Source organism: Pseudorca crassidens, chromosome 3, assembly GCF_039906515.1.
Source record: "Pseudorca crassidens isolate mPseCra1 chromosome 3, mPseCra1.hap1, whole genome shotgun sequence".
Lineage (NCBI taxonomy): Eukaryota > Metazoa > Chordata > Mammalia > Artiodactyla > Delphinidae > Pseudorca > Pseudorca crassidens.
Genome location: NC_090298.1, coordinates 70,005,427 through 70,293,784, shown reverse-complemented (window position 1 = coordinate 70,293,784; position 288,358 = coordinate 70,005,427). Strand labels below are relative to the sequence as shown.

General features: G+C 37.0%; 1 long non-coding RNA gene and 2 pseudogenes across 3 annotated transcripts; 1 reads left to right on the top strand and 2 right to left on the bottom strand.

The window, feature by feature from the left end:
* Nucleotides 1-8,983: 8,983 nt before the first annotated feature.
* On the bottom strand, nt 8,984-10,360 carry LOC137221471 (tubulin beta chain pseudogene; annotated as a pseudogene).
* Nucleotides 10,361-107,876: 97,516 nt separating this feature from the next.
* Nucleotides 107,877-252,909, bottom strand: LOC137220740 (uncharacterized). Of its 3 annotated transcripts, XR_010941771.1 has the most exons (7): nt 252,838-252,904; nt 163,107-163,276; nt 153,004-153,055; nt 137,279-137,339; nt 124,679-124,830; nt 120,123-120,236; nt 107,877-110,081 (listed from the first exon to the last, which is right to left on the bottom strand). It is a non-coding gene; the product is annotated as an uncharacterized lncRNA (long non-coding RNA). The 3 variants fall into 3 exon arrangements; XR_010941770.1 differs by lacking the exon at nt 163,107-163,276 and having other exon boundaries at nt 252,838-252,909; XR_010941772.1 differs by lacking the exons at nt 137,279-137,339; nt 163,107-163,276 and having other exon boundaries at nt 252,838-252,905.
* Nucleotides 120,503-120,784, top strand: LOC137220739 (small nuclear ribonucleoprotein E-like; annotated as a pseudogene).
* Nucleotides 252,910-288,358: the final 35,449 nt, after the last annotated feature.

The following is a 288,358-nucleotide window of genomic DNA, read 5'->3' as shown; positions in this document are numbered from 1 at the left end:
CCATCACCTGTATAGATTCTGCTCAAATATAACAGAGTTACATGAAGAAATGCATTCTGAGTTAGTAAATTAAGGATTGACAATAATTCTAAATAGTGCCACCTGATAGTATTTTAGGGTGATGGCAACCAACCTGTCTTAATAATTCATAAAGTGTTCAGCTCATCCAAGTAAACCTCACTTTAGCGTGATGATATTTTACCTTTAGTAAACTCCTTCCATGGCTTTTTCCATCTTTCCATCCTCAAATACTTATTAAGCCTGCAATTTGCTAATAATAGAAAGATACAACATGTGCTAATGATATAAATGCAGTGTTTCTCAAAGTGCTTGATATGCTCTATTATACATTATCTCTCTTTTAGAAATCACATAATTTTCTCATGTCCTAAGACATTTTAGAAAATAGAAATCGTGGCTTTGGCTATATGACAGCAGTAGAATTGTACAGCATACAAACTATGTCAGTATATATTATCCTAGCAGTCTTTTTTTTTTAAACATCTTTATTGGAGTATAATTGCTTTACAATGGTGTGTTCGTTTCTGCTTTATAACAAAGTGAATTAGTTATACATATACATATGTCCCCATATCTCTTCCCTCTTGCCTCTCCCTCCCTCCCACCCTTCCTATCCCACCCCTCTAGGTGGTCACAAAGCACCAAGCTGATACCCCTGTGCTATGCAGCTGCTTCCCACTAGCTATTTTACATTTGGTAGTGTATATATGTCCATGCCACTGTCACACTTTGTCCCAGCTTACCATTCCCCCTCCCTGTATCTTCAAGTCCATTCTCTAGTGGGTCTGCATCTTTATTCCCGTCTTTCCCTTGGGTTCTTCTGACCATTTTTTTTCTTTTTTTAGATTCCAGATATATGTGTTAGCGTATGGTATTTGTTTTTTTCTTTCTGACTTACTTAACTCTGTATGACAGTCTCTAGGTCCATCCACCTCACTACAAATAACTCATTTTATGGCTGAGTAATATTCCATTGTATATATGTGCCACATCTTCTTTATCCATTCATCTGTCGATGGACACTTAGGTTGCTTCCATGTCCTGGCTATTGTAAATAGAGGTGCAATGAACATTTCAGTACATGACTCTTTTTGAATTATGATTTTCTCAGGGTATATGCCCAGTAGTGGGATTTCGGGGTGGTATGGTAGTTCTATTTTTAGTTTTTTAAGGAACCTCCATACTGTTCTCCATAGCGGGTGTATGAATTTACATTTCCACCAACAGTGCAAAAGGGTTCCCTTTTCTTCACACCCTCTCCAGCATTTATTGTTTGTAGTTTTTTTGATGATGGCCATTCTGACAGGTGTGAGATGATATCTCATTGTAGTTTTGATTTGCATTTCTCTAATGATTAATGATGTTGAGCATTCTTTCATGTGTCTGTTGGCAATCTGTATATCTTTGGAGAAATGTCTATTTAGGTCTTCTGCCCATTTTTGGATTGGATTGTTTGTTTTTTTAATGTTGAGCTGCATGAGCTGCTTGTAAATTTTGTAGATTAATCCTTTGTCAGTTGCTTCATTTGCAAATATTTTCTCCCATTCTGAGGGTTTTCTTCTCGTCTTGTTTATGGTTTCCTGTGCTGTGCAAAAGCTTTGAAGTTTCATTAGGTCCCATTTGTTTATTTTTGTTGTTATTTCCATTTCTCTAGGAGGTGGGTCAAAAAGGATCTTGCTGTGATTTATGTCATAGAGTGTTCTGCTTATGTTTTCCTCTAAGAGTTTGATGAGGTCTGACCTTACATTTAGGTCTTTAATCCATTTTGAGCTTATTTTTGGGTATGGTGTTAGGGAGTGTTCTAATTTCATTCTTCTACATGTAGCTGTCCAGTTTTCCCAGCATCACTTATTGAAGAGGCTGTCTTTTCTCCATTTTATATTCTTGCCTCCTTTATGAAAGATAAGGTGACCATATGTGTGTGGGTTTATCTCTGGGCTTTCTATCCTGTTCCATTGATCTATATTTCTGTTTTTGTGCCAGTAGCATACTGTCTTGATTACTGTAGCTTTGTAGTATAGTCTGAAGTCAGGGAGCCTGATTCCTCCAGCTCCGTTTTTCTTTCTCAAGATTGCTTTGGCTATTCAGAGGCTTTTGTGTTTCCATAAAAGTTGTGAAATTTTTTGTTCTAGTTCTGTGAATAATGCCAGTGGTAGTTTGATAGGGATTGCATTGAATCTATAGATTGCTTTGGGTAGTAGAGTCATTTTCACAATGTTGATTCTTCCAATCCAAGAACACGGTATATCTCTCCATCTATTTGTATCATCTTTAATTTCTTTCATCAGTTTCTTATACTTTTCTGCATACAGGTCTTTTGTTACCTTAGGTAGGTTTATTCCTAGATATTTTATTCTTTTCATTGCAATGGTAAATGGGAGTGTTTTCTTAATTTCACTTTCAGATTTTTCATCATTAGTGTGTAGGAATGCAAGAGATTTCTGTGCATCAATTTTGTATCCTGCTACTTTACCAAATTCATTGATTAGCTATAGTAGTTTTCTGGTAGCATCTTTAGGATTCTCTATGTATAGTATTATGTCATCTGCAAACAGTGACAACTTTACTTCTTCTTTTCCGATTTTGATTCCTTTTATTTCTTTTTCTTCTCTGATTGCTGTGGCTAAAACTTCCAAACCTATGTTGAATAATAGTGGTAAGAGTGGGCAACCTTGTCTTTTTCCTGATCTTTGTGGAAATGGTTTCAGTTTTTCACCATTGCTGACGATGTTGGCTGTGGGTTTGTCATATATGGCCTTTATTATGTTGAGGAAAGTTCCCTCTGTGCCTACTTTCTGGAGGGTTTTTATCATAAATCGGTGTTGAATTTTGTCAAAAGCTTTCTCTGCATCTACTGAGATGATCATATGGTTTTTCTCCTTCAGTTTGTTAATATGGTGTATCACATTGATTGATTTGCGTATATTGAAGAATCCTTGCATTCCTGGGATAAACCCCACTTGATCATAGTGTATGATCCTTTTAATGTGCTGTTGGATTCTGTTTGCTAGTATTTTGTTGAGGATTTTTTTTTTTTCGGTATGCAGGCCTCTCACTCTCATGGCCTCTCCCATTGCGGAGCATAGGCTCCAGACGCGCATGCTCAGCAGCCATGGCTCACAGGCCTAGCTGCTCCGCAGCCTGTGGGATCTTCCTGGACCGGGGCACGAACCCGTGTCCCCTGCATTGGCAGGTGGACTCTCAACCACTGCGCCACCAGGGAAGCCCTGTTGAGGATTTTTGCATCTATGTTCATCAGTGATATTGACCTGTAGTTTTCTTTCTTTGTGACATCTTTGGTTTTGGCATCAGAGTGATGGTGGCCTCGTAGAATGAGTTGGGGAGTGTTCCTCCCTCTGCTATAGTTTGAAAGAGTTTGAGAAGGATAGGTGTTAGCTCTTCTCTAAATGTTCGATAGAATTCACCTGTGAAGCCATCTGGTCCTGGGCTTTTGTTTGTTGGAAGATTGTTAATGACAGTTTCAATTTCAGTGCTTGTGATTGGTCTGTTCATATTTTCTATTTCTCTCTGGTTCAGTCTTGGAGCATTGAGCATTTCTAAGAATTTGTCCATTTCTTCCAGGTTGTCCGTTTCATTGGCATATAGTTGCTTGTAGTAATCTCTCATAATCCTTTGTATTTCTGCGGTGTCAGTTGTTACTTCTCCTTTTTCATTTCTAATTCTATTGATTTGAGTCTCCTTTTGTTTCTTGATAAGTGTGGCTAATGGTTTATCAATTTTGTTTATCTTCTCAAAGAACCAGCTTTTAGTTTTATTGATTTTCGCTATCGTTTCCTTCATTTCTTTTTCATTTATTTCTGATTTGTTCTTTATGATTTCTTCTGCTAACTTTGGGGTTTTTTTGTTCTTCTTTCTCTAATTGCTTTAGGTGTAAGGTTAGGTTGTTTATTTGAGGTGTTTCTTAAGGTAGGCTTGTATAGCTATAAACTTCCCTCTTAGAACTGTTTTTGCTGCATCCCATAGGTTTTGGGTCGTTGTGTTTTCATTGTCATTTGTATCTAGGTAGTTTTTCATTTCCTCTTTGATTTCTTTAGTGATCTCTGGGTTGTTAAGTAGTGTGTTGTTTAGCCTCCATGTGTTTGTTTTCTTACATAATTTTTCCAGTAATTGATACCTAGTCTCATAGCTTTGTGGTCGGAAAAGATACTTGATATGATTTCAATTTTGTTAAATTTATCAAGGCTTGATTTGTGACCCAAGATATGATCTATCGTGGAGAATGTTCCATTAGCACTTGAGAAGAATGTGTATTCTGTTGTTTTTGGATGGAATGTCGTATAAATATGAATTAAGTCCATTTGTTTAATGTATGATTTAAAGCTTGTGTTTCCTTATTTATTTTCATTTTGGATGATCTGTCCATTGGTGAAAGTGGGGTGTTAAAGTCCCCTGCTATGATTGTGTTACTGTCGATTTCCCCTTTTATGGCTGTTCGTATTTGCCTTATGTATTGAGGTGCTCCTATGTTGGGTGCATAAATATTGACAGTTGTTATATCTTCTTCTTGGACTGATCCCTTGATCATTATGTGGTGTCCTTCTTGGTCTCTTGTAATAGTCTCTGTTTTAAAGTCTATTTTGTCTGATATGAGAATTGCTACTCCAGCTTTCTTTTGATTTCCATTTGCATGGAATATCTTTTTCCATCCCTTCACTTTCAGTCTGTATGTGTCCCTAGGTCTTAAGTGGGTCTCTTGTAGACAGCATATATATGGGTCTTGTTTTTGTATCCATTCAGCCAGTCTGTGTCTTTTTTTTTTTTTTTCCTGTGGTATGCCAGCCTCTCACTGTTGTGGCCTCTTCCGTTGTGGAGCACAGGCTCTGGACGCACAGGCTCAGCGGCATGGCTCATGGGCCTAGCCACTCCGCTGCATGTGGAATCTTCCCAGACCAGGGCACGAACCCATGTCCCCTGCATTGGCAGGCAGACTCTCAACCACTGCACCACCAGGGAAACCCCAGTCTATGTCTATTGGTTGGAGCATATAATCCATTTACATTTAAGGTAATTATTGTTATGTATGTTCCTATTACCCTTTTCTTAATTGTTTTGGGTTTATTATTGTAGGTCTTTTCCTTCTCTTGTGTTTCCTGCCTAGAGAAGTTCCTTTAGCATTTGTTGTAAACCTGGTTCGGTGGTGCTGAATTCTCTTAGCTTTTGCTTGTCTGTAAAGCTTTTAATTTCTCTGTCAAATCTGAATGAGATCCTTGCTGGGTAGAGTAATCTTGGTTGTAGGTTTTTCTCTTTCATCACTTTAAATATGTCCTGCCACTCCATTCTGGCTTGCAGAGTTTCTGGTGGAAGATGAGCTGTTAACCTTATGGGGATTCCCTTACGTGTTACTTGTTGTTTTTCCCTTGCTGCTTTTAATATTTGTTCTTTGTATTTAATTTTTGATAGTTTGATTAATATGTGTCTTGGCATGTTTCTCCTTGGATTTATCCTGTAAGGGACTCTCTGTGCTCCCTGGACTTGATTAACTCTTTCCTTTCCCATATTAGGGAAGTTTTCAACTATAATCTCTTCAAATATTTTCTCAGTCCCTTTCTTTTTCTCTTCTTCTTCTGGGACCCCTATAATTCGAATGTTGGTGTGTTTAATGTTGTCCCAGAGGTCTCTGAGACTGTCCTCAATTCTTTTCATTCTTTTCTCTTTATTCTGCTCTGCAGTAGTTATTTCCACTATTTTATCTTCCAGGTCACTTATCCATTCTTCTATCTCAGTTATTTCTGCTATTGATCCCTTGTAGAGAATTTTTAATTTCATTTATTACATTGTTCATCTCTGTTTGTTTGCTCTTTAGTTCTTCTAGGTCCTTGTTAAATGTTTCTTGCATTTTCTCTATTCTATTTCCAAGATTTTGGATCATATTTACTATCATTATTCTGAATTCTTTTTCAGGTAGACTACCTATTCCCTCTTCATTTGTTAGGTCTGGTGGGCTTTTATCTTGCTCCTTCATCTGCTGTATGTTTCTCTGTCTTCTCATTTGCTTAACTTACTGTGTTTGGGGTCTCCTTTTCACAGGCTGCAGGTTCCTATTTTCTGTAGTTTCTGGTGTCTGTCTCCAGTGGCTAAGTTTGGTTCAGTGGATTGTGTAGGCTTCCTGGTGGAGGGGACTAGTGCCTGTGTTCTGGTGGATGAGGCTGGATCTTGTCTTTCTGGTGGGCAGGTCCACATCTGGTGGTATGTTTTGGGGTGTCTGTGGCCCTATTATGATTTTAGGCAGCCTCTGTGCTAATGGATGGGGTTGTCTTCCTGTTTTGCTAGTTGTTCAGCATAGGGTGTCCTGCACTGTAGCTTGCTGGTCTTTGAGTGGTGCTGGGTCTTGGCCTTGAAATGGAGATCTCTGGGAGATTTTCACCATTTGATATTACGTGGAGCTGGGAGGTCTCTTGTCGACCAGTGTCCTGAACTTGGCTCTCCCACCTCAGTGGCACAGCCCTGACTCCTGGCTGGAGCATCAAGAGCCTGTCCTCCACATGGCTCACAATAAAAGGGAGGGAAAAAAAAAAGAAGAAGATAAAATAAAATGAAACAATGTAAAATAAAATAAAGTTATTAAAATAAAAAGTAAAAAATAATTAAGAAGAAGAAATTTTTTAAAGTAATAATAAAAAAAATGGACAGAGCCCTAGGACAAATGGTAAAAGCGAAGCTATACAGACAAAATCACACACAGAAGTATACACACTCACAAAAAGAGAAAAAGGGAAAAAAGTATATACATCGTTACTCCCAAAATCCACCTCCTCAATTTGGGATGATTTGTTGTCTATTCACCTATTCCACAGATGCAGGGTACATCAAGTTGATTGTGGAGATTTAATCCGCTGCTCCTGAGGCTCCTGGGAGAGATTTCCCTTTCTCTTTGTTTGCACAGCTCCCGGGGTTCAGCTTTAGATTTGGACCCGCCTCTGCGTGTAGGTTGCTCGAGAACGTATGTACTTCTCTCAGACAGGACGGGGTTAAAGGAGCCGCTGATTCAGGGACTCTGGCTCACTCAGGTCGGGGGGAGGGATGGGTACGGATGCGGAGTGAGCCTGTGGCGGCAGAGGCCGGCGTGACGTTGCACCAGCCAGAGGCGCACCGTGCGTTCTCCCGGGGAAGTTGTCCCTGGATCCCAGGACCCTGGCAGTGGCGGGCTGCACAGGCTCCCCGGGAGGGGAGGTGTGGCGAGTGACCTGTGCTCACACACAGGCTTCTTTGTCGCTTCAGCAGCAGCCTTAGCATCTCATGCCTGTCTCTGGGGTCCGCGCTGAAACCCGCGGCTGGCGCCCGTCTCTGGAGCTCCTTTAAGCGGCGCTTTTAATCTCCTCTCCTCGCGCACCAGGAAACAAAGAGGCAAGAAAAAGTCTCTTGCCTCTTCGGCAGCTCCAGACCTTTCCCCGGACTCCCTCCCTGCTAGCTGTGGGGCACTAGCCCCTTCAGGCTGTGTTCACGCAGCCAACCCCAGTCCTCTCCCAGGGATCCGATCTCCGAAGCCTGAGCCTCAGCTCCCAGCCCCCACCCGCCCCGGCGGGTGAGCAGACAGGCCTCTCGGGCTGGTGAGTGCTGGTCAGCACTGATCCTCTGTGCGGGAATGTCTCCGCTTTGTCCTCCGCACCCCTGTTGCTGTGCTCTCCTCCGTGGCTCCAAAGCTTACCCCCTCCGCCACCTGCGGTCTCCGCCCGCGAAGGGGCTTCCTAGTGTGTGGAAACCTTTCCTCCTTCACTGCTCCTTCCCACTGGTGCAGGTCCCGTCCCTATTCTTTTTTTTTTTTTTGAAGATGTTGGAGTAGGAGTTTATTAATTTATTTATTTTTGCTGTGTTGGGTCTTCGTTTCTGTGCGAGGGCTTTCTCTAGTTGTGGCAAGCGGGGGCCACTCTTCATCGCGGTGTACAGGCCTCTCACTATCGCGGCCTCTCTTGTTGCGGAGCACAGGCTCCAGACGTGCAGGCTCAGTAGTTGTGGCTCATGGGCCTAGTTACTCCGCGGCATGTGGGATCCTCCCAGACCAGGGCTCGAACCCATATTGCCTGCATTAGCAGGCAGATTCTCAACCACTGTGCCACCAGGGAAACCCCGTCCCTATTCTTTGTCTCTGTTTTTTCTTTTTTCTTTTGCCCTACTCAGGTATGTGGGGAGTTTCTTGCCTTTTGGGAGGTCTGTGGTCTTCTGCCAGCATTCCGTAGGTGTTCTGTAGGAGCTGTTCCACATGTAGATGTATTTCTGATGTATTTGTGGAGAGGAAGGTGATCTCCGTGTCTTACTCTTCCGCCATGTTGAAATTCCTCCCCCATCCTAGCAGTTTTTAAAGCTCTAAGAGTGTTAGAACTATTATATCTCTATACCCTTTAATATTATGGTATGAAGGTCAGCTGAACTAAATCTAACTGACCAAATTGCATAGTTACATACAATTCTACCTTGAAATATAGAAATTCCATTTGTGTAAAAATATATTTAAATAAAATATATTTATTTTATATAAAACACTGCAGCTTAAAAAGATTCATAACCCAATGGCAGAGCCATTCCCAGGGAGGATCAGAATTGTTCAGTTCAGGAGGTCTTGGAGGCTTTTATTTTTGTTTGTTGGTTTGTTTTTGTTTTCAATTCCCATTTATTTTTGGCTTCTTGGAGAGTTATCTGAAAAACAGAGAGGGAAATGTTAACTGGACAGGTCGGAGGACAGGGCACGAGAAGGAAATATAGGGTTACCCAGAATGGCAGAAATCTAGGTGCCCCAGAGTGGAAAGAGAGAGCAGACATTGAACAAACAACAAATACTTATTGAGCACCTATCATATACCAGGCAGTGTTCTAGAAACCACCCCCCCCCCACCAAAAAGAAAAAACAAGATAGAGGCAGAAAACACAAATTCTGAGGGAGAAGAAAGGGGCCGTTGAGGAGGAAGGCTGAGGGGAGTGAGAAGCCTGTGGTCGTGGGGACTCGGCCTTAGGCCTCCTCTTCAGCCTCCTCACTGAAATCCTCCTCTTCTGCAGTGGCATCCTGGTACTGCTGGTACTCGGAGATAAGGTCGTTCATGTTGCTCTCAGCCTCGGTGAACTCCATCTCATCCATGCCCTCACCTGTGTACCAGTGGAGGAAAGCCTTCTGGAGGAATATGGCAGTGAACCCCTCTGAGATGCACTTAAACAGCTCCTGGATGGCCGTGCTGTGGCCAGTGAAGGTGAGTGCCCTTATGAGGCCATGGGGTGGGATGTCGCAGACGGCCGTCTTGATGTTGCTGGGGATCCATTCCATGAAGTAGCTGCTGTTCTTGTTCTGCACGTTGAGCATCTGCTCATGCATCTCCTTCATGGACGTCCATCCTCGGAAGACAGCAGCCACGGTGAGGTACGGGCCATGGCGGGGGTCACAGGCAGCCATCATGTTCTTGGCATCTAAGACCTGCTGGGTGAGCTCGGGCACAGGGAAGGCCCGATACTGCGGGCTTCCATGGCTGGTCAGAGGGGCAAAGCCAGGCAGGAGGATGTGGAGCCGTGGGAAGGGCACCATGTTGACTGCTAGCTTGTGGAGGTCAGCATTGGGCTGGCCAGGGAAGCAGAGGCAGGTGGTGACACCACTCATGGTGGCTGAGACGAGGTGGTTTAGGTCCCTGTAGGTTGGCATGGTCAGCTTGAGGTTGCAGAAACAGATGTCGTAAAGGGCCTTGTTGTCAATGCAGTAAGTGTCATCAGTGTTCTCTACCAGCTCATGGGTGTTGGCGTTGCAGGGCTCAACCACAGGGCCGGACACTTTGGGTGAGGGCACCACACTGACGGTGTTCAGGATGTGGTCAGAATATTCTTTACAGGTCTTGCTGATGAGCAAGGTGCCCATTCCAGAGCCCATGCCCCCTCCCAGCGAGTGGGTCAGTTGGAAGCCCTGCTGGCAGTCACAGCTCTCGGCCTCCTTCCGAACCACATCCAGGACCGAGTCAGCCAGCTTGGCCCCCTCTGTATAGTGGCCCTTGGCCCAGCTGTTGCTTGCCTCCGACTGACTAAAAACAAAGTTGTCTGGTCTGAAGATCTGACCTAAAGGACCTGAGTGAACAGAGTCCATGGTCCCTGGTTCTAGATCCACCAAGATAGCACGAGGAACAAATTTGCCACCTGTGGCTTCACTGTAGTACACGGAGATGCGGTCCAGCTGCAGGTTGCTAGTCCCATGATAGGTGCTGGTGGGGTCAATGCCATGTTCATCACTAATCACCTTCCAGAACTTGGCACCGATTTGACTGCCACACTGACTGGCCTGGATGTGCACAAATTCCCTCACTGTTAAAATTTACTATAATCTTTTTGCTCACTTCAAAGTGTGTACGGGGCAAGAAAATGGTATGTAATTAGTTTTTCTCTGCTGCTGATCGCAGGCTGGAAGGATGGGATGGGTCCTGGAGGCTGGAACAGTGAGGTCCTAATGTGGCGGCAGGAAGGTTCTGAGAGAGCTTGGAGGCTTTTGCGTAAAGGCTATGATTTTATTGATAATTTTGCCTGTGTCATAACCTAAGAGGGTTAATATAGGGCTTTTTTAATTTTTAGGAAACACAAAGATATACTTTATGTCTCACTGCAAAGATAATTTGTTTGGCAGCAATATTGATTACCACTTAAGTGAGAAACTAGGTTTGTTCCAAAAGGATTTCATAGCACAAGCTTGGGAATGTTCCCCCCTCCCCCCTCCTTTTTTGTATGAAGAAAGAAAAAAAAATCATTCTCAAAGTCACTTCAAATGTAAGTTACCAGTTTAAAAATGATCAAGGAAAGAAGAAAACATGTTGAAGAGCACTGTGACTGTCTTGAATCACATTTCTAAGGGCATGACACCAGTGACATGATTGCTTACTTTTCGTGTTATTAGACTACGATGGGAAATAACCACTGAATTCTGACTGAGATAAGCCATCAAAAAGTTAAGTGTTTCCCATATCAAACTGTCAGCTAAAGCATCTTATTTATCTCCTGCTTCTTCCTTTGGGAGACCAAATGTAGGTGAATGAGAGGGTGACATTGGAGGAGACTTGACCTGGTCTAACCTTTCAAGGCTGAGCAGTTTCACATTTTCTGCTAATTACAAGACACCTTCAAATAATTTTTGCATCTTTTTTCCAGATTTATTGAGATACAATTGACATATAATATTGTGTAAGTTTAGGATGTACAACATAATGATTTGATATATGTATACATTGGGAAATGTTTCCCACTATCAGATTAGTTAACCCATCCATCAACTCACATAATTACAATTTTGTGTGTGTGTAGTGAGAGTGTTCAAGATCTACTCTCTTAGCAACTTTCAAGTATATAATACAGTATCGTTAACTACAGTCATCATGCTGTACCTTACATCCCCAGGATGTATTTGTCTTATAACTAGAAGTTTATGCACTTTGACTGTCTTCACTCATTCTCAGCCTGCACCCCCCGCTCCAGAAACAACCATCTATTCTGTTTCTATAATTTTTTTTTTAGATTCCACATATAAGTTAGATCATATGATATTTGTCTTTCTCTGTCACTTATTTCACAAATAATATCCCAAATTTGCTTCTATCATTCATTTTTTTCTAATGAATACATGGATGTTGTGGGAATAGCATTCTAGATATTAATATATTAATATTTTTCTCTGATTCCTTTCCTATTCCATCAGCCTGTTTTGTTGGACACTGGGAGGTGACTAAAAGGGAACATTAGAAAAAATAAGAAAACCTGACAAGGAGATGTTTACAATAAAGCCAAGGAAAGTAGGGACAATCACAGTAGCAAAATTTAATTCTTAATGCAGTCAAGGAAAAATAATTCTGAAAATGGCAAATTTCTCCTTGCTGTAGATATGGCTTTCAGGAAGGATCTACTGGGCACTTACGGCACGTAGAAGGACTGAGTTTGGTCTTGAAGTTTACTTGACTAGGTCATCTTTCTTTCTACCCAGGTGTCTTTCAGTGAAAGGAGAGAATGGCTTTCAGGCCTCATGCTATTTCTTCCCATTCTATAATTTTTAGATTTAATCAGCATTTTAAACCTTCACCAAAAAGGAAACTCCATACTTAAATGGTCTTATTGGCAAATCCTACCAAATATAAAAAGAAAAAATAATGCTAATCTGACACAAAGTCTTCCAGAGAATAAAAAGACTAACTGCACTTCAATATGTTTATGAGGCCAGTATAACCTTAATGCCAAAACCTGAGAAGGTTGGTATAAGGCAAATATCAGGCCAATCTCATCCATGAACATTGCTAACATTGTTTTAGGATTTTGTTATCTAACTAAATCTGGCAATATATGAAAAGGATATTATATCATGATCAAATAGATTTTAACCCGGAAATCAAAGTTTGGTTTAACATTTGCAAGCCAATTAGTGTGATTTACCACATTAACAGGATAAAAGAGAAAAATAGATACAGAAAAATAATTTGATAAAGTTCAACATCTCTTCATGATAAAAAACTTCAGCAAACTAGGAATAGAGGGAAACTTCCTTAATCTGGTTATGGACATCTGCAAAAAGCATGCAGCAAGCATCATACTTAAAGCAGAACTGTTGAAAGCTTTCCTCTGGACTAGGAATGAGACAGGAAAACCTTACAGAAGTAAGGTTCTGTAGGCAAAGAAAAATTAAAAGCTACAAGGATTCAAAAGAAAGAAATGGAAATGTTGTTATTCTTATACAATGTAATTGCATACATTGAAAATCCAAAAGAGTCTACATATATGTAGTTAATAAGTTTAGCAAGTTTCGTGGGTACAAGTTCAACATATAAATTTTCATATAGTTCTATACAACAGAATAAAGTGATTATTTGTGGTGGCATTAAAAATATAAAACTCTTGGATATATATTTAATGAAAGATACATAAGGCATCTACACACAAATCTGTAAAGCATTATTGATAGAAATTAAAGACATAAATCAATAGATGTGTGTACCGTGTTCACTGATTGGAGGATGCAGTATTGCACAGATGTCGGTTCTCCCCTAATTCATTTATAGATTTAAATCACAACCAAAACCTGAATGAGTTTTTCATTGTTATTGCTGTTAAAGTTAACAAGCTGATTCTAAAATTTATGTGGAAATGCAAAGGGCTAAGAATATCCAAAATACTCTTAAAGCAGAAGAGAAACATGGACAACTTGTACTACTGAATATCTGGGCTGAAAGCCAAAATAATTGGCAATAGATCAGTGGAACAGAACAGAGAATTTAGAACTAGACACACACAAACATGAACTCTTGATTTGTGATAAAAGTTGCAGTATAGAAGAGAAGTGGAAAGACCGTCTTTTCAATAGATGGAGCCAGGTCAGCTGGTTCTTCACAAGGGAAAAAAATGAAACTTGATCCTTATTTTGCACCGTAATTAAGTCCAGTTGGATAGTAGAGCTAAATATAAGTAGTAAACTAATAAAATGTCTAGAAGGTAACATAACACAAGATCTTCATGATCTTTCCATGTGGAAAGATTTCTCAATAAGAGACAAAAAGCATTAACCATAAATGAAAATATTAATAAATCAGACTACATTAAAGTTAAGAAATTGTAATCATCAGAAGACACTATTGAAGAAAGTGAAAGGTAAACCACATAGTATGAGAAGACATTTGCAATACATGCAGTTGACAAAAGTCTCATTCCCAAAATATAGAAGGAATTTCTAGAAATCAGGGAGAAAAAAAGACACAGACGGGACTTCCCTGGTGGCGCAGTGGTTGAGAGTCCGCCTGCCGATGCAGGGGACGCGGGTTCGCGCCCTGGTCCGGGAGGATCCCACATGCCGCGGAGCGGCTGGGCCCATGAGCCATGGCCGCTGAGCCTGCGCGTCCGGAGCCGGTGCTCCGCAACGGGAGAGGCCACGACAGTGAGAGGCCACGTACCGCAAAAAAAAAAAAAAAAAAAAAAAAAAAGACACAGACAATTCAATAGAAGAATGCATTCTTGAAAAGGTACTTCACAAAGACCATCTCCAAACGGTCAATAAACATATGAAAAGGTGTTCAACTTTAAGTCATCAGAAAAATGTAAATTAAATCCCCTCTGAGATATCACTACATATTCAATAAAGTGGCTAAAATTTACAAAGACTGATGCAGAGCGATTGGAACACTTTATACCCAACTGGTAAGAGTTAAAGTTGATAAAATGCACTTTAGGAAATTGCTTAACATTATCTACTAAAATTGTATGTATCCATAACTAATTACCTAATATCCAATTCTACTTCTAGCAATAAGACCAATAGATATTGACACAAAAATACATGTTTAAGAATGTTCAGGGTACCATTATTCAAAACAGCCACAAGGTGGGAACAACCAATACTTGACAACAGTAAGAAGGATAAACGAATTATGCATATTTATACACTCAAACACTATCCTGCAATAAACTCTCATGAACTTCAATTACATGTAACAACATGAATCGATTTCAAGAGAAGAGGACAGACCCACAAAAAATATATACTGTTGATTCCATTTATGTAAAGATTGAAAATAGGTAAACTAATGGTATTAGAAGTCAGGTTAGTAGTTACCCTTAGGGAGGAGGAGACATGAGTGGACTTCTCTTCCTCGACCTTAGTGATGTTTACATAATTGTGTTTGCTTTGTGATAATACATGGATTGACGGGTGTATACATGTTATTCAGACTCTGAACAAATTCTCTCCAATGCCGCTGCTAACGCCTGGGTCCAAGCCACCATCATTACCATCATTTTTCACCTGACTTGCTGCAGTAGTTTCTTGATTTTTTTTTCTCTGCTTCTACTCTTGATCCACTTTAATGTGTTCTCAACACAGTAATCAGAATATTCTCTTTAAAAATAAGTCAAGTTATATCACTCTGCTGTTCAAAATCCTGCAATGGCTCCATGTTTCACACAGTGAAAAAGCCAAAGTCCTTACCACCCGCCTGCGAGAACCTGCATTATATGGTCTGGTCCTCAGTTCCCTCTGTGTAGTCATCTCCAACTCCTAACCCCCAGCTTGCCCAACTCCTCTGTCTCCCCACTATTCCACGTTGCCCACTCTGGCCTTTTTGCAGTTCCTGGAACACCAGCATGCTCCTTCCTCAGGACCTTTGCAGTGTTGTTTCTCTAGTCCGGTGTGTTCTTTCTCGAGAGACCTGTGGGCTAACTCTCTCCCTCCAAGTCTCTTGCAGATGTGACGTGTTACCCTTACTGCCCTGTTTAAATGTTACCTTGTCCCAGCCCAATTAGAGCTCCCAGTTCTCCTAACCCTGCCTTCATTCTTAGTTTTTACAACACGTATATCTCTCTAACGTACTATATTATCCTTTTATTTTTCATCCTTTTATTTTTCATCCTTATCATTAATTTTCTTTCCTTGCTAGAGATAGAACAACACATTTATTTTCTGTCACTTCCTTCAGGGACCCTTGTTTCATTCACTGATACATCTCAAGCAGTTAGAATACTGTAGGTGCTCAACAGATATTTGTGGAATGGATGAATGAGCGTATTGAATGTCTAACATGTGACAGGAATTCTACTAGGCGCTGGGGGTGTAACGATAAGCAAAACCAGAAACAGTTGCTGCTCTCATAGAGTGTTTGCCAATCTGAGAGACAGTTATCATATACCATAAACAAATGCTTAGTTACAAAGTGTAATTAGAGCTAAGCATGCCTTGAGAATGATCACTGAGGAATCAATCTTGGTCTGAAGGTGGGTCAGGGAAGACTTCCAAGAGAAAGTGTTGTTTGAGCTGAGATATGACGAAGATGGGTAAGTGATTCTTGAGGTAAGGCCCAGGTCTGGACATTTTTAATAAAACTCCCCAGATCTTTCTAATGTACAGGCAGCATGGAGAACCATTCTATACCGGGGCTTCTAAACCAACTATAATGTGTGTACAGATCACTTGGGGATCTTGTTGAAGTTCAAAAGCTGCCTCAGAAGGTCAGGTGTGGGCTTTGAGATGCTGTAGTTCACGCTCCTGGGCATGCAGATGCTGCTGCTCTGCAGACGACATATTGACAAGCAAGCCTCTAGCCTCTGGCCCTACAGCACCTTCTCACGACGATAGTGTTTTCTAAATTATCAGCTGATTGAGTCCTCCCTCTTTGCTTCCTCTCTATGGACTACACATCCTGAGAATCTAAATATTTCAGCTCAGCAATGTGCATGTTGTTCAGCCACGTCCAGACGGGCTGGGTCCTCACAAAGGACAGGGATTGTGTTCAGGTCATCCTTGTGTCCTCTGCCTAATCCACTGTGGCCGTGATAAATGCTCAGTTAATTTCTATTAAACAGTACTGTCTCTGTCCACGCAAGTCCTTTTCTTGACGTGTTATATGCATAAAGGATGATTTAAATTATCCTTTGAAATGCACCATTCATTTTCACCTTGCCATGAATATAAATGACAACATTTATATTTACAATATGCCTGGTCAAACACATGTTCATGAGAAAAAATAAACACAATAAATGTAAAAACACATCATAAATTATGGAATGTTATAGAATTTTGGATATTACCATTATTACTGTAATAATAGAAAATGTATATTTTAACATTATTTATAAACAACATTTATATTTTTAACTGAGCTTCACGGTATTTTTAAGAACTATGGGGAGAAGTTGAGTTCTTAAAAATAGGATACTATGGCAAGTTTATTAGATAAGAATATATAATTTTACCATGGAATGTATGGTTAATTTTTTTCTTTTTTTTTTTTTGAGATGTGTGCTAACTTTACAGGTTTGTTGCAAGCTTTTTAAAATTTATTTATTTAGTTAGTTTTGGCTGTGTTGAGTCTTCGTTGCTGCGCACCGGCTTTCTCTAGTTGCGGCGAGCAGGAGCTACTCTTCATTGCAGTGTGCGGGCTTCTCATTGCGGTGGCTTCTCTTGTTGCGGAGCGCGGGTTCTAGGCGCATGGGCTTCAGTAGTTGTGGCTCGCGGGCTCAGTAGTTGTGGCTTATAGGCTCTAGAGTGCAGGCTTAGTAGTTGTGGTGCACGGGCTTAGTTGCTCCGTGGCATGTGGGATCTTCCCGGACCGGGGCTCGAACCCGTGTCCCCTGCATTGGCACGCGGATTCTTAACCACTGTGCCACCAGGGAAGTCCCGGTTGCAAGCTTTTAATAGCAGGGATTTTAATAACTAATTTTGAATTAGTAATTATTTAGCACCTATTATTGAGTCTTGAGTTCACAGGAATGTTAAGGACCTATGGCAATGGTTAGGAAAATGGTCAAGGGTATATCAGAACACTGATGTTTACCTTATGTGGAAGGGATAATGCTCCCATGAGAAATCTGATCTATTTTGGCCAAAGCCTCATACACTGATTTTCTATTTAAATCATAAATCCAATGAACTGATACTGTAAAATTAAAACAACAACAGAGGTAACACTTATCAAGTGCTATTCTAGGCACTTCACAAGTATTAACTCATTTAAAAGGTAATTATTATTATTAGCCCAATTTTACAAGCTAGACCCTGAGGCTCAGAGAGGCTAATATTGGAAGTTATCTCCCCCTAGGAGGAAAGCATGTTTGAGACACCACAATAAAATTTGAATATTTCAGAGAGCCATGGAATGGAGGGAAAAAAAAGCAGCTCTGGAATCTGACAGATTCACATGAGAATCCTGGTTCTGCCATGAATTCCGTGTAAATTCTTGGGCAAATCACTTAACCTTTCAGGACCACAGTTCTCTCATATACAAAATGGGATAAAATCATGTAGCATACTTATTTTCCTTATGCCTCTTCTACCCAACTAAGCTAGAAAGTGGGTATCAAGACCAACAGACTGAGACCTGTCATCATAATAGGTATCCTTCTAATGCCAACATCATCAAATTAGGCAACAATCTTGCTTCTCTCCCTTTCTTCCTACCTACCTGAGTAACTTACCATTCGTTATATACCTGTTTCATGCCAAATGCTTTACATACATACACTAAGCTTTTTTTTTTTTTAAATTTCTTCTTTTTTCCCCCCGTTATTTTTCCCCAACAGTTCCGTGAAAGATGTATTGGCAACCCTAAATTACAGAGGAGGTAGGCAGGGGTCTGGTCTAGGTTGTCATTGCAAGTCATGCAGGAGTGCTTGGACTACATACTTTAAGTGGTAAAAAAACTAGGACAATGTTAATTTCAGCATGGGAGGGACATGTTTGTTTATATGTTTTAGATATATCACTTGGGGGTTAGTAAGGAGAAGGGATTTGGAGACGGTGTTAATATTAAAGTTGGGATGGCTCATAGGAAGGCAACAACCACAACCACAACCACGGCTGCTGTTTATAAGATGTGTCAGCAACTGTGCCAAGTACTTTCTGTGTAGAGCCACACAGCAACTCAATGAGGAAAACAGTATTTAGCTCCATTTAACATATAATAAAATTGAAGCCCACGGACATCAAATAACTACACCTCCATACTTTTGAGTTGACATCCAAATTTTCCTTCACATGATTAATAGATTCAAATATGTAGTTTCTTGCATATTGTAAAACAGTTAGTTTAAAATAAATATTTAATACCCATTATGCTGCATTTAAACAATATATGAATATGGATGAACTTCACAAACATGCTGAATAAAAGGCAACAGAAAAAAAGCACATACTGTAAGATTTCATTTATATAAATTTCAAAAACAAGCACATCTTAGTTAGGATTTTGGAAACAAGGATAGTGGTTAACTTTGGGGTGTCAGGGTGGGGGAGTACCAGCTGTTTGGGGGGTGCTGGTAATGTTCTTATCTTAATCTGGCTGGGTGCTGTTTTACATAATCACTTTGTGAAAATTTACTGAACTACCCTTAAGATTTTTATACTTCTCTGAATATATGCTGAAGAGATGCTATACCTAGATTAAAATTAAAGAAAAATCTCATGAATAATCTTCTCTTTACTTCCATTTTCTATTATTTCTTTACCTCTTTTTAAAAAATATATTTATTTATTTATTTTTGGCTGCTTTGGGTCTTCGTTGCTGCGCGTGGGCTTTCTCTAGTTGCGGTGAGCGGGGGCTACTCTTCATTGAAGTGCATGGGCTTCTCATTGCCGTGGCTTCTCTTGTTGTGGAGCACGGGCTTTGGGTGGGCGGGCTTCAGTAGTTGTGGCACGTGGGCTCAGTAGTTGTGGCTTGCGGGCTCTAGAGCACAGGCTCAGTAGTTGCAGCGCACGGGCTTAGTTACTCAGCAGCATGTGGGATCTTCCCCGAGCAGGGCTTGAACACGTGTTCCCTGCATTGGCAGACGTATTCTTAACCACTGTGCCACCAGGGAAGCTCTTCTTTACCTCTTTGAACCTATATTTCTTTTGCTTTAAATTTTTATTTTATATTGGAGTGTAGTTGATTAACAGTGTTGTGTTAGTTTCAGGTGTACACCAAAGTGATTACGTTTTACATACACATGTATCTATTCTTTTTCAAATTCTTCTCCCATTTAGGTTATTACAGAGTATGGAACAGAGTTCCCTGTGCTATACAGTAGGTCCTTGTTGGTTATCTATTTTAAATATAGCAGTGTGTACATGTCAATCCCAAACTCCCAATCTCTCCCCGTCAGCCTTCCCCCCCAGTAACCATAAGTTCGTTCTCTAAGTCTGTGAGTCTGTTTCTGTTGTGTAAATAAGCTCATTTGTATCATTTTTTTAGATTCCTTATATGTGATATCATATGATATTTGTCTTTCTCTGCCTGACTTACTTAGCATGATAATCCATAGGTCCATCCATGTTGCTGCAAATGGCATTATTTCATTCTTTTTAATGGCTGAGTAATATTCCATTGTATATATGTACCACTTGTATTTCTATTCAATTTTCCTCGTAGAATTTTATCCTAATTGAAATTAAAAATTTGATCATTTTGTAACCACAATGCTCTAAGTCTTATTTTTTTCTTCAGGATTGAGTTATCCTTAAGATTATTTTTTTATTACTACACAATTGGTAATAAATATATTTTACATTTTGATATAAAATTATTAAACATTAGAAGTAAATGTTATTAGAAATGCATTTTAAAATCAGGTAGATAGCTTTTACTTGGGGGTGAGTACTTGGAATAAAAGATGGTTCAATATCAATTCTATTCCCACTGTGGTTGTGAGCATATGGAATGGATCAGAAGGCCTGAAAAGGAATGAACAGAATTTGTTTATTTTTCATAACAATTGCGCACAATTATTTGAATTCACTCTGAGTTGGATACCAAAAACCAAAGTAATATGTCACCAGAAATTATTTTTAATAATCTGTCATCATGAAAAGATCTTCTTCAATTTTGCTGAGAGCAGAGAATTGTGAAAGAATTTATAAAATAATGTTTATATTTATTCAGCTTCTGAATTTCTGGTCAGCATAACAAAATGTTTCCCTGAGACTCATCAAGTAACTATTAATTGTACCTGTTTCTCCTTCATTTAAAGGCCCTTTTGAAAAACTACTGATGTATTCAAAAATTGTTGGGAACATTGAAACACTGTTAATTTCAATATACCTTTGCCAATACAGTAATTTTTTGGTAAACTGCATTTATTGTATCACATGCTTTAAATATTTTTTCATCGAAACTTTGGAACTACATCTTTAACTCATTCAAATTATAGAATACATCTGTTCACATAACCAAATAGGCAAGGCCAGTTTTCATTATCAAACCAATTGAGTCAGTTAGGCTTACTTTCTCTCAGACAAATCTGACCTCATTTATCAATTCAAATAAATGTGTTAGTACACATTCCCTGACATCTCACTTCTTCATGCTCATTTTCAGATAGACAAGTCATAGAGCCTTACTAAGAGTTTGTTGCCTAAAGGAAGAAACTTTCTACTACTTTTAGTATTTCTTACCTGTACACTCTATGCTTTATTCTCTTAGGCTCTTCTTTGATGGTGATGCATTTTTTGGTAAATAGGTGAGTGATGGAAGAGATGAAGTCCTTAAACTCATTATCACTCTCTCTTTTGCACTGTGTAAAACATCAAAATCCATTACTTCCCTACAGAAGCCAAAGCCACCTATTTCTATACCACACTTGGCTTTTAACAGAAATAAGTGTAAGATAAAGAAAAACATGAGGCCTAGTAAAGATGAAGTCTTGGTTAAAGGAGGCTTTAGAACCCATATTTTTGAATTTTGTCTTTGTGGCCCTGGGGTTTTGTAATATCTCAAGGCATTGCAATACAGTAAAATTAGGAGCGAGAGAGATTTTATTTACCTATCTACCTATGTATATATGTATGTGTTAGTGTATGTATCTGTTTATGTGGGAAAGGACAAATGAGAAACTGAGAAAAGTAATGTGGGAAAGGAGAACTGTCACGATGCCTTCCATCTAAAACCATTCTCAGATCAGTTTTGTAAAAGAACATATATGGAAGGTGAGGGTCTGGAAACCATACTTAAAGCCATACCTGGTTGCGTATCCTTTGGAAAATCATTATAAACTCTCAAGGATTCTTGTTCTCTTTGTGAAGAATGCTGATGCAGAATTGCAGATTAGGAGGTCAACAGAGTCCAGAGTGGAGCAAGGAAGGTGACTGAAGTGGCTCATGGAGCCGGCGGTTATGAATGTGAGTGTATTTGGAAGGGGACAGAGGCCTGGTTTGGGTCAGCAGTGGGTGGGGCTGGGGAGGCACTGATAGTATTCGGTAACTTGAAATTGACCCTATGATGGTAGAAAGCAGTAGATTGTTTGTGTGTGCGGGAAGTAGTAAGAGGTCTAACTTTTGCTAGAAGGAGCCTCATGTGAGTCAGGATGTGGTAATTTGATATAATAATTGATTTGTGGGGGAATAGGGTAAGAAATTTGAGGACCAGGAAGGGGGTAGCAGGAATATTTCTGTCACTGGAGATTGTACTAGGACTAAGGGGATGGGAAAGGAAAGCATTTTTGTTATATTCCTATTTATGTCTAGCAGTATTACATACACAGTAAATACTCTGTTAATTGATTTAATTAACTAATTGTTATTTAAAATGCTTAAATTGTTTTTCTTAATTGTTGATAAATACTTGTTAATTGATTTGCTGTATCATTTCATAAGCAACATAATTAAATTCTCTGTTAAAATCACTGACAACTCAGGAGTCAGAAATAGGGAAAGTGACTCTATTCATCACAAATCAAATTATTTGATTTATTAAAGAAATTAGAATTTGGAGAATATTTCATCCTGGGAAATTATAAGGTAGTCAAATAACCTCTATGTAGACTAACTTACTTCAATTTCCACAATCAAGTTACCCAATAGTTGACTTTTGATAGTAGTTTTGATAATAGACTCTTTGTGTTAAACAGTATCTGAGAAACATCTTTTCTGTTACTCTGCATCTCTCTAAGGAGACCAATATTATGGAAAATAAACATGGAAGGAGGTTCTAAGAAAGAATGAAATTGTGTATATGCCTTAATTAAAGCGAGGTTTTCTCCTTCAGAATTCGTGATAACCTCTAAAAGTATTAGAGAAAATACACAAGAAAATATGAGTGCAGTTATACACACCTTTGTAGTTCCCAAAGGAGAAAAAACTATTCTCATTAGTTAGCAAAGATAAGAATAGAAATAATCGTTTTAAATTTGAACAAGAGGAAATTTGAAAGAATGGAGAAAAATGTAGCGGTAAGATCAGCTTGGAACAAAACCAATTTTTGGAAAAGATGATGGGATCAAAATCATGTGAAACCTTAAGGTTGCAGCTTGTCAAACATCTATAGAAGAAGGATGCATCAGTGTCCTTAATACTCTCTAAAGGCACAAGTGAAGAAAACAGGTGAGAACAATGAGCAGAGGGACAGAGAGGGTTTACATTCCTCGTCCCAAGTGGCCTTCTTTCTTCCCCAGCGTGAAAAGAGGAGTTGGAGGCTGTGTGTGCGTCTCATAGAAGGTGGGGACAGTCATTCCAGGTGTGTGGTAGCAGTCTGTGGTTGAGTCTGGGAGCTGAGCACAGGAATCCTATGTATCTTTTTCTCTCCCATTGGTGAGGGAACTCAGGGAACATGGAGGCAGATTTTCTCTTTAGCACAAAAAGTTTTAAGGTGATAAAAGATACTCAGTCTTTCCTGGAAGAATAGGGTCAATAAATGGTCCAGTGAGAACCACCACATTTCAGGGCACAAAAAAAGTCTAGGAGATAGATAATATCTCAATGGGACTTTTCTGTCCTTGATTTTGTTAGGATAGGGACATTTTAAAAGCATAAAACCCTATGGTTCTCTGTCAGGCAGATACAGTCATCAACACTCTACATCCTTCCTCCAAAGAAAGCTCTGGTCACTCTTCAGGCTGCGTGGAACTTGGACCAGGCTAGACTCTTTGGGATCTTTTGGCCTCTGCTCCACCCTTACTCCTGAGTGGCTTGGGATCACTAACAACCCTCCTGCTTACAAAGGGTGGCAATTCTCCTCATTTCCGCAAAAACAAAAAAACAAACAAAAACAATCCCAGTAGGACAAACCATTTCCATTTAAAAAAGAAAAAATGACTGAGGACAGAGTCAAAGGAGTTGTGTTACATTTTATCTCTCTGAACCTCTGGGTCCTTCTTTAAAAAACCCAGACCTGAACAAGGTGATCTCAAAGATCCCTTCTAGTTTTCAGCTCTCGGCTATACATGAAAATATCTGGAAAATGGTAGAGTGCTTTTATTTTTGTAGGAGGAATAACCAGCATGGAAATCTTTCCATGGAAGTTAGGTTTGGAATTGTATTATGAATATTTGCAAGCTCTAGGTTGGCAAACTGGGGATTAGAGATGGAATAAAAAAGGCACTGTTGGAAAATGGGAAGAACAAAAGATTTGGGATGGAAGGTTATAGAAGCCAAGAACAGCAGGGGAGAGGGGAGGTAATTGATTCCTCCTCCTTCATCTCTGGCCTCCAACTCAATCAGACATCAAGTCCCTTTCATTCTTTTTCTTTCCATTAACTTTCCTGAACCGAAACTAGAGGGAGAAGGTTGTATTACAATTTGAAGTTGTACTAACCCATGCTCCAACATTACAATCCTCAGGCATTGCTTCAAATTAAGATAACGTTAACTGAGGATGAGAAGATTTAGCTTTCACCCTCAGATGACTCCTTCAGGAGAGTCTCCTGTGTGGCCCTACCTATTAAAGGAGATTAACGATACCTGTCCATTTTCACCTCAGGAAAGATGAATGGTATCTGTCCATTTTTTACCTCACCAAATTTGGAGAGAAATTCCAGATAAACATCAAAGGAAAATAGTGATCAATATGTTGATACATTTTCAATATTATAGATATTTCTCTTCATAAAATTATTTTTAATTATTAAAATAGGTTATGCATTTTGAAGCAACAGGAATAAAACATGCTTTTCAAGTAAGGAGGTCAACTCATATGTGAGGAACACATATGTTGACACCAGAGTTAAAAGGACCCCACAGAAATGACAAATGATGAAGAGAAAGCACTATTACAGCAGATCCTGACTTTTGAGAATGTGATCAGCCTGTCAGCACTAATGGTTTTCTGTGTTAGTAGCAAAAAGCTATGAGCGCCTCTATTTGGGATGGAGATCAGATGACATCTCAATATAAAAATAATGAAACGGTATCCTGTCGGACATAAAAAAATAATTCTGCAACTCTTTTTCCTTTCTTTTCTCATTTCGCAACAGAGATGTACACATTTGCATAATATGTGTATACGCGGGGATCCTGGTTCTTTTTCCTTCCAACCAATCCAATCCCAAAGAGGAGCCTTAACATCCCTAAGGGTTATTATGGCACCTAGAATGGTTATTAGAACCGAAGGATTTTTTTTTAAGCATTCTGAGAATGGGGTAAGGGATCAGGTTATAGAACATAACAAGGCCCCTGAATCAATTTGATGTTTTCCATACGCTTATTGTGCACTTGAAGCTTTGCTCCGAGGAATCTCTTATGGCTATAATACCCCTTCTGGACATTTATTCTTTTGCTTAAAAATTCTTCCTCCTCACTTAGGTTTCTTGAATTTATCAAAGAGGAGCACAGTTTTTTGGAAAGGTCCAGCAACACGATGTTTTCCTGACTCTCTGGATTTTTATTAATGGGTCTCATAAGCTGACAGACAGGAACTCAGAAGAATAATATCTTGATTTGCACAAGAAGTGTGCAACATGAGAGGAACCCCTTGCAAAGTTCCTTTTATTCCTTGGCAAAGATTGACCATGGTTACGGTTTCAAGGACAGTAAAAGAAAGTTAGAGGTGGCATCAATTCTTCCTGAGAGTGAGAAAGAAATAAGACTTCAGCGATTCCACTGGTACACAAGAGTGTGTAATAATAGTAGTAATAAAATACTAATAAGAAATATGGGAAGTAAGAGTTACAACTGAGACCACTTATTGTTCTGGATGGCCTGTTAATCAACAGGAACCTTGGGCAAATCATGTGCTATGAACTGATGTCTGGATACGAGGAGGAAATTCTAGTTGAATAGGATCAGCTACTTTAACTGAGAGGGAATCAACTGGTCCATGCAAAAAAAGCACTCTTACAAGCAAGAAATAGAAATCTAACATCAGTTTAGCCTGCATCACAAAATTTTTCTGTAGGCTTCTTGCCTATATGTTACGTGTTGCAATAGCCAGAACCTACATCCAAAACTATTTGAGTTTAAGGCTAAAGTTTCAATTTGTAGTTTTCTGTTTTGTTTTGTTTCTCCGCACTCCATCAATTCAACACTTACACACCTGTAATGTCACAGACCTGACCGGGGAATCATTTCTATTTCCCCCCATTTCTCCTGTATGAATCAAGTTAAGATTGATTTTTTTCATTTCTCCACATGTGACACAGCCTCCCAAGGCAGAAGCATTGTGTGAGGAGAAAGAGGGTGAGAGAAAGTTCAGGCAGGTCTCTGAATGCTAGAAAGGCACTATTTCAGGTCTTAAAAGTATCTCCAGGGTTTCTTCATCTTCAGGTTGCATTAAGTCAAAGATTTTCATTAAAATTTTATATCTCAATGGATAAACTCCATATTAATCGCCTCTCTGGGTCATGTTCTTCCTGGCATTTCCCTTATTCCCAGTCATTTGACATTTCATCCTCAGGGTAGCATGACATACATGAGCTATCTCAGAATTTCTTGAATAAATATTCACTATAATCACTTCAAGGGCGGCTATGGTAAGTCATTGGCACAAAGGGTTCATCTGAATTTTCTTGAGTTTCAAGAACTTTTTTCTTCGTGGCCCACATAACTGCAAGTTAGGCATTCATTTCCTTTCTGTTTTATTTAGCCACTGGGAAAATATGTATTGTTTTACCTCAGTGCTTTCATATGCAAAATGGGAATAATTATGCTTTTTCCTTGGCTCACTGGAAGGTTAAGAAGATTTTTTTTTTTATTTAGAAAATACACATACTTCATGAGTGAAATATGCTTTGAGTAGGAATTATTGTTAGGATTATTGTCAATAAGGATTTAAATATACTCTTTGTCAAAAAGGATCCTAAAAGTTGGAATTCAAGCTAATAAATTAAAACAGTCTTGAGGGGATATGAACTTGAATGTCTGTCAATGACAATTGGATGCAGTGAGTAATCCAATTTCCTTCAGGAAATAGGTAACTGTGGCAGGGGTGAGAAGGAGGTATGAGGATGGAAGACTAATAAAGGGAGTATATAGATATTCATTAATTCCTTCAGGAAACAGTGGGAGGAAAAAGAGCAGTTGGAAGACATATTTACCAAGAGAGAAGAGAAAGGAACTGTAAAAGGATAAAATAAGAAGAAAGCCCCGAGAAGTCAGAATCACTCTGAGAAATTGGCAAAACTCACAAAGGACAGACTTGGATGTTCAGGAAATGTCAACTGACTGACAGACACACAGGAGATTCAAGGAGAAATCAAGGGGTTGGGGAGAAATAAAAAAGAGCCACCCCAATTATTCCATAATTAGAACTAAAGTTTTACTTAGGAGGGAAAAGATTGGTGGAAGAAGGAGAAAACTGGGAGAAACCACATAATTGTCCCTGATTCTATATCCCCAACTTCTAGAGAAGGGAGCTAAGGTGTTCCAGGGGGCTGGGGTGCTATCCAGAATGATGGCCTGGAAAGCCTGGACTCTGTTGTCTGGAAAGTGGGCGGGGGGGCAGGTTCATGATGGAAGTCACTAATGTCACACATGGCTTCTGTTGAGGAAATATTGGGCTGGCCAAAAAAGTTCGTTTGGGTTTTTCTGTAAGATGTTATGGAAAAACCCAAACAAATGTTTTGACCAACCCATACAAACTTAGCCTCTGAGTCCCACCATGCTAACTGAAGGGAATTCCCCTTGAGGCCTGGAAGACGAGGGAAGGACACATTTAGCGAGCATAATAATCTGACAGGTGGTAACAACTAATATGTTCACAGAGTTAAAGAGATAAGTTGTTAAAGAGATAAGTTGAATTCAGTTGTGCTTCATACACTTATATATTACAGTGAGATGAATTATTTTAAATTAAAATCGGTATAAAGTATTGGTTGACTGCTATTAATGTATTTTAATCTAAACTTTTTATTATCAAATAAAACACAGATCCAGAAAATCCACACCAAACCAATGTGTAGCTTAATGACTAGCTTCTGGTGAAAACCTTGTAACTGCATCTAGGTCAAGAATGAGAATTTTTTCAGCCACCCTCCCTGTATGTGCCTTATTCTAATCTTACCTCCTCCTTCCCCTAGAAGTAATGACTAGCCTGGCTTTTACATCCATCACTTCAGATATGGATTTTTGATTTTGATATTAAGGTGGGCAGACACTGCCCTTCATCAACATCTCCCTACCAGACCCAGACCCATAACCTTAATGGAGCAGGGCTATCACTAACTGTAGATATCCATGTCTTTATAACCTACGTAGGAAATTTGCAATTTTATGTCTCGCCATCTTTTGACATAAAATAATGAAAAGGCCAATATTTCTCGTGCTAATACAAGTTTCATTCATGCACAACTCAATGTTCGTGTACCTGAAAAGGTAGGGCAGGTATGGAAGAGCACATCGGTTCTCCCTCCCCTCTAGTGTGCGCCTTCTCCTGCCTGTGCACCCTGGGGGCAGAGGGTGGGTGATGGTTCGAGGGTGCTGGCTAGCATTCTACAGCTGAGGCCACTGCACAGTAGGAATTTAGGCTTATAGAGAAAGGCCTGAACTAATGTTATAATTTCAACTTATGCTTCATCACAAATAACACTCGGAGGCCAGTTGTCCAAGGTTAGTTTCAAATATAGGAGGTTCTTGAAATTCCTGCCTAGGCTTTGTTGACAAAGAAGTGTGCTGTACGTGACAGCAGTGTGATATTCGTTTATTTATTCACCGTGAAGTTTTGAGTTCTCTTATTTTCCATGCAGCAAGATACAGAAATAGTCCTATTCTTCATGGAGCTAACAATCTGGGGCAGTCGTTTTTGTCTCTTGCTGTACATTAGAATCACCTTGGAAGTAACAACAACAACAAAAAAACCCAATGAGTCTTCCCTGTTCCCCACGCCCAATACATGCACAGACACATAGAGATTCAGTTTTCTCTGGCTTGGAAATCAGTATTTTTTTAAAAGCTTCCGGAATTTTTAAGTGTGCACAGGAAATTGAGAACCATTGATTAAGAGGACAGATAAATACTGAATACATGTAGTCACAAGATGTTGACTGTCACAGTAAGGAAGCACACAGGGAACGATGCCAAGTTTGGAATATCATGGACACACAGCTATCTAGAGTAGATGCAAATATTTTCAGATGTATAGAGTAAAAGCAGTAGTTTTGAAGGTTATTATTGCTTTTTAATTGAAGTTTCTAACATTAGGGTTACATCTGGTAGTACAATTCACCTCATAATTACGTTGCCTGAGAAGATCAGTGGTAAAACAATTAGTGGGTGATAATGTACAAGTTTTCTCTCAGAACTCTCTGGATCAGGACGTTCTGTAAAGCACTTGCTTCACTCAGATACATTAGAGCAGAAAAATGTGCTCTAAAAAATGTGCTCTAAAAAAAATGAAGCAGTCTCCTACCCAGGGGAAGGGAAGAAAGTTTCTTTCCCTATGCTGTAATTTCAAAACAAAACCACTGGATTGGAGTATAGAAAACTAAGCCAATTTGAATCTTTTGGAATGATCCTGTAGAAATTGATAATCATGGGTCATCAGAATAATCCCATGCCAACAACGCAATAACTGGGTGGAGGCTTCACATCTTCCAGTCAGTGGCAGGTTGCACGAGACCTTCACTTTCTAGACAGCATTCTCACACAGCCACGCCTGAGCACCACCTTAGCAGAGGTATTTTTAATAACAAAACACTTTCACACATTGTGGGTTCTCTACATTTTGAGTAGTAGCAGTAGAATTCCTTGTTTATTTGTAAATAATTGACTTTATCCTTAGCATCTAAATACAGTGTTACCAGTATATTCCAGGAGGCAAGGACATTAGAAAGGGGTACTTCAGAGCAGAAAGGCCCGTTTGTTTTTGTAATTCCCATCAATGTAAAGAAGCATCATCCCCAAACAGATTTTTAAATAGTGACTCCTGGAACGCCAGTACATTATTCACAATTATGATCTGATGCAAACATATCAAGATGGAAAAAATATATATGTTACAATTTAACCTCCTCTGACTATATGTTCAATTTAAATGGAGCTATTTGTGTGATCATATTTGTTAAAAACAATCAGAGCTTTCCCCTAACTGGGGGCATCTCTGGGCGGATATCATCAATATGGGAAGACTTCCAGCCTACAGTGGAAACTACTGAAAAATCAACCCAGACGCAACCACTGACAAGCGAGCGTTTCTGTGATAACAGATGCCCTTTTGCGTAGGAAAAGAGACCTAAACTGACCCCACAGGGGCAAAGGTTGGGGGCAGACCGCTTAGCGTGTAGGTCTTTGAGAAGTCACAGAGCCCAGGTCCCTCAGGGAAGAAACTCCAGATCACTTCCTTTGTTACTCGTGCCTAAAGTGACTTCTACTGACCTTCTGAAACTCAAGAGGACACAATGTTAGCCCAACATGGAAGTGTCCAATATTTTGGCATCGTTAAGAAATGTACCCTACTGGTAAGATGGTGAAGCATTCTCTTTTAGCAAATCACTAAGCACTCTTGCGTCTCCTGTTTCTAGATACACACAGCTACCCGCTGCTATTTTAACCAGAGATTTACATATAATCAAAGATTGCAGATAGTCTTAGGTTCTTGTTCCATTCTCCTGAGAAAGGCTAGAAGGCTCTCAACGCCTGGGATTTGCATCCTTTGGCAAACCATAGAGATACATGCTATTCGTTTTGTTAACTACATATAGTTTTATCTTGGGGAGGTGCTCTTTGTGGCATCACAGTAAGAAACTGGCAGCGTCTACTTTCCTTAGGAGTAGAACGCTTTGCCTTGCTAAGAGGTTTATAATTACATGTTTGTGACCTCATCCCCGACAGCCTCGCCCCATGAATACAGATAGCATCTTACAAAAGCAGAGGCTGGGAACGACTCAGACAGACAGGGTAGGAGGAGAGGGAGGCTGGCCTGCTCAGTGCCCATCTCTTGGCGAGGCTCTGGGACAGCCAGTGGGGGAACTCGGCTGGCCAGGTTTCCAGAGCGGCCTTCAGCCTGAAACACTGACCTTCTGTTTCCTGGGCTGTGAAGCACCTTAGGGAAGAAGAAGAAATACTCAACCTATAGTTTGACATTTTATTTATATCACATCCCTTGTTGAATTGTTCTGAAGAACCCGAGGTGGCCGTGGCATTCCTTCTCTTTATGCACTTGGTTACAGTTTAAAATCTGAATAGCTGTTTATGCTGGAGGGCTGAACACCCAATCAGCAGTCTTTGAATTGAAGCTGTATTGTTCACTCATGGAAATGCCTGTTTCATCTGTCAGCTCTCTTTTATAGTGAGCCTAATAATTTATGCTTGCTAGAGATGTTTTCTGACCTGTGATTCCATTGCCAGTTAGGAAAGGGCTTGGCAGCATTCACACTTCCTTTCGTAATAAGGGGCCAGTAAGGTACAATTTAGTGAAATTGCTGCTCCAGTGCACTAATGGTACCCAGACCCAGACTGGGGGAGGGTGGAGGGGCAGGGGTGAGGAATCCTATCCTTTAGAGAGGGCCACTAGACTCCGAAGAAAGATAGCCTGGAAAGGGGCCTCTTCAGGAGCTGCCTCCTTCCCTGGAAGTCTGTATGACCCGGTGATGCCCTGATGACTGAGAGGGTTAACGCACCTGCAGAAGTGCCAGAGGGCACGACACACGTGGGACTTCACACAGTGTCCACTAACACAGATGGAATGGAGCATCTTCATCCAGGAACTTTGCAGCATCTCTTCAAATTTATCTTATTTTTAAAAAATACTGTGATCCTATTAGATAGGGTCACTCATTTCCAAAAAAAAAAAAAACTTGACAGTAAAAAGCCTTGGTGCCCTTCAAAAAAGGATCTATATGCACTTGAACTATGTATTCTTTATCTTATTGCTCTTGAAATCACATTATGTTAAGTGGGACTTCTTTAAATGGGCCACCCTGCATTATAATTATAGTCTTTTCATATATTTAATTTGCAAGTTATTGGCAGATCCATCCTGAAAAGAACTTTTCTAATTGCAAATTAAATTATTCTCCAGGTGAAGTGTATCTTTTCTTTCTTTGATTCTCTCATAAAACTTGGTTTTTATTTCTCTCAGAGCATTTGTCTTATCCTCAGTAGTAATCACTTGTGTACCTGTTTTATACTTTACCAGTTTTGGCAATTTCTTAAGGTCGGTGACTTAATCTTATTCATGTTGTATTTATTGCAGCCGCTATCTCAGTGCCTTCTTTCAGAAGAGACTTAATGAATATTGGTGAATTGGTTTCAAGAATATTTTTAATAAAACATCCGAATTGAAATAGAATCTATCCCAGCATATTCTAATTAGTTTGAGAAACAGATCTGAATACACAGTGACGTTGATGGGTGTGCTCAGAAAGCAGACCTTGCTTTAGACAGAAAGTTGAATACAGTGAGTAAGTAGGAATTGTAAATAAACCCTTCATAGAAGAAATTTAGTGACATTTTGAATTTTTTTTAATGTAAGTAAATATTTTAAATAAAATATTAAAAAATTTTATTCTTATCCACTTTTGGCTTTAATTGTTCTGGTAACAAAAATGCTGAAACACGACTGGAGTAGCTAGCTTCCAAAGTCATCTAAGACAGTAATAACTGATGATGTTATAGCACTTCGAAGTTGACAAAGGGCTTTCATATTGAGGTAAGCAATCATAATCCCTTTCTATAGGTGACTTTGGAACGGTTCCCTGACTTGCTTGGGGTCATTCAGTGAGTGAAGCCCAGACCTAGAGCTGATCATGAGGCTCATACAGTGAGACCCACCTCCTTTCAGTTAACACCTGCTGCCTCGTTTGAGTCTCCCAAGTTATGTCTCCTTTTTAAAATAAATAAGCAGAGGATGGTATTTATCATCTTATTTAATTATCATCTTATTTAACTATAGATTTCTGCTTTACAGAAACAAATTTTTCAGAGTTAAAAGCAACTGCAAAACTTTTGACACAAAATTTTTCATTTTACAGTTAAGGAAAGAGAGACTTTATTATTTATGTTTTTGTTCAGAGCAGCAGGTTATAGAATTTATTAAATTTATTATATTCTAGTTGCTGAGCTAAGAGCTCTACAACATAGATATTATTTCTATTCTACCAATAAAGAAACAATATGCAGAAGGGACCAGTAATTTTTCAAACATCACACCTAGAAAATGACAAAAATAGGTCAGCTATACCCAAAACCAAGTACAGCAATTCAAATTTATGCTCTGACATGCATTAACGACAGTTACACAAACAGCCGCAGAATTAGGTATTTTGGTGATTATAGGACTTCACCCCCAAAGCTTTTGCTAAGTAATCCATGAGAACTGCATGATTCTCCTTGTCCCTATCTTCAAATTTTTCTCTAGTTGAACCTTTTCCTGAACTTCTCTATAGCAGCAATGTATATAAGGATTTACGTACGTACTTTTTGATATTCGAAGTTTGACCTACAGTATTTTGGACTTTGATCTGACAGTTTTCCTTTTTATTTTTACATACCAAGTTCAAACGTCCATTTATATACTTAAACATGCTTAACAGAAAGTGAGAATGGAAACATGCTTAAAAAACTGATGCAACTGGAAAATGTCCAGAGGAGAGCCACTAAAATGATAAAAGGGTTAAAGGGTGTTTTCTGAAAGCAGATAAACTAAAAGACAAGACTTGGCTTCAATCTAGAAAGATGAAGACTCTGAACCTGGGCAACATCCTTTTTTTTTTTCTTTATTACATTTTTATTTACAGAATTTTGTTCACATAGCTTAAGTTTTTTTTTTTTAATCTTTATTGGAGTATAATTGTTTCACAATACTGTGTTAGTTTCTGTTGTACAACAAAGTGAATCGGCCATAGGTATACATATGTCCCCATATCCCTTCCCTCCTGAGCCTCCCTCCCACCCTCCCTATCCCATCCCTCTAGGTCATCACAAAGCACTGAGCTGATCTCCCTGTGCTATGCGGCTGCTTCCCACTAGCTAACTCTTTTACATTTGGTAGTGTATACATGTCGATGTTACTCTCACTTCGCCCCAGCCTCGCCCTCCCACCCCGTGTCCTCATGTCCATTCTCTACGTCTGCGTCTTTATTCCTGCCCTGGAACTAGGTTCATCAGTACCATTTTTTTTTTTTTTTTTTTTTTTAGATTCCATATATATGCGTTAGCATACAGTATTTGTTTTTCTCTTTCTGACTTACTTCACTCTGTATGACAGCCTCTAGGTCCATCCACCTCACTACAAATAACTCAATTTCGTTTCTTTTTATGGCTGAGTAATATTCCATTGTATATATGTGCCACATCTTCTTTATCCATTCATCTGTCGATGGACATTTAGGTTGGTTCCATGTACTAGTTATTGTAAATAGTGCTGCAGTGAACACTGTGGTACATGTCTCTTTTTGAATTATGGTTTTCTCTGGGTATATGCCCAGTAGTGGGATTTCTGGGTCATATGGTAGTTCTATTTTTAGTTTTTTAGGGGACCTCCATACTGTTTTCCATAGTGGTTGTATCAATTTATATTCCCACCAACAGTGCAGGAGGGTTCCCTTTTCACCACACCCTTTCCAGCATTTATTGTTTCTAGATTTTTTGATAATGGACATTCTGACCAGTGTGAGGTGATACCTCATTGTAGTTTTTTTTTTCCATAAATTTATTTATTTATTTTATTTTTGGCTGTGTTGGGTCTTCTTTGCTGTGCACAGGCTTTCTCTAGTTGTGGTGAGTGAGCAGGGGCTACTCTTCGTTGTGATGCACGGGCTTCTCATTGCGGTGGCTTCTCTTGTTTCAGAGCATGGGCTCTAGGCCCGCGGGCTTCAGCAGTTGTGGCTCGCGGGCTTTAGAGCACAGGCTCAGTAGTTGTGGCCCACGGGCTTAGTTGCTCCGCGGCATGTGGAATCTTCCCGGATCAGGGATCGAACCGTGACCCCTTCACTGGCAGGCAGATTCTTAACCACTGCGCCACCAGGGAAGCCCCCTCACTGTAGTTTTGATTTTCATTTCTCTAATAATTAGTGACGTTGAACATCTTTTCATGTGCCTCTTGGCCATCTGTAGGTCTTCCTTGGTGAAATGTCTATTTAGGTCTTTTACCCATTGTTTAACTGGATTGTTTGTTTGATATTGAGCTCCATGAGCTGTTTGTATATTTTGGAGATTAATCCTTTGTCTGTTGTTTCATTTGCAAATATTTTCTCCCATTTTGAGGGTTGTCTTTTTGTCTTGTTTATGGTTTCCTTTGCTGTGCAAAAGCTTTTAAGTCCCATTTGTTTATTTTTGTTTTTATTTCCATTACTCTAGGAGGTGGGTCAAAAAAGATCTTGCTGCAATTTATGTCAAAGAGTGTTCTGCCTATGTTTTCCTCTAAGAGTTTTATAGTGTCCAGTTTTCCCAGCATCACTTATTGAAGAGGCTGTCTTTTCTTCATTGTATATTCTTGCTTCCTTTGTCATAGATTAGGTGACCATAGGTGCATGGGTTTATCTCTGGGCTTTCTATCCTGCACCATTGATCTATATTTCTGTTTTTGTGCCAATACCATACTGTCTTGTTACTGTAACTTTGTAGTATAGTCTGAAGTCAGGGAGCCTGATTCCTCCAGCTCCATTTTTCTTTTTCAGGATTGCTTTGACTATTCGGGGTCTTTTGTGTTTCCATATGAATTGTAAAACATTTTGCTCTAATTCTAGGAAGAATGCCATTGGTAGTTTGATAGGGATTGCATTGAATCTGTAGATTGCTTTGTGTAGTATATAGTCATTTTCACAATATTGATTCTTCCAATCCAAGAACATGGTATATTTCTCCATCTGTTTATGTTATCTTTGATTTCTTTCATCAGTGTCTTATAGTTTTCTGAGTACAAGTCTTTCGCCTCCTTAGGCAGGATTATTTCTAGGTATTTTATTCTTTTTGTTGCAATGGTAAATGGGAGTGTTTCCTTAATTTCTCTTTCTGATTTTTCCTTGTTAGTGTATAAGGAACGCCAGAGATTTCTGTGCATTAATTTTGTATCCTGCAACATTATCACATTCATTGATTAGTTCTAGTAGTTTTCGGGTGGCATCTTTAGGGTTTTCTATCAACCCTAGGGTCATCTGCAACCAGTGACAGTTTTACTTCCTTTTTTCTAATTTGTATTCTTTTTATTTCTTTTTCTTCTCTGATTGCCATAGTTAGGACTTCTAAAACTATCAAAGTCAGTAGAAGGAAAGAAATCATAAATATCAGAGCAGAAATAAATGAAATAGAAATGAAGAAAACAATAGCAAAGATCAATAAAACTAAAACTAAAAGCTGGTTCTTTGAAAAGATAAACAAAATTGATAAACCCTTAGCCAGACTCATCAAGAAAAAAAGGGAGAGGATGCAAATCAATAAAATTAGAAATGAAAAAGGAGAAATCACAACTGACCCTGCAGAAATACAAAGGATTATAAGAGACTACTACAAACAACTGTATGCCAATAAAGTGGACAACCACAAAGAAACACACAAATTCTTGGAAAGGTACAATTTTCCAAGACAGAACCAGGAAGAATTAGAAAATATAAACAGACCTATCACAAGTACTGAAATTGAAAACATAATTAAAAATCTCCCAACAAACAAAAGTCCAGGACAAGATGGCTTCACAGGCGAATTCCATCAAACATTCAGAGAACAGCTAACACTGATCCTTCTCAAACTCTTCCAAAAAATTGCAGAGGGAGAAACACTCCCAAATTCATTCAGCATCCTGCTTAAAGTTTAAAAATCGTTGTATAATATTTCTACGGCAAACATGGATGTGTTCCCCAAACCCCAGCAGTCTCCCTGGGGGATATTTCTTTTAGGCTTTACTTATAACTTGTATCTACTTTCCACAGCATACCCCCTACTCCATGATCATTGCCAACACTTGTGTCTATGCATATCTCCCTCTCACTGATCGTATGTTTTCTGAAGCCTCCTTGCCCACCTTTGTATTTCTGGCTGTTCTTGTATAGTGCCATTCACTAGGTGAATCCTTAATAAATATTTATTTAATTGAACTGAACTGTAAATTTCATATAGACATGAAGCATGGTTTTATGAGGTGGCTGATATATTTATGAATCTTGTTACCCCAAGTAGTGATGATAGGCTTAAATTCCCAGCAGATTCAAGAAATCTTTAGATAGGTCAAGTCCTGGCACACCTATAGTTCATTGTTAAGGAATTAGCCATATTTGCAGAAATAAATTACTTATGAAAGTGTGAACTTGAACGACAATATGTCCTTCCAAATGATGAATTGGCATATTGGGCTGGATGATCCTTGGTTTAACTTAATATGACATTATCTTTACAGGTTGAATTAAATGTGTGTGGGGAATTCATCAATCAATTTCTTTTGAACATCCTGCCAGGTTATAGTTATTATGAAATACTACCATGATTGTCATTGTTGCTGATATTACTTTGATTACCCTCAGTAGTTTGGCTTTTTGGTCAGATGAAAACTCTGAGAAAGCCAATGTGTTAACACACTTTAACTCAGTGTTCACAATGGGAATGAAGGGTTCTGTTTCTCCTTCCTATCCAGTGTCACACTGTTCCTCAACTGACTTTTTGACCATGATCTCCAGGCCTCCTAAGAGATCCCCACCTAGGCCACTGCCATAGCTGGATCAGAATTGTGTCTCAGAGAACAGCTTGTGGATAGCATCAGATTATGACTTGTGTTAGTGGAAAGTTCTTATTACCTCTCCTCACCATTTTTTTTTTTCCTTTTCTCTCACCCTCTCAGTCTCCTGTAGGGATATAAGCACCATGGCTACAAATAAAACAATTTGGCTTTTTGTAACAGATGGTGAGCTCCATCTGGTGTAAACACATAGAGGGATGCCCTTGGTGTTAGTGAGAAATGTGGGAAGCAGAGATGAGCTCCTCTTCATAAGCCACGTGCCCTGTCATGAGCTTCTCATTAGGTATCAGCATTGGCAGCCACTTAGGCCCTCAAACTTAGGCATGGCCTTGGAAGAGATTAGGGCTGTTTATGAACCACAACTCTGCTGTTGAAAAGTAGCCACTGGTGCACATATACATTGTGCAAATAATTCTCTTAGATTGACTTTAAAGCACAATCCCAGTTGGAGTATTTGCACAGAATAAAGCTATGGCCCAATACCAAGTAGATGGTAGATCTCATTATAAAATGAATGCATCAAAGATAACCAAAGCATAGCCTGCTTGTGTCCAGGTGAGCAGGGTAATGGTAGAGGATATTACTAATATGTTTTTTCCTTCACATCCAAAAGGTAAGGGTGGAGGTTCAGGGCAGAGGTGAGTTGGGCATAACTAAGTCTTCGAGGATGAGGGGGAGAATTCCCCTTGCTTTCACTTTTTTTCCCTACCCAACAACTATGTTAGATAAGACAGGGGAAGCTAAGTTTAGCATAGCTTCTATACAGCTTCTATAATTTGTGAGACTCTGAAGAAAGTAGTTGAGTGTGTGGTACTTTCCTAGTTGAAAAGGTATTTTATGAATCCTAACCATTAATATTTTTATCATGCTGTTGCTATTATTCTTGTTTCCACAAGCTAGGCCATGTGCCATGCTTTTCTGTGGGAAAGATATCACTTCTCCATAAACAGAATCTTTTGGCTATCCAGCTTTGGTTAGCTATTTGATGAAAAGATTAAAGTGTAAAGCTGTATCTGAGACCTATTCTGTAGCCTGTGTATATTTACAGAAATTCCTTGAAAAGTAAATAAAAAGAACTACACGAATAAAATGGCAAAGACATGTGAGATCCAAAGCAACTACTTATTTGAAAGGAGGAAAAAGACAGTCTTGTGTCGTTACAATTAAACCGAGTACTCCAGTTCATTTACTATTTTCGGTGTATTTTAATTGAGTTGTGTCTCATTTTTATAAATGTTGTCAATCTTCATTTTCTCTGTCTCCCATGCACCAACTTAAACACGTACGCACACGCAGATCTACATACCAACGCGTTTTGGGAGAACGCTGTCTTATAGATACGCCCTAGCACCAACTTACATATAATGACACATAGTGCTATAAGCACTAAAACATCCAACCTAGAGAGAACACCCATAAGACTAAAAAAAAATAAAAGCCGTCTTTTAGCATATTTATTTTATAGACACAAAAGCTCAGCTTGTAATCAGTTTTGATAACTTTAGATGTCTGTTTCCCTGATGTAATGACTAGATGGAGGCGATAACAATACTTCATTATGCTATTCAAAGTGTATGGCAGGATTCAGTCAGAGCTAGACTCAAAACCTGGCCCACAGCTGAAAGCAGAGATGATGCATTAATCCACAGCAGCACGCTCTCCCCCATGGCCCCCCTCAGCATTCAGCCACTAATAATGGATATCATTTTTCTTCATAAAACTAGTGGTACTTGAATCAAGCACATGACAGTTAAGGTTTGTTTAGTCTTTCAAGCAGGTGATTACAGGATTGAACTTCCCAAGTGAGAAGCCGATGGAATACAAATAGTTAAGAGCACACTTGAAGGGGGCAAAATGGTCCAGCCCCATCTGTCAAACTGTGGGTATGACATCATCAGATATTCTGCACTTGTTTGCAGCTATTCAGGCCGGCCCGCCCCGCAGTCTCCGCTTTGTGTTCCAGTTTCCTTTACAGGGCCAGCGGGCTGGAAAATTACCACATGCTGTCACAGTTAGCTCAGCCAGGTCTTGTTATCATTGTTTCCAAGGAATCCATTCATTCTGTTATTTTACATATTGGGCAGACGTCCTGCCACTGAGGCTTGGGCTGCAGTAACTTGAAGGGCCAAACGTTAATGGGCCTCTATTGTTGGTAGAATGGCAGTGCAATACGTGGGAAAAAATACCCAGACAGCTCCCTGACACTGGTTTAGGACCTCTAGACTTAGGGGGTAGCCTGTGAAGATCTTTTATGTAAACAAGCCTTCAATAAACAATGAATATCTCCTGTGTCAATATTCATAACCCATCAATAAAAAAATATATAAATCTTCAACTAGAAAGAAGCCCAAATGTATTATGGATGATGGAGCTTTTCCTTAAAGTAATCTATAGAATGTGGGCAAGTCTCCTACTAAACACTGCTAATTTATGGGGGGTGGGGTGGGGAGGGCAGCACTGTTGGGGCTTTGAGGAAAGAAAGGCATTTGATCTGGGGCTGGCAGTATTCTCATTGCAATAGATAATACAGTGTGTAAGTTTTGCAGCTTCTACCACTATTAGACAGAAATAAAGACAAGGACCTGGGTGACACGTTACATCTTCACCATAATGGCAATTTAAAGAAAGTTAATGAAAACATTAGAAAAGTTGTTTAGGATAACATTAACTTGAGGATGGATCATGTTATCTTGATTAATTAGAGCATAGGTAAGTATGAAGTTCCTAGCGCCGAAAAAACCCTAGCAATATAGAAATAGGAAGATACATTCTTTATGGAAGATAGACAGTAGAACTGTGGTTCTTGTTATTGCTTCTTTTTAAAAATGGGAAACATTTAGTTTTTCGTTACAAGATAAATCTGTTCTTTTGACCACATAGTGTATTAGAAATGGATCACAAAACGGTATGGATGTTTCCATTTTTAGTACTAGGCTTGGAAACTTCTTCCACCTGATTTTCTTTGCCTTGGACAAGAGAAGACTTGTTAACAAGACCTGGATACTCAAACTCATCCCAAACTGGGACAGATATGGTAATTAGGTTCATTGGCATTTAGAAAAGCTTGAATTGAAGTCTTATCATTTTAAACATTTACATGATTAGTTCAGCTGTAATTTAAGCTCATTTGTTTTATTGATTCTCTGTAGAGCTCCAAATGGCACTGTAGAAGTTTACATCAAAATGGTTCTTATCCCAAATCATTTTTGAAGAATTGGACCATGGTGTTGAGACCTTGGAGTGGGAGGAAAGGGAAAGAGATGGGAATAGCCTGGTTCTGACAAACAATCCACACCATACTTAAGATAAAATATATGGCATTTAAAAAGTTGCCCTATCTGAAAGCCAGTTTTGTCACTTTGTCTTTCTTATAAAACATATTCTAAATGTATTCTAATTTCAACTAAGATGATTTTGTGTCTGGCAGCTAATTTTCAATGGTCCCCCTTTTTAGATGACATTAAGAGCCAATTGAGATAAATCCATTTTTCTGTAAAAGTAATATATGTCAGGACTAGATTTCATAAGCCAAGCCCTTCTAGCAATCATAATCATTTTTTAAACCATCGATAATGCCATCTTTGAGAAAAAAGTTTCTCCAGTGTATAAAATGTTAAGAAATTAAAGATGATACAAACAGATGGAGAGATATACCATGTTCTTGGATTGGAAGAATCAGCTTTGTGAAAATGACTATACTATTCAAAGCAATCTACAGATTCAATGCAATCCCTATCAAACTATGAATGACATTTTTCACAGAACTAGAACAAAAAATTTCACAATTTGCATGGAAACATAAAAGACCTGGAATAGCCAAAGCAATCTTGAAAAAGAAAAATGGAACTGGAGGAATCAGGCTCCTGGACTTCAGACTACACTACAAAGCTACAGTAATCAAGACAGTATGGTACTGGCACAAAAACAGAAATATAGATCAATGGAACAGGATAGAAAGCCCAGAGATAAACCCATGCACATATGGTCACCTTATCTTTGATAAAGGAGGCAAGAATATAAAATGGAGAAAAGACAGCCTCTTCAATAAGTGGTGCTGGGAAAACTGGACAGCTACATGTAAAAGAATGAAATTAGAACACTCTCTAAGACCATACACAAAAATAAACTCAAAATGAATTAAAGACCTAAATATAAGGCCAGGCACTATAAAACTCAGAGGTAAGCATAGAACATTCTATGACATACATCACGTCAAGATCCTTTTCGACCCACCTCCTAGAGAAATGGAAATAAAAAGAAAAATAAACATATGGGGCCTAATGAAACTTAAAAGCTTTTGTACTGCAAAAGAAACCATAAACAAGACAAAAAGACAACCCTCAGAATGGTAGAAAATATTTGCAAATGAAGCAACCGACAAAGGATTAATCTCTAAAATATACAAGCAGCTCATGCAGCTCAATATCAAAAAAATGAACAATCCAAAAATGGGCAGAAGACCTAAATAGACACTTCTCCAAAGAAGATACAGATTGCCAACAAACACATGAAAGGATGCTCAACATCACTGATCATTAGAGAAATGCAAATCAAAACTACAAGGAGGCATCACCTCATACTGGTCAGAATGGCCATCATAAAAAAATCTACAAACAGTAAATGCTGGAGAGGGTGTGGAGGAAAGGGAACCCTCTTTCACTGTTGGTGGGAATGTAAATTGATACAGTCACTATGGAGAACAGTATGGAGGTTCCTTAAAAAACTAAAAATAGAACTACCATATGACCCAGAAATCCCACTACTGGGCATATACCCTGAGAAAACCATAATTCAAAAAAAGTCATGCACCACAATGTTCATTGCAGCTCTATTTACAATAGCCAGGACATGGAAGCAACCTAAGTGTCCACTGACAGATGAATGAATAAAGAAGATGTGGCACATATATACAATGGAATGTTACTCAGCCAAAAAAGAAACGAAATTGAGTTATTTGTAGTGAGGTGGATGGACCTAGAGGCTGTCATACAGAGTGAAGTAAGTCAGAAAGAGAAAAATAAATACCATATGCTAATGCATATATATGGAATCTTAAAAAAAAGGTGGTTCTGAAGAACCTAGGGACAGGACAGGAATAAAGACACAGACATAGAGAATGGACTTGAGGACCCAAGGAAGGGGAAGGGGAAGCTGGGACGAAGTAGAGTGGCAGGGACATATATACACTACCAAATGTAAAACAGATAGCTAGTGGGAAGCAGCCGCATAGCACAGGGAGATCAGCTCGGTGCTTTGTGATCACCTAGATATGTGGGATAGGGAGGGTGGGAGGGAGACGCAAGAGGGAGGGGATATGGAGATATATATATGCGTACAGCTGATTCACTTTGTTATACAACAGAAACTAACACAACATCGTAAAGCAATTATACTCCAATAAAGATGTTAAAAAAACATTGCCTATTAAAAAAGATAAATATTAAAATGTGGCAGTCTTCATTTAAATACAATATTTTAGGGAATCTTATAGAACTTTGAAATTAGTATTCTTAAAAGAGTAAATAACATCCTTTACAATCAATTATTCTATTCTTGCAACATTTCTTTCATTTCTCAACTTGATTCTTATGGCAGGTTTCTGCAACATAAAAACAAGTTTTCGTAAAGAAGTCTATTTTGACTCCAAAGTTACATTGCAGACATTACTTCTAAGATCCCAAAGTATCATCTTTATGCCCAGATTGAAAGTAAGTTTAGATTTAACCCCCAATTATTTAATAAACAGACTACTGAATGATTATCACATTTAATAAGCACAATACATTAAAAAACAGTTTTTCAGTAAGAGCTAAAAAACTGTTAACTTAAGCAACACCCTCCATTTATTATCTCATAGTATATATCAAACTGTATTGTTTAGCAATTATTGTTTAACAATTAATAGTAACTCTCAGATGAAAGCAAATTATGAAGAGACATATTCCTAATAGTGGCTTTTCTTACCAAAAAAAGAAAAAAAAGGCAAAAGCTAAATCACTGCAGCTACCTCCTGCATTGAAAAACAATGACAATAAAACTCAGCTCTTCTAATCAATATTCATAATTGTTTAGAATGGATAAAATAATTCATGCAACATATTGCCTACCCGAGAGAAATATTTTCCATTTATGAATCCAGTCTAGCAGTGATATCCTTGTGCCCAATTTCTCCTTCTCTGTCACCACCTGGTTCCTATAAAGAAAATGTCTCCAAGAAATCATACCAAAGTAACTTAAACTTTTTTGTTTCCAGATGGGCCTTCAGATCATATTAGAAACTTTTTATAATATTAACAGTTTTCTTTCATCTTATATTAGAATCATATAATTTTAGAATTTGAGTTGCCTAATAAGATATGACCATGTAATCATTTCAGCAATTTTCATATCATATTAGTGAAAACAAATAGTAATATAATAGGATGCTAACGTGAAAAACCCTAATAGAACATGACAAAATTTTTCATATTTTATGCATTCTTGTTGTTCTTTTCCATTTCAACATTTTCTACTTCAGTTTATGGGAAAGTAACATGGCCTTGCATGTTTCTGAATATCAATTAAGTAATATTGTAATGCAACAGTAATGAAAAAGTTAACATCTTGCTATAGGACCCGTATACTTCTCTGAGTCATCAAGTCTTTGAATGAAAATGCTTTCATTTGGTTTTGTTATTTATTTCAATGAAGTTTAGAAACTGAGCTATTTGCAAAAAGAAAATAAGAAACTTTGTATTTGAGTATGACGATGCAACGAATTAAAGAAATAATGCAATTATTTACATAATTTACAGCCTTTCCCCCACTTCAAGTATCCAGGTAATAGAGATAAAGGTGAGCTTTTGCCTTGAATTATATAGGCAATTGCCTTCATTTTATACTCAGATTCTCTTTTATTGCATGGGGTACGTTCATCCGAAAAGTCTTTCCTGAAACCCAGTTCATTTGAGCAGGTTTGCTAGCAATGCCCAATGAAGAAACAAACTGGAAGGAAATAGTCAGATTCTCATCCTGAGAATCTACCAATAGAAATGAAGGGTGTTTTGTTTTGGTTTGGTTTTTTTTGATCCATCTTATTGGTATCAAGAAGAATTGCACTGAGATTAAACACAGCATCCTCTCAGGTGCGAAAAGGTCTTGTCCTAATGGTAAAATACTTTGATCTTTTTCGAAATTGCTTTGCACAGTAAAGATATCAGCAGTGCACAACAGGCACAGTTAAAAGAAAAGAGAATAAATTCCACAGTGTTTGGCAGAAAACACGACCCTTCCATAGCCCACTCCACTTCACTTGTATATGTGGTGATCTGTGAAATCAAACAGGACAAATTTTGGCCACATAAGTGCCTAGAACTTTTCTTTCCTACCATATACCACATTATCATGGAGTAGAGACATAGCTTTCACATTTTGGTAAACAGAATTTACTTAAGGTCAAAATTACCTTTGCAAACTTCTATGGGAAGGCACCACATTGGAGGATATATTCATTTATCCTGTCTTTAATAAATCCAGCATAACCCATTTGTCTTCTAGGCTGCTATTAATTCAGTAGCAGATAAGAGGAAGGCAGTGTCTTGTATTAGTGGTCAAAGCTTCAAAACACTCAGATTATTCCATGGTGAGATGGTCACATTGTGTATGGCAGGTGATAACTGAGATTTCATCTTTCCTAGATCATGTTTACCTCAGGACATATCATTGAGAATAATAGTGGGTAGAGTTTAAATTTTTTACGTTTCTCTCTCTCTTTTCCCCTCTGCCCACTCTTCCTTTTCCTTTTCTTTTTTCTATTTTTTCTGGTCTGAATGAATATAGATAACAGAGACAAAGTTAAGTATGTCTATGACTGTCTCCACTGTACTTACTTGTATAATTTTCTGTCTCCCCTGATAATATGGATTCCGTGAGCAGTGGGACCAGATTTGTCTTGCTCACTGTTGTGTTCTTGGCATCTAGTTCAGTGCCTGCCATGACACAGGCACTTGGGAAATATTTGTTTAGTAAATGAATGAACTGCTCAACCAATTTCATCCTGGTAGACTCATATACACTTGACTTAAAAGCAGAAACTAAAGTTATTTCACACCACGGGTGGAAGCAATATGGGATACTCTTGGAGCCATTGCTAGTGGAGGTCCAGTGGGGTGCAGGGCAGCCACGCTTCAATTCTGGCATTGGGAGAAGTTGGGCTGGGGAACAAGTTGGCTGACTCTTTCATAGGGCAAATTTGGAATTGTTGGAATTATGGTGGGAAATTCCCTGGGACATGGCTTATGGCAAAGAGTACTCAATGTATTTCCACACAGTCCTCACTGCTCATACACTCCAAGATGCTACTTTATTAAACTCTATTTTTTCCTGCCAAATATTGCTGGAATAAGGTAGAAAGGGAATTGTAAGACCAGCTCTCCAACAGATTAATTGAGTGTATGACACATTTCTCCTTTTCAAACAGTTTTCACGGGAATATAGTTTGATAAGATGCTCTATATGGTGATAAGACATCACTGGTAACATGTTGCTTTTTTACCCATTTAGGTTAGATGATTCATCCCCAAATGTACGGTCTCCATTATAGGACATGACCTTGCATAGGCTCCATGACTTATGCATGTTTAGAATCACCAGTGAAATATTGCTAAATGGCCTTTTTTTTTTCTGTGATGGGCTTTAAGCCATGACCATAGACACATTGTAGAAATGTAGAATATGAGAAATCTTGGGCTCATCAGTATGCAAATCTTTTAAACAGCACATGAATGATTTACATGTAATAACACTTGGTTTCCTAGAGAAAATAATTTTGTTTTCCTTCAGTGATGGCAATACATCTCAGGAAATAGGCAACACAGTAGCAGGCTTAATGTTCCCCTTTTCACATTCAGGGAAGAGCTATAGTAACCTGCCCCTGTCTCCACCTTGTCCCCAGTGTGGAGTCCTAGAGCCACATTTCTACACACATCTTGACTGTGACAGCTCTGGGAAACTCCACATTATGCACTAGTGCTCTGTGCCTCCTGAAATGATCTTGGCGAATTGGGTGGCGAAAAGGGGGTGGTGATACAAGAAGCCAGAAAGGCTTGTGGCAGAATTTCTTCATTTTGCTGGAGCATCGTGAAAAACAAAATACCTGATCAGAGCAATCGTGGACAGAGAGTTGTAGCTATGTGTGGGGAGGACGTAATGCTCTCTCAAAACATCAAGTGAATGGGAGGCAGGAAAATGAGGTAATTAGAAGGGTAAATACAAATTAGGTTGGGTTTAATTTTAACTCTCTCTCATTTCACACAGGTATGATTTTGGGCAAGGTACTTGCCCTAATTCTTAAATTCTTCATCTGTAAAATGGGGATAATAATGATAATTGCCTTTTAAGATTATTGAGAAGATGAAATGAGATAATGCATCTGAAGGACATAGGAAGTTTCTGGATCCGTAATGTGTTGTTTTTATTAAGATGCTGGAAGCCTGCTTTAGACCGCCCCTTATTTTTCTCTCAGTTAGAGAAAAGGTAGTTTTATATATGATACTGCACATCTGAACACAACATTTCTTAATTAGTCCCAGGGGATATATTTTGGTACTTATTTATTCTAAGAATGGAAATTTTAGAATTGTTTCTGAACTATCTTTTAAGATAATATTTCAAATATCATACACATTTTGTGCTTTCTTAATTTTCAGTTTTAAATATTGTTCAGTTGTCATTCAAACCATTAAGATTTAAAAAAAATGTACACCAATCACTTAGCTAAGTCAGATCTTTTCAGGAATAAAGTAGGGTGTAAATGAATAAATAAGATTATTCAAGATGAAATGCAGATGGCTGCATCTTTATGGAAAGTATTCTATTTGATAATTTGAAGAAAATTAAAGGAATGTGTGTCACTTACATTTTGTATCCTTAGCAATGCATTTTTGGATGTTTATTCCTTAAACACTGTGCCCATAATATTATTCAATCTTTCCTTTTTACATATATCTTTAAAGGTCTTTTTTATTTTAGAAAAATTATTTTCCCTTCTGATTTTTTCTTGTGTATCTTTTCTCAAAAGTGTTAATCCAATTAACACAGTCCTCCTAGTCAGATCATTTAGAGTTAAATCGAATAAATTACCTGATACTCTATAAGTAGCTCCACATATGTTTCCTTATTATTACCAAGGTCTTGCCAAATGAAGTGATCTGTTAAAAGAAACACAGTTTGGGCTTCCCTGGTGGCGCAGTGGTTGAGAGTCCGCCTGCCGATGCAGGGGACACGGGTTCGTGCCCCGGTTCGGGAAGATCCCACATGGCGCGGAGCGGCTAGGCCCGTGAGCCATGGCCGCTGAGCCTGCGCGTCCAGAGCCTGGGCTCTGCAGCGGGAGAGGCCACAGCAGTGAGAGGCCCGCGTACCACAACAAAAAAAAAAGAAAAGAAACACAGTTTGTTTCTGGCTAAGTAAGAGCCAGGACTAGGACCCAGATCCCTACCTCTCCCTCTACAGTTTGTATTATCCACCTCCATTCTCTTAGGTAACAGAATTCTTGGAGGCACGTGCATGGCAGGAATGCAATATTCACGGCAGACCCACAGGGGGCCATGTCAAGATCATTTTTTGAAGCTGCCCATCTCTTAATAGGGTGTTTTAGGTAGAGGACGACTTGGGTTGTAACATCTCTTTAGGTTATAGCAGAGTTCTTAAGTTTCTATTGTGATATTTTTATGTTGATACTATAAAAAATTGGATTCTATAATACTCATAATGTAGTTAAAAATTATAATTCTCATTATAATATTACCTGGTAAAATGATCTGACACACCACTGCTCTACTGCCCCTCCTCCACAAACTGGTCACCAATAGTTTGTTCTTTATATCTGTGAGTCTGCTTCTTTTCTGTTACATTCACTAGCTTGTACTTTTTTAGATTCCACATATAAGTGATATCATACAGTATTTGTCTTTCTCTGTCTGACATTTCATTTAGCATAATGCCCTCCAAGTCCATCCATGTTGCTGCAAATGGCAAAAATTTCATTCTTTTTTATGGCTGAGTAGAATTCCATTGTGGTATGTATGTGTGTGTGTGTGTGTGTGTATGTGTGTATATATATATATGTATATATATATGTATATATATGCCACATTTTCTTTATCCATTCATCTGTTGATGGATACTTAGGTTACTTCCATGTCTTGGCAATTGTAAATAATGCTGTTATGAACGTTGGGGTGCTTGTATCTTTCTGAATGTGTTTTCGTGTTGTTCAGATATTTACCCAGGAGTGGAATTGCTGGGTCACATGGTAGTTTTATTTTTAGATCTTTGAGAAACCTTCATATTGTCTTCCACAGTGGCTGCACCAATTTACATTCCCACCAACAGTGAACAAGGGTTGCCTTTTGTATGTGATTTTCATGAACTCAAACTCTCTAAACAACTGCTTTAGAGGACTCCAATGACCTGTCATAATCTATCCACTGTCCTTGTGGCTGACTCACAAATTGGATAGAATTGAAGAGAAATTTGGATAAATTTGCCTCTCTTTTGATAGAAAACAACAGGCTTCTCCCCTCTGGAGGAATTATGTTTCCTGTTTTGGAGGATAGCGTTGAGGAAGATATGAGCAATGCTTAGTGGAGTGGAGTGGGATCTTCATATTTTAAGTTTGGTTCAGCTTCTGACTGGGCCATTTGCTTGCTGTTGGAACTTGGATTTTGGGACCACCTCACAATTCCTTGCAAAGTCCTTTTTTTTTTGCACCTTCTGGGCATGACCCATGCAGGTCTATGAAGATCTGTTTTTGCTCCATTCTCTGAATATTCAATAGCTCTATGGTTCTGGGGAATCGGAAGATATTTTAAACCTACAAACTACTGTTGGCATCTTCTGTAAATTGCTATCATTCCTTTAGGTGGTAATGCTGTTATATTCATAAATGTATATATTATAGCCTAGTTTTTGGTGGCTTTCTTTAAAATGATGCAACATTTGGCCACCACAAATATTCTTTTCCTATATATTTCACATCATCTTTAAAGCCTTCAAACCCCTTTGTTCTTAGTTGTCTCCTGTAACACAGTGAATGGGATTCTTTCATTATCTTGTGTAACAGGCTTTGGGGGGTACCACAGGCATAGCAATTCTACTTTTCTCCAGAGAACTTATTTTCCTTTTCCCTATGGTAGTTATCTTTAAAAATTATTCTTACCTATTTTCTTGGAAATAACACAACTTATTAATACAGTGAGTGAATTTGTAATTTATAAATTTTAACGCCATTTTACAAATTTCATACAAAAAGTAACAATCCTGTGATTTGTGAAAGAAATGTCAGTAGATGTATGTATTTTTCCTGTTTAATTGGGGAAACTAAAGAAATCTCTTGAATGGTTCCTACTTCTATGTTGTTGTTTCCGACTTAGTGGCGATTGCTTCTCATTTGTGTTCTCAGGAGTGTTATTCTCCATTTAAACCTTTCACAGTGCTTTTGCTGTAGTCCTTGGAGATAGAGCTCTCTTAGTAGTGTGTGTGTGTGTGTGTGTGTGTGTGTGTGTGTGCGCGCGCGCGCGTTTTTCTACCTGAGCTTTTTTTCTGTTGAACATTTTAATGATTTTTGTCATTGATTAAAAGCCTGTATTGTCTTCAGGTCAACTGTTGCATTTTCCCCTTAATTCAATGTAAGGCATTTTTATGATTTAGGCTCTGGCCATGTTTGTCCTCTTGGCACAAATTCCCAATATAGAATGTACCGTAAGAGTTTTATTTCTGATGCTGGGAAAAATTCCTCTGCAGATGATCAGATTAGGATGCATTCTATCTAGGCTTGATTTTTTGTTTGCTGTTTGTTATTTTGATTATTTCTCATGTATGCATTGAAACAACACTAGACTTTGTGTATATGTAAACATATACATATTTAAATGTACTTTTTAAATATAATTTTAACTGCCAATAATTCTTCATGTTTGAATAATTATAACAGGAACTAGCCAGTGTCACTTATTAAGATAATGTGAGTGTTATGTTCTCTAGACTTCATCTGCTCTCAGAGGTCTGGAAAAGCTAACAGAACAACTGGAATATGCCACTTCCAGAACCTCAACAGACAGAGATGCTTCACTCCAAAATCTAAGCATGACTATTTTCAATGACTAACCTAGATCCCTACATTTCATCCACATGTACATGGCATTAAGCAGTTACTTTTCCTTGAAGGCTTACTACAAGGATATCTAAAACTTTGCAGGGATACAAACAACATATGAGAACTTTGTAAAAGCATCCAGGATACTCTTTTCACGTTGCAGCATTTTGTTAAGGAACATTTAGATGAGAATTTTGAAAAGTCAAAAAAAAACCACACAAAGCCTTCAAAGGATCCATCAAGGTTTTCCTTATAACCTTGGCAGGCAGGGAAGGGGGCTGAAAGTTGCAGTTTGATTGACACAGAGGTGTGCCCCATCTGTTGAATGAAAGGAAGGTACTACTCATTAATTTTGAGTCTTGGGGTATATTCCTGTAATGTTCTCTGAAATCAGAGCTCTGATGATTGATTTACAGTCTTTTTGGTCACTGTAGTCTCTCCCAAGTAAACAGCTGAGTAAGTACTGCCTCATTCACCTCCCTGATAAAGTGTTAATTCCCCGGTTTAGGAGATCACTGTAATGAAGAAGCAGGATGTAATGACCTTATGTTGCAGGTGGATTCTTTCTGCCAAACTACCAGTTTGAATTCTTCTTGATCCCTATTATAGCTTTTGTTGCTGGGGATCATGAACCTCAACGGAATGCCTGGAATGCATTGTAGACTTTAGAAATACAGTCCGGCCTCAAATTTTTCATTTCTGCTTATTTCTGAGGAAGTAGTTTGGAACCGTTTCCATGCAGTTCCCAACTCTCTGGGAGAAATATGTCGTTGCTTTGGGCTTTCTGTATTAGCTTCTGTGTCTTTTTATTTTTGTAACTTTGTTCACGAACTGCAAACATTTCTGTATCACATTGTCATGATTTTGCTCATAGGGCATTTGCTCATTATTAATTAGGAAGGCATTTTATGGAGATAAACTGATTTCCTTGACAGTTGGGAGAACCACATAGCTTTGGTAGGGGTAATTTTCAACACTTGAGTATTTGTAAATTCTGTTCAAAATTGAGGAGGCATCCAAAACTTCTAGGAAGAAAATCTAGGAAAATATCTTCTTTTCTAACTATTGGTTAATATAGCAGAAATGAAACTTCAAAAAGCTATGGAATTCCTCCTCTAAAGGGAGAAAAATCTCTGAACGAATGGATTATTTTGTTCTAGTCTGTTTTCCTGTTCAAATTTGAAAAAGAAAATTGTGAATTAAAAAAAAAATAGATATACAGAAAACCTGCCTGTTTGACAAGACCAGTCCAAGGCAAATGTATGAATTAGGGATTAAAAAAAAAAAATTGGCAACATCTCTGTCTCTCTTTAAGAGCTTTTTTCCTTTGTGGCAATGTGCTTCTCCTCCGATTGTCTTCTAGACAAACTCATCTCATGGTTTTACTTTCTAATTTTGTTCCTCTTCCTTTCGAAACTTACTGGTGTATATCCCTTTGCCTCTCAGCCAAAAAAAGATAAAGTTTTATCAGCAATAATGGTTTAGTGTACTAACTCTATTAAAATTTTATACTTTTATGGGAATTTTTGGAGGTAGTTATTCTTAAAATTAAATCAGAGAAATTAAAATGTGATGGAGGAATTAGAAGTACCAAGCAATATATTTTGGTACAGACAGAATTTTTGCAAGCATCCTTCAAATTATATCTACTTACTTTTGTATAATAACTATTCTGCTAATATTGAACACATTGAATTCATATAACAGAAATGGTTCACTTGTTATTTGAAAATGGAATTCATTAATTATTAGAGTGGTTTACATTGCTAAAGTGATTTTATATGCATTTTGTCATGTGATTATCTCAATAACCATATGAGGAATAGCACACAGTTTCATCTTTTTACAAATGAGAGGATTGAGCCTCAGAGAGGTTAACAAATTTGCTAAGGTGGCTAACCAGTGTGTGGTAAAAATAGAAGAGCAGCGAAGTCTCTGGACTCCTGGCCTGGTAATTGTTCCATCATTGTTAGTTAAGAGATCTAAGCGATTGAAATTCATCTAATATCCTTTCCTTTATCCAGTATGTATATATTAAGCACCTGCAATATGCTTTGACCCATAGGAGACACCAAGAGGTAGAGACACGACCTTGATCAGAAGGAGATCCCTGTCTAGTTGGGAAGGTTAAAACATCTAAACTCATTACTGTAATGCAACGCATAGGAAGTAAAAAATGCTATAATTAAGGAAGACAAAATGCTGAGTGGGTCTAGAGAATCCTCTAGCTGGGAAGGGAACATTTTCTTCTTCATGCTGGAGTGTGCCCTTGAGCATGGCTTTTTAAGATGTCTCAGATATGGACACACAGAGGTGAAAGAGTAAGAGAGGACAAAAAACAGAGGACTGAGAGCCAAGGGACATAGAAGGAAAAGAGTAAATGATAAAGCATTTGTCTGCATTTTGTCTGCTTTATATCAATGTGCCCTCCTTCTCTGGAAACACTGCCCTAATATTTCTTTGAGCCCCCACTTCTCACCAACTCTAAACTTATAGGGGAGGTGTGGGAGATTGATCAGGTCACTCCAAAGAGGACCACGGTAGTCAGGCCTGGCCAGTCAGAGTTACAGTGGTCTGGGAATAGGCATGTTATCTAGGACTTTTGAGAAAAAGCATACTTTCTCTTTCTGCTGAGGTTGCTCAGGTAGTAAAATATAACTGGTGGGCTTCTTTGCTACCTGATGGAGAAAGCCTTATGCTGGGAGAATTCTCCACGGGTCTCTCACACTTCTGCATGTCTTGTGGACAAAGTACTGATTACTCTTTTTTCCATATTATTTTATTCCACTATAATTTTACCTTGTTCCACTATATTTTTAAATATGTTTGCTTAGTAAACAGCCTTGAAAAGAGAGAGCTAGAGATCCAGAGCAAAGGAAAGGAATGCTTAGTGCCCACTATATTCATGTTCCCTAAGCTCAAGATTCCTGTCCTGCTGCACAACGTACTGTCTGTGCAGGCACCTACCTGGGCTTGTCTGTGTCACCCCTGGGGGATCTAGGGATAAGGGGATTCATGGAAATATGCTGATGTTTGTGCTGCTGGCTGTGTCATGAGTAATTAAGCCCTTTGGCTCCGATTCAGGAGTCTCAGGTCTTCTTTTAGTATCATGTAACAGAGGTAGGTTTACTCATTAGCTTACAAGCAGGGTAAAATCTCAGACTCTTCTCATTATCTGATGCTTCAATTATCCAACTTAGAGATTTCTAGAAAGATATATATAGAGAGAAGTTTATGATAATATTTTTTAAACATCTAGATCAAATCGTGCTGGAATCCAGATATCTCTATACTTATTTACATGAACAAACCATTTCCTTTCTTGCTTTAGCTTTCTTAAGCTTCTGTCACTTGCAACCAAAGAATCCTGATTAATCTTGGTATATAAGAACTATCTAATAATTTATTTTAACCGAAGTGTAAGGTACAGGAATGGGATTACTGAAAGATTAAATTAGAAATGGATTTCTAGAATAGGATTTGACTTGGAAAGAATTGAAAGAATGAGATTTTCCTATTAGGCTGCAACGGTTCGCACACATTTAATTCTTGAATATCAGTATAGTAATTTTGTTCCAGTGTATTCTATGCACATACTCAAATAATGAAAAATACATGTAGGTCTTTGATTATCATTAACTTTGAGAAGACTAGAAACATATATTATTTACCCATAAGTAAATTCAAATCAAGTGACCTACCTGGAGCTCCACTGTGGTCTGAGAGTAAACCATAGTTTATATGATTGCCTTTAGAGATTCCATGTCTTCTTTTCTGGCACATATCTCTTCATAATATATCATCAGGCAGATTTTAAAAAAGATGCATGTTAATTACATAAAGTTACATAAAATTTGATATATGCATTTTAAATAAAATGATAGTCTAAAAACTTGAGGGGGGTTTCATTTTTTAAGTAAGGGACAAATATATGTGATATTATGAAAGGAGCATTAAGTGTGGAGTAATTCTACCGGCATTTTTACTGAAATACTGGGTAAGACATAAATTCTCAAAGTCTTAGATTTCTTATGTGTAAATTAGAATAATTAATCCTATCTTCACAGAATGACTGAGGATGAGTGAACTATATTGTATGTGAAGATGTTTAGCAAGTACTTGGAAGACAGATAGGAGGTACTTTATAATATTTCCTTTCCCTTATGTGAGGGGCAAATATAAGAGGTGTTTTTGAAGTACTCAAATAATGAAGTGACTTTTAAAATAATAAATTTTTATCTTTGGAATAAATTCTGAAATTCTTCAGATAAGTTCATCTGAAAGATTAATACATGAAATATGAAAAACAGAAGTGGTGAGGGCTTGCCTGCTTTCCCAAGTAGTAAAACATAGTACAGAATAAAAATAATTAAAAGTGTGTAATATGTACATAAGAATCAACACAGATCAGTGGAAGAGACTAGATAATCTTAAAACAAATGCTAATATGTAAACTAACTTATAAAAATAAACAAATAGGACAGAAATATAATTCAACAAATGTTAGAAAAATGGGCTCTTTGGGGAGAAAATCAAATCATTTTATTTATCATTACTGATAAATTTAATTTATCATTAATTTTCATTTGGACCTAGGAAAAATTTTTTAAATGTCAAGGGATTTTTAAGCATAAAAACAATGGGAAAACTGTAAAAGTAACTATTTAGTAATTTGACCGTATGTAAATAAAATATGTATGTCAAAATATAAATTAAAAGAACCGGGAAAATATTTGCAACAAATATGAAAAAAGTAAAGTGTTCTTGCAAATTATTTAAAAATAACAACCAAGTGGAAAAATGAATAAAGGTTATGTACAGCCATGTAATCAAGAAAGAAAAACAAAGGGCTTAGAAACATATGGAAAAAAATTAAAGACATGCTAATAAAATGAATTATTTTCATGATTACTAGGAACTTTATAGTGTTCTGGATTGCTTATAGGTGAGCAAACTGATCCAAATGTTCTGTATACAAATTTCTTAATGTATATTTTGTATAATGTATATTTGTTAATGTATCCCAGCATGTCTATCATATCCCTAATTCCAAATCTAAATCTAATTCTACCCATAGCCATAACCACAATTTCCGACTCTACTTTCAGCAAACTAGTAAAATAAAAAATCAGTAATTCTCATCCAATTAAATATATGCTTATCATAGCTTGATTTATAATAGAAAAGCAGGCAATGAAAAGAATATAAAAGTAATGAAATAGTTAAGTATTACATACATGTGTAAAAAATTTCATCCCTCCAATTAAGAATTCAGGTTTCGAGCCATCTGGGGAAACGTACATGATATAATATTAAATGAAATACAAAAGCAAATGTGACACAGACAAGAAAACAACTGATACCCATTATGACCAAAAAGAAAATGCACTTATAAAAGAAGGAAAGGAAATGAACCCAAAATGAGATCGTGCTTATTTCAAAATGGTAACATTACAGGTGGTTTTTATTTTACATTTTATACTTTTGTTTGTTTACCAGATCTTTTTTTTTAATAATGTGGCATGTTTCTGTAGAAAGAAAAAAAAATCAATGTCTTAAAAATAAAGTACTTAAGTAAGAAACAAACATTCTTCTCATGGATGAAATCAGCTGATCTATAAAACTTTGTACTACTCAAATTTCAGAGTACCTAAGGTAAGAAAAATTAATTCAATTTTATGGTACAAAGGTTCAAAAATGAAATGCACACTATATGCTTGTGATATGAATATTTCTAATACTGGAACCACCAACAGAGAGTACACTATTTTGCATATTTTAGCTCTTTTCTCTTAGCATTACATGACCTTATGCTTGATTTGCATAATTTAAATGACTCCTTTGAGTGGCATGTAGTTGCATAATTATTCTTTTAATTACTGTTATTAACCTGTTTGTGTGATAGCAGATAATTTGAATAGATCATTTTCATCTTTCAAATTTTGCAGTTTCATATGCAATATAGATAGATTATATCAAAATGGCAAAATTATAGGAATAGACATAAAGAGAACTGTAGAATAATCTTTAGGATCATAGATTTGTCTTTTTCCTGAATAAGCACAAAGAAGAATCTACATTATCTGTATAAAAGCATCAAAAGTTAATATTTAACTGTTATATTTTCTATAATTATGGCAAGCCATCCACAACAAAAATATGGAATGCACATTCAATTCTTGATTCTGTTGAATGATACCATTTTCTTCTTATCTTTTGAAAGAATTTTTCTTATATAATAAGCCTGAGAAGAAAATCATATATTGGTAAAGTATATACGCTCAATTCTAGGTAACTATATAAAAATAATATTCAAAGTCAGGTAAATTTTGATACTATTTTTGTTTTCTTGAGTTGTCTAAAAACAAAATAATTTGTTACCTGCAAGTGTCCTTAAAATTTAAATTATTTAGCAACCATTCCCACTCTTAGATTTATTAATGCAAATAATAAAGCTCAGAATTATAAGGCATGTCAGATCCTTTAAATTTCCTTATTTATCTTCCAAATAGGTAAGGCATAAGGATTGTGGAGGTAAAGCAGATGTCTGATACCCCATGGGGCATGGAGCAGGGGTTTGTAACTTGGGAGCAGAAGGGACTGGGCAGCTTAGGCTGAGATGTTACAGCTGTCACCTCTTCCTATGATTAGCCAACATTTCTTTAAAATTCCCTACACTTTACCATAAGGAAGCATCTGATGGGCCATGATTGAAGTCGATTTTGTTTTGTTTTCTTTGTGTATACGTATATGTCAGGTGTTACAAAGACAATCAAGAAATAGAAGTCAGGGTCCTGTCCCTGTTTGCAAAGAGCTTGCACTTCCATCAGGGGAGGCTCATCATTGTGCATGCCTCGTGTCCCGAGATAACAACAGAGCCAAGTCCTGTGCTTTTGAGCATCAAAATGTGTGGTATAAACAATAGGTCCCAAAAAGCAAGTCACTGCAAGAAGATACTAGCGCAGTAGGATGACTGAAAGCAGATGGAGGGGTTTTCATTAAGGTGAAAGGACCAGGACCAATAGGCATCCCGAGTCAAGGTACAGAAATGAGAACAGAGTTAGAATCAATTACACTAAACAGTTTAATTATCTACTTGAGCCAGAAAATCTTCCTAGAGGGGTATCCTTTTCTTTCTTGCATCTTAATTCCATTAAATTACCAAACCTGTTAATTCTATCTCTTTACTATCTCTTTTACCTGTACTCTCACACCATGTCATCCTTAGAGCTCTTGCCTTAATTTAGTACCCCGTTAGCACTCAACTCCGCTATGATAATAGTCTTTTAACTGACCTCCTTGCTTACTGTTTCAGATCCCAATAAATCCATCCTATTTTCTGCTGTTAATATGAGCATTCTAAACTGTAAATCATGACCATGTTAATCCCTTGCTTAAAACCCCGATCTCCTCACATTAGTTCTAATGTTGAAGTATATGAGATTGCTGATTTTGGACTGGTTTTGACCCATAAAAAGAGTAATTTTATAATAGAACTACTTAAAACCCGTATCAGGAGATTTTGGGCTGCAAGTAACAGAATATCCAACTAAAAAATGGCTTAAAAATGAAAACATTAATTGTCTCATATAGAGAATACTTACATATCCTTCAAGGTGTGCTTCACACCCTGCTTTTTTCAACACTTTCTTCTCATTTTTCCTTTCCCTAGGTAGAGTGAACATGTACCCTTTCTATCAAGAGCAATTATTATTAAAAGTTATTATTCAACCTATCCCAACGTTTAGTGCCTTCCTCTCATAATAACCTCAAGTTCTTTGAGGAGCCATGTCTGATTCATCTCCATATTGCCAGAGCCTTGCACAGTGTCTTGTGGATTAAGAGAATGAATAAATAGCTAGATGGATGAACAAATCAATTGACTAAATAGGATGGAGTTAGATCTTATACCATAGTTGTATGGATGCAATATAATTTTCCTCATTACTTGCCCCACACCTTAGGTTATGATTGGAGATTCTCAGAACAACACATCCTTTCTCTAGATTGCTCCAAATCAGTATGTAATAACTGAGGTTGCTGAAACAACTACCTTCTTGTTTTCTGTTCTGACAATATAGGTACAAATTAATACCAACATTATGATATTGATTGTGTAACTTGCCATCCAGAAGTAATCAGTGCAAATCAGTGCTCTCAAAAAACATTACTTTACTCCCATCCCATATAAATATTGCAACCATGTATATTTATAATTGTACTCAAATGATGCTGTTTAAAATGAACTTGGATTATTTTAGTGCTAAAGTTTAGCAAAAGATTTACTAATGTTTCCAGAAAAATACTTTTGAAATTGCTAGCTAATATTCCCTGCAATATTTGTTAATAAAGAAGTGAGACTTGCTTCATTCAAAAGATGCTTATCTAAAGACATATATTGTATGTTACAGAAAATTGTTATTATTGCTACATCTTAAATTTTATGTTGAAAGCCTTATGTGATAGAGTAAAACAATGATGAACTGAATTTTCAGAGCACACATTAAATATCAAATGAAATAGTCACGCAGATTATCAAACTTACTGAGGTCATAACGTTATATAATGTATTTGCTTTCCATAAAATATTTTATAGTACATGCCACACGATGTTGATTTTCCAGTTTAGTAGAATAACATGTTTGTTATCTTTGAACAGTTCTAAGCATCATATAAAACATTGTATTATAGATCCCCAAGAGGTTTTGCTGAAGTTCTCATAGCTTGTACTCAAAAGAAAGTTCCCTAGTCAGAATTACATATAATAGAGTAAATTTATGATTCCTAAAATAGATTGCTATTTCTAACACTCAGGGAAACATAGTGGAGTCAGAGGTGTCTGGCCTTACTTATTAATTCCACCTCTCCAACTCCCTCTTTGAGCTTCATACTTTATTTTCCCAGTTGAGAATTTTGCAGAGGTGAGTGCTGAAAAGAATATAACTAAGTCTTGCATTATATAATAGAACACACAGTTAGAAATTTTATGTGGGCTACAAAAACCCAGTAAATCTCAAAGTACAGAAAGTTAACACTAGGATGAACACAGTGTTCCACGGTGACTTCTTATAAAGTGGAAGGGTGTGTGTGTGTGTGTGTGTGTGTGTGTGTGTGTGTGTGAGCACGCATGCACCCTCACATATGTTCACTATTATAAGCAAAAGTACCAACCTGCAATTCCACTATAAAAGATGGCCCAACATCTCAGTGGGAAATGACCCTAAACCATCTTCTTACAGCTTTATACCACGAGATTGTTGAGGTCATTGATATGTCTACTTTGCTATTTGATTCCCATGCCACCTTGCTTTCCAGATAATCTGTTATTTCTCGTCTTCCTCTACAACAAGTGTTCTTAATGTGAGGTCTATGAACACATGTGTGTCAGATGATCTATAAATCTCTTGAAAATTATAGTTAAAATTTGGAGTATATTTCTGACTGTGAATTTGGTTGAAGTGAGTCCATGATTTTCATTGGATTTTCAGTGAGGCTGGTGGCATAATTTATGACATCTATTTTATTAATGGACTTCCTGTCATTTCCTTTCTAACACAACAATAGTAGTACTACCACAGTCACTAATGGAATTTGCATAGCACTTGACAACTTACAATATTGTTAAATTACTCTTTCATGTCCATACTTTTATTTGAAACTCATGACTTTGCTCAGGGGAAGGAAGGTCTTTTTTGTTTTTTTTAAATAAATTTTATTTATTTATTTTTGGCTGCATTGGGTCTTCATTTCTGCGTGCGGGCTTTCTCTAGTTGCGGCAAGTGGGGGCTACTCTTCATTGCACTGCACGGGCTTCTCATTGCGGTGGCTTCTCTTGTTGCGGAGCATGGGCTCTAGGCACGTGGGCTTCAGTAGTTGTGGCATGTGGGCTCAGTAGTTGTGGCTCATGGGCTCTAGAGCACAAGCTCAGTAGTTGTGGTGCATGGGCTTAGTTGCTCCACGGCATGTGGAATCTTCCTGGACAAGGGCTCGAACCCATGTCCCTTGCATTGGCAGACAGATTCTTAACCACTGTGCCACCAGAGAAGACCCAGCAGGTCTTTTTATATCCATTTTACAGTTGAGGAAAAGAGACTCAGAGAGATTAAGGACCATCCAGCTAGGTATATGGCAGAGCAGAGCTGGGACCAGGGCCCAAGTATCTTGATTCTTGGTCTGAAAGGAAAGAGTTGGCTCTTTGCATGGCCAAGCCATTTAGCACCTACTTAGGACGTTTCCTTCTTTGGGCTACATTTTTTCCTCTTTAATATTGCCTTCGATACTATAGAAAAAGGTTGGTGTGCGTTTTAACCAAATTTCTTCTATTTCCAAACGGAGGACTGCTGCATAATGTGATTTTGCCGTGGAGCCTTGAATCTCTTTCGGTACATTTAGAAGCAAAATAATTCACTGATTTAAAACATAAGACAGAAAGTCAGTAGTTCAATGAGCTAAATGTGTCTCTGGTTTAGATTTGTTGAGTGACCTTAGGCAAAACATTTAACCTTTCTTTCTCAATTAATCTGTGGAATGGAGTTAAAATATTATCTTGTACCTGTAAAGTAACAGTTAATAAATCATTGAACACTTAGAGATTTACACATACTACGTAAATAAAAATGTTGAACAGGTCAGTGTTTCCTGGGCTAAATTAATAAAATAAAAATCTTATGAGTATAAGATTGAATGTGTAATTCATTTCCTGATTAGACTGTTTATAAAAGAAACCCACATTTCTTTTTCTGCATTTCTGGTTGATTATTTCTCCCACTAAATTTACTGTCTCATCAAAGTAGTGTTTGTTCATTTGCAGAATCATTTAGCATGTATTGGACTATGGGGACCTGAGATGGAACTTTTCCCATTTAAGAAAATAGCCACTCTGTATTTAGATTCCTGTAGGGGACACTTTAGGAGAATGATGTTGTTATATCATGCCTACAAATACCTCATATGGGTTTGGAGTCTCTGATATATCTGCTCATTCAAGATAGAGGCACTTAGCAATTCAACAAGATGTAAGTTGGCTAATAAACAAAGCCAGTATTCTCCGGGGGTTTGAACAACACTTCCTGTGTTTGACTGGCTGCCCTGAAGTTGTTTTAAGCCCAGCACTGCTGGTGATGTTTCCCCTGGTGCACTGAACAGCTCATGCCATGTCAAAGGGCGTTGACCTTTTCACTCATAGAACAAAAAAGACTGGAAACAAATTATGCTCTGAGCACTGGTCAAAGGATAACAAAAAAAAAAAAAAAAAAAGGAAGAAGAAGAAGAAGAAAAAAAGTGCTTGACCCCAAAACAAGTGATAAACACAAATTCTAACCTTTTGAGCATTATCTTTAGAGTATTAGGCTCTTTAACCAACCAACTTCTCTTTAAAGTATGATATGAGAATTTGCTTCAATTTACTCTGAAACCACCCACCTCCACCCTCTTGGCTTTCTTTGCAGAACACGATGTACCAGCGACTGTTGTCTCTACTCCCCCTGTCCAACTGCATCTATTCCAATTTATGAGCTGTCCACCACAGAGCTGAGGCTTCCAGAGAGAGTGACTCATCTGCAAGTTGCGCTCGTGGTTTCTAAGAGTATATTTAGTGTGAAGAGCTGGAGGATACAGCATATCGAAACACATGCTAGGGTACAGAATTTGAGTGGGAGGAAGAGGATGGGGCTAAAATAGAACTTAGAACTGTAATAAGCCAAAGAATTGGAGGCCTGGCTTAGCCTTTTCAGCTATGTAGCTTCAGCAACACCTACAGTTCCCTGCCAAGAATGGCACACCATACCAGTGCAGTGGAAATGAGGCCTCCCCGGTGGTTTCCCATGGAAAAGTCATGTAAAAACATAGGTAGTGTAAAAAGTAATCAAAAATAAAAAGAGCAAATGATGCTGGGCTTCACTATTGTTTCAATCTGACGGAAAAGTAATTTCTCCTTGTATTAGTGAAATTAGACAACACTTGTCCAGGAGCTACTTGTGCAGATAACTGTGTTGGGTGGGTTGATCACAGTCCTTAGGAAATTGTTTAGGCTGGATCTTCCATAGTAAACCCAAGTTGAATTTGATGCTATTTCAGGGACTGCACTCTTCTTTCTCCCAACCGTTCAAGGTCAGTGATGGAGACCCAGTTCCGATCTGACGTTTAGAGTGTTCATCAGTTCATTGGTTTCTGCCCCTGAGTCAGTGTTTGAAAGCAGTGATCACAAAAGCTCAGAATCAGAGGTCCAGGTCCCCACACACTCCGAAGTGTGAGCAAAGTGGCTTTCTTTTCCTTAAACTAACACCTCCCTCAGGGTCTTTAACCGCATGTCTGTCTTTCTTCTTTCCTTACTTTATGGCTCTTTGTTTATATGTGTATCTCTTGTTCTGTGGCTATCCCTCTTTTTCTTGCCTATCAGACTCTCTCTTTTCCTTCTATCTTCTTTTTTTTTTAAATAAATTTATTTATTTATTTGCTTTTTTTATTTCGGCTGTGTTGGTTCTTCGTTGCTGCGCACGGGCTTTCTCTAGTCGTGGTGAGAGGGGGCTACTCTATGTTGTGGTGCACAGGCTTCTCATTGTTGTGGCTTCTCTCATTGCAGAATACGGGCTCTTGAGCACAGGCTCAGTAGTTGTGGTGCACGGGCTTAGTTGCTCCGCGGCATATGGGATCTTCCTGGGCCAGGGATCAAACCCGTGTCCCCTGCGTTGGCAGGCAGATTCTTAACCAATGTGCCACCAGGGAAGCCCTCTATCTTCTTTTTATTCAGTGTTTCCACTCCTGTTTTCCCCATTTTCATCTATTTTCCTAAACTGATCATGACATGGAACTAAAGACTATGTTTAAATAACTTACAAATCTCTGCAGAAGTTTTCATATTTTCTCTTCTTTAATAATCTGTAATCAATAAAACCAAAGTCTTTTATTGCTTTCTTAAAAAAAAACACTTAAGTCATTGTTTCTTTGTATGAACTCTTAATTTTTTTCTCTCTTAGTAACACTTGATAGAAAAAGGGAAAAATTTCCTCAGTCCTAATATGATAACAAAATGGATTTTAGGAGCAAAGCACCTCAAGTTGCCCAAGTAACCAGGAAAAACTTGTTTTTAGCCAGTTGCTTTGAAAATGATTTTCCTTTTATTATCCCCCAAACTGATTCATGGATAGAGATAGTTTTTATTTTCTTTATGGACAAGGCTAACAGACTTCAGTAATTTTAATTGCAATTTCAATCATACTTTATAAAAAAACTCTTGCATTTCATTTTTCATATCTTTTCTTGTTGGTCTACTGTATAATCAATTATATTAAAGTTAAATATCAACTGTAGTCTATAAATATATGGGGAAAATCATCAATCTATCTGATAACCACATAAATATAAATTAAGAGTTAGATACTTTCCTTTATTTTTTTCCCAGTCATGTAAGCAAGGGGAAAAAATTTATGCCCCCGATGCTTGCAATGGTTCTACGAAATTCAGAATTCAGTTTGTACATTGCTAGCAGGGGTACAAATTGGTTCTCTCTCTCTTTTCTCTCTCTCTGTCTCCATATGTGTGTATATGTATAAAAATACATTAAATATTACATATATACACACGCATCTACATAAATGCATATGTCATAAGAATACATATATACTTTCTCTGTAAGAACATACATTTGGAGGAACATTGTACCAAAGCCTTGCAAGCTTTAAAAATTTCGAAAGGGGCTTCCCTGGTGGCGCAGTGGTTGAGAGTCCGCCTGCCGATGCAGGGGACACGGGTTCGTGCCCCGGTCCGGGAAGATCCCACATGCCGCAGAGCGGCTAGACCCGTGAGCCACGGCCACTGAGCCTGCGTGTCCAGAGCCTGTGCTCCACAATGGGAGAGGCCACAACAGTGAGAGGCCCGCATACCTCAAAAAAAAAAAAAAAAAAAAAAATTCGAAAGGTAACATCATTAAATTACTTTGCACTCCAAGGTCAAAATTATATTGGAATATTTGACCTCTTTTGATGAACATTATTTATATTGTTGTAGTGAAAAGTTGCTCCCCAGTTCCACCAAGTAAAAAATATTGTTTTCTAAATATATTTTAAAAGTTTTTAAATTGTATTCTTGTAGCCTTATTCATATTAAAAAAAAGAAGAAAGAAAAGATATTTTGCAGAGTTTGATACTACAATAAAGAAAGGGAAAAAAAGTGAAATGCAACACAGAATTCTTATTCCTATTACAAAACTTAATTTTATTTCTAAAAATTCTACCTCACTTTTCTCTTTGGGCAACATTTAAAATTTGAGGCTTATACATAATACAGACAAAAAACATACCTGAACAATTGTGATTATGAGTATTGCATTAACAACTACTGCTGTTCTATCAAAACTGTGAACAGAGAATGGGTATTAATTAATGGGAGACATTACCAGGCAGGAAAAGTTGGGAGAGTATTCAATAAGCTGTCAAAACAGGAGCTGAATTCTATAGAAAGGGTGTTCACATATCTGACAAAAATCGATCCTCAAACTTTGCTTTTCCATTTTTGCTTAGAAACAACATTACCCAGACTCTCACCTACTAATCTTTCAATAGCTTAGCATAATGGTGTTTACAGCATGAAAATGAAATTTATTTTAGTACCTTTGAGATCAACAAAGCCACTGTGAATTGTGGCACCAAAGGGATATACAGGTGTGCATTTAGATCCCTGCTGGGAACTATCTTATATCGTCTTGTAGGATTAAAGCCTTCAGAAAGATAGAGCAGGGTTTGGGAAATACATTGTGTCAAATATTCCAGTTAAAGGCCATAGAAAACTTCAGAAAATAAACTGGTTTTTAAATTGAGTTTTGAATATGTAAAGTTTATTTTAATATATGTATTTTAAATACCTGTGGGAAAAACAGATAGCACAGTGACATGTAAACCATAAATAAAATGTCTGAGGTTAGTAAATTAGTCATAAGTATTTTCAATGAACATTGTGAGGGATTACTTTGAAGAAAAGGTACAACATTTAAATAGACAAATACCCTGATTTTCTAAACTACTTGTCTCACAATGAAATACAACCTAAGGAGAACTACCGTCTCTACAATTTGGACATCTGACACAGTGTTATTATTCCTGGCAAAGGCCTATGAAGGTCTATGATCTGATGGACACTTAAAGGTAGATTCTTCAAAAAAGTCTTTCTCCTTCTCTTGACTCCATACCTGAAATTCCAACATTTGTTATTTTTTGATGTTAAAATAATGTACAATTACTTGTGAAATACTTGTCAAAATACTAGAACAGGCTATAAGAGTAAATTACAAAAGAGAAAATACAAATGACCAATAAATCTATGAAAAGATGCTCTGCCTCCCTAATAACTGTAACATATACTTTGCTAGCAAAAATCGCTGTGCCAATGTTTGCAACAATGAAAAACTGAGTACAGTCTAAATGTCCATCAATAGGTTAAAGTAAATTATATCCATATTATGAACTACTCTCCTGCTGCTAGAATGAGATTTAGATTTTATTTATCGACACAGAAAAGTGTCTGGAATATAATTGAGTTAAAAAAGACTGCATAAGAGACTGAGTAAATTCATACCATTTCTATAAAATTGTATACCTATGCCTATAAATATCTATAGATGTGTATATATCTAGTCATCTCAGGATAACTGGTCAGCTGAGTTCTTTTTGACCTTTTTGATACTGTTCAAAGTTTTAAAATTACATAATTTTATAAAAAATAATGTATGCTATTCATAAATATCTTAACATGCTTTAAAAAAATGAGTTAGCCGGTAAGTGTCATGGATGGACCTAGTTAAAGTTCAACAGATCATTTTTTCATTTACTGCTGTCCTAGCATGCATCAGTACTCTATTAGGCCTTTAGAGAAAAGCAAGACTAAGATATAGTCTGTCCCCACTTTCCAGGGGCCCACAGTTTAATGGATGAGATATCCTTATAAACGAATCATTATAAATCCATAAAATATGGATGCATATAATAATATAAAAATGAAAGGAAGAGAAAGAATATTGGAGAGAGAATAACAGCCTATGATTGTGGGGTAGAAGTTAAAGGTTCGGGAGCTTGGACAGAGGGTAATGCCTGGGTAAGTTTTAAAAAAAGCGGGTGGAAAATTGTCAGGATGTTGGGGAAGCAGGTAGTGTGAGAGGGAGAAGGAGAAGAGAGAACAGAGCATGGGAGGGCATTATGCTTTGGTAAAGTGACGAAGGTGAGAACCTACAGGGCTCAGTGTAGTTGAAAATGAGGCTGGACAGGTGGGCTGGAGAGACACACAAAGTGTTTCCCAGGATTAGATATTGGTTTTAATCCCCTTTTCTAGGACCTGATCTAATCACTGGAAACGGTTGTAATTTTAATCAATTGTGTCAGGGTTTTACAATTTAGACTTTATGGGGACGTCCACACATTATTTTTTTCTTTATGAACAGACAGCTGATATCTGAATTCACCAGTTCAACTGGCTTTTCCACTGGCTCTGCTCTTGGTAGGTTTTGACTGATAAACTAGTAACATAAACAGTAACTGAGATCTACAACAATGTTCTTGTAGACACTCAGTTAGCTGTGCATGTCTAGTGGCTTTGCACGCTTGCAAACTGTCATTTAGTTGGAGCAGTTATCAGCCAAGTTGGGCGGAGGAGACTGCAGCCTGAAAGCTGTCAGTTTCTACATCAGTGGTCACTAAGACAAGCACTGCCCTCTGTACCATAATTCTTCGTTATTAAGTAACAGATCCTTGTTCTTCTCATGCAATGTTATTGAAACACATATCAAAGTAAGGAGCTGCTTAGAACTTCCTTTAAAGTGGAAATTAGAAGACTGGCCTATAGTGAAGATACTTGAAAATTACTAGTGGAAAGAAAATTAGGCCAAGGTGCAACTACCTTCAGAAACTAATCAGTTTCTAAATGCTTTTAGACACAGTCTCTCTCTGCACATAGACATGATTCAGCAGCTTTCTTCTCTAGGTCTATCAACAACTTTGAACTGATCTTGGCTTCACTGGCCAGGATTCTTGGAGCAGGCCTTTGACAGGGATTGTGAATTGTACCACCTGAAAACATGGTCCTGCAACTCAGACAAAATTCCACTAGACTTAACACCTGACACTTTGAAACCCTTTTCATCTATGGCCTATGCAGAAGATGTCACAATCTGCAGTCCCATATTAAGGAACAACTGATTGAAAAGTGTGCAAAGCACTCGGCAATATACTTAACAATAATACTTAACAATAATAATATTCTGGAGTCCCTAGAAGTGGGAGGCCAGTACTGTACATTAGAAATTTGTTGCAATACCCAACCAATGCAGCAATTAAAAGTGTTTGTGGTAAACTGTGTGTTTTAATATTCATTGAGATGATTGTCATATATGTGGATATCAGGAAACACAAGGAATTTACTTTTCTTTTAAAATATAAAAATGAAAGATACATAAACAGAACACAATAATTAGCAGGCTGTTCAACTCTTTGACTCTTAAAATTTATTATAAATAGAGAATAATTTAGATCCATTTATTTAGTTATTCCCAGTGGGGGAGGTCTGGATTGGGAGTGAAACTCTAGATTTTGGCCCTAACTTGGCCCTAACTTCGGCCTACTAGCTTCAGACCCAGGCAGCCTGGGTTCAAGTCTCCCTCCTGACTTAGCTGTGTGCCTTGGGCAAGACACATGGCCTCCCTTAGCTGTATCTGTTACACGGAGGTAATAGTAGCTTCTACTCTATGGGGCTGCATGAAGAAAAATACATTCCAAGCACTGACACATAGTAAGTACTCTAGAGCTGTTAGATACTTTGATTCTTATTTTACAAGCGCTATTCCCTTGGGCAGAACTGAAATCATTTACCATCTGCTAGGCCCAATTCTTTTTAAAATATGGAGACTAGACAAGAAGAAAAAAGGTAATAAATGAATATTGACAAAAAAGTTCAATGCCCAAACCTATTTGGTAAGTCCTTCAAGCTGAAGCCCTTTTCTGGGGGCTCACAATCTCTATCAACAACATCTCCGGAAGGCTCAGAGAAACCCTTCAGTAAAGAATCTCATATATTTTTTTAACCTAACATTTTAAACTTTGTTTAATATGAAACTTATATTTTTTGGAACACTTGTTACTATCTCTTAGAACAGTTTGAGATGTACTTGATTAGACATTTTCCATGGTCTCATTCTGGTCTGTGAATGGATCTTTTAAAAAATTAAATTTTTTATTTGGAAATAATTTCAGACTTTCAGGAAAAAAAATGCAAGAATGGAAATAGTTCAAAGAATACTGATAAAATTTTTGCCCAGAATTCATGTAAGTGAACATTTGCCACATTTGTTTTATTATTTGCTCTATCAACATCTATCTATCCATCTATCTATCTATCATCTCCCTATGAATAAAGTTGTTTTTGAAACCATTTGAGGGTAAGTTATACACCACATGGCTCTTTATCCCTAAATACCTCAGTGTGTATTTCCTAATAGGGACAGTCTCTCACGTTCTATGGTGCAATGATCAACTTCAGTAAATTTAACATTGATACGGTACTTTAATATATCGTCCAATTTCCAATTTTTAAAATTGATCCCATAACGTCCTTGATAGTATGTTGCCCTCCAGTAGAGGACGTAGGTCAGATAATACATTTAATTATCATGTCTCTTTAGTCTCCTTTAATCTGTAGCATTTTTGCCGACTTTCATTGCCTTTAATGACATTGATATTTCCCTTCTTTTTAAAGTAGAATATTTCTCAGCTTGGGTTTATCTGACAATTTCTTCACGAAACTTCAGATTCAGTTTATTCATTCTTGTCCAGAAGACTCCCCATGTAATGTTGTGTCCATCTCAGAGTATCACAGCTGGAGATTCATGGTGCCGTTTATTTTTCATTGTGATAGTAATTTTATTCACTTGGTCGAAGTGTTACTGATTTCTCCACTGTATAATTGTTATCTTTTCTTCCTTACCATTAATAATCAGTCTGTGGGGACATAATATAAGGCCATGTGAATATCTTGCTCCTTGTTAAAATTCCCCTTTGGATTTAGCATCTACTGATAATTTTTGCCTGACCAATCTTTTCTATAATGGTTACAATGCTGATTTTCCAGCTTCAGCACTCTTTCCACACGTATGAGTTGGTAATTTACATTCAACCTTATGCAAAAGCCTTCCTTTTTATCTCTTTATTTTTAAATTATTAATACGGACTCATGACTTCCTATTTATTCGATAGTTTTTAAATTCACTATTATTTTTAATGATTTTAGTCAACAAATTGTCACAGATCTGGTCTGGAAAAGCCCCTTCAAATAGACTTCTTTGTTCTTGTGACATAACCCATCATTTTTTGACACTTCCTGGCACAACAAAATATTCTAGGTTCATTTTATATGTTCTCTGCTCCACTCCTGGAATAAGCTACTTCTCTGAAGAGTTCTGGTTTTAGAGATACTAGGTGTACTCACTGCTTTCTGTGTGTCATTATTTCTTGGCCCTAAAAAAAGGAACTTCTTAGTATCCAAACATCATGACATTAGATAGAGAGATGGATAGATAGATAGGCATAATTTCTTGGCTAACTCTAAAATTAAAAACTGGCAATGGTATTACAAAATTTGGTGGTCATCTGGTCTGACTTTTAATTGATGCAAGAATCTGATCCACAAATATAATAAACCTCTATAATGGATTTCATATCACCAAATCCTGTAGAAATTTTTCATTTGTATTTTAGTTCTTGTGATGAATGTATAAAAATTTCCTGTTGGGGGCTTCCCTGGTGGTGCAGTAGTTAATAATCTGCCTGCCAATGCAGGGGACACGGGTTTGAGCCCTGGTCTGGGAAGATCCCACATGCCGCAGAGCAACTAAGCCCATGCGCCACAACTACTGAGCCTGCGCTCTGAAGCCCGCGAGCCACAACTACTGAGCCCGAGTGCCACAACTACTGAGCCTGTGTGCCACAACTACTGAGCCTGTGTGCCACAACTACTGAAGCCTACGTGCCTAGAGCCCGTGCTCTGTGACAAGAGAAGCCACCGCAATAAGAAGCCCTCACACTGCAGCAAAGACCCAACGCAACCAAAAATAAAAATTAAAAATAAATAAATAAATAAAAATTTCCTGTTGATATCTTCTCCCTGTATACATTCTATTTCCCTCACTTTCCTCAGGCTATTAAGATGTCCTAAACCAATTAGTGAGTACAAAATCTCAATATATTTCTTAGGACTTTGCACAAAGCATAAATCAATTTGATGTAGGCTAACAATAACAAAAAATTATGAAATTTACCATAAAGATAGAGGAACGTCTTGTAAAACAGAAGGGCAGCAGTATACTCACATATCATGAAAGGCTGTGATCCAGAGACTGTTAGGACACTCTCATTTTGGCTTCTTTTTAAGTGTGTTTCATTCTTCTATCTTTAAAGTCCAGCCTTCTCTCTTTCTACAAACAAGGCTCTCACAATCCCTGAATTTATAGATTATGGTTTTTGCAACATGGAGAAATAATCTAATAATCTCTAAATCTTCATTTCATAATTAGGGTAAGAGCATCTGATTTGTTGGACCTAGGTCAGGTGTCCACCGCTACTGAATCAGCCACAGTCAAGGAATATAAGCATAGCTGCCATTGGGCTTGTTTCTGTGAACTGTAGAAAGTTGTTTTAAGATAAAGCAGTAGTCCTTGTGAATTGGGCAGAATACCACAAAAAAGGGGTTACTATGTTCACTCATATGTCATATTCAATATGGAATCTTCCTAAAAATATAAACTAAAGGAAGCATGCCAGGGTGAGGATTTTCACTGGAAAGGGAAGACATAACTATCCTCAATATATGAAAAACTGTTTTTCCTTAACTAGGGTAAAGGAGTATAAAAGAGCCATGGAGTATGTAAATAAGCTCTCAGAACCCCTTTCAGAATGTGTATGTAGATTAACAATGGGAGGTGAACAACAGGAGGGCCAGTGAATTTGATTTTGCTTTTTCCTCACTTACTATTGGTAAGACATTGCATTTTGTAAACTTTACAGTGTTAAATGCATTATTGTCATAACCATTAGGGTGACCTGGCACGTGGGCATCACTGACATTTTACTTACTAGTGAATCCTTTTGGGTCCCTTAAAGGGGTCAGCACCAGAGATGCTGGCGGTCAGAGAGTTCTTATGGGATCAACCTTGTACACAGTGGAAGCAGATGATCTCAGAAAGCGTGGTCACCACGCAGTCTACTGGAGAACGAGGGGGCAGCAGGAGGTAATAAAAGTATTTGTTTTTATGTGTGTAGCCCTTTAAATTATATGGAACCCTTTCATACATCTTATTTTATTGGATTTTCATTTAAAAAAACCCCAACTGGTGAAATGTGACAGCATTGGCTTTATCAACTCCATTTTACAGTTGTGAAAACTGAAGCTTGGAGAAGCTGTGCCAAGAGCACGGAACAGGTAGTTGAACCATCATGCACATGTGGGTCCCGTGACTCTCCTGCACTTTGGCCAATCCCACAGTACTCGAAAGCAACAAGCAAGAGTTCATATCCTGACTTTGTGTTTGGTTAGAACAGGCCTGGTGCTGAGATAGGGGGCTGGCTGACAATTACACAGCACATGAACAAACAGGAACATGCTGGATTTTGATTCTAGATGCCCAAGTAAAAGGAAAACTTCCAGACTTTCTCAATGGGTAAAGACTTGGCGCAGCATCTGAAGGCTAAAAATACAGTTTGGCTTTATGAGATCACATATTTGCTGTTTTTTATTTGTACAAAATGGATATTTCATTTTTCACTACATCCGCTTTGAAATTTAGAATATGTTAAATGAAAAAAAAAATCAAAGTCGAATTTGGTGTAAAGTGAGAACAAGAATGCAGGAAGAGCTTGAAATTATTGAGTAGATTTTCACCAAGGAGCCTTTCCTAATGAGAAGATTATGTACTGAACCCTGCATGAGAAAAAACAAGGTCATAAAGATGCTCCAGGCATGGTGCCCCTTGCTGAATTTGTACCCTGGCTGTGTCACTGGTTTTTCCCTCTTGCTCAAACACGCGGTTTCCCAGGCGGGGAAAGGCATCTTCCCTTCTTTGACGCCCTTGGCACTCTCTTTTGTACAGGTTGTGTTTATAACAGGCACTTAGCAACCTGTTTTCCACCCCATGTTTTTCAACCACTGCTGTGTGCTTCTTACGCTGATTTTGACTTTCATCTTTGAAGCCTACCCATACTGTTTGCTGGATTTTAAAGGCTGGTGTGGCTGGATGACAATCTCCAGAAAGATGTGCACTACCTTTCAAGCTTATACGCCACAGCTTTGACATGCCATTGGTTTGTCAGACCCAGACCGGTGTGACTTCCAGCTCAAAGTCCTTCAATTTTTCAAGTGGAAGGAAGCTGGAAAATGGTACCTGGGGAATTGTACTTTATGATTAAAATCCCTGCACCAACTTCCCTCACATCAAACGAGAAGGGAAAGAAGACAGGTGCAATCTTACACAAACACACACTTTAAAAAAAAATCCAAAGAAAAGTTCTAGCTGCCAAGACATGTAAAATCCCAAGTATCTGCCGGCAGTCTGTGGGACCACAATGTTTAGAATTGTCCAGATCCCTCAAACACATTAAAATTAAGAGGCCACGTCTCAATCAAATGCAACTTACTTCTTGCTAGTTTAAGTCTATGTGCTGGATCTGCTTTGTTGCATCCACACTCTCTGATGTTGTTGAATGAGTCAGGAGACCTCTAGCAGTTCAGCAGCAGGGTGGGGAAGAAAGTCTTTTTCAGTGTAATGGCCGTATTTTAGTTAACATGTTGTCCGTCTTTAATGACTAGCTGTGTAACAGCTGGTTTTGATGTAATTTCTTTTGAGACCACTAGATTACAAGCAGTTTATTGCATTCTTCCTCTCAGATTTCTCCCTGGATACACCCTAAAGTCAAAAGGTTAAAGGTCTAAAGCCATAATCTAAAGGATTTGTCATCATTTAACAGGTCACTTGTTGCTATGTACTATGCAAACTGAAAAATTTTTAGTGAGTCTGCCATTCTAATATAGATATAGATATATAAGTATACACATATATGTTAGTATATATGTATACAATTTTTTATTTCAACAAAAATAAATTGAGACTTATCCAGTTGGAGACAAAGTCTTAGATATCAAAGAATATGCTTTCAGTGTGTATGTACGCATAAGTCTTCATAAGGGTGTTACGAATATGTTAACTTAATTAATTTAAGTTTCACTGAAAGGATCTGAAATTGAGAAATTAACTTCTGCAGAAACATGGTAAGCTGACACCGGATCTTTGAAAGCGCTGTAGGTAACACATCCAGAACTAAAAGTGAGAGAGACAAAGGAATGGGGTCAGACAACTCAGGGAGGTGCTAAAGGTCACGGAGCCCTATTGTTGGTTCATTGCAGATTTGTAGCTTTTCAATCTGTCAGAGTCTGGCAGTCCAGCTATGCTGTACCAGCCAAGGGCCGTCTTTTGTTTAAGGAAGGAGTCATTCTTTGAAGACTGAACTTGGTAAAACAGGAACAGAAAAACCAGAAGAGAATGTATGAAACAGAAGCCTTTTTCCTTCCAGACATCAAGGGTGGGTTTGAGGGATTTTGCAGACTGTGTGTACCTATGCAGAACTCTGACAGAAATAGAGCTGATTTCCATTGTTTTATTTATGCCAGTTTAGAATGTCTCTCTTTTTAGCATTAAAAAATTCGTGTTTTTATATTCTCACAAAATGCCATAAATAAAATTTTGGAAATGTTCTTAGACAGTTTGGAGTCTTTTGAACTCATGGCTCATGAGTTCAGCATCACCACCCTGGACACTGCCTCAAGATGGTGACACATTGTGTCAGTTCTGTCAAAGCCATTTCCTGTGTATCTGTTGCCCTCTAGGGACTCCAGCATGAAAAGAAACATCCCGTGTGGCCATTTGGCAGGAATCATTATGCCATTGGATTTTCCCCCATCATTCATTCAAATTTAATCTCAATTTTTATTCTTGTAAACTTGTATTTAGTATTTCTGTGACCTGAATAAATTTAATTAAAAAAAATCAATTTGAATTACCCTTCCAAACTCTAGATATATGGCAGGTATTACAACTTGATAATTCGGATTATTTTCTACTTGGTTCTCTGAGTTTGACAGAAATAGAAAAATAGCAGAACTTTTAAATCACTCTATCTACTTCGAAATTTTGGAATCCTCATTTTCATTGTAGGCAACAATCTGCTTCTAGTAGTCCTCTATTAAGGTAATATGGTAACGTGGATGATTGCCTGAGAAACAATTATGGGACAGGAAAAGAATGGACTATAGTAGTAGCAACATCAAAAAGATTTCTGCATTTAAAAATTATATTTTGCTAGAGTTCAGGTAAACTTGTATGAGAAACGTATTTAGTTGAAAGTCACATTCATGTTCAACTTATTGTTTCTTCACAGAAAAAGGAGCAGCCCATATTAGCTGGGCATGTTTTAGACCATGCTAGCATGTCTTCCTTGGGCACAGCTGACTACATGTGTGCCTCTGAAGACAGTAATCAATAGGCCAGACAGCTGCCTATGAGGTAGCCCAGGGTGGAATAGGATTCTGAAATGGAAAATACCTAGACCAATCTGATGCTCACTTTTAGAGACATTTGGGAAATACGGAGAGTATCAGACAGTTGGCAGCGGGTCATAAGGATCATGATGCCAAGTTGCATGAGCTAGAGTGACAATGAAGGAGAAGCTATGAGGTAGAGAAAGATGCAGAGTAAATTCAGATGGTAAGAGGGAGAGAAGAGAACACAGAAAAATAACCAAAGACCAAGAGAGAACTATGTTATGCTAGTGGTCAGCACTAGGGTAAAATTCTGTGGAATCTGGTGGCCATGATCCCTACAACTGATACAAATTCAGAATGACATTCTAGTCCAGCCTCCTTGAGAGCAGTTCCTTGCTAGTTCCATTCTTATTACTTGGGGTAACTTAATTGTACCTAAAACAGCCAGACTCCATTCCATTTAATAAAATTCCTATGGTGAAAGTATGAAAAAATCTCTTCTAGTTAATCAAGCAAAGAAAGGTTTTCTCTAGTATATTGCTCATGTGAAAATTGCTTTGTATGCAGATGTTTAGACTAAAATTTTCTTTAGTCAGTGTTTGTGAGCCTAGGTAAAGGGGGGGGTGTTATAAAAGCAGACATTACTCTTTGCTATCACCTATTACACCTTTGCTATTACTCTTCGCTATCTCTTCAATACAGGTAATTTAATTTCTTGGAGCCTGTTTACGCAATGGTATTAAGGAAAACAGTTGTAGAGAGGTTAAAAAAAACATGTTATGTGTGAAATTATCTCTTTTAAATGAAAGAAATTACCCAAATAGAAAGGATTGTTACTTTGTTTCTGAGTTACCACCTAGGTTAACACTACCTAGCAGTGCAACCCTAAACTCTTTACTTCACCTCTTGGAACTGTAGTTGTTTTACCCTTACTAATTCTTTGTTTTATTGATCTCAGTTTCTGAGAAAGTTTCCTTAATTCTCCCATTACTATTATAAATTTGTGAATTTCTCCTCATTATTCTATTGAGTTTTACATTATGTTTTGATGCTATATTGTTAAAGCACATGGAAATTCAGGATTGTTAAATCTTATGAGTAAATGTGTTTTTCATTATATGATAACTGTCTACATTCTTAATCCTACTTTTTAGTTGAGGTCTATTTTGTCTAGTGTGTATATTGTGACATCAGGTTTCTTAGATTAGTATTTACCTGGAGTACACTCTTTTCCAACCCTTTTTCTGTTCTTTACTTTCAAACTTTCTGTGCTACATGGAAGATAGTATAGCATTGTGGTTAAGAACATGACCTCCAGAGCAAGACTGACTCTTATTTATAGCTGTGTACCTTGGGCTAGTTACTCAGTCTCTCTGTGCTTCCGTTTCTTCATCTGAAAAATGGCAATAATAATAGTACTTACTTCTACATTAACTTTTCTCTTCTAGTAGGTTGGATATTTGCATTCTGATTTTTTTTTTTGGATACCTTTAAAAATAATTTAAATATATGCTAGATTTAATAGTCTATAATTAATATTTGTTTCCATTTTTACCAACAGGACCTTTGAATGTTTCTGATTATCCATTGTCCTATCTTCTATGCTATTATTGCCCATTACTGTCTCTAAACCTGTAAATATACATTATATTAATTTCTTTTATAGGCAGTGCTTTTTCAGCCATATATTCATGTTTCCCAATATTTTGCTCATATTGCTTCCTTCTGGCTTTTATTTCCCACTTAAAAATAGCTTATAGTAATTAGAATCTAGAAATAGTAACTTCTCTCAGTTTTTAAATAGGAAATAGCTTTATTTTTCCCTCTTGAATGATAGTTTTAGATTAGCACCTATTTTCTCTTGCTCTTTAAAGATATTATTCCATTGTCTTCTAGCATTTATTGTAATTGATGAGAAATCTATTCTCAGTCTTTTGTACCTAATCCTTTTTCTTCTAATTGCTTTTAAAATTTTCTCTGTCTTGGATGTTCTAAGTTTCATATATATATATATATATATATTTCATATATATTTATTTTTATTTATTATACCTGGGATTAATTGCACTTCCTTATTCTGAGTATTCATGATTTACATATATTTTTGAAACTTTTAGCCGTAATCTTTGAATATTACCTTTCTTTTGTTCTCTCTATTCTTTCCTTCTAGAATTTCTGTGTGGTATATACTGGACTTCCTCAGTCTCTGCTCCATGCCTCTTAATCTCTTTTTTCATATTTTCAATCTCTTTGACTCTGTGCTATATTTTGTGTAATTTCCTCAGATCTATCTTCTAGTACATGTATTCTCCCTTTAGTAGTATCGAACCAGCTATCGACCCATCTATTGAATTTTTAACTTGAGACTATTTTTCATTTCCAGAAGCTCACTTTGGATCTTTTTCAATTTCAACTGTTCTTTTTTCATAGTGTGTTCTTTTATTATAATTTATATATTTTTAAATTTAATGTCTTAACCCAATTTTCTAATGGTCTCTTTCTGATTATTTATTGTCTTAAGGTCTTGGAATGTTATTCTTCCTATTTTGGCTCTGCCCACTTTCTTTCATGGTAAATCACATACTGTATGACTTGTAGTTTTTGATTGTACACTTATCTTCACCTGTGGTTGTTTTCTAAGGGAGGGTTTCTGTGCCCTTGATTTGGGAAGTGTCCAAATTCATATTTTTGTGTTAGCTTCTCATAGGCACCCAAAAGGTTTTACTGATCTTTAGCTAGCCTTAATCCTACTTTATTCATGGGATTTCACAATAACATGTGAAGCATAATTCAGATTGCAAACCCATGTGTGGGGAAGAGTTGCAGATACTATTTCCTATGGCACTTTTGTTTTGCTTTCACTTTCCTAGGTCTATGGGTAGAAACTGTACAACTTTCCCATATGATGGAGTTGTTCCAGGATGCCAGCTTTATGTGCAGAAAGCTCAGTTGCAACATCACACTTCAAATGAGTCCAAGGCCACATGTCTTGAAACTCTCTGAATATTAAGACCAGAGTCCTTAACAACAAGAGTTTATAATGAATCTCTCTCTAACCTAACATAGTGTCAACTAACATAAGTACATATCTGTCTTTAAGTTTCTTCTTCATTCCTGATGTCTGAGAATTATTTTTCTTTCTTATAGAGGTGAGTCATATATTTTAAAATTCCTTTGAAACATTTTATCCAGCAATTGTATATTTATAACTGGATGAGTAGGTAGTTTTCATTAGCTCAGTATGCCAAGTAGCAAAACTGAAATGAAAGAGTTCACCAAAATTAGGGTTGGTAAATTGGTTTTATGTTGTATGCTATTCTTGATAATTGGTAGTGGTCATCTGGAGCACTGGACAATCCCACAACGTGAAACCAAATTTGGAAACATGGAAAAGAATGTTGTGGTCAATTAGTGGTATTTGCATGGGGGTTTGGAGTGATGAGTGTTATCGTGCGTCCTGCATTTACTCACAAGGTTCAAATAAATTTCTAAGTCTTTTACAGCATTAAGGTTCTTTGATATCTTAGTGTGAAAGTGTATATCTTTTTTTTTTTTTTTTTTTTTTTTTTTGCGGTACACGAGCCTCTCACTGTTGTGGCCTCTCACGTTGCAGAGCACAGGCTCCGGACGCGCAGGCCCAGCGGCCATAGCTCACGGGCCCAGCCGCTCCGTGGCATGTGGGATCCTCCCGGACCGGGGCACGAACCTGTGTCCCCTGCATCGGCAGGCGGACTCTCAACCACTGTGTCACCAGGGAAGCCTGAAAGTGTATATCTTTTAAATCTTTGATTAATTTTTAAAAATCAATGAAATATTCTTGATTTTTTTTTAGTCAAAAAAGAAGTTGAGAACACTCTGTGATTTTACTGTATAGTGTCCTCATCTTTACTTTGCTCAGATCTTTTTCTTTCTTTTTTTTTTTTTTCTTTCAGATCTTTTTCTAAATACAACCTACCAACACTAAAGTCATTTCAAGGAACAAAAAGCATTAAGATATGAGCATCCATAAACAAAAGCCAAAGAATTCAAACATATGATCTATCTTTTGTTCAAGGAATTATGCAGTTCCCTCAAACACATTTGATAAGTGAAACACCGAAACTTGGACTTTATGGCTTCTTTTATTATTTTTAAATATGCAGCCTTCTTTGCCCTACTAAAGAAGTTTTTTTTTTTCCCCTAATTCATCAGCTCATGGTTTCCTCTAGCACACTTTACACAAATGTATTACTCAGAGCACTGTTGCAAGTGAATCAGAAGCAACTTCCTGTTTCTCTGCTCATTTCTAAGTAATCCTGTATAGGAGTACCAGGAAGAGGGGTGTGGCACAAAGTATCCCATAAAGACTGATATCCTGCATTTCAAAGGGAGTAATAAAACAGTTTTTCCCCTTCCCTTGTGTTAAGATTTATTACCTGTATACCATCATCATGCATCATATAATAAGTACCCATTGGACATCTGGAAAAATAGTTGCTATGGTAAACCTCTTCATCTGAAGAGTAATATTTGAATGTATACTTCATGGATTGCTAGGAAAGGAGGAAATAGATGGCAAAGAATTGGAAGTGGAAAGAGAGTTGGGAAATCTTTCTAGTGTTGTTTTCCAGGTTAGTAGAATAAAAGGCAAATGTGTATACCTCTTTGGTTTGGCAGTATACTAGCTAACTTTTAGTTTCATCCAGTTCAGATAAGACTAGTGGTGTGCTGATAAATGTAAACAGCCTCTGTTTGTAACTTTTACCAATTTTTGAGGTACTCCCCTCATGGCCAATTTCAAGATATCAATTTGATGTTACCAAGCATGGAGTTTGGAAGAGACACATAAAATCAGCTCTTGTGAGCTGCTAAAAGCTGGCTCCAGCACACCAATGAAAAGAACACCAACTTTTAGAAGAAAGGGATCTTGTCTATCCTATTATATGTAACTAAAATAAATTTGCTACTTGGTTCTTTTCAAATTTGGATATTTAAAACCTTAAACTTTCTATACCAAACAAATATCAATTCCTAGCAATTTGTAGTGACAGAAACAGAAACTATTATATGGATGAGATTAAATGCACGAATATACCCAAACACTATTATTAGGTTTAAGTTTCTGTATTATATCAAATCTTTAATTTAAACATCAAACAAGAAAAAAAAGAAAGAGTATCACTTTTCCTACTTTTCTTGTTTCTATCCTTACCCACAGCGCCATCTAAAAGTCACAGATAATCCACAATCTGAAAAATAAACATTTACAGAATCGATAGTAAAACAAACCTGCAAAAAGACTTAATCTTTTAAAATAATTGATTTCGTTGGTAGAAATTAGTGTTTTTGATTCCATTTTGGCATAATGTAATTTGTTCCAAGATTTCAAACAATAATTGTAGGTTAATTTCATTCATTCATTCATATAGGAATATTTTTTGAGGGGCTACTATGTGCTAGGTGTTCAAGATACTGAGACTATGTTCAAGTCTCATAGATACAAGATACTATGTTCAAGATAATGAGACACAGAAGTGAACAAACAAACAAAAATTCTACCGTCATGTCGCTTACATTTGGGGGAGGAAACAATAAACAAGATAAATAAGCAAAATACATAATATGATAAATAGGGATCATCGCTAAGGAGATAGAATAAGGAAGGGAAATATTATGGATCTGAGGTTAAAATTTAGATGGGTAGATAGAGAAACAGCTGCAACCATAGAGAGAAATCATGAAGGTCTTGACCTTTGCTTTGTCTCAGTCTATGAAGAACTCTGCTGACCAACCCACACACCCAAAGCTAGTTCTGAAAAACAGCAAATTTCTAAAGCCCTTGAATAGGCATTTCTTTAGTCTGAAACTACAGAAGAAAGAAAACACATCTAATGATGCATTTAAGAGATAGAGCCTGTAAGGGGTCATTCTATAATGAGATGGGAGAAAAGTTTTCTTTGTCTTCACTGAAAAAGGCCCCGGGAGGAGAAGGTCTGCAGTAACAAAAGGGAGAAGAAAGCATATATTTTCCCTTGGTTCCTTATCTTCTTTTGCTAATTTTAAAAATAAATAGGTTAAACATGTTGAAGATTTTATGTAAAGATTTTGAGATTATGAATTCAAAATTGCTCTTAAAAATTAGGACATAGGGCTTCCCTGGTGGCGCAGTGGTTGAGGGTCCGCCTGCCGATGCAGGGGATGCGGGTTCGTGCCCCGATCCGGGAAGATCCCACATCCGCGGAGCGGGTTGGGCCCGTGAGCCATGGCCGCTGAGCCTGCGCGTTCGGAGCCTGTGCTCTGCAACGGGAGAGGCCACAACAGTGAGAGGCCCACGTACTGCAAAAAAAAAAAAAAAAAAAAAAAAAAAAAATAGGACATATTTCCAGTAACTGTGAAGAGCATTCTCCACTTTCTGGTTTATGAAAAATTTCAGCAATTTCCAGTGTAACTACTATAGAGCATCTGGAGAACCAAGGAAGGGTGTGAGTACGCATAAAGTAAGGAAATGGGTGGAAACTCTTGGGCAATATCTTGGCATAAGGTAATTTTTATAACCTCTTTAAACCTACTCCTTATACTTAAAAAATCATTAAAGATTAAAAGTTATTAAATTTATGAAGTTTTACTTAACTCCAATTATACAGTATGCCATGAATGGGTAAAATAAGACATATATTTCAGTGACTGTGAGTCCTATCTTTTTTTTTTACATCTTTATTGGAGTATAATTGCTTTACAATGGTGTGTTAGTTTCTGCTTTATAACAAAGTGAATCAGTTATACATATACATATGTCCCCATATCTCTTCCCTCTTGCATCACCCTCCCTATCCCACCCCTCCAGGCGGTCACAAAGCACCAAGCTGATCTCCCTGTGCTATGCGGCTGCTTCCCGCTACCTATCTACCTTACGTTTGGTAGTGTATATATGTCCATGCCTCTCTCTCACTTTGTCACAGCTCACCCTTCCCCCTCCCCATATCCTCAAGTCCATTCTCTAGTAGGTCTGTGTCTTTATTCCTGTCTTACCGCTAGGTTCTTCATGACATTTTTTTTTCTTAAATTCCATATATATGTGTTAGCATACAGTATTTGTCTTTCTCTTTCTGACTTACTTCACTCTGTATGACAGACTCTAGGTCTATCCACCTCATTACAAATAGCTCAATTTCGTTTCTTTTTATGGCTGAGTAATATTCCATTGTATATATGTGCCACATCTTCTTTATCCATTCATCCGATGATGGACACTTAGGTTGTTTCCATCTCTGGGCTATTGTAAATAGAGCTACAATGAACATTTTGGTACATGACTCTTTTTGAATTATGGTTTTCTGCGAGTCCTGTCTTTCAGCTTAAAATGCAAGCGCTTTGGTATTACTTCTGCAGTGTGATAAATGCTGAGATGGGGGTGGTGTGGAGATTTGGTGAGATTCAGGACAGGGCAAAGGGGATGGATTTGATCCTGGTAATTCATGGCCTGGGAATTCAAATCAACTTCAGAGTGTGCACTTGGGCAACTTTTATTTAAATAAATGGAAAATTGGCACATCAGTGACTCAGAAAGAGTTCAAGCTTGCTTCATATGCAATCTATGGAGTGGGAGAATCCAATTTGATAACAACATCTGAAAAAGAAAATTTTACCAAAAAAAATCACACAGGGCCTTTTGCTCTCTAAAAAGAGTTCTTTTGGCAAAGTGCCTGCTTTCACATTAGACTCCTGCTTATGGTGTTTTCTTTATACAATTAAAATTTTCTGCTTTTTATTTCATTTCACAAGTTTCACTTAAAAGTGCTTCTACAGTATTATTTATATTTTATCTTATTCTCATTATGGCAGTTCCTAAAATAAAATATACAAATGCTTATTAGTTTTGCTTTTTTTTAATGCTGTGGAATCCTGGGTACTGTGGATGTGGTAATAGACAAATGAAAAACTCCATGAGGGGAAAAAATTGAAGATGCATAGGAACTTGGGAAGTTACACTGCCGATACATGTATTTTATGGTAAAATACATCAACTTCCATTAAATTGTATGTTCCTGTCTCTATATTGCTTTAAAGAAGAGAAAAACCTATAACCCCTGAGGTTCCACGTATCATCAAACCAAAAATTTATGGCAATTTCTCCTTATTACACTAATCACAGACATTCTCAATAAAATACTAAAGAAATCAATGGCTCCCTAAATGGTGGAAACTCTTGGTGTGGTGGTATAAAGTTCATTAATGTTCATGCATTTAATAAGCAAATGTCCTCTCAGCAACTCCAAATGTCTTCAGTTCCTATTGAATACAATTCTCTTTTCAGACCATTGATGTGAAATGATTCTATTAACACTAGCTATTGAGGAAAACCTTTAGTTGGAGGGAACTATGTCCAACATTTATCTCTACTGGTGGAAATTTTTCATTTTATTTATTTAATTTTTTATGTGAGAAGGGAAAAACAAAGTCAGATCAAACGCATAGATAGCGACAAAGCAACAGAGTTCACACCATTGTACCGGGATGGGAAGATGCTTCTGAAAAGCCCTGATGCACTTTCCCATACCCAGGCGTAACAGTGGATGCTTCAGCCACTTCTGCACAGTGTCTCAGAAATGCGTTTCTCACTTAACTTGCAGTTTCTGGCCATATCTCTTGAACTTCTTTTTCTTTCTTAGTCCCCTTCCTTTTTAATTTAAAAATAGGAGGTAAATTTAGAAATGAGCATGAGTTCAGTTACTTCTTAGATTTGGAGATGGAGTGGTCCTTCTCATCCTGGCAGGTGAGTGTTTTAAGTGTCTGCACCGAAATTGCTTGGACTGTCTGTTTTTATTCCAAGTAAAGTCATGATACCAGTTGAGTAAAGACACTCAGAAAAGCCCTTCTGAACATTGCAGGGTTTCTCTTCCTTCTGGTGTTTGAAGTCAGTGCTTACTACGTATCTACCATCCACCAGTCCTTTAATCAGTGTCCAGCTTGTCCCATGAGAATAGCCCCCGGATGGTGCCCCAGACCAGACTATGGGCAGCACCCCTTTGTCCCTCTCACACGGATGGGACATGATTCCACAGGATTAGCCAACAATTATATGCTCTGAACTGATCAATTCAGTCAATTTATTGTGCAAAGTAAATTGATCCTTCAGAACAAAGGGTTCTGTCAGCAGGGAGCTACCTGAGAAAGCAGCATGCCTGTGTAAACAGTTCTGTCCTTGTCCCAGTATGGAGTGGCCCTGCGCCATATGGTGCCACTATGAACTTATTAGCTGACGGATTAACTGATCTCCGCATTTGGGATCCCCAGTTTCCAGCTGTGAGAATGATTGATGGGCTAACTACTGCTCCAGTCTTGGAAGTTATTTCCTCCATTTAACAGAGTCAAGAAGACAGAAAATTGCCCCCTTTGTAAATGCTAATCTCACCACTCCTTCGAACACCCAACATAGCAATTTATTCAAGGCAAAGTCTTAAAATTGGTATAGTGCACATCAAATGCATACTAATTAGCAATTTCTTTTGAAGGCTACATCACTTATTAAGGGTCTCCTTTTCCATATGTTCATCATGCCCCACTTCACCCTTTAATTACAAAACAGCACTTTCAACTAATTGTGAGAAGGTATATTGTGCCCGGAATCTGTATTAAACACTATACCTTCTGATGCCTAATTTAGGGTCACATGGAAGGCAGACAGATCAGCAGCAAAAAAGCTCACAACTGTCGTCTGCAATTTTAGGCATATTTGGGCATTGATCAGGAGCATTTTATCTAAGATGGCAGCTAGGACACTCATCAGTGGGCAGTACAACAAGCACTGAGGAGAAAGAATGGAATTAATCTTAGTAATTGGAATCTTTTCTAGTTTGAGAGAAACTCACATAAACCCAACAGATACGTGATAATATTGTTTGCAACTTAGCAATTTCTTCCCCTACAAAGTGACCATACAATTTTATAAGGCTACTAATTTGTTACTAGATTAAATGCCTAGTCTTTTAAATATATATACAATAATTGCTCTATAGAAAGGGGAATTTTGCAAAATACATCTGAACAATACTTAAACTCCTCCTCTCTTGTGAAATGTTGATGTTTCAGCGACTTCAAGCCACCCAGGGAACTCTAACCTTGATCCCAGTGATACGCCTGCCACTTACAGTCTGTTATTGTCAATCTTGCTGCAATACTGGATGATAAAAAACTGGCCAGCTCCTTTCTCTAGTTCTTTATTTCCACAGAATTTTCTACACAGTTTGGTGGAAGTTCCTCCTCATGGTGCTAGCACCCATAGAAAGAATTGGTGGGAGTTTAGGATTCAGGTACACCTAGGCTGCAAAATGAGGACTGAACCAATGAGACCTTTGAATTAGGGGTGGGGAAAGCATGGGCAAGGGAGTCACACTTTTTAAGAGAAGTTCATTTTTAGAATTGAAGACTTTTAGAGATTGTCCCCATGGAAGCAAGTCCCACAAAACTCTAATAAAGCTTGTTCATCAAATAATAGTAGAACCCTGTTAGTACAAGGAACAGTTCCAAGGAGCAGTCAGATCCATCTATTTTCAAGCGAGGCAGTTTTTAAAACCAACCCTAAGTTTGTGGCTGATGGATGGAAGAGATGGGAAGAATGTGAATGGCAAAATAGGTCCAGGCTCTGTTTCGTTCTCTAGAAAATATCTGCAAGGAATCTCGAGCAGCCTCTTTGTTGTTTGCTGCCTTCAGCCAAATATCCTTGTTGAAACAAAATTGCCTCTCTTTATAATGATCATTAGCTCTTTAATTCCCAGGCTCTCAAATTCAGAATCATCTTACTTCAGGTTGTGCTGTTGTGGGTTTGAACCAAGGTTTATGCAGGATTTGGATCCTGGTTTTTTAGCTGTGTAACCTTGGGCAGATTTTGACTTTTCTGAGTCTCAGCTTCCTCATCTGGGACTCCTGAGGGGAGTCACAGCTCGCCTTAAAGGTGTGGGTTAAATGTGATGTGTTGACGTGTGAGCACGCTGGTGTGGCATGGAACAGATATGGGGGCTAAAACGCTTCTTTTCTTTTCTTTTCCTTCCTTTTGTTTACGAATCACTTTGGCAACTGCATTTCACAATTCTCAGTACTACACTCACCATTTAGGTTCCTTCTGTGGGAAAAGAACTTGGTGAAGTTAAGAGCATAAAAACTCATTAAAATAGAAGGAAAATGAAAAATAGCATATTACCTTCTTTCAAGCAATACAAAATAGACTAAATATTAATGTAGTGTGGGGTCAATCATTTATTTTAAAATGGTTTTCTGAAATTTGGTTGCTTTTTCTTTTAATAAGCAGTTGAATTTACATATTGAATTTGTGATGTGTGCAAAGGGAACAATTCATGCTAATACTAGAGTTAGAGAGGCGATCACCATATTTATGAAAACTTGGTATCAAAAAGAATTTGAAGAAGTCATCTGTATAAACCTGGCAAATAATTGTCAGGTAAGAATGATCCTAGCTTTTTTTTTTTTTTTTTTTTGGTTGGGGGTACTTTTGTGGGTCTAATGGTCTTCAATTTATGTTGAATTGTATTTATGTAGACAGCCAAATAGACTCCTCAAACATCTTCAAATTCACTAGATAGTCACTTAATTTTAACTTTGAGGATCTGACCATAATAAATGCTTTTATTATAGAAGGCTTTATAATATTTAAAAAGTTAGGTTGGATAGACTTTCTTGGGATATTAAAGTTGGAAGCTAAAGTTTGTACTTTGGAATAAAATATGGAAATCTTGTTTCTGACTATCTCTGCTAATTGAGAGCTTTTCCTGAAAATAGTTTATGGCAGATAAATGATTTATATTTGGATGGAAAATAGAGTCTATTTTTTTCCATCAGATTTTTCTTTTTCTCTCTGTCTTCTCCTTCTCCATTTAGGTAATTCTCTTAGACAAATGTCAGCAAACCTAATTTCCACCTCTGTGTCAAATTACTCAAGGATGATCACATGTTTAATCATGTTAAAAACAACACCACATTTCAAAAAGTTGCTCTTCATATTTGCTGTTGATTTTTTCTCCCCACAGGAGAACCCATGAATGATACAGAATCAGGTTAAAGAAACTTCACCCCCAAGCATTAGGGGAATTTTATCCCTTGGTAAACCTCTCCCTCACATTTCACCTTGGCCAATTTTTGGATCACTAGTGACTTAAGAGTAAAACCTTATTTTATACATCTGTATATATCTGGTCTTTTAAAACTAGTAAGTATTCAGTAAATGTGGTTGCACACAGGGGATAATCATGGTCTATGAAAAGCATGGGTATTTGTACTGTTCAATAGGAACTAGGGGGTCAAAGAGCATCTGTAATATATACCAGCCTTATACATTACTCAGAGCTAGATATTCTGAGTTTTTAAATTGTGACTTTTAGGGACTGGAGGCCACAACTCCCACCTCTTTTCACCTTCTCCAAACTTCTACCACGCAAAGATAGGGGTGCAGAGCATCACTGATTCTATATGGACTTCTTCACAATATTTTTACCTGATTCTCTGTCACTACACTTACGTGTGTAGGTATGAGCATGTAGGTGGCAGGTGTGGGTGGATACGTAGATAATTGGATGAGGAATCTTTCCCTCCAAAGACTGACTGAGCTTGGGAATTTTGTTGATGAGTGTGCATCAATTCATTTGCTATTTATAGAATGCAACACCAGCTTTGAGATCAGCTTACTTTTCTCCCTTAGGAGTTCACAGAAGGTACACTTTGGACTTTTAAGTTTTACAGTTCAAGGGTTGCTACTGGATACTGTTTGCCTTCATGACACTAGTAATATCCCCATGGGTAAAGTGGTATATTTTAAGTGATATGTACAGTCACAGTATAAAATGTAGAGTACCTAGGTCAACATCAGAGATTTTCCAGTTTTAAAAATACTTGCAAGATTACATATTGAAGTTTTTCTTGAAAGAAAATAATCAGTTTCAGTATTACTTTGTATTTCCTGAAAACACATCAATCACACTGGGGAAAGGAAAACAGACAGTGGCCATAGAAGAATTAAGTGTTGACCTCATATCTGTCATAATGTGGGTAACACGCAGGTACACAACCGGCAGTTGACCAAGTTCTCAGCCACAGATACGGAAATGCTTTACAAAGCAAGGTCAAAAGCACTGTGATTTGGCACTTGGCGTTGTTTTCATAACAGAAAATAAATGGTCCTTAAGAATAATCAAATCAGAAATGTACCTCAATTTGTCAATAAGTTCATGATCAGTGAAAAAGAAGATTACATATAGAATGACACATATATGAGATTCTAACATTTCAAATTTAGTGGAAAATTTTTGAAATTTACTTCTAAAATTTCTAGATATGAATGCAAAATTGCCTAAGGAAATGATTAGTTATATTAGAAATATACTAGGAACTATTCTGATGCTGGGGAGTTGACCAAAACCAGCATTTCTAACTAAACATTTTCCAGGTATTTTTGTCTCCTTTTTCGAAAGAATATGGCACTCCTTCTCCCCTTTCAAATATTTATTATGACAGTAAATCCCCATTCAAATGAATAGAGATATTTTTCATTCATTTGGATCAAAACCAGTATTGAAACATTTTTAGACTAACTCTTCTGCACATTTCTTTTAGACTAGAGATTGAGGAAACAAGCATGAAAATTGTATACTTTTATTTTTTATTTGGAACTGTCTTGAAAGACTTCAAATACTTTTTTCTTTTTCACATAATGGCAGCTGGACTAAGAGCCCATATGTCAAGTTAAAATCTGAAGCAATTTGAAATGACTGAGATTTTAAACCTGAAAAATTACTGTTTATGATGGAAACTCAGACATAACAGTCCATGATGGAAATTTAGTCGCCATAGTCAGGTGGATGGTGATGTTGCAATAAGGAAATGTAATTAAATTGTCCATATCAGGAATAGTTGACTAATCATTCATAAGGAGGCTTATGTGCTTTCATTTTTAAATTCTTTCTTTAATCATTCTTAGGTATTTTATTCCCAGCTATAACTTTGTGCTGATCAAACTTGCTTCTGCTTTCTCTTAACTACTAATGCTATAAAGATGTTGTATCTTTTCCAAGCTCCCTTACAGCCGACTTTCAAATCAATTTAGGCATCTCAAAACATTTCTAAAATACCAGATGCTTTGTCAGCTACACAGAACAATGCGCTAATAATTATATTTCTCTTTCTTACAGCAGATCAAAGTCAGAGATGGGGTAACATACACCTAAGGTATTCAGACTCTGGCTTGAAGGTCAATTGGATCTGCCTACATATGTTGCTGATTTTGTAACATGAAAACCAGCTAAAAAGAACAGATCAGTAAAACGCATGTACTCCGTATTCTTTATTTCAGCCCTATCCAAATGTTTACAGAATCGTTTGAAGACATTTGCAGTTTCTTGTTATCAGTCTTATTAAAGCTTGGCAAACCTTTAATAACAAGTCTATCAGCAACCCACCAGGGATTTGATTTTAGTCTTAGAGTGCTTGAAATTGATGTTTATTGAACAATTTTTAATTGGAGGCACCAAGACCTTTCCTCATGGGTTGCCCATATTGCCCCATGGAAGTGTGGCATGCGTGCTCAGCTTGAAAAGGCAATGGCAGCTGGGCAAAAATAACACTGTGTATGCCGAGAAGAGGGCAGGCTGACAGCCCTCCACAAGCGGCAAGCAGCAAGATCCCCCTCCACAGAGCTTTAATGTGGGTCCTTTAAGCCATACAGAGAAAGTAAACACAACTAATCACTACCTTGCACTTGTGTTATGTTTCCATGATTTAACTTAAAACATTGGATCAAGGAGACAAGTGCCATTCACAAGCCAGAGTACATCAGCTAAACCAGAATTGTGGGTCATATTCACATCTGCCAGCTACATAACACATTGAAAACTGCACTTTAGGAAAAAGAGAGAAAAATAATAGGCAACAGTTTCCCCTCTAGTCAGTTCTACACACCAGTGCCAGGTTAATTTTAACATGTTAGACAAACGTCAAAACATTCAAGGATTTCCCTCTGCTCTTAGGGTGAAATACCAACTCCTACATTTGTGTTTCAGTGCCCCTCTAACATTATTCTACCCTACATGTTCAATTCTGCATGGGAGTCAGGGTTCTGAAGCCAGGCTACCTGGTCTCAAATTCCAGCTCCATCACTTACCAAGCTGTGCCACCTTATGTAGGTTCCTTAACCCCTGTTTTACCTCCATTTTCTCTTCTCTAAAATGGAGACTAAAATCATGTCTATATTATGTGGTTGTTATGAAGATTGAATGAGTTAATATGTAAGTGTTCTTAAAACCATGCCTAGTACCTAGTGAGAATAGCTCTGTATAAATGCTTAAGTAAGTAAAGGGTGTCCCACTATATTACAGTGAGGTTATGTTCCTTCCCCTCTCTGACTCTCTCCTCATGGTCTTCTGCTCACTTAAAATTTTTTATAAGGTCAGAAATGGAAGTAGTCAAGAACCAGAAAGCTAACTAGCATGGAAATCACTGGGAGAGGGTTTAGATTGTCCTTTCAGAATGATCTGCTCAGAAGTCCCCCAGCCCTGGCTGGACATTATATCTCAGTGCCCGGAACTACACAAAATAACTACTTGTCAAATTAATGAACGAATAACTTCCCTGTCTCACTATCTGCACCCTCCCTCAGTACATTCCTGATTAATTGTTGCTCTTAAAATCATGTATTCATCATGTTACTGTCATATTGGAAAATCTTCAATGGCTTTCAGTCATTTACAACAGTGATTCCCAGTCCCAACTTCACATTAGAATCACCTGGGAGTTTTTAGAGCATCCAATGCCCAGCCTCACCCAGACCAAAGGAAACAGACTCCGTGGAGACAGGCCGAGGTTTTAGGGGTGATAAAGAATCTGACAAGTGACATGACAGAACACCAACCAAATCAGAACTGCTTTGCCATATTTGGCCATATTTGTCTATTAAACATTATACACCTGATCTTTTTAAAAGGACTTGTCTTATGAATTTTGAACTTTTCTTTCATAAAGTTATATCATCTCCTTCTATTACATAATGTGTGAACATGTTGATCAAGAAATGACTAAAGTGGGTTGAAAAGAATAATTTCCAAGAATAATGGAGAGTAATTCCATGATTCCTACTCCATGGGGCTCTCTCCCCTCATGACATTTCTGGTGTCCTTGGCCACTTCTCATATCCAATATCTACAACAAAAAAATGCTAAAAAATAAAGGATATGGTTTAGGAACCAAAAAAGTTTTATCTGATACATGCCTCATTCACAGGAGGACTCAAAGGACACATAAAAGGCATGGATATAGGGATGACTAATCACAGTCAGCTGGACTATGGTCACAGGAGCCATATTCCCATGTTTAGATAAGAGGAAATTTTATATCACTGTATTACATCACAACTAGTCTCAGAAATTTGTTTCAGACTATATTTGTGTCCTAAGCATTTCTACAAATTCAGAGGCCCATTAAATGAATAAAACTATTTTATGTTTTTTTTAACAACTTTATTGGAGTATAATTGCTTTACAATGGTGTGTTAGTTTCTGCTTTATAACAAAGTGAATCAGTTATACATATGTTTCCATATCTCTTCCCTCTTGCATCTCCCTCCCTCACACCCTCCCTATCCCACCCCTCTAGGTGGTCACAAAGCACCGAGCTGATCCCCCTGTGCTATGTAGCTGCTTCCCACTAGCTACACTCTCTCACTTCATCCCAGCTTACCCTTCCCCCTCCCCGTGTCCTCAAGTCCATTCTCTATGTCTGCATCTTTATTCCTGTCCTCCTAGATTCTTCAGAACCATTTTTTTTTTCAGATTCCATATATATGTGTTAACATATGGTATTTGTTTTTCTCTTTCTGACTTGCTTCACTCTGTATGACAGTCTCTAGGTCCATCCATCTCACTACAAATAACTCGATTTTGTTTCTTTTCCATTGTATATACGTGCCACAACTTTATCCATACATCTGTTGATGGACACTTAGGTCCATGTCCTGGCTGTTGTAAATAGAGCTACAGTGAACATTGTGGTATATGACTCTTTGAATTATGGTTTTTTCAGGGTATATGCCCAGTAGTGGGATTGCTGGGTCATATGGTAGTTCTATTTTTAGTTTTTTAAGGAACCTCCATACTGTTCTCCATAGTGGCTGTATCAATATACACCCCCACCAACAGTGCAAGAGGGTTCCCTTTTCTCCACACCCTCTCCAGCATTTCTTGTTTGTAGACTTTTTTTTTTTTTTTTTTTTTTTTGCGGTACGCGGGCCTCTCACTGTTGTGGCCTCTCCCATTGCAGAGCACAGGCTCTGGACGCACAGGCTCAGCGGCCATGGCTCACGGGCCTAGCCTCCACGGCATGTGGGATCCTCCTGAAATGGGGCACGAACCCGTGTCCCCTGCATCGGCAGGCGAACTCTCAACCACTGCACCACCAGGGAGGTCCTGTAGAATTTTTGATGATGGCCATTCTGACCGGTGTGAGGGGATACCTCATTGTAGTTTTGATTTGCATTTCTCTAATGTTTAGTGATGTTGAGCATCCTTTCATGTGTTTGTTGGCAATCTGTATATCTTCTTTGGAGAAATGTCTATTTTGGTCTTCTGCCCATTTTTGGATTGGATTGTTGTTTTGATACTGAGCTGCCTGAGCTGCTTGTATATTTTAGAGATTAATCCTTTGTCAGTTGCTTCATTTGCAAATATTTTCTCCCATTCTGAGGGTCGTCTTGTTTATGGTTTCCTTTGCTGTGCAAAAGCTTTTAAGTTTCATTAGGTCCCATTTGTTTATTTTTGTTTTTATTTGCATTTCTCTAGGAGGTGGGTCAAAAGATCTTGCTGTGATTTATGTTATAGATTGTTCTGCCTAGGTTTTCCTCTAAGAGTTTTATAGTGTCTGGCCTCACATTTGGGTCTTTAATCCATTTTGAGTTTATTTTGGTATATGGTGTTAGAACGTGTTCTAATTTCATTCTTTTACATGCAGCCATCCAGTTTTCCCAGCACCACTTATTGAAGAGGCTGTCTTTTCTTTATTGTATATTCTTGCCTCCTTTATCAAAGATATGTGTGTGGGTTTATCTCTGGGCTTTCTCTCCTGTTCCATGATCTATATTTCTGTTTTTGTGCCAGTACCATACTGTCTTGATTCCTGTAGCTTTATAGTCTAGTCTGAAGTCAGGGAGCCTGATTCTTCTAGCTCCGTTTTTCTTTCTCAAGATTGCTTTGATGATTCAGGGTCTTTTGTGTTTCCACACAAGTTGTGAAATTTTTTGTTCTACTTCTATGAAAAATGACATTGGTATTTTGATAGGGATTGCACTGAATCTGTAGATTGCTTTGGGTAGTAGAGTTATTCTCACAATGTTGATTCCTCCAATCCAAGAACATGGTATATCTCTCCATCTGTTGGTATCATCTTTAATTTCTTTCATCAGTGTCTTATACTTTTCTGCATACAGGTCTTTTGTCTTCTTAGGTAGACTTATTCCTAGGTATTTTATTCTTTTTGTTGCAATGATAAATGGGAATGTTTCATTAATTTCTCTTTCAGATTTTTCATCACTAGTGTATAGGAATGCAAGACATTTCTGTGCATTAATTTTGTATCCTGCTACTTTACCAAATTCATTGGTTAGCTCTAGTAGTTTTCTGGTAGCATCTTTAGGATTCTCTATGTACAGTATCATGTCATCTGCAATCAGTGACAGCTTTACTTCTTCTTTTCTGATTTGTATTCCTTTTATTTCTTTTTCTTCTCTGACTGTTGTGGCTGAAACTTCCAAAACTATGTTGAATAATAGTGGTGAGATAGGCAGCCTTGTCTTGTTCCTGATCTTAGTGGAAATGGTTTCAGTTTTTCACCATTGAGAATGATGTTGGCTGTGGTTTTGTCATATATGGGCTTTATTATGTTGAGGTAAGTTCCCTCTGTACCTACTTTCTGGAGGATTGTTATCATAAATGGTGTTGAATTTTGTCAAAAGCTTTCTCTGCATCTATTGAGATGATCATATGGTTTTTCACCTTCAATTTGTTAATATGGTTTATCACATTGATTGATTTGGGTATATTAAAGAATCTTTGCATTCCTGGAATAAACCCCACTTGATCATGGTGTATGATCCTTTTAATGTGCTGTTGGATTCTGTTTGCTAGTATTTTGTTGAGGATTTTTGCATCTATGTGTCTATGTATCAATATCAGTGATATTGGCCTGTAGTTTTCTTTTTTTGTGACATTTTTGTCTGGTTTTGGTATCAGGGTGATGGTGGCCTCGTAGAATGAGTTTGGGAGTGTTCCTCCCTCTGCTATATTTTGGAAGAGTTTGAGAAGGATAGGTGTTAGGTCTTCTCTAAAGGTTTGATAGAATTCGCCTGTGTAGCCATCTGGTGCTGGGCTTTTGTTTGTTGGAAGATTTTTAATCACAGTGTCAATTTCAGTGCTTGTGATTGGTCTGTTTATATTTTCTATTTCTTCCTGGTTCAGTCTCAGAAGATTGTGCTTTTCTAAGAATTTGTCCATTCCTTTCAGGGTGTCAATTTTATTGGCATAAAATTGCTGGGAGTAATCTCTCATGATCCTTTGTATTTCTGCAGTGTCAGTTGTTACTTCTCCTTTTTCATTTCTAATTCTGTTGATTTGAGTCTTCTCCCTTTTTTTCTTGATGAGTCTGGCTAATGGTTTATCAATTTTGTTTATCTTCTCAAAGAACCAGCTTTAATTTTATTGACCTTTGCTATTGTTTCCTTCATTTCTTTTTCATTTATTTCTGATCTGATCTGTGTGATTTCTTTCCTGCTACTAACTTTGGAGTTTTTTTTTGTCATTTTTCTTCTTCTTTCTCTATTTGCTTTATGTGTCAGTTAAGTTGTTTATTTGAGATTTTTCTTGTTTCTTGAGGGAGGATTATATTGCTATAAACTTCCCTCTTAGAACTGTTTTTGCTGCAACCTATAGGTTTTGGGTCATGGTGTTTTCATTGTCATTTGTTTCTAGGTATTTTTTGATCTCCTCTTTGATGTCTTCAGTGACCTCTTGGTTATTAAGTAGCATATTGTTTACCCTTCATCTGTTTTTATTTATTACAGATTTTTTCCTGTAATTGGTATCTAGTCTCATAGCGCTGTGGTCGGAAAAGATAATCGGTATGATTTCAATTTTCTTAAATTTACCAAGGCTTGATTTGTGACCCAAGATATGATCTATCCTTGAGAACGTTCCATGAGCACTTGAGAAGAAACTCTATTCTGTTGTTTTTGGATGGAATGTCCTATAAATATCAATTAAGCCCATCTTGTTTAATGTGTCATTTAAAGCTTGTGTTTCCTTATTTGTTTTCATTTTGGATGATCTGTCCATTGGTGAAAGTGGGGTGTTAAAGTCCCCTACTATGATTGTGTTACTGTTGATTTCCCTTTTTTTTTTTTTTTTGCGGTATGCGGGCCTCTCCCTGTTGTGGCCTCTCCCGTTGCAGAGCACAGGCTCTGGACACGCAGGCTCAGCAGCCATGGCTCACAGGCCCAGCCGTTCTGCGACATGTGGGATCTTCCCGGACTGGGGCACGAACCCGTGTCCCCTGCATCAGCAGGCGGACTCTCAACCAATGTGCCACCAGGGAAGCCCTCAATTTCCCCTTTTATGGCTGTTAGCATTTGCCTTATGTATTGAGGTGCTCCTATGTAGGGTGCATAAATATTTACAATTGTTATATCTTCTTCTTGGATTGATCCCTTGATAATTATGTAGTGTCCTTCTTTGTCTCTTGTAATAGTCTTTATTTTAAAGTCTATTTTGTCTGATATGAGAATTGCTACTCCAGCTTTCTTTTGATTTCCATTTGCATGGAATATCTTTTTCCATCTCCTCACTTTCAGTCTGTATGTGTCCCTAGGTCTGAAGTGGGTCTCTTGTAGACAGCATATATACGGGTCTTCTTTTGTATCCATTCAGCCAGTCTATGTCTTTTGGTTGGAGCATTTTATCCATTTACATTTCAGGTAGTTATCGATATGTATGTTCCTGTTACAATTTTCTTAATTGTTTTTGTAGGTCTTTTCCTTCTCTTGTGTTTCCTGCCTAGAGAAGTTCCTTTAGCATTTGTTGTAAAGCTGGTTTGGTGGTGCTGAATTCTCTTAACTTTTGTTTGTCTGTAAAGGTTTTAATTTCTCCATAGAATCTGAATGAGGTCCTTGCTGGGTAGAGTAATCTTTGTTGTAGGTTTTTCCCTTTCATCACTTTAAAATATGTCCTGCCAGTCCCTTCTGGCTTGCAGAGTTTCTGCTAAAAGATCAGCTGTTAACCTTATGGGGATTCCCTTGTATGTTATTCATTGCTTTTCCCTTGCTGCTTTTAATATTTTTCTTTGTATTTAATTTTTGTTAGTTTGATTAATATGTGTCTTGGTGTTTTTCTTCTTGGATGTATCCTGTATGGGACTCTCTGTGCTTCCTCGACCTTATTGTCCATTTCCTTTCCCATATTAGGGAACTTTTCAACTATAATCCCTTCAAATATTTTCTCAGATGCTTTCTTTTTCTCTTCGTCTTCTGGGACCCGTATAATTCAAATGTGGGTGTGTTTAATGTTGTCCCAGAGGTCTCTGAGACTGTTCTCAATTCTTTTCTTTCTTTTCTCTTTATTCTGCTCTGCAGTAGTTATTTCCACTATTTTGTCTTCTGGGTCACTTATCTGTTCTTCTGCCTCAGTTATTCTGCTATTGGTTCCTTCTAGAGAATTTTTAATTTCATTTACTGTGTTGTTCATCATTGTTTGTCCTTTATTCTTCTAGTTACTTGTTAAACATTTCTTGTTTTCTCCATTCTATTTCCAAGATTTTGGATCATCTTTACTGTCATTACTCTGAATCCTTTTTCAGATAGACTGCCTATTTCCTTTTCATTTGTTTGATCTGGTGGGTTTTTACCTTGCTCCTGCATCTGCTGTGTATTTCTCTGTCTTCTCATCTTGCGTAACTTACTGTGTTTGGGGTCTGCTTTTCACAGGCTGGAGGTTCATAGTTCCCGTTGCTTTTCGTGTCTTCCCCCAGTGGGTAAGTTTGGTTCAGTGGGTTGTGTAGGCTTCCTGGTGGAGGGGACTGGTGCCTGTGTTCTGTTGGATGAGGCTGGATCTTGTTTTTCTGGTGGGCAGGACCATGTCCAGTGGTATGTTTTGGGATGTCTGTGACCTTATTATGATTTTAGGCAGCCTCTCTGCTAATGGTTGGCATTGTGTTCCTGTCTTGCTAGTTGTTTGGCATAGGGTGTCCAGCACTGTAGCTTGCTGATCATTGAGTGGAGTTGGGTCTTAGCATTGAGATGGAGATCTCTGGGAGAGCTTTTGCTCTTTGATATTATGTGGGGCCAGGAGGTCTCTGGTGGACCAATGTCCTGAACTCAGCTCTCCCACCTAAGAGGCTCAGGCCTGACACCCAGCTGGAGCACCAAGACCCTGTCAGCCACATGGCTCAAAAGAAAAGGGAGACAAAAAGAAAGAAAGAAAGAAAAAAAAAATAAAGTTATTGAAATAAAAGCTATTAATAAATTAAAAATAAAAAAATAAAAAGTAATATAAAAAAGAAAGAAAGAAAGAAGAGAGCAGGCAAACCAAAAAAGAAATCTACCAATGATAACAAGTGCTAAAAACTATACTAAAAAAAAAAAAAGCAAAAATATAAAAATAAAACAAGCAGACAGACCCTCTAGGACAAATGGTAAAAGCAAAGCTATACAGACAAAAATCACATGAAGGAGCATACACATACACACTCACAAAAAGAGAAAATGGAAAAGAAAAAAAATATATATATAAAGGCAGAGCAACCAAGTCAATAAACAAAGCTACCAATGATAATAAGCTCTAAATACTAAACTAAGATAAACATAAAACCAGAAACAAATTAAATGCAGAAAGCAAACCCCAAATCTACAGTTGCTCCCAAAGTGCACTGCCTCAGTTTTGGGATGATTTGTTGTCTATTCAGGTATTCCACAGATGTAGAGTATATGAAGTTTATTGTGGAGATTTAATCCACTTCTCCTGAGGCTGCTGGGAGAGATTTCCCTTTCTCTTCTTTGTTCGCACAGCTCCTGGGGTTCACCTTTGGATTTGTCCCCACTTGTGCATGTAGGTCGCCTGAGGGCAATTGTTCCCCACCCAGACAGGACAGGGTTAAAGTAGCAGCTGATTAGGGGGCTCTGGCTCACTCAGGCCTGGGGGGAGGGAGGAGTACAGAATGCGGGGTGAGCCTGCAGCAGCAGAGGCCAGCATGACGTTGCAACAGCCTGAGGTACGCCGTGTGTTCTCCCAGAGAAGTTGTCCTTGGATCATGGCAATGGCGGGCTGCCCTGGCTCCCAGGAGGGGAGGTATGGTTAGTGACCTGTGCTTGCACACAGGCTTCTTGGTGGCTGCAGCAGCAGCCTTAGCATTTCATGCCCGTCTCTGGTGTCCACACTGATAGCTGTGGCTCGCACCCGTCTTTGGAGCTCACTTAGGCAGTGCTCTGAATTCCCTCTCCTCACGCACCCCGAAACAATGGTCTCGTGTATCTTAGGCAGTTCCAGACTTTTTCCTGAACTCCCTGCCAGCTAGCTGTGGTGCACTAGTCCCCTTCAGGCTGTATTTACGCAGCCAACCCCAGTCCTCTCCCTGGGATCTGACCTCCAAAGCCAGAGCCTCAGCTCCCAGCCCCCACCCCCACCCCCACCACTGGCAGGTGAGCAGACAAGCCTCTCAGGCTGGTGAGTGCTGGTCAGCACTGATCCTCTGTGTGGGAATCTCTCTGCTTTGCCCTCTACACCTCTATTGCTGAGCTCTCCTCCATGGCTCCAAAGCTTCCCCCCTGCCCACCCCCTGTCTCCACCAGTGAAGGGGCTTCCTAGTGTGTGGAAACATTTCCTCCTTCACAGCTCCCTCCCAGAGATGCAGGTCCCGTCCCTATTTTTTTGTCTCTGTTTTTTCTTTTTCTTTTACCCTACCCAGGTATGTGGGGAGTTTCTTGCCTTTTGGGAAGTCTGTGGTCTTCTGCCAACGTTCAATAGGTGTTCTGTAGGAGTTGTTCCACATGTAGGTGTATTTCTGATGTAGTTGTGGGGAGGAAAGTGATCTCCACATCTTACTCCTCTGCCATCTTGAAGGTTCCCCCTTTTATGGTGTTTTACAACAACCTGGAGTGGAGTTTTCAATTAACTTCTAAAAGAATGTTTAATGAATTCTGTTGAGTGAGGTACTCAAAGACAAATATTTGACTCTAAAGAACTCTTTGAAGCTCTCCCTTTTCATACTGCATCCAAAGTCTTTTGGTAGTCAATTACATTTATGATGTTATTCTAAAGTTTGGGGATCTAGTCCAAGAGTTTCCAAAACACAGATCTGCAGTTGAGTATGGTAGGCAGAATAATGGTCCCCCTCAAGGATGTGTTGTTAATATGTTATGATATATCGCAGAAAGGACTTTGAAGATGTGATTAATGGCAAAAGGACATAGAGAGAGTTAGGTTAGCCTGGATTATATGGATGGGACCAATCTAATCACATAAATCCTTAAAAGCAGAGTATCTTTCTTGGCTATGGTTAGAGAAAGAGACATGAAGATGGAAGCAGGGTCAGAAAGATGCTATATTGCTGGCTTTGAAGATGGAGAAAGGGGACCATGAGCCAAGGAATTCAGGCAGCCTTAAGAAGCTATAAAAGACAAGGAAACAGACTTTACCCTAGAGACTACAAAGGAAACTGCAGCTCTGCCCACAAAATTGATTTGAGCCTACTGAGAACTATGACAGACTTCTGACCTACGGAACTGGAAGAGGATACATTTATGTTTGTTTAAGCCACAAAGTTTATGGTAATTTGTTATGGCAGCTATAGAAAAAGAATAGGAGAGCTTGCATGGCCATTTTTCTTCAATGGGAAGTGGGGAAGACTCAAAAAATATAGACTCCTCTCAAAGCATGTACTAAGAAATATTTGGCAAGGAGTCTAGACTCTATCATTTTTGTTTTTTTAAACTCCCTAATTATTCTGTAATATAATTGTAATGTCCACCCATTTATTAGGCTGGCTATTACATAATTTTCTTTTAAAAACAGCTTTATCGAAATTTAATTCACAGATGATTCACCCACGTACAATTCATTGTTTTTTAGTGTAGTAGTCACAAGTTGTGCGATCATCATGATAATCTAATTTTAGAACATTTTTGATCTCCTAAAAGAACCCCCATACCCATTAGCAGTCAATCCCCATCCCCTCACCTTCAGTTCTAAACAATAACTAACCTACTTTATGTCTTTATAAATTTGCCTATTCTGGACATTTCATATAAATGGAATCCTACAAATTTGTGGCATTTTATATCTGGCTTCTTTGATGTAACATGTTTTCAAGGTTCAATCATGTTGCAGCAAGTATTAGTACTTCATTCTTTTTTATTGCTGAATAATATTCCATTGTATGGCTATACCATATTTTGTTCATTCAACAGTTGATGAAAATTTGGGTTGTTTCCACTTTTTAGTTATTATGAATAATGCTGCTATGAACACTTGTGAACAAGTTTTTGTACAGACATGTTTTCATTTCTCTTGGGTATATAGCTAAGAGTGGAATTGCTGGGTCATATGATAACTCTATTTAATGTTTTGAGGAACTGTTCATTGTCTTCCAAAGTGTCTGCCTCATTTTTCATCCCTACTAGTAATGTGCAAGTCTTCCAATTTCTCTGCATCCTCACCAGAACTTGTTACTCTCTCTCTTTTTAATCATGGCCATACCAGTGGGTGTGAAGTGGTATTTCATTGTGACTTTAATTTGTATTTCCCCAGTAATTAATGATGTTGAGCATCTTTTTAGGTGCTTATTAACCATTTGCAAATCTTCTTTGGAAATGGTCAATGTCTATTCCCGTCCTTTGTGCATTTTCAATTGGGTTGTCTTTTTTTGTTTAATTTAGACTTTATTCTTTTAGAGCAGTATTAGGTTCAATGTTGAGGGGAATGTACAAAGAGTCCCCATAAACTGCCACTCCCACATATGCATAGCTTTCCCCATTATCAACATTTCCCACAAGAGTGGTACCTTTGTTATAACTGATGAAACTACAGTGACACATCGTAATCAAACGAAGTCCATAGTTTATACTGCTATTCAAGCTTGGTGTTGTACATTCTATGGGTTTGGACAAATGTATAATGACATGTATCCCTCATTATGGTATCATGCAAAATAGTTTCACTGCCCTAAAGATTCTCTGTGCTCCTCCTATTCATCCCGATCCCTCTCCTCTCCCTTGATAACCACTGATTTTTTACTGTCTCAATAGTTTTGTCTTTTCCAGAAGGTCATATAGTTGGAATCATACAGTAGGTAGCATGTTCTGATTGGCTTCTTTTCACTTAGTACTACCATGTCTTATCAAGCCTTGATAGCTTACTTCTTTTTATTTTATTTTTTACTTTTCTTGAGATAGATATATATATATATATATATATATATTATTGGGGTATAGTTGCTTTACACATATATATATTATATTATATTATATATATAATATTATTATATATTATATATATAATATTATATTTATATATAATATATATTATATAATATATATTATATATACATATATATATTATTGGGGTATAGTTGCTTTATATATATATATATATATTATTGGGGTATAGTTGCTTTACAGTGTTGGGTTAGTTTCTGCTGTACAATGAAGTGAATCAGCTATATGTATACATATATCCCCTCCCTCTTGGACCTCCTTCCCACCCCTTCCCCCCATCCCACCCATCTATGTCACCACAGAGCACAGAGCTGAGCTCCCTGCACTATACAGCAGGTACCCACTAGCTATTTGTTTTACACATGGCAGTGCACATACATCAACCCCAATCTCCCAATTCATCCCCACCCCCACCGTGTCCACACGTCTGTTCTCTATGTCTGCATGGATGGACCTAGTTTGTCATACAGAGTAAAATAAGTCAGAAAGAGAAAAACAAATATCGTATGTTGAGCACAGGTTCCGGACGCGCAGGTTCAGCGGCCATGGCTCACAGGCCCAGCCGCTCCACGGCATGTGGGATCTTCCCGGACCGGGGCACGAACCCGTGTCCCCTGCATTGGCAGGAGGACTCTCAACCACTGCACCACCAGGAAGCCCCAAATATTGTATGTTAATGCACATATGTGGAAGCTAGAAAAATGGTACAGATGAACCTACTTGCAGGGCAGGAATAGAGAAGCTTACTTCTTTTTAGCACTGAAAAATATTTCATTGTCTGGAAGTACCACAATGCATTTATTCATTCACCTGCTGAAGGACATCTTTGTCGCTTCCAAGTTTTGACAATTATGAATAAAGCTGCTGTAAACGACTGTGTGCAAGGTTTTGTGTAGACATAAGTTTTCAACTCTTCTGGGTAAATACCAAGGAGCACAATTGCTAGATCATATGGTAGGACTATGTTTAGTTTCCTAAGAACCTGACAAACTGTCTTCCAAAGGGACTGTACCATTTTGCATTCTCATCAGCAATGAATGTACATCTTGGCCACCTTCACTTCACATTATGGGTGCTCAAGTCAGAGGAGGCCAGTGAGATATTAGTGGGAGTCTCTTTGGTGAGAGGTTTCTGTGATCTCTTCAACTCTCCATTTGTTCCTTTCCCCTCTTTCTGCTCAGTACATGCTTGTGGCACCTTGAATACGACAGCTGCTTGCAATTGTGAATTGACCAGCACAGGAACAGTATGCTGAGCACATCAGAGCAGGACAGAGATGACTTGGAATCCTGTAGGGAGTGTTAACTCAATGTGAAGTAGCTACCCAGCCTAGCACTATCTAACTTTGAACTTCTTTTTACTTAAGAAAAATAAGCCTTCATTTATTTAAGTCATAATAGTCAGATTTTCTGTTTGTGAAAGAATGCATTCCTGACTGATATAGTAGAGAATGCCAACAAGCAAAAATATTTTCACTCTCTTTGATTTGAATGTTGACAGTAAGTTTTATTAAACACATACCTTAGTTAAACTCAATTCTGTATTTACTAAATATTGTAGAACCAAGAATTTTGAGGGTCAGATCAGGACCTAGTCTAGACCCACTTACTGAGTCAGGGTGTAAACTTGTCAGACCCAGTTTGGTATGCAAAATCTGGGAATTTAAAGAAAAGCGTAGTGTATCTCTTTAGGACAGCATATATTACCTAAAAGAATACAGATGAAGGAAGGTCAAAGATAAAGGAAATTAGTATTTATTGAACCTTTGAATTAGGCAGAGAATGTAATAAACTCCTTTTACTTTCACAACAATTTATAAATGCTCTTACCCTATTTTACATGGGAAGAAATTGAGGCTCAGAGAAGCTAAGGTATTTACCCAAATTCACAGAGTTAGCCAATGCTAGAATGGGATTAACATCCAAGTTTGTTTTTGTGCACACCCCATAATTCCACCATCCTAAACTGCTTTGGATATGCCGAAGCCAGTAGTTAATACCAAAAAAGTTTGTTGGTAGGAAGTATGGCTCTAGCTACCAGAATGGTAATGTTGGTTAAGGTCCAAGACTCAGAGAAAGAAACTGACAAGGTTGAGGCATAGACTCACTCCCAGAGACCATCTTCCTAAGCTGGTTATAAGGAAAGGGACTCAGACACAGAGGCCAAGCAGACATACAGCACATAATATACTAGGCCCAGATCTCCAGACAAGAAATTCAATTCAAATCAACCAATATTTTGAGCACTTGCTAGGTGCTCGGCACCATTCAGGACACTAGGGGTATAATAATACACAAGTCACTTTCCATGCCCTCAAGGAGTTCATAGTCTAATAGGGACATGGGAGAGTTGACAGGCAATTGCAATGTTGTGTAATATCTCTTTGGAGAAGATAAAGGTACCAATAGGGTATTATGGGAGAACATAGGGTAGCTAACTCAGTCATAGGAAGTCAGAGACGCCTTCCAAGAGGAAGTGAGGTTTAAAGAGAGAACAGAAAGAGAAGTTGGGACTAGACAGGTTGGGAGGACAAAGGGGCATTTAGGCAGAGTGAACTTCAAGTACAGAGGCCCTGAAGCAAAGAGAACATGGTATGTTCAGGAAGCTGCAAAAGGCTGAGTCCAACTGAAGCCAAAGTGAGGGTGGACTGGTGAGGGATGGGGTAAGTAAAATAAGCAGAGGTTATAGGATGAAAAACTGGTTTGGCGTGCTGAGACATTTGGTCTTTATTCTGTGGGCAATGGGGTGTCATTAATGGGTTTCTAAAAAAGGGAGTGATACGACCTTATTTTTAGTTGAAAGTATTATTTTCATTAGAAGGCAAAGAATGTATTAGAGAGAGGCAAATCTGGAGGACCAGTTTAGAGGCAAAATTATAGGCAGTAATTGAGGTAGAAATGATGATGAGATATAGTTACAATGAAGAAGGGCAGATTGGATTGAAACCTAAAGCAACTAATGAAGTAGGGCTAGTGGGACTCAGTGAATAAAGAGGGACAGGGTTTGTGGCCATCTTTATATTGCCAAAGAAGGGCTTTTTTTTTTTTTTTCTGTTAATAACAGAGAAAACTGAGCATATTTCAGTTGTTTTGGAAAAGAGCCTGTAGTAAGGAGAAGACATCACTAGTAGAGAAAAGTTCTTGGGGAGAAAAAAGGAAGAAGGGGTTGAGAATTCAGATAGAGAGTCTACTCTCTTTTTCCTGAGATGAAGGGCAGCATTTCCTGCTTGGCAGCCAAGGGTAGAGTTCACATCCGACAGCTAGCACAAGCCCAGACTCCAGACTCAAGGCCCTGGGGAAGGGATTGACAAGTGTAGAAGGAGAGGATGGCTGTGTTACCTTCCCTAGAAGGTACAAGTACTTGAGTACTTGACCACTGACCTGTCCTCACACTGGTGGACTTCTTGCTTGGAAACTTCTACTGTCTTTCTTAAGTAGATTATGAAGAGTAAAGAGAAGGGGTTAAGGAAAGTGGAGATGGTTTGGATAATCACCAAAAGGCATAAGAGAGAGCACTGACTAGAAGAATAAGAAGATCACGAAGCATTGTTAAGGTCCCAGTTAGTCAGAAATTATGGCTTTTTGGCGGCACTAGTCTTTGCTGTTGTGTGGCTCTCTCCATCAGCAGTTGGCTGCCTCAACTTTGAGGGCATGAAGGCTGACAATTAGATCCAAGGTCAGGATTTTATTGAAAAATGAGCAATGACAGGGCAAAGAAAACAGTGATCAGAAAGTGGAGATGTTAGAATCTAAATCTTTAGGGCCCTCCATGAGCATGGTTGCAGTTTTTTTTCAGGCCAACATCTGAAGTACAAGGATTTTGCCATAAGGAATTCACAACCTTTGGCAGTTATTACTCCTATTATTGTACTATATACCTGAACCCCTGGGAAGGGGTGGGAAGGGGCTGACAGCTTCTCTGACAATCAGCCACTTTTCCATCAATCTGCACAGACTCTGCTGGGCCAACTTCAACAGGTATTTACCCGAATTCACAGAGTTAGCCAACGCTAGAATTTTTTTTTTTTTTTTTTTTCCACGAGAAGGCTTGGAGAGGTTTATCAGCCCATGGCAAGATACAAAATGATAATAACCGTGTTCTACCAGCCAAGTGCCACTTGGCACTATGATAACATCCTATAGGACATCCCTGGTTTCACATTCCCTAATGGGCTGCCTGAAGAAATGACCCCTCAAATCAAGACCCAAACACAAAGGGATTCCAGGGGCCACTGGGGAGGAGAATGCCTGAGAAAGCCCTCTCTGATCCATGTGGGGAGGGAGTGGGGGGAAGGAAGCCACCAGCCTCCATTTTCCTCTCTCCTCAACAGTTACTACCCTCTCCTTCACAACTACTGACTGTAGTCTGCCAAAGGGGCATAAGAAAACAGAAAGCAGCATTTCTCTTGACTCACTGGTTGTGTTATGTTTAAATTTAAGAAAGGAGTACAAGGAGATGATGAGATCTAAGTGTTTCTATACGGGTCTGAGCTTGCTGCAGTGACAGCGACCACAACTTTTTATTTATAAATAACGTTAACAAAAAATTGGGAACCCGGGCTTCCCTGGTGGCGCAGTGGTTGAGAGTCCGCCTGCCGATGCGGGGGACACGGGTCCGTGTCCCGGTCCGGGAAGATCCCACATGCCGCAGAGCGGCTGGGCCCGTGAGCCATGGCCGCTGAGCCTGCGTGTCCGAAGCCTGTGCTCCACAATGGGAGAGGCCACAACAGTGAGAGGCCCGCGTACCGCAGGAAAGAAAAGCAAAAAGGGAACCCAAACATTGAAGAACTATAGCACAGTATTTTTCCTTCAAACTTAAGCAATCAATATCATTTAAGGAAAATAAAAACCTGTGTGGCTGAGAGTGAATTTCACAGCCTTCTCTACTACAAGTCATTTGACCTCCCTTGAGCCTCAGTTTCCTTGTCAATGTAGATAATAACCATCTTCAGAGATCATGATAATAACCAATCATTATAATGAAAATAGATAATATATGAATGGACTGTGACCTGTTACGGAAAACGAGGTTGTTATAACCCACTGCTTCTTCATTTGGAAAACATATATCTTTAGACCTGGGCACTGAAGTTACATTTGATAGTATCTGGTGCTAAGATCAGTGTAAACAGCTAAAGTCAATGCAGAATGCTTAGCTTTTGACAAAGACATTGTTTCCCATTTGATTCCTTGTGAAGCAAATGAATATTACATTCACTACAACATGAAGCTGGAAAAGTTTCTTACCAGCCCAGATGTTCAAACTGTACAATGTATGTAGGTTATTATTATTTTCTTTATCCTTAGCAAAATTCTGTTTTTTTTAAATCAAAATGACTAGTGCAAGGAAGCAACATATAATTGGAGTTACTGTAAAGGTCACAACTAAATGATAGAATAATTGTTCAAATATGTGGTTTTGTCAGCCAAACTCTTAGTGATTTTATGATCCATTGGTGTTTGCTTTATTTGGGGAGGGGGAGTGGAAAGTAGGAAGATTTATTTCCATTAACATGTTCCTGACTTGGACTTTTAACCAAGACTCTGGTTGGTAGACTATGGCTTTCTTAAGCTCTTCTGATTAATTTTAATTTAATTACATCGAGTTTCATTAGGTCCCATTTGTTTATTTTTGTTTTTATTTCCATTGAAATATGAAATGGCCTGCTATATCTAGTCTGTGGGCGGAATTCAGCCTGGAGAATGCGTTGTTTAGGCAGCACAGATTTTACAGGCTGGAGAAGGTTGTACCCTTGGGACCAATGTACACTTTTCACTATGTTAAGCCTCCCTCCCTACACTGTGGTTTACACTCACCTTGCAGCCAGCCCTGCACTCATTTATTGCCTGGTCGTGGTGGGCATTAGAGTTTGGGGCTTCTGATTCACGGAAAGGAAAAAATAAGAAATCACCCAGGTATTTATTTTTGCATGACCTTGTCACTGTAAAGTGGAAAGAGAGTTCCGTTTTTATTATGAATACATGCTATGAATGCTGGTACTGCATTCTTCAGCTTTAAAAAAGTCTGCCTCTAAAATAATCTAAAAGGGGACTCGTTTTTCCAACAATTATTTCAAGAGCTCTGTTAAGTAAGCGGCCAAAAAGAGAGTAAAGGGCCACTGGATATTCAATTAGAGGGAGAGAATTCCTGTCAACTTTACTGGAGGAAAAAAGGCAAATCTGGCAGATGGGGGGCTTTCTACTCAATGCCCATGTGATTGCCCACAAAGCTCCTGGGATCGGGCGCTGGCAACTGCACATCTCCCTATTTGCACATGTATGGAAACACTTTTTGTGGAAGCTACTTGACAACATTTAATGTTTATTGTTTACTTGTCATTCCCAGAAACCACACACAGACTGTTTAGGTTACACCTAATGACAGTTTTTATTCATTTTACAGTTTAACATTTCTTTTTATTTAGCTTTTGTTATGGTTTAACAACTCCTTTCATTTGTTGGAATTGTAGACAAGTTTGAAATGTGAGCACACCCATAAGACAAACACACATCATTACCTTTCCCTCTCCTGGTGTGCAGCCTTTTGTGAAATCTGCCAAGGGAGTATAAATGCTGATGCATGGAGAACAGGGAGAGGGGAAGGATGGCTTCAGAATGCCCTGAGATTTCATGGATATTTCTTTGAGAACCCTTCTCCTGGTGAGATGGGAGCCGTGGGAGAGAGGTACTAGGTGGTCTACAAAGTGCAGGGCAATAATAAATAGTAAGACTTCAGCAAGGGTATTTCTAAGAATATAAAATCCCTGGGGAGAACAAGCACTTAGTTTCCTTTCCTCCTTAGTCCTTTGGCCAAGAAAATTATACTGACTTGTGATTAGAAAGGAATCACCATTGGAACATCTAAATACACATTGGCACTCTACCCAAAATTCTAATTACTTAAAATTGAGAGGTAGAGGAATGAATATTTTACTTGGATTGATTATTCATTCATGACAAATAATTAAGAATATTGACCATACTTTTCTTAATTCTGTTTCTGTACCACAATAGGACCAGAGAAATAAGGGAGCTGGTAGGTTTTATGTTCCTACCACCATGGATGTTTTAGGTTCAGGGTCCGCAGCTAACATCCACCAAGCTACATGATGAAAATAGATGTGAGCCAAGATGCCACATTTTGGTGTCCAGAAGAAGGTCATGGTACCTCAGGAAAAAATTTAAAATACACTTTCAGAAATAACCTGATACCCAAGTAGAATCAAAGCAGTATTGATTTTGGCAGTTGAAAATTTTAGCTGTTGGACTGGAGAAATTTGAGATAGAATGATAACAGTACTTTGCTGAAAGTTTGCATGTAAGCAGCACCGTACGTTTCGGGGAATAACCAGGGCTTCCATAGCTACTTGTATAAGTAGTGGTCCAGAGGAAGGAATGTCTCTAGGGAGGGTACAGCTACAGCAGGAGCTTTGTGAAGTGGGGAGGGCATAGGTGGAGGACCTAGGAACACAGCCATCTCACAGGTTGTGCCAGGGGATTTCATCGAAAGCAAATTGAAACTTCAATCTGGTTAAAAATGAATATTCCCAGCTATCAGTTTTTTCATGTACTGCTAATTTGGGTGAACCATGGGAGCAGATTTGCCACATTCCGTGGGTCTTGAAGCAGTTTGGTCTGTTTTTAGTTTTAGTTACCTGTTCTCTTAATCTTTTTTTTTGTTTGTTTTTTTCTCCTTAATTTTCAGGCCATTTAGACTTGCGCTGATGTTTAACTGTCTTCATGATTTAAAAAAATAAAAATAAAAATCGGTGGCAAACGAATGTTTTCAAATATGAGTTAATAGTTTTACAACTTTTGCATATTTGTGGGTGATTTTATAACATTAAAAAGTTATTTCGAATAGGGTCGATCAGGCTCCTGTCACAGGGTGATGGAATACTGACCAGAAAGCTCTGTGGTGTGGATGGTCAGGGAAACAGAAGCTGATGAGGAACAGAGAAAGGTGAGCCCAAGGAAACATGCCTTTCGTGGTCATGAACGCTGTGGCCAGGGAGGGCCAGTGGGGCCTGATGAAGAACTCACAGATGTGTCCACTTTCTATTAATACATATGACTGGCCCAAAAGAGCAGAAGGACAGAACACTACTTTACCACCCAGCAGCCAAGTAAGAGCCATTCCACTCATTCTCTTGATCGTTTTCCTCTCGTTTGAGACTCTACATTTCTCAAGTGACACTGTTTTATGACTCAAAATGACTGTAGAATTTTCTATTGCCTGAGTGTGAGCAGAGCAACCAGGGGGCTTCTGGAGTCTTCACAAAGTGCTGTGGGGAGAGGATGTTCACCCACTAAATACTACATACAGGGACTAGAGGAACAACACAAAGTCACATTTAATTGTTTCCCAAATGTGTTTACAATATAGGTTAATAATAATAGTAGTAAACCTTCCTCAAACGCACTTAAACAAGGGGGAGTTATTGGGTTATGTAACCGGACAGTCCAGACGTTGGGTTGGCATCAGGTGAAGATGAGCTTGACCATTCAACCCTTCTGTTGGTTCCCACGTGGTCCTAAGATGCTTGTCCAAAGTACTCAAAGCTACGTATTTTCTGTTTCTTGTCTAGCTGGAAAAAGAGTTTATTTGTAGTGACATAGTCAACAAAAGTCCTGAGATTCACCCTGGTTCAAAACATCATGAAACTATCTCTGTGGCCAGAGGGTAGGTATGTTGATTGCTTAGTTTAGATTGCATGCCAGAGGGTAGGATCATCTTGCCTGGGATCACAAAGGCCCTACATGGAAATTAATGCTTTGGCCAGGGGGAAATGATAAATGAATTCCAGAGATACAACTAAAAATGCCTGTTAAAATCTTTAATCTTTACAGCAACATTGTGAGTTAGGTAATATTGTTACCCCATTTTTCAGATGAGAAAAATTTCCCAAGGACAAAGAGCTTGTAAGTAATGATTTGAGAATTAAAACCAGGTCGGTCATTCTAACTTTGTACCTCAAAGTCATTCTATTTTACTATGCTGTTATATAGCACAAATTAAGCACATATAAGGTTATCTGTTCTAGACCAGGAAAGGATTTTAGGCTTTGTCTTCTATAAATTTCAGGTTGTAAAGGAACCTGGTTGAGAAGCTTAAGGGTTTTGAAATGATAAATAAGTAACTTTCTTTCCAGGAACTGAAAATCTTATTAATCGTTGATAAGAATTTTACTTAAATTTTGGGGAACTTTAAAAATGTTCTTTCATTCTTGTTTATGGAGAACTCAGAAGAAATATATGTACCTTGGGAACAAATCTCCAGTTGATTTTCGAATTATCTAATCATCCCAAATGCCACATGTAAAATTTGTGCTTTTTTTTTTTAATTTAGTTTGCACTGCATATGGCAAGGTGTAAAGCTTAGGAAGTCAAAGAAAAGAGAGGCTCGTAACAGCCAAATTGACTGGAGAATTCAAGAGCTGTTAGCATTATGAATGGAAGCTATTACCTGAAAAAATATTGCTGCAGGAGGTTTAGACTGGGACATTAAAACAAATCATTGTCCTGGGCATTGGAGTTAAATAAGGGGGCATGATAATGAAGTTTCATTGTCTTGAATCTGTGGGAAATAGATATTCCAGGGCTATGAGCTCAGAAGCATTAATGCTGTAGGACTGTACCTTGATGAGGCTCCTTTGGGGAAAAGGTAACGGAGCAAATTATGCTAGTGGTACATTGGCCTATCTTATAACCCACTTCTTATTTTAGAAATGCTTAATATTATTAATTTTCCTAAATGCCAGGGGAGACGGATGCTCAGAGATTTTCTAATTGCCCAAAGAGTTATATTCTAAAACTGGAAACCCCAGGTGGTCCCACCTCAATTCTGAATGGCAGGAGAGGAGTCCTGCTGCTGTTCGCTTTGGTTCTCTAGCGGAGCTGAGAACGACTGAACTGCTTGGTCACTTCTCTCCAGCCAACTCTCGCCTGGCTTCTCAGGAATCATATCAGACAAGATTCAAATTGAGTGGCTGAACCATGACAGCAGGGGCTTTCAAAAAATCCGGATGGATTCTTTAATGTTTAACAACCTTTTCCTCACAGCCAAGTTTCTGAATTGACAGTGAAGCAAGGGGTGGGGTGGGGGGGAAGCCTATAAAATAAACAGAATCCCAAGGCTTATTTTAATCAAATTTCTTTCAAGAGGCACCTCATTTCTTACTTCTTTAAATCCCCTGCTCTGCCCAATAAGAAAGAAAAGGAAATGAGAGACACGAGTCTTTTTAGTATTGTAACATCTATATGTTCACTTTATAAATGTTATTACAAGTGCTGTTAATGTAAGATGAAGTAACAGATTTAAAATTCTGTGGAAAATAGAGATTTTGTTCTGCCTGTGTGGGCAAGTTGCAGTCACCTCGAAATGTCAGAGTCTTCGGGAACTTAAAGTGTTCAGCGCCTTTAAAACTAACATCCTTTTAGGGACAGAGACATATTTACCGAAATACATAACCCGGAAAATAAAGTTCTTTGCCTTGCTTTACACCCTGGAGTGTGATAAATTTTGTGGGCTGTAGAGTAAGCCAGTCCCCTTGTTTCTCAGAGGATTTAGTTCCATACCAGAATGCCATTGGAATTTTAGTACTCCATCTTTTGGCCTTTGGAATGACCATTTGTTTTGCAGAGTACATGATGTAAACTCCTCTGAAATGTTATTAATACCTTTTAACCATTTCCTGTAATTATTTCAATAACTTAAAGGAAAATTCCTGTTTTAAAAGATCCCCTTTCTGGTGTGGGGCAATTTATAGCCAATGTGTAACTCAACAGGAAGTCAAGAGAGCAATCACCAAGAGGAGTGAGACAGTCAGAGTTTCTCCAAACCAACACATAAAAGGATTTCTTGGGAACTAAAGTCAGCAGTAAGAGTGCAGGATTAGTCATCCTGGATTAGATACACCAGCCCCAGCATTCTTTCTCCTGAGGGGAAATGCCTAGTGTTCCATAGGAAAAGAGGAAGACCTTAGGATGTATCTCAGGATACAATCCACCAGTTGTTTCCATAAAGGGAAGAGATTACTTGAAAAATTTTTGTGTGGGAATATGGTAATAGAGGCAAATGGGAAAAAAAATGTATTGAGTCATCAAGTTCCCATAATTGGTTAATTTTTAGTTTCTATGTCTATGAATATTACGGCAAGGAATGATCAAGTCCTCAGTTGTTTTTAGATATAGAAACTTTTTTTGGTCCCATAATCTCAGAAAATATTTCAATAGGAAACGACTCTCAGTTTTTACCACCTACTGTAAACTATCAAAATATAATGTATTTCCTCTAGGTATATGCCCAGGAGTGGGATTGCTGGATCATATGGTAGTTCTATTTTTAGGTTTTTGTGGGGGGTTTTTTTGCGGTACGCGGGCATCTCACTGCTGTGGCCTCTCCCGTTGCGGGGCACAGGCTCCGGACGCGCAGGCTCAGCGGCCATGCTCACAGGCCCAGCCGCTCCGCGGCATGTGGGATCTTCCCGGACCGGGGCACGAACCCACGTCCCCTGCATCGGCAGGCAGACTTTCAACCACTGCGCCACCAGGGAAGCCCTATTTTTAGTTTTTTAAGGAACCTCCATACTGTTCTCCATAGTGGCTGTATCAATTTACATTCCCACCAACAGTGCAAGAGGGTTCCCTTTTCTCCACACCCTCTCCAGCATTTCTTGTTTGTAGATTTTTTTGAGGATGGCCATTCTGACTGGTGTGAGGTGATACCTCATTGTAGTTTTGATTGGCATTTCTCTAATAATTAGTGATGTTGAGCATCTTTTCATGTGCCTCTTGGCCATCTGAGCAGAAACTAACACAACATTGTAAAGCAACTATACCCCAATAAAAAACATTAAAAAAAAAAGAAAATGTAGTAGGGAGTTGCTGTGCAATGGACATGAAGTTTGTGATGCAAGATAAGTAAATTCTAGAGGTTTGCTGTACCACCTTGTGCCTACAGTTAACAACACTATATTACACACTTAAAATGTCAGAGGGTGGAAGTCATGTTAAATGTTCTTACCACGATTAAAAAAGAAAGAAGGAAAAAGAGAGAAATACAGAGAGGGAGGGAGGGAGGATAGGAGGATGGAAGGAAGAGAGGAAGAAAGGAAGGAGCAGAAACACTAAAAAGTAACGTTTTAGAAAGTGGGGCCCTCGCTTGTTTTTCGAGGCAATGCTAGCTTGGGCAGAATTGGGTATGGGGTTGGGTTCAAGCCACTTTGATCCCATCTTGTCTCCAGTTCAGAGATTTCACTATGTCCATTGGGATTCCTTATTGGCCCTGGGAAGGGCCTCACAGAAGCCACCAGTGGAGACCCTGGCCCTCCCCCCATGTTCATATACAGTTCAAAATAAAAGCTTAGTTTTCAAAAGGATACTACTTAAAGTGATGTGGAAATGAAAATAGTTTCCTTCTAGATGCTTTCCAGTTTGCAAAGTTCTGGATACATTTACCAAAGAGGAACCTGCCTCTTTCTGATTTTGTTCCCTACCTCCTTCCTCTGTTGAGACCTGTGACCAGTTTGCCTATTGGGAAAGCCAGCATGGGCCATGTATAGCAGCAGCTTCGATTGCATTTTCCTTTGATCTTCTTCTAAATCCCAAAGCCATTTTTTAAAAAAATCAGAGCTGACAGATGCTTTGCAAAAAATGTCTTTGTCTCTATTTTTGTGATTAGTTTCTAAAGCAAACACATTTCTCGACAGCATTTAAAATGCCCTGGTCATTTCTGTTTTTATTTTCTACTGTACAAATTCATGCAAAACTTGGTAATGTAGTATACTTTTAATAAAATGAGCTCCACAAAAAATTTTTGCCACAAATCACTGCCTTCTCAATGCCACTAAGTGAGCAGGATTTTATAAACCTCTCTGGTCTTAGGTGGATCAGACAACACGTCTGGGATTCATTGCTGTCCAGACACGTGGATCGTCTAGACACTGTTTACTCTGAAGTCATTCTCTCTGTCCTACTGTTAAACGTTCCTGTCTCCCCTTTCCTCTGACCATGTGCCCTCCACTGCCTCACTGCAGCTCCTTGCTGTGATTTTGCTGTCTCAATTCTCACTGTTTGTCAAATACTCTCAGTCTTCAAAATGGCTTGGGGTATTAGGACTTTGCCCTTGGTGATGTCTCCAGTTATTTTGATTTCTTTAGGTCATTAATCTGTATTTTTCCTACACCAGATGTGAGGATTTTTAAAATTAGTTTTGTTTTGTTTTAACCATATAAATGTTTGCACTCTCTGCTCCCCCAGTCATATCTTTGGAGAGCTATCGAAGTGGAAGGAAGAATTGGAAGAGCGACCAGGCCTCACCAAAGACAAGGATTTCAGATGTTAGTTCACAGTACAGAGGGTTTTTTTGTTTTGTTTTTGTTTTTTTTGTGTGGTACGCGGGCCTCTCACAGCCGCGGCCTCTCCCGTTGCGGAGCACAGGCTCCGGACACGCAGGCTCAGCGGCCATGGCTCACGGGCCCAGCCGCTCCGAGAGGTGGGGCTTCCCTGGTGGTGCAGTGGTTGAGAGTCCGCCTGCCGATGCGGGGGACACGGGTCCGTGTCCCGGTCCGGGAAGATCCCACATGCCGCAGAGCGGCTGGGCCCGTGAGCCATGGCCGCTGAGCCTGCGTGTCCGGAGCCTGTGCTCCGCAACGGGAGAGGCCGCGGCTGTGAGAGGCCCGCGTACCGCAAAAAAAAAAAAAAAAAAAAAAAGATGACAGAGGTGCCTTGAATACCTAGCCAGGAGTCACCAGGGAATGTGTGCACTTGATTAACTGAAGGCCCCAGGGAAAGAGTCTGACGTATGGTGTAGAGGAAGACAGAAATGCACTGAAGTCCAAATCTCAAGTTTGAGAATCTTGAAACCAAGAGAAGCTGCAGGAGTGTTCCAGAATCCTATGAGACTCAGGGTTTCACTGATGAAAGAGACTTCCAAGAACTTCTCATAGAATTTTTTTTCATGAGAATATAATTAATATTACACCAAGAATAATCCAAAGATTCTCTTGTAGCAGCTTGAGAGATTCAGATAGACTGGGGAAATAATTTATAAACTCCACTCCCACATGTAACCACCATCACCAGTTCCTCCCTGATGTCCTAGATTAGGGGCCACATGAAAATCAAGGGCTTGTTCTGACATGGTGTTGCAGGAACGTGAATACTGGGGGACCAGAAACACAGGAGGGACTGACTGTCCCAGTGTCTGCATTGCCACCACTAGAGATTCATTTCTCTGAGACATGAAGCTTTTTCTTCAAATCATAGAATCTTAGAGATGAAAGGAATCTTAGAAATGAGCCCAATTCTACCATTTTATAGATGCATAAACCGAGGTACAGACCATTCAATGTGTCCAAAGTCACAGTTAGTGTGTTAGCTATTTAACTGTGACTAGAAATCAAGTCTTTTTTAAACTCATTCCAATTAGTTATGACTGAAATCTAACCCGAAGGAAATTTGCTGAAAGAATCCTGGCTGTCTTAGCCTGGGTCCCTCAAAAGCAGGGCCTGACACAAAGGATTCCTTAGAATTTATCTGGGAATATGATGTTAGGGAACAGGGGTATGGGGCCTGAGGGAGAGAAACAAGGAAGGAGGAAAAGCAAATTCAAGGAACAGTTATTAAAGTTGGCCACCCTAATTGCACCAGGGGATTGGGTGACTGGTGCTCAGCCTCTCTGAGACCCTTATGAAATACACCTGGGGACAAAAGGCGAAAGCATTTATCCATTGACTTCCACTGGTCAATGGTGGCTCCACAAGCACCGAGTCCCTTGGACTTCCATATTGTGCATATAGGAATAGGGAGCATTTCCCACACTGTGGCGTCACACAAGTTCCCAAGTAGGAAACGAGACGTAGAGTTTTAGCCTTCTGTGAGATGCTGTTGAAATGCAGCTTCAAGAAGTTGATAGAAACCTGCATTGAACCAGTAGCCACAGTATGGCTGGCAAAAGAAATTAGGTCAGGAGGATTCTGAAGGGCAGCATGGAGGTGTCTTCTGGACTCCAAAGAAGAGCTAAAAACAGCTGTGGGAAGGGCAGGAAAACTGCTTGGCATCCCTTCCTTACCACCCCTGAAAATAAGTCTTGTGGAATCAGCATCTCTGATGTTTCCCAGGCTCTTTATGTCTCTGGTCTGTATGTATCAGTGTCATTCCCCTTTCTTCTGGTAGGCTAGCTCTCTCCATGTGATGTAAATGTGGCCACCAACGCTTCCCAAGTTTAATATCTTACATCTTTAATCCAGAAGAGGAACTACTCTGCCTCTCTCTGTCCCAAGTTTAAAAATCTCAAGGATGGAATATTGGCCTAGCCAAGGACAAATGCCAGCTCCTGGATCAGAAGGCAGGATCATAGAGCACATAGTGGGTGGCCTAGGGGAGAAGGCAGTTGTCATAAGAAAGAAGCATGGTATGTGATGGGTGGATGAAACAGTAGATCCCCACTAAACCAGCCCAGCATTTTTCCTTCTAGGTGTCTTCTACTAAAATGAAACTACAGTTGAAGAAATCACAGCAGATTAACATCTCAGTGGGCATTCTTCAAGCTTGGATGACCTCTGAGACAGTGGCAATAGGACCCAGGATAGACCCCTCATGAGGGGGAGAAAACACTTTGATGAGACACAGGGCCATTTTTCTGTTTTACTATTAACCCTAGGGTTATCCCTTTTCAGTCCTCCTAAAGACTAAAGATGTAGGCAATGCAATGCAATATTAATCATGAATAATTTTTAAAATCTTTTGGAAAAAGAAGAATCACAGCAGATTTTTTCCCTATCTTCCACTGCGTTTTTACTTAGGTTATTTTCTTCTTAAAGTGGAACTCCCTTGGAGATGACAAGAGGGAATTAAATCTTCAAATAGGATAAAAATGTTGGTTGACATTCTCGCATCAGAAAGTGAAAAGTCAAATGGAGATTTCAACACTTGATTTATCTAGAATACTTGTCATCCCCAAATAATAGCCAATATCCTTTGTTTACCATGCATCAGGCCATGTGCTCCATGTTTTGTATGCGTTCATTCACCCAATCCTCAGAACTACCCTGTGAGATAGACGCTCTTCCCCTCCAGTTTTGCCAGTGGAAGAAATAGAAGTGCAGAGAAATGATGTGCTCTAGTTTTAACAGCTAGTGAGTGAGAGACCTGGGATTCAAATCCAGGCAGGTCCGCAGCCTATTTCTTTAACCATTTTCCTAGATTGACTTTCTGATGAATTATGAAATTAAAGACTGTTCCGAACAACTACAGTAAAAGGAAAAAGTGACTTTCAGATGGATTTTTAATTGCAGACTTATTTTTATTTTGCCTGAATTATCCTGACTTCTGCCTCTACAATGGTATTTACATAAAACTGACATCTGTTAGGAATGTCATCTTGGTACATTCCCCTTCCAGACTTTGTGATATATTGTGTTAATATCATTCTCTATATTATTCACAGAGTTAAAACCATAAACTTTTACAAAGTAAACAAAAATAATAAACATTAGTAAACCTGATAATTACAGATCAGCAAAGTACATGGGAAAAGGAGCTTTCAAATATTTTCCACCTGAACATAGATAGAAATGAGAACTTTATCTATGCTAATACTCTTGGAAAATACTGCCCATACTTATCAGTTATTAGATATCAGTCCTCTGATCTTCTGTTCTTGAGATAATCAGATTCAAGTACTGCCTATTAAGCTAAGAACTACAATTCAAGAGGTGTCCTGAGGGGAGCAGCATAAGCTTAAACACTGGCTCATCAGAAAAACAAACAAACAAACAAACAAACACAATTGTGGGCCTCCTTAACCTTTAGTAATCACTAAATAATTTATATATGTATGTGTCTGTGTGTGTGCCTGTGTGTATGTGTGTTTAGTGGAGAAAAGTGTCCCTTCCCAGCCCTGCTTCCTGGAAACACTGGGCTCCATGAGAACAGTGTTTACACATAGCATCACCAGTCCACTCTTACTGAGCACACTCTGTCCCTGCAGCGGCTGTGCTAGAGGCTGGGACTACATCAGATTATATGCCGCCATGCCTGTCTTACAAGCAAAATGTAGAGACAGAACCTGCATTCAAAAAGATAAACAACTATAATGATAATCACATGCTGAGTTCCAAATGAACGATGCTAACAATAAGAGCTATGGAAAGACACGGAAGGACCGAGTGCTGACCATAGGGGTGTGGTGATAGCAGTAGAGATGGGAAAGGTGGCATCTAGATCCCTGATTGTTAGGGTCTTTCTAATATATGAATGCTTTCCCCAGGAGAATGTTGCCTGAATTTTAGGCACTCTTGAATCCAATGTTTTGGGGAGACTTTGAGGTTGAATTGGTAAATTATTTGTGCCAAATTTGGCATTATCATAGTTGAAATGAAAGTATTTAATTTTAAAAGAAGACTTTATTTTTGGTAGTGAAGTGGGAGCAACTTATTACAAGGTTGTTCTTTGCAACATAGCACAGAGGAGCAAAGAAAGAAAGCTGCGTCTAATGAATCAAAATATCCTTTACTGGTGAATGCTATAAGAGCAAACTGTAATCCACTTTTTATGGTCAGAATGAGAGACTGAGAATTAATGGAAAAACGGGGAAATGTAGCTTTGGTCTAGAAATTGAGTGGTGAAACAGTGCCCGATAGTGATAATAATTGGAATGTATTGAATACGTACGTCGTGTGTCATCTACTGTGCACATATCACCTTGAATATCACTTTTCTTCCAGCTTGGGTGGGCGTCCAGGAAGGAAGGAAGAGCAACAATCTGATTGGCAGACAGCTGCCCAGATGCAATAAAGAAATTTGCTCTTTTATAATTGTAAAAAAGAATATAAAAATAAAATTCTACGTGTGCCTGGTTAATGCTACAATCATTTCAACTCAGAAAACTGTGCATATTAATTGAGTAAATGCTATATTCCTAGAAAAAAAGGAGATCCAACAATCTCAAAGAGAAGCTTATTTATCTCTAATGTAACAGGCCAATTTAGAACAGCGGGTAGCTGTGCTCCACAAACTTTTAGGAATTTGAATTCCTTTCATCTTGTAGCCCCACCATTGATTACAAAGTTGAAGTCTGGGTTGCTGGCTCATAAAAGTCCTACTCATGGAAATAAGAGCCAAAGTCCAGGAAAAGCAGCTTGTCTTCAAGTTGGAGACAATTCAGAATTTATATACATACCATTTTCACTTACATCCCATTGACTCCAACCTAGTGATGGTCATACCCATAGCCAAAGGATATGTAGTTTCTAGCTAGGAACTTGCTTAAGTGACTAGAATAGTGCCTGGCACATAATAAACGATCTTTTGGCTATTTCTATCATTACCAATATTATTATATCAATTCCCATTTTCTGGAGACTTGCTGAAAATGTATCTGGGCTGTTAAATCAAGGGACCAATTTGTGTCTTATCCTGACTTTGGAAGGTCCAAAGCATTGTCCACGTCCAGACAACTGACCTTCTTGTTTCACTCCTGCTCCTGCCACAGTCTTCCCCAGCTCTCCTCCTACCTTTTCAGCTTAGAAACCATGTAATCATCCTTGATTCTTCTTTCTCACACCTCAAATCCAATCCATCAGAAAATCTGGGCTATCTTCAACTAATATTCAAAATCCACTCACCCGAATTTAATTACATCTCCATCACTGTCATCTTGGTCCAAGGTACCATCATCTCTCGCCTGGATTCTTGCCATTGCCTCCTAACTATGCTCACTGCTTCCAAGATTTTGTATCCTGTGTATGAAAATGCAAAAGAGGAAAAGTGTAGTAATATATTAAAACAATATTAACTCTGTTAATATCTTGTAATACCTTGGGAGATATTTCTAATCTTGGAATATATTTCCAAATGTAAGTTCCTTAATGGCGAGGACCATGTCTATCTTGTTTATTGCTGAACCTTCAAGGTGTGGCAGTTAATAAATATGCAACAAAGAAATGAATATAGAGATACAAGTTCATTTAAAATATTCCCTCTCGGGTCTTTGTGAGCTTCCACCATGGCGTACTGAGGCCAGGGCCAGAAGGTGCAGAAGGTGATGGTGCAGCCAATCAATCTCATCTTCAGATACTTGCAAAATAGATCTCGGATTGAGGTGTGGCTTTATGAGCAAGTGAATATGCGGATAGAGGGCTGTATCATTGGTTTTGATGAGTATATGAACCTCGTATTAGATGATGCAGAAGAAATTCATTCTAAAACAAAGTCAAGAAAACAACTGGGTCGGATCATGCTAAAAGGAGATAACATTACTCTGCTCCAAAGTGTCTCCAACTAGAAATGATCAATGAAGTGAGAAATTGTTGAGAAGGCAATACAGTTTTTTTAGGTGTGCTTTGTTAGAAGTGTAGTTCTAAAGCATTTATTCATATTGTTTTGCTCACCTTTATGTTATTACCAGATGACAATAAATGCTGTGGGATTGTTTTTATTAAAAAAAAAAAATATTCCCTCTCTAGTTCAGAATAACTCCAGAAATACCTTACAAATGCCAATAAACTCTGCTGGTACAAAACAATGAAAATTAGTGTTCCATATTGCTTTGGTCCCATCTGGAAAGCTTTCCTTCTTTCTATACATCTTTGTATCCATCTACCCATTCATCTATTGATCCATCCATCCATCCTTCCATCCACCCAAAAAATCCTCATTGAGCCCTTACCATGTGTCAAATATTGTTCTAGGTGCTGGAGATACAGTTGTGAATAAAAAAGATAAAAATATTTTTGCCTTAATGTAGATTCTTTTCTAGAAAAGGAAAACATCTAATAAGCAATTATGGAAAGGTATACTATTTTGATAATTGTAAGTGCTATGGAAAAATGATACATCAGGAAAGGGGAATAGGGAGTGCCGGGGACAGTGTGTTATTTTAGAGTGGTCAGGCAAGGTTTCACTGGTAGACATTTAAGCAGAGACCTGAAGGAGGAGAGGGAGTGGCCATTTGGGTATCTAAGAGAAGGTCATTCCAGGCCAAGGGAACAGTAAGTGCAAAGTCCCTGAGGTGGCATCATGCTTGCTGGTTATTATCAAGGGGCCAGTAAGACTGGAGAAGAGCAAGCAGGAGGCAGAATAGTAAGAAAGTCAGAGAAGTAGCAAGAGGCCAGCTCATTTGGGACCTTTTAAGCACCTTGATAGAGGCTTTTTTTCTTCAAGTAAGGGATATGATCTATTGCTCTTTTGCAAATAGACTACTTGATTGAAAGCAAGAAGACTAGTTAGGAGGCAATGACAATAATCCAGGTGAGAGATGACGGTACCTTAGACAAAGATGACAGCGGTGGAGATGTAATTAAATTCGGGTGAGTGGATTTTGAATATTATTTGAAGATAAAGAGACAGGATTTTCTGATGGATTGGATTTTGGGTGTGAGAAAGAGGACTCAATGATGATTATACAGCTTCTAAGCTGAAAAGGTAGGAGGAGAGCTGGGGAAGATTGTGGCAGGAGCAGGAGTGAAGGGGAAAGTCAGTTGTCCAGTTGTCCAGTCTTAGACAATCATGTTAAGAGGTTAAGTAGCCAATTGTATATACAGTCTGGAGTTCAAGAAAGAGATCTGGGCTGGAGATAGCATCACTGGTGTGTCAAGTGTATTAAATTTATGGGTTTAAATGAGATGGTCCAGTACATATAGAGAAATACAAATATTTTCTGAAATACTATAGAAATGATAATTATCTAAAACAGACTGTCAGGTTAGGGAGAACATTCACTTCAGTTTTCAGAAGTACTTAATAAAATTGGATCAATTTCAACTGATGGCTAATGTTTATGTTAGATTTTGAGGATTTAAGAAGAACAAGATATTCCCAGCATTTTGAGGAGCTCCCAGTCTGGTGACAAGGCAAAGGCATCAAGTTATCCTCTGACTCTCTAACAATCATCTAAGACTTGGGTCAGGAACTGTGACTGAGAGAGGTTTGGGGGAAAATTCTCATTCATCATAGCATTTTGTGAGAGTATCTCCTCTGAAAGCCACCTAAGAAGATGGCAGAGAAAGCATCAGTTAGACATGTTAAGCATATGTAACAGAAATAATACTATGATCCACCAATCCCACTCCTGGGCATATACCCAGAGAAAACCATAATTCAAAGAGACACATGCACCCCAGTGTTCATTGCAGCACTATTTACAACAGCCAGGACTTGGAAGCAACCTAAATGTCCATCAACAGAGGAATGAATAAAGAAGATTTGGTACATATATACAATGGAATATTACTCAGCCATTAAAAGGGATGAAACTGGGTCATTTGTAGAGACGTGGATGGACCTAGAGACTGTCATACACAGTGAAGTCAGAAAGAGAAAAACAAATATTGTATACTAACGCACATATGTGGAATCTAAAAATAATGGTATAGATGATCTTATTTGCAGAGCAGAAATAGAGACACAGACGTAGAGAACAAACCTATGGATACCAAGGGGGAGGGGGGTGGGTGGGATGAACTGGGAGATGAGGATTGATATATATACACTATTGATACTATGTATAAAATAGATAACTAGTGAGAACCTACTGTACAGCACAGGGACCTCTATTCACTGCAATGCTCTGCAGTGACCTAAATGGGAAGGAAATCAAAAAAGAGGGGATATATGTATACGTATAGCTGATTCACTTTGCTACACAGTAGAAACTAACATAACATTGTAAAGCAACTATACGCCAATAAAAAAAAATATATCATTGCACTTTTCTTCTTGTGCTTTTTCATGTACAGGACTTTCTAGTCATCCAGAAACACTCATTTTTATCTGGAAACATTAGGCATGAAATAGGCAGACTGTAAAGAGAAATAAAGAGCCGACATTGAGCTTTTCTTTCCCAGAGTAGAACTTTTGAGCACCTAGTTTGAAAACAATCTTAGAAGCCAGAGAAGTCTTGGAAGGAAAACAAAAGATTTTCTAAATTCACTGAGCTCCCAGTTTTATCATGTGCCATGAATGTAATATAAAGGAAGATCCTACTACATGGTGAAAATCCAGCCCTTCCAACTCAAGGGGAATTGGAAAGACTATGAGAGAGAGAAGTTTAAGCATGCCGCCAGGCACGGGTATCAGGAGTTCCCACTCCAGGTCAAACTTGGGGAGTAGCATTGAATGAAGCTGGGGAGGTAGAAACATCCAGAGAGAAATGAAAGAATCTTAGTATATCTGTGCTAGTGGCCTGTTTTCTTAGAACTGGCCAATGGGAGGATACAAGCCTTTAGGAGAAGCCAAACATTTATTCTAGAACCATTTTCCACCACAAGCCTAGTAGAAGACATGTTTATTTAAATAGACATGAGATAACACTCCAGGTTCCTCATGGCTGCACACATTGTGCAAATGATCCAGAAGTATCCATAAGCCTTGGTGAGGCGAGGAAGAGGCTGAGATGATCCCTGAACCAGCCAGAGGTGTGGGACGTGAAAGAAGAGGTTACAAAGTATAGGGTATTTGAGATGAGAAGCAAATTGATGGACCGTGAATATCAGCCACGGGAACACGATGTCTCAGGAGATTTAGCCACTTTTACCCACATTCTTCCAAGATCCAGAGTGCAACACATGGGACTGTGACTGCAAGTCCGTAACTTTCCCCCGCTTCCCCAGCCCCACAAAGGAACATAACCCACCTCCCATGTACCCTAGTGCTACCCTGGGGTAACTCAGGGGCAAGAGAACAACCTTGAAAGACTAAGCATGTACCCCCAAATAGACCACCTTGAAATGAAAGATATGAAACTGTAAGGTGGTAAGAGCTACTATTTCTCACACATATAACTCATAAGTGGGTGTTTAAGAGATAAGATGAACTCAATTATAGAAAATGACCACACATTTAAAACATACAATAGCCATTTGGGTTAATGAGCATCTTTTAAACACAGAAAATGAAAGCTTAACTTTCTTTGCACATTTGACTAGTGTAGTGGCCTAGCTATTAAATAAGAATCACTGGTCAGGGAAGGAGACTCAGAACACAGAGGAGGTAGATGGGATAGTCCATGGCCAAGTCAAGAGAAAGAGAAGCCTCCTTCCCACTGGAATGAGAGGTGACCACAGAGGCTGGTAGTCCAGGCTTGTGGCTAACAGTTCCCTGGTCAAAACAACACCACACTGAGTTAATAATGGAATGCACGAGCTTCAAAAAATTCAACATAAGCAAGAAAAATTTCACATACTTTTCTCCACTTGCAAATTCCACGAGGAGCACCTCTATTGCCCACAGGGACTGACCAGTCCAGTTAGAGATGATCCAGTCCTTGCTTGGCCAACAGTAAGTCAGCCTCCAACCAGGGGGTGATTATTTGCCCTTCAGTCATTCCTTCCTGTTCTGGTAAGAATAGGAAGAAAAAGAGACAAACAATAAATGCAATTTAGAAAAGTTATATGCCTCTGCCTTTATTCTGTTTGTTTTTAACTCACCTTAGAGTAAAACTAAGAACGTTAAGATGCTTGAATTTGAACTTTGAAATTCAAATTGAAGTCAGGGAACTTTTCAGAAATAGGTTATCAAGTTGCTGATTTTTAGCATGCCGGAGCAGACTCAGGAGAGTCTTGTAGACAAGTCTTCCCTGAACAAAATATCTCTATCCTTTTAAAAAATAAGAGATTCATTTGGGTTAATAAACTCCTTTTTAAAATTGAAAATACTTGTTAGGAGAGTTACAGCTTTTCACAGCCCAGTGCATAAAAGCTTTCTGGTAAATAAGTTTTCTGGTAATATCTAGCTTTGCCACACTAGTGTAATGGGGACATTTTGATTGAGTTGAGAGAGAGACAGGAGTAAGGGAGAAAATCTGCTTGTCGTGGGTTGGTGGGGAGGAGTCGTGGACACCATGTAGATTTGAACCCCTCTGAGGGGCCACTGAGCAAATGAAGTCACTGATCGATAGGGGAACTAGGGGATAGGAGAATTTTTTAAAAGGTGGAAATGGTCCAAAGGCAACTGTATTTTTCCTGTGGTTGTCCTAGGTCATCCTGGGGAGATAACTCTTCGTGCCGCAGGAAGCCACAGGAAACTTACTCTTGTAAACAGTTGATCTAAAATGCTAGAAACTGTCCAGGCAAAGTTCTTTCTCAATTTCCCTATAATTTGGGAATCACAGGAATAGTTGAATAATTTCTATTATTATCTGATTATAATGAAAAGTTCATGATCTTCCTTAGTTTCTGTAGCAAGAATGATGTGAGGCTGCCGGTTGTTCTCCCTAAAGGTGTTCTCATTATGCAGAGGAGCAGAACTGGAGAGAAGTTTGTTTCTGGAACATAAGAAGGAATTAAGAGAAGACTTTGGGACAGGTTTCAAAATCCTGTGTGAGTAATTTTAACTGGATCTGCTTGACAATGGTTGAACCAGCAAGGTTTCTTTAGATTGCATTAATCTATGTAAAGCTAATTTCAAGGTCCCTGCTTTCTGTGTTAGGTCGTGTTTTATTTAAGGGCATGGTGCCCAGCTTGAGAAAAAAAAAAAAAGCCCAATAAAACATAGGCATTCTGTGATAGACTAGGTTCCTTAGAAATAGGATCAGATAGAGAGATTTCATTCCTTTATTCACCCATTCATTCATTTATTGAAACAACCATCTTGAAATGATCTTGATTTCTCAACCAAATAAGCTGAAAATTGTCGAGGCTAATTTAGCTGGAATTGCATCCCAAGCACAATATTGAAATACACAGTTACAGTCAGAGAATTGATATGTATTTTGGCATTGTCACTTCTTTCTTCACTGTTTTGTTATATCCTTACTGCATGCCAGTTCTGGAGAAGGTCAGAAAAGGTGAATGCTAACTCTGTGATGGTAGAGATGGTTAAATTTTGCGTGCGTGTGAGTGTATATGTGTGTATTTTGTGTGTGCCCTTTAGATGAGAAATAGAATTACAAGATCTCCGTGCTCAGGTGGAGTCTCCTGACTCATCACTCTCTATCTAAATCAGCCCCCAAAGACATAAGGGCTCCTGCAAATCCTGGAAATCTCCCTTTAATACTTACTTCACCCTGACCTGCTATTTAGGTTTCTGTATGCAGCACTCTTCTGTTTCAGAAACAAATCATTTCCTATTATAACTCAGAAATACTCAGGTCCCCAAACGAACCTGAGATTTCGGCTATTCAGCACAATTTTTACTTGCAAAGCACATGACTGCTAGTCTGCACGATTGCAGTTGCTATTCATATGAATGTTGGCAGCATTTCATTGTGGGGGTCAATTATGGTCATTTACCATGATGACATAATAACAACTGCAAAAATGTGAAAGCTAAAGTAGAGTTATTATTACTGTTTGCGAAGTCTGTGTCCCAGAGTTCCTGCCAGGAGAGAGAAAAGCTGGAGCGGAGAGATAGCTGACAATCGTGCTAACCATTCAAATCGCCAGTGGACTGAACAATTTGCAAGACAGGGATGGGACAAGAGGCTAAAGCTGGCCTTTGGGTTGCACTGCCTCCCTCACCTTGAACTACAAGCTGTTTCCTTCCCGCACATCATGCAGAAACACTCCCACCTCCACACCCCTGCACCCTATCCCGAGGCTGAAAGAAAAAGAAGAAATACAAGCAGAGCATTTGCTCAGAGAGATGGGCCAACAGCAATGTCATCCTCTGATATATAGCTGAGGAAGAATTTATTTCCAACTAGTAGAGTATTGGGGGGCTCATAAAACTGTATAGCTTCAACCCAATGAAATAAGGTTAGTAAAATACATAAACTCTGATACAGCACCGTGAAGTATGCCTCCAGTCACCTACAATTTACCGATGGCTCCATGATAGATATTCGCAGCACCTGGCTGTTCCTTGTCAGCTGTGACCCAGTGTGTGACTCTCAGCAGTGCTTGCCCTCCTTTTTCCCACCCTCCTCCTTTTCCACCCTGGGTAGAGGTCTTGTGCTAGGGTAGCCCCCTGGCTTGCTGATTGCGGAGATGCTTAGCAGATCCTACAGCAGATCTCTTGAGTGATAACACTCTGATAGCAAGCACCAGTGTGAGACAAAAGCACAGTACTTGTCGAATGAAAAATATAACAGCAACTGAATAGACGAAAAGGTAATAAAAAAAAAAGTCCAGCTTAAAAAAAAAAAAACTCAGCTCTGATGATGCCTGTGTTTTAAATAGTGAAAAAAAAATCATAGTAGGCAGAAACTCTATTTTTTTTAACACTTCATACTTTTGTCAGTGTGACGTTGAACAAGTGCCATTAATCAAGAGTGGTGTTATTCACTGGGCACGGTGATGTACTTGACTTGTTACTATAGTATCATTGTTCAAAGCCTCTGGAACAGCTTTAAAGAAGAAGGGAAGAATTTACAGCTAGGACTGCAAAAGAACTTCTCCACTATTAACCACATGTTAAACGTGGTGATAACAGTAATAGTACTTTGTATTTATACAGTGACTATTTCCAAGAAACTCAAAGTACTCAATAAACAGTAGTGTATTCATTGTGCAACGATATCCTTTTGAAGAAAGCTAGAAGGAGGTATTATTACCCTCTTTGCTATCAGGCCAGTGATATGTTCTTTGTGTTTACAGTTATCTCTGTTGTAGGCTGCAGGGGAGGTGACAGACAGGAAGGGAGGAAGGGGGGATGGTGGATTTGTGGTGGTGGTCGTGGGAGTGGATTGAAGAATTCTGTGTACCTTTTGAAGAACTACGCCAAAATGAATCCTTTTGCTGTGTAGTGGTTACTGCTTACATGACAAGAAAACTAGTCTGAGCATTGGAAATTAATTACAGCATATTGTAAACGGAATACACTTCCTAAGGAAATTAACTTGATGTACTCTGCCTGTCGGGAGGAGGAAGGGCCCCTCAGGCTCTTTCGGAGAGAGCTCGGACGCTTGAGGGACTGACCATCATGCGCCTTCTCAGAGTGGCTGGTTCTGGCCCCGCCCACCTACCTGCAGATGATTGGACAAGGCCTGGGCCAATCAGATTCCTTCTTTCCAGTATGTAGAAATGGATTTTGCCAAATCTAGTGAGTCTAAGGGATTCCTGAACTTAAGTCAGGCCTGTGATGACTTTATGTTGCTCATGTGGAAAAGAAACAGAGAAAGGGGAGAGGGTGAGGAGCAGAGAGAGAGGACTTTGGTTCTTGATGGATGTCTGTTTCTGTCCTAGAGACACGTCAGGCTCTCTGGTCTATCCCTGATTCTCTCCCTCTCCAATAAATTAGCCATCCGGCTTGTTGTTGTTGTTGTTTTTTTCCCCTGCACGTATGGATACATACCGTCTCTAAGATAGGAATGTCCCAAGATGAGGGCACATTTATAAGGGTAATGTGAAACCATGGGTAATCGTTAGTCAAATCTATTTCACCTAGTTTAGCTAATCAAGGTCATTGTAATTGTTGCTACAAAAGAACTTGTGCATCCTCCAAACTGCACATGGCATGAGTTGTTTTCCAGGAATTGGAGTCAGCTGTGTCTAGTTCAAGCTGAGCTGGTTAAGACTGGATAGGACCACCGACCCTCCAACTGGGCATGCGCCAGTGTCTGCTGGGTGACCTTTTGACGTCACAGGGCCCAAAACTCCACCCTCAGATCATGCTAAGTGCCTCCATGTTTTGAATGTGCAGAGGCCTAGAGCTTAGTTACACCTGCACAGAGCAGTGATTACTGTTTACAGCACATTTTTCCAATCACCTTTCCCCACACCCCCATGCCCCTCACTTTGACCCCAGGCCTTAGACCGCCCTGCTGCTTAGTTTGTTATCCTCTAAATACTCCAGGCCCTTGCCTTGGGGGAGGCAGATCTACGACTTCTTTTTCTGCCTCCTTGTTTCTCTGTCATGCAAATAAACTCTCTTTGCTGCAAGCCTCCGCATCTCAGCATTGTGCCTTGCTGCATGTTGGACAAAATGAACCTGGTTCTGTAACAGTATTTCCCAAGTATATTTGCTAACAAAACTTTTTTTAAATGTTTTTCTTCTCTAAGTAAGTGTTACCATTCTATCAGGATGCTCGTGTTTTGCGAATAATCCCTTTCTCCTCTCTGCTGAAAATCTCAGTGTCTCAGCGTTTTGGCTTGGTGAGTGTAGGGCAAACCGAACTTGATTCAGTAGCAAAAGGACCCTCAGTGTATTTTATTTTGTGGCCCTTTGGCCCCCACATATTTAAAGCTTTTGTAGGGAGTTCAGCTCAGTAGAGAACATTTAGTGAAGTTTATGACTCAACTCTGAAAAGGGTGACTTTTTTTGTGTCAGCCCATTTTCCTTTCTTTAAATCTAATTCTATTTTGTTTATTTGTACCCTCTGCAAGTCAGTGGTTTTGTTTTCTTGGTTTTCTTTAACAAAAGCAACAACTTGAAAGAGATTGTAGATGATTGACCTGTATTTGTGAGTCGCTTTGATCTGATAAGACAAACAACAAAAATCTCAACATTTGGGGCTTCCCTGGTGGCGCAGTGGTTGAGAGTCCGCCTGCTAATGCAGGGGACACGGGTTCGTGCCCCAGTCCGGGAAGATCCCACATGCCGCGGAGCGGCTGGGCCCATGAACCATGGCCGCTAAGCCTGCGTGTCCGGAGCCTGTGCTCCGCAATGGGAGAGGCCACAACAGTGAGGGCCCCGGGTACCGCAAAAAAAAAAAAAAAAACTCAACATTTGATACTGGAACCAGACTTTCAGGTCTGAGGAGAGAATACCAGAAGTGGGCTGAATCATTAAAAAAAAGTACTCAGATGCAATACTGCATCCCCAAATTCTTGCTTTCCTGCCACGAGAAAAAGAAACCTCGTTCCAATTCTATTCCTCTGTGCATCTCCTTATTTCTGAAGCAATTTCATCTTCACATCTATATAACAGAACAGTGGGCATAGGTGCTCAGAGCAGAAAAGCAACAGTGATCATAACAGTAAGTATGAAAGGGCCATTTAAAGACTTCTCCAAAAGAGAGGGCCTGCCAAAACAGTGACCCTGGGATTTTTCTCAAAGGCTGCTACAGGTGGGCCAAGGACTTTGGAGTGAGATAGGCTTTCCCAGATTTTTTAAATTTTATTTTATTTATTTTTGTCTGTGTTGGGTCTTAGTTGCTGCATGCGGGCTTTCTCTAGTTGTGGTGAGCGGGGGCTACTCTTCGTTGCGGTGCACGGGCTTCTCATTGCAGTGGACTCTCTTGTTGCGGAGCATGGGCTCTAGGTGCGTGGGCTTCAGTAGTTGTGGCACACGGGCTCAGTAGTTGTGGCCCACGGGCTCAGTAGTTGTGGCTCGCGGGCTCTAGAGCACAGGCTCAGTAGTTGTGGCGCACGGGCTTAGTTGCTCCGCGGCATGTGGAATCTTCCCAGACCAGGGTTCAAACCTGTGTCCCCAGCATTGGCAGGCGGATTCTTAACCGCTGAGCTACCAGGGAAGCCCTTTCCCAGATTTTTTTTAAAAAGGACTTTGGATAGGTTATTTAAGCTTTCTGAGGCTGTTTCCTTGTCTTCCTTACTTGTAAAATGGAGTTAATAACAGTTATTATGTAGGCTGTCAGGACAATGAAATGATGTATGTAAAATACCAGGCACCTGGTTGCAGAAAGGGTTCTGCATATTTTGGGGGAGGGTTTATAATATAAGCCTTCACTGTCATGACTCAGACACCCCAATGATTATATGATGATACAGACTCAACATACATTTTCATTAGATGTTTTTAATATTTGAAAATTAATGATTAAGCCTCAAAATAGATTCACATGAAATTAGATGGCCCTGTGCATTGTGTTACTAAAATAACCGAAGTGTTTCATAAGGTTGTTTCAACCTGGAATCCCTGGGCGTGAAAACAGATGAAACTAAGAGTAACGTGACTTAATGGGCAGTAGAGGGACTCCTCTGCATGCTCTCGTTCTGGAAAGTTCTGCTTGCTGCTGCTGCCATCTCTGAGCAAGGCAGCTCTATTCTGAAGTGGTTTCAGCTGGTTACACGTTACACCTAGCAAACAATCTGAAGGGTCTCCCAATAGATTTAAACTATAAGTGGGATAAAGCCTCTTGCTCTTAGTGCTGCAACCATACAGCTCCTATTCAAGGACCCTGAAATATTACCGGATGTGACTTTTTTACCCTAGAAATTATACGAGTTTTTAACACGAGTCTCAGTGTATTCACATTCCCTCAAAGTTCACCATTTCTCTGAATCTAGAGCCCAGTTTTCCACGGAATTTTTTTTTTTTTTTTGCTGTATGCGGGCCTCTCACTGTTGTGGCCTCTTCCGCTGAGGAGCACAGACTCCGGACGTGCAGGCTCAGCGGCCATGGCTCGTGGGCCCAGCTGCTCCACAGCATGTGGGATCTTCCCGGACTGGGGCACGAACCCGTGTCCCCTGCATCGGCAGGCGGACTCTCAACCACTGCACCACCAGGGAAGCCCCTCCATGGAATGTTTTAAAGAGCAATCTCTTTAGGACTTTTGGTGAAATTTTGTTACTTCCATCATTTATTCATTCCATTTATTCAATAAAATGTTTTTTTTAAATATTTACTATGCTTCAGGTAGTGATGATGCAATGTTGAGAGAAGGTGACTCTATCCTGTGCTGCAGCAGGGGATCTCCCTGTCCCTGTCACTTTAGTCTCACAACTAACAATCCATAGCTTCCACGCCTGAGCTTCAGTTTACCCCTGTGCTTCTGTGAGTGGATGTACTTCCTTGTTGAAAATCATTGTATGTGGGACAAATTCGAAAATCCTTAGCCAGGCATACAGGACTATTTTTGATGTGGCCCTGTCTTATTTGTAACTTCCTCCTTCCCACCCCACAATAAACAAACTAAAGTCCTTGCAGTTTTTCCTGGTGAGTCTCCCTCTCTTTTCTCTCCTCTTCCTTACCCCTTTATCCCTCTCTTGGCTGTCCAGGGCCCGTGTAAGACATAATTGCTACCCAGTATTTCCTTTGTGACACCATAGGACAAGCAAAAGGTATCTGATACTGAGTCAGTGTGCCTATGAAGGAATTCCCTTGGGGTGAAAGAACCTCAAGAAAACTCAGGGGAAGCACTTAAAGTGGGAGAATGGAAGGAGGACTTTGAGTCTCAGAGTGTCAGCTGTGTCATCAAAGTGGGTGCCCAGTGAGTGGGGAAGATGACCACCTCTCTAGACCCAATTGTTAGGCCCTGCCCACTCCAGAGCAGTGTTGCTCTTGGTCGATGCAGCCGGATAGAGGCCAAGTCCCCCAAACCAGAAGTGATGAGCCCAGCTGTAGATCCGAGAGAGCCAGCAGTGACATTCACAAGAAAACTTGAGCCCTTTCTTGCTGCTGTGGGATTGCAAAAGTTACTTCTTTGACCAGATATCACTGGGGAAAGAAATGAGAAGAAGAAAGAGCACATACGTCTGTGTAGTAACTCTCCCCACACAGCCTTTACCTAGAGTGAAATCAGAAAAGCCTGAGTTATATTAAATGGGCAAGTTAATTTTGAAACAGTTTTGCTGCTGAGTGAAAACAGAAGCACCAGAACATCATGAAACCAGCTAAAGAAAAGTCATGTTTCTGTGTGTGTGTATGTGTACACACAGTACAGTATATCTGAGTTGCTGTGAATAAATTATGACTCTCCTATACATTCCTGTCTGTTCTACTAATTTGGACTTAGCTTATGCTTTGCATTAGTGTCATCCCTCCCTGTCTTTTCTCCCACAAATAGATTTTAAACTACTTTTTGTCAAGGATTGTGTTTTACCTCTTGATATCCTGAGATTCAGATGACATCTTAAGCAAAGTAGGCTCTCAGTGTAATAATAAGCCTAGTCTTATCTCATGTCATTATTATACTAGCTGAAGGGAGAAGAGTGGAGAAGTGACTGGTATGAGTGTGACTGCATTTGCTTTTCCAAGTTGAGGAAGTTTTCTTGAGGGAGGTGAGCCTTGAATAAAAGGAATGAAGAAGCTGGGAAGATAAGGCTGTCCATGATAAAATGCTAGCTTGTGAGAAGCCCAACACCAGCGAAAGGAAAAGTGTCCATGGGGACTGGCTTGGAGATCAAAGCAGACAAGCCTGTAGTAGGAAATAATAAAACTACTTTGGGAAAGAGAGATGGAAATGTAATAGTCACTGTCATGGTATTGAAAGTGATGCAGTGGGAGCTGGGGACATAGATGCTTCTTGGCCGTATAAAAGAATGACCAGTGAGGCAAGGGGTGGAGATACCTTTGGTAAAAACATATGGGATGATTAAAGAAAAGAGAAAAAAGAAGCGGGGACGCTCTGTATAAAAAAAAAAAAAAAGAAAGAAAAAGAGTAGATTTTTAAAAAATGTGTAAGTAAGTGACCAAATGAGTTTATACATGAACTGAATATATAAACTTTCAGTTAAAATAAGATTAAAAACTCATTTTACAGATTAAATGAGTTAATTACATAAACTACAAATTACAAGAGATACAGAAAGATTTTTGAATATGTTTATGAGTAAAATACTGTATAGTATCAAATTTATGTCTACTTCCTTATCAAATACCAAATAGTACTGAAGTACTAGTTTTTGGCATAACTTAATTCATGATCAAAAATATTGTGAACTTTTTTTTATTGGATGGCTATTGAACTTCAATGTACGCAAAGTGTTCTCTAGAGGATGTCAAAGAAGATATTGTTCTTTCCTGGTGGGTTCATAACATAACTTAGAGGGGCCACCTTTTATTTTTTTTTAACTTAATGTGTGTTCGTGGCTCATGGAGCATTTTAATATCCCAAAGGCCAAAGATGCACTGCACATTTATATTCAGGTCTGATATTTATATATTGTAATGTGCTAGGATCCATATTGCTTTCAGTAACACCATCTAGTTCTAAAGGGCAAAGTACATAGAATTCCAAATAAGTTCACCTTTTTTCTTCTTCTTCCCTAAAGGAAGGAATGGAAAATTGTCAATATTTTTAAGAATTTTAGAGCAGGGGACAATGGAATGCTTTTTTATTCATTGCCACTTGCACTAACTACTTGATATTAAGGATTCTTATTTTCATTATTTCAATAATTCTTTCTTAATTTGAAAGAAATCTTCCTTTTACTCTAATCAGCAGCAACTATGATTATTAGAAACTGTTTAGAAGTGATGAAGAATCTCAGTTTTTCTTCATTGCCTTAACAGAATCATAGGACTTCAGAACTGGAAAGAATCCTGAAGATTTATTCCAGTAGCCCCAAATGCCTGTCAACAAACTTGTTGCCACAAAACATCATGTAGGACATTAAAAATGCAAATTCCGGGCTTCCCTGGTGGCGCAGTGGTTGAGAGTCCACCTGCCGATGCAGGGGACGCAGGTTCGTGCCCTGGTCTGGCAAGATCCCACATGCCGCGGAGTGGCTGGGCCCATGAGTCATGGCCGCTGGGCCTGCGCGTCCGGAGCCTGTGCTCTTCAATGGGAGAGGCCACAACAGTGAGAGGCCCGCGTATCGCAAAAAAAAAAAAAAAGCAAATTCCTGAGACTCACCTGCCTTAGAGTAATTAAACCAGAACCTTCAGGGCGTGGTCCAGTTATCTGCAACAAAAGGAATTCTGGTGAGGAGCTGGACTGGGAACTGGTGAATTGAATTGACTATTCTTCTGTTAGGGAAAATGGATCTCAGATACCATGTTCATGCAGGTATATGCTGTCAGAGTTGGAAATAAAATCTGGATTTACCTTTTCTTAGTCTAGTGCTCTTTCTGATACATACACCATACTGTTTCACATTAGTAATTTATTTGTGAGATATTTTTTAGTTCTAGGCAACCTATGGCAATGTTAGTTCAAATCTTTTATATTTATAATAGAATTCTCCTCAGAGCCAGTTTATAAATTGTGGAAAAAATCATAAAATTTTAACCAGTGGCTTACTTAGAATGCGCTTTCATTCCTTTTTGCCAGTTTTGACTCTGAACGACAGTTGGTTTTATCACAGTTCCAATCCATCATCAAAGGTTCACTGTTGTCCTTAATGGAATCTAGTTAAGAGTGTGTTCTACAATTCTGAGTTGCCAAAATATTTTAAAAATAGTATATCCTTGGAGTTAATATCTAGCCTCTGTAAAATACTTATTTTGAAGAAAACAGGTATTTGAAGCATTGAATTCTGCCCAAGATGATTCAAACAACCCTTTCTATTCACACCTTTGGATTATTCCACTTTTTTCAGTTTTAAACCATAGTACAGTGAACATCCCCTACATACATCTGTATTAGTGCCTACAGTTATTAAAATTTCAAATATGTATAATCTCTAACCCAACTGTTGTACACCTAGTAATTTATACTAATTCTTAAACATGAGAAACTTAAAACCATACCCAAAGCAGAAAGACAGTATTTCCATTCTTACTTATATTCATCTTCTAGAGGATTCCATGTCCATTGATCTAGCACATATTCTGTCTAACAATTATAACAATTTAGAGTGCTATCTACTGTATGACTTATTTTTCTTTCATTCTTTTGTCTGTTAGTTCAGTTGGTTGGATTATGCTGCACATGAAAAAAAGTCATGGCTCAATACATGTATGTATTCACATATACCTGTTTACAACCTGTGTCATACCATTTACAAAACATCAAAATATATGAAAAATTTAACCAGAAGAATGCAAGATCTGTTCAGTGAAAACTACAAAGCATTAATGAGAAAAACTAAAGACCTAGGTAAATGAGGAGGTACACTGTGTTCATGAATTGGAAGAATAAACATTGTTAAGATGTCAATACTCCCAAATTTATCTATAGAGGCAATGCAATCCCAACCAAATTCCATCAATTTCTTGAAAAGAAAATATCAAGATGATTCTAAATGTATATGGAAAATCCAAAGACCTAGATTAGCAAAACAAGTTTGAAAAAACAATTCATACTACTTTTTTTTTTTTGCGGTATGCGAGCCTCTTACCGTTGTGGCCTCTCCCGTTGCAGAGCACAGGCTCCGGACGCGCAGGCTCAGTGGCCATGGCTCACGGGCCCAGCCGCTCCGCGGCATGTGGGATCTTCCCGGACCGGGGCACGAACCCGTGTCCCCCGCATCGGCAGACGGACTTTCAACCACTGCACCACCAGGGAAGCCCCATACTACTTATTTGAAGACTTAAATATAAGCTACAGTAATTAAAACAAAGTGGTATTGATATAAGTGTAGACATGTAAATTAATGAAACAGAATAGAAAGAAGTATATCTGCACAACAGTTGTTAATCGACAACCTGTAATTCAGAGGTTTCCTTTCTAGGGGTTTATCCTGAGAAAACAGAGATACACACTAAGATTTATCTACAGAGATGTTAAACTTAGCATTATTTTTAATAATAAAAAATTAGAAATAAAATCAAGAATAGGAAACAAAAAAAATTTTGGAATATCTGTATGATGGAATTCTATATAGAGTTCAAAAATATATATTTCAACATATATATACATATATGATTTCAATTTTGTAAAAATATTAATAGCTTAATGTGTCCAACAAAAGTGACCAATATGGCATAGATAAAAATGTTTGTTTGTTTTTTATTTGAATTTCCCTTTATTGCTCACATTCTCTCAGGTAGCTGATGATAGATACTTTTTTTTTTTTGCTTTTGAATTTTATTTTTATACAGCAGGTTCTTATTAGTTATCCATTTTATACATATTAGTGTATATATGTCAATCCCAATCTCACAAGTCATCCCACCACCACCAACCCCACCCCCTGCTTTCCCCCCTTGGTGTCCATACATTTGTTCTCTACATCTGTGTCTCTCTTTCTTCCTTGCAAACTGGTTCATCTGTACCATTTTTCTAGATTCCACATATATGCGTTAATATGTGATATTTGTTTTTCTTTTTCTGACTTACTTCACTCTGTATGACAGTCTCTAGGTCCATCCATGTGCTGAGTAGATCTTAAATGTTCTTACTACAACAACAGGAAAGATAACTATGAGATGATGAATGTTAATGTTAATTAGCTTGACACACTTTGATGTGTCATACTTCACCACCATGTTTCTATTCCCAATAAAAATATCTTTGAATTAAACAATACATTCATATGACTCACCACATTTAAAGACTTAACTAAGTTAGAATACCCAGTACTAATCCAGAGCCTTAAGTACATCATGTTAGAAATCAAATGTCTCCCCAAACAACTTTTTCCTTTAGAGACAACATTATGATCTTCTCAAAGGTAAATTCACATTCCCATCCCCAGACCTGGTCTCCAGAGAAATTTCCCTAAATATTGCACCCAAGAAATGAACCTCCATCTTCCAGTATGGCATAGATAAAAATGTTAACAAAGGTTATTTCTGGGCTACAATACTATAACAGGACAGTCATTTGATGCTATAAATTTCTCTAAGTCATGATTCAGCAAACCTTTTCTGTGTTTACTAGAGACAATATGCAAGAAGTTATGCAGCTATGTTCCAATAAAACTTTATTTACAAAAATACCTGATGGGCAGACTTTGGCCCACAGGCTTCAGTTTGCTAACTGCTTTAGGTGCTTCCCACAAAGTTTGATAATGGGGTGTTTCCATTTTTATTTAGTTAGAAATGCTGTCTAATTTTCCTTTTGATTTATTCTTTGGTCCATGGTTTTGTTAAAATTGTGTTACTTAGTTTTCAAATATTTGGAAATTTTACAGATATCTTTCAGTTGTTTAGCTAACTTAATTACACTGTGGTCAGAGAATGTAACTTGATTAGAATTCTTTTAAATTTATTGTACTTTTTTTATGGTCTGGAAAATGATCTAGGTAAATGTTCATTTGAAAAGAATGCACATTCTGCTGTTGTTGAGTGGAATGTTTTACAAACATCTATCAGGTCATGTCAGTATTTTTCAAATCTTCTAAATCCTTATTGATTTTCTGTCTTCTTACCTAACAACTATTAACAGAGGGATTTTTAAATTTCTGACTATAAAAAATTGTGGATTAGTCTATTTTTTCTTGTAGTTCTATTCATTTTCTGCTTTCTATGTCATCAAACTTTTCCCCTTCTGTCTGAAAGACTCCCTTTAACACTTTTCATAGTGCATATCTGCTGATGATGAAATTTTTCAGCTTTTGTATGTTTAAAAACAATCTTTATTCTACCGTCTTTTTTGAAAGATAGTTTCACTGCGTGTAGCATTCTTGATTGACGTTAAAAAAATTCTCTCAGCATTTTAAAGATAAAGCTCCACTCTCTTCTTGCTTGCATTGTTTCTGACAAGAAATCTGTCATCTTTATGTTTGTTCCTCTTTATATAATGTATCTTTTCTCCCTTGTTCTTTCTCACTGATTATTGGGCAGTTTGGTTGGTGTAGTTTTTTTTTTTTTTAAATGTTGAGCCTTCTTTTAATTTATTTATTTTTATTTTTGGCTGTGTTGGGTGTTTGTTTCTGTGCGAGGGCTTTCTCTAGTGTGGCAAGCGGGGGCCACTCTTCATCGCAGTGCATGAGCCTCTCACTGTCGTGGCCTCTCTTGTTGCAGAGCACAGGCTCCAGATGCGTAGGCTCAGTAGTTGTGGCTCACGGGTCCAGTTGCTCCGCGGCATGTGGGATCTTCCCAGACCAGGGCTCGAACCCGTGTCCCCTGCATTAGCAGGCAGATGCTCAACCACTGCGCCACCAGGGAAGCCCGGTGTAGTTTTCTTCATGTATCTTGTGCTTGAGGTTCACTGAGCTTCTTAAATCCACTGGCTTATAGTTTTCATCAAATTTGGAACATTTTCATCTATTATTTCTTTTAATGTAACTTATCACTCCCCTTTCCTCCTTTGAGAACTCCAATTGTGTGTTTATTAGGCTGCTTTAATTTTTCTCCACAGGCCCCCAATGGTCTGTTTAAATTTCTCTGAGTCATTTTTCTCTCTCTGGTTCAGTTGGGATAGTTTCTATTGCTGTCTTCAAGAACACTATTTTTTCCTTCTGCAGTGCATAATCTGCTGTTATTCCATACAGTGTGTTTCTAATTGTACACATGGAAGTTTTCATCTCTAAGTTCAATTTGGGTCTTCTTTTGTATCTTCCATGTCTGTACTTGTTCAGTTTTTTTCTCTAGCTCTTGAATACATGGAATACAGTTATTATAGTAACTGTTTAATATCTTTGTGTGATAATTCTAACATCTGTGTCTGTTCTTGGTCAGTTTGGATTAATTCATTTTTCTCCTTATTATGGATCATATTTGCCTACTTCTTTGCATAACTGAAAATTTTTTAATCAGGTTCAGACATTGTGCATTTGACCTTGTTGAGTGCTGGATGTTTTTGTATTTCTATAAATTTTCTTGAGCTTTGCTAGTACATGCAGTTAAATTACTTGGGACCAGTTTTGTTCCTTTGGGTCTTGCTTAAGACTTGGTAGACAGGACCAGAGCCCCAGTTAGTTTAGTGCTCTTTATTCCCTACTACTGAGGTGAGACCCTCCACACCGTGCCTCATGAATCATGAAGTTTTCCAGTTTGACTGTGGGGACAGGCACTGTTTCTGGCCCTGTGTAAGTGCCAAATATTGCTTCCTCTAATCCTTTCAGGTAGTTCTTTCCTTGGCCTTGGGAATTTTCTTTATGTGCATGTGGTGGTGGGGCTATCTCTGTAGACCTTTGAGTACTTTCTCTGTGAAACTTTTTCCTCTCTGGTATTCTGCCTTCATAATCCAGCCTCCTTGGAATTCCCAGATTGTCAGCAACAAATCCTGGGATATAATACAGTATCTAAAACATGGGAACTTCCATGGAAATTAGATCAAATAACATTTTTTGGTTAAAACATTTCTGCCCTTGCCACAAACAAATTAGAGGCTTTCCACTTGAGTGACACATTCATGGAAATGTACTTGTGCCCCTTAGCCTCATAGAATGCCTTATGAATCAAAGAATGACCTTGATATCATTGATTTTTCTCAAGGAAAATATCAATTCATCAATTTATCATGATGTATTAGCTTTAAAAGATCACAAGATAAGCACTATTTACTCAGCTTTCAATGGCAATAATACAGGGTATTATAAATATGTATTTGAATTAGTATGAAGATATATATAGATATATAATATGGACTTATATTTAAAATCCATTATATTGGTGGTTCTTAACCTGGTGTGTGTCAAAATCACCTGGGGAACTGGCTTGTACCTAAGAGATTCCAATTTTATCAGTGCCCTCCAGGTGATTCTACTGGGGTTAATCCGCAGGTAAAATTTAGGGGATCAGTTTTCTCTTCTGCAAAATGGGGAAAATGGATATTCTCTACCTCACTGGCTTGTTATGAGACTAGTGAAATAATGCATTCAAAGCATGTAATTCAGTTGTTGCATACAATGAATGCTTAAATATTATGTAAAATAGATTTTCTCGAGGAAAGATATACATGTATACGAGAGATAATTTGTTGTTTGCCTTTAGACAGTGATAATTTCTACCTAATCTCTGGGATTTCCTGTTACCTTAACCCAGAGTTGTCTCTACTGGCTGTTAAATTACTGAGAATTTAGGAAATGAGAAGTTTTCTATTAACAGATGTAAATGTAAGTAATTGGGGATTAGAACCACAGTGGAAAATAGGCAAGAGAGAATAACTGGGAAGTGGGCTGAATTTAACTACCAGAGTCATACAGAGTATTTTCTTCAAGAAAGTGAGTTCCATGGGGTGTTCAGCTTAGAAGATTTCTTCATAGTATTTTGAGAACCCAAGTAAATCTTTTCTCTAGGCACATAGGCACTTTTACCTCATTTTATTTCCTTGGATGGAATCAAGACTTGGATAATAGCAGATAGAGAGGTGTGGGAACATTAGTATTAGAAAAGAGCTAGTTTTCCTAATACTCGCCTAGGAATCTAGGTTTTTGCCAGCTATATTAAGTTATAATTCTGCAAAACTGCCTCAGGTGAACTTAAGGTGCAAGTCTCTAAAAGCTCATCTGGGAGTATAAGGTTTCTATTAACAGACTCTACTCAAGTCACACTTTATTCTCATAATGTACCAGGTAATATAGGTCAATAATAGAAGTGGGAAAATCCTATGATCATCTAAAAATTAGATCAAGTCAGAAGGTAAAACCGTTTAACAGTGAAAGTATCCACTGTGAAATGTGTTACAAACAAGGAGATCTCCCTTGTTTATGATTGTCCCATAATATGTATGTCTGGGGAATGATTTCTTTTATTAATAACCATTCCTCTAGAATGTATTGAGCTCTTAGAGGGTGTAGTTCACTACTTTGCATGAGACATGGTGGGAATTTCAATAAAAAAGAATAATATATCTTCCAAATGTCCACAAAATTAAAAAAGAAGACTCAAAACTTAAAATTCCTCAGCAGTATCTTAACTATATCCAACATAAATGAATAAAAGATTCACTCTTTGCTCCAAATCTGAAAACTTTTCAGTCTACATTTAAGCATATTCAGAATTCATTATTTAGTAGAAGTTATTATGAAAAAACCCCATAGATCTGATGCCCAAAGATCCAAAACACTAGTGTATGCTTATAATTTTCAATGATAGATTTGTTATTAGTATCGACAAGAGTAATTTTACCTACCAGTAATTAACCCCCCCAGGCACCTCCCAAATTCATGATATTGTACATTAATACACGAAATGTGCTTAAGCTTGGTTAATGACATGTAGGATCAATTGTTCTATGTCCAAAAATAAAGCTAGATAATTAAAAGAAAAAAAATCTGCTGGAATTGAGACATCACAAGGGCACTTACACTGTAGATGGTGTATGTGTATAGATTGTAGGGGGAAAGTGTTTTAGTGAAATAAAGGTAAGAAAATGATTGCACTACCTACAAAAGCTGAAATTGTGTTTCATTTTCAAAGCAACTTTCATTTTGATAAGAGTGATGTTAGATATTTTTTCCACACCATTTACCTAGCTCTCCTCTTTATTCAATTATTTAGCAATGATAAGTCAAATAGCATTTCATTTACCAAGGTTTGTGTAGTACCCATTTGTTGAAATCAAAAGTGATTTATAGCATGCAAAAAAAAAAAAAAACTTCAGTGTACTAGGTCTAATTAATTATATTTATAGCAGACAGTAAATATTTCTGTACATACTAATTATACTTTAACTATTATACCTGAAAACAGGCTGATTTAAATGGCATAGCCACGAAGGACATTGTTAATAAAGTTAGGACATGGAAATAACCGTATCTGATTTTTGGAAAGATATGAAAATCAAGTATCTCTATTTTAAAGAAATGATTTAAATATATATTTATTTTCTCCTTCAATTTTACCTAATAAGTCAATGCCCACGTCAAAAAATTATATGCACATCTTTTGGAGATACAGTATTTTAGCGGAATATCTAACCTATTTTGAAAAGCCCAAGCTTTTTTCCCACAGACATTTGCGGTAAGTGATGAAATACCAATGTCCAATTTGAAACAGTCATGAATATCCGTTGGCAGCTCCTGAGTAGATGTATTTTTCTTCCTGAAGAGGTTGCGCTGTGCACCTCAAACACATTCGACATCAGGCCTATTGAGGAATCATCTTTGTAAGCAGGGTGGATTTAACAGTAGCTTCCTCACAGGTTTATGTGTTTAATTAGCTGACAGAACAGACGGAACAGTAGGGGCTGAAGACTTGCAAGGGAAAATAATGTGAAAGTGCAGCATAGTTCTGATTGTGTCAAGCACTGTTAATAACAAAAAGTGAAGAAGAGAATTAACTGAACTTTTTCATTTTTTAAAGAATCCAAATTTCATTATCCACCTGGTTATAATCAACTGTAGATCCCACAAACCACTCACTCAGGGAAAAAAATGCCCCAGTTTCAGACAGTGTATCTGAGCTCAGGTCAGTGAAGCCAAACTGAAAAATAGGGATGAAGTTGTGTTCCTGAAGGTAGTGAATGAAAGTGAGATTGACGTAGTCTAACTCTAGCTCTCATTTTATATTTTTGGTATCTAAATGCGAGCTCAAGAAATCATTTCCATGTGTCACGTGCTTTGTTGTAGCCCAGATATTATGTATTTCTCTTATCTTTTAAGGAAATTCTCTTGTATTTTAAAAATATACATATTCAAGATAATGCTTTTATGAGCATATATGTTTATTACAGGAAATAGCCACACAAATAAATAATATTAATAGCTTATCTATTACATTAAAGCATGGAAATAATTTTTAAATCAATACCTTTATAACTTGCTACCAGAAAAAATGTTAAGTTATATCAAAAACTAAGAAAATGTTTTAACTAGTCTAAACGCTGATTTCACTGTTTCATTTTACATGGTGATCACTGATTAATGGTAAAAATGAATTTTGTCAAATTCAGAATTTATTTAAACCTCTTGGGTTATAGTACTTGATTCCATTTGAGCCATGTGGGAGTTAATTTCTTTTCAGATTTTTTTAAAAAGGAAAAAAAAAGAAGAGAACATTCTTATTTTAAGAGGGGAAAAATGACTTTGAAGAGATTATAACAAAGATTCTAGGGATTCTTTCACATCAAATAGTTTACAAACTAAGATTTTTTGAGGTGCAATTTGTGAATAATTCCAAAACACTTAAGTTTAGACACAATTGGCTTTAACTTTAGGGTGAAATGCATGGAAAACTATCAACTGTTGCAGGATTAAGAAGGAAGTGGCAGGGAATTCCCTGGCAGTCCAGTGGTGCTTTCACTGCAGGGGGCACAGATTCGATCCTTGGTCAGGGAACTAAGATCCTGAAAGCTGTGCAGTGTGGCCAAAAAAAAAAAAAAAAAAAAAAAAGAAGGTGGCAAATGGGGAAACCCTTGTCTGAATCCCAAGTAATAACTACAGATTAAATTATAAATAGTGGTTTCTTGAAATGGTCAAATCTTGCAGTCTGCCTTATACTTCTTTGCACCTGGGATGGGACTGGCAAGTCCCACTGGCCATGAAGTTTTCAGAATTGGAGCATCTGGACTTCGCCTGAGGACCATAGACCTATCCCAAGTGAGTACCTATAGCATAGTGTCCAAAACTCCTTTATCAATGCAACCTGTAAAAGGCAGGTTCCACTGACACTCATTGATCCATCAATGGAAACCCAAGGGCAGATTTGAACACTTAGCACTGGGGAGAACAGTATCAATCCTTTGGGTAAAAAGGGTTATTTGAGGGAAAATAAATTTTCTAAGATCAGTCCTTTTTAGATCAGAGCAGATCACCTGTACTTACCTGTCTAGCAGGAATCTAGGGTTTCCAGAAGCAATGAAGGAACCTGGCCTATGGTCAGAGAAGCCCTATTGCATGTACCAACTGGTACTCATGCTTGCCTATTGCATAGGGTAACATGGCTAATTTCCGTTTTTAATTAATTTAAAGAGATGGCAGGCAAATTTATTAACATTTTGGACGTAATTGGAAATTGGTTAAAAGCTAAAGCCCCTCTCTCCAAGACAGTCATAAAGTTTCTGAAGGTTTGGCTGTAGGGATATCCCTGAACTTCAGGATAAAAATCTTTGTCAGTAGGTGGCTACCACTGTGACCTTAGCTTGAAAGTCTTACCTTGTCCCTGGCAATATGTCAGGCTTGGTTTATTGTGGCTTTTTGAGATGGAGTCACCCTTGAAACATGACAAAAACTGGCTTTTTCATTTGGAATAAAAGGTCTCTCCTCTGGTAATTTAGGCTCTTGGGGGAAATAATCAATAATATTAGGTCAGTAATTCTGTGATCAGTGCAATGGTTTATGAATGAAGGTCCAATAACAGTAGCATTTACTGAGTGTGCTCTGACAAGTGCTTTATACACATTGTCTCATTTAATCCTTATAGCTCTCTGAGGTAGGACTATTATTGTCCCTATTATACAGATGAGGCTAAATAATTTTCCTGAGGCCACAGAGCTAGAGTGATAAATCCAGGATTAGAAAACTTGTAGTCTAACTCCAAACCCTGATGATCTCCATAGCCACAATTTTCTTGTTTAGAATACCCTCCCTTGTATTCTTATAACTTCTGGGAAGGGTCAAGAAAGGGAGACTAGCTGGGGGTTGGGGAGTAGGACTGGGGAGGGGTTCCAGGTTGGTAAGAAGGAGATGAGGTCTGATTTTTTAATTGTGGAGATTATTACGGCTTTTTAAATATCTCACTTTAATCCGTCACTAAATGGTAAAGATATCAACACAGACCCACACCTGAATAACTGTTCATGTATACTATCTAAGAGAGGCAGATCAGGCTAGGTGAGTTTGAAAAGACAGGTTCAAGTACAGGACAGGAACGATCAGGACAAATCTATAACTGCCACATGAATAAGACTTGCCCAAATTTTCCTATTAAAGTATTGCCCTCTATTTTTTTCTTGTGTTTTGTCCTTGCATAGAAACAGTTGTTAATATTTATTTTAAAATAAACTTTTAAAATATAAATGCAATGAAAAAAATTTCAAGTCACTTACCCAGAAGGTTAAAATACTATCCAGACATTTCTATCACATTGAATAACTAAATAATAATCTGATCTTTGCATCCAGTAAATTTTTATGAACTCAATTTTTATCAGAAAGCAGACTTAATTCAAAGGCAGGACAAAAGTATGGTTTGGAGTACAGAACAATGGCTATCTGAATATCCTTACTTCAGAGAGCTGCTTTACTTTAATTAAAATAATTTAACATCATTAACATTTTGTTCCTCAAAATAGTTTATGTGATAAGTATTATCTTTATTTAGAGATGAGAAAAATAAAGCAGGTTATGTTTTATTCAGGATTTTGAAGTAAATCAATGAAAAAAGCCAGTTTTACACTAAGAAAATTAAAAGGAAAATTGAGACAATCATCCAATAATAAAATCTCAAACTGCCGGTTTTTGCATTGATTGCATTTTGTTCAGATGAAAGGCTTTTTTTTTCTTAAAAGCAAATTCCTAAAATAGATATTTTTCTCTTTTTAAGAATGGCATTATTTAATTATGGAACAAGCAAGAAGGCTTTAGACTGACTGACTCATATAACATTTCTTCTGGTACGTCTATTTAAAGAAAGTCATAAAGGGGAAAATCACAGCATGGCAGCTATGTTAATGACTGAAAAAATATAAAGACGACATTTCTTTCTGTACACAATTAACCCTTTACAACAACTAGATTAAATGCTGTGTTTGCTAACTCTATTTTCCAAAAATTTTCTAAAATGAATTTAAATTCCCAAACTTGAAAACGACGTTCCACAGCATTAACAACAAACTAATACATTATTCTAAGGTTTATTTAATAACTAACCGATTTTCAAAAAAGCTTTTTTTTGGACAGAAATTAAATACAAAAACTAGAAGTGTGAGTGTCAGTGCTCCTGAGAAGGAGATATAAATATATGTTTTCATTTGCAAAACCACACACTGTTCTTTTCTCTATAAAGACTAGAGAATAGGAACTATAGCTGTATCCCTTTACTCTCCCATCTGCCTCTTTGAGAAAAAAAATCTAGCCTCTTTGTTTCCTAACATGCAATGCGAAAACACAGTAGTATGTGATTTTCCTGCGGAACTATTTCCTTTTCTTAAATCGCAGCAGGAACCTAGAATCCTCACTTGTTCTTAACTTCCTATTTTGGCATCTCAGCAATCCAAGAAAAAGGAATTCTGTTTTTTGGGGGGATTTTTTATTCTCTCTTTTTTTTTCCTTCTGAGGAGAGGGTGAACTGGCTTGAAACTACAAGATGAACTTGAACACATCATGACAGTTGCTGGGAATGAGTGAGTTGCTTTGTGATCCCCTCACCAGCTGCTGTCACTTGAAGTGTGAGTGCCAGAGAAACTATTGTACAATGAGTACAGGCATCCTCTTGAAGAAAAAAGAGAACATTATAAACCACCACATTAATTGGACAAAATGTAAAATCAATAAAAATAAATGAGGTGGGAACCAAAGCAAATGGATACCAGCAGCTTTCCTCTTTCCTTCACCAGAGGTTTTCTGTTTAAAACTATTTAGAGAAATGTAATGATGAAGTGAGTAAGCATGACTCTGCTGGTCACAAAACTAACAATATTGCTAGTTCACCATCTTGGAAAATATTCGCTAAGCTAATTGGGGCTGACTAACATAATATGGTCTGAATTTGTCCAGGATAAGCAATGATGGATGAAAAACTTAAGTTTGAGTAGAAGTCATGGGTGTACAGAATCCGGTGTTACTAGGTTTAGTCAACAAAAGTTATTTTTTCTATAATAATTTCCTATATCATATAAAATTGCTTTGAAACCTGTGCTCAAACATTGTCCCTGGAAATCTGTACCTGAAAGCTGTATTTTCCTGTTAAAGTCTCGACTGGATCAAAAGCAAACTTTATTTGAAAAACATAAGGTATAAAGTGGTCCATTTTTATGTGTTGTAAATGGAAGCATTCATTGCATAGCATGAAGAAATCAGACTCGCAGAACCTTAGAAATAGGTGGAGTTTTCAAACGGAAATAATACGTAATGTCTCTCTTTTCAGTTGTTGGCAGTTATAAGTAAAAAAAGTTGGATCTCTATTGATCATTTCAATAGAACACAAATTAATGGTTAAACTTTTCATATACTATCAAGAAACGGGCATTTTATAAAAACATCTTCTTTCATTCTTACTACATACCCCAGATATGAACCAGGTATTAGCTGGAAATATCATCTTACACGATGCAGATGGCAAATGTTTCTCCAGAACAGTACCAGTTTGATGTAAATTGCTCTCAAATGTCCAGGTGCTTAACATTATTATTGGTAACATAATCAATGATTGGCATATAAAGATGTGTTCTGTGCCTCATTTCTTTAAAACGACTCTACTTTTTTTAAAAAATAACCATTTTATATATTCAGGCATGGAGGCATGAAGAGACAAAAAGCCAGTGTTTGTATTGATCAGAACTGCTTCAACATGCTTAGATGTAAACTCAAGATATGGAATAATTTTCAGATCTGCCTGTACAATGATGGTACTAGGATTATTATTTTCAGAAAGCCAGTTGGCTTTTACTCATTGGGGTTTTTGCTATCACTCTGCCTGTTTCTAGATCGGGGTGCAGGTGGGTCAGAATTTTCTAAATTCTAAAAGAAGCACAAGCAGCTAAATTATCATCTGTGGAGATACAGGCAGACACAGCCAGGCTAACAATGACAGAAGAGTGCAGAATCGCACGGTCTGGGCTGAGCATTAAATCTTTACCTGGATCAAGGTAGCCATGGGTGGGCACCGACTCAACACAAACCTGGAAGTTGTCTCCTCTGGAGGATGTGGCACAGACCCGGGGATCTGCTATGAAGTAGCAATGGATCACAACTAATAAGAGGAGCCCAGGATGGGGAATCCAGCAAATGATGAGCATGGAGTCAAAAGGCAGACAGAAGTCTGCTAGGGATTCTGTATCTTGGCATTTATCCTGGAAGGGTATATACAATCAATTTGCATGAGGTAAATTCTGACAATCGTTCAAAGATTGACTCTAGCCTCAAGAAGCATTAATAAGAGCAAAGAAGGGTCTGGTTCTGGGAAAAACAAAAACCTGCTATGGGCAATGATGGGAATAGCTGCCCAAGACAGAAGAAGCAAGGCAGAAGCCACTTGGCCAAACTGAGGTAGAAGATCAGAGCCGGTAAAGCAAGTGTGACCTCCCAGAGGAGTAGGGTAAAACTTTTTTTTTTTTAATTAATTTTTATTGGAGTATAGTTGATTTACAATGTTGTATTAGTTTCTGCTATACCGCAAAGTGAACCAGTTATACATATGTATGTATATATATCCACTCTCTTTTAGATTCTTTTCCCATATAGGCCATTACAGAGTATTGAGCAGAGTTCCCTGTGCTATACAGTAGGTTCTCATTAGTTATCTATTTTATATATAGTAGTGTGTATATGTCAATCCCCATCTCCCAATTTATCCCCCCTATTTATTTATTTATTTATTTATTTATTTATTTATTGCGGTACGCGGGCCTCTCACTGTTGTGGCCTCTACCGTTGCGGAGCACAGGCTCCGGATGCGCAGGCTCAGCGGCCGTGGCTCATGGGCCCAGCCGCTTTGCGGCACGTGGGATCTTCCCGGACAGGCGCACGAACCCGTGTGCCCTGCATCGGCAGGCAGACTCTCAACCACTGCACCACCAGGGAAGGCCCCCCCCGCCACACCTTTTAAAATCCAGTCCTTTTTCTGCCTCCTGGTCTAGTTTGGTGCTCTCAACTAGACCAGGAAGTAACAGGCACATCAAATGACTATCTCTGGAGAGAGGAAGGATTCGGAGTCTGGAGGTCTGAGAAATATGCTTGGAAGCATCCTGATGGTGAAAATGGAAAGATTTTCACCAGCTGACTCTGCAAGCAACTGTCTTATGTCCAACTGATATCTTTTATTGGATTCCCTCATAGACTATACAAGTTTCGCTTCAGAGGAGCTATTAATAGCAAGACAAGGCCTCCAGTAAAGTTCCCGAGCACCTACTTTATGCAAAACCAAATTTCACTAGTCACAAGAAAGGGATAATTAAGAGGAAAAGCAAATGAAAGGATCGCAGCCCTCCAGAAATGTAAAATCTAATGCCTGTGAAGAAAGCAATATTATATGTTCCTCAGTGTGGTAGGAGCTGAGAACTAATCAGATGTTAGAGCTGAAAATCTCTTACTGTACTAGAGATAATAGCTTTGGGACCAAAATATCAGAAAGATAGTCCAGCCTATGGCTCAAACAACCAACTCAATACCAGCATACAATACAACAAGCCATACTTCAATATGGTCATACTTTAGCAGCTGCTAAACTATCATAAAAACAATCAACAAACAAATAAGAAGAAAAAATTAAAAGAAACAAAAGTGGGGAGGCAGAAAAAACTAAGACCAGACCTGTCCAGAAGCATAGGAAATTCTCTCTACAGCCAGCAGAAGGAACCAGGGAAGATGAGATAAGGTGAAGTGAGTAAGCTTCAGAGTAACTGCCCTCAGGTTAATTCCAGCATCCTAAGGAAGATATGTCTCCAAATTCCCAGTCTTCTTAAATTTTGTCTTAATCACCAAGTTAGTATACCTGTTATTTCAGTATTTTAGGAAAGCAGTTTTCCAGATCTATCTTATTTTGATGAACATTTTCTCAAATGACCCAGCTTTCTTTTTTTAAACTGAATGTGTCACACAAAGCTATAGATTGCAGTCATCAGAAATGGAATTTTTCCCTGAGCTACTAAAAAGATTCTACACTAAATTTTTATCCAAATTCAAAGAGAAATAAAGTGACCTAAGAGGCTGGCATGGCTTTTTGCAGTCAAAATTGGAGAAGCTCACTAAAACTCCTATTGTTAAGAAGCAAAGCTTAGAAGGACTAATTGCAAAGTTCTAAACCATGATTTGAATAAAATATTAGGCACAAACTTGGTGGTAAAATAATAATCTCTAAGAATAATTTCAGAGCAGCACAAATTTAAAAAATAATAATTTCTCCTAATAGAGAAAATCAGTGATTGGCTACGTATTTTCATTCAATCTTAAAAATCCTTAATAACATAATATGATGTATTTTTAAAAAAATGAATTGGCTGTACAAAAGGCAACATATTCATTGGAAAGCGATGAAGTTCCCACCACGTGTTTAATACAGGGTCTCATGGTCATGATCCTTGTGATTCCCCTTTGGGCATCTTCTAGAGGTGGAGGTGGTAGATGTTTCTGGAACTTGAGAAGTTCAATCAAGGTTAACATTCTGAGAAAACCCCATTGCTGAAATAAGATTGAGAAACCTGGATTCACTTTCAACATATCTACTGGAATAATTAGTTCATAATGGCAAGACACACCAAGTTATGCACAGCCAAAAATTCTAGAATCCACCTACGTTACAAGGCATGACTAGAAATTCACACATACCAAGTGAATCATGGAGCTCCTTCACTGTGGTAACCAGCACTCACAAAACAGTAATAGAATTTTCAGAGGGGAAAATATATATCATAAACATATGGTCTTTATTGACAGTAGAGAAATTAACTATAAAAGAAAATCAGAAACTCAAAATTTGGCACACACATAAGTCTACATAATTCAAAATGTTATTCAATTTTTAAAGAAAATATATAAAATAACTGTTACTATAATTATCCGGAAATTTTTTTCAAACTCTTTGAAAACATTTAAGCACTGGTGCATAAGCTTTACTTTAAAAACAATTTTACATTTGGGAACATATGTATATTGATACATTAACTTAACGTTCATGTAACAATAGTCTAAATTTTTGTCTCTCGGGACCCAATAGTTTTCTTTAATTTAAACCTTGCTAAATTAACAGTTGAATTCATGTGTGTGGTAATTCAATGTTTTCTGAAGAGTATATTAAATATTAGTCTATATGTTAAGATTTGTTAAATTTTACCTGTTTTGCATATAAACAAAGAAGCCTTGTTGCTCAGTAAGCCTGTGTCCAAAGGGACTATGACTATGAAGTCCAAGTTTTCAAGTTAGGTTTCATGCAGAGCTGCAAGAAACTGTGATCTTGTAAGGGAATGACAGGCAGGTATTTGAGTTGTGACTACAGGGCAGTGTGATTATTTTAATTAGCATAACCACACATTTATCAAAATCAAAAGTTTCAAAGTGATCATCTTGCTAGGTATTAAATACTCATTTCAGTGATGGTCCCATTGCTCAATCCAGTATTGAATGTCCTCTTTTGATAACTGCCTTCAGAGGCTACTGCCTACTCTTTGGAACATTTGTTTTTATAAAGGGAAATAATCTTTGTCCAATAAAGGAAAATTGACTTTGGGAAACTATCTGGGGTGAAGTGTAGTGAACATAGATATCTCTGCTTTGGATTTAAAATTGAAGTATGACTATCAGGTAAGAATATTTTTCTAGCAGCTAATAGTCTCACTTTGAAGCCAATTCCAAAAGAAGAGTTTGGTAAAAGGTTAGGGAGAGGTTAGACCACTGGCTGCAGTGAAGCTTGTGTGTAGACCCTCAGTGCAGCTGCTGTAAAGAAGACTCTCCAAAGGTCTCCTTGCTTCATGGTGGTCAAACTCTGTAAGAAGAGACCAAAGGGGAGTGTTGCTGACTGACTTTTCTATGAAATCTCTCTCGATGGGACCGGGAACTTTAACATTTCTACTGAAACTAAGGAGATTTGACTTTATTTCTCAAATTTTCCCTTTAGGAGGGAGTTTGGCCTCTCTGAATTGTCTTAACAGATGCTTCCAATTTCCCTATGCCGAATGAGAAATTAACGCGTGTACTTAGTGAATATGTGCTGAGCATGAACTGAAAGGCCTTGTCGGGTCAAAAGAATACCTTTAGCTCCTGTATACATATCTTTAGCTTCTATATAGTATCTTCGATATTCTGATAAACAGAAGAGAGTGTTACTGATAGTTCATTTTCACCCCAGTGAATTTTAGGGAAACCATAGCCAAGTCCATCCAAATACCTTCAAGTGAAAGCCCGAGGAACAAAGTCAAGAAATCTTACAATTTTACAAAGTTCTATGTGAAAAATATTGTAAAAACTCCTGCCCTGGGAAATTAAATTTTCTTAAATCTTTCCAAAATAGAATTTAGAGAAAACACAAGATTCTCAAAGAGAAGACTCCTCATGTATAGAAAGGCACTGTATTAGGTACTTACCAACTTCAGAAATGACAGTTGAAACATTGGATCAAAATTCGTTGGACTGAATCTATCACAAATAAACAATATCATGAGTTAGACTTGTCTGAAGAGATGGTTAAAATGTTACTACCAACTCAACTTAAAAAATTCAATATCTATTCCATTGAATGAATATTTCTCTTAGTAACAATATTACTTCAACCAAAATGAAAATTAGCTCTGCCCCTTCCCTCAATAATAAAGTATTACATCTATCACTAGGAAAAATAAACCATATTTAATCCAACAGGAACAATTTTGTGAAATAAATGCTAATAGTATTTAGGGTATTTTCAGCATGGTAATTCAATTTGAAAAATTTATTCAATTTTTATTTTTTACGTCAGATGCATGGGACTATTTGAATGGGAATGTTTTTCTAAGATATAAGGGAATAATTCTTTGTGTATACATCAATATAATTCTGAAGATTGGTTTTAGGAGAGTCTTTAGAAGATATATGAGAAAAATATATTTTTCTTTAACACTGATAAGTCATTTAAGAAACAAAGCACATGTGATCATGCATAAAAAGTAAAATTCAATGATACAAGCTGTTTTCTGTGTTCTAAACAGTTTGAAAAAATTAGACAAAATATATGCCTCGTGTCTTTTTTACTATAGTTCTAATACAAATTGATTGAAATCATTTTGTAACATTGTTAAAACTGCTAAATAAGTAACAATTTGGGCACAGTGTCTAGGAAGATGTAAGCCAAGGAAATTCTAGGCAGAGATCACAGGACTTACAAGAGCTCATGTATGTAATTTGATTACGAAAGGCCCACATAATAAGATGATAAAAACAGAATTAAATTTCATTTTTAAGGAAAGTGATAGGAATTGGAATTATTATATTTTAGTGTTGAAACCAAAATAATTTCTTACTTGTTTGCAATCTTCAAATGTGATGGAAGAGAAAGAATTCAGGAAAGGCACCTCTAATACATAGAAATATGAATAGTTGGCAAGTCTCAAATATTTATTAGTTTTTCTCACATATGAGAGGGTAATGAGCAAAATTTTGACAATTTTATTATTACAGAGATTTATTATTAAGTAGAATTGTTTCAATATAATTTTCTCAGGCAACTTAAAGAAGAGGTGAATTACAGAGTTTTTAAAAATGGAAATCAGAAGGTGTACCTTAAGGCCAATTTTAAAAATACTATTATTGCAACTTAAATGGTCAGTTATTTTACATTCTAGCTACTTGCCTAAAATAAGAGGCAATCTAAAATTGCCAATTGGTGACTGTATTAAAAATTTATCAAACATTTAGAGAATAAATCTTAGGTTTCTTTTAGGAAACACAAATCAGCAAAGGAACCGAACTAATCAGTATAAAATTAACAGGCAACACTCACTTGAAAAAAATCAAATCTAATGAAAATAAAATTAGCAACAGATTTTGTCATTTAATTATCTATATTAGATAGCATATAAAAAGTTGAAGCTTTTAAACTGGCTTGCAGCATTTATAAAAATATATGCACATCTTCATGCTTCAAAAAGAGGCTATTATCCAATGCACAGCTTGGCAACTTTTTGTTGTTGCTGTTAACTGTTCTGTTCAAAATGCTTTAAGTTAATAATTAGATATATTAACTTAAAAGTATTAGGCATACTTAGTACTTTAATATTTTATTTAGAGTATAGCATTAAGAAGGTGTGGAAATAAAAATAGACAAATAAAATTTACAAATTATAATACATGATGCCAAACAATTAAGACTATTAAAAGAATGTAATGCCTAACTTCAAAGTTTAAGTTCAAACCCAGGATAGTCCACAAATGGAAAATATTGATTAGCAATAAAGTTTTGAGTAAATTTTTATTATTCAATAATAAAATCTAATTTATAAATGCAATTAAAACTTCTGAAAACTGTGCAAAAATAAGTTATAAAGAAAAACTTTTGCCTAAAAGTAATTTTGTAATGTTCTCATTTTCTATATTTATTGTATCCAACTTAAAAATTTTATTCCTGTGTATATTTTGGAGAGCCATGATTCAGAGAGAGATTTTAACAACAACATGAAAGCCTCTGCATTCATTCCTATGTTTTATATTTTGAAAGGAAATATTATTATTAATGCTTTATTTTCAAGTGGTTACTGCTGGTTTTATCCATTAAAGAGCAAAGAATTCACCGAGATAAGTTTGTAAATATTTAAACTTCTGTTTCTATTTTGTTCAAGCCTTGATTTCTATAGTCTTCTTAAGACAATGATAGTTGCTGGAGACTTTTTTTCGAATGTTATTTTCATGGCATATAATGTTTCTACAAATAAATATTTCTCTTGAAGTGAAATGACTCATCTTTGATATCAAACTAATAATTTTCCTAACTGTGATTGTTTTCAATAGCAACACTAGCTGCCTGTAAAAAAAAAAAAAACTATATAGCTACAATTTCTAGCACAAAAAAGTTGCCTTTACACCTGTATATTTTCTCTCCTCCCTTCCTTCCTTTCTTTCTTCCTTTCATCCCTTCTCCTCCCCTCCTCTCCTCTCCCCTCCCTTCCCTTCCCTTTTCCTCTTCTTTTTTCCTCCCTTCCTTCCTTCCTTCCTTCCTTCCTTCCTTCCTTCCTTTCTTTCTTTCTTTCTTTCTTTCCTTCCTTCCTTCCTTCCTTCCTTTCTTTCTTTCTTTCCTTCCTTCCTTCCTTCCTTCTTTTTTTGTAAAGTTATTGAATCAAGTAACTGTCTATAGGGAGGAGCAAATGTTATTACCTATAGTCAACTGGCAAGAAAAATGAAAATCTTTATCACGTGAGAAGTATTTAAAGCAAACCGATGTATAAGTAAGGCCTGAGAACAGAGAGAAGTTGTTGCAGACTAGCATATAAGCTTAATTCTTGTTTAGGAGTTTTTGGTGGAATGTCTTTACTTTCTGAAATGCATTCTGCTGATTAAAAAAAAAAAAAGCTGACAGTTAATTAGCACAGAGTCTTATTACAGAAATCTCCTCTAAAGCAGACGTATTCAAGTTATACTGAGGTGATTGTCATAAAGGGGTTGTTTGCTGTGGCGCTCACAGATGGCAGAAAAGACAGCCCAGGAACGCAAACAGCCTGATAATCAAGATAGCCTTAAAATATGGGTGAGTTTTCAACTCTGATTCTGGCAGAAGCCTCTTGTCAAATATCTTGAGTTGTTATGTCCAAGTGGTTTACTTTAAAGCAGCCTTGTCATCAAAGGGGTCCCAGAGTCAAGAATAATTATGATAATTACCTAGAATTGCACCCCCCCAAATAATCATAATAATAATCCTGAATCTTAACCAAGTATAATATTGTTTGTGCAATACACTGCTACATTCAAAAAGATGAAGTGCTAGACAACTACAATCTATTCTTGACTGACAAAGCTGCTATAATTGTATGACTTTCTGGGATAATGGTTTAAACAAAAGTAAATAGTTAAAAAAGCCCCTCCCCCTCCCCCCCAAAAAAAGGATTGGAAAGATTAGCTGTGTTTAGTGCCCACTGATGAAAGCAGTGTTCTCTGATCCATGCTGCTATTGTTGGTTTTAGTTTAGCTCCCTCTCAATCAATATCTAACAGGGCATGATTTAATAAGGTTTTATAATCTCCAAAAATGGGGGTGGGGGAGGGTGGCTGTGGTATTGTCATTCATCAAAGGGGGCCTTTCAGGTTTCTTTGCTTTCACCTGCTGGGACCCATTTGGTCTCTTTCAAAGAGAATGCAATGACAAAATGAATGAGAAATGCTAGAATAAGAGTCCCTTATTCTACCCAATGGTATAATCAATGGGTACTTGTAATCCCTATTGTACCTCACAGAGGTAGTTGTAAGACAATTAAATCTCGCTTCTCAGGCAAATGATTTCGGTAGTTAACCTGAAACAGCCAACAATATTGAAGAGAATGAATGCATTTGAAGCAATGATGTAATAGGATACTGCCTGGCCAGAAAAGCATGCCTGTGTCTTGACGTGTGTTTATGTGTGCGTGTGTGTTTATCTCAATTGTCTATGTCCACAGTTTTCATGGTTCATAATCCCTTAAATATTACCTGCATAAGTGACTAAGATTTTAAACAATTTTACAATAGGTCTTTGAATTTTTATTTTAAACGAACATGAAAATATTCGTGTTTTTGCAGCATTATACACTCTAAACTGTAGTTTCATAAACAGAAAACATTTACATAGTAAACATCAGTTTGATATGACAACCAATTTAGTTTTAATTTCATTTGCGTTGGCTAAATTCAATTTCTCTTTAGCTCCTTAGTTGCTTGAATGTTAAAGGGAGGCTTGTAGTCTTTGAAAGACTCATGTGCTCATTTCAGTCCGTGTTATTTATCCACCTTCAGTCGTGTGGACTTCATATTCTATTTCAAGTGTTGTCTATCAAGAAATCTTATGGTTTACCCTTGCCAAGAAAGAATAAAAATGTGACCAGTGATAAAATTGCACAGCGCACACAAATTCTAAAGATTTGTGAAGAAAAATTATACTCTTGTTGAGAAGTCCTGTGCCTATTAATAAACATTAAGTAACAAAGGGAGCAAAGAGATTGCTATATCAGATACACAATGATGCATTTTTAAGTAATTTTAATATTAAAGGACTCTTCCTTTAAAATACTTCAAATATTCTTTTAATTTCTCTTCCATCTCCTTTATGTTGAAAATGCCCACATTCCTTTGCCAAAGTTCTCTGAGAAACCTCAATGTTATTATTTACAGTAACTCCCAACTTTATTCTTGAGGCAAAATCTTACATGTAATAAACACACTTTTATCTCTGCAGGTACACATTTTCTTTTCCACCTGAAGCATTTTTTAATAAGGACTTATAGATTTGGGAGATCTGTACCCGAAAGATATACTGACCCAGACACACAGATATCCACAGATGTGTGCTCTATGCAAGTGCATATGTATTTTCATTAAGTTATGCAGATATCTAGCTACCTTATATGTAAATAAAATAGCTCTTCATTGATGCTTATACACATAATTCTTTCAATTATCTTTAAATATTGAAAAGCAGCTCTCGGGGAACTAGAAATGTTATATGACTTCCAAGGCAGAAATACTAGGTATCAGAATTCTACATACTTTTAGATTATTTTTTAAACCTGTTATTTTGCTATGTTTAGATCATACGAGAATAAAGAAATCCACTAGAAAAATGACCTGAATAAAACGATGTATTCTCTCATAATGCTGAGTTTAGGGAAGAGAGTCAGGAAGACACCTGACTCCTCTGGCTACTTCCAAACGAGCCTCGCTAATTGGGGTAACCCAAGCCAATGGCCAATTGAAAAACTCGAGGTCAGGTGTTTTATTACTGGGATAGTATTCAAAAAAATGACTGTCAGGGGTGAACGAAGAATTATGTCAAGAGCATTCAGCATTACTGCCACTAAAGAGAGAGGAGGGTAAAAACATTGCGAAGAAAAACATGTCATTTTCTAAATGAGCTAGGGGAGGAGGCTAAGGCAATAATGTGGCCTTCAGCTGTTGGCTTATTATTAGGTTGCCATCCCCATGATCCACATCTGCGTCAGGCAGAAATAGTTTTAATACAGTGGCACTCTACTACTTTGCTTTCTTGTGGAGTAAAAAATAGCTGCGAAGAACATGCAGATGAGGTTTGTTCTTTGTGGTTGTTTGTTTCCCCATCTCCTGCGCTATTTTCCTGGTTCTATAGCCAATCTTAGCATTGTTGTCTGATTTGCCATGGAACAGTGAACATCGCTTTTCCTAGCCAAATCATCCAGTGTTAAATGGTATGTGATACAGATCAATAGGGCATCTACAGCTGTACAAAAAGGGCAATGTTGTTTCTACTAACAGTTTTGAAAGAGTGTGGCCTAGTGGTTAAAGGATTAAACTGGGTACTGAGGTTTTTGATGTCTTGAATTCTAATTCTACCTAAGCTATTGGATTCCTGATGAAGTTGTCGGCAAGCATTTTCATTTTTCACTCTCTCTTTCTGGAAGATGATGAAGGTGACCCACAGGGCTAGATACTTGGCCTGTCATGTGATCATTCAGTAAACAATGAGAATCTGCAGGACTGGTGAGGAAGATTGGGAAAACATCCTGGTGACTTCAATATGTATGTTCCTTCAAACCTTCGCTCAGATTAAGTGCTCCTATTGTTTTTAACATGATGCTTCTATGCTCCGGGCTCTCCTTCCATCTTGCCTGGGCCCGTTTAGCAGCAACTTCACATTTATATATTTGGAGTTTCAGTCAAACTGGGGCGAGGACTTGTTTTGGTTCTGGTTACCTGCATTCTCCTTCGGGAAGAGGATTCTACAGTCTTATTTCATGTGAGCCTCTCGTCAGTGGCATTTTAATCAACTTTAATGTAGAAAATAGCTTCGGAAAAGCGGTTGGCTTTTTGTCGTCATTGCCAATACCAGGTGCAAAGGGCTGCTCGTAAAGATTAGCAGCGTGCCTCCCTCTCTATTTCAGCTTGGGGAGAGGCCTGTGTGAATGTATGTGTGCCCACGTGTCCATGTGTGGAGACAAAGAGAGACACAGAGGCAGAGAGAAAAGTTTTAGAGAATTGTATATCGTTGTTAACTCAAGCTAACTTTTGAAAGGATGATAGGCCCTTGTATTACATTTTCTGCTTAGATTTCTAGATTCCAGTTGATCTGAACCCTTTCTTCCTTCCTCCTTCTCTCTCTCTTTTTCTCCCCCCCTTCCCAGTTCATTTCAGAAAAATGTTACATGTTTTGTAAACAATTCACTCAAGCAGCAAATCAGAGAAGGAGCAAAGTGACATATTATTCTTGGTGTAATCAGATAACATGGGTCCAACCTTAATTTTATTCAAATGTTGGTGGTTTCGTTTCGTTTCGTTTTATTTCACTTGGTTTTGTTCTATTTGTTGGGTATTATGCTCAGTAGAAGTGGAAATGTAGTCCTGGGTAGTTGAGGACTGGTGAAAACCCAAAAGTCCTGGGGCTGAAGAGACTGTGCAGAGAAATGGAGACTGTGGCTTCCACAGTGGGCTTGGGGGACAGCTCAGCCTCAGTCACAGATTCAGCGTTTACAGCGGTGCATTGTGAGAAGGCACATGGAGAAAACACTTGGGAAACTAGAATTAATATATTGATAAAGTAGTTGCTCTGATTTTTAGGTTAGCTGACCTAACTACTGAAGTTTCTGTGAAGGAAGTAAATGAAACAGCCAACAAACAAATAGCATTCTTTCCCCAAATCAATGGTGAATTTTAAATCATTTCTTCTACATTTTGCATACTAAAGAGATATGAGTTTTAGGCACTTCAAGATGCTGCAGTGCTTTTTATGGCCTGTATGCTTTCTATGGTCTTCTTTAATTTTCATTTTTCTAATTTATTCTAATTTAAGATTTTTATTTAAAAAATATAATTCAAATTTGTGATACTCCAAACCACAAAATGTTAATTTTGTGTGTGTGTTTTTCCCCAAAGGAGTATATTTATTTTATTAACAGTTTCCAAACTATTAATGGGTCTCTGTTTGGTTTTTCTCAGAGATATACAATGGCTTTGTAGAATTCTGACCACAAGCATGAAATAAAAAATCACTAGATGAGAGAAGTTTAGGAGCTTATTTCTATGTAATCACTTCTCTGCTATTAATATGTTCTCTTTATTGTCACAGAATGAAGGTGACATTTAATTATTTGAACATTCAATTATTAAGTTATTGCTATTTAGTTAATTGGTTGGCCGAATAAGCCAACCAATATTAAAGGGAAAAAAGCCTCTCTGACAAAACAAAAACCAAGAAAAGTCTTTTTTTAAGTAAGATTCTGATCAGTAGATTTTCTTTATATTTTATAACACTAACGCTACAGAAAACCAATTGACAAATGAGAATGTAATGCATTACTGATCATTTAAAGTACTAGTTAAGTCTGCTTGGTGTGACTCCAAATACAATATGAATGTGGTCTTTTCTGCTTGACCTAGTGTACCTACATAAAGCATTTACAAAGTTCTGTTTTTCCCCGGTAGTTTTTGCATAAAATGATGTTGCAAGCTTTATCAAACTCTTTGAATATATGAATACAAAAAGAACAAAATATTAGTCTGTGTTGCTTCCACCCTCTACCCCTCTACCATGAAAACCTGGGAGTATCTGCGTTTTCCATTTTATGCAAATAGTTTAGTCATTTATTCACCTGGGAGTCCAAATTTTTTTTAAAAATTAAAAAAACATTTTCACTGAAATAATTAACTGCAGTCATTATGGACGCAATGTCCCTCTCAGAACCAGGGGAAAGCTATTATTTTTCAGCAAGCGATCTAACAGGACTGAGCGGGCAGTTTCTATAGCATATATACTCCCAGGTGGCTTTTTAAGCATGAAGTGACTTTCTGCTCCACTGGTGTTAAATAGTCAGATACCACAAAAAACTTAGCTGCCACTCACAATCAGTTGAAATCATACTTCTAGAGATTGTTTTAGATCTGTATATAAAATCATTCACTTTAAAAGTATTAAACCATTAGTCTATATTATATCCCTTATGACCAACTGTGAATTACATAGAATGTCTAAGGAAAGCAAACCAGTTATGTGCACATAAGGCTCCTATTTCAAGATATCTTTATCTATCCATCTATTTTATAGCAACTCATGTAACAGTAATGGAGTTTTGGAGATTCTACCAAAAGTGTAGATTTTAAATGGTACCAAAGATTAGAGCCAATTAAAACAGGACTCACAGGACTCAATTCACGGATCTATTTAATATGACAAATTAACTTAAGTTCCCATAAAGTAAAAATACACAGGGTAAAAAGACATAACATTGCCTATGAAGCAAGTTTTGCCAAGTTGTCCATTTGGTCTCCAATATTTTTATTTTAAAGAGGTGTGATTACATTTTATTGAATCCTTATTTTTCTAAATGTTTTAATTGAATGTCACCATAAAATCTCTGGTTTTCACAAATTCATTGAAATTAGGGCTAAGAAGATATCCAAAAAATGATAATCTCCCTCTGAGACACTACACAAAGGGGAAAAAAGAAGCCTTTTCAACGGTGGCTCAAAACCATTAATAAAAAAAATTGCTTCTAGAAATCTTTCAGATTTTGAACTGGTATGGTATTATATCAAAACTACAAAACCCATTATATGTATAAACATAGCTATATAAATAGCACATGAAATAAATTATGCAGTTCAGTTTACCAATGTGTAATATAATTTTTGATCATGTGTAAATTTGCTATAAGAGGTTTTAAAAGGAATCTTTTAAGATATACCCAAAACTACAACAGATTTGTCATTCATGCACTGCTGAGCATAGAGGCCTAATTTTACCTTTTTGCTATTATTTTAAATTAAGGCACTTATCCAAAAGATCAAAACAGCTTTTACAATGGACATTTTGTGAAGCGAGATAGTGATAATATCTGGAGGAATATGGTAATTGTTGCTGTCGTGGAGGCCCAGGGAGGTATATGCCTTATGTATATATCATATATCAGGAAGCTGGAAATGCACCCCTTATAAAAGTATATCTCAAAGTTTGGAGGGAAGATTAGAAGATGATGATCAGGCAGAAGCATTACATGAAGCAAAACACTGCATTTGAAAAGCAGGAACAAAAATATTTCCTTTTGCTTTGCTGGTAACAAGTATTAAAAGAGGACAACTGCCATTCGGACAGCAGTTTTAAAACCAGCTTTTCCTATCACCGCCCTTAATGAGGGACCCCACGATATCAGATGAAGAAAGACAAAGAGAATTTTTGATGAAAAAAAAAATCGGGGAAGAGAGCAAGATGACTGAGAATATGCAAACTTTGTCTGCAGTGGTTTGAGCACAGGGCTAATGCTGAAGGAACTTCTCTTTCCCTCTCACTACCTATTAAAGGAGGCTGCAAACAAATAGCAGCCTAGCCCCCAAAGAGCTGAAAGGTCAAGTTCTCAGGAAGCCGCTGTAAATACTGAAATGATTTTTTACTATTCCAAATTTAATTCGACATTTTCTGAGTGCGGTGGAGGGGGAGGGCGGAATACCCCTTTTGTGTCCTGAAAAGTGTCATACGGCACAGAAAGATGTCTCTGAAAGAAAATGCATCTTACTTGACTAAACGCTGAGCTCTCAGCACGAACACAAACTTCGCGGCGCCCGGGGCAGAGTGGCGGAGAGGCGGCCCAGTGCAGTGCTTTCACGCCATCTAGTGGCTTTACGGGAAGTCTCCCCAAGACCCTCTGATCTTAGGGAGCCATTCTTGTTTGTATTTAGAGAGTGTCTACAGGGCAAAGGAAAGAGAGGAATTGTCATAATTATTCAGAGAATTCAGGCAAAAAGGAGCTATTTTGCTTGAACCATATAAAGATTTTAATTTAAAATACCCCAGAAGCTTAAATAACCTGGCTTTAAATTGCTGGTGCCGTTTTAGTTTGGGTGGATATAGTCCAAGAATGAGGGTTCTTCTTTTTTTCCTTTCCATTTTATTATTTCTCCCCCAGAATTTTAATTCTCTTTAAAATTCCTGTTTGGATTTTCAGTTTCTCAAAGACTTGAAGCCTCTTTTTTTTTTTGGATCTAACAGGTTTTCTTTTTCAATAAATTGTCCACTTCAGCATTCTACTATTGAGATAAGGAGAGGTGATAAAGTCAAAGAACCACCTTCTTGGAAACACCTAAAATAGTAGTTCTGTTCTCTGCCGCTCTTCCCCCCCCCTTCCCCCCTTCCCCCCTTCCCCCTTCCCCTCCCCTGCCCCTGCCAAGCTGCCCTGAAAGCAGCACTTGGAACATCAACTTGTAAAGGTTTACAAGCAAAGGTATTATTGTCACTTTCAGAAATACAGCTTTCCACTGTCATCCTTGTAAAATATCATTAAAATGGCCTTAGTCACCCTATGTGTTTGTAGAGGAGGTGTGCTTGAACTTTCTTTAACAAGTTAATCTTCAACAGGCATGGGGTACACTTAATTACATTCGTTGAACCTACGGATATAAAGTACTCTACTCTGGGAATATAGGATTGCCTTCTTGGATAATGTGAAAAGATTAGATTTGTAATGTTTTCATTGTGAGGTATAGAAGCCTTTTAATGATGCAAAGAAGCTGATTTCTAAGTTTGTTTTATCAAGTGTCTGCATAGTTTTACTCATGGATTAAGGATTAAAGCTTTAAAAATCACCAAAAAAGGGGAGGGCTGTAGCACTGCATATAAATGTAAATCAGGAATTATGAAGACCTCATAGCATAAGAATCATGTAATTTTTATTATGGTTGGAGATCAATAAGAAATACAAGTTGTAACTTTATATACATGGTGTTCAATGGAAAATAAATATTTTCATAAAACATCCCTACTTGAAAGGCTCTAGTAAATGAATTTAGTACTTGTTGAAGTTGTGTAGAGCTTTAACTTTTCATACATTTAAAGTAATATCGCAGAGGGAAAATAATGTTATTGGTTATTTTCTTTATTTTGGGCATATATATTAAAACGTTCACTTTCAAAGACTCAATTATGAGCAAAAATAGAAATTCAATCTTTGATTGATATTTTTGCCTTAGTTGTATTCTTTTTGAACGTTTGTGTTTTCATCACTTAATTTAGGCAATAAGCAGATATCTTAGAATAAGGATACTCTTTTTAAATGCTGAACCAAGAGAATGTTCTTTAATTTCTCCACTTTCTACTAAATTTTAGTATAAATTGCTTAAAGAGAGGTCAAGTCTGGGTTTTCACCTTTCTCCTCATTTATAAATTTTAAACAACTATGAGGGAAAATTCATGTTACAAAATTTATTGAATACTTTTCCCCCAAGTTTTTCTCCTTAAGTGGCAATATTAGATCCTAAACAAGAAATATAGTTCAACTGTTTAGTGATTTTTAATTTTCCTGTAGAATTTCTTACCTGAACTCATGATTTTTAAATTGTACTCCGTTTTTACATTTTCTACTAATTATTACATATGTACTTCAGTTTTATTTCCATATATAAAAAAGGTACTTATAAAACTCTGAGAAATGTTGTTCTAATTTTTAATGTAATATTTGTACTAATTTAATGTATATGTATTTCAAATTCAGCAGCTTTCCTACACTTTTCACTGTCAATAATATTAAGGACCATAGACAGTAGTGTTCTTTAAAAGAGCATTCAAAACAATTTTGGAAAGCTAGAAACTTTTTTGTTGGGTAGCATACTAATGTTTTTCTGCATTTCTTCTAAGAAGATTCACACAGACAGAAAAAATAGACTTCCAAAGAATTTTGAAAATATGACAATAAAATCTTACTTTTCTGATAAAGATAAATTCACTACAACTACACATATTCATTGTTTTAAAGAAGTGGGGGGGGGAGTCTCAGGAAGGTTTCATTTCAGAGAAAAAGGCATATGGGCATCACACACATTGCTGTCTGAGGACTGTCGTGAATTTTGATGAGAACAAGAAGCTATAATTGGAGTGTTAATCTTTTACACTGTTTTTAATTGTAATCAGTGCAGATGTTTGTAGCTTTATGATAGGAAAATGGTGCTTTAAAATATGTATAGTTGATAATTTTTTAGGCCACAGGCTGCTATGAATTTGATATTCAAAATTACTGAAAGCAAGAAATCCACAAGTATTTAAACAAACAAAAATCAACTATTTATGATTAGTTAATGTATGTGTTTTAATCTTACTAAACTCACATAGGTAATTTTCTTTTTCTTTTTTGTATCCTTTCTGCATGGAGTGAAATAAACAAAGAAACTCCGTCTATAAAACTAGAGAAAAGGAGAATTCAGATTATGATTCAAAATATTTTGATACAGAAAATGTTAAGATCTTCATAATTTAACCTTGGTCTCTTTAAGGATAAAATAATTTGGCTCATTCTTTAGGTGTTAGGATTGAATCCTGGTGAAAACAATTCTGTGTTAGCATTACATTTTGCGTCTCTTTCTTTTTGCCTATTTTTATCTTAGAATGAATTTAACTGGATATATATATATGTATACACACACACACACACACACACACACACACACACATATATATAATGTGTAAAGAGAAATATTTAGATCAATACAGATATCTGAATTTTCCAGGTTTTATTCAGATGTTTTTAATGGAATTGATGGAATTAATTGACTTTGGCAGTTATGTTATATACCTGAGGGAGAGTCTTTCTGTATTTTCTGTAGGAATGATTTGCAACCTCATAAACATAAATCAAGGGGGCCCTTTCCTCCCTTTCATGTGTGGGAGTGTGTTTGGTGTATAGAAATCTCCTAATGAATGTCCTTGCTCAGGTGTTCTCCACCTAATGCTGCACATAGCAGACATTCTGGAGAGTGGGTCCTTCTTTCACTTTTTCTGGGCTATACACCCCTTTTGGGCTGCACAGATAGGCTGTCGCATTACCCCATTCTAACTGCCTCACAAGTGAAGCAGAGGGTGGAAAGCCATGCCCCACACAGAAACATCTGCTGTATTTAAAACAATACATGTGTTCAAGACTCAACAAGGCATTCTGAATCACAGTGAGGTTTAGAAATTAGAAAATTAATTTTCTACAAGAACCCTAGGGGGAATCATCTTTTTTTCTGCATCAAAAACACAGTAACTTAACCTATTGCAAAGATCTGATTATACTTTGTAGAAAAGTGTAGCTAAGATTCTGAACTGATTAACATCTGAATTAAGAACTAAAGATAAAGAAATTTAAGTAATATATTTCTGTTTACAAAACCTTAAGTTCCTAACTTAAGAAGGATGTCCTGCCTTTATTACAGTAGCAATTTAGAAATTGATTCATTACCTGAGTGCTTGTGAATTTTATAAGAAGTTACAATTGTTATATGAGTAACAATGAAAATTTTAAGAATAGCTATTTAATGTCTTCTGCGATGATTTACATTTTATTTTTGCTCATCTTTAGCGAACAGTCTCACAAAATAGGAACTACTCGTATTTTACACATGAAGAAACTTGGACTAAGAGAATTTGGTAGATTTGCCCATGATCACCAGGCTATCAAATGATAAAATAGATTCAAACCCACGCCTGCTTCATTTCCCCGCACATCTTCTTTCCTCCCTGCCATGCTGATTACTAATGTGTATCAGAAACTGTTCCATATTCTTCAAATATATCATTTGTTTGATTGTAGAGCCTGTGACTTTTCCTAAATGCTTCTTAAATGGAACTGAATATGGATTTGTAAATAGCCATATATTTACAATATTCACTTTTTAGAAAAAGCAGGCCCAGAACTCCAATCAGGTATGTCAAAAATCAAAGCATTATTCTTTGGTCAAAATCAAGTGTCATAATGCTAACAAACTGGATTTAATACAATATTAGAACTAACTTTAATGAATTAATTTAGTAATTACACTCTTTCACAGATTCTGTATCATTGTTCTATTTTAAGGATTGTGAAATGGCACCGTTCATCCCTTGTTCATGTCTACAGGCATTTATCTCATTTGCCTAGAGATTCTTGAACTTGACTCATTCGTCTGACCACTAAATATTAAATACAGTAGACCTAGCATGGCTTGTTAATCTCTGCCTTGCCTGGCCTTGGACATTCTTCAAAGTCCAATATAAGACTCTTCTTCAGAGAGTTTGTGGTGGTTGATCTCAGTTGATTGAATTCCTCTCTGTCTTGGCACTACTCATCTTTAATTTCTACCGCATCAGTTTGTACAATAAACTTGTTATTTCATTTCACATATGTGTTTGAAATCTTAAGTCATATTCAAAGCCTTTAAAGTGGAAGCAATTTTTATTTCTTACATTTCTGTGATATCCATCCAATGTACTCTGTGGAATGCTCCAAAGAAGAGTTACCCTGTCCAAGGGTTACGACTGAGCCAGACTGGATGACAGGTCATCAATTACCCTGTCTTAGAATGAGGAATAACATTTGATCTATCATATACACTAGGAAAACATTATTAAATAAGATGAGGTCAAGACTAACCCTTATAGAATGTTATTTGTTAAACATTTTCTGGGATGGTTTAGAATCCAATAACTTTCTCTGGATACAGTTGTATATCCACCTGGATAGTTAGTCTTAACCATAGTTTATGGATGAGCTCATCAGGAGGACCAAAATGAAAAGTTTTGTGGAAGTTACAATACATTATAGCTATTACCATTCCTCCATCTACCAAAAATTAGTAATAGAGTATCTAAGAGGAATTGTTCTTAATTAGGCTACACTGATTATGACATTATAATTATGGATATTTTTAAAGTGTTTTTGAAAACAGCATATGTTGGAAATAGCTGCATATATTTGTACATGTTGCATTGGTCAAAAAGCAGCAGGGGTGGATCATTTTGTCCACAGTAAGAATTGGAGCTTCAAGGCCAGATCCCATCCACATATATGCTTTGTTTGGCCTGCCTAGTTTTCAAAAAAAAAATTTTTAACCCCAAAACCATGGAGTTTCACATTGTTTAAAAACCCTGCTTCTTGTGAAGAACTAGAAGGTTTTGTAACACTGGATTCTTTTTCTCGTAGGGTAAAATCAGCTGGGACTGAACATCAGCTATTCTCTTTAGACAGGGCATACTTTCTCCAATTTGCCTTAGTCCTCTGCACTTCTTAGAGAGATTTCCACCAAGCCCACTTCCAGCATTCATTATCTGCCTTCCATCTGTAAGCATCTAAGTGATTCCTGATTTAGTCTAAGCCCTACATTTTAAACTATTAAAAGGAAAGCTGAGTCATTTATAGCGATGCATCTAAGCCCTGGGTGTTATCCGCTGAGTGATTAGATGCTTCTGGAGTGAGTTACTTTTAGAAATTTCAAAAGGACTTTTAAAATAGTAAAGACATTCTATTAAAATTGCACATACATGTATACGTAATTTCTCAAATTGACTGTAATATGATTTATTATACAAAATATCTTCCATACCACATTTTTTAAAAAGTTGAACAATAAAATGGGTTATATGTGTTTTCATTAGATATGAAAGACACAACATGTCCTGTGTGCATGTAAGAGAAGAAAACAAAGAGTTTCAGCTTAGGCAGTTCTGCCTAGCTGAGACAGTTGATTTCTCAAGCACGTGGGTAGAGCTCTTTCTTCCTTGTCTTTCTGTCAGTTGGTGCTAGAGTGTCTGATGGTGAGAAAGAATCCAGACCCCAAAGATGTGTTGATGGGGAAATCTGACATTGGCCCAAGCACTAGAGACTTGTGCTCTCCATATATCCCCACGAAGGATTAAAAGAACCAAAGAATCTAACTGCTCCAAGAATTTCCTAGTAAAGTGAATCCTTCAAATTTTCTTGGCCTCCTTGAGCAGAAATTCTGACTCTGGATCAGAGAGACATTCTACTCTAAATAGATCCTTTTCTTGAGAGAGAGAGAGCTAACGCAGCAGCACTGAATTCATTTAAATGAAAAAAACTGGCAGCGTAGTTTCTTTTTTAAAATTATTGATAATAGATCCTCTCTTAAATGAAAATGAATACCTCACCCAATGCACACACACACGCACAGGCACTCACCTTGGGGAGTTTCCTTTTATTGCCTATCAGATTTACCTGGGCAAACTGAAAAAATATAGAAAACCAGTTTCAGCATGGTAGCAATGGCTGATAAGCCCACCAGCCACCATATACAGGAGATTTTATCAAGATATAATAGAATGTTAAGAGAACGAATTATAGTTTCATTTTTCAAACATGACATTCTGTGGAAGTTCAGGTTAATTTATTCTCTCAATAAGTTTTTTGAATGCACACTTGATGAAAGCCACTGGTCGATGTGCTGAAGATGGTATAACAAAAACCTAAGATCAAAGTCCCTCCCACCAGTGGCTTCCTGTCCAATCAGAAAAAAAGTTGCAAGGCAAAATTATGTATGACCAGCGCAAGGGGGGCGGGCAATGAATGCTATGGTTCTAAGAGAGAGAGCTTAATGACTATTATAGAAGAGGTGAGACTTGAGCTCAACCTTGGATAATGGGGAGGATGGAGTATGAAAAAGGCTTGAGGTCAGAAATGTGCTTTGCTCAGTTGACTGTGAGGGTCCCCTGCTGTCTAGAGCCGAAAGTTCAGTTGGCAAGAAGTAAATTAGGTGGGCAGGAGGGAACTTCATGGCGAAAAACTCAGGCAAGGCCAAGCTGCCTGGGTTTGAATTCTGGATCGGTCACTTACTAGCTATGCAAATTTGGGCAGATGACTTCACCTCTTAAGCCTCGATAAAGCATCTGCAAGTGTTATGATTAGAATAGGACTGATATAATAGAGCCATCTGAGAGATTACATGAGTTCATTTATGCAAAGCAGTTAGCACAGTTGCTGGCCCATTAATCCCACTCTGTAAACGTCAGCTACTCTTGGTAGAGGTGGTAGAGAATCCAATATGAGGTGGATTTGAATGCCAAATGAGAAGTCTAAACTTGACACTGTAGGTAAAGGGAAAGCCACCAGTGGTTTGTCTGTTTGAATTTGAGACACGATACAGATGATGTTTTAAGAAGTTGATATGGTGGTTTTTGCTATGGAAGATGAGTTAGAGAAGGGAGACAGGAGGGAGGGAAGGCGTCTGGGAGGCATAGTCAGGTTGAGAAGCACTGAAGGTCTGGATGAAGAAATTTTAAAGGAAAGAACATCATTGGGAAGTTGTTATTAATTAGCTATAGGATGCTGAATTTTAACCATTTGGGGGCATGTGCCTCTTAGTGGATCTGGCAAAAGCGATGGATCATCGTCTCACAAGTATACAAATACACTTGCATAAGAAATCTGCATGCAATTTCAGGGGGTCATGGGTGCCAAAAAGCCCCCCTTTGGACCCCAGATGGAGAGGATGAAAGAAAAGGCAGAGGATGCAGGCACTATCATGAAGAAATGCAGTAATAAAAACAGCATAATGCTAAAGTGAATGCAATAGATCATATTGCATATTTTCTATTGCCACACTGCCCTTATTAGTTTGTTAACTCTTTTGCCATTTCAGTTTGTCCCATAGAGCATCGACATATTTTTGTGTCTTGATGTGTGATAATATTTCCTTTTATCCTTAATTTTTTTCTCCTGAAAAAAATCTTACTTCATTTAACTGACCTGTTAAATGCTACTTTCATACTCAAATGATAAGTTCAGGATATCATATTGTGCTCCACACTGCCAGATATACGCTTCTCTACTGTTTTGAAAATGGGCGTCTTGTATCTGTTGTCTTTAAATTTCAAAATCAGGGAGTAAATGTCCAAAATTATTTTTTAGTTTGAAAATTTAAAAGAAATCTGCATTGGAATCTTCCCTTCTCCATTTCTAAACACCAATTATTATAAATCTGAAGACTGAGGAGAGGGGTACGAGGAACCTATTGTGTCAGCCTTACCGTCACGGACCACTGATCACCCTTCTGCCCACTTACTCCTGTGCCACGTATCACAATTAAGCTGGCTAAATAGTAGCCAGTGTACTTCTAATTTCATTTTCCCACATTCTTTCCATAAAAGAGGACAGCACAAACAGAAGATATGTACTTTCTTTGGATCAGCTGTCTGATTCCCAGTAGTCACTCCAAATGCCTATCTTTAGGTCTTTTATTATTTCTTTTATGTTCAGAGCAAACTCATCCATACTTAATTTTGTGGCGGGTACCAAGAACAAACTGTGTCTTAATTAAAAGTGCTCACGTATCACACAGGATGTGAACATAAGTTTTTGCTAATAATGTATCCATTTTATTTCTGTCAGATTGATCCTTTAGGAAATCTCAAATCACATTTTATGAATATTTACCAAGCTTTCATCATCAATCCTGACAATCAACAATCTAATACAGCCATTTAGGCTAGCTACATTTAACACAAGACTAAATCTGCTGTTTTAGAAACTAATTGATCAAATTCTATCAAATGTAGGTAAACTGAGGTAGACAATAAATCAAATGACCAATTGACTCATTAAGTCAAAATTTTTATATTGTCGTGGATGCTAATCACATGAATATACCTTTAAAGTTGTAGCAATTATTATTACAAATGTAATTCTCCCCAAAATACATAGACATTGGGCTTTGAAAAAGGGAGTAAAGTATCTATTTTCAGTAAATCCTACTCTAATGACTGGAAAACTGTGGATATGTTGTGATTTAGAGGTTATCAATTTTATATGATGCTAAAGATGTTATAGTAGAATTGGTCTACTTTTTTTCAATAATGATTGATATTTCATATGTTCAGAGAGGTTTGAAGATAACAACAAACTGGAGGCAATTTCATTTGTCAGAAAATTTAAATTTGAAATAACGACTGAGTTTAAGTTAGACCAAGACTAATGGAAAAACAAAACAAAGCCCTTACCAGTCTCACTGACCTAAAAGAAATGCAAGCTTTAAGCATGGTCAGCTTGCCATAACAGAAGCGTCCCTGAACTAGAGCATCTTCTGTCACTTAGCACCTCCCATTTCCTATTCTGTAAAATGGGAATCAAATCTGTACGTCTTCTGCAGAGTCATTGTAAGGATCAAATGAAATAAAGGATGAAAACGCTTGAATAGGAAATTGTTAATCTTAGGTGACACAAATTATTTAAAGAGTGAATTAAGCTGTTCCAACTATTGCCTTGTTTTCCTGCACTGGTCATTTTTCCCTTTGATTTTTATTGGTAGTCTCTATCCTCCCTTGCTCTGGATAAAACCTTGGAACTATTTTTCGTAATTGGATAAAATTAGTAAGAATCCTGTTACCAAGTAGCAAGATGCCTTAACCATTACATGTAAAATTCCCAAGAAAACCACTGAGGCCTGTGGGCCCCATTCAGGGATTTCTATTTTATAAGGATGTCAGTGTGGAAGTGTGGGACTAGAACTCCAGGTACTATACTTACATCTACCCCTAACTAAGCAGGTAAGTCCCTGTGAAAAGAAGCCCACATGTTCATTCTTGCTTCCAGTTCTCCTGCCAACAAAGAGAACTGTGTCTGTCCATTTCAGTAAAGGCAAAGGAGGAAGATCTTTTTCCTAAGCTACCTTTAACTGGCAACATCCAGCACTGCACTAAAATCCGGACAGCTTCGTTACAGCAGACACCGGCGAGCCCTGCGCATGCTTTTCTGTCCGGGCTTGCGCCCCGAGAAGGCGGGGAGGCTGGGAGAAGGAGTGACTCAGGACTCCCCCCATCACTAGAAACAAAGAGGAGGGGGCAGGGGGCACACCACTTGGTATCCTTTCTAAGTGATTCTTGGGTTACTCTGATTTTGTTTTAGTCATCACGCGAGTTAATTACAATGCTAATTAGCCCCGTTTATGGGACCTCTGTGCATTTGTACACGACGGTTCTTTGTTTGATCTGCTACATCAAAAGCTTAGTCATCTGCCTACCAGCACGGAGGGATAGCATATATAATTGAACGTGGAAGAACACACCTTTATCTGTATTAATGAAGAAAACTATTGCAAACCAACAGACTAAGGGTAATGATGAACAATTTTGATCAGCAATTATTTTTTAATATCGAAGTTTGCTCCTGGAAATAGTAGAGTGGGGGAAGCTCGCCTTCCAGCTTCCTACCCAGAAAGGTAAAGAGAGAGAGAGAGAGAGAGAGATCCTGCTTCATTTCCATTTCTTCTCCTACAAACTGTTTTAACATATAATTGAATTGATGCCTTTATTTCAGAAGAAAAAAATAATTATAGAGCTTGTTGGGATCATTTTCTGAAGAGGGGACATTATGCGTGTGTGAATTCCACCGGTGATCTGAGGAGAAGCAGGCTGCTTGGACCATTACCCATCATTGTTGAACAGCAGAGTAATTAATTGGGCAAATACGTCTGGATCTGGAGAATTCACATGCACAGTAACTGGGCAGTAGCAACATACACACTCTTAATGTGAATAAAAAAGCGATAGTTCTATGTGCCTGTGTGCTATGTCAGATGCCACTTTTTTCCCTCTTGGCTTTATCCATTTCAGATTATTTTGTCCATTTTTACGTACTTTTATGTACTAAACAGGGGTTGTTTATTACAAAGGAAAAAAGATCTGCAGATGAGCAAGTTTGACTCCCACGTGTCTGTTTATTTTTAAAGGAATGAATTTGGTTCACCATTCCTCCACTAACTGATTTTAAACATAGTTTGGTATTTGCACTAAAATGGTTAAATCAGCATGAGGAAAGAGTATTTTTGAATTCCAAGGGGCTTCTCAGGTAACTGCCAAGGCCTTCTAATTACTGCACAATAAATGCAAAAGTTCAGTTTTCCACTTAAAATTTATTGATGGAGGTAGAAAACAAGGCACAGTATTTGCCCTGGATGAAGTGAGGAAGGATATTTGGTCACCACCTTCTTATAATAGTTCTCTATGAAAGTATAGACAATTAAAAAAAAATCTAACACTTTATTTGACCACTACAAAAAAACTGACAAGGGTTTAGAGGAAAATAGTATTATTATTATTGTTTTTAATGCGAATCATCTCTGATGGTGAAATCTAATGGTTTTGGTTTAAAAGGAACTCAATTCCCCAGCATCTCCACTTCTCAAGAGGTTAAATGGCAAAAAATTTTTTTTGTTCTGATCACATTTTAATCCAGATAACAGAGGACTCGCACTTCTAATTCAGACTTTCTGGTAAGGCTCAGCTTGTCACAATGTATAGCTTTCTTCCCTTTGATAAGGTCAGTTTGCCAAAAAGAACAAAGTGCATACGAGTAATACATTACTCAACCACTTGTATACATACATCTATTTTTCTTACCAGGTCTCACTATTCAGAAAGGTACAGACATGGCACCATGATAAAAAGGGTCATTTAAAAGACTTCGCAGAGGCTCTGTACTGTGAAGGATTGAATTTTCACTTGAATGCCTACATTTTCACATCTTTTTCTTTGTAGAAATATTCCTTTTGAATGGCAGACTGCAATTGGGTAGGTTTTTTTTTTTAAGTCACTGACCAGCAATATATAAAATATTAGAAGGCATTTGTCCCAGTGGAAGAACACAGTTCACCGAAAAGTACTGGGTGGTTATTAAGGTTGTACAACTTTTCCTCTTCAGATTGGTGGGTTCCCTTTGACAAGAGCCTCAAGTTCAGTCAAGGTGGAACATCAAGGTATGCCACTTCTAAATGACAGACAATTTAAATAACTTGTGTAGTCATTAGCCCCAAAGCCATCTCCCTGGTAATTTTTCATAATCACACCCAATGTATATTTTGAGGACCATACAGTGCTGATTCCAGCTTATTTTATCTTTCTATCTATTTTACGTTTGATTAGAATATTATGAGAAATATGCTCATGACTAATTTTTAAAACCTCTAATTTTTCCTTAAATGGTTTTAAATATTCCAAATTCACTTAAAAGGAAAAGAGGCAGAGAGACAGAAATCTCCTTCACAAATACACTAAACCACCTAATCTTGGCTGTTGGATTCTCTGCGGAGTCAGTGTTAATTCAGTTCAGTTGAATGTAACAAATATTTCTTGATCTCCTGCTACCAGTCAGGTATTGCACTAGGATCATGGGGCGATATAATAAAAATGAATAAGGCATCTTCTCTAAAGAATTTTACAATCTGATGAAAAAATAAAGTGCACAACTAAAATAAAAGGTACACTATGATGAATAAGGACAGAAAGTCACAAAATTCCACCAGAACAAAACAGGGAGATTTCTTCTGGCTGAATTATGGAAGATTTCCCAGAGGAGAAACCACTTAAACACAGCCTTGAAAGACACATTCAGTTGGGGTAGCAGTAGAAGAGGGACAGGAATGATCTGATACAACTGATACATCCCAGAGAGGACAAGGGCAAGAGGAAAAGCACGAAGGTGGGCAAAAGCAGGACATTTTTGTATGATATGGAGTAGCTGGACTGGGTACAAATAAGCTCCTTGAGGTGGAGTGATGGAAGTCAAGAGTGAACAATTCTGTTGATGCTTGATGACTTTGCTAAAGAATTTGGTTGTGATACTATAGGAAATTGGGAGTTTTTGAACAAAACCGTGTCTATCAGAATTGTGATTTGTAAAGCTCATAAAATATTGTTTCTTTCTTCTCATGTATAATTTATCTGTTTTTGCCTATACTGCTAAAGATTTTTCTTGAACTTGAATTCTCTTTTTTCTCCCTCTTCTGTTGGAACTAAATCAGAGGAATATAGAAGTCACAGATAATCTATGTCACACACGAGTATTCGTGTCTATTTGGGAACCAAACTAAATCATTAAGAAACTCCATAGTAACTGGTGATTTTGTGACTCTAAGTCTAGTAGAAATTGTATATTGTTATTTTATAAAAATACTCAGAATTACTTCTGAGTTATATGGAATCAGAAACCATACCTTGTCTGTATTCTGTAACAAAACTGGATGAAAAGATATTTCTCTGGCTTTTAAGAAATAAACTTTCAAGTTTATTTCTAAGTTTTGGACAATTTTATTTCTAAATTTTGACTTTTGGAAAAGTTATAAGAAGTAAAATACATTGATTAGATCACATACAATGTCATCATATTTTTCAAATGCAATGCTCAGTAAGCCCCACCCACCTCCATCCAATTCTCTTCCTCGGACTTTTATAGCTAATGGAAAAGGTACCTACACTTTACAAATTCAAGCTCTGATTAGTAAAGACAGATATAAATGATCTCTTTCTAAATTTTATTTTACTCTTAGCTCTGAAAAATAAAATTCTATTTTGAAAAAAATGAGACCATTGAAATGGGAGAGATGAAATGGCAGCAAGAATTTCAGCTCAGTATGGTTTTCAGGCAAACCAGGTTATTGTGCACGAGATTAATAGAACTGGAAGGTGGGCTAGCACTCTTCTGATGGCCTAACAGATCAATTATTTGTAGTGTACATAGGTGAGTGACAGATCAAACACATTCTATTCATTTTAGTGTCATGTGGCTTTTTATCCAATCGCTTGCTAAATATTTAGCCTTTATGACAGCTGAAGCAAACAAAATGATACTGAAATAGTGAAATTAGTGGCTCCACATTTGTACTCAATATTTGGAGTGGGCAGACAATGGAACAGTGGAAAGGCAATGCTCTTAAGGAAACTGGATTTAAAAAGTGCTGTTCTTTCATTTATAATTAAGAATAGAAATATTTTCGTATATAAGCTTTGAAATGTGGCATTAGTCTTTTGCAATTTCAAAACTAGGAAACCATTTTCTAAAAATCAGAGAGGCATTAATTTAGATATTCTCTCCTGGCTTGAGATGTTGAACTTAGTGTACAAAATCTTAGTTCTTCTTATACTTAAAATTGCTACAACTAAAGGTTACAATCTAGAAAGGGAAAGGAAATGTGATCACTGTGAAGGTAATACATTGACAGACACTGCAAAAAGGCTGGATGACTCATATGTTCCAGTGTCATGAAATGTATTTTACTTGCCTCAATGTAACATCCTTAAATTTGGACATCCATGTGTAGTTCTAAACTTATTTTGCCTTCAAAGAAATATAGTTCAACTAGAAATTCCTATTTCTACTCAGATCTCCAGATAAACATCTGATGAGGATGCCAGTACCTAGTCATTTTTCTTAAGAATTTCATGATTTTTTCTATTCCTCGGAAACCCCAAGCCCCTGGAATCTCTCACACTCTTATCCCAGAAGAGTTATTTCATCCACATCATATCCTCTTGCTAGATGTATTATCAACACATTTTATTCCTGCCATGAATAGTCTTCTGAGGACTGGTAGATGTTTTCTCCAAATTATTTTGTAAGATTCCCACTTCCCACCCCTTCCTGGATTATAGTATATTCCTCCCTCTGTCCCTTAGACAATCACAGCATCATGAATAGTGGGCTGCTTAAATAAATGATTATCTCTGAATCAGAGATATATTCAGAGATAATCAGAAGTAGCGATACCGTTCATCCAGCTTCATTTCAATAGCTTCACTTTATAGCCTCACAGAAGATAATATGGGAGAACATACCTCTGTACCTGGAACTTGAAAACAAAAGCTGACTAAAAAAGCCAAAGCAGCACTGAAAGAAAGTAATTAAAAGTAGAACTTGTGAGAGAAGTAACTTAGGGAAGAGTTCCTGAAATTATTCCAGTGAGGCATCACAACCATAAATCTTGTTTTGCTGTTGGTGTTCTGTCTCCTATTCCTTGATTTGACCCTTTGGCCGGTGAAGCCTGGAAAGGACCTGATACTCAAACATGTAAGAATTCTCAGTTGAGGTAAAATTTCTTTTATGGGATGTTTAACGTGATTGGGATGAAGGAGATCCTAGTGTATCATCTGCACTTTCAAGAATCCTGACTGGGTTCAATTTTAGCAGGATAATTAATGGGATCATTTGTGTTCTATTCTTACTGATATACATATTTCACCTTCACACAACTTAAGAAAATCGCCAAGTCTTTTTGTCTTCCTGTGACTAAGAGTTGTGAAATATCCAAGAATCTACTGACAATCTCACCCAGGACTTTGGTTTAAAACAGCTCAGCCTCTTATTCATGATGGGTCTGTACTTGCCAATAGGAGGAGACCCCCAAGGATTAGGAGTGTCCAACGTGAGCTACTTGAAGAATTGAGAGAGGCTTGAAGAGTTCTTCGAGAGATAAGGCAAGGAAGGGGCTAGGGTCTTGCTGGTTCTGCAAGTGATCGGAACAGAGATTTGGTCTCATGAAGCATCACAAAGAGGTGTCTAGACCTCAGATGGAAGCAGTTATGGCAGTACCTGGAGAGGGTGGACACTAGCTCCTCTGTCTCCAATTTGGAGCAGTGGAGCTACGTGTCTTCAAGGGACCTTGCTGTCTCAGGCGATGAACCTATCAGGGGGCTAGTGTGGACTGAAGGCCAGAAGGCACTTCATCAAACAGTCTGGAGTGAGTAAGACCCTGGAATTCTTACATGACCCAAGTTGTAGGAGATTCCCAAATTGTCACTAATGTTGACTTTCCCTCTATCCAATGAAGAAGGGACTTGAAGCAGTTTTATCTGCTTCAGCAAAAGAATTTTAAAAGTGACAATTCTTAAACTCTACAAGTTATACAAGAGAATTCATGCCTCCTAGATTATGAAGTTTCAATATTTTTAAGTACATATATATTAAAAGTGACTGTGTAGTAGAAACTGATTTACATTTTTTAAATGTCTCAGTAAGATAGATATCACCATAACAATGTTACAGATGAGGAAAGTTAGACTCAGAGTTATTATCTATCTTGCTCCAGTTTTCATAGTTTATAAATTATAAAATTGTGATTTAAGCTCAGGTCTCAATCCACAAAGTCAAGTTCTTGCCACTAACTATGCTGCCTCCCTCAAGTACCGTTTTTGGAGAATGATATGGCTGTTGTTAAGAATGGGTCAAAGGAGAAACCCTTCATTCTTTCAGCTAATACTTATTGAGGGTCTCCTATGGGCCAAGCAATATTCTGGGGGCTGAGGAAAGTGCAGTGAACAAAAAGAACCCTTGTAGATCTCACATTTTGGTGTTGGGGAATATGGAAGGAGACATTTTTTAAAAGTGTGTGTGTGTGTGTGTGTGTGTGTGTGTGTGTGTGTATGTATATATATGTATATAAAATATATCAGATGGTGATAAGTGACGGGAAGAAAAATAAAGCAGTTGAAGGGGGACAGAGGGTGATGATGGGGTGCTCTTTTGCAAATGATGATGGGGGAGACATCTTTGATGACTTTAAGCAAAAACGTGAAGTCACTGATGGAATAAACCATGAAGATACAGGGGGAGAAGCTTTCTAGGCAGAGGAAACAGCAAGTACAGAGGCCCTGACATCACAAGTGTGTTTGGCGTGTGGAGGAACAGGAAGGATCCAGGGTGACTGCAGGAAGCCAGAGAGGCTGGGAGGAGTAGATAACTGGGCAGGGGTGGGGTGGCAGGCCACATCAAGTGGGGCCTCACAGGCCATCGTGAGAGCTCAGATACGCTCAGAAACCATCTCCTCTGACTTGGCTGATAGGCTTCTGATCTTGGCAAAAGCAGTTTCTAATGCCATCAACCAATTTTGGGTTCCGATGAACTTGGTGCAAAGGTCTTAATGCATTTTTATGCATACTTTGTAGGCATAGTCTGTGAGTCATGTTTTCTGTTGAAGAGTCAAGTAGGATCACTGACAATGATTATTTTGGTCACCTTTGAGATGAAATTAATGATCCCTTCAATCCAGTGTTTGTGCACTGAGAGAACAGTTTTCATTCATGATAACTAAGCACAAATGTTCAGGGATGACTATCAGACATGGTGAAATATTACTTTATTTTATTTATTCATTTATTTTTGGCTTCATTGGGTCTTTGTTGCTGTGCGTGCAGGCTTTCTCTAGTTGCGGTGAGCGGGGGGCTACTCTTCGTTGCGGTGAGTGGGCTTCTCACTGCAGTGGCTTCTCTTGTTGCGGAGCATGGGCTCTAGGTGCACGGGCTTCAGTAGTTGTGGCTCACGGGCTCTAGAACTCAGGCTTAGTAGTTGTGGCGCACGGGCTTAGTTGCTCTGCGGCATGTGGGATCTTCCCGGACCAGGGCTCGAACCTGTGTCCCCTGCATTGACAGGCGATGCTTAAGCACTGTGCCACCAGGAGAGCCCCGTGAAATATGACTTTAAATAAAATAAAGCCAGGAACACATAGCTCGGCTTTTCCATTTGAAATTTTAAAATCTTGCAATTTCCAAAAAGAAATGTTATTTTGTTACTTATTTTGGGCCAAGCAAGTATCTTCAGGTTTTGCCTCTCAATTCACTCTGCTTTGTGAGGGCAGAGTAAATGTTCCAATGGGGTGAAAAGATTTAAATAATATTCCATTCTGGTAGTTTGGTCACATAACGTTAATTAGGCAGATGATAAATAGAAATAGAAAAGTTAATTTCAGTTTTACGTGACCCACTGTGTATGTCAGCTTCCAGTTCATCCGACTTGCGTCCTTCACTTCTCCAACAGATCAGGTACTCCATGTGGGGATGGCGTCAGATGATGCCATCTGAAGAGAAATTAAATGATCTATTCTCCCACCAGTTCCTAAGGAATTGCAGGGGTAACTTTCATTAACCTTGACAGATCTTACACATGAAAAGCCCTTGAATGTCAATGGGAGACAAGACTCCAAAGAGTTTCTTCTACTTTCTTTAATATTGTTCATTTAAACAAGGAATGACAATAAAGCATTTATCATCAGATTTATACAGAAGTATTTTAAAACTTTGAATGGGACCACCAAATGATTCACTAAAAAGTGTCAAAGATGATTGCTACAGACACCTTCAAAAATATTTATTGGTAAGAAACAAAAACAAAACAAAATCCAGAAACTGCTTCTCCCATTCCTTCTCCCAACTCACATGTGTCAAGGTAAATTCCTTTGGAGAAATAAATCATCTGTGCCAACATTTGTCACCTGTCTCTGATCTGAATATAGCCCTCAAACTCAGTTTCCCAGCACAGCATCACTCTGTGTCTGAAAGTAACCATGGTGCTTTGTATTTGGCGTCGGTACTGAGCTCCCTCTGCATGGGAAGTGCTGCACTGGGTCTCTTAGAAGTCTCAGAACTATGTCCATTGCAGTATCAATAAGGTAAATATTAAATACATGAAGAGGAAGGACAGCACCTCACGCTGTCTTAGTATATCATCCCCCCTCCCTCCCTCCCTCACCAAGCACAAGGGCTCATCGACCCTATTGACAGGAAAGGCCACTGAGGATTGCAGAATTTTGCAAATTAGTTTGTGTCCCCTGTGAGCTATACAGTAATTTATACTTAATAGGAATTAGAAAGAGGTCTTCCACCAAAATGTGTCAGAGAGGCAATGGGTTAATAAGAAATGTGAACTTCAGTTCCACAGAGAGGAGGCTGAGAGCCCCACTCCAAAAGCAATAGTTGCAAGAGGGAATGCAGGGAAGGCAGTGAGGGTACCCTGGAAAGGAGGGTGCAAGGAAAGAGAAGCCTCCGAATGGGTCACGGGCAGCGTTCGGTCATTGCCAAAGCAGGTGGCTTTAGTAGGGAACAGTAGGTAATTTGATTAAAAAAAGAAAAAGAGTCAGTTTAATTGCTGATGGTTTTGGGCTCTCTGATGGCAGGGAGAAAAATGAGACAAATTGTTACATGTCAGGGTAGACAAAAATACTCAGTTAACTGACGCCCGTTCTTCATTCTCCGACAGACTGTGGTTTATAAATGCAGCATCAGTATGTGAATGTGTGGCTGTGTGTACACACGTACGCTTGTGTGATTGAGGTGGGGGAAGAGGGGAAGGGGCAGGAAGAGGTCCTTACCATGTGGCAAGCCTGTGAAAACGGCATATGGGACTCCAGTTCTCCTGAGTTTTGTAGTCCTAACCTTACTTTAGTGGTCTTTGCTGAGAACACAAAAGTTAGATATCTAAGAAAGTTAAATTATTTCAGATCATGAGGTCTTAGTTCTGAATATGGCGTTTCTGTGTGTATGTCATTGGTAGTTGGCAAGATTACCTTTTACACACTCATGCCACACACACACACACACGCAGCTACATATGCGTGGAAGATTATTGGGTCTATGCCATGTATTGTATATTAGCTGTGGAGAATATTTTCAGAACAAGTGTTCTTAAAAAACATGGGGAAAATTCTCTTAAAACGATCCTCTTCTTTTCCTCTCTCATTTCTTTCCAGTCCGTAAAACTGACGCTGGCTAATCCAGGGAGGAGTAAAGATGGTAGCGCAAAGACTTGGCTGCTTAATAATTTATTCTTCCAGGATCTTTAACAAAAACCATGGGAGATCTTGGCAATTGCTTCAAATTACAGCCATTTTAAAATAAACTGATATCAATCATGTTTTTTTATACCAACAAAGATATAGCCGTTAATAACTTATAAAGGTTTGTTAAGCCAATGCTGATTTATTCAAAATAATATGTAATTCAAAGTCACTGGTAGTCCTTAACTGATTAGATGTTATGCATTCTTTACAAAACACTGAATAATCTGCAAGAATGTAACCACAAGTCAATTAATTAAGGTTGTTGAATTCTGGTTTGTTGCTTGTTGAATTAGTAAGAGTTTGCTGCAATCAGTCCTAGCCTCAGTTTTGGGCCTGAATGGACACCAGATACGCACGCTGGTGGCCTTCAGTGGGTGACAGGCTGCTGTAGGTTCCCTTCCTCTGCCGCCCATCGTCTCCCTCCGTTCGATTCCATTTTTCATTGAAAAATAAAAAAAAGATTAAAGCAGCTTGCTGGAGAAGCAGGATGGCCTGTTGATTAAAAGCATGGAAATTGGAGCCAATCTGTCTGGGATTGCAATCCCAGCTCAACTGCTTCCTAGCTGGGAGACCTTAGGCCAGTTTCTTACTTGTTCAATGCCTCAGTTCACTCACCTGTAAACTGGGGATGATAATAAAGATACATGAGTCATAGGGTTGTTATGAAGATTAAATGGGTTATTGCTTACAAGGTGATCTGAGGGGTGCGTAGCACACAGAAAACTCCATGTTAGCATTTATAATAAATAAATGCTCTCAGCAAACATGGTGAGACCAGGGAATTATGGTTATTTTAAATGACCGTAACCATCTCTTCATAAAGGGACAGCAGCAGTCAGAGGAAAAAGTCCAAGTTCTGTTGCCCTGGCACTCTTCCACTCCACTCCTATCTCACTTTAGCCCAAATCCCTCGAGACTCAATTACACACAGGAGGGGTGCTTTTCTGAGGCTTTCCCCAACCCAGAAAAGAAGAACAGCTTCTGTGGTTGTTCTTACAAATGTCTCTTCAATTAACGCTGAAATTGCAATTTCAGAAGAGCCATGTAGACAGACTTCTTATATGCTCTCAATTAAAAAGAACACATGCCCAAATTTCCATATCCTTTAAAATGAAGTATACCCTATGTATGTCTGCCCTGTCCCAATAAGGAATTGAGCAGTTATCTATTTCTTTAAAATGAAGCAACAAATATGAAGCGCAATAGACACTCTGTTTTTTCAGGTAAGCATAACTGTCTTCCTCTGAAAGTTTCTTCCTGTGGAATTAACTTGACTCCCCCATAGTAGCAGGAAGTGCAGAGTGTAGACACTCCCATGCTTATGACCTCTTTTCCACAAAAAATCCAAGTTCAATTGTATTTTTTAGTCTGTAAAATTCAATACAGTAAAATTACCCTTTAATTTCTTGTTATGTGTAAGAGTAAACCGGACATATAAATTATTTAATATCTCACAAATCAAATATGATATAAATAGGGCTATAGGGCAAAATGGATCCAAGGAAACATATCAACACATTTGTACTAATTGCCCCCAAAATGTTCTCAATGAAAAACAATTTATAGGATATTACAACTAATTCTTCACACTTCAAGGAACTATAGCATGAACATTGCCCCCAGTATTCCAGCATTTCAAAGAGAAATTTTAAAAAAAAATCATGCTGGAATCCAGGATAGCATAAAGGCTCATAAAATAGAAATATTTACCTAGAAATCTCTAGTAAGATAAAAATGTGTATTTACAGAGATCTTTTTTCACTTGTTTTAGATTTTAATATTTCAGAACTTCCTATTTATTAAAATGATTGGTTTTGCTTTTTTTTTTTTTCACAAAAGCAGTTTTAATTATCTGAGTCTCATTGACTACTAATGATACAGTGTAAATCTGGGGGGAAAAATCAAGGAGAAGCAGCAGCAACGTAGATGCTTACCATTCGGCTTGCTTTCTCAGCCTGAGAGCGGGTAGACCAGGAGCCCCTGCTCTTTGCCAGAGGAAAAGGAGCCAGTCTCACCCTGAGCAGGATCAAAGCACACTTCCTGTGTCTTTCCGCACGGCAGAAGGGAGGTTTTTGGTATATGAAGAGTATGTCTCTACCAGTTACTGAGAGTCCTTTCTGTGTGCCCGGATGCTGCCAAGTGTTTGCCACACATGGTCTCATTGAATCCTTACAGCTATTCCCATTTCACAAAAGCAAAAACTGCACCCCTCTGGAGCTAAAGAATTTGCTCAAGGTCACACAGTAGTAAAACTGGGATAGAAAACAGGTCTGCACAACTCCTAAGACATCGGAATCACTAAACTGCTGCTCTCTAGCTCATATCACACAAAGGGCACACATTTATGGAGTGGCTGAGAGGATCAAGCCCAATCTTCAAATTCCGTGTCTCCTCTACATGCCCAAACTAGGCGTTTTGTTGATATATATTGAAAATGATTAAAACAGAAAAATTGCATTGTGCTTTTTATAACACTAGCGATTTCTGGACTATAAAAGACAATAAATGATAATAACAACACCTCTGCCACCACTTCCAAGAATAATTTCCTAGGCATTCACTTTAGGTACTTTGCAAAGCACTTTACATATATTATTTCATTAAAAAAAAAGAACTAGTCACAGATTTTACAGTCTAAATCTCAAACTAAATTGAAACGTGTATACAGATTTTTTCAGAAGTGGGAAATGTGGACACACTTTTCCACTTCCCTGATTCTACTTTCACTTCAAGAGGACAGGTTTTCTGTTGTCCAAAATTGGGTTCATAGAGGTCTGAGTGATTAATCCATGCCTTTGGTCCCAAAGAAGATACAAAAGGGAGTTAGCAAGGGCTTAACAAGGTAAGACTGAGACCAAAGACCCACCAGAGAACTAATTAAAATCAAATTTACTCATTTTTTTCACCTGCTCATGCCAGGTGGTAGATGCTAGATACAGGATAACTTGTGTGCATCTCTCAGCATCCACGGAAGTTAGCAGGCCAGCGAACTGTCACCCTGGGGTAACGGGAGAGTCATCTTGCCATCCCCACCGGTACAACATTAAGGGAAATGAACCTCATTCTGTTCTTTTTGGGAGAGTAATTTATCAGATGATTTATTTACAGTGCAGTCTTCATGACAAGTAAACAAATATGTTATTTTTGTCCACTGTAGTTGGAATTTAAACTTGAGAAAGACAGAGTTAAGTGTCTTTCTAGGATATGTGAGTAGCTCTGACAACAGCTTTGAAAAATAAAGGAACTCCATTACTAGGCGTTTAGCAAGAACTGATTTACATACTAGAGTAGATCTTTCATGAATTCTGCCAACGTAGAGAGGAAAGAGGAGGGGGAAAAAAAAGGTTCCAATTGCTCGCTACCACTGTGCATGTTGATGAATCCCCCAGCACATGTTAATTAATGCCCTATTGTGTTTGGCAGACTACCAGGGACTGTGATTGTACGCTGGCTGATCCTTTAAATGGAGAGTGGCTTACTCTATATTGAAAAGAAAAAGATTTGTATTTGTATAAGGCACAACCATTCCTTAGGAATAAGTGTTTTGCTTTTAGTGCAATTAAGAGAGAAAAACTGCCATCTATCACAATATTTTATCATTACACGTAAAAAAAAAAATCCTCAACCCCAGTAAAGTAAGTAAAAAAAAAAAAAATCACAGAAATGTCATTGTTTTTAAGGAAAGATAACATTGCTCCCATTGCCCTATCCAAATCAGTGTCCAAATTTCACCCACAAATGATGATAATGAATACTGTTATCTACTGTCTTTTGCTCTGGCTGAAGCAGAGGATTGTATTCAAGCAATTAAAAGGAAATCCTCATAATAAACACATGGCGATCCTGAAAAAATTAAATAAATAATGCCGTGCTGGCAACAGAGATGAATCAAACAGGGCAAAAGAACCAGAAGATGCAAATTCCCTAGGCTAAAGCATACAGAAATCTTAGGTCCTGCTAGAATTTTTATTTTAATCATGGAAAAAAAAGATTGACTTACCACTCAGCTCTTATTTCTTATTTGTTTTAATTTGCTTTTTACTACTTGCACTGTAAAGAGCTGATAAATATTGGATGTCTTAAAACATGAGTGGCCTAGAAAAATAAATTGCCTTATATTATTGCTCCTTATGAATAAAATTGACATACCTAAATGTCAATGACTCTCTTTTGCAGGAGAGTCCAAAAAGATATTGCAGCCAAATCGATTGTCTTTCACCATTCTAAATAATAATAAAATTCAATGTCAGCTTACTAAAAAACCCACCTTTTCCCTAACCTACATCACTTTAGCTGAAATAGGCTGAATTCTTTTTCATTTGTATTTTTTTGCTTAATGACTTCAGCCATTTGGGCTTCTTTGTAAGTAGGAATTTCTCAGATTTCCCCAGTACATTTCAGCTTTATTCAAACCAGTGATCCTTTAAGTGGAGAATGAGGGCCACCTAAACCAGAATCACTTGGGGAGGCTTATCTAAAACATAGGTTCTGGGAATCCATGTCCCCAGAGGCTCTGATTCAGTAGCCTGAAGTGGAAGTCCAGGAATCTGCTTTTTAAATAAGTACCCAGGCAATTCTGATCATTTAAACTATTCTATATGCTCTTCTAGGGCCTTTTTTTTCTTTAAATTCACTGTTCTTTTTACTGCAGTGCTTGATTTCCCTGGACATGAGTGTCCCTTAGAGGGTGTGGTGTCATGAACTTTGTTGTAGATGGCCAGGTCTGTTCTTGTTGTGATCTGAGGAGGTTGGGACCCAATACCCCTGGTGACCTTAAAACTCAAAGTGCCAGGATTGTTGGCCCTTTATGCCAGTGGAAAAGTACTACCGGGCTATGGGGACATGAAAGATAAAGAAGAGGGTGGAGATCATCACAGAGTGAGCACAGAGAGCTTTGGTGGGCCCTCCAGCCTTTGGGAAACCTCTTTCTGGGACACTGAACCTTACTAACTGTTAACTCCTTTGAACTAAAGGTATAAAACTCCAGCCTCATCAAACAGATATAGTATTGATTCTTTTTGCAGCATAGGATTCTTGGGTCTATTGGTGAATACTAGCAACAATCTGTTGAGTATTTGCTGTATGCGAAGTATGAGCTAAGTGCTTCTTATACATCATATCATTTATCTTTTCAGCAATAACCCTTTGAGATAGGTGTTAGCAATTCCCCATTTTACAGATGAGGAAGTGAGGTTTTGAGGGGATGGCTAGTTTACCTGAAGTCCCTGGTGGGACACTTAAAATTCTATTCCAAGTTGGTCTGACTCCAGGGCCTGTGCTCTAATAAACCAGGAGGCAATCCAGCCTCCAAGCTTAAGTGAGTTTTCTCTTGCTTTCTAATCAGCTAGTCTGTGTGCCCGGCATCTTTGAAATAAAGTCTAGGTTCTATCTGAGCATCTGCTTCCTTTGGGAGTGCTTCTAGCTACTATTACTATATTATAAATTCTTTGAGATGAGAACAAACGGATTGAGCCCCACCTCTGGGTTTCCTTGCCAGCGCTGTCAGAACCACAATACAATGGTGACGTGCTCAGGCTAAGTAAGTGAGGTCCTGCCGCTCTATTTTAGGACTCAGGGCTCTGACAGAGAGCTTACTGTTGCATTATCACACAACATGATTACAATAGATGAAGTCACTTTCAAGGGAAGCCAGAGCCCATACCCTGCCAGTACTTTGTTTAATGAGCCCAAGACAAAAATAACAGCATCTAATGGGCAGGGAGGCTGAGAGAATGGCACAGAACAGTCTTTACAGAGTGCAACTCTGAATCAAAAAGTAAGGCAAAGTCAACTGCGAATTAGTTTTTAAAATCTCACTCTGCCCCAAATAGTCATTGCTTTACATAGAGGATTTTCTTTCTTGAGCGTATTCCAAAATTCTACAAAGTACGAGAGAATGACCATTCTCCCATCAGGGCTTCCCACCTCTGCACCACTGCTTGTGCCCCTGCCCTCACTTGGAAGCCTTCCTCACTATAGACGTCTCGTTTCCCAAACTCTGCCTGTCCAATGGCAGATGATGTTCTTAGAGACGAGGGACGATGTGGCTGTGAAGGTGTGCTCTCGCTCTTGTAAAAAGAAAATGATGCAAGGAGATTTAGTGCTAAAAATAAGTTCTGGCATCCAAGTCTTTAAGTCCACAACAAATCTTGATGCTTTATTTGCTTCTGCATGCTCTTGGTCTGGCTTTGCTCATAACTGTGATTCCAAAATTCATTCCATTCAGTTCTTAAAACTACCTGTCTTCATAAGTTAGTATTGGATTCTGGCTTTGCCCCTGGAAACTACAATTCTTCCTTAGACTGTTTTGATGGCTGCTGGATGTTAGTTTAGCATCATCCTTCAAATTCCTAGATTCACTTTCATTTTCCCTCAACCTATGGCCAATGTTTGATTCAAGAACTGTGAACTAATGATCAACCTCAACCAAAATCTTGCCTGATTACCCAGGCAAGAAGTGATTTAGTCCTCTCCTGTACTTGATTCAGACCTTTTTTTATGGCACTTACATTGCCTGCTATAGTGATTATTTGTACATATCTAGTTTTCAGCTCTTTGGTGTTAGGGATCAGGTCTCATTCACTTTTATATTTTCACAGTGTTTTGAATTAATATTAATAATAATAACAATAGATAGCTTTTAGTGAACCTCTAATATATGCCAGATGCTGTGTTAGAGGTTTTCATTCATTACCTCTTTTAATCCTTACAGGAATATTGTGAAATATGCATTATTGTTATTAACATTTAATAAATGAAGACACTAAAACTTAGAGAGTTTCATAACTTTGCACAAATTTACACAGCTAGCATATGTGAAGCCAAGATCCTAAATCTGCCTAACAAGAGCTCTTAATCATTGCACTGGAGTTTTTAGTGAATTGGTAGCATGGATAAACCCATTTACAGAATTAAATTGTTAACATATAAACCTCTATTCAATGTTTCAAATAAATACATTACAGACCCAATAGTTTAAAATATTCAAAGGGGTCTCTTTTTGCTAACTCTACAATATTTAAGGAATTTGTGGCATTTAGAATTGACATGTAAAAAAAGTTACATTAAAGATGAAAATAAAGTAAGATTCAGTGAACCAAGTTGGACAGGTAATGGGAAGTGTGATGGGAGGACTTTATGGTGCTTTGTACAAGCAAACACCCATATTTGTTGAATGAAAAAAAAAGACTGAATTAATGAAGTATTCAATCAATGAGCAAACATACCAAAAATCAGCCTGTATACTAGCTACTTTTGAATAATTAATAAAAACATATAGCAGCTCCATAAAACATTTGGAATTAGACATACTATCTATACATAGTGTATATCACTGAAAATAAATGGAAATATATGTGGAAGTTGATCCCCAAAAATCTTCACAATAGAATCATACCAGATCACAAATCCCAGAGTTAGTGGCACAAGCATGTCATTTGTTTATAAATGAGGTGGCTAATCTTATTTAACCATAACATATGGTTAAATAATCTTATTTAACCATAACCATAACATAAGATTACATGAAATGTAACATGAATGTATGGTAACTTGGCACATAATAGGCACTCAATGAATGTCCATTATCTTCTCCCAGCCCACACCTTCTTAATCTATTTATTTAGTGATATGGCTTCAACTAATTACATCTTCCTGAAGCCACACTTCCTCTAAGGTCTTAGATCACCACCATAGTGGTAGAAACCATACTTGGCTTCCCCAGAAGTCCTCAGTTCCATCAAGAAGGGACAAAAGAGAGTCTGAATATTTGTGGTAATTCCTTTCCCCTCTTAAGAGAGGTCTAAAGGGAACCCTCAAATGAGGACAATGCTTGTGCCTCCTCTCAGCCTTCTGACTCTCCTCAGGGGTAAAGGAAGGGATTGTGAGTTACAGCAAAATCCAGCTTCCTTAGAAATCTCACCTCCATCCATAAGTGTCAAGGCTGAGTTCATGGCTCTGGACTTAGACTATCCACAGCTTCCCAAGACCTCTTAGCCTCTGCCAATAGGGGTCTAGAGGGAGGTCAAGACATCCATGCCTCCTGATCTCCTCACACTTACTGTTTTGCCACCATGCTCTGCTTGAATCTACTAGGGCTAATCACATTATAACCATTATCCCTGTCTAGGTCACTCATCAAAAGAAGCCCAGTAACTCAGTCACCCCTCCTATCTGTCACTTTAAGTCTCACAAGTCTCTGCACAGCCTCAGACCCTCTCCCACCAATTCCAATTCATGAAATCCTTCCACTGTGCCCTCTGGAATTCACGGTCTGTAGTCAACAAAATCCCCTGAATCCTCAACTTCTCCGAACACTCCCTTCACCTTTTATACTCTAATGGAAACCTGGATTTTCCCTGAGAAAGCTGCTTTCCTTACAATATCTCCCAGGTAGTGGGTGGATTTTTGTTGTTGTTGTTAGTTTTTCTTCCACAGTCCTCATACATCTGGAACTGAAGGTTAGAGACATGTCCTTCAAACCATTCTCTCTTACTTAGAACCATATTGCTAAATCCAATGGTCAGTTGTAGTTCTCATCTTACTTGACTTACAGTTAGCATTTGACAGAGTTGGTTCTTCTTCTTTGAAACTTTTCTTCACTTGGCTTCCAGTACACCACATTCTCCTGATTTTCCTTCTGTGTCACTAGCTATTCCTTCTCAGTCTCCTCTGTTGGTTCCACCTAGCATCTCCAACAAACTGCACATCAGAGTTTCCCGTGGCTCAGTCCTTAGGTCTCTTCATTACCCTATTTCATGTTCTTGGTGATCTTGTCTAGTCTCATGGATTTAATTACCATCTACATGTTGATAGCATCTCAATTTATACCTCTGGACGTCTCTTCTGATCTCTAGATTCACATAGTTAACTGCCTACTCAACACCTCAAACTGGAGGTGTAGTAGGGATCTTGTACTCTTGCCCCCCTCCACAGTTTACTTTTAATACTGCAGCCAAAAAAGTGATCCTCCAAAATAACAGTCAGAGCATACCACTCCTCTATTTGAACGCTGCAATGGCTTCCTCTTCCACTCAGGGTAAAAGCTAAAGTCCTTACAAAGGCCTGTAGGGCCTTATAGGATCTGGACCATGGTATCTCTCCACCTATGACCACTCTTCCCCCCACTTACCACACAGTTATGTGCTCCTACCTTGGGACTATTTGTCTGACCTGCAGAGCTCTCCCACAAATGTCTGCAATTCCAACTCCCTCACCACCTTCCAGTCTTTGCTCAAGTGTCACCTTCACAAAGAGACTAACCCTACCGAGCCTGACATTCCTAGTTTCTTTTGCAAACCCACCTCCCCAGCCCCACACTCCTAAGCCTCTTTACCTCCATTTTTTCTTTTTCTCTTTCCATTATACTTATTCCTTTTGGCCGATGGTGACACATATTATTTTTTAAACATCTGTCTATTGCTTGTTTTCTGTCTCCCTGGCTAGATTATGCGTTCCATAAGAACACACATTTAGTTCTTTTTTGTTCTCTGATTTGTCCCAGGAACATGGAAATGTGCCCGCCACATAGTATGTGCATAATCAATATTTGTTAACTAAATGTTGTATTTGTATAGTGTATAGTGATTTACAGTGTGTGGCATGCTATCATGTGTTACAAAATTATACCCTTAAAGCTACCCTTTTGTTCTTGGCTGAGCAGTTATCATTACTTCCATTTTTCAGATTAGAAAGCTGAAGACAGAGACAATTTTTCTTCTGACCCTGAAGTTCATTGTTTTTGCTCTTCATCCTGGTTATGAGGACATTGTTCTTAAAGATTTTGCTTGACCACAATATAGAGCAGTAGCCTAAAACATTTATTGAGCCCTGACTGCTGTGTGCTGGCAATTATGTACAAGCATAAAATATAGCACAGGGTCTGGCAGACAATGTATTTGGACGAGAAGGGTGTGCCTGGGTCTTGACTCCTAAGAGGCAAAATGCTTTTTCTTTACCAACAGAGCTACACAGACCCTCATGTCAACAGCTTCTCTTCAACTCACAAGCCACCTGGCATCCTGCAATTGGTTTGACATGTTCAAATCAGGGTTTTGATCTCAGCATCACTCTGAGATGACACCTCGGAAGGTGACTAATACAATTTTATTAAATTTAGATTTTGGTAATTTGCCAGCACTTACTCACTTGACTGGGGGAGCAAGGGTCCTTTGGTATTTCTGACCATGAAATTGAAATAATAAGTCTCTTGCTGATTGCTTTTGAATGCAGTAGGCATATTTTAGGCACAGCTTTATCGCTGGTGACCAGAAGCAGTCATATAGCTAGTTGGCAATCCCAGCTGAAAAGCAGTTCTTTCACTGGAAGTTTCTTGTTTCTGTGAGCTGTGGTCAGAACTTTACCTTTGTCTTCCTTGAAGAAAGCATTACACCTCTTTAAGAAGCTTCTGTGACCTAACTACCAAGACACATAGGCCCTTATGGTCTTCATGTTTTTAAGAGCTGTTGCCCTTGATCCTGGCTGGCTATTGAATTCTCAAATTCCACTCAGGCATAGATCTAAACTTTCTTTGTTGAAGGGTTTAATTTCTAAGTAGAGAGAGCAGTTGAATTGATCCTAGTAATCAGTGAGGTTGTTTTGAAAGTCTTGAAGTTGATTTGCTGTAATTACTGGTTCTTGTTGAGTATGGAAAGGAACATGTTTACTGAGCGCTCACTTCAACGGGGTCACAGCTGTTTTACACACATTCCTTAGTGCAGCTAGGCTTTCCATCACCCTGAGGGAAATCTATGCTCAAGGCCACTTTACAGATGAAGACATTGAGACCTCAGGGAGGTTAGGTAAGGTCCCTAAGGCCGCGCAGCTAGGAAGAGGCAGAGCCAGGATCTGAAAACCACATCTCTTGACTGCTTCAACCTGTGTTGACTAACGTTCTTTAGTACTGCACACACCTAAAATGTAGCCACACAAAACCCAGGAAATATGGAAATAGCAGATAAGATACTTCACATTTGAGACCCATGCTTGTAAAATGCCAATATACAGAGGCCCAATCCAGTCAAGCCATCCCCACAGGGGTCAGGCTGAGAGGCCGTGGAGACAACTCTTTGTCAGTCATTTTAGGAACGATTAGCGATCCAACAGGTGTGCAGGAAAATAATTCGATTGGTTTGAAGTTAAAATAAACTGATAAATTGGATGTGGCCATTCAGACAGGAGAAAATTTTGACCACATGCTTCCACTGTCTCAATGCACAGAATGCTGACTAAATTTGATCTGGTGTATTTGTCTCAGTCAAATCTCATAAACTCATGTGCCAGAGAAAAAATTCGGGTCTTTCTTCTCCTCCTCCTTCCTCTCTTTCTTTCTTTTCCACGTCCTTCATGGGTTCTTCTTTTCTGTTTTACATTGATGTCTGTACTACAGAGAAGTTGAAAGACCTTGAAATTGATAACCCTGGCCCAGATGTCATTGGCTCCCTGGTTTTCAGCTCTGATTATGGGATTTTTATTATTAGAGCTGAGGATCAGAAGAACATTTCTATCAGTGTCCCAATTCCTTTTTCCTTTCTGGAAAACTGAGGAGGTGTCTTGATGCTGTTCTTTGGATTATAAAATACACTTTTCTGTGACTTCTGAATGCCTGAGTATAATTAATTTTCCACTTAATCCTAGTCTATCCTCAATTTCTCAATATCCAGTGTTTAAAGCAGGAATTCATCTCCAAGGCTTTTGCATGAATTTGACTCTCTCAGTGGTTTCGAAGAATTCCACTCCCAGATGCATTTAATTTGGTTATCACAGTTTTCATTTTGTTTTTAATGTAATTTGAATGGTTTTAGATGAGGCATATGTTGTCCTGTAAATTGCAGTCCCAACCCTTCTCAATTGTTTAGTTTCTGATTCCTTCCTACATTTATGATACTTGCTTAGGCCCGGAAGGCATTTCAGTTTGCAACCCTTATTTAAATGAAAATCAACAGTAATATGATTTAATGATGGTTCAAGATGTCTTTAAGAATATGTATATAGGTTCATCACACAGTGTATTTCATTTCACATTTTACATCTTTATGATCAGGTGATGCACAAACAACATTCTTATCCATATCCATTTGAAAAATTCATTGACATTTTAGCAGCATTTTTTTCCTCTAAAATGGATTTGAATTTTACAGGGTCATTTTGGGGAGAGAAATTTGTCCTAGCAAATAGACTTGGACCTTTATCTGTCATTGATAGTTTGGTGCTTTCAAATACAAAATTAACTGCAACCTTCCAAATACTTTTTTAAGCCAAGGCAAATTTGTGCCTGTAAAATCCAGCTATAGTAGTAAAGATATTTCTGGTTGACTGTCAGTATTAGGGGTTACAATACAGTATAAGAGATAACTTGTTAAAGAGATTTTTTTTGTTCAAACCAGGGGACTTACTGATCAGTGGCTTATACATTGTCAATCAGGTTCTCATTTTACAGAAGCTATCCAAACACCAAATGAAGATCTGACCCCAATGGATACCTACGAGTGTAAAATAGTATGAACTTGAAAACATAAATTGCAACTCATTTTCAACATAGGAAAAAGTAGCGGTTATGGTTTTAGCATATTTTATTATAGATTCATTTGGAATAGGAAAGAAACATATACTACCAACCCAAGGGAAATGTTTGTGTGTTTAAATAATTATTACTCTGTTGAGGTCCTTTTATATTCTTTCCTTTCTGATTTTCATAAGTCAAATTACTAAGAAGTTGATTTGAATATTAAAAATAAAATTCTTATAGTTAAATATTTTAAATGTCTTTAGTTACCAAATTCAAAGACCTAGTTTTCAAATGTGGATCCAGTTGTTTGTCCTTGAAAAAATCTACATTAGTTCTAAGTACCACTAATGGAGACACCAGAAAATAAAAAATAAAGTTGAATATTTACTAGCAAATTCAGAGATGAACAAGAACTGTTCTAATAAATTATTAAAAATAATCAGGATTATTTAAAACTTCGTAGAAAAGAATAAGTGTATTTTGAATGACAAAAGCCTCAATGCAGTCTTCACACATATTAAAATTGTGAAAAATTAAGGCTGGAAGGAAAGCCAAAGATCCTTTTATTAAACACTTCCTTTAATAAATGAGAAAACCATGATTTGGCTACCTGTGGAAGAACTGGATCTAGAATCCACATTCTAATGCCTAAACCTATACTCTTTTCACCACCTCCTACATCCATATAGAGCATAATGTATAGTCAGAACAGCTACCATTTGTTGGGCTGTTATGTGTCTGGCAGGGACAGTAAGATATATTTTAATATCCCAATTTTACTGAGTCAATTATACATTTCTATTTTGAGATTAAGTGACTTGCCCAAAGTCACCTTACAGAGCCAGCAATCTAATGAAAGTCTGTCTCTAGTTCAAAGTTTCTCCTTCTTGCTGCAGATCTATTTAATTAAAAAAAAAAAATTTTACAAACAGGTCTATAGAGTTGTATAGGAAAGGGAAAGTACAGTATACTGATTGGCTTTTCACTTTTCAGCTTCCCCATTATGTAGATAAAGTTAAATACTGATGTAAAATTTATAACCTGTACTCATCATGGGATATTTGATCCAGAAGAAACCTGAGAATAGCTAACCCCACTCATTTATAAATGAAGTAATTAAGACCAGGAAGGTCAAGCATTTTCCACCAGGGGAATAGTTGTAAAACAGGAATAGAGCAAAAGTTCTGGCTTGGAGTTCTCCGATTCATCCTCTATTCCACAATCACTTTTTCTTGAAGATGAAGTGTGGGGAGGAAAGACCAAGAAGAGGGGGTGGGAAGACAAATAGGTAAAACCACGGAGTAAGCTGGGTGCTACAAGGTCAAGGTCAGCACATTATTTGGAAAGACAGTATTGTTTGAATGTAATTGACCTTCAAAGGGTCTGGTAACTTTTTTAGCTTTTCTATGAATATTATCAAGGACATATGACCAGAATGTGCGCTCCATGTTTGTCTAAGAAAGGAGAGCCACTGATTTTTATACGTCATTGTGTCCTCCAAGTAAAATGTACATTTTATTATGAAAAGTGAGAAAGAAGATAACTGTTAGCTGAAACACTAGTCAGCAATTTTAATTTTCTTTTTTTCTTTGTAAGAATTTTCATTGATTTATCTTAGTGAAAAGAAAAGCCTCTTAAGTACATTTAGTAATTTTTTTCCCCACATCTAGTTTAACTTATTTTCCTGAGAGAGTGTGGTGGCTATAAATACATTTACCACTTGATCTTGTAACCTTAAATGAGGGTAAAACTCCCCTTGGCACTAGCAAGAATTTTGTCTACGAATAGTTACAGAATTGGGTCTGTGACGATTATGAAGTAATCTGGTCCTTTCCCAAGAGATAGAATCTGCGGCACAATTTTCAGATGTAATACACATACTAGCACCTTGTCCATATTCCTAATAATAACAAGAATGAAGGAGGAAAAAAGCCAGGAATTCTTGCAGACTTTAGCGGCTTGCTTCAAAAGCCTGTCAGCTAAACAAATAAAGTGAAGTAGTGGGAGGGAAAGGCAGGAAATTAACTGCTGTGGGCTATAGTTAATGAGTGGTCTGACGAAGGGGAAATGATGGCCAGGGAAGTGTACACATAGAAGAAAAAAATTTAACACTACCAAAAAGAGTTAGCATGCACAAATTAGATTTTTATTCAGTTCTGAAGTTTATTGCTTTCTTGTGGGATCTGTCTCCAAGCAGTTACAGACACTTTCCCCCATCCCCTCACCCCCAAACAGGATCAGCAAGATCAATCAAAAGACTGAAACTTTGAAGCACGGTTAGGCTGCTGGGTAAAAGCATGCAAAATATGCCTGAGACTTCATTAAAAAGTGCCTACACAATACCTTGGGTAAAATCCACAGCAGCTTGGCATTGCCGCCTCATTAGGAGTAAAATGAAGTGGTCATTCCCTGAAGACTGCCCCTGCCATGTTCTGACCAATCCCAGGAGCGTCCTGTGCACACTCGGTGATTTAAAGCCTAACCAGCCACAAATCCTCTCTCAGACATGTCTGTGCAAGGCTCTGTTGGCTTTAGGCAATACTGCCAGGCAAGGGCAGTGTATCTGTCCAGGCTCACTTTTAAAAGGGGACTGAGTGATGGGAGATTTTCTACAAAAAACGTATTGCTTTTTTTCAAAAAAGTGAAGACAAATGAGTTATCAATAACTTATTTGAAGAACTAAAGTACCCATTAAAACAAACACTTTTCTGGATGTAACAATGACTTGAATTTTTAGAGATTAGGGGCAACACATAGAGAGAAGGACACTCTTTGAAACAAATGCTTTGGTACACAGTATCCCTGTACCAGATGCCATGGGGAATTAAAACCCAATAAGCTCCCAAGACAGGGGAGGAGCAAGACTTTCTCCTACGCTTTCTCAATGATTGTGCTACTGAAAGAATGGTTCAGGGGCCAGCGTCCCCTGGGAGCTTATTAGAAATGCAGAATTTGGGGCAGATCCCAAACCACCTGAATCGGAATATGAGTATTAACGAGGTTGTACTTTTGCACATGAAAGTTTGGGAAGCACTGCTCTGAGTCAAGGGTCTGCAGTGGAGGATATCATGGAATAGTAATAATAAAAATCTTTATAAATGCCATTCTACATGAACAACTTACCTTTAAACCCCCTTTCTGTCAATGTGGGTCCAAGTAGCCTAATGACATAAGAGGCTTTAGAATTACAGTATCTACAGAGTACCAATACTTGGACCCAGCAATTGGTTGGGTTTGATATAAAATTATGTGGGCCAATTATTTCAGTTAAAATATTGATGGCATCATTACAACTTTTATGAAATATTTTATACTGGAGGTGGAGAAAGTGAAATAAAAAAACTTAAGGTGTTCGTGTTTGTTGGTTTTCCAAAAATAAATCTTAAATAATGTCATTTACCCTGAAAAGGTCATAGAGGGGCCTAGACCAATGCTCTTTGTCACGTCAGTGCCTCATTTTACCCTAGTAATTTTCAATCAAAGCTTCTTACAATCAAAACTAAAGTCATTGTCAAGGACAAACCCATCAGCAGCTACACCTGTGTTAACTCACGCGCGGATCAGTTAAGGATGTGCTGCTGAGGTTTCCTTAGTGAAATCAATGGCTCTATTTTTATAATAATTTCTTCTTCCATGTATGCCTTTGAAGTGATGTCGTAAAAAAATACAACAAAAAATATTAGCCTGGATATTTAAGACTGAATTCCTAAGAGCATGATAAATGCCACAGACAGTCATGTTAGATGGACCATAGTCCATCAGCCAAATTTTATGTCAACCAAGATCCTGATTGCCATGCTGAAATTTGTCTTTACAAAAACAGACATATTTCTGGCTTTCTTATTTGCAGGTACTACTACTTTACAGTTCTGTGATTTATGGATTTACCAAATCCAGCATTTTCTAAAGTGTGTTGGAGGAATACAAATGCTAAGAGACATTAAGGGCCCTATGGTTAATTAAATTTGGAAAACACTGGATTAAACAAAATTATAAGGATTACTTTTCTGCCTAGCTTCTTAGAGCCTTCAGTATGCTAAGATACATTGTTAATACCCGATAGCGGAGGTATAATACACAATGTTTTTGACCTCCAAAGCTGCATGTTAAAGAGTATTCTCTATGATTAGTGTCTTGAGTTACATACTTTGGGACACGCTAATTTAATCTAATTTCTAATCCTGTTTGGATTTTCATTCTTTTGAAGACCGTATTATACCACTCCCAGTAAAAACAATAAAGCAGCACATTTGTGGTCTGTACTACACAATTTAGCACATACTTATCAACTCTTTTGTATTTTTCACTATTGTTTTGCCTCCCGACTAGATTGTAACCACTTGGGCAGTATGAATCATGAATTATACTTTCATATCCACCACAGAATTTAGCACTGTGTTGGATATGCTAGGTAATAAAATACTTCCTGGTACAGTGACCTATGAGACAATTAAAATTTTCCATGGGTATTCAGTTGTTCTTGTATTTCAAGATTTGATGAGATAATCTGTTTACTTTAAGTAGAACTTTCTCGTGATTTTGTAAACCTTGATCCTACATCTAATTACCCTTTGTCTTTCTGAGCTGATAAATATAAATATTTCTTGTATACTGGGATCAAAGTGCTACTGAGATCTGGATATTTTTCTAGACTTAAATCTTTAACACAAACTTCCCCTGTGTTATATACGCCAGCTATTCTTTCTTCATTTGAAAAAAGCAGACATGTCAGGAAAATTCCAGTGCAGATGCATCCTTAATTTAAATCTCTTTTGTTATGTTTTTCATCACCAATGTGTTCCTTAATGAGGTCCAACAATTGTTTGAGTTTGACACTGCAGAATAATATTGGAGTTGTAAGTCGAGAAGTTACCCAAAACTTTATTCATGGGGGCTGCGGCACAGGGAATTGAGGTCAACATCCTTCAGGGATGTTTACAAACGCCCGTGTTTGGTCTTGCTGACACTTCATTCTTACAAGTACAGCGGCCATTATTTGTCACCAAAAGAATAACGGTAACCTACCCTTGTTTACTGTGAAGTTCATTTGTTACTTTTCTCCATTTTCACCTACACTGTGAGCTCCTACTTGAATTTAGTCTCTTACATAGACGCTTCAAACTGAAGAAAGGAAAAGCACTTCTTAAAGCTTAGAAATTTCACTTAGGGCTCCATCCCTTGGGGGATGAGGTGGTGAGAAGGAATGGCAGAGATAAGATATTTCTGGTCCCACCATTTCAGGCCACAGAAAAATCCTCTTGATCGTCATTTTCTTTTGATTCCTTGGCCGTGGATCCTACAAATATCCACCCAGGTTCTTTGGGATGATATGGAGAGCTTGTATTTGAGTTTCATGAATTGATTAATACAATCAATCATGCCCATACCTATTCAAAAGTATGATGTTTTATTATAGCCTAAATTCTATTTAGTACCCTGGAATTTACCGCCACCCAGTTATAGAATTCAGATTACCCTAGCAGACACACATTTGGGTAATATTTGGAACTGTCTTAGTCCCTTAAATAGGCATCTCAGTGACTAGGGAGGGCAAAATGCTTTTTTGTCCACTTAGAAGATAAATATCTTTGATTGTTTTAAATATCTATATTAGGGAGTTTGGCTAATTACCTGCCTAAAGGCAGAAAACTGGACCCAATAACTTATTAATATTCTTTATAATGTTAGTCTATCCTTCAACTGAGTACCTTTTTAAAAATGTTGGCATGCCACGCAGTGAAAGACAATCACCCTCCCCCAAAGGATCTGTGCTTACAGAGAGAAATTTTATTCTCAAGCATAAAGGTTAAAAAAAGTAAGAAAGTGAGATTTCAAAGTCAAGGAGATGCCTCAAAACACCTCTCAACACATCCATTCCCACCCTGTCCTCATCTGGACACCATTAGGAGAACCACTACGATTGAATTCAACTGCTATGTATTATGTATGACTGCGTTGTTTACTGTATTGCTTTATGCCATTCGGTTCACCTGAGATGGAATCAGGCAAAGGAGGTAAATTAAGTCTACCTTCAGAACTCTAGACTGCTGACTCTTATAAAAATTTATTTACTAGTTTATCTAATGTTTTAAAAACTCATTTTATTAAGTTGTAAGTCATATCATTCAGTACTACTACATCAGAAGGTAAAATTAATGATAGAGATAAGGACATTAGAAAAAGCCACAGCATGGCTCCATGACAACATGAAAAAACTGATGAATAGCAGCTTAGGAGCTGTGACACAGGGTTCAGATTTAATTTGAATGGTGAAGGGCATCATCCTATTGAGCTGACTGGATAAGGGTAAGTTCATATTGGCACATAGTTTGGTGTCATCACAGGTGACATGGAACAGTGGTACAGTGAGAAAATGACATGTGGCATTTTGAAGACCAGAAAAATAAAAATTTGAGGTTAGCTTTGAGTGAAACTGCTTTATCTTTGCCAGATTTAAAAAAACACAATCCAGTAATTCCGAGATCTAAAGTTTTTTTGTTGTTGTCGCTCCTATTAACTCTTGATGGCAGGATTGTAGGGTCATGTTAAGTGTAGGTGACAGATAGACAAGTTTATGGGTGAAAATTTAATATCTGGATAATCTCAGCAGAATGAAAGGAATGCCATCATAACGAGATATACGCTACATCAGGAATTTTAGTACCTTTCACATAACAAATGTGCTTCCTACACTTTGTCATGCCAATGCTCATGCCATCCCAGGAAAGGGGGTGGATTTCAATAGAAGACAAAAGGATCTTTACTTTTATTTAGAGGTGAAGAAGATAAGGTATAAGTGACATATCAGCATAGGCAATGCTTTCTACAAGAACTTCTAAGACATCAACAATTAGGTGTTCTCAGGAGATTGATCACAATGTGTCACCAGCTCTCAGCGCCTTATATTGACTAACATCCAATCTAAGTCAGCTTTTGACTCAGACCTCCTGGCCATCAACATGTCTTGTCATTACCTGCATCAGAAACTAGCTCCATCACGGCCAGCTGAGTACACGTTCCACCTGAAGCTGCAGTCAAACACATAAGGAAAGTCAATCACTGCTTCTCATCACAAAGAATTCGGAAGTCCTGACTTACTTGCTTTACTGTGTCAGATGTGCTTATAAAGATCAGAGGGTGTCATTTTACATATTAGGAAAGTCAGACAAGAAAAAGAAACCCACCCCTTTTTAATCACCTAATGACAGATCTAGGAAATAAATTCTGGTTTTCTGTATCTGTTTTAATAAGACTGATCACAACAAATAATCAGTTTGCTGTCTTATTCTCCTTTCGAGGAAGAAATACTACTTATATTTTGAATGATTCTGAGAAACAAGGAAAATGTCTATTTTCAGGGGGAAAAAATGAACCCATGATGTAAAATGTAAAATTTACATTTTTCTTTTATGGAAAGGACTAAAACAAGTAAAGTTGTATGTCTCAACAACACAAAAGTGAGAGAATAAGATATTTAACAAAATCCTTGAAACGATATACTATTGAACCAGTTACCAGAGTCTGAAAATGAATCAATCTATTTATACAATGATAAAGATTTAGTAATGCTAATCCTGAAAATTTAGTATGTGAGTCAGGCCTCCTGCCTGATTTGAAATGAACACATTTAAGGCCTAGTGCATGTGACTGTCTCCTGGTTTATGAGTGAGACTGAGGCAAGTGTACACTTGCCCAAGAAAAGTAGACCTCTCCAGAACTCCCCTTCTGACCCATTGGAGAATCACACTCACAGCATGAAATAATCAGGTCTTCGCTCATAAAATAACCACATTCATATTTCTTTATTCTGGTTGGACTAAGAATTGATTTTTTAATGATGAGCAAGCAATTTTGTGTCTTTGAAATAGAAACAGGGTTTTTAAAACTTTTATTTCCGTGTATGATACCAGCTCTCCATATTCACCTCTACAATTATGTGTGAGGGGCTCAGTGCTGTAGCACCTAAATATTTTATATGAGATAAAGGAACATGCTAAAATCCTGTAAGTGTCTTCAAGAGATTTGGGCAGTGCTGAACATGCCCCAGCATTACTTAACTTTTCTTTAATACAGTATCTTTTATATCGATTACAAATGGGGGAGCAGTACACAAACAGGAAGTAAGGAGGGGGAAAGAAAAATAGAGAGCAATACAGTGTTATAGAAAATAAAGAAAGCAAAATATATAAGATAATAAGTGAAGGCAAGAGGAGGACCTGGACAGGAACATTTATAGGCAATGAAATGTTTATGTAGCCAAATTGATCTTGCGCATTATGTTAATTTACTGTATTAAAATTTGTACTCATTCACTTTTTAATCATTCTGAACCTCATTTTTATCTGGTAAATGTATCATCCAGATAGAATTTAGAGATCCTATTTAATTTTTAAAAACTTAGGAAACAATGAAATACAGAGATTAAAGCAATTACTTTCATTTGTTTTTACACCAAATATTTATTAATGTCCACATGCACAACTGGAAACAAATGAATTGAGGGAATAAATAAGAGCTCATCACTCTAATAAGCACAGATAAAATTAAACTAAGAAATAAGGGTAATGAAAAAAATACAATATGATTACAGCTGATTTTCACCTTGAGAAAGGCGTTGCTGACTAGTTTATCACAGAAAGGATTTTGGCAATTGTTGAGTGGTTTCCAGGGAAAGCTGAGAACAATGATGGGGGGTATGGAGTGAGCATTCTTACAGGAATTGACCCGCTCATATGCTTCATGTAAAAAATGAAATAGCAAAAAATAACCAGTACCTTTCAGATGCTTTATCAACAAATAGTATATTTTCACCTAAAATAATTCCCTTAAATATAGGGAAAATTATGTAGTATTAATATAGACTTTCTTCATTTTGCCTGTTTAAAAGACCTTTCTTATAAGGTGTGAGAAGAACATTTTAATTGTTCTTCCAGTTACATATTATCTTAAATCTTAATCCAAATACAGATCAGTTGACTTGTAATTATCCATGAGATTTGGGCCATATGGACAGCAAGGTCAATTATTATGGGCAAACGACATGGCCATGTTTCAAAGTGATTGTGATGTTTTGACTGAACAACAAGTCCTGTTTCCAACTCTTGCCTCAGTTTCTAGTGTCTGGGTGGACAGACAATTTAGAAAATGCTATGCCACTCAACAGGCCTCCACAGTCTGGTAGGAGCAGAGAGGAGACCCACAAGGTCATAAGATAAGAATACGTCTATCAGCGTTATAATCTCCGGTGTGACCGAAGGCAAAACTGTGTTAGCGGACAAAGGTCCTTAGCTCTCACCCTCCAGGGTCGGGTGCCTGGGGGCTTTGCCCATTTAGACCCTACTCACAGATATGTTAGTGAATGAATTCCTAAAGACAAAAGACATCTTGCAATCCTTTTAATAAAACCTGGACTGTGTGGAAACAAGAGAATGAATGGGTGAGCCTTTAGAAATAAAAAGTAAGTGACTTTGGCTGCTTTAAGAAACATATAAATAGCCTATTTGGGTTTATACTGTGCTAAATGTTGTACCAAGATTGTAAGGAAAATAGAAACTGCCTTGTTTCTCATGGACAAATACCAGTTGTGCAGTCATATTACAGCAGAGTGGTGACTTCAGGGGTCAAATAATCAGAGACTAGGCCGTCAGAATGAGCCACTCCTCCTTGCTCTTATTGTTTGCCTTATCTGCAGAAACAAACTGCGATTCTTTTTTCCTAAGTTAGATGATAATTCAGTATATTTATACTTTGTCTACTTTATTTAATAAATCCTCATATCTAAAGATTTCCCAAATTAATACTAAATAGAAAAAGAGTAGCAAAAGGATAAATATTTTCCTCATGAATTTAATCTATTATTAATGGGCATACATGTTATTCCAAATATATACATGTAGATCGCCACATATATATGTGCATAGAATGTATAAATACATATATATTATACATGAATGATTTATTACAGAAATATCAGTGTTTCTAGATTACACTGCATACTTGATGAGCTGTCATTAGTGCAGAAAGGATACATAGCTTTTCACAAAAGAAAAGAATGAGGCTGCCAGAGTGTTGCAGTGGTTTGGGCTTTTTTTTTTTTTTTCCAGCATCCATCCCTGCCAATCTCTGCACTGCCAGTAGGGAAAACCATATCCATGGCAACCAACCGTACCATTCCAACCCACATCAATGACGCCTCCAATCTAAACTGTCAAATATTCTATGCACATCATGTAAAATAGGTCTCTTTCCCCTTATACCTCTGTGCATCTCGTTTCCGTGGCTACAAGTTTATGCAAATGAGAATGGTCCTTTCTCTCTCAGGTTGATTGAACACTGAATTTGTTTTGCACCTTGGCAATGCAAAGCCATGCTGTCTTGCCACCTGGTCTACCACATAATTGCAAAAATTTTATTATAATGATAACTGTCCCCAAATTAGCCTGATAACACCATCTACCTGCCTCATGAGCGAAAGAAACAGTGTGCAATAAAGAAGGATGTTAAAACAGAGTCGAGATAGGGGAATAATGTTTAATTGGCTCTCCAGAGTCTACTAATTTTCAGAATTGGAAACCTAGTGTTTGATTTGTTCTTTTTAGTCGGTGAGAAGAAAAAATATCCTTCATAAATTCTGAATGACAAATTTGCCCATCCTTTTTTGCATGTGGTTCCAGCATCCCAGGGAATCTAAAGTGTCATTTCCTCTCTGGAAGAAAGGAAGCACAAAACATGCTAGGTATGTACTGTAAATTTTCACTCAGTATCAGCTCTAGCTATAAATTTCTCCCAATCCCTGTATCTTCCTCATTCTTTTCCCCCAACCCCCTCCAAATCCTGGATCAATACCTTTCTTTTAAAGTTAAGGTTCAGGATTTTTACTGGATGACACATATTAAAATAAAAGAAAGCCGGGAATCTAAAACAATTACTTTTTCCCACCCCTTGTCTCCTTTAATCTACTGCTTCCCACTAGATTATGTCCTGTAAATAATTTTGTGGTGATGGTGGTAGTAGTTTCTTTTTCAGAAAAATCACACATTTTGCAAATAATAAGAACAACTGCTTTTTATATAGTTCATTTAAATTATAAGTTGCGTTGATATGGTGACTTTAACTAAGGACTTTTTTATGTTAATTTTTTTTTACAAAAAAGAAAGCAGGAAAAATGGGCAGATCAAATGTAGTACATAATGTGTATCCCTGGGATGTAAGTGACAAAATAGAAGACACTAGATTCACTAGATTCTTTTTTTTTTTTTTTTTTTTTGACAGAGCCACGCAGCTTGCGGGATCTTGGTTCCCCAACCAGGGATTGAACCTGGGCCCCCGCGGTGAAAGCTCCCAAGTCCTAACTACTGGACTGCCAGGGAATTCCCACTAGATCCTATTATGATAAATGTTGAGGATATATTTTACTTCTCCCCTCCTTAATACTTCTCTCCCTGCAAAACAAGTCCTTCAGTATTAAAAAAAATTGGAACAATTTTTTTACAAATTCATGAGATTTTTGTCTCAGACTGATCTTCTGAACTTTGTTTATAAAGACTCCAATCACCTTTGAGTAGATTAGAGAGTAGCAAAGGTTATAAATGTGGGGAGGATCCCTTTTCAATCTAATAGTTCAAGCATAAATGTGCTCTGAACAAAACTTTAAAAAATGAAGTTTCCAAAGCCAGATTCTTCACATATCTTTTCTCTCCTCTTGCTCCTCAAAGTCTGCATACCTTGTAGGGTTCAGCTGGTGCCCCACTTTCTCCCTGACTAAGAAGATAAAGGGATGACTCCCTTCTCTGATCTCTCTCCTCTATCAGTGCTGCTGTTTCCGCATTTCATTAGATGCCATTTCCCGTTGGTAGGACTTGCTCTCTGACAAGATTTTAAACCCTGGGCCAGAGTTGAGGGAAAATAATTTCCTATAATTCTTTTGTATTTTCTATCCTTAAAGTGAATATTTTGCTCAGTTAATTCAGTATCAAGTCTTGATTGTTCCTGGGTTTTAGGTTGAGACATTCAGGCAGGGAACAGCTAATAAATATGCCTCCTCCGGTCAAGGCGGGAGAAGAGAAATCAACTTTGAGTTGTGTTCACTGTGTTCAAGAAATCATGTCAAATGTTTTACATGTGGCACAATAATCTGTCCCTTGTTAAAATTTACTTTTAAATAACAGATTATATTTTTCAAAAGCAATGATATTTGAAAGAGAGAACATAGCATCCTTAATAATTATGTGTGATTGTTACATCTCTGCCAATAGTCTTGTTTCCTGAGCAATGTCCCTGGATCTTTGGGGAATTACTAAGGATGTGAAAGAGCTAATTTTATAAAGCTTATAGTCAAATAGGATGATAAATACATATAAATATAGATGGCACAAACAAAACCCACCTCATTATCAATTATGACTGTTAATAGCATCATTCCAATAAATTTACCAAATGTAATATATAAAATTTCCAAGTATTTTGGAAGGCTAAAAACATGATCATTGGAGTTATGTTCTAGGATAAAAAGTGTGGATGAATAGTTTGAATCAGTTTCACCTGAGGAAGACAAATATTGAAGGGCTTTTTTAAAGTCAGTTTTTAAAACCTGTGGTTTGTGCATTTGGACTGTCCCAACTCAGTCTCAGTGATGGAGCTCCTTCTTCCTCTAAATAGCCTTTCTCTGGGCATAAGAAACTCTCTTTTAGAGTTTCATTCTATACAGCCATCCCTTGCCAGTTCACCTGACTTTCCCTTTAACTTTGCCTATGCATGTAAAGTGAAATGGAGAAGTAAAGCATTCATTTGCAAAATATGAGGGCCCAAAAAGTTTGTCTGAATTCCACAAGTGAAAAAAATAAGGAGTTTATGCAAACAACTAGAAATTGCCTCAATTCTCTTATTCTGGATTGCTCCTATGAGAGAGATTCTCCCTTAGAATCAATGCAGAGAAAAATAAACAACGAACAAATAGAAAACAAACAAAAAATTCATCAATAAGAGCACCTATGCCCTTGTTAAGTAATAATACTATTATCAAATAAATAATAGTAAATTCTTATGAGACACTATGTTTGAAGCACTGCTTTAAGCCCTTCACATAATCTAAGTCATTTAATCCTCACAAGTTTTATAAATAGGTACAATTATTTATCTTATTTTACAGATGAGAAAACCAAAGACTAGAGGGGTACCTAAAATTATGCAGCTAGAAAGTAGTGGATCTCTCAAGACTAGAAAATCTTGCTGAAGTCTCCAGAGTGTTAATCTTTTTATTTCTATGCTATATGACCTTCTGAGAAATATTTTTATTCTCAATTATCACAATAAAGTTGTATCAGTCAAAATCTCTTAAAATTGTAATATTCCAAAATTCCGTCTTCATAACTCAAATTTCTTTCATTTAGTTTCAAAGCGTGAAATTGAATCTTCTCTTGGGGGAGAAAAAGCCTTTTCTAAAAGACTTAAAATTGGAAACATTGCTTTTAATGCCAGCAATGATTTAGAAGACCTGGGGTGATTTTTTTTAATATCCAGACAAATGTTTATTCATTCATTCAGTTAGTTAGTTAGACATATTGCACACCAACTGATTGCCAGCGCTGTTCTTGGCTCTGAGGATTCATCAGTGAACAAAGAAAAGCCTAAGCCCTCGTGAGACTTACATTCTAGTAGGGGAGAAACTATAGAATAGTTTCAACAGAATACAATAGAATACAATAGAATAGAAGTGAACTGGTAAGAAGTATAGTAAAGAAAAATTAAACAGGGATAAAGATATATAGAACAAAGATATATAGAACAAAGGTTTTTATTAGGCTAGAAAAGATCTTTTTGGTAAAGTGATATTTGGGCAGAGACTCAGGTAAAGTGGAGGAGGAAACTCAACAGTGGGAACCATCTTGCAAATTTCAAGGATTGTTAGGATGGCTGGTGGGAGGATGGGGGAGTTGCTTCAGGGGATGCCATCAGTGAGGCAGCTGGTCTGATCGTGGAGAGACTTGCAGGAAATCTTCATGTACTTTCCCCTTTATTCTAAGAGAAATAGAAAGCTATCCAAGAGTTTTCAGCAGAGGAATGATAGGAACTGACTTATTTTGTAAAAGGCTCACTCTGACTTAAAGTGAAATACAGAAGTTTGGGTGAAATCCGGGAGCCCAGTTCAAGAGTCTTGTATCATCCTAAGCAATCGCTGATGGTGGCTTATACCAGGATAGCAGGACATGACTTGTGAGAAGAGATTTTTGAAGTTGTCAACTACAAGATATATAATATATGTGGAATGTGAGAAAAATAAAGGGTAAAAATTACTTGATTCTATTACAGAATGAAATAGTTTTATGCTTAGATAAGAAATTGCCTGTATGTAAAAGCTCAATATTTGAAATTAGTTGAAAGTTCTTCAACAGGTAAAATTCTCAGACTATCTGAATTTGTTATATGCTCAGTTTAAAACAATTGTTGGTCATTACTTCTCACGCCATTGAGCTTTTGAGTTATCCAGCTATACATGGAAGATGCAACTTGATAAGCTAGCGAAGTTCTCTAACTTAGAAACTATAGTCCTTCTCCTTGAAATCCTCCCTTTTTTCATCTCTCAAGTAGCAGATCTCGCTTTTGTCCTACTTCTTAGGCCATTCTCTTTTAGTCCTTTTCACAAGCTTCTCTTTGTTTGTTTTTTTTTTTTGCGGTATGCGGGCCTCTCACTGTTGTGGCCTCTCCCGTTGCGGAGCACAGGCTCCGGACGCGCAGGCTCAGCGGGCCCAGCCGCTCCGCGGCATGTGGGATCCTCCCGGACCGGGGCACGAACCCGCGTCCCCTGCATCGGCAGGCGGACTCTCGACCACTGCACCACCAGGGAAGCCCTCTTTGGTATTTTTTAACTCTCAGTTCTTTCTTTGTATTTTGCTGCAAGCTCTCTTTTTATATCCACCAATCACTCTACTTGGACCAACTCCAACAGTAGGAGAGCTTCAATTACGATCCAAATTCTGATGACATCAAATTATCTAGCACTGTTCAGTAGGGTAGCCACCAGCTATGTGTGGCTTTTGAACACTTGAAATGTGGCTAGTCCAAATTAAGATGTGCTGTAAGTATAAAATACATATTGAGTTTTGAAGACATAGATTTAAAAAGAGAACATAAATTATCTGGATAATTTTTATATTGGGCACACATTGAAATCGTTATTTTTGATATACTGGGTAAATAAATTATATTACTGAAATTGACTGCATGTTTCTTTTTTTTTTTAGTGTAGCTACTAGAATTTTTAAAGTTAGAGATGTGCCTCACACTGTATTTTTTTTTTGGGTAGTGTTGCTCTAGCTGTTGGTCTCTCTTAAGCATCAGACTTAGCCCAGAGCCTGGAACATAATGCGTTTATAAATGTGTATTGAAAAAATAAATAAATATGTGTATAAAACAAAAACCTCTTACAAACCGGAATAAATCTCACGAGAATTGTTCAGGTGGTAAACAAAATTTTCTTGAGATATTAGGAACAACATGCTTATGTAGAGACAACTACCATGTTTTGAATGGGAGAACTTTTCTAAAAAGTCAGCTGTCCCTAAGGTGACCTATATATTTAAGAAAACTACTGTCAAAATCCTTACTATTTTTCTATAGAACTCAACAAAATGATCTTAAAATTTAACTGGAAAACTAAACATGGTATAATGAGTCAAGAAAGATTTGAAACAGAAGAATACTTATAGAGGGACGTAACTCATGAACTTTTAAGCAAACATTATAAAGCTTCAAAATTTAAAGCCATGAAGTTTGTGCCAAAATAGACAGATCAATGAAACAGAACACAAAGTTCAGATACAAACAAAACAACAAAGAAGAATTTAGTGTATGATAAAAATGGCATTTGAAATCAGTGAGGAAAAGATGTACAATTTGATAAAAAGTATTGTGGAAACCAGTTAACCACTTGACAAGAATAAATTTAGAGCCCTAATTCACACCTTAAGGTAAAATTAATTTCAAGTACAAACAATGAAATTTAAAACTACTAGTGGAAAATATGGTTCATATGTATAGGTGAAGAAAGCCCTTTCAATCAGGACTCCAGGCAAAAAATTAAAAGATCTAATTAAATAAATATTTTAAGACATTTGTATGGGGAAAAATATCACAATCCAAGTGAAAAAGCAAATTACAGTCAAGGAAAAATATAATTATGTGTGACAGAAATGTCTCTAATACATAGGAATCTTACAAATTGGTAGCAAAAAGAATATATAACCAGGTAGGAAAGTGAACAAAGGATATGAACTGGCAAGGTACAAAAATCATAAGTATAAATGATTGATAATATGTGATAAAAATATTTCACCTTACTAGTAAACATAACCATGAACAAAAGCCTAGATAGCCTCTCCCCTCTCATCAACTATCAGACTGTCAAAGAGTCAAAGAAGGAAAATGCCCCGTGCTCAATAGCTCTCGTAGATGCTGGCAGGAGTAAAATTAGTAGAGACTTTCTAAAGTGTAATTGGAAGTAATGTACTTAATTCAGAAATTTCACTTGCAAGAATTTTTTTTCAATAATCAGATGGATTCATAAAGATAAAAATGTGGAGCTATATATCACAATATTATCTATTATAGGGGAAAAGTGACAATAATTTAAATGTACAGCTGTAGGTTATTACTTGACTGACTTGTATATCCATAAAATGTAATTCTACCCAATCATCACAAAAGATGGTATTAATCTATATTGATCAATATGTTGATGATATACTGCTAAATGTTAAAGGTAGTTTTCAAAACATATATATACACAATGGTCCCACTTTAAAGATACATATATTTCATCTATACACATTGAAAATAAACTAGAAAAAATATTCTCCAAAATGCTACTAGTGGTTATATGCTAATAGTGGTAATGCTAATAGTCAAAATATGGCTACTAGTGCTAATGGTGGTAGGATTATGAGTAATTTTTTCTTCTTGATTTTATTATTTGCTTCTATTATTTCTACATTAACATGAATAATTTAAATAATTTAAAAATGCAAAAAAATACATATCTTGAAATATGATTGTACATAGCAACACAAGGAGCCTTAGACTAGGTGCTGTGTTTATAAGAGCACACTTGTGTTTCTTTCTACTTTCTGACACAATGAAGCCTCATGTCCACAATCTCCACAGCAGCCCATCTATATAGGTGCTTACATAGGAACTCTTAGTATTCCAATTCAACTCTGTCTGGAAGAAACAGAAGAATTGGAAGAAAACATGGAGGCGTTGGCATTGTCCCACACTGGGTACCTGAGCTCCAAGGAGAGACTTTTCCTGAATTCCTTACAAAAAATCCTATGTGCTCTTGTTATAGCCTGGTTCATCTTGCTCTGGGAGGGGAGTTTCAAGTTCTTTTATTATTAAAAGCAATAAGAATTTTGCTCATTTGAATAGGCATTTATTTAGTTAGTTTCCAAAGGACCTTAGGAGCTATGTTGGGTAATTTCATCTTATTCCTTCCCACATGTTAGGAAAATAAGGTTCAGAGAATTTACATGTCTTTTCCAAGGTGGCAGCATGAGGATTCAAACTCAGCTTTTTTTTTTTTTTTCAAACCTGAGGCTCTATTTTATCACATAGCCTTCCAAACCTGTCATTGAAGGCCATAGCCTTTAAATAACTAGCAAGAAGAGAAAAGCAAAACACTTTTGATTGTAAAATATGATTGATATGAAATTATAAATAATTACTTCACAAAATATTTTCCAACCTTTATTTTTATTTTGCCATAAGAAATAGCACAAAAGAGAAAAGAAAAGGATTATTTAAATTCCCCAAACATTATTTTCTGAATGCTACTTCTTACCCAAGATTTTTTTTCAATTACTGGTCAAATAAAACTGGAATAAATACACTGTGAAATCAACTGATTTATATGTATTACAGATGGTGTACTAGAAAGAAAACACTAAATTAGAGGAAAATATATATGATACAGTGCTGCAAAGTGTGCCACTCATCTAATTCATCTAGTATTCTTCAAACATAATGAAAATTATATTTTTAAAAGTGATATGGCCTGTATCTTAAAAGTTAAAAGAGGTGAAAATGGTCTAAATTCTGTAGAAAAAAGGTTTACAGCTAAATCTTTTATAAAAGCATAATTTGGTGTAATATTTTTCTCATTCTGAATGAGCCTCCTGGTGCATTAACATCTGACCATGCAGCAGTGTCATGCTCTCTGAACATCATTGTCAAAATGTCCAATCAATTTGCTTGTATTATGAATCATGCCCTGTTCCTATTGGTTTCCTGCACATCAACATTCAGCTAAAGGACTCAAAGTCCATGTTATGTATGTTAATCTAAAATTCCTCTATATACAACCTCTGCAGAAATAACTGAACAGGAGGGCATATCAGTCATGTTTGACACCCAACAGTTGCACTCTCTGGGTCAATGCCAGATAGAGATATTTCTAGTAGTTAATGTAACTTTTCATTACTAATTGGATCTGGCATAAGTTCTTGCAAATAGTCACATTCCTTTTTCTTAGTTGTCAATGCAAGGTTAATAGTTACTACTCTCCAATCCTCCAGCAATGGGAATTAGTCAAGAACCTGCTGAAATGCTAATCAATTTTATGATATTTCATTTGTCTTCCTCATGTTTACAAAAGTTCATTGACCTACAGACCCATGGTTTTCTGCATACATTTTTTAAATTAGTTAAAAATATTTGTTCTCATTAAAATAATATGCTTTTAAAAATTTGAAAAAGAAAAGAAAAAAATCACACGGTCATCACAGTAACACAGCCATTATTTGTGCTTATTGTCTTCTACTCTTTTTATTAACAAATCTTTACAAATCATTTTGTATTTAAAAAAGTGTATCTTAATCTTTTCCCCCCTTTTGGCCCTTTGGTATACATAATTGCAATAATCATAATCCTTAGTTCATGACAACATTCTCATTAGTGATTCAAGTATGTGCTTATTTGTAATACTCTAAAGTCCCTCACAAATTCACCACCATCCCCCCAAAAGCTATGAGCTTGACAATAACCTCCATCAATCACTATGTCCCCCATTCCTCCCTCTGCCTTTTTCCCACTGAAGGTAGCAATCATTCAAAATTCCATTTTTATCATTCCCTTACTGCATATATTTGAAATATATATATTATATTACATATATTGTAAATGTATGTATTTCTTATATACATATATAACTTGTAAATTGCATTTACAGTATATATTTTATTTCTGACTTTATAAAAAGTTTAGAAACCTGCATGTAACCTTTTGGAATCTACTTTTTAAATTTAATAATCTTATAACTAAGACTTCATCATAATATTGTCTATCAATCACTCTATGTCATTCATTATGTCTCTGTATAATAAAACACTGAATATACCACACTTTTCCATCTAATCTCACTTGGATGGGCATCTGGGTTGCCTTCACAGTAGTCTTTATAACTATCAGTAGTAGTAGTTTCAGTAGTCTCATGATATTCCATCAATTTCCTTAATCAGTTCTCTATTTCTTATTTAGTTGCATCTAAATCTATGCTCTATTGATCAAGGTTGTAGTGAGCACAGTTGTACTAATAGATTTTCTATACTACAAATATACCTTAGATAACTAGAAAGGGAATTATTAGGTCAAAGGATATGAACATAATAGGTATTTCCAATTTGCATTCTAAAGTATAACCCCATCAGCAATTGTACAATTACTACATCTCCATATGCACTGCCTTATCCATTTTTTTGTTGTTAATACAAGAAATAGTTATGTTTTGCTTTTAGCCCCACTGACTTCAATCAATTTTGACATATTATAGAACTTCAAATCTGGAACCTTCTGATCTAATAATTTTTAATTTAGAGGACAGAAAGTTAAGGCATAAGAGTGAAATAATGGTTTATAACCTGGTCCGGAAAGTGTAGTTTGAAATTCTGAATAGAATATATTATCAGTGAGCCTTGTTTATTCTTACTAGAGTGGTTCTCAACAGGCCAATAATGAAGCTGAAGTTCAAAGAAAATGAGCAACTTTTCTAAAATTATGTAGTTAATTTTCTGTCACACTGTATTGTTCCCCAACTGGTCACATATGATTGTTTATGAACCATCATAAATTTTCATGTCATTTTTATTTTGAATTATTTCTTCTCTCAATTCCTATAGGATTTATAATCTTGGCCTTACAGTATAGTACTTGAACATGCATCTGTTGTTCTTGTTGTTTTTCATGAGAAATGGACTTTCCTTGCTGATTCTACTCCCTTGAATGAACCCTCACAATATGGAGCACAGTGCTAAGCCTAGAGTAGTTTGTTCATACAGACATGCTGATCTGACCTGTCAGAACTTATGCTCTTTCCACATTGGAGACACTTCCTTTCCATGCCTCTAAGTCAAAGTATTATTAATTACATAGTTTTGATATCTCACTTTCAACACACCCTTTTTCATATTCCCTACGTTCAACAATACTAAGGCTTAGTAACTGCAATTTGCATCACATTGTGGCATAAGGTGCATTGCTGTGCTTGTATAATTTATATACACTTTTTAATGTCCTAGAAATGATCCTATTCTTGGCCAATGGAAATAGGAATAAGGACATTTTTTTTTTTCAGGCTCTCTTAAGGCAAGAGTACTTGCCAGGCACTCACAACACACAGCCATTTTCTTCTCAGTTACCACAACCACAGACAATTGTTGTTCAGCCTAATTCATTCCTAACAAAGCAAACACATATTTAACACTTGGTCTTGATGACTAAAGCGAGCAATTTTACCCATCTTAACTGCAAGTTCCCACACTTTTTCTCCATGCCTGCAATCTGCATCTGAATTGCCTGATGATTATTCTGCTGGGTTCATTTTGCCCACTCTTATAAACAGTTGCCAATCTTTGTGGCCCTGTGCAAAATTAGACCCCTGGACGGGTTATTCATTGTATGATCAAATACTGGGCAAGTTTGTAAAGGAAATTCACGTTTTCGCATGTCATATTCCTCCTGACCTCAACCAGGAACAATTAGCTTTCCTTAGGTTTTATTAAATAAGAGTATGCCCATATAGGATCTAGTCTCCTTTTTCACTCCTTCTGAGACAGCAATTTCTTGGGCTATAGAAAAATGAATTTCACAGATTCATTAGACAAAAGATTCTCAGCCCCTCTTCATGAATATCTGACTACAGAACCAAACATTTGGTTAGTAAAACCCTTTGCTATATTAAACACCTTCTTTTTCTGCAATCCTGACAGTCTATGCATTTCCAGGAACATGGGTTGATTTTATGTTCACAAAAAATGGACGATGAGCCCTTTAACACACTCTTCTTGATGGTAAGTGTACTCTGCATCATAACACAGAGTGCATTTTCTCAAGGGCTTTTCTGTATTTTACAAACGAGGACTGAGAGTATTTGATAGATGTGGAATATGACTCACAGCAAGCTGAAATAACCAACCTGAGGTCAAACAGCCAGTCCCCGGTCAATTTTGTTCAGAACCTTGACCTTTTAACTCTGTCTTCTGCTTTACATTATGTAGCATCTTTTTATTTATTTAATTTTTTTTTCATGCAGCTATGAAAAAAAAGATCTTTAACAGGTATTTAAGAACGAATTGTTACCTCTTACACATCTTGATATATAAAGCCTTGATTGTCAATGCTGAGCAAGAGAATATCAAGGATAGAAATTCAGTTGTATTGAAACACCATCCACAAACATCACAAGAACTACAGACTGCTTTAAACTGTTAAATCCTGGTACCTGTGAACTTTTTAATCGATTATGTGAGTTAAAATATGAGTTAATTTTGAAATTAGTTGTTTGGCTCTTAAAACATACTTTTCCACTGAAATTTTGTGTATCTGCTAATTATGTTCTTTGGAAAAGAATAAAAAATAAAAGGAGCCTATTTAAACCATAATAGATTTAAACAATTGTAATAATAGCACTATTTCAACTACATCTCACATCGTTTCCATTGGAGAAAACATTACAAGCTCCAGACTTTCACACCAGGACCACTTCAAAAGAACATTGTTTGTGGTAGTAGCAGCAGATTCATAAGGAACAGGCCAAGTGATAGAAAAGCTAGAGATGGAGAAGGTTTCAAAACCAGTATCTTGACTCTATTTCTCCAGGATAACTGGTATTTTTCTGTCTGCTTAATGGATGCCAGACACCCCCCAGTTTCTCTGAACTGAGAAAGAATGAGAAGTTATTCTACAGCAAGGAGGTCTGAATGAAGACCGTCACTCATTCCTTGTACAGACCTGTGTTGTGTGCAAGAGAGATGTCTCTGCTGGTGGGACAAGACCCTATGTGACACCCAGGACAAAGGGTACTTGAGAAGGGAGGAAACACATGGCAGGTTAAGTCTGGGTAAGGAATATCTTAATCTGTAGAAAACACACCACTCTTGGTCACAGTGAGAAGGAAAAAAAATATTGAATGATGAGCCATACTCATGGCAGTCCTTTAGTACTTCAGTTGGAAAATTTGTTTTGATTCTCGGTTTCCACAAAGGAGGATATTAAATTCAATGACTTCTCAATGCTTTTTCAGCTTTAAGATGCTATCTTGTGCTGCAAGCACATATAAACAATACAGTCCTAGGGAGGAGGCAAGCAAGAACCTGGCAGAGGCTTGGGTTGGGAATTGAAGGCCTGAGAGGAAAGTGCCCAGGGAACTGGGCCAGAGCCCAAGGTGGAGAGTGGGACTCGGAACCAAGGTAGAAGCCACATGTGTTCAAAGGTCATGCTTTTTAAACTGCTTCCAGGGTAGCTTTGTGAGTGTCAGAGTATTGGGCCAGATTACTTTCAACACTTCCTTATCTCTGGTCAGAATTTAGCCTGGACAATATGGGGGAAGGAAGGCATCAGATCATGTTACGTATCAGTAGAAATTTCCAAACTAGTCATAACCTTCTAATTTTTCCTTGGATCAACAACCTTTTGGTTTTGATTTTCCTCTTTCCTCCCACCCCACTGAAAATTACTACCATAGGAAGTCATTATTTCTGATGAAAACAAGTCATGGTCCTTGGATGTGATGGGGAGAGGATAAGGTTGAGACTTAATGGTCACACTGGGAGAAGAGGAGAAAGTATACAGTGACTGAGACCAGGCAGAACCTTAAAAAATATGTTGAATATCTAACCGTTTTAAGCCAAACATAGTATTAGATTACATGGAGTTAACATTAAATTTATTTAAATGAAGATGCATACTATATATGTCCAAAGGATTAGAAATAGCTATTATAGTAATTATTAGTAATAATTTGCCTTTCTTATCCATGGCCTTGAAATATATAAATATACTGACATATTATGCCATGAATTATTCTGATGGTTCCCCTCAGTTCATGTTGACTTTGCAGACAGGGCTTTAGAAAATATTTCAAACACCTCTAAGATAAGCAAGGCAGTTATTTGTGGGAATTTACTACTATGTTCTACCTGTAATATTCTTCAGTAGGTAGAGGATTATGTACCAAGTAAAATCATGATTTTAGAGCTTTAAATAAAGACATAACTTGTTGCTAAACAATTGGTAAGAATAATCATATTACACAGAAACAGAAGAAATCCCTGAATATGGAAAGTCATTTAAATCTAGATATACATTTTCTTTTAGAATTTAAATATTTGATGCGAAGTTTTGTTTCCCTTTATGTGGCTGAAATGCCTCCATGACACGCTCATGGACAGTGATACTCATGTTCTAGGTGGCTGAGCTTCATATTTAAAGGAAAAAGACCAAGTTTTAATAACAGGTTAAAGTAGATCACAGTTTCACTAACATCTGAAATACAACCATAGACTTTCAGTGTAACAATGACCTCTGCTATATATGAGTAGGAAAGACATTCAATAGGAATGAAAGTCCTTTTTCTTCTAAGTTAGTTGTTAGAAATTTCAACTCCTAGTGAATTTGATGAGAACTGTAATATTAAAGAGAGATTTGGAATAGAAGATAGAAATATGAAACTAAATTATAAAAAGGAGTTCAACTATAAAATGGGTATTTAGGAGCTTCCCTGGTGGCACAGTGGTTAAGAATCCGCCTGCCAATGCAGGGGACTCGGGTTCAAGCCCTGGTCTGGGAAGATCCCAAATGCCATGGAGCAACTAAGCCTGTGTGCCACAACTACTGAGCCTGTGCTCTAGAGCCCACGAGCCACAACTACTGAAGACCACGCACCTAGAGCCGGTGTTCCGCAACAAGAGAAGCCACCGCAATAAGAAGCCCGCACACCGCAACAAACAGTAACCCCCACTCACCACAACTAGAGAAAGCCCGCAGGCAGCAGCGAAGATACAATGCAGCCAAAAATAAATAAATAAATAAATAAGTAAATAAATAAAATAAAATGAGGTATTTAAACACAACAAATTTAAGAGCAAGGAGTCTTAAAAAGTTGTAATAAGTTAGATCTGAATTTTCAGTGCAGTGTGAGAACCAAAGTACAAATCATATAATTTGGGTATTGGATCTACAAGAAGGAGAAAATTAAACTAATATTTATTAAAAACCTAAAATAAACCTGGTGCTATTAGGTTCTTACATGTTTATTAGTTTATTTTAATTCTCACAAATCAATATTAATATTGAGAATATGGCAGACAAGAAAACTGAGGTTCTAAGAAATCAAGAAAATGTGTCTAAGATGATACACTTAGTTCTGATTTCATGAAACAGTGCTCCAAATCTATGGTACACATAGGACAATCCGAAATTGCTCATGTGTTATTTTAGACATCTCACTACTTGAAATATCTGAAGAAGTTCAGAGTTTGCAAAGATGAAATTTCCATCCATTAAACAGGCTTTTTAGTCAAAATAAGTGCCATGTTTTGCCATTTGACCTTGGGTGAGCTGGTCCTCCTTATGCATAAGAAAGATACTATACCTCAGTTACCTCATCTATAAAACAGGTTCTACGTAACAGTAGAACCCTCCCACAGTGTTGTTATGAGAGTGAAATGACATAAAGTGTGTTAGGTGCCTTGAAAAGGGGTTGAAAAATAGGGAATGCTTAATAAAATATTATCATTACTATTTTGGTTATCTTTCAGGTATTTCATTGGTTTAAATAATCTTTTTTAGATTATAGGAAAAAGGAGAGATGCTTAAATAAAACACTCATGCTACTTGCTCTTGTAAAAGTTAAACCTCTTAAAAGTTAGGACTGTTGCCAAAGTGTTGTCATCAGTAGTGATCTATAAAGGGAGCTCAATCATTCTATTTCAGATCCTTGCTTAACCCAGATAACAAAGATGTTGGAAAGATTTCAAGTAAAATTAAATAGCAGATTATGAAGTATTGTGTCAACACATTGCATATATTGAAGATTGAAAAATGATCCAGTAATTATGTCACATTTACCTGATACTGTTAAATAGATTTTGAACAGTTAAAAATTATTTTGCATTATTTTTTACTTTAACTTCCTTAATGCCTAAGCTGGATACATATGGCAGTGTAACACTTACAGGGAAACAGTTACTTTTCACTTTTTTTTGTGAAAGCACTTAGAAAAGTTGAAAGTAATATATGGGCGTAAGAAAGTGACAAACAAGGCAGCAATGGGCTTTCTGGACACTATAAACCTGGAGACATATGACAGTAAATATGTGACACTGATTTCTGGTGTCTAATTGAAAAGTAGAAAGCTTCAAATAAGATTATCTGTGTATTCCTAGAATATCCTTACAAGCAAGGATATCTTAAAATAAAGGAGAAAAACAAGACATGAATAAATCCTGATCTGCCTGCTCATAGAGCAGAGATAGCAGGGGAGAGCCTATTGGCTCTCATTCTTTGGTTTTTCTCTTGATTTCAAGTACTTGTTTTCAATCATGTTCATAAAAAGGAAGGGCAGATAGGAGAGTTGAAGTAGATTGGTCAGAGTATCCAGAGGTATCTTTTTGTGTGTGTTTTCTTTAAATGAGGCAAAATTTGTGGTATATATTAACATTTAAAATTTTAAAGTCATGTTTTTTGACTTTCATTCAACCAAAAACTGTTAGTCTCACATTATGAGGATAATTTAATAGAAGCAATGGCTTGGAAGAGGAAGGAATTTTAAATAAAAGAAATGAATTCCTTTTCTGCTCTCATGGAGTGAGGTAGAAGAGAGGCATGAATGTGAGACAAATGGTTCAGATCTGATTAAGTACACCTTTAGACAATATGTGTTATTAAAAAAACATTTGGAAATACTGGAGTTGTCGTTCTTAGATATGGTTACAAAGCCAATGTTTATTGTAACTAATGATTTAAACATTTCTGAAAAACATTCTTAGCAATCATAAGAATCTAAGTGATGAAACTTAGACTGAGTAGCTAGATGTTTTTAGTAATTGTTTCCATGAAAAAGATAATCAACATTAAAGAAATAACAAAAACAATTAAATGTAAGTCTCTGTCATCACAGTTCTGCATTAGAAGCAAACAGCTTTGCTTCTCTTAGAGACGTTATCACAAACTACCTACCTCCAGACAGCTACTCACTTGCTCTTCACATGAGATGAAAAAGGCTCCATAATCCAAAAAGTTCATAAAGGAAACATGTAAAATTTGTAGATCATTTTAACATCATCCTTTTCACAATGTTTTATTGTTTAATAAGGATAAGTCATCTCCCTTGTTTCGTGGAAGAAGTTTTCATGTGCTCATTACAGCCCAGCTGAGAGGTGCAGACACTGCCTCATATTTAGTCTTTTATTACATGAATAAGATATGTTGCATCCTTCACAACAACCGAGTGAATTCCATTTCACCTTTCCTCCACCCCCAGTGCTGTTTGCATCAATTATTGGGGTTGAAATATGATGTCTTCGTGGCATTCTCAAAGTGAGAAAAGGGCTTGGCCTTGTCAATCTGGTCACAATTAAAGGGTGCAGGGTGACCTTGGAGCAGAGTTTAGAAAAGTTGGGCAGACTTAAGACAAAATTAAAAAAAATATTGCTAGTGTATTTGTAAAACTGTAATGGTGGCAATTTTGTTGGATTTACAGCTAGAAATAGTCCATTGAAACAACAGTCTAGGGCTACAAAATTTCATTTTGAAATTCATCCCGAATAATTCAGTGTAAACACCGAGAGGAATAGCATCGGTACATGTTTTATTTACAGTTTAAAATGTCTTATTCTTCATTTTAACACTATTTTATTTTGGTGCAGAGGTTCTCAGTTATGTACTTTTTCCAATAGTTTCTCATATAGTGAATTAGTGAATTGTCCCCATTGCATTTGGAGATTCCCTTCAGTGCCCCAGGCTCGGCTACCCTATCTGGCATTGAATTCCCCATATTTTTTCATTCCTTCCAGTTGTATAGCATTATGTGTGGATGTTCTTTTAAATAAATTGAACTCCTGGAGTTTTTCCTTGTTCTTAGACTGAAAGTAGACATCTAAATGTTTAATATTTAGCGTCTCATCAAGGTGTATGTCTATTTTTTCCCATGTTGGAAATCACCAATTAAAACTTTTACTTTGGAAGAAAGAATGTATTCATTCAATCAGGATTTAATGTTTCTACCATGTACCAGGAACTATTCTAGGCACTGGAGATAGATCTGTGAACCAAATTGAAATCTCTGTTGTCATACAACTTTTATTTTGTTGTAATGATGAATAACAAAAAATAATAAAGAAAATAAAGTAAAATTAAAAGTATGTAAGGTGGTTGATAAGTGTTATAGGGAAAATGAATCAGGACAAGGAGACAGAGAGCACTGGAGAAGGGGAGTTGGTATGAGGAGAGTCAGGGTAGGGCTTGCTGCAAAGGTCACGTTTGAGTCAATTTCCAAAAGAGATGAGCAAGGGAACCATCAGAATATCTTGGGAGGAGCACTCCAAGCACAGGAAAAAGTAGATGGGAGCCTGCCTGTCTAGGTGAAAGTGTCAGTGTGACTAGAACTGGGGGATGGCAGGAAGAATCAAGGTCTTATCAGGGAAAGTGCGAGTGTCGGGGTCAGGGAGTTGGGGGCGGCAGATTGTTTAGTACTTTGTAGGCCATTCTAAGGATATTAGTCTTTCTCCAGGTAGGCTGAAAGCCACTGGAACGTAATCTAAGGACATTTTAGTCTTTCCTCTAACAATGATTATGTTCTGAGAAATTAAGGAACTATAATTTGTTTATTTTTATAAGTATACCAAAACTTTCTAGCTGGTCACTTTATGTAGTATATATGCATGTATGAATTTTGAAATAGATCCCTTTATGTCAAATCTGCCAGGCTGCAAAAAAATTATTTTTGTCTCTGGAAGCCGGAAGTTGAATTAGCCAATTTCACTGAGCCAACGGAATTTTGCTAGCAATCAAGAAACTTAACATGAAGCAGGGCTGGAGTGCTATCTACTTGAGGTACTATGCACATTAAAGAGATTGAACTAGTCATTGGGCTCAATGAAAACTTTCTAAATTATAGCAGGAACTACATAAATTCTAGTAAAATGTAAATTAAAGTATTTGTGAAAACACAATTTAATATGAAAATTTTGTTTTCACCAGTAAAAATTTCTAGTCTTTATAATACTTGTCAACAGTTATCTATTGCTTACTAAGTTTAGACACTGAATAAACTCTTTAACTGTATTATCTTAATCAGACAACTGTCATTATTATTACCTAATAATAACATATTATTGCCATTATATACTAATATCATCACTCGTAGTAGTAGTAGTAGCAGCAGCAGCAGTAGTTGTAGTAGCAGTAGTGGCATCCCTGTTTTAAAGGAGTGAAAAATCAAGCTTAAAATCAGAGAGGTCAAGTAATTTTTATGCAGGAGCCAGCACTGGTTTCCAGACCCAGTTTACCTGACTGTAGGGTTCACATACTACGGAAAACTGCCTCTGCTTTATAAAGTTAACGGTGGTAAACTTAGAAATCAACTTGCAAAGATATTTCGTGTGGAAACATTTACTGCTGTGATTATAATGTACTCCTCATGTGTGAATGGCACGTAGTAGGAGCCTATAAAATGCTACTTCCCTCAACATTTTCCCTCATAATTTGAAAAACATTTCCTACTTTAAAAAGAGGAATAGAGGACTGCACATGGAGTCTGTTTAAAGAATGCACTTCATTTTTGGTATACATATTTACAGTACTGGGTATCATTTCATAGGGAAATGCTCTCGTCCCTTTGATGCTTATGGAAATTCTCGCCCCAACAGCAGTGAAGACTGTACACACATAACAGTAATTTTAGTGCAGGAACATATCAATCACAAATTGTACATATAATTTTGGAAGACAAAGTGTGCTATACAGTGTCTCCAAGAAATGTGTTTGTTCTGAAAGGAAATAAAGTGCAGCTCTACAATAAACGTTCCTGAATCACCAATGTGCTCCACCTTGCACTCACACTCCATGCAAAAGTGGACTTTGACCTGTATAAATTTGACAGCTCTGAACCATTTGGAATCTTGACCCCTATTCCAAAAGGTCTCTCTTTTATACAACTAAACCTAGGCTCTCATTTTATTAGTACAACTACTCTCAGCTTCCATCCCCCAATTTTAACTTGGGATCATGTCAGGTCAGGGTATTAAAACCTCCCCTCCCCCAATTACCCTATTCAAACACTGAAAGGTACGTAAATTGTAACCTATGTCTAATACCATCCTCAGAGTCCATGTCATGGGATTAACTTATGATGAGATCCTTTTGGCTTCTCCACTAAAACTAAATCTTCTTGGTTAATATCCAAGACATAGTCGTCTCTTATCAAATTCTGCTCTAGAGAACGTGGTGATACAAATGTCGACAACAGTAAATACATCTCCAACTCCAGTAAAACTGTAACTTTAATTAAATATTAATTTGTTGCCTATAATACTTTGCAGTGTTTAAAGAGAATTCGAATATATTAACTCACTCTTCACGGTAGCCCAGGATAATAGATAGAATAGAAATTATACTCACATTTTACACATAAGGAAACTAAGACCCTAAGACTGTAAGCAGCCTGTCTCAGCTTAGACACCTGGAAAGAGTTCAATACGGTTTCAAGTTGAGGATTTCTGACTCTTATTCCAGAGCTCTTCTCACCACACTGTTAAGTGTAAGTGGAAAAATTGAAGTGAGATCACTCATGAATTTGTGGATAAAATATAAGTACAATATTTTCTTTGGGGCCACATATACAAAGAAACCTTGGAATCGTTCTTTATATGGCAATACAATTTTTCCTTCAACTGTCAAAGTTTCGTTCTGCTGAGAGTACATTCTGCAATTTTTCTGGAAGAAGATTTTTTCAGGATATCAAAAAACTTTAAAATTATGAATAATAAAGGGAAACTTGCCCAACCAGCTATTAAACAATAGTTTAAAATTAACAATAATTTTAAAAATATGGTACTGGTACAAGATTAGCATGGAACAGTTCAAAAATAAACCCAATTCTATTAAAGGACTTCTGATGTTCCAAAGGAAATACAGGTGGAAGAGTTAAATTATTCAAAAATTGGTGTTAGAAAAATCATTCTTCTTTTTAATCTATCTCACGACAGAGAATGAAATATATTCCAAATGACTTAAAGAATTAAATGCAAATAAAGTATGCAGTACTTAACAAATTGAGGTTGCTGAGTATGGTTGTCCAAGCTGTATGCTGCACAGCCCAGGGGTTAAATTCATGTGAACAACAATGTGAATGGCACACCCTCTTGGGTGAGAAATGTTAGCACCTTGAAACTAATTTTTGGCTGGGGAAGGATTTTTTTAAATGAGAAAGCAATATAAAAACCACATAAAAATAGGCTGATAGAAATGACCACATAAACACATTTCAGTACATCAAACATCATAAAATTAAAAAGTAAATAAGAACTGGTAAAAACATTTGCAACAAATATGGCAATCTCATAGGATTTATGTATTAAATACATATAAAAACATAGTGACCTCAAATTTAACTTTACAACACCCAAACCCCAACACCTCCGTTCATTACTTTTTTTTTTTTAAACATTTTTATTGCCCATTCATTACTTGTATAAGTTAGGGTAATGCTAAAAGGTATAACAAAAAGACCCCAAAATGTAAAATGGCTCAAACATAATATAAACAAGCATTCTTAACCTTTCTGTACTAGGGCCATGTTAGCAGTCTGGTGAAGCCTAGGACCTTTTCTCAGAATATTGTTTTTAAATACATAAAATAAAATTTAAAAGATTTCAAAAGAAACCAATTATATTGAAATGCAGCTATAAAATATTAAAATAACTTGTGATATGATAATAAAAGTGCTTCTTTATTAAAACATTAAATAACAAAATATAGCAGCAGGTTTAATTACTACTGTAATTTCAGGGTCTTGATGAGTATGAACTAAATTTCAGATACCTGCTACAATTGTAGCATGATACAAAAATACCTGTCACAGGTACTACTGATACTACTACTTTGTTGCCTACACTTATAATAGAAGAAAATGCAAAATTGCAGTTAAGACAATATTTTGTTCTCATTCCAAGTTCACAAACCCCCAAATTTTATTTATGGACCCTGTAGAGATCCACAGGCCTCATGTGAATGAGTGTTGCCATGGACGTTTCTTTCTTGCTCATGTCATGTCCCTACACGGAAAGCCAGAGGAGTGGGTGCAAGCATCAGCTGAAGGCAGTCTCAGGGGGTGATCCAGGGACCAGCTGAAGGAGGCTTGCCACGTTCAGTGTATGGCTTCCAAAGTTTCCATCATTGTTCCCATCTCAGGCAGCCAGAAGAGGAGATAGACATGGAGAGACACATGTCAGAGACTTTTATGGGCCAAGCCTGGAAATGGTGTACATCATATTCTACTGACTAGAACTTGGTCAGGTGAACACACCTATCTGGCATGGGAGATTGGCAAATATAGATAAGCTGTATGGCCAGAAAGATGAGGAGAATATGAGCTTCGATGAGAAGGTAGTAGTCTTTGCCAAATCATCTATCAAATTAGCAACTAATGACTATCCTCAACGAGGTAAAGCTAGAGTGAAGATATGAGAACTGTTGTGGAAATTAACTGTGTAAAAAATATTTTGGAGAGCAAACCATCAAGATGAATGAAGGGTTTTAAAATTGTTCAAACTCTTCGATCCATTAATTTAATTTCTCTGAATTTTCTAAGAATGTCATACAAACTGAAGGAAAAATTATGCACAAATTAGTCACAGCAACATTAATTTAAATATAAGTGTAGTTGCTATTAATTATAAAAGATTTATACAATAACCAAAATAAATTAGCATTGTCAATGAAATTGAGGTATATCCATATGACAGACTATTATGTTTATGAGTTTTAATAAGTAATAGCTGAAATTTCTTGAATGCTGGTAAATGCTAGACATTGTACCAATCATTTTACATGCCTTAGGTCCTGGCAACTACTTCATGAGATACTTTCCTGATCCCCTTTCAAGTGTGAAAAAACTGAATCTCAGCTAGGCTAAGTGCTTTGCTGAGGATTATACAGCATTGGTTTAGTCTCTACTGGTTGCGCATCTAAAATCCATTCTCTTTTCTTCCTTAGTAACAGAGCTCCAATTTTGTTTGGGGTTGAAATATGCTCAGCTAAAAATACTCAACCAACAGACTAACACAACTGAGGTGGCCATGTGCCTAATTATGGCCAATGCAATTTAAACAGAGGTGGCTATTCTAAAGGAAGCCTCAACTGGAATGAGTGTTTTAGCCTTTTGGCCTGCATCTTCCCTCTTCTTCTTCTCTCAAATGAGCATATGAAGCCTGTGTGTGTAGCAGTCATCTTGTAACCATTGCTGAAAACCACAGGCTGAGAATGGCAGTATAAGAGACAAGGAGAAGCCTGGACCTTGATGAAGTTCTTGAGGACTGCACCAACCCACGTTTGCCTAAGACCCTTAACCAACCCTGTTTGATTACGCCACAGAAGTTAGATTTTTATTAAGTGCAGCCAAACACAATTCTAGCTGATGCAGCTGGTCTGTGGCAAAATCAGACTTAAGCCCAGATCTATTTGACTCAAAGACCTCTTAAGTACAATTATATACTAATTTTGTGCTTGTTCTTTCACGTTAACTTTGAAAAGCAGGGTACTTAAATTATATATGTAGTGTGATCTTAACTATATTAATATGCATAGAAAGAATACTGGTAGAGAAGAGATAAAAATTTTGATAATGGTTCTCTCTGGGTGGCAGGATTATACGGGTTAATTTTTAAAATAACTTTATAAGAGGATTTTATTATTATAAAGGTAATACATGCTTATGGTGGATAATTTGCAATTTAAAGGACAGAAAAAAGGAAAAAAATAAAATGTACTACCTTACAATTTTCCCTACATTTATATTTTCAAATTGTATGTACTATTTTGTATCCTGCTGTTTTTACTTACTATTATAAGCATTTCTCATTGCTATTAAATATTTTAGAAATACCATGTTAATGGCTGCCTATTATTCTAGATGTGGATGAATATAAATTGTCAAAACATTTTTCAGTTGTTGAAAATTTTAATTAGCTTACAATTTTCAATATTAGAAATAATGCTATGAGAAGACTTACATTTGTAAATCTTGGTCTGTTTACTGATAGTTTCCTTGACATAAATTCTCAGAAGTCTGACTTCTGAGAATCTATGTCATTGCTATTGTCATGAACTTTGAAGTAAGTTCTTCAGAAATATTGCAAAAATACTTGTACCAGGTGTGTATAATGGTGTTCCATCATGTAGAGGCCTGGAGGTGCCGTCATGCCTTTATTCACCTCCAGCTGATTGCTTTCAAGCAACTGGTTAAGTGGATTTCCAGAGTATATTATTTTATATTAGTTAAAATATCCCTTGCAAAATGGTGAGGAAATTACTGATTGAACAAAAAGTACTTATAATTTTTACACAGGAAAATGGCAGAGCTGAAATTTCTACTTCAAGTAGGAGTTCTTTGTCAGCCATATTATAAGGTAATTCAAAGATGATAGAATCAGATGAAACAAGAAGGGGTTAAAAATAGACACTCAAAAGATGAGTACTGAAGTAAAGATTTACCTCCATTATCATTAACAGCTAACCTTTCCCTAAATGTATATTTTTGCTCGAAATAACCAATGTTAGTGAAAGATATATATGAATATAAATAAATAAATATTTCTACATCGAGCTTATATTTTTGAAATTTTGTAATTAATGAGGTGCATGATAAAAAGCACAGGGAGCAGTCTTTTTAATTAAGTAATTTATATTACTGGTTCTATTTCTCAGATAGTAATTCCTTTAATAAAAATTAAAATCTTCCAATGCCCTCAAAATAATTACTTTCCACAATACATGTTCAATCCATATGTGTTAAAGTGAGCTGACATTTAATGTGGCCAGCATAGACAATATATACCTCCATTTACCTACATTATTGACAACATTTTTTTTCTTATTGTACCTCGCTTACACAGAATTGGATTAATCATAGCCTGTAGTTCATAATGTGCTCTCATTGTTAGTCTCTGCGTGTTTTATATTTAAGTTATTATTTAACTAGTTATTTTAAATAGTATGATACACACTTATGAGCCTACCATCCAAAACAAAAGCTTGAAACTTGACAATAATCTTGTATCTGGTTTTGTCCAACAACCCATTCCTTTGTTACCAGATGGCTTCATTTTCATGAGGATATCAATATTTTTTAATACTTTGTTTCATAAGCAACATCTCCATGTTTTCCAAAATTTTGAAAACCATTTTCTAATCTTCATATTAGTTTCAAATGAATATTCGGATTGTTTCAAATTGAAATGGTAAAGTATTTTTCAGTTCTAGAACCTAATCTAATGTCATATTTGAAATTCAGTTCAAGTAAACAGTTATGAAAATATTGAACAGGTTTTTGTGGCTTTGTAATGCAAACATATCTAAATGATGTGTCCTTTCAGATCTAGCAAATACAGACTTGCCATGAATCCTCTCATTGGATCTAAAGCAGTAAAAGTCAAAAACGGCTTATAACAACAATAGGCTTGTTTTAATTAAGTTCAGTAAATATGTATTGAGCACCTACCAAGTGGGAGGTATAGAGTTTGGCATTGGTAATGGTAAGGGTGATGACTCAAAATGACTAGGATAATGGTCTCTCCCCAAGGAGTTTAAATTCTCAGAGACAGCCTAGAAACAGAACCATACACAGGGAAACTCACCATGTGAGAGGGGTAAAAGATTACGTCAGTGTGAAAAGATGGGTTATTCAATATATGATGTTGGGATAACTGCTTGATAATTATTATTAAATAATAATGGGGCTTATTACTCAATAATAAAAATTGGGATAATTTTATATGTAAAAAATAAAATTGCATCTGTATCTCACACCAATCAAAAAAATTCTAATACAGGAGAGACACGTCACCAAAAAAAAATGTGATTCAAGACAAAATAACACAAATTCTAAATATCAAGTAAAAACCAAGTTGAGGAAAGCAATTACAATTCTGAATTGGGGATGGTGCTAGAGTTCAAGGAAAATGTAACATTTGAGCTGGGCTTCCAAGGCTGAGTGGGATTAAAATAGAACTAAGAGACAGAGGTAGAAATATGGGAAGAATTGCTCCAAAAGGTTATTTTCAAGCAAGGTGACCAGTTCATCCTGGTTTGCTTGGTTTGCTTGGTACTCTCCTGTGAGTACTGAAAGTCCCAAGCCATGGGAAAAAGACAAATCAGGACAGCTGGTCACCCTGAGAACAAAGCCATACCTTCCCTTACCACTCCTCCCAATTTCCTAAGCAAAGAAACAAACATAGTCCAATAAACCCAGGTGTCAGCTTTAGGAAACAACTCAGCATCCTTGCCCCTACCACTTTCTCTGAGAAGGGAGGTTTAGGATCTCAAAGTTGCTTGTGCTTGTGTTACCCATAGCAGCACTTCTCTTTAGGTCTACTCAGACCCCAAAGTCCTCCACTGGTGAGAAGTCAAATGCTAGCCTTTGTCTGATGACCACCTTCCATTCTCCCAGCTCTCTCACTACCCTATTCCTGCTGAGCCTCCTGATTATTCTTATCAACACTTTTGGTCCCTCCACCACCTCCTAATTCTCCTAATCCATCACCAGCCTGGTTCTTGTTTATCGAGCCTATCCACATACTAATATAACATCCTTGTTGAGATAAAGCACTTTAGAGTCAGACATCCATCTCTGCCTTTTATTTTCTATCCATCTTGCCTCTTTCTATCCATAGGAACTTAAGCAACAGAGTTAATGTCTCTGAACCTGTTTTCTCAGCTAGAAAATAGGAGATAATATTACCTCCTTTTCCATAGGGTCTTTGTGGGAATGAATGATATCACTCAGTGAAATATAGTTTTTAAAAAAGGGGCAAGTTTCAGAATTGTATGTACAGTATGATTATACTTTTGTGTGTATAAAGTGTGTTTTGTGTATGAATGTTTATAAATGCAATGAAAAGAAGAAGAAAACCAAACTCAAAAATGATAAGCTTTCAGAAGGGATATGAAAAAGGGGGGAAGTGTTAAGTAAGTGATCCCCACACTCTATCTTTGAATTTTGTGAATATTATACAATAAGCTTAGGTTATTTAGGAATTAAAATATAAATGAAGTCAGTACAAAAATGAACAAACATAAAGGTTTCACAGGGGAGTTGACACTTAAGTGAGTCTCCATGTGTGGGAGATAAGAAAGGGAAGGATTTTCCAGCAAAAAGAGTAATGTGAGCCATGGAGTAGATAGAGCAATTCTGCCAGGACCCTGCAGAGGACCTGAATGATGAGGGGCAGGGTGCAGTGAGAGCAACGTGAGGGGGAGGGTCATAAGAAATTAGACTGCAGAGATGGCCAGGGCTAGATCTGAGTGCCATTTGGATGTCATACTGTGGAATTTGAACTTCATCCTCAAAGTACTGATAAAGCATTGAGAGGTAATAAGAATGGGAAAAAATTATAAAAGCTGAATTTTAGAAAGGTTCTGTGTTGCAAATTAAAGGTTTGGGCAAGACTATAGATTTGAAAGGGAAATCAGAAACTTTTCCAATATTCACAGAAAGATAATGAAGGCCTTGATTTATCAGCTGAGCTCAAATAATGTCTTTTTAATGCTGTGACTAATATTAATAGCTAGCATTTATTGAGATATTTGTTTATAGTTAATCTTTATTTAGTCAAGCTTAACCTGAGTAGCAATTATAAATGGATATCTCATTTATTTCTTACAACTCTATAAGGTATAACTTTATTAATATTTCTAATATATAAATCAGGAAACAGAGACTCAGAGGGGTTAAGATACTTGCCCAAGCACACCTAGCGGATAAATGGTGTGGCCAGAATCTGAATCCATTTAGCTTGTTTCCCTGGCTACACCTTCAAATGGTATCTCATAAAGCCTACCCTTGGGGTGTTCTCAATGTCAAAGAAATATTGTACTGGACAGAGTTAAACCAGCAAGGAAGACTTTATTTAAGACTTTTACAACGGGGGGAGAGACTGAACTCAACCCCACTCAAACAGAGTGGAGGATTTTTAAGTGCTGGAGTAAGCTAGTAAAAAAAAGTACTGAAGGACGTTAGGCGGAAGGTTGGTCAATGTGATTGGGCCTTCTGTATTTGTTAATTGTTGCTTATGCAAGTTAGGCTCCTACCTTCCTACCAAGATTGGGAGACAGAGGCACTATGTCCCTTGATACTCACTAAAAAGAATGGCTCCCAGATCCTTGAGGAAGACATTCCTGGGCTGTAAAATTGGCAAGAATCTAGGAGAATATTTATATCACAAAGAGGCAGAGAAAGAATTTATAATTGCAAACACTTGCCTAAAGTGTAGTCAAGCTGAGGGGAACATTAAGATCTTCTTGATCATCAGTTATGCTGGAGTATGGGATGCAGTGAAATGCGGAGTGTTAGCCTTAATTCTCCTGAGGAATTCCACAGGGATGGCATATAAGTCACTGATATACATACTCCATTTAAAATTATATTATATACATGTGTATGTCAAAAGTTAACACACCGATATACATTGTACAATGTAATCCACATCATCAAAGCAAAATTTTCTATTTTATAGACATTTTAAAACAGCAGATAATAATGAACCAGATCATTTAATGTTATTCACTAAGAAAGCAGTCAATATTTTTTAGTATTTATTATATGCCAGATATTAAGCTTAATTCTTTCTCCTACAGTAAATACTTTCTCATATATGTATTCCTAAGAACAATCTTGGGAGGTAGGTACAACAATTATCTCCATTCTATGGATGAGGAAACAGGTTCTTAGAAGGTGACACAATTTATAAATTGTCTGATCCCTAAGTAGGACTGGCTACCTAATTCGTGAGGCCCAGTGCAAAATGAAAGTGTGGGACCCCTTGTTCAAAAATTAGTGAGCATCATAAGGTGACAACAGAACATTAAACCAAATGAAGGGCCCTTCTAGGAGCAGGGTGGTGTGTGACTGCACAGGTCTTATGCCTATGAAACTAGCCCTGCCCTTAAGTTACTGCTTTCAACCTTTAGGCTATATTCCATCTCTCCCGAGTAAGTTACTCAATGTCAAGGTTCCTTGGGGTAGCCAGAGTTCATATGTAGTTATCAGTTGATCTTTTTTAATGCCTGGAGGAAAGAAACTTTCTCACAGTCAGGATTTGGATATTTAATCTCACCTGTATCACACAGCTCCTCAGTGGGATATCAAAGTATTAGAAGACTTAAGACTCTCTACTGATTCTCTGTCTGAAGATAGTAAATGTTGGGAACAAAGGAGGTTCTTACAGTACAAAGGGGAACTACAGCTAACTACTAGCCTATATACTATGGCTCCTTCCACAATATATTCTAACAGCAAGTGTTACTTTTTCTGATTAGAACTAAACTTGGATGACATCGTGCAATATTTAAATGACAAAGAATATTAGTAATACAAACAAAAGAGGGTTTTTTCCATCATTAAAGTAAAAAGAAAGATATATGGTAGTACTGAGACTACTACTGGAAGAAGGGTATATTAGTACCGAATAAAAAAATTTGTTCATGCTGAAGCACAGCATGGTTGAGGAGCATTAAATGAAGATATTTTCCAGAGTACAACTGCATTATTCCTGGAGTTGAGTACTATCCAAAGTGACTATTATTCTCGCTACATGATGCATTATTGGGGCTTAGGTAACATTTTATTGTAAACGACAATGACAGATGGTAGTAGATTCAGATTTTGTTATAAAAGAGGTTAGTTTTCATTGTGAAAGTCCATTTTGTTTTTGATAGAGATGGAACAGAAATGAAGCTAAACATAGACCAAAGTTGATATCCAATGTGAATAGAGGTAAAGGTATACATATGAGTTTCTTTTTCTTAAGTTTGTGTGTCTCTAAGATCAGCTCCTTGAAATATTCATATGAATTCTATAATTCTATAATTAAAAATTTGTTATTGGGATAGACAAGAGGTGTTATCAGGGTGACACATATTCACCGACTGCTTTTTGGCATTTTGCGTCATTTTTGAAAAAGTGGTTTGTCTTCCCATCTGAATGTATTAACAAAATGTTAAGCAAATTTCTTAAATATCATTACAACCTAGTCTTAAATATAAACATTTTTCTTCAAAAGCATGCAACTCCTTTATATACTATAGTTTTAAAATAATTTTATTAAGATATAATTGATATATAATAAACTGCACATACTTGAAGTGTAGAATTTGTTTTGAAATTCGTATTTACCCATGAGAATATCACCAAAACCAAGGCAGTAAACATATCTATCACTCCTCAGAATTTCCCCTGCTCCTCAGTAATCTCTCATTTCCCCATGCCCGATCCACTCCTACCTTATTCTCCAATCATTGATCCGCTTTCTGTCACTAGAGATTTGTTTGCAATTTTTAAAGAATTTTATAGGGGTTTCCCTGGTTGCGCAGTGGTTGAGAGTCCGCCTGCCGATGCAGGAGACACGGGTTCGTGCCCCGGTCCGGGAAGATCCCACATGCCGCGGAGCGGCTGGGCCCATGAGTCATGGCCGCTGAGCCTGTGCGTCCAGAGCCTGTGCTCCGCCACGGGAGAGGCCACAGCAGTGAGAGGCCCGCGTATAGCAAAAAAAAAAAAAAAAAAAAAAAAAGTGTTTTATATAAATGGAATCATACAATATATACTCCTTTTGATAAGCATAATAGTTTTGAGATTTATCCACATTGTAGCATAAATCAATAATTTGTTCCTTTTAATCACTGAATAGTATTCTACTGTATGGGTGTATCACATTTGTTTATCTGTTCACCTGTGGATGGACATTTGTGTTGTTTCCAGTTTCGGGCTATTACAAATGAAACTGCTGTGAACATTTGCATATATATCTTTGATGAACAGCTATATTTGTTTTTCTTGAGTAAATGCTTAGTATGGAATGAATGAATCATTTTATAGATGTGTATTTAAAATTTTAAGAAACTACCAAACTATTTTCCAGAGTGGGTGAACCATTTTATATTCCAACCAGTAGTGTAAGAGAGTTCCAGCTGCTCTGCACACTTGCCAACACTTGTAGTAAATGCAGTCTGTATCTCATGTAAAAGCAAGAATCTTAGTATTCACATCAGATAATATTTATTGATAATAAAAATATAAAGCACAATTCAGCTTTAAGAGGTTAGAGGACAGAGGCAAATATCTATATTTCAAAGGCATCTTGAGAAATCTGTCAGCCTTCTGTTAATTTTCCTTGTCATAATTTTTAGCCAGAATAAAAATGATCACCACAAATTTTAAATAGACATTATTATAGTGATACCTACTATTTAGTTATGAATATAGAAGTTACAAATAAGTCCATCAGAACTATAGGTGAAGGTCCAAAAGGAAACAAATTAGAGAAAGTACAACTTCTCAGAAAACAGGAATATAACTGGTGTGGTTCTAATGCATCAGCTGAGTAAGAAGTATCTATGTGATAAGGACATTGTGGTTAGGTTAGGGTAGCATTTTTTTGTCTCTTAAATGTATTTGTATTGGACTCAAAATAATCTAGTCACTAGCACCAGTGAGACCAACAATTTTGGTTTCGTTTCTATCAAAGGACAGAGTGTGCTCTGTCAAGATATAAAGTAGACATAAGATCTAATTTCAAAACTTATAGTAAGTAAGAGTCATAAAATATCTGGTGTATTTTACTCTTACTGGTTGATCTGAAAAACACATAGATCAACTCACGAGTAGAGCCCTGTGGATGGTATTCACAATCCAAGTGTTTCAGCCCTTACAAAGCAACTGAAGATGAACAGTGATTATTCAGGTGTCTCTACGCAGTGGTGAAGGGGTTACAGCCATCTTTCCTCATCTTCTCTGAGTGCTGTTAGCAATGATATATACCTACCTAACTCCCTTTTTATAAGTTGAATTGAATGATGAAATTCAATTCCTAATTTATTTCATCATGATTATAATCATAGACTCCTATGATCTTTTTATGGAGCTGAAATTTACCTCCTAACCATTTCTTTCAAACTAATGGAAGGTTCCCTACTGCTAAAGAAGAGACTTACTGAGAGGAGGTGTAAATATGAAAAGAATATGAGTTTGAATCATAGTCCCACCACTTACTTCAGTTTTCAAGTCCTAGATAATATTTACCTTCCTGAACCTCTGTTCCTTTATCTTATGAAATGGAGATAGTAACAACCACATTGTAGAGTTGTCTGAATGCTAAGTAAAATTATTATAATGCACAGTCCCTAATTGCTAACCACTAGTTCCAACTATAAGTTACCTTTTTCACCTCAGTGAACCTGATAGCCTAGCTTAAGTTAGAAAGATCAGGCTTTGTCTTGGCCAAAACTATTATTGCTGATGCTATTTGATCATGCTTCATTTTTAGAAGTTTCCTACACTGAGATTTTTAGTGAGAATTGAGTGTTAAAATTTGAGTACCTCCAAATAATCTCATTAGTTCCTCTTCAGTCTTTAATTTCTAAAATTGCACAGAATCCCTAAGTAAGAGCTATCATGTAAAAAAAAAAAAAAAACCAGGAATTTTACATATTGGTCTGTTAAGTATTTTTACCCTTCTTTTGGCTACAAAAGTCTAGCCACAATTGTTTCAGTGCCTATCATCTATCTATCTATCTGTCTCTAACTGATTCACCTCTCACTGTGATCACAAATCAACCATATTCCACATAGATCTTCCTAGTGGAATAAATAATAAATACCATTAAATACTAGTCTTGTTGACTATAGAAGAAGACTGGGATAAACCCATCAAACCCAATGAGAAAATGAGTGATGTGTGTTTGTCTGGTGCAATAGTGCCTGTGTGTGAAATACCTAAACTCTCATTGCATGCCTACTGTCAGAATCTATTGACAACACACTTAATCACTGAATTCTGTACATTTGGGAAGCTTCACTCATTTTCTCTGGTATTTTCTTTTTTAATATATCTCACTCCTGCCTTTTAAGCCATCCACAAAGCTGTCAATTTTCTGATATGCTCTTCTTTCTCTGAATGTCTACATTCCTGATGGTACCCAATAACTAAAAAATAAGTATAACTAGCATCCTACTCTGAGTCCTTTCAACTTAATCAATCTGGTTTCATAAATTTTTAAGTTGTCGAATTTTTTGTTTTTCTTACTAAAATTAAAACTGCCAGTCGCCAAGGGGACAAAGTGAAAGTCTGAGGCAAAATAAAAACAGAAACATTCAATATTTGTGATTTAGAATCCAGATAATTTACACTGTTCACCAAATTATGATAAAAACTGTCATTCTTTGTTTTCTCCCTCCACCTCTTGATTAGTGACTTATAAGAATTATTAACCATCAATAAGAATTCTTTATAAAGGGTTCTGTGACTCCCTTTATCCTCTGCCAAGTCAACTCTTTTAAGGAAAGCTATCTTTTCTCAGGATGAAATAAGAACACTTTATTTAGTACCTCAATGTGTTAATGTAGTCTCTGTGAATATCATCTGCTCTGTATGCCAAGTCTGAACAAAACATTACACACCATACCTCCTATATCAGCAAGTCCTGTCAGTTCTACCTGATGATTATTTTCTGAATTTGGCCCCTTTTGACACCTCACTCTTACTCCCCTAGTCCAGTCTACATGATTTCTCACCTAGATTACCTCTGTCATCTGTTACCTGGTCTCCCAATTTCCACTCAGGTTCTCCAATACTCTATTCTTTCACCTATAGCCAGAACAGCAATTTAATGTGTAAATCTGATAAGCATTGCCCTGATTAAAACTTTCCAGTTATTTACCATTACCCATGGGATACAATACAAACTCTTTTTCACCTCCCAGGTCCTGAGTGATCTGTTCTCTGCCTCCTGCTAAGCACTCCTCTCCTACCACTTTACCTCACTCAACAGTCCTCCAGCTGTACTGGCCTCCTAGCTCTTTCTGGAACAAACCCAGCTCATTTCCAACTCAGGCTCTGGAATCTATTTTTCCAGATCCTTTTGTTGCTGGCTTTGTTGCTTCCACATCAAAAAGCATCCTCATCCCCATCATTCTCTCTCCTTCCATCCTGCTTTAATTTCTTTCTAGAACTTTCCATTCTCATTATCTAGAATTATATTATGCATTTGCACACTTGTTTATAGTCTGCTTTCCCAAATAGAATAGCTCCTTGTGGTGCAGTCTTTGCCTTACTAATTCCCATCCCACCCATCACACTTTTCCCCTCTAGCCTAGATTAGTGCCTGCTATGTAGAAGGTGCTCAAGAAAAATCCACTAATGAAAGAATAAAAGAGCAGCATGTTAAGTAGTAGTATTAAATTTGTCACTGAGATCACCTCTAAAGACAGTTTCTAAAAATGCTCTTGTAAATTGCAACAAAAGATGAAACTTGTATGTGCCACTAGAAAACATATTTATCTTATAAGATGTACTCATAAAAACCTTTTTCTAAAACAGAGAAACTTTAAGTATGCCAATAAAATCACAATATCATGTTTTATTCACTAAACAAGGATCCCTGGATCACACAAACACCTAGTTAATAGTTGAGTATCCTGTCCTAATCTGACAATGGTGGCTAAAATAAGATGATGAGGCAGCTTTCTTGTCTTCTACTCTTGTAGAAGAGTAATTGTACTGAAGAGAGAAGATACTCATAAATGGAAATTATTAAAGGTATTTAATTAAACAATGAGTTTTGTGATATAGAGGAAATGTTACAAGAATTTAGAAAATGGTGAAATCAAAATCAAAGCAAATGCAGAAGAAACCATAACACAGGAGTAGCTTATTTTGAAGTTCATGGGGTAAGGGACTCTTCTTGCCTGGTTCATCTCTCTTGAATACCAAAAACTGCTTAGAATGGTCAACCAGTTTCTCTGGTTAGGCATCTTTTCTTAAACCATCTCAAAACAGTATTTCAACAGAGAGCTTTATAAACCTGGAGTATGCAGAAGATTTGATTGAAAATAACCAAGTCCACATCCGAAATAACATTTCAATATGTGAATAAATTCACATTTGTATTAGAATTTGTCTTTTCTCCATATCTGTGGATATCTTTCAAAAGTGGAGAAAAATGCATATAAAAATACCTCATATAACAATAACTTCAATAAGATGAATATATGACTTTATGTTTTATGTAGAAGAAATTCAGAGGCAGGCTTTCCTGAACTTCTATGATCACTCTGAGATTTCACCAGAGATCAAGACTCCTTTGATTTTTCTGCTGTACATTTAAAAAAAAATTTTATTATTTATTTATTATTTTTTTTGACTGTGTTGGGTCTTAGTTGCGGCACGCAGGGTCTTCGTTGAGGCATGTGGGATCTTTCGTTGCAGAGTGCAGGCTTCTCTCTAGTGGTGGTGTTTGGGTTTTTCTCTCTCTAGTTGTGGCACGCAGACTCCAGGGCATGTGGACTCTGTAGTTTGCAGAACACGGGCTCTCTAGTTGAGGCGTGTGAGCTCAGTAGTTGTGGCACATGGATTTAGCTGCACGTGGGAACCTAGTTCCCTGACCAGGGATTGAACCTGCGTCCCCTGAATTGGAAAGTGGATTCTTTACCACTGGACCACCAGGGAAGTCCCCTGCTCTACATTTTTAGAATATTGTTTGTATCTTCAAGTTGGCTCGTGGTCTCAAGATGGCTTCTTCAGCTCCAGCCATTATATCCATGTTCTGGACACCAGGAAGGAGAAAGGAGCAAATGCAGAGGGATACATCTCTCAGTTAAAAAATTTTTCTGGAAGTCGCATTCATTGACTTTTGATTTCCCTTTTATTGCACATCTTTATTTGAAAGGGAAGGTGGGAAATACAGTTTTGTCGGTGCCAATTGGCAACCCCAATAATATGAGTCCTATAGTAATGAAGAAAGGGGAATGGATATGGGGTAGGCAGGAAAGAATCTCTACCATTATACAAATATTACTGAACTTCCACAAGTATACGTAAATAACTAAACTGTGAGTTCTGTGGGGAAGAGATTATATGTTTTTTGTTCACTGCTACATCCCTGACACCTATCATAGTGCCTAGATATTAATATATTATGCAATCCCAATAAATTAATATAAAAATGAATGGTGTAATATTGGTCTATAATGAGGGTGTAGGTAGGGAGAACGTCTTTGCCATTGTTCTAGTGTGGGCCATTTTCTCCTTAATCATCTGGCTCTGTGTCATTCCATAATCATCATTTGTGTCCCTTAACAGGGACATCAACAGGCTGATCCAATCCAATTCATGTCAACTGTTTGCTTACCCATGTGAAATTTGATAGGCTAATAGCATGTTGTTCAAATTTTAACTTTAAAAGTTCAGTGTATTCATTGATTATAATTCTATATAGCAAGGTATTTCTATTTCTATTTTCTAATGCATAGATACAAAGAAATAGTGGAATTTTGGACTAAGCTTTCCAATTTTATAAGTAATTCTACTACTAAGGAAATTTTTAAAAGGCCTTCTCTTTGATGCAGTGGCCTTGGCAAGAAGAGAAGAACACTGCCTCTTGTACCCAAAAGTCTTGGGATCAAAGGTTCCCGTGTGTGTCAGTTACCCATGCACAGCAAAGGTTAAAACAGTCTATTTTCTACCTAACAGTAATTTCCATATTTTCATGCTCATCTGTGTTTAGGTTAAAGAAAAAGTACAAATAGCTTTCTTGAAAATTATCTTTTCCCTCTTTTTGTTTCTGAGCTGTCTGCTTTTGACTGGGATTGGTATAATATTTGCACTTTGTAGGGAATTGCCCCTTATTTTCTATTCCTGTCTATCACTTTAATTGTTTAAGTAATCAGAGAATGAAGACAACTGGTTTATACATGTAATGATAAATTTTAAGACCTAAATAAAATTTGTAATTGCTTAATATATATACGGAAACATCACAGTGTTATGTGATAGCATTTTAACCACAGGAACTAGACTCCTTTTGCATACAGTGACTCTGGATCTTTTCATGACATGAATTCAGATGCAAGAAAATAATGGAGAAACAGAGAAGAAGATCACTAAGAGTGGAAATAGAAATAGCAAATATAAAGTGAGAGGTAATGAGAACCATGTAATGCAGGTGTCTTAGGCCTTCTCACAGAGGTAGGGATAAGAAAGCAAAGGAGGGCTTCCCTGGTGGCACAGTGGTTAAGAATCCGCCTGCCAATGCAGCGGACACGGGTTCGAGCCCTGGTCCGGGAAGATCCCACATGTCGCGGAGCAACTAGGCCCGTGAGCCACAACTACTGAGCCCGCGTGCCACAACTTCTGAAGCCCGTGTGCCTAGAGCCCGTGCTCCGCAACAAGAGAAGCCACCGCAATGAGAAGCCTGCGCACCACAACGAAGAGTAGCCCCCGCTCGCCACAACTAGAGAAAGCCCGTGCACAGCAGCAAAGACCCAACGCAGCCAAAAATGAAATAAATAAAATAAAATAAAATAATTTTAAAAAAAAGAAAGCAAAGGAACATAAGAGATAAGATTGACAGAAACAAATTAAAAGAGGCTCAGTAACATAACCACCTACTCCATCTCTGAATTTGCTATTGACGTTACTTGTTGACCGAAGGAAAGTCTGTTTCAACTGAACATCTCAGCACTTCCTTCTATTCAATTTTCTTGAGATACAACACAAACACACACACACACACGCACACACACACACACGGAAGGAATTGTTTTACCAACTGGTAGATTAAGATTCAGCTTAAGTTTGATGTTTTGATGATCCTGACATCTTGAATCCAACAAATGGCAGATGAAAGTTATAGAGGCATATTTTCTACAACTAATATATTTCAATGTAGTGTGTGAGTTAGTTCCAGAGATCAAATTCAGTAAAATGTAATTTCCATAGGGGCAGATATTTTTATTTCACCATCCAACTCAAGCACCTAGAAGGGTGCCTGTCATATTGAATGCACTCACAGACTCTTTGCTAGATGCATGAATAAATCTAGCAAGAAAAAACTGGCTCAATCGTTGATCTAAAAGCAAAACATACATTATCTATAATGTTTACACGAGGTTAAAAAATCAATTATCCACCTTAGTTGAGAAAAATGTGGACTATATTAATTAGAGATGAAGTCGAGAATTCAAAATTCAACAATACCTATCATATTTGCTATAGAAATAACCTAATTTTTATTTTAAGGATTCAGTATAAAGCATTTGAAAGTATCTTGCCTTATGTTTATTACATAATAAGAAGTCATAAGTTTCTTTTCCCCTTTCTACTTTTATTTCAAAAAGTGAATTTTTTAAAAAATCTAATTAAAAATAACTGTATTCATATTATGAAGGGCTATCAGTATTAACCTGGGATCCACATGATAAAATAGAAAACATATAGGCTTTTGCATTAGACTAACCCAAACCTCAACTTATAAGTTGGCCTAGGAAAAATTGCTTTGCCTTTCTGAACTTGAATTTCCTCAACTATAAAACGTAGGTAATATTAGCTTTTATATTACAGTGTGATGGTGAGGACATAATGAGATGACACACTGAAATGTTTAACACTGTATCAGACACATAGTAGCTTTTCACTAAATGTTCTTTAATTGCACCCTGTTGCCAGAGCAATATGTACTCATCAAATCTCACATGATATTTTGGCTCATCTGTTTTTAAAACCATAGAAAACATTTGTGCAGTTCCTGAAATGCAAAGATATGATGTTACATGACATCATTTAACTAATAGTAACAGAGTCATTTTCTGAGTTATTCCCCGAAGGAGGAATTTGGAAGACTAAAGCTCCAAATTTGACCCATACCACACAGAAATTCTCTGATAGGCAAATAATGAACGATCTGAGAAATTCAGTACTATTTTACATGGCCACAAGGCAAAAGATGATCAAATAGTGACAACAGAAAAATAGTATGTGGTGAATAATTTCACTGCAGAAGATTTTCTCAAGGCGTTTGATTTTCTAGAGAATATATGATCTATCAGATTCATTCAACCAGTCAATGACTGTCTTATTTTAAGTCAATCAAAAGTGATGTGTTTATAGTGCCAGAAATTATGCTTAGAAACTATTAAACATTTCATATTGAGTCACTCATGTTTTCCCTGGTATACATTTGCATTAGTAAATTGATTACATGAAATACACACATATATTTAAGAAAAATGTTTCAGAGAATGAATGGTTCAATGAAACATTTCTGTTAATTTGACACTTCACACTTAACCCATGTTTTTCATTCTACACCAAAAAAAGGAATGAGGGTAATAAAATATTCATTAACTGCACTGAAGCCCATTTATAGCAGATGATCTCTGGAGGGTAAATTTCAAAACATTTGCTAGAGAGCACTGTGCAAAATATGCAGTTGTCCTGACACAGCAACTAGTGTGAAGAACAGCAAATACAATAGTCATTATTAGTAAGGGAGAGGATCATCCATTGTGAATTACAATGCAGCTACCTTTTGTCATTTAGACTAAGAAAAGTATGAGTCACATTAGCTGTTGCTTAAAATTTAGGGGGATTTTATAGACAGGTAAAAAAGCACAAAATATGTCCACAGCTTCATCAAGAATTCCTAAAAAGTCTTGATAAATCTCCTTTCAACATTCTTTAAATTCTTAGACAAAATATTTAGGAACATATGGTCATGGTAAGAACCTACAGGGATTGTAGGGTTGAAGGAAAAATGGAAGGAGGAAAATTATGTATATATAGATGGATGCATGGAGAGGTGAATGGATGGGTGGATAGATGGATAGCTAGATAATTAAAAATATCAGAGGCAAAAAATGTTAAAAATTCTAATCGGGCTATAAAACCAGAGATTAATGTGCTCTGAATCTCTCAGAACCAAATGTAAGTAGATAATATCTTAGGATAAAGTCAATATTTTCTGGTTTGCCCAATTGCCTATTTGTTCAGAAGACTAGAACAATTACCCAGATTTTTCAAACTCTAACTTTGTGTATGTTGCTGACTTCCACTATAAAAAATATTTTGAAATTATACTACTTTCTTTCAAAAATTTGGAAAGATATGTATTTTTAATTCATTTCAAATCAATTCTTCTTAATAGTGAAAAGTTTGGCAAAATCTTCTATATTGTCCAATGCATGTTGAGTTAACACTTTTTAAAATTTGTAATCGTGGTTAAAAAAGCACATAACATAAAATTATGGTTAAAAACACATAACATAAAACTGACCATCTTAACCAGTTTTAATTCAGCAGTATCAAGTATATTCACACTGTTGTACAACAGACCTCTGGAACAGTGTCATCTTGAAACTGAAATTCTATACCCATTGAACAAAAACTCTCTAATTTCTCCCTCCCCCAGCCGCTAACTACCATTTTGCTTTCTGTTTGCCTCATATAAGTGGAATCATACAGTATTTGCCTTTTCTGTGACTAGTTTATTTCACTTAGCATAATGTCCTCAAGGTTCATCCATGTTGAAGCATGTGACAGGATATCTTTCCTTTTTAAGGCTGAAATAACATTCCATTATATATATATTCATCCACTGATGGATATTTGGATTGATTCCACCACTTGGTGATTGTGAAAAATGCTGTTATAAATACAGATGTCCAAAAAATTCTTTAAAAAACCAAATAATTCTTCAAGACCCTGCTTTCAGTTCTTTTAGATAGATAAGAATTGCTGGGTCATGTGGTACTTCTAATTTTAATTTCTTGAGGAACCACCATACTGTTTTCCATACTGGTTGCACCATTTTACAATTCCACCAGCAATGCACAGGCTACCAATTTCTCCACATCCCCACCCATACTTGTTATTTTCTGTTTTTTTGATATTAGCCATCCTAATGAGTGTGAGATGGTATCTTATTGTGGTTTTGATTTGCATTTATCCAATGATTAGTGATATTAAGAATATCTTCATATGTTGGTTGATCATTTGCATATCATCTTCGGAGAAATGTCTATTCAAGTCCTTTGTCGATTTTTTAATCAGGGTTTTTTTAAATTGTTAGCTGTAGGGATTTATATATTCTCTACATTAACTTCTTATCAGATATATAATTTGCAAATATTTTCTCCCATTCCATAGGTTGCTTTTTCAGTCTGTATTGTGTCCTTTGATACACAGAAGTTTGACATATTGCTATTTGTCTGCTGTTGCTTTGTTGCCTGTGCTTTTGGTGTCATAGCCAAGAAATCATTCCCACTTTGAATGTCATGAAGCTTTTACTCTATGTTTTCTTCTAGGAGTTTCATAGTTTGGGGTCTTACATTTTGGGTTTTTAATTCATTTTAGTTAATTTTTGTAAGATAACTTTATTCTTTTACATGTGGAATTGCAATACTCTTTTCTCTCTCCCTCACCCCTCTCTCTTCCTCCCCTAGGCATTTACATAAAAATAAATTTTTGATTTAAAAAAATCATCACCTGCTATTACTCCATATTTTCCTTTTCATGCTTGCATCTATTGTTTGGAATATTACAATCAGTCTCAATGAAAATTATCATGGTACAATAATCAAGGATTAGCATATCAGGTGGAGAATAAGCAGAAGTAGATGAATAATTGAGACAAGATTCTTCTCTTTTTCTGAAAATATAAAGAGAAAAAAATTACAAATTTTGACATAAAAAGGGAAGTATTTCCAAGCAACACTTCTTTTTTTTGTAGCTGCCCCTTAACAGACTGCTTCATATGAGTCTCAGTACTTAGAGAAAGTTATTTATCATTTATTTCTCATAGGAAGACTAGGAAGATAGAAGACATTCAATGTTTGATTTATAAAATATAAGTACTGGTAATATAATATTGCATTGTACATGTAAAAGAATAAGTTGTTCCAGTGAGTGTTTATATAATTGCAAGATTTGTTATGAGATTTGAGTCTATTCCCAGCTTGTTCCATTATGTCATACAAATCTGCCATCAGGTAAAAATCCTATAAGGTTGCACAAAAGCACTGTAAGTTAATTATAAGTAAAAAACCTCAAAATCTTGATATTACTACTTTTTAAATACCCCTTACTGTCTCAGATGTATCAAGAAACAACCACTATTGAGATTTTATTCTATGTGAAATCTAATTCTCTCCAGGGTACTTTATATGACTTATTAAGATAGTCTGTTGGTAGGCAAAATTCTGCTCACTGTGACCAAAAGACTTTAAAATTGGTGGCAAAGGAATTTGGATATTCTCAGAGAAAAAGAATCACTGAGTTGGGTATTTGAAGTAAGGTTTAATGGTCTAATTTCATGTGAAAATATAGGTGCAAGCTCAGACATATTTTGATACAAGTATCTGGGAACTAGATATGGAACTAAACAATTTACAGACCTTGAAATAAGTAGAAAATTATTCTTGAAATCATGTTAAAAAGCAAATGTGAAATTGATCACATTGGAATAAAAATAATCATGACTAAAATGTTTTTCATTACTGTAGGACTTGTATTTAAAAGAAAATTATTTTTTACATGTTGGATCACTTATGTATAACATTAACATTTAAAGAATTATTTTCTTCTCAAATTTTTATTACATTTAAAGCAGATAAATGAATCAGAGCCTTTATTAAATAAAGTAGGTCAAATCAGTATTCTACGAATCAAAAAAGCTGTAAGGAGGCTATAATTGATGACAAAATTCTAATGATATAGCTGTCAGTCAGAGTTACTATATTCCACAAGACACTCGATCATTTTGCTAAAATATTTTTTTCAAAAAGTTCTTATTTTCTTTTTGGATTTTATTTAAGTATATTTGTACAAAATCTCAAACGTGTCCAATAGCTTCAATCACAACATTTGTATAGTCCATATGATTTATCATGTTCCAGGCTAAAAGAAGAAGAATGAATGCCGCTCTGCATTCGCAATTCATCCTAGGACAATGTACATACAGGGGACCAAACAAACAAGCAAACAAACAAAAACCAACTCTTCATACAGATAAGAATTCAGTCTGTGATTTTTTTATGTGTGTCTATTAATTAACTGAGAGTTTAACTTGATTTAATGTTAAAATACCAAAGGCATGAATTTGATTTTACTAAGAAAATACTTTCAAAGCAAGCAGACTAGAATACTGATGCACTTTTTCATTAACTTTGCCTGATTCTGAGATAATTTTATTTGAGTGGTCAACTCACAAAATGGAGAATCGTCAAAGATTCCCAACTAGTTTTAGTGACCTTCTATGAGTCTAAAATGATCATGTGTTATACTGTGAACTTTTCACAAACATTTTCTAAGCAATTAATGCAATCCTATTTAATCCTAAGCACAACATATTCCAGACATTACTCTGCAGATTATTTGAGTTCTCTCTATTAAAGTTAAGTGATAGACTTTAAAAATCACTAAAAATATCACATGATCATCAGGAGTAGCAAGATAAGAGTATTTCCAAGTAGACTTCTTCAAAGGCTAAAGTCTACTCATAGCATGTGGAATGGTCTAGTTGTGATTACTCAAGACAAAGGGTTTCTACATAAAAGAATAAGTTCAACAAATAATAACTATCATCCCACTTCATTTTATGCTAATGTAAGAGTTCCACTGGCTTCTAAACATAGAATAACTTTTTACAGAACCGTAGAATTTTGGAGCTGGAACAAATCTTAGAGATAATCTGTAAGGAACTAGAGGTCACAAAGCTTTAAAGAACAGAAATTAATAAAACAAAGAACAAGGAGACAAGATACATAACATGAAAAACCCAAAAATGCTGTTTTGAAAGTACTGATAATAAAAACTCTTACAAGAATGACCAAAGGAAAAACAGAAAATCGCAAATAAATAAAATACAAAATGAAAAGGGGGACAGACTACACATACAGTAGATATTTTATAAATCATAAGAAAATACAATGAATAAGTTTATGTTAGTGAAGTTGAAAACTTAGATGAAAAGAACGATTTCCTAGAAAAATATAAATGATCAAAATGCATACAGTAAGGAAGAAATAACCCAACTGATTACTACCACTTAGGAAATTGAATCAAGAAGAAAATAATTCCCCCAAAGATGCCTGGCCCAGGTAGATTTACAGGCAATTTATACAAAACTCAAAGAGATAGATAGTAATTCATATACAACCTGTGTCAGAGGAAAAAAAAAAAAAAGAAGAAAGCTGCCCAACACATTTTATAAGACTAATATAATTTTGATACTAAAACTTAACAAAAAAATTATAACACCCAACTTTTAACCAGCTTCCCTTTTAATTAGAAATGCAAAAACACTATATACAATACTAACTATTTGAATCCAGAGTGATTTATTCAAGATTCACCATAAAAAATCTATAAATTTAATGCACTATGCTAACAAATAAATAGAGACCACATGTTAATCCGAAAAGAGCCTCCCTTATGAAAAATTTCTCCTAAAGGATCTTTCTATTTTAAGTACTCATACCAAGTAGATTCTCAAAATATCATGTATCTCTTCCATAAAGAATGCAATAGAAGACTGAAAATGTTTTATTTCCCTCCAAAATAATTAACCTTTAAAATAGAATTTTAATTACAAATGTTATTTTTTGCTCTCCTCATCACTTAATCAGGATGCCGCTGGGTTTATGATACTTGGGAAATTTTAAACCAGGTCTGAACTAAAAATTTAATAAAAATATATATTACCTAAGCCTATAGCATCTTTGTTGATACTGGCTGGCAACCTAAATGTGATAAGGATCATATTTTAAGAGTGACTGTGCAAATTCAAGTTACCCAATAACTTCATGAAACCTCACCCCATTAAATTATTGAGTGTACAAATTCTAACTAATGGAGTTGAGCAATCGGGGTAGCAGAAAGGAACTCCAACAAGAGTGTTCAAGAGAACAAGAGAGCTCAGAAGTAAGCCACTGCACCATCTCCTCTCCTCCTCCTCTTCATCCTCCTCTATCCTAAGAAAATTAATGGCTAACTCTCACATGTTATTAGACAAGACAATCTATGTAGATTTAAACAGTATCCATTCAGGAAAAAACAAAGAAAGTTTCAAGTATATTTGCAAATTTGATTGACTGGGTTCCTGGGAAATGAGTGACACTGGATAGAGGGATTTGTATATGGGTAATCATGTCATACACTTGCACCATCAATTAGATTAGAATTCTTAAGGGATATCCTAGCTTCATTGAGAAGATTCACTCTTTCATAAAGATGCATGAATTTGTTAGGGGAATCCATACAAGGTAGTTGATACCTCTTGCCTTAAGGTGACATTCAGTTCCAAAACTTTTGTACAGACAAATGTTCCTCAAGTTTAAGGCTTCACCTTCTGTAGATCAATTTAGGTTTTATTCTACTTAGACCAAAGCACTTGATTGTTGCAATTTTCCTTAACTACCAGTGGATTTAGCAAGGATATATACACAGCTTTAATTGCTTAAATCCCTCACCAACAATTTTTTGACAGTGTAATCAGATTAAATGAAAATGAAAATATTACAGATAATAGTATCTGCATATTTATTTTTATCTACCAAATACAAGATGATCACATGTTGAAGAAAAACATCTTTTAAATGACAGTATAAACATATATTATGCCTCACTGCTTTTCTTTTTAAATGTCTAAACATATAAAAGCACTACATGAAATAAGACTATACTTGCAAGATATAAATTTTTTCTCCTTAGCAATATAATGCATTATAATTTTAATTCAATTTGTGTCATGAGTTTGTTCTAAAATATAAACAAATGCTTTGTTTTTTTAAAACAAGGTTTATGCAATACAAGATGACTCCTATCCTTCTAGGAAGAATCTCTCACTGAAATGGAAGGTAAATTCTGTAGTCACTCACTAGCTTTGCTGTTTCCAAATTCATTTAAAATGTTTTCTTTAAAAGAGCTTCAGTGATTGCTAAAAATAATATAAATGGCAAAAGCATAAAGGAACTCAGTTTATCACATTAAATTGGATATTTCACAATATCTCCATCAAAAAGTTAGATGAGAATTTTTCATTTTCAAAATTATACACATCTAAATAGAATTATAAACATGCTATCATGGATCTTAAGAAGGATAGGAATCTCTTCTGAAATTATACCTATTCATTCTTGTTCAGAAAATTATTTGGATTATTTTGAAACAAATGAAAAGAATAAATGTTGAAGAAATGTAAGTTTAGCTGATTTCATATGAAAAGTATTCAATAGATTGAGCATCACTTGAATGAGAGCCTTTGGTTAAATATTTCCAAACCTACAGTCTTTGTATAGTATGGTAAAGATTGCTTGGTGCCTATTACAGCTGTAAACGCTAAATGGCTGATAATTAAATAAACAGCATCCATACTGAATCCTGCAAGATTTAACTAAACAAAGAACACTACAGATGTGAGATTTAAATCACTATTTATAATTGCATGTAAAACACAGTAGCTGATGTGAGTACATGAAATTCCAATAGAAATTTACAATTTCATCTCATTTAAAAAAATTTTTATTCTGAATTCCTTATTCCATTTTTTATTATGAAGTATTTTTTCAACAGATAAAATAAATATGTCAAATGTGTTTATGAACGTTGGTTCTGAGTGAAGGAATATTGTCTCAGAGGTATTTCTTTATTCTATTGATTCCAAAGATATAGCAAAAAAGAATATGAAGAGAAAGAAAAGAAAAAGAAAGAAAAGGAAATAGAAATAGACCCTCACCTAACTACACAAAATCAAATAACGAAAAATGGGAACTAACCCAACACTATCATTACATGTATAGATAGCTAAGAAAGAAAATGAAAAGAATTTTATTTTTCTTCAGTTGCAGTATCGTATGAAACTCATATTTGAATATTAATTACAAAAAGTCAGTGAAGAATGTTACAGTGTAATGATTTAGAGTGAACTTTAAAAAATTTATACGGAAAACCTGTTAAATATTGAGAAATTTTCAGCTTTCTTTATTCATTATTGAAGATGCCTTTGGTATTTTTACCCATTCAATGTACAGGAAATAACAGGGAACATGGAGTATTTTATAGTTGATTACACAAACTAACTGATTACATATATCATTCACTATATCTTCCCTAACACTAATTGTTCAGCATCTTATTTGTGATACATTCCTCTATGGAGAAGGAAAACAAAAACGGAATGTGCCAAAGACTAAATTCAATTTACACCATTCTCCAATCCCATATGCCTGTAATGTTTCAGGATCACAGATGTTTACAATGAGAATCTTGTCAATGAGGACACAGACCAGAAATGCAAATGGTTAATGTTCAAGTAACTAACAAAGAATGGCGTGAACCTCCATATTCCTCATCTCCACAAGCATAAAGAAAGGGACAATTTATTTTTAGTAAATTATGGGAGTGAATTACACACTAATATCTAAATTAATTACCTGGTCATTCTTGATTAACACTTCCCTTGTCACTAGTGTATTGCAAAGAAGTACCAAATTAAAAAACCTGTAGGTGGGCTGAGAGGAACCATAAATTGCGTTTTCAGCAAGAAATAATTTGTCAGATCATATATACTTATTATATCCATATATAGTACCATAATTGTCCATGGCATTTTAAAATAGATGAAACAGTCTCAAAGTTATCTATTCAAAAAGAGGATTCTGTTAAAGGAAAATAAATGGATCCTAGCAATGGAGCTGTCCAGGGCTCCATATGCATGTGACAGTTTCTTATTTACATGTCGCTCATGTTTATGCATGTTCAGAAGAATACAGCTGCTATCCCATTCTCCAGAAATCACAGACACCGGTCAAGTCTACAAACGGTAGCCACATTTGAGCTTGTAATGTATGTATCATGAAAAGCTAGAAGCCCTAATGTTAGGGAGGGGGAAAACAGCACAATTTGCTTTGAAAAGATAACAGGCATTTTTCAAAAAACAAATACTGTATATTCAATTCAGCTCCTTTAGGTACTTTCATGTTATAGGAATTCTGTTGGTGATGAAAACAGCATTCAGCCAATCAAATGGCAGTACCCTAGTGCCATCCAAAGTAGAAACCTAGTGTTTAAAATAACCCTGATGAATTATTCATAGAGCTGATGTTTATGCAAATTACAGAATCATGCACCCACCTGACCACCACGGGAAGAAAAAAACACAGGGAAAAAAAAAAACCCACCATGCTTTTAGCATTCTTCAGAACCTATGTAATCAAATGATAATATTCTTTCATTAAATGCATCAAGGAATTACAACCTTACCTGGTTAGTTTGTAGGGCCTTCAGATTTTCTGGATGAAATAACAGACTGTGCGTGCAACCAATAAAACTGAACTGAAAAGCTGATTAAGGGCACTTACTTAATGCAAAGCCACTCACTGAATATTCATATGATGCCTGTCTTTATGCAAATTAAAGCAAAAGAAAGCCCAAGGGGATTGGTTGCCATAGCCTACAAATACTGTGTATAGCAGAAAATATAGAGAGTAGTGACAAATAAATCTTGAAATTCATAGCTTTGAAGCAACAAAGGAGAAATAGTAAAATATTAAAAAGCCTAGGTGAATTACAGTTTTAAAGTTCTTTATTTAATCATATTACTTTAGGACTATTAACTGTTCCTATCATGTAATGATCTATAATTATCTTAATGCCAAAAGATACCGTCACTTGTGTTTGTTAGCTTTATTTATCCTGTAGTCATTTATAAGAGCAGACCCCTTAAGCATAGAATAGTAAAGAAGAAACAATTATAATTAGAATATAACCCACTATGCTAAAAACCAAACCCAGGGCCACGTGTGGCCCTTTGTTAAGTCTTTCATGTAGTGATCCTTTTGTGGAAAAATCTTACGAGGGAGTGAAGTGTCACTAGAAGACCTCCAGCATTAGGTTGAGCTCTTTGCTTTCTTAATACTGATGTATATCTGCTTCATTTGAAATGGAAATTATTTTATATTATAATAGATACTGTGAATCTTTTGGCCAAGAAGATTCTGGCACATGCAGTTTTAAAATCCAAGGATTTTCACTTTTGGAACGCCAATGCAATAACATTCTCTGAAACGTGTGCTAATATGTTGTGTCCTAATCATGAAAAAATGTGAATCCTCACGTATGTATGTGAGAACCAATTACAGGCATTGACAGGATTCATAATATTTAAATAATATAATGCAGGTCTGGCATAAAATGTTTACATTGTCAAGGATATTCTCCATCTTTTACTTTTTTAATGAGTAAGAAATGGAGATGGTTAAAAATGCTGGAATGCATCTGATAGGCTTTTTTGTTTGCTTTGGTTTTTCTCTTTGTTTTCTGGAACATACTTTCCAAACTTCAAAACTAAGAGAACAGTGTTCTTCATGGCAGTTACCACTGACTGAAGAGTATTTATCATTTCCAGTATTTCCCTAATAATTCTGACATCCTCGCTCCAAAATCACTCTGGTCTCCCCCCACACAAGATAATGACCTTTCAAATACTTTTAAAAAATAAAAATATTTAAAGCACCTTAAGCATCTATACAAAGCTGGCTACACTTATCATAAATGCTATAACAACTAGATCCAATGTTTATTACCTTGATCTCGGATGTATGCATATGTCTAAACTCATCAAATTGTATCCATGAAATATGAGCAGTTTTTTGTATATTAATTAGACCTCAAGAAAGCCGATGTGTGGGGGAAGAGACCAGATCTAATGCCTGGACACAGTTGTCCTGGAAAGCATTTAAAAAGAAAGAGATTTCTTTGTGGCACCTATGGTGGCCTAATTACATCTTTCATGGTTTCAAATAATTTCCTTTCTTTTAAAGTTGCTCATTGGCTTCCCATGAGAGTAACCCTCATAAATGTACACTTATAAATCCACATATATTTTCTATAACTGATATTATATGTATGTATTGATTCTCATTGATGTCTCCTTAAGATTCCCTTTTCTTAAATTTTAGAATTGACTTGAAAAACACAGTGTGATTGACATATATTTAGACTAAGGTTGGAAAAATTTTGGAAGCTGTGAATTTTCAATATTGTTTAATGGTTATTTCTTTCATTTGATTTATTAGTTATAATATTCATACATATCTGTTCCAAAATACAGAATAAAAATTAATGGATAACTAGTAGTCCACCTGCCTAGTAATCATGCAATTCTTTCTCTTCTATTGATTTAAGAACATATTATTTAGAAGGTGGACTAGTAATTTCTTCAAGTTTCTAATTAAATAATCTTAAATTAAAAACTTCTAAGAAACAATATTTAGGTCAGTCAGCAACAGTTGCCTTTTTTGAAGCTTCCCCTTCTCCATAAAAATTATTTTTTTGAAAAAAATCAGTAGATGTAGTCAATGATCTGTTCCCCCACTCTTTCTCTAAAGAGCATTTCTTCAAGTAGTTTAATACCAATAGAAACACTTTTCTGATAATATATACTCCAATAGCTAATAATAATAATAGTTATTATTATTGTTTGATTTTGTTTTCAATATAAGTACCCGCAATCAAAGCCCTAGAAGAAATGCTAAAATTACAAAACCAATCAACAACGTAACAATGTATTTTCATGTTAGTAAATTCAAATTTTTTAAACGTCAAAATTTTTCAACTTTCAAATTAAAATTCAAAAACATTTTTTACCAAGACCAGTTATTGTTTATTCAAGCTGCATTGGCTATGCTTTGATTACAAGAAAGCTAACACTTCCTTCAGAAAAATATTTCTATTTTCAAAAAAAACACATTACACACACACACACACACACACACACACACACACAAATGAACTACCGGAGCAAAACATAGTGAGTATCATTAATGTCATTCTTTCTCTGATTCCTGATATCATTAGTGGCATTTTTCTTTCCTTTTCTTGGATTTTATCTCTTAATCTCTGGCCCTTATACAACTCTAGGGTATTTCTGACATCTTTAAAATATTTATAAAACAAATCCAAACTGCCCTAGGCCATGGTCACCTCAGACCCCTTATCCTGTCTCTATGCAGGGCAAGAGTAGCTTATTCAGTGAACTAGGTTCTATAGAAAACCAAAATAGTCTATTCCACATGAAATAACCCCAAAGTTTTGAGACTGAGTTAACTGATTTAAATGATGGACTCATAATTTCAAGTTTCATAATTCTTTCAATTGTCTACTATGTGATCACAATGAAATGCTAAAGGGCTATTTATAAATTCTTATAAAAGTTTCCTAAACAGAAAAAGTTCAGCTCATTTGCCATTTATGTTAGAAGCCGAGTCTCTCTTTTGAAGCTGACTCACTGGACTTTATATAATTAATCCAAAGAATGTGAAAGAATATACAGAAGCAACTAAAAGTCAGTAAATCAATTGGTAGTCCATTGGCCCAGATATAAAATTTGGCCAGAGGCTGGCTTCCCCCACCCCCCAAAAAATGAATTTGTAAAATTCTTGGTCTATAAATGTTTTTAAATTAAAATCAGTTGCCAAGTTTTAAAATTACAAGGATTTACATTTTGAAAAAACAGAATTTTCTGGTTTTCTTGGAAAATCAGAAGGAGCTTTACTCTGGGCTGGCATTGCCACAGAGTAACAACCCCCTGGGGCCAGGTAGGCTTGCTCCCTCTAAGCGGGTCCCAAGTTCTCTACCTGCCCTCCATTCTCACCGGGATGCTTGCTCTTTTAGGCTATCCTTGGAGGCGTCTGAAATTGTAACATGAGGCATTTGAGTTGGACTTATGAAATCTGGGATAGGCACTGAATTTTGAGACTGTTCTCAATCTACTGTACTGTCTGATTTTTATATTTTTATTTGATAGGTGTATGCTTATAAATCTACTGTTCAAGAAATGATTGAGAATAAAAAGTAATCTGCACAAAGCGTAATTGACACTAGGTAGGCTGCTTCCACAGGTACATTTTGACACTCCTGCTTCTATCAGACATAATCATGCTATCCTTTTTATAACAACATCAACAAAAACATCTTGAATAGAAAAGTGAAATAACCATCAATACTAATATTTTACAGATAATTTTCCTATAGCAAACTTACACACACACACACACACATACCCTACAGTAGGTACATTACTGTTAACTATATCCTTTTTAGTAATAACTTCAAAGGCAGAATCCCTGGGTTCTTTTCTCTTTACTCCTTGCTTCAATTTTCAAATACCTCAATTTTCTAGAGCCTATCTGTGGTTTCACCAGGGATCTCAGTCCTCATAGTTTTCCATTCATAATTTGTACTTGATACTCTGCTTCTCTAATTTGGTGGAAAAAGAAGAAAAAAAGTTCTCAGACACTCTTGAGAACTCCTTCATCTTCTCCTCCAGGGCCCCAGTGCATAGCCAAGATGATTACATGGGTCTATATGAACCCTTTGGCAAGAAAACTTGTGATCTTCTAGTCCAATCATAAGACGGCGATTTTTCTTTCTATTTGTAATGGAGAAACAATCTACCCACTCTACAGTCTCACTAACAATAACTAATAACCCTTAGGTTTTGGTTGAAATTTACCTTATCCTTAGCAAGCATTGCTCACAAGTGTAAGCAATTACACCTATAGTTAGATACATTCCATTCTTTAGTCATACCATTACATAGATTTTATTTTTTTCTAAAAAATGCTCTATTCCCACAGGTAAAAAAAATATTTTAAATCAAGTCAAAAAAGCTTAACTGCGTTTTGAACATTATGGTTTTGTTATACATTAAGATGAGAAGCTTGTGCATAGCCAGCTAGGCCCTCTCTATCCCAAGCTGAAAAGTAGGCCAGTGTTTCTTCCTTTTTCTTCCCCTCCCCTCTGCTTGGGTTGCGTGGACCCTGCATCATGATTATAGACAGGCCCAGTACTTTAAGCTCTCCTGGGCGATATGCCTTTCTCTGTTCTCTACATCTCAAAATTCTTTTTACTGTTTCTTTTTATGGGCTCTGACTGATGTCTGGTTCATTGAAATTAATTTGATAAATTCAGTTGAAACAGTTTAATAGATAATAAAAAGGCCAGTGGCAGAGACAATTTGGTTCAAATGAATCTTTCAAATCATTCTATACAAGCAACTATCTGCCAAAACAATATTGGTTCTAGTGGTACCTAATTTAAACTTTAAAAGCAATGCAAGGAGGTAATACTAGAGTAAATTCATTGGAAAAATCATTTACAAACATGGTACAGATTTCATTTGAGTGAGGGAATGGGGAACCTCTAATTGATGGCTTGATTACCCTATGGTTTAATACTAGTATAGGTACTATTGTTGCAACCCAGAGTCTCATTTACTAAGGTAACTTTTGATCTTACATATTTCAGAGCACAGACTGGTATTTTGATAAGAACATTTTCAGAATAACAAACAACCACTGTCTTGAGGTTATTATCCCACTTCAAGGCTGTTGCAGTCCACTGTATCTGTTTGCATCATGATCTCCCCATCTTCATTGCAATAACTTACAGGTTTCCTGTCTATTCTTTTATCTTTCTCAAATATTTAATTACTTGACTTAAAGGTTTCATTAAAGGACTCTAAGCAGAAGACTCCCCTCCCTAAACTGTGCCCAGATTTCTGGCCTAAAGAGAGTATGAGATAATAAATGTGTGTTGTTTTAAGCCACTCTTTGTGGTAATTTGTTACACAGCAATAGAAGACTAATACAGTAGGTGTATTACTTTGTATTCCCACCAACAATGTGCATTCCAGTTGCTCCACATCCTTCATTTGATATTGTCTGTCTTTTCCATTTTAACCATTTAAATCTACAAATGAATTTAGGAAGAACTGACACCTTCACAATATTGAGTATTCTGCTGAATGAACATGATATTTTTTTCCATTTATTTAAATCTTCTTTAATTTCTCACAACAATCTTTGTAGTTCCCAGTATCCAGGTCGGCACCTGAATACATTATGTTAAATTTAGCTCTAAACAATGCTTTTTAAATTTTTAAATTTATGCTAGTTGATTTGTTACCTGTATACAAATAAAAATGATTTTTGTACATTGACCTTGGGTTCTGTTACCTTACTAGGCTTTAGATTTTATTTACGACTTCCTTGGCATTTTCAAAATTTGTTTGGGTGGGCTTAGAGTAGCCTTGACTCTAGGGATAGTTTAATTCTACATGGATCTTCTGGAGCTTCTGTTGAATTCCCTGAGTGAACATCCAAAACTCTCCTCTCTGTGAGCTCTGGAAAGTGTTCAGCTTAAAACCCTGGTCCCTCTTTGCCCAATGCTTGTCTATCTTAGTGTTCAGCAAAGACTCAAGAAAACTCCTATACAGAACTTTGAAGCTCTTTTTCTGCATATCTCCTCTTCTTCATAACTCTGGCCTGCAACTCTCAGGTGCCTCAGCTTCTTTGAACTCCAATCTCCATGCTGTCAATTCAGTAAGAGCATCATTTTGCCCTCCATGTTTCACAGTATCCAATGTGCCTCCCTGCAGAAAGCCAAGCAATCACAGAGTTCAGCCCTATGTTTCCCTTAATGATTCTTACCTGCCTGTTCTCCAATGTCTTAAACAGTTCTTTTAGGCATCGAATCCAGTTTTATAATTGTTCTTTTAGGCATCAAATCCAGTTTTATAATTGTTTTCAGTGGAGATATAAATCCAATCTCTGTTGCTAATCATGGCAAGAAGTGTACCTCTCTTCCTGTGTTTCACACTTAAAATTTTTTCCAATTAGGTCATATTGTCTTTCATTTTTCACAGACTATTCACAATTTCTGGTCCACCAGATACCATTTTTTTGCATGCTATCAGAATTGAAAAAAACAACCATATTGAGCATTGATGAGTATACAGCCATTAGGCATTTCTTTCAGATATCAATAAATAATATAGGCACAAAATAGGTAAGGCTATAGAGAATTTTAAGAGCACATTTAATAGATTTAATCTAATTGATCTGTACCGAACTTCCTACCAATAATAGAAAATATGCGTTCTTTTAGAATGTACACAAAACATTAAAATGTTAACCATTTGACCTCAACATAATCTCAATAATTCCAAAAAGTATAAACCACACAGATTATAATACTGGCAACAATGTAATAAAGTTTATAATTAACAATAAAAAGTAACTAAAAATTTATATTCATCTGGAATTAGAATATGCACTTTGAAATAACTCTTAAAGAAGCCTTCAAAAGAAAAATTGCAGATAATAATGGAGTTGCATCACATGAAAATTTTACTTCTTTAGATTCAAATATGCTTTCTTATATGAGAGAAAAAAAGTGGGAATGAGATATAAATAACTATATAAATAATGTGGTTGATTCTGCCTGCCACTCCACTCAAAGAGCAGATGCATGTGGACAGGGAGGGGTGTTCTGCTGTGTTAGCTCTGCTGTTCTTCATGATGTGACTCTTAACACCATGTTGAATAGGGTTCATGTCATTAAAGATACATTACGGTACCTTCCACTTTTGGTAATGACAGAACAGGTAATTTGGACCAAACCACCAAGTGAAGCCCCTAGAGGAGGATTTATCATGAAGCTAATGAAGTTTAAGTTTCAGGGCCCCTCACTCAATATTTCCTCTTAAGGCCTTGTATCTAATTTTGTATGATTTTTCTTAAAGAGGGACCCACAAATTGTTTAAGTTCAGATTCCACAAAACATGAGAGCCAACCAGAAAAGTATTCAAGTTCAAAATGTTAGTGAGAAGTAACCATGTCAATGTCCACGAGAATATAGAAACCCAAGAGCACTGGTCTTTTGAGTTCCTTTTGTGCAGGAGATATTTGCAGATTTAAGAAGCTGAGCAGTACCTTTGATAACCACTTTGATCTAGAGCAACAAAAGCTAAGTCCAAGGCTTAGCAAGGCAGGTGGCCCTGGTGAACAACCCCTGTGGGCCACACCTTAGGAACATGAACAAATAGAAAGTACTACAACCTTTGCAAGCAGGTGCAATGAGCTCTCAGTCATCTGGGTTGCACAGAAAACTTCACACTTTGAAACTGACTGAAGGTCATCTGTTTTGCTTGTGCACCCAAAACCAAAAGGAAATTCTCTCTAAAGGAAGATAACTTCATTTTAGGTTTCAAATTATTTCTACAAATTATTTTTCAAATAGAACATCAATCACACAACCAAAGGTGAGAGGAAAAGACAACATAAGCAATTAACACTATAGACAATGAAATAGATCCACAGGCACACTAGTCAATGAAATTACCAGACACAGATTATATATTAAAAAAACCTATGCTTATTATGCTCTTGGAATTAAAAGCATAATCTCCAAATGTAAATTAAGAACTGGAAATTGTGAATGGTGATATAGCCTATTAAAAAACCCTGGAAATTCTATGGCTAAAGTGCACACAGAAACGTAAGAACTCCCTCAAAGCACAATGGCAGTTAAGACGTACACAGGGAGAGAATTAAAGAAATGAGAGATAGATCAGAACAAGTTGCCCCTAGAGTAATGGAAATAAAAACAAAAATAAACAAATAGGACCTAATCAGACTCAGAAGTTTTGCACAGCAAAAGGAAACCATAAACAAAACAAAAAGGCAACCCACAGAATGGGAGAAAATATTTGCAAATGATGTGACCAACAGGGGATTAGTTTCCAAAATATACAAACAGCACATACAGCTCAATAACAAAAAAACAAACAACCCAATCAAAAAAATGGGCAGAAGATCTAAATAGATATTTCTCCATAGAAGACATACAGATGGCAAACAGGCACATGAAAACATGCTCAACATCACTAATTATTAGAGAAATGCAAATCAAAACTACAATGAGGTATCACCTCACTCCAGTCAGAATGGCCATCATCAAAAAGTCTACAAATAATAAATACTGAAGAGGGTGTGGGGGAAAAAAAAACCCCTTCCACACTGTTTGTGGGAATGTAAATTTGTACAGCCACTATGGAGAACAGTATGGAGGTTCCTTAAAAAACTAAAAATAGAGTTACCATATGATCCTGCAATTCCACTCCTGGGCATATATCTGGAGAAAACTATAATTCAAGAAGATACATGCACCCCAGTGTTCATTGCAGCACTATTTACAATAGCCAAGACATGGAAGCAACCTAAATGTCCATCGACAGATGAATGGATAAAGAAGATGTGGTATGTATATACAAGGGAATATTACTTAGCCATAAAAAAGAATTAAATGATGCCATTTGCAGCAACATGGATGGATCTAGAGATTATCATACTAAGTGAAGTAAGACAGACAAAGACAAATATCATATGATACCACTTATATGTGGAATGTAAAAAAAAAAAGACACAGTGAACTGATTTACAAAACAGAAATAGGCCCACAAACTTATGTTTACCAAAGGGGAAGGGGAGAGGAATAAATTAGGAGTTTGGGATTAACATATACACACTACCATATATAAAATAGATAACCAACAAGGACCTACTGTATAGCACAGGGAACTATATGCAATATTTTATAGTAACCTATAAGGGAAAAGAATCTGAAAAAGAAAAAATACATTTCATATATATATATGAAACTAAATCACTGTGCTGTACACCTGAAACTAATACAACATTGTAAATCAACTATACTTCAATATTAAAAAGAAAACAAAACCCAAAAAATACAAGCTGCCCCTTTCAGAGCAGATGGCTTTCTGGCCTATACAAACCTCATTAGGAGCAAAAAGGTGTTTGAATCCATTTGTTATTATTATAATCTCGTGGAGAAGTTGACTCTCACTCTCTCATTCCCAGTCCTAATTTAGGTTTGGGAAAGGACTCTGACTGGGTCATGTAATATCAAAGATTCACCCTTGGTCTAATCAGCTATGATTAGGAGACTTCTGCATTTTGCAATGTCCCCAAAACACATAGCTTAGGGCATGTATACTCTAATTGCAAGTGCAGAACCTGACATCATCTAAGAATAGACTCCTTTTGATGAATGCAGTTTTGCCTTAAATTTCATTGGACATTAAAATTAGACATTTCAAAAGATATTTATCTTTGTAAAAACTCCCCAGAATATTACCCTTTTGAAATATTGAATATGTTCATTGTTGGTGAGTTTTCTTTTTTCCTATTTAAAGAGGTAATTCCATGTCATATACCTTAAGGGACACTTATTTTTCTTGATTTTTCTGTAACATTTGATAACCTTGACTATGCTTTTCATGAAATAGTCTCACATTAGCTTCTGTAACACTGCACTTTCCTGGTTTTCCCCTGTATTTCTGACCGTGAGTTTCTCTATATTTACTTTGTAGCCTCATTCCTTTCTATCTAACCGTTAAGTATTGGGTTTTCTTAAGGTTTTGCCCTAGGCTCTTTCTTTGTACAACTCACTTCCTAGGTAATCTCTTCCATGATGACAGCTTCAAAAATTACCTATATACAATAACCCCACATTTAATTTCTAATCAGAATTGCTCTTCTCATTTTGCAAATATGTTAAGTTCTCCGACTCAATGTTAACATGAGATGTTAATTACAAAGGAATACAGGGTATATGGGAAGTCTCTGTATGATCTTCACAACTTTTCTGGAAATTTAAAAAATTTTTAAAATAAATTTTAGGTTTAAAAAAACCTGACAACCAGATTAAAACAGTCAAGGCATAAATGGGAAAACTGTGGTGGAGGAACTAGTATGTTTATTCAATGCTAGGAGATGGAGTGTCAACCTCTACAAAGTTGTAAGGGAAAGGAAGTCTGATCCAAGGATTTTCTGCTGAGCTAAATTATCATCTGATTTAAAGGCAGAGACAAACACTTAATTCTTCTGGAAAAGAAAAATGAGCAAACAAAATCCAGCATTAAAATGTGAATCAAAATTTTACAATTCAGGAAAAAAAAAGGCTGTATTAACAATCTAGTGCTGTATAACAAATCACTCCAAAACTTTCAGCTTAGAAGATCAAACATTTATCATGTCACAGTTTCTGTGGATCAGGAATCTGGGGTTATTTTAGCTGGGTGGTACTGACTCAGCATTTCTCATGAGTCAGAATGTTGGCTGGCATTTGACTGGGCCTGGAGGGTCTGCTGGAGAATCACTCAAAGGCTGTGACAAAGGACTCAGTTCCTTGCTACCATTCTTAGGAGGCCCCAGTTCCTCATTGTTACCCTAGAGCTGCTTGAATATCCTCATGACATAACATCTGGCTTCTCCGAGAATGAGTGGTCTGAGAGAGAGAGCAAGACAGAAGCCACAATGCCACAATGCCCTTCATGTCCTAATCTCAGATGTTGCTTCTTCCTCTTTCAAAGGGAGAATAGGGTGAGTTAATTACATCTCTTATCAGAAAAACTTTCAAACAATTTCTGGACATATTTTTAAATTTCTGGTGGAAACAAGTTCCAAATTATTAATTTATCTATATTTGACATTAGAGAGTTAATTAATATCTAGAATATTTTAACGTAGTTAATATTTTAATTCCTAATGAATGTATAGTCATTCTCCTTCTCAACATTATAGGTACATTTTAGGAACCGTCATATCTTGTAGGGAAGAAATATTTATGTGAAGTTAGCAATTATTTGTTTCACCTCATTTTCTTTTGTTAAATTCAAATAAAGCTAATTTAATTCTTCACTTGAAAATACATGCATGGTATGTTCTTATTTATGAAATTATTTCTAGGTATCTCTACATACCTCTATCCTTCTATCCACAGATGAGAATAGAGATGTCTAGAATGATATTTGCCTAATATTTATTATGTTTCTAAGTGATACGATTTTTTTTTACTTTCTAATTTTTATTGTTCTATATTACTTGTGCAAAATTCTGACCATGTGGGTCTCACTTTCTCAGAGTTTACAGAATCTCAAAGCCAAGGGGTTCTTGCTAGGTAGTGACATCATGAAACGCATTATCAGTCTTTGTTCACAGAGATGGGACCAACCAAATGACACTGCCTGCTGGTGGGAGGAGAGTGCAGACAAGCAGGGAAAAAAATATATTTGCTCTCCCCAGGGTGACATCTGACCATCTCCAAAATAAGAATATTTCATGTGATTTTCCATACCTTCTCCTTGCTCTAGTTTACTTTCTTTTTAATTAAAATTTAGGTATATAGAATAAATGTGAAGTTTTCTATCATCATCAATTTATGATGCTGATTTTATTTCATTTATCTTGTTTTGTTTTACTTTTTGTTCCCTCATCCCAATCCCTAATCCCATTCTTCACCCACTCTGTCCTGAGATGGATCTTAATCAATCATGGTTGTCTTCTTTTAAAAATAGTCTGTAGAATTAAGTTAGCATTTTAATTAAAGGGTTTTACATTTTTTTAAGTGAAATTTCCATATAATTTCCTCTCCTATACTGCTACAATTCTGCTTTGACATTCAGGTTGTATTCATTTCATAAAATGGATTCTTTTTCTGTCCTTAGAAACAACTTACATAAAACATTAATTATTAATTATAAAAGTTTGCTCCAGTTCTGGTTGTATACACCTGGTGAGGTCTATGAAGAAGAGCTGGTGAGTGGGCATGAATCCTCCCAGTGTCTGTGTCCCCTACATGTTCCATGTCCTCCTATTAGCCCACATTTGGCCTCCACCAACTGGTTAAAATTTTTGGTTGAATTTTTCTTACCAGATTGTATGGTGTCAAGGTAAATAAGTGCGCTTGTCCTGTCCCTCCTTGGAAGTTCTTGTCTTTCCTTAGATTTTAGGTTAGTTAGTTACCCTCAGCTTAAATTCCATGGGGTTCAAAACAAGTTGTGATTTTATATATTATCTGAATTTGTTTGTTGTTGTGAGGCTCGGAGGGGTACACTTTCCAGCTTTCTACATCTTCAGCAGAACCCAGAGGTCCATTCCTCTCTTCTGATTGCCTCCCAAGTCAAAGCCAAGTCCTAGGCTCAAATATAATTACCCCATTGAAATCTATGGTATGCAATATAGGTTTCACTTTTATTTTTGGCCTCATTTCTTCTATCTAGATTTTTCATTATATTGCATATATGTTACAAGATAACCTCAAATCCTTTATGGAATTGATGACTAATAAACAGAAATAGACAGGAAAGTCTATCTGTTTTTTGCCCCCTCCCCCCCCTTTTTTTTTGGCCTCTCACTGTTGTGGCCTCTCCCATTGCGGAGCACAGGCTCCGGACGCGCAGGCTCAGCGGCCATGGCTCACGGGCCCAGCCGCTCCGTGGCATGTGGGACCCTCCTGGACCGGGGCACGAACCCGTGTCCCCTTCATCGGCAGGCAGACTCTCAACCACTGCGCCACCAGGGAAGCCCCGCCCCCTCCCCTTTTAAAGAGAATTCCAGCTTTCCTACTCAGTTACTTTTCTTCCCTTGTTTTTTGACGGGTATTATCTTTTGCACACACTTTCATTTGAAAAGAAACCTCAAGACGAAAAGGAAAAGGTAGAGAGCAGAAGACATGCAAGCTAGAACTAGGGTAGGAGTTTTTGATAATTATTAAGGCTGAACATGGAAGCATCTTGGATGTGTGGGGAAAAAAAAATGGGGAGAGAAAAGGAGAGTTTCAATTAGTGCCACTTGGGGACAGGTATCCCTAAATGGTGTATAAAGATAGACAAATAAGTAGATTATTAAACATTTTCTTTTTGGTTGTGGAATTCTTTTATCTGAGACTGGGTCATGAATGTCATGTCATGGCTTTATCATATTGTATAAACATATAGCTTGGGGAGTTTATGAAAAAAATCACTAAAACAATCCAAAGATCTCATTCATCTTTAAGATCTTGTTCTAGATTATTTTATAAAATACACAATATTCCATCCCAATAAGTTACATATCTGTTACAGTAGAACTGATTTTTTAAAACACGTGTTTTGGAGACTTTACTTTTACAAACTGCTCTAATGGTGATATGTAATAAATAAAAAGATGTATGCACTATGATGCAGAAATCCCTTTTCTGGGAATCTATCCCACAAAAGTAATGGTATAATAGCAGTAGAAAGATATTTATTTCAGTATTATTTCTAAAACAAAAACCTAGAAATAATGTAATGTCCAATAAAACTGAATGGCTGAATAAATTATGATGTGTCATATAAAATGGTTATTATATAAGAATTTAAAAGATTATGACATGTTTTTATAAATATTAATTTGGAAATTGTGCATATCATGTTCTTAACTGAAAAAAGCAATGCACTGAGTAATAAGCATAGCATATTATCTTTGCCTAAAACTATATCTACATAAATATATATTAGCATATTTATATGTATAAACTTGGAAAATAGGGAAGAATAAATACAAAGTTTAAAACAGTGATTATTTCTAGAAGTTAAATCTGAAGATAGCAAAAAGGACAGAGGAGTAAACTTGCACTTTACTCATACACTATTTTAAAGTGATAGAATCATGAATAATTTCCCCCCCAGCGTTTTTTAAATAAAGAGTTATACAGGATGCTTTAACGAAAGGTCACAAAGAGGTACATACCAAATAATAGTGATTGCACCTGAGAGTGAAGGTGGGGAACTGGGAGAGGATTTTCAACAGAACATTATGTACCTGTTTTAATTTTTTTCAACAAATACAAACCATGTTTTACTTAAAATAATAAAAAACAAAAATATTATTTCCTAGATTTAGCTCTATTTTTATTTTGAAGACCATTGCATTAGGACCAGGATTACTTCTTTTTGCCTCCAGCAAACCAGCCTTCGAAGAGATCCAATGTGGATACCTTCTATCCACATCTGTAGGCATGAAAACAAATTCAGATTTCACAATGAACCAGAACAAGCCTCCAAACCACATAATCATGTGGTTTGGAGGCCTCATTCATTGAGGTACTTACTCATTTAGCTAATTTCAAAATAAACAAATGGGACTACATCAAGTTAAAAAGTTTTTGCACAGTGAAGGAAACAAAACAAAACAAAAATGCAGCCTACAGAATAGGAGATGATATTTACAAATGATATATCTGATAAAGGGTTAATATCCAAAATATGTAAAGAATTCATACAACTTGACATCAAAAAAACAACCCAATTGGAAAATGGACAGAAGACCTGAGTAGACATTTTTCTGAGGAAGACATACAGATAGACACATGAAAACATGCTCAATATCATTAATCATCAGAGAAATGCAAATCAAAACCACAAAGAAATATCACCTCACACTTGTCAGAATGACTATCATCAAAAGACAATAAGTAACAAGTGCTGGTGAGCACGTAGAGAAAAAGGAACCTTCATGCAGTTAGTGGGATTGTAAATTGGTGTAGCCATTATGGAAAACAGTATGGAGGGTCTTCAAAAAACTAAAAATAGAACTGTCATGTGATCCGGCCATTTTATTTCTGGGTATTTAACAGAAGAAAACCAAAACACTAATTCAAAAAGCTATATGCGGGCTTCCCTGGTGGCGCAGTGGTTGAGAGTCCGCCTGCCGATGCAGGGGACACGGGTTCGTGGGAAGATCCCACATGCCCGCGGAGCGGCTGGGCCTGTGATCCATGGCCGCTGAGCCTGCACGTCCGGAGCCTGTGCTCCGCAACGGGAGAGACTACAACAGTGAGAGGCCCGCGTACCAGAAAAAAAAAAAAAAAGCTATATGCATCCCTGTGTTCATTTCAGCATTATTTACAAAAGCCACGATATGGAAGCAACCTAAGTACCTATCAATAGATGAATGGATAAAGAAGTGGTATAAGTATACAATGGAATATTACTCAACCATTAAAAAAAAAGAAATCTAGCCATTTGCAACAACATGGATGAATTGAGGGTGTTATGCTAATTGAAATAAGTCTGACAGAGAAAGACAAATGCCTTATGATTTCATTTATATTTGGTATCTAAAAGACAAAACAAGTGAACAAACAAAATAAAACAAAACAGATTCATAGATACCGAGAAAAAATCGGTGGTTGCCAGAGTGGAGGGGGTTGAGGGGTGGGTGAAATAGGTGAAGGAGATTAAGAGGTACAAACCTGCAGTTATAAAATAAATAGGCCATGGGGATGTAATATACAGCATAAAAAATATGGTCAATAATATTGTAATAACTTTATATGGAAACAGATGGTTACTAGACTTGCTGTAGTGATCATTTCATAATGTATTCAAATGTCAAATCACTATGTAGTACCCCTGAAACTAACATAATATTGTATGTCAACTATATTTCATTTAAAAAAAAATACAACATGGGAGTTTTTCAAGAAGAATCTACCAGTTCTCCCCCAATCATCTAACTTTCTGATAATTACATTCCTATGGCCCATGAAGAGCATTCCCCAGTTGTGTTTCATTACCACGCCCCCCACCACACAAAGCATCTTCTGAGTTTATTCCTCAAGAATTCTATAGACTGAGAAGTGTCCAGATAATGATGTGTATTGCTCCCTGTTCATTACTCTTCCAAAAGATAGAATGAATGTTAGAAATATATGTGCTTGCTTCTTATGTTTCACCCTTCCTTCAGTGACCAACTCTCCCTGAGCTCCCCCCACTGAAAAGAACTCTGCTCCAACCACAGCTTTTCCCACTTTAGGCCTGCAAATTGAGTAGCCTGTGCTGTTAGATTGGAGACCATCCTTAGGCCCAATACTGAGGCTGAATGTCTGACTTGTCAGGTGTGGAATCTGATATTAATTGCTCAGTGTGTTATCAACCCTTGAGGAGACCAATAGTCTTTTGGTGGCAACTTAATTTAATGAAGCCACATCTTCCCTGGAGGTGCATTTATGTGTTGGCATAAACTAAGCTATAATAACACTTCAAAATTCCCTCTGGATTAGGCTGAAGCCACCCTCCAAGGGCCTTTGCCTGAAATAGCACCTGGTTAGTTTCAACCTCTTCCTTGAGTTGTTTTCCCCACTTCTTTATTGGTTTCACATGGGAGCACTTAATAAATCACTAGCACATGAATCCTTGGTTTAGGATTGGCTTCCAGGGAATCCAGTTTGTGACCCTATTTTATTAGCATGGGCGAACCATCTCACTTCCACTTGTCTTTTCGCCTCACAGTATCACGGCTGGCCTCTTCGCCTCACAGTATTACGGCTGCCCTCAGCGTTAAGCTCAAGTGCTAGCAGTACAAGATTTCTGGGTAAGTGTCTGGAATTACCTCTACTGAATACTACAATTCATTTTCATTTAGAGCTGCAACTATTACTATGAAGGTATTCTTGTGCCTTGGCATATTCCATCTAAATCCAGTCGTACTGATTTAGAGAAAGCTTTATTTTCAAAGGTCACCTTAATGTCTCCTGATGTGTTAGGTACAAAATGTCTGAGAAACTCATACGTGAAACCTTTACTCTTATGCAACCAACTTAAAACAAAAATTTTAATTTTGAGAAGTAGTTAATTAAAAAATGTACAAGGCTGTCTACAGCGAGTTTCTGACACTGTTGCCCTCTACCAGACAGTCAAATATAGGTACCAATAATTTATCCTCTAAAAATAAATGATAGTATTGAATAATTGCTCTGGTTTTTAAGACTGTTTTAAACAATCCCCACATGTCACTCTAAGCTGTACTTTATTTCTTAAAAGAACATTCAGATTTCACTCTTTCTAATTCAAACTTTGGTTTAAAAAAAAGCATAATTGGGAATTGAACTATCTTTAGATTCACTTTCTCAGCTAAGTTGATTTTTTTCATGTTTTAATTGCTCCCTAATTTCTCTATTATTGCTGCATGTCCTAAAATAAATTTTCCATCTGCTCTTTCCATGTTTGATTGTCATGTTGGTTCTCTTTGAAACTGCTAAACAAGCAGCTTTTCTAATCGCAGTTTGTGGCTGTGGTGCTCTTCAGTGCTCGCTCTGCATATAGAAAATGCACTCGCTGTTAAAAAATACAGAATAGATTGAATATAACTCGATAATTCCATTTGTGGATATAGATTGTACTCTGCAGCAGTTTTATTCCCATATTTAGTAAATTCTGGTAAAATGAACACTTTCTGGGAAAAAAAGTGATTTAAAGGAAATAGCAAACATCTGTGCATGTTTTCTCCAGACTTTTCTCCAACTTTTACCAGTCTCTCAAAAGTTTTCAGTTCAATTTTAAAAGGAAAAGTGCATGTTGGTTTTTTTAAAACAAAAGCATAATGAGATATTCTATAATTAGACACCTTTCTTAAGGTAAGGAAACATGTTGCTACATGAATATGTTTTATACTTCTGAGTAACAAATTTACATTAAAATGGTCAGAATAACAATGTTATTTCAGAGATTTACTAGTATACAAGATTAAACGATAGTTAAAAGTATAAAATTAAAATTTTTTTCTAACATTATACTGAAAAAATACAAACAATAAAGGAACACACATTCTTCAATAGTGAATTTAATTTTCTATACAACTAATAGAAAAATCCAATAGCTTGACTCTACGCCTTAAGGCCGTCCATGGTCAATTGATTGTTAAACTATTATTTTCATCATTCAAAAATTTATTATGAATATAAAATGAAACCGACTCTGCTTTTAGGACAGTAAATTAATAAATTTGAGGAAGGTGATTTGGCCACATACTGTGTAAGCCTTAACATCAGTAATTTTTACTGTAGTAAGTCTGCTACAAGTAAGTTACTCTAAGAAAATAGAGACACCCATTCAATGGTATTCTTTTCAATGTTATTTATGATAGCACATAGTGTAAATATTTTGGCTGTCCAATATGAAAGGAATGGTTTAACAAATTAGGGTATGTCCATTTATGGACAATAATTTAGCAATTAAAAATCATTTTAGCGGGAACATTTAATCTCTTAAAAATGCTCAAAAATATAAAAATGAAGTTATAAAATAACATTCATATGATTATAGTTTATTAATATAAATACAGAAAATTATGGCAAGATTATTCAAAAATGTTAACAGTGGTTTTCTCTGTGTTATGAAGTTACTGGTAATTTTTATTTTCTTCTTTACGTGTATATATTTTCCAAATTTCCACAAGAGTAATATTACTTTTTAGCTAGAGGGAAACTACAAAAAACTATACTTTAAGCTTTTTATGTTGTAATGCTAAATCACTGTACATATATCAAAGAGATGATTGAGGACTAGCTTAATAGGACTGGTGAGGAAAGGAAAATGTGAGCATGTGACTTTAAGTTGAGGTGAAATATACTTGGAGGAAGTCAGGAGGTTTTAGTATTTTAATTTTTAGAGTAGTTTTCAATATGAAGAGACTGAGAAATGGTTACCTTTTCACCTCTAGTTTTAAACAGAAATGTATGTGTGCAACCTGAATCTATGGGTTGATATTTCTGTACTCCAGACCTGTCAATCCCTCACCTTTCCAGAACACTACACCAATAAAGTGAATTATTTTCAAGAATAACGAAACAGAGAAAATGTGATCCATAATTGACTTCTTTGTTCTGCCAATTGACTAAGTGACACTTAGTCATCTCTAAGTGCCTGGAGAAAATAAAAGGCATTTCTTTTATGAAGCTGATGAACAATTAGGCAATTGTAAGACATTGAACGACAAAGTGGAGAATGCAGCGTAATATTGTTTTATGCGTCTTTTCTCTTTTATTTTTATTTTTGGAGAAGAAAATGCTGGAGGCAGATATTTTACTCTCCCTCCTACTCTCCAGCTTTTAAAATAATGATGAACATTTGCTGTGGCTAACATAGAGGGATACAAGCCATGGTTCAAATAGAGAAGTTGTTTTCTAAGTCAACTAGCACACTGTTTAGAAAAAAAAAAAGTGCTGCCAGGCTTTTAAACTTCGTTCAAAGTTCAGAAGGTCTGATACGTACTTCCAAATTTCATTCCCTAAAACAACTGCAAGTTTTTCGTGTTGGGGATTGTAGTACACTGCTGTTCGCAGTATTCATTATCTTTCAAACTTGGCTGAGATAGTTATAGGGCATCCTTTCTAAAACTACAAAGGCTCTGAAAGTTGTCAGAAGGATTGTCTTTGGTTCATACAAAATAACGTAGCGCTCTTTATCAAGTTAATGCTAGCAAAAGCTATATTATGTGGAATCGTAGAAAACCACGTCCTTATTTTACTTCATCACTCAATTGATACATTCACATACATACATATGTACACATACATATATATTTATATTTGATGACAATTGTTAAGGGTAGACTACTCTGTAAAGCAACATGATAGACCGAACTGCAATGTAACCCTTCCTGTTACAAACACAGAAATGCTGGATAAATATAATAAATAAACAAATAGACCCACTACAACTGTTTTTTTGACACAAATAGACCCAACTCAAAAGATAGCAGCAAGCATTAGGCAGCCCACGGATTGCTGGATATGAAATGTAGGTCAAAGGGGATAGGGTTGGGATTCTAACAACTGCAGTGACAGAGTAGATAGGGCCTTAAGGCTAAACATAGTAGATAGGGCCTTAAGGCTAAATCACTATGGAAGGTAAAGAATATGTGCAAATTTCAACCCAATAAAAAAAATAAAAGAAAATAAAGTTCTAACGATCCAAGAGTAGTCTAAAAAGAGCAGAGGCAAAAGAAGCAAATGCAGCAATACGACATAGGAAATAAAAAACAAAATAATATAATAGAAATAAGTTCAAATAACAATCACAATAAATGTAAACTTCACTGATAGAAGACAGGTTCTCAAAAATAAATCCAGGTGATGTTAGAATAAAAGAAAATATGGAAACCAAAAATGGAAAGGAAGAAATCATCATAGAACCAAGTCAAGTATATTTCCCAGAACTGGAGGGAGGGGAGTTTCAGAATGGAAAAGATCCATAAAAATGGAGCAAAACACACAAATGCCAAAGTATACTGTCAAGAAATTTTGGACCACTGGGGGAAAAGAGAAGATCATACAAGCTTTCCCCCAAAGCAGGCTGGGGTAGATGTTTTCCAAAGATCAGGAAGGCAGACCTCTCAATAGTAACACTGGAAGCTAAAAGGGCTGGGAAAATGGACCCCTATGTGTCAAAGAGAGTGAGGAAAATTTCATGTTTATTTATTTCTGTCCTTATTTATTTCTGTTTTCTCCTGTCCTAGCCAAGAGATTGCCCCCACGCAATCCCACAGGGGCAGTAGTAGAAACAGTGATGGCAGCTGGGCAGATACCTAAAACTTGCAGAGAAAGAAAATATTTCTGATCATAGGTCTTGTGGATGCAGGAGCATAGGGGGAATCCCCATTGCTTTTTCCCCTCTATTCTCTTTACCCCTTTGCCCTGGAGGCATACACAGTGATGGGAAGTGCATGGTGGAACCAGAGAACCAAAACCTCAGAGTTTTAGCCAAAGAACCAGGAAGCGAGGGCTTCTGGGAACTGCAAAGTGTTGGCGAGATTGTAGAAAGGAGGAAGCTCAAAGAAGCAATCCCATAAAGTTTTGCATGAACCCCTGGGCTCACTGCTGACCTGCAAATGCATGAATAGTACCCTTAATAGCATAGCAAAAGCTTTGAGAACTGAACTGCAGTTTTGACATGGCCCGGGTCCTAGACTGGCCCCTGTGGGAATGGCACTGCAAAGCCTTTGAAACTGAACTGATATTGAAGTCACAACATAAAAGTGGGAAGGAACTTATGGACTGTATCTGACTAGGTCAGTTGCCTTCTAAAGCAAACAGATATTCAAAACCAACATTCTTTATAGGATTTAAACAAGACTCAGAGTCTCTTAACACAAGGGCAGGGGTATAGTACAGAATTACTTGGTATACAAAGAACCAAAAACATTCAATATCTCACAAGGAAAAAGACACTAGAGTAACTATGCCAAGATGACACAGATATTGGACATATCAAAAACTTTAAAGCAGTTATTAAAACCACATTCCTGAAAGTAAGGGTAAACACTTTTGAAACATAAGGAAGGATAAAAAGTCTCAACAAAGAAAAAGTAATATTAAAAATGAAAATTTTAGAAGCAAAAAGAAAATAACCAAAGTAAAAATTTCCCTGGATTGGCTCAATAGCATAATGAAGACAAAAGGGGAAAGATCAATGAACTTGATATAGATCAATAGAAATTATCCAATCTGAATGACAAAGTGAAGAACATCAAAAAATGTAGAAGTTCAGGGATCAGTGTTACAATTTTTAAAAGAGGTCTAATATTCATTTAATTATATTTCCAGACGTAAAGCAAAAGTGTGTGCAGAACAAAATCTTAGAAAATATAATGGCTGAAAACTTTACAAATTTGGTAAAATCTGTAAACTTAGAGTTTCAAAATGCTCATCAGATACCAAAGATGATTCAGCCAGAGAAATCTATTCTAATGTACATTATTAGCAAACTGCTGAAAACTAATGAAAAATAATCTTGAAAGCAGACATGAAAAATGACATTATTAAATTTAATGGATGTCATATCATAATCCATGGAGGCTGGAAAGAAACAGAGCAACATTTTAAATTTCTGAAAGAGACCTGAAAATCCAGAATTCTATATCCATTGAAAATATCATTCAGGAATGAAGGTGAAATTAAGACAGTCTCAGATGAAGAAAAACTAAGAATTTGTTGCAGGTAGACATAATCCAAAAGAATTCCTAAAGAAATTACTTAAAAATTGAATAGCACATTTCTATGTAATCCAAAGTTCAAAGAAGTCTCAAAAAAACCTTCCTGAACTATAAAAATAGTAGATTTTCCCCCAGAGAGTGTTATTCATCTTGGGAACTGAAAATTGGGGCAGGTTTTTGTAAGAGAAGGAAAGCAAAAGGAGGTGGTAGTACTCTGAGGGAAAAAAGGTGTAGAAGATGAGAGGAAGGAGGGACAGATTTCAAAGAATGTACACCTGAAATGATAAACCTCTTTAGGGTTAGTTGCTAAGTAAATACCAATTGACCTGGGACTTTTTAGTAGGAGTTGAAGAGGAGGCTCTGGAAGAGTGGCGCTCCCCCCTCCCCACCCTTCCTCACTCCCTGCTAATCACACAATGGGAGAGAATTGGCAGAATCACATTGTCGGGTTGTTTTGTTTTAATTGAAGTATAGTTGATTTACAGTGTTGTGTTTTTTTTTGTGTACAGCAAAGAGAATCACAGTGTTTTAACACTGACTCTTCATGGGAAGAGTCAGCGGTTGCCAGTGAAGAAATCTAAGTTCTCAGCTCGTTGTAACAGGAATGAGACTGGGCATGATGTTAGTCTTGAGTCTTTGCAATTATCAGAAAGGAATTACAGCAAGGGAACCGTAACAGGAAAGAAAGATATGCTTAGAAAATGGGATTTGAAATATTTAATTTGAATAATCCACAGATATGAATTTATTTTCTACCCCCAAAACTGGTGAACTGGAGGTCTTGTTTATAGGAATGCCAGAGATTTCTGTGAATTTTGTATCCTGCTACTCTATCAGATTCATTGATTAGCTCTAGTAGTTTTCTGGTAGCATCTTTAGGATTCTCTATGTAGAGTATCATGTCATCTGCAAACAGTGACAGCTTTACTTCTTCTTTTCTGATTTGGATTCCTTTTATTTCCTTCTCTTCTCTGATTGCTGTGGCTAAACCTTCCAAAACTATGTTGAATAAGAGTGGTGAGAGTGGGCAACCTTGTCTTGTTCCTGATCTTAGTGGAAATGCTTTCAGTTTTTCACCATTGAGGACGATGTTGGCTGTGGGCTTGTCATATATGGCCTTTATTATGTTGAGGAAAGTTCCCTCTATGCCTACTTTCTGCAGGGTTTTTATAATAAATGGGTGTTGAATTTTGTCGAAAGCTTTCTCTGCATCTATTGAGATGATCATATGGTTTTTCTCCTTCAATTTGTTAATATGGTTTATCACACTGATTGATTTGCGTATATTGGAGAATCCTTGCATGGAGGTCTTGTTTACATACAGCACAAGTATATTCAAGTCATAGTATAAATGTTTCCCATCAGTAGCATCGAATATCTATACAGGAACCTCTCTACAGACAGGAATATGAAGCTGTTGTCTGGTAACCTCTCCCATTACCTAAACAGTCACCCAGTACTTTAATGGCAGGTTTTGTAAGGCAGGACGAATTCCTGTATTAAAAAATGACTGATTGACTAAGGCCTGTCTACTTAATAATTCCTTCTGCAAACTGCTTACTTGTTGTAGAGATAGGTCTGGATTCACAGTTGAGATGATTGCATAATTGATGAAAGGAGAAAGGATATTTATCTTGTCACTTAAACAAATTAGCATTTTAGATATAGGGAGCCCTCATTTTCACTCATTTATAATTATTAGAAATGTTTTTTAAGGTTTGGCATTTTCCATTAAATTTTGGATCCAATTGTCAAGTTAGTTTGAAATAAGATGCAAAATGGATAACAGACATATTATGAGCTTTTGGCATGATGAAGTTTCATAAATATTGTTTTCAATAATATCAATAAATCTTTCTAGCACAAAATAGAGTTGAGTACTGAAAATAAAAAAAACTCACCTCCTCTTACTTTGATGATTTTGGTTCCACATGAAAGAAAAAATACCCCTACTTTTATTTTTTTAATTTTTATTTTTTTAACATCTTTATTGGGGTATAATTGCTTTACAATGGTGTGTTAGTTTCAGCTTTATAACAAAGTGAATCAGTTATACATATACATATGTTCCCATATCTCTTCCCTCTTCCCCTACTTTTAATTTAAAAAGGAACTTTGTTTTCTATTATTCCATCTTAAAATAAAGTCTTTTAAAAATGTGTGGTTCGGGCTTCCCTGGTGGCTCAGTGGTTGAGAGTCCGCCTGCCGATGCAGGGGAAACGGGTTCGTGCCCTGGACCAGGAAGATCCCACATGCCGCGGAGCGGCTGGGCCCGTGAGCCATGGCCGCTGAGCCTACGCGTCCGGAGTCTGTGCTCCGCAACAGGAGAGGCCGCAACAGTGAGAGGCCCGCGTACCGCAAAAAAAAAAAAAAAAAAAAAAAAAGTGTGGTTCATCTGCCTGAGCAGTATATGCAAGGCCAGTTTAAAGTACAGGCCATGGAGTGCTGATGAAAATCGGTACTTGCTCTTTCCACTGGGCATCACATTGCATCTGTTTTTGTGACAGCATTGGATTCAGAAATTAAGCACAGCAGGAAAGAAGATCTTGCATAGATTCAAAATGTATTGCACGTCTTGACATTATAGCCTGCTTTTATGGGAGGAGGTGGGAGGCTGAAACATCTTTCTACTGTACTTAGGGAAAGTTAAACAAGGGGAAAATAATATGTTCCTCCTTCTAAAGAACATTCATTCCCAAAGTTTACCAGCATCTAGTCCTAGTGTATCATTCTGACTGGAACACATATGATCACAAGATTACTTCCAGTGTCACAAACAACCAAAACTTCCTGATTCCAGAAAACATAACCTCTACTTTGAAAATGTATCCTGTAGGAATATATAACACACATCCAAAATATAGAAAACAAAAGCGTACATCTCAGCGAATTAACACAGAGCAAACATTCATGTTACTGTCAAGAAGATCAAGAAATAGAACATTGCCAACAACCCAGAAATATCCTCATGCCTCTTCTAACTTACATGTGTCCCTAAACACTGTAGTTTAGTGTTGCATATTTATTGAACTTTTTACAGATAAAATCTTAGAGTGTATGTTATTTCATTTTTGGTTTCTTTTGCCCCATATTATGTTTGTGAGATTTTTTTTTCATGTGTGAGTGTAGGTGTAACTCCTTCATTTGTGTTGCTTTATAGTGGTCCATTGAACAAATACACACTATTTATCCAGTCTTCTGTTGATGGACATTCTGGTTGTTTCCAGCTCTTGGGTATTATGAATAACGTTGCCATGAACATTGATATACACCTTTTTTGGTGCCTATGTACATACACTTGTATGTACCTAGGAATGAAATTGCTAGATCACATAGTAGGTTCAACTTCAAAAGATAATTCTAAAAGATTGTCCAGTGTGTTAAAAGCAATTTGCACTTCACCAACAGGGTATGAGAGTTCCTATTGCTTCATATACTTAGTAACTCAGTCTTTTTCCTTTAAGCCTAGCCATACTCCTAGGTATGGAGTGTGCAAAAATTGTAGTTTACGTGCATTTTTCTGATTATTAATGATGTTGAGCATTTTTGCATATGTCTATCTGTCTCCTAGATATCCTCTATTGCTCTATTTTTCTCTTGAAATATCATTTTTTCAATTGGAGTATAATTGCTTTACAATGTTGTGTTAGTTTCTGCTGTACGATGAAGTGAATCAGCTATATGTATGCCTATATCCCCTCCCTCTTGGACCTCCCTCCCACCCATCCCCATCCCACCCATCTAGGTCATCACAGAGCACAGAGCTGAGCTTCCTGTGCTGTATAGCAGATTCCCACTAGGTATTTATTTTACACATAGTAGGGTATATATGTCAATCCTAATCTCCCATTTTGTCCCACCATCCCCTTCGCCCTCTGTGTCCACATGTTCGTTTTCTATGTCTGCTTCTTTATTCCTGCCCTGGAAATAGGTTCATCTATACCATTTTTCTAGATTCCATGTGTATGCATTAATATACGATATTTGTTTTTCTCTTTTTGACTTCACTCTGTATGACAGTCTCTAGGTCCATCCACGTTTCTACAACTGACCCAATTTTGTTCCATTTTATGGCTGAGTAATATTCCATTGTATATATGTACAACATCTTCTCTATCCATTCATCTGTCATTGGACATTTAGGTTGCTTCAATGTCCTGGCTATTGTAAATAGTGCTGCAATGAACATTGGGATACATATGTCCTTTTGAATTATGGTTTTCTCAGAGTATATGCCCAGTAGTGGGATTGCTGGGTCATATGGTAGTTCTATTTTTAGTTTTTTAAGGAACCTCCATACTGTTCTCCATAGTGGCTGTATCAATTTACATTCCCACCAACAGTGCAAGAGGGTTCCCTTCTCTCCACATCCTCTCCAGAATTTTATTGTTTGTAGATTTTTTAATGATGGCCATTCTGACTGGTGTGAGGTGATACCTCATTGTATATAGTTTTGATTTGCACTTCTCTAATAATTAGTGATGTTGAGCATCTTTTCATGTGCCTCTTGGCCATCTGTATGTCTTCTTCGGAAAGATGTCTATATAGGTCTGCTGCCCATTTTTCGATTGGGTTTTTTTTTTTTTTATATTGAGCTGTATGAGCTGTTTATATATTTTGGAGATTAATCCTTTGTCCATTGCTTCATTTGCAAATATTTTCTCCCACTCTGGAGGTTGTCTTTTCGTCTTAATTATGGTTTCCTTTGCTGTGCAAAAGCTTTTGTTTCATTAGGTCGCATTTATTTATTTTTGTTTTTATTTTCATTACTCTAGGAGGTGGGTCAAAAAAGATCTTGCTGCATTTTATGTAAAAGAGTGTTCTGCCTATGTTTTCCTCTAAGATTTTTATAGTGTCCAGTCTTACATTAAGGTCTTTAATCCATTTTGAATTTACTTTTGTGTATGGTGTTAAGTAGTGTTCTAATTTCATTCTTTTACATGTAGCTGTCCAGTTTTCCCAGCACCACTTATTGAAGAAGCTGTCTTTTCTTCATTGTATATTCTTGCCTCCTTTGTCATAGATTAGGTGACCATAGGTGTGTGGGTTTATCTCTGGACTTTCTATCCTGTACCATTGATCTATATTTCTGTTTTTGTGCCAGTATCATACTGTCTTGATTACTGTAGCTTTTGTAGTATAAGCTGAAGTCAGGGGCCTGATTCCTCCAGCTCCATTTTTCGTTCTCAAGATTGCTTTGGCTATTTGGGGTCTTTTTTTTTTTAATAAGCAGATATTCATTTTGAATTATTTATTTATTTATTTATTTATTTATTTATTTTTGGCTGTGTTGGGTCTTCGTTTCTGTGCGAGGGCTTTCTCCAGTTGCGGCAAGCGGGGGCCATTCTTCATCGTGGTGCGCGGGCCTCTCACTATCGTGGCCTCTCTTGTTGCGGAGCACAGGCTCCAGACGCGCAGGCTCAGTAGTTGTGGCTCACGGGCCTAGTTGCTCCGTGGCATGTGGGATCTTCCCAGACCAGGGCTCGAACCCGTGTCCCCGGCATCGGCAGGCAGATTCTCAACCACTGCACCACCAGGGAAACCCTATTTGGGGTGTTTTGTGTTTCCATACAAATTGTAAAATTTTTTGTTCTAATTCTGTGAAGAATGCCATTGGTAATTTGATAGGGATTGCATTGAATCTGTCAATTGCTTTGGGTAGTATAGTCATTTCCACAATATTGATTCTTCCAATCCAAGTACATGGTATATCTCTCCATTTGTTTGTGTCATCTTTGATTTCTTTCATCAGTGTTTTGTAGTTTTCTGAGTACAGGTCTTTTACCTCCCTAGGGAGGATTATTCCTAGGTATTTTATTCTTTTGGTTGCAATGGTAAATGGGATTGTTTCCTTAATTTCTCTTTTTGATCTTTCATTGTTAGTGTATAGGAATGCAAGAGACTTCTGTGTATTAATTTTGTATCCTGCAACTTTACCAAATTCATTGATTAGCTCTAGTAGTTTTCTGGTGGCATCTTCAGGATTTTCTATTTATAGTATTATGTCATCTGCAAACAGTGACAGTTTTACTTCTTCTTTTCCAACTTGGATTCCCTTTATTTCTTTTTCTTCTCTGATTGCCATTGCTGGACTTCCAAAACTCTGTTGAATAAGAGTGGTGAGAGTGGACATCCTTGTCTTGTTCCTGATCTTAGTGGAAATGCTTTCAGTTTTTCACCATTGAGAATGATGTTTACTGTAGGTTTGTCATATATGGCCTTTATTAGGTTGAGGTACGTTCCCTCTATGCCCATTTTTTGGAGAGTTTTTACCATAAATGGGTGTTGAATATTGTCAGAAGCTTTTCCTGCATCTATTGAGATGATATGGTTTTTATTCTTTAATTTGTTAATATGGTATATCACATTGATTGATTTGCATATATTGAAGAACGCTTGCATCCCTGGGATAAATCCCACTTGACTGTGGTGTATTGATCCTTTTAATGTGTTGTTGGATTCTGTTTGCTAGTATTTTGTTAAGGATTTTTGTGTCTATGTTCATCAATGATATATTGGTCTGTAATTTTTTGTGTGTGATATCTTTGTCTGGTTTTGGTATCAGGGTGATGATGGCCTCCTAGAACGAGTTTGGGAATGTTCCTCCCTCTGCAATTTTTTGGAAGAGTTTAAGAAGGATAAGTGTTAACTCTTCTCTAAACGTTTGATAGAATTTGCCTGTGGAGCCATCTGGTCCTGGACTTTTATTTCCTGGAAGATTTTTAATTACAGTTTCAATTTCATTACTTGTGATTGGTCTGTTTATATTTTCTAATTCTTCCTGGTTTAGTCTTGGAAAGTTGTACCTTTCTAAGAATTTGTCCATTTCTTCCCGGTTGTCCATTTTATTGGCATACAGTTGCTTGTAGTAGTCTCTTATGATCCTTTGTATTTCTGTGGTGTCAGTTCTAATTTCTTTTTCATTTCTAATTTTATTGATTTGCATCCTCTCCCTTTTTTTCTTGATGAGTCTGGCCAAAGGTTTATCTATTTTGTTTATCTTCTCAAAGAACCAATTTTTAGTTTTATTGATCTTTGCTGTTGTTTTCTTCATTTCTATTTCATTTGTTTCTGCTCTGATCTTTATGATTTATTTCCTTCTACCGACTTTGGGCTTTGTTTGTTCTTCTTTCTCTAGTTGCTTTAGGTGTAAGGTTAGATTGTTTGAGATTTTTCTTGTTTCTTGAGGTGAGATTGAATTGCTATAAACTTCCCTCTTAGAACTGCTTTTGCTGTGTCCCATAGGTTTTGGGTCGTTGTGTTTTCATTGTTATTTGTTTCTATGTATTTTTAAATTTCTCCTTTGATTTCTTCAGTGATCTCTTGGTTATTTAGCAGCCCAATGTTTAGCCTCCATGTTTCTGTGTTTTTTACAGTTTTCTTCCCTGTAATTGATTTCTAATCTCATAGCATTGTGATCAAAAAGATGCTTGATATGATTTCAACTTTCTTAAATTTTCTGAGGCTTGATTTGTGACCCAAGATGTGATCTATCCTGGAGAATGTTCCATGGGCACTTGAGAAGAAAGTGTATTCTTCCACTTTTGGGTGGAATGTCCTATAAATATCAACTAAATCTATCTGGTCTTTGTGTCATTTAAAGTCTGTGTTTCCTTATTTATGTTCTGTCTGGATGATCTGTCCATTAGTGTAAATGGGGTGTTAAAGTCCCCTACTATTATTGCATTACTGTTGATTTCCCCTTTTATGGTGGTTAGCATTTGCCTTACGTATTGAGGTGCTCCTAAGTTGGGTGCATAAGTATTTATAATTGTTAAATCTTCTTCTTGGATTGATCCCTTGATCATTATGCAGTTTCCTTCTTATCTTTTATAACAGTCTTTATTTTAAAGTCTATTTTATCTGATATGAATATTGCTACTCCACCTTTCTTTTGATTTCCATTTGCATGGAATATCTTTTTCCATCCCCTCACTTTCAGTCTGTATGTGCCCCTAGGTCTGAAGTGGATCTCTTGTAGACAGATATGCAGGCCTTGTTTTTTTATCTATTTAGCTTGTCTATGTCTTTTGGTTGGGGCATTTAACCCATTTACACTTAAGGTAGTTATCAATATGTATGTTCTTATTACCATTTTCTGTATTGTTTTGCATTTGTTTTTGTGGTTCTTTTTCTTCTTTTGTGTTTCCTGCTTAGAGATGTTCTTTTAGCATTTGTTGTAAAGTTGGTCTGGCGGTGCTGAATTCTCTTAACTTTTGCTTGTCTGTAAAGCTTTTGATTTCTCCATCAAATCTGAATGAGATCCTTGCTGGGTAGAGTAATCTTGGTTGTAGGTTCTTCCCTTTCATCACTTTAAATATATCCTGTCACTCCCTTCTGGCCTGCAGAGTTTCTGCTGAAAAATCAGCTGATAACCTTATGGGGATTCCCTTGTATGTTATTTTTTGCTTTTCCCTTGCTGCTTTTAATACTTTTTTCTTTGAATTTAATTTTTGTTAGTTTGATTAATATGTGTCTTGGTGTGTTTCTCCTAGGGTTTATCCTGTATGGGACTATCTGCATTTCCTGGACTTTGGTGACTATGTCCTTTCCCATGTTAGGGAAGTTTTCGACTATAATCTCTTTGAATATTTTTTCAGACCCTTTCTTTTTCTCTTCTCCTTCTGGGACCCCTATAATTCTAATGTTGGTGTGTTTAGTGTTGTCCCAGAGGTCTCTGACACTGCCTTCAATTCTTTGTTTCTTTTTTTTTTATTCTGCTCCTTGGCAGTTATTTCCACCATTCTATCTTCCAGCTCACTTATTCATTCTTCTCCCTCAGTTATTCTGCTATCGATTTCCTTCTGGTGTATTTTTCACTTCAGTTATTGAGTTGTTCATCTCTGTTTATTCTTTAGTTCTTCTAGGTCTTTGTTAAACATTTCTTGTATATTCTCAATCCGTGCCTCCATTCTATTTCCGGGATTTTGGATCATCTTTACTATCATTACTCTGAATTCTTTTTCAGTTAGGTTGCCTACTTCCTCTTCATTTATTTGGTCTTGTAGATTTTTACCTTGGTCCTTCGTCTGTAACATAATTTTTGTCATCTCATTTTTTTTTTTTTTTTTTTATGGGTGGGACTGTGTTCCTGTCTTACTGATTGTTTGGCCTGAGGCTCCCAGCACTGGAGTTTGCAGGCCATTGGGTAGAGCCAGGTCTTGGTGCAGAGACAGGACCTCTGGGAGAACTCACTCCAATTAATATTCCCTGGGGCCTGAGGTTCTCTGTTAGTCCATATGTTCAGACCCAGTGCTTCCACCACAGGAGCTCAGGCCTGACCCCTGGCCCATGAACCAAGATCCTGGTCACTCAGGAGTTCCTCCCATCCCCTTGGGTGTCGAGGTCCCCCACCAGTGTCTGGTAGGTGCCCTAGTTGTGAGGAGATGGGAACTCCAAGTCCTCTTACTCCACCATCTTTGAGATATCTTTTTAGAAAAATTTTTACATCTTCAAGACACAAGCCCTTTGACTATTATATGTGCAGTCAAATGCTCTACCTCTGCTTTGATTGTATATGTGGTGAATGTATTCTCCCACTCCAGGGATAACATTTTCACTTCCTTAAGAATGTCTTTTGATTAATAGATGTTCTTAATTTTAGTATAGTAAAAACTACCAGGCATTTTACTTTATGGTTAGCATTTTTCATTTCTCATTTAAGAAATCTTTACCTGTCTCAATCTTTACCTATCTCTTTACAAAGATATGTCTCTGTGTTTTCATCTATAATCTTTATGATGTTGTCTTTCACATTTAGGTCTATAATTTACCTGGGATTAAATCAAGTGAGGTCAAGCTTCATTTTTCTCCACATGAATTTCCAATTACTCATACCATCATTTGTCAAAAACACCACGCTTTACCTACTGCTCTGCAGAGCCACCTTCTCAAAAAACAAAAAATAAAACATGTCATAGGATATCATGAATCTGTTTCTTAAAACTTGATTCTTTTCATTAGATTATTTGTATATCCTTTTGTCAGTAACACAGTGTATTAATTACTGCAACTTATTACTGCAACTTTATAATAAATTTTTATATTTGCAGAGTAAATCATCAATTTTTTTTCTTCAGATTGTCTAGGTTATTACTGGCCTTTATGATTACCATATATATATTTTATTGAAGTCTATTGAAGTATAGTTGACATATTAATTTCAGGTGTACAGTATAGTTATTTGACATTTATATATTGATATATTACAAGTTGATCACCATGAAAAGTCTAATAACCATCTGTAACCATACAAAGTCATTGCAGTACTATTGACTGTATTCCCTAGGCTATATATTATATACCTGTGACTTACTTATTTTTTAACTGGAAATTTGTGCCTCTTAATCCCCTTCACCTGTTTTGCCCAACCCCCAGTCTCCTCCCTCTGGTGACCAACAGTTTGTCCTCTGTATCTGTGAGTCTATTTCTGTTTTGTCATGTTTATTCTATTGTTTTGTATTTTAGATTCCACATATGAGTGAAATCATATAGTATTTGTCTTTCTCTGTCTGACTTATTTTGCTTAGCATAATACCCTCTCTATGTCTATCCATGTTGTCCCAAATGCCAAGATTTCATTCTTTATGGCTGAGTAATATTCCATTACTCACATCTTCTTTATCCATTCATCTATTGATGGACACTTAGGTTGCTTCCATATCTTGACTATTGTAAATAATGCTGCAGTGAACATAGGCATGCATACATCTTTTCAAATAAGTTTTTCGTTTTCTTCAGAGAAATAGCCAGAAGCGAATTGCAGATCATATGGTAATTCCATTTTTTATTTTTTGAGAAATTTCCATACTGTTTTCTATAGTGATTTTACCAAGTTACACTCCTATCAACAGTGTACGAGGGTTCCCTTGTCTCCACATCCTCACCAACAGTTGTTATTTGTTGTCTTTTTGATAATAGCTATTGTGACAGGTATGAGGGGATATCTTATGGTTTTGTGTTCTGTTTCCCTGATGATTAATGATGATCAGCATCTTTTCATCAACCTGTTGGCCATCTGTACATTTTCCTGGGGAAAATGTCTATTTAGGTCCTCTGCCCATTTTTAAATTGGATTCTTGTGGGTTTTTATATTAAGTTGTATGAGTTCCTTATATATTTTGTCTATTAACCCCTTATTGGATATACCTTTTGCAAATATTTTTTCCCATTTAGTAGGTTGCCTTTTCACTGTACATATATATATAGTCAAGATCAGTGTCAAAGAGCATACTTCCTATGTTTTCTTCTAGGAGTGTTATGGTTTCAGGCCTTACATTTAAGTCTTTGATCCATTTTGAGTTTATTTTTTATGTGGTATAAGAAAATGGTCCAGTTTGATTCTTTTGCATTTAACTGTCCAGTTTTCCAAACACCTTTTATTGAAGAGACTGTCTTTTCCCCACTTATAGTCTTGGCTTTTTTGTCATAAATTAATTGACCATAGAAGTGTGGGTTTATGTTTGTCTTTATTATATTCTCTCTCTCTTTTTCTATCTATACATAGATAGAGAGAGAGAGAGAGAGAGGGAGAGACTGTTTTTGTGCCAGTACCATACAGTATTGATTACTGCATCTTTGTAATCAGAGAGTGTGATGCCTCCAACTTTGTTATTCTTAAGATTGCTTTGGATGTTTAGGGTCTTTTGTGATTCCATACAAATTTTAGGATTATTCGTTCCAGTTTTAGGAAACCTGCCATTGGTATTTTGATAGGGATTGTATTGAATCTGTAGATTGTTTTAGATAGTATGGACATTTAAAATTATTTTTAAACATTTAAAAATTATTAATATTTTTTTATTTATTTGGTTGCACTGGGTCTTAGTTGCGGTAGGTGGGCTTCTTAGTTGTGGCTCCAGGACTCCTTAGTTGTGGCTCACCAGCTCATTTGCAGCAGGTGGGCTCCTTAGTTGCAGCCCGTGGGCTCCTAGTTGTGACATGTGAACTCTTAGTTGTGGCATGCATGTGGGATCTAGTTTCCTGACCAGGGATTGAACTCAGGCCCTCTGCATTGGGAGCGTGGTGTCTTATCCACTGTGCTACCAGGGAAGTCCTGGGTAGTATGGACATTTTAACAGTATTAATTCACCCAATCCATGAGCATGGTATATCTTTCCATTTATTTCTGTTGTCTTCAATTTCTTTCATCAATGACTTTTAGTTTTAAGAGTACGGTTGGCCCTCCCTATCTGTAAGTTTTCAAAGCCATGTTGTCCTGGACTTTTGTTTATTGGGAATTTTTTGATTACTGATTCAATTTCATTACTAGTGATCAGTCTGTTCAGCTTTTCTATTTCTTCCTGATTCAGTCTTGGAATATTGTTTGTTTTAGAAATATATCAATTTCTTCTAGCTTGTCCAATTTGTTGGCATATAACTGTTCATAGTAATCTCTTATGATCCTTCCTATTTCTGTGGTTTCAGCTGTAACTTCTTTCCTTTCTGATTTTTTAATTTGGGCCCTCTTTTTCTTGATGAGTCTGGCTAAAGGATTATCAATTTTGTTTATCTTTTCAAAGAAATAGCTCCTAGTTTTATTGATTTTTTTTTATTTGCTGTTTATTTCCACTCTAATTTCCTTCTATGTACTTCGGGCTATGTTTGTTCTTCATTTGCTAGATTCTTTAAGATTAAATTTTTTATATGAAATTTTTCTTGTTTCCTGAGGTAGGTCTGTATCACTATAAACTTCCCTCTTAGAACTGCTTTTGCTGTGTCCCATAGATTTCGGGACTCTGTGTTTCCATTTTCATTTGTCTCAAGGTATTTTTTCATTTTCTCTCTGAGTTTTTTTTTATCAACCCATTGGTTGTTTAGTAGCATGTTGTTTAGTTTGTGTTTTTTCCAGTTTTCTCCTTGTAAATAATTTCTTGTTTCATACCATTGTCATCAGAAAAGATGCTTGATCTGATTTCAAACTTCTTAAATTTACTGAAACTTGTTTTGTGGCCTAATATGTGATCTATTCTGGAGAATATTCCATGTGCACTTGAAAAGAATTTTTATTCTGCTGGGTTTGGGTGGAATGTTCTTTATATATCTATTCAGTTCCTCTGATCTAATGTGTCATTCAAGGCCTATGTTTCCTTGTTGATTTTCTGACTGTATGATCTCTCCATTAATGGAAGTGGGGTGTTAAATTCCCCTACTATTATTGCATTACTGTCAGTTTCTGTTTTTATGTTTGTTAATATTTGCTTTATATATTTAGGTGCTTCTATGTTGGGTGCATACTTATTTACACTTGTTATATCTTATTTTTTAATTGATCCCTTTATCATTATATAATGTCTTTTTTGTCTCTTGTTACAGTCTTTACTTTAAAGTCTATTTTGTCT